The sequence below is a fragment of the Acanthaster planci genome, linkage group LG03 (genome assembly GCF_054643075.1).
Source record: "Acanthaster planci isolate LZ-2023a linkage group LG03, COTS_SCS, whole genome shotgun sequence".
NCBI classification, from domain to species: domain Eukaryota; kingdom Metazoa; phylum Echinodermata; class Asteroidea; order Valvatida; family Acanthasteridae; genus Acanthaster; species Acanthaster planci.
The window spans coordinates 20,844,293-21,072,473 of NC_141779.1; the positions used below are offsets into that span (position 1 = coordinate 20,844,293).

The 228,181-nt window shown below is 41.1% G+C and overlaps 4 protein-coding genes, 1 long non-coding RNA gene and 1 other non-coding gene across 14 annotated transcripts; 4 read left to right on the forward strand and 2 right to left on the reverse strand.

Moving 5' to 3' along the window:
• The first annotated feature begins 1,694 nt into the window (after window positions 1-1,694).
• Window positions 1,695-42,332, forward strand: LOC147799722 (uncharacterized). The gene is made up of 2 exons (XM_087134863.1): window positions 1,695-2,502; window positions 41,207-42,332. The coding sequence occupies exons 1-2, from the start codon at window positions 2,063-2,065 to the stop codon at window positions 41,208-41,210; spliced, it is 444 nt and encodes a 147-aa protein (XP_086990989.1). The 5' UTR covers window positions 1,695-2,062; the 3' UTR covers window positions 41,211-42,332.
• Trnat-ugu (transfer RNA threonine (anticodon UGU)) lies at window positions 13,553-13,624 on the reverse strand. The gene has a single exon. It is a non-coding gene; the product is annotated as a tRNA-Thr (tRNA).
• LOC110991072 (uncharacterized) lies at window positions 37,122-42,424 on the reverse strand. The gene is made up of 3 exons (XR_002600096.2): window positions 42,326-42,424; window positions 38,204-38,272; window positions 37,122-37,864 (listed from the first exon to the last, which is right to left on the reverse strand). It is a non-coding gene; the product is annotated as an uncharacterized LOC110991072 (long non-coding RNA).
• A 19,163-nt stretch (window positions 42,425-61,587) lies between these two features.
• LOC110991070 (diacylglycerol kinase zeta-like) lies at window positions 61,588-168,324 on the forward strand. 8 transcript variants are annotated; one of them, XM_022256202.2, is made up of 23 exons: window positions 61,588-61,884; window positions 75,054-75,570; window positions 133,688-133,811; window positions 136,107-136,205; window positions 140,425-140,499; window positions 140,848-141,042; window positions 142,034-142,156; window positions 142,915-143,082; window positions 144,369-144,451; window positions 144,893-145,067; window positions 145,308-145,378; window positions 146,100-146,248; window positions 147,649-147,841; window positions 148,628-148,736; window positions 149,479-149,678; window positions 150,948-151,048; window positions 151,605-151,757; window positions 152,895-153,153; window positions 153,983-154,090; window positions 155,148-155,242; window positions 155,684-155,842; window positions 156,689-156,889; window positions 159,608-168,324. In XM_022256202.2, the coding sequence occupies exons 2-23, from the start codon at window positions 75,494-75,496 to the stop codon at window positions 159,658-159,660; spliced, it is 2,970 nt and encodes a 989-aa protein (XP_022111894.1). In that variant the 5' UTR covers window positions 61,588-61,884; window positions 75,054-75,493; the 3' UTR covers window positions 159,661-168,324. The 8 variants fall into 8 exon arrangements, with proteins under 8 accessions (XP_022111894.1, XP_022111892.1, XP_022111893.1 ...); XM_022256200.2 differs by having other exon boundaries at window positions 61,588-61,871; XM_022256201.2 differs by having other exon boundaries at window positions 61,877-61,988.
• Window positions 168,325-172,250: 3,926 nt separating this feature from the next.
• LOC110991167 (tenascin-N-like) lies at window positions 172,251-193,597 on the forward strand. Of its 2 annotated transcripts, XM_022256385.2 has the most exons (13): window positions 172,251-173,407; window positions 179,663-179,770; window positions 179,997-180,159; window positions 181,376-181,461; window positions 182,369-182,614; window positions 183,142-183,384; window positions 185,699-185,980; window positions 186,248-186,535; window positions 187,188-187,547; window positions 188,521-188,817; window positions 189,927-190,039; window positions 190,555-190,748; window positions 192,402-193,597. In XM_022256385.2, the coding sequence occupies exons 2-13, from the start codon at window positions 179,689-179,691 to the stop codon at window positions 192,475-192,477; spliced, it is 2,430 nt and encodes an 809-aa protein (XP_022112077.2). In that variant the 5' UTR covers window positions 172,251-173,407; window positions 179,663-179,688; the 3' UTR covers window positions 192,478-193,597. The 2 variants fall into 2 exon arrangements, with proteins under 2 accessions (XP_022112077.2, XP_086991060.1); XM_087134934.1 differs by lacking the exon at window positions 172,251-173,407 and having other exon boundaries at window positions 179,060-179,770.
• A 6,146-nt stretch (window positions 193,598-199,743) lies between these two features.
• On the forward strand, window positions 199,744-208,858 carry LOC110991130 (uncharacterized). The gene is made up of 3 exons (XM_022256327.2): window positions 199,744-200,683; window positions 203,006-203,193; window positions 206,412-208,858. Exons 1-2 carry the CDS (start codon window positions 200,023-200,025, stop codon window positions 203,167-203,169), a joined length of 825 nt encoding a protein of 274 aa, XP_022112019.2. The 5' UTR covers window positions 199,744-200,022; the 3' UTR covers window positions 203,170-203,193; window positions 206,412-208,858.
• The last annotated feature ends 19,323 nt before the right edge of the window (window positions 208,859-228,181 follow it).

The window sequence follows — 228,181 nt, forward strand, 5'->3', positions numbered from 1 at the left end:
TTGGAAAGGGTAAACAAATTTTGCGCCTTGTGATTGGCCAACGCGTTGTAGACTCTTGGAGGCGCAATATTGTGAATCGCCCGTATAATTGAATTGAGAATTCTGGAAGCAGCAGCCGAACCTTCAAACTGAGCGCACTCGAAGATCGTTAGTGTGGATTTATTAACTCTGTAAGTTATCTTTCAGCATGCGTTGTAATTAAAAAGTGATCTTACTTTTATGTGTTTTTTCTTCATTTTATTGTTTTGATCTTCATTTCCGTTGCCGCACCAATGCACGTTCAAGAGAATCTTTCAAGGGGATGCACCGTCTGTGGACACAGCGCGTAGCCTAGTGGGGTGCTCCAAAAAAAATTGCTGGAAATTCGTATTCGTTCAATCGACTAGATTCATCCTGCGGGTACGTCTTCCTCGTGCTGTTCATAAACTGTGTCAAGCGAGTGCGCAGAGAAGTTGCGCGTCATTCTGTCTGGAAATATTATGGCCGTTCCCATCCCAATGTCAAAGCCTACAAAGACCGAATCTCGATCCGTTTGCCCTGAAATTCTTGGTGTTTGAAAGGTTTTTATGGACCTTTGTAAAAGAGAAGGGTGGAAGCGGTGGTCTGGTCTGTCAGCTTGTTTCCGCGAAATTGAGGCAAACCAAGTCCTTCAAGGCGTTTTAATGAAGTGCAAAATGACAACAGATCTAGAGGACTACGTTAGGGAGATCATCTCCTAGATGTTCCTCCTTGAAGTTATCAGTTACCCACAAATTATTGAACAGAAACTGACAAATGGTGAATGAGCTTTAATTTAATGTACGTCGCAAAGACTTCAGATCTTTGTAATTCCCTTTCCTGATGTTTTGAATGTAGGCCTATGCTTTCAGTCATCCCTTCCGGGACACCCATTCGTTTTTGATTTTTTTTTGCGGCATTTTCGCAAGAGTTCGGATATGATGGCAATACGTCGTCTTTACAAAAATCTCCATTCGGCTTATACGCTCTGAGGAAAGGCAGTGGTCCAGAGAAAAAAAATGTGAAGCAGAAAATGGATCGCTTCCTATTAACGAAAATATCATCCGTAGAAGGTATGAGCGAAGAATGCAACCGTCAAATTGAGAGTGCGCCCTCCTTCAGTATCTAATAATCCCTTTCAAACTACACCCGAAACTGAAAACCGACCAAAATATAGCATTCCAGTTTTAAATCGTGGGATTCGTATTGTGCACGTACCCCTACTTATAAGGGCTGAAAAGTATAACTTTCCGACGTGCAAACTGATGTCGTTTGTTTTGAGGAAACCTGATACTAAGGACGAAATTGGTCTTGAAATTAATTTTGAAGAAAAATTAGTATTACACTGAAATTTTCCATTGTTTTTGTTTTACTGTCTACTACAGAGCTATAATACGGTTTGCACGCGAACACGTCATTTAAATCATTGATGCCTTTTGCTTTTCGCGCACATTATAAACATGCAGGTGGCCGTGGGTGTGATTGTTCGTCGAGTCTGCACCCCCTAGCAGTGGCCTGTCTTGCCACCTGTGCTTACCACGTGTACTGTACAGTATATAATGTGTGCGTGCAGTGCTGTCCTTTTATAAATACCGCCCTCTTTTGGGCAATGAGTCTGACGTTGGGCTATTTCACTTGATCAGATAGGGAAGATGACCTAGCGTAAAGAAACTCTTGTTTCAAAAAAGGTAGAATTTGCAAAAGACGTATTCCTTACTACTTTCAAAATTTATATTGCGTTTGCAGCACTTCAGCAAGACTAGATTCGTGCTACCGCATTTGTGTTTAATTGTGCAGTGCCTCTCCCCTTTACATGAAATACTACGATCCCAGCTCCGGCTGACTGATGTGATATCCTGCAGCATGTGTGCGTGCGGCATGCGTGGTATACTCGCAATAATGTACGCTAAATAAATCCGAACTGCACGCCTAGCTAGCCCGTGACTTGGCCCTAGAAAAAGGGGAGTTGTCGCTCCGGCGGTCAGTTGAGTTTACAAACTTCCTAAGACTTCCGTAGCGCTCCAAGAGCGTTTCGTTTCGATTGATCTACCATTTATTTGCCGTTATGGCAACGAGTCCATCCAGCGAAGAAAGTTTGCTTGGCCAGCCTCAGGCCGCTACAAATAACAACAATGCCATTCCCATGTGTCCGACCATCCCCGAAAACGCAAACGAGACGGACTCTGATGCTGACGGTGATTCCCCCAAATTTCTCACGTGCCCCGGGATGCCACCGTTGTGCGGGCAACTGGAGAGGAAGCTTCACCTGTCTCGGCAGGACACCCTGGACTCGCCTTTGATGGAGGAGGATGAGGAGGACTTGGAGGACGCGACCAGCCTGACCAGTGCTGACTCCGTGGAGGCTCTGAGGTTGAGCGGCAGCGCGTCTCTTCCGGCCCGCTGCGCCGGCGTTTCGAGCGTGAAGCCCGGCGGTGAACACTCACCGACTTCACATGGCCTGGACCGTTTTGCGCACTTCACAATAAAGAAGCAGACATCATACAGGTGAGTAGCAGCATGAAAGAAACGGAAAACTGAACATGGGAATGAGTTTCTTCTTGGGCATTAGGTGGAGGGCAGGAGGGGGGGTTGGACTACCTGTGTCATGTATGTGAGGAGTTCTACATGTATGTATGTAGATATATATAGGCCTTCTTGTTTTCGGAGTTTTCCATTAGCACCAATAGTTTTTCAAATAAATTCCATATTCTGCCACCAAGTTTCTTGAGTTTTATAAACACCAAGTTATAAAGAATGACCTAAAAACAAATTTTTCTCAATTTCATTTTCCCATGTTTAATGGGATTGTCTTTAATATGTACCCCTAGCTGCTAAACAGAAGCTTTAAAAGGAACAATTCCTGTATTACGGTTTTGTACTATGGAAAAGTAGTCAGATTTTCATGACTATGTCAGTTACCCTGTAGAGAAATATAAATCTCCAAGTGTTATGTAAACTGAATTGCTATGTTTACCCAAAATACTGATACCAGTTTGTTAGTGTTACCAGGCACGTGCGTAACAGTTTTAGGTCATGGATGCACGCAGTGCAGTATACAGTGAAGTATGTAGTATGCATGTTTAATGCACACAATACATTTGTGTAGTTCAGTGTTACAAGCCTGCCTCCTCCCCCCCCCCGTCCTTACTGTAAACTTCAACTGCTTTGCTTTCTGAAAAGCTGGTGAATGCTGGTAATGCTGTTACCATGGTTACGATAAACCTGGAACCATGCACATTCTGCTACTGTTGACATGGCAGGACATTTTTTTTCACATTGAAACTTGTGTCCAATGTGACTCCGTTAGAATGCTGATAAAGGCTGAACACTTCTAGCATTTTAGGCTTTGTTCTATCCTTTGCCCATCTCTTGAGTGTGCCCCAGAATTTTTCTGGGGGGGGAACTACTTTTTGCCGGGGTGTGTGGGGGAGGGAGAGGATTTCCAGGTGGAAGGAAGGATTTTTTTGGGGGGGGGGGATTTCCAAGGGGGGAGGTTTTGGGGGGGAGCATGGGAGAGTTCATTCTTGATTTTCATCCCCTTTCATCCCTATTTTAAAATTTCTTTTGCTTTTTTCCTAGATGTTTCCCTTTTTATTTTGTACAATTTCTCTGTGGAGGCGTAAGTGCCCCCCCCCCGTGACTGTGATGCTTACCCAGATTGTCGATACCTGAAAATGCATGGTATCCAACTCAAGTTTTCATGCTTTGTTCCATGCTCACACATCAAGGCACCTCCTCTCTTCAGGGATGCACTTGCCAAATCGATGTGTTGAACTGCAAAGAGTTGATCCAAGGTACAGCAAAACAGTGTACTATATACAGGAAATTTCACTGCACAGGGCAATTTGCGGGAGATTCCTGTGATAAAAAAGATTTGATCCCTTTTTTTCAAAATCAGGATTCTGCAAAATTGAGTGTTGCCAAAATGGGTACCACAGATTATTGTTATAATTTTCCCTTTGGGTGTTGACACCTCTACACGTATTTCACCTCATGTAAGTATCCAGTAAAGAAGAACAGAAAATAAAACATAAAATGTACATAGTCAGAACACAGAAGGGCAAGATGCTAACTAAATATCAAAGCAGCCTGAGACTATACACATCATTTATTGATGATAAGATTGACAAGTAAGTGATATCTGGCTAGTATTGCATGTACAATGTACCAGGGTGCTAGGAGAGAAAGCTAAGTAGTACACCTGTCAATGCACATTCTACAAGAGCATTTTACAGTGCCAGCGGCAAAGGACTCTTTTGTTCAATACTCGTGAATGATCCACAAACAGCACCACCCAGTCAGTGGTGTTCCAAATATAGAGACTGAAGGAAATAGATATTGCCACAAGAATGCATATGCGGGATAATAGGCAAATATACAATTATTCAGTGGAGTGAGCTGATGGCGTCTCGTAAACAAATATATACAGTGTATGATGAAGTGGCAGCTATTCACTGCTGAGAAGCTTTATGCACTGTTCGTGTGTTTCTAGTGTTCCTAAAGTTGTATACATGCATATGTTTATACGGTAAGTCCAGAAAAAAGAATAAAGAGTTATTGGAATTTATCCATGATTGTACTTGAAAAACAAAGGATTCTTTTCGTTTTTTGTTCCGTGAACTTGTATACATACATGTGTTTGTGTTTCTGGTAACTGTTGCTATTTTTTGTTGTTTCAGACAATTTGCTGTTTTAATTGATGGGCTTTGCAATGTTCAGCACAGTATTACGGGATGATCTGCACTGGCTTGCCTTTCTTTTCTCTAAACTAAAAGCCTAACAATCACATACATGTAAATGTTTGGATTTGAGGAAAACCAACTTTTTTGTGTTCTCTTAGAGGCGTCTAATCAAAGCATAGTTGCTGTCTGAAACCACATCGCACCTTCCAACTTACAATGTACATGTATGTGCAGTAGTTGAGACCCTGAATTACTTGCAACAGCTATGTTCCATAATTACCAGAGTGTCGTAGTGAAGTACAAGTCCTGTGGTCCATTGGTTCTTATGTTTGACTCCCGTTAAATGGAATATGCATTCATGTGGGTTTGAACCAAACGGATGCCTTGATGCTTACGTTCCTCGAGCAAGGGCTCCCCCGCAAGACCCTTGAGACCGATCTCATCCCCTGGGGAGAGGGGGTAATAATGGCATTGTGTCTGCAACACTTTGAGACAAGTTTCAAGGAATTGTGAAAGTACATCTGGCCTATAGGCAAAACTGTATGGTGTTGAGTATAAAGTTGTCGTGAGGATTACCTGCGCCAGGGTATCTGAGAAATTTAATACATTAAAAAATTGGTACGTGTACATTGTACGGGTAGCTATCAGTTCATGTGAGACACCTGCAACATGCATTCAAAACCTGCGGGTTGCTGCGCAAGGAGCATTGAATCATGGGAAGAGTATCCTCAGGTACCAGTGGTTCTACTTCATATACCACATCTGCTTTGTCAGGCACGGTATCGGCAAGTCATCCCAGATGTCGGCAGGAGGGGATGAGTCTACGAGGCAAAGCACAGAATTGTTTTCAAGATCATTGCACATGTACCGGTATACTGTGCACCCTTGGGTTACAGTACATTCACGTACTGCCTCGCTATTTGAAGCAAGCAAATACTGGATACCCTCTGTGGAAATTTGAATTTATCGGCTTTCAGAGTTAGAGGGTAAAGTTTTTTTTTGGGGGGGGAGGGAAGAGGGACCTAGTCCATGGAGTCATCATAATAGTTTTTAGAGGATGTTGGGGCCTGGAACTCGGAGAGGCAGGTCACAGCCTCCTCTGCCCAATGACAGGTCAATTGTTTAATTAACCCTCTGGGGACAAGCTGTGTATACTTTACATACATGTATGCATGTATTTCCTTATTCTTTTCAAGTTCAAGGGACCAGACTTCCTCTCTTAACTTACGTACATGTAGCGAAAATACATGCACCGGTATGTGTCTTCTACAACTGATGAACTTGGTATTCCTTATAATTTAATTTTGAGAGGCAGTACATTTTTGATAAATTGTAGGTGCCGTGTACACATCCATTGTACTACCGGTATATGAAGGACTGTGGGCCTGGGATACCATACACGTACGTGTAAATGGAGTTTTACTGCAAAATGCGAAGCTTCTGTGAATAACAGAAAAGCATTTTACTGTGACATTTACCCAAAATGTTAAGAAACCTGCTGATAATACACGAACGTGGACTCCATAAAAGAAAACATACAGGCACATACCGGTACTGTACATGCACCGGTACGTATAAAACACATGATAATGAAGAACAGTCTTTTAAATCATGTTATAATAACACTTTCAATGGTGAAAATGATGCAAGTTTGGCATTTGTGCTCCATGTGGTGCAATATTTTGATAGTGGTTTTGCTGACACCTTCCAAAACAAGAAGCTTGTATCACCAGCACTGTCAAGTAATTGGGGTGGAAGAATTAAAAGAAGTCTGCGAGTATGGATTTTTGATGACAAATGGACAGGCTTTGGAGAGTAAATGACCTCTGTGATGACAATGTAATTATAAGGATTAGACATGATGGCTTCAGATGCCTTCATTTTTTTCCTTGCTTGTGACATGCTTAGCAGTAAGTTGCAGTGCTGTCAGTTGGTGTGTTTCCCTTTTGGGGGTCAGAGTGGACAGAATTAATTGAGAATATATGCGTTGGTTCCAAAATCAATTTTTCCCCCTTTTCTTCTAACTGTTGACTGGAGGTGATACTGTACTGTACCGGCACATGTACATGTATACGATACTTCAGAATATATTGTTTTTTTCTGGAATAAAAGTTCAGTCAAATCAAGTTTAGTTTCAGAGGCATACATATGCAATAGGAGTGGAAAGCCCTAAGGTCGAAATCAACCACATGAAATCAAGCCCTTTCTACATCAAGATGTTTGTCAAACTAGAGCTGCATTTCTTCCATCACAAAACAGTAGCATACTGTACAACTTTAGCATATTTATACTCATAAGTGTGTTTTATAACCACAGAAGTCTGACACCACACCTACCAGTACCGGCCTAACTTGTTTGGTCTCAGTCATTACTGACTGTCACTTATTATGATACTCTGGCACATGTACCGTACATGTACTGGTATATGTTCATTTCCTGCTTATCAAAGAAGTTAAATAGACACCTCAACAAACTGTCAGGAATTATGGTTAACCCCCCACGTTACGTGTACCATTTGCTGACTTCCACATACCGGGTACATTGCCCATATACATACTGCGCTGGTTTTCAGGGTTAGCAGGGACCTGTAGGATTGCTTGTAGATGTTTAGGTACAGTATTCACTGCTACATGTACAATGTAGGTGCCCTGACAGGTTCAAGATAGACAAATTTCAACTTCAGATCTAGCATCCAGAAATGTTAAACTGCAGCATCATACAAGTGCTGTCCATGGAATTTGGTTAAGTATAATGCCTTCAGTGCTTTCTGAGAGCTTGTGAGGAATATACATGTAGTTGCTTGGATGAGACCTGAACCCATCACCTCTAGCTTACTTGTGTGGATGCCACAGCCACCAAGGGCAAGTTCGATTGACCTACATGTACATGTGTGTACACCGCTCAAACGATGGAGGGTTTGGACTGTCTAGTCAACCATTTGGGACCAGGCCCTTGCCTGGTCTCTCCGGTGGTTATCAATAACTCATTTCATTTATTATTACTGAGGGATCCTTTCATGTGGAAATAATTGAGATATCAATTACAGGTACGGCACATTGAACGTAGCAAGAATCACAGCCAACGGTGAAATGTCAGCAATGATGAGATTTTCCCCCCCAAAAATAGGCCACCTAGGGTCGTTTGAGTGTAACTGAATTGCACATGTTTGCGCATTGTTAAAAACACCGGGTACTGGTCGAACTATACATGTAGTGGTGCCCAAACTTAATTGCCCCAAGCTTGTTGGGAAGGAACTGGTGCATATACTCTGTATTAATTAACGGTTTGAATATGATACGTGTACATGTATATAATGAACATGTACGTGTATGCACTGATAGCAACCAACGTGACAATTAGTTCATGACTGCTTATAAATGGAGTTTTTGTGTTGAACAGATGTGAATTTTAATACCTGCGTTGCCTTCATTGACATGATTTTGATGAGAAATGTAGCATGTCCAAAAGTTCACAAGAAATTGTACAGGAATGGATTAAAAAAAAGGACGAAATGTACAGCACATGTTAAACAATCTAAATGATCCTCTCTAGTAAAGACAAAAGGAATATTGTAACACATACTGTCTACCATACATAATGTAGGTTGCATACATTGAAAACTGCTTCATTTCAAATGGTCGAATCCATTAGAAATAATAAAATAATGGACCCAGACCAGGACTTCTGCCAGTGCACGCATTAGCAGTAATTTCACTCCCCGGGGAAATCTGGTATCAATTCTTGTTTCTCCACATTTTGGTTGCCATTTTGAACAGGTGCCTGTCATTTAAATATTAGCTTTTCAGCTGTCATTGGAACAGGTTCTACTTGGGGGAAAACTGTAATTACAGTACATGCATAAACATTGTTGAATGTGTATTCATGAGTTGTCAGTTTTCTTCTTTGGGGTCAAATGGTACGGTATTTTTATTCTGTGTCGTCTATATTTTATACATATACATGTGGTGCACCCAGGATTTGTCGTTAGGGTAGGGGCTGGGACTGGAATTAACCCTCCCCAAAAAGCTCTTGACGAACAACGGTTGCATTCAAGTTTGAAAAACCTACTCGTGCTTTGCATCATGCAGGTCTGATTAATCACTCCTTTTACTCGGAGCAAAAAATCCTATATGGGCTTATGCATCTCAAGACTGAAGCCTGTGGGTGTGCCATTTATGATATAAAAAATATCACACATGTGCTTGCTTCCAAGTTTCAGACAAAAGGATTCATAGTTTCCCAAGGCTATCCAGATCGTACAGTAATCACAGTATACATGTGTACATACTCCTGTTCATGTATGGTACATGTGCATATACGAGCAGGTGCTTGTCCAGCTGTACCTTCTGCATGCCAGTCAATTGAATTATTATTGCTTTGTATATTTCCTGGAAACAAAGTCAAGGAACCGGAGCTGGAAGCTGGAATTGACCGTCCCTGCCCACTGTCATTTGAAGGCTGGAATTAAAATTTACGCACTGCCGCCACAAATACATGGCGTATTGCCAAGCTGGTGTTGCTGCCTTCATCCACATGGCCTGTACGTGCAGCATTGCCTCTTTTTGAGTTCATCCTTCTCAACGCATTCATTTCCTGTGTGAAACGACTTTCCGGTAGCCCTGAGGACCTCATTGCTGACGATGTCATTAATTTTCAGACCTCATCAGTATTAGGGAGGTCTCCATTTCTACCCCGGATCATGTGTGTTTTTTTGGGGGGGGGGACCCCCACAATGTTTCAATATTTGATGCATTCTGGTAAAGAATCTCATCATTGTATGAAAAGTTGTTTGAAAACTTGTCCTGACCAGCTACACACAGAGATGTGATCGTAACATTAATTAAAAAAACATTGGCTCGCCTGCTTGACGTACACATTAAAAGAATGCTCAGTCAGCATTAAATTGACATCGGGCAACAGATTCGGAGTGGGGGGGGTAGGGATTACTCACATGTCTGTGAATTCTGCATTATCATGGCTCCATTTCTTGGAATTCCCGGAGTTCTTTGCGTCATTACAGAATAATGGAATTGGGTGGGAAGGAGAGATTGAATTGTAGCCAGAAGGTCTGGTGGATCGGTGTTAAAGCATATGACACAGCGAGTTTTTCACTGAAAGCTCTATGCATGGTCCAGTGACTGCATAATGCACTGGTACATGTACACTTAAAACTAAGGCTTCCATTTTATTGGAAGGGCCCTGTCAAACTCGGGACAAAATTTGCACAGTTCTTTTTATGCCAGGGCGCGGCACGGTTTTGTTTTCTAATTTTTAGGGGAAAAATTGACGATTTCACCACTGGAATTTGCCTTGAGCAGCTGAGATTTTCTGCCCTGCCAAAATCATTGCCACTTCCAGTCTGTGACCATGACTTTTACCTGGTGCATTGCAGGAAGGGACAAACTTTACAGTGTTACTGTTAATGCATTTAGTGTGTTTCCGAGGTCGGCTGCCATAATTGCATGCATGCTGGACAAATCACTCTCTTTAATTTATCCCCAAGCTATTGCTAATTCTTTTAGTTTCACCATAATAATAAAGCCACTTAAGCCTTATCATCCATCATAAGGGGTAGTTTGGGCTGTCAATAGCTGGGGCCATGCATTAAGTCACTCCATCAAAGCTGAAAGGCTGGTCAGAACATCCCAGAATGTTGATAATCTGCACAATCACTCTTGCCCACAGGGCTGCATTACTCAAGACCTGCCAAGTGCTTTACACCAAAACTGCAGAATCACAATAGGTCTCCCTATTATGTGGTGGACAATTAAGTATCGGGCTGTTTGGACTTGTTAATTGTCCAACAAATTTGACAATATTATTATTCCAGTTTTTTTGAGCAGTTGCACTGGCCTCCAGTTGAAAAGTGAATTGATACAAGCTTTCTTTTGCATTGTGTTTGACACAATTCATGGATGTGCATTTTATTGAGACTGTGTGATGCTGAATGAGACTGCAGTGTTTGGTGGAAGACTTCACCTGTAGTGAAAAAAAATGTTTGTAGCATATCGACCCGTAAGCGTTTTCAGTTTGTGGTCGCAATAGTGAAACAGCATCCCCTCTAACTTCACTCAGCGTTATAAATATTCTTTTAGTATCTGCTGAATTGGAATTCTGTCTTGTGTAGGGGTGGGCATTTATGGGTATTTTTTGAACTGGGAACCCATTTTATGTCAATACCTGGTACATGTACCTGGGTAGCCTTCAAATATAAAGAACACTTAGCAAATGGCATTGTGCTCAATCCCAGTGGACCATGTGCCCCAAAACAGGGCTCCTTTTTCATACAAAGAGCAGCACCTTGCTCTAAACGTTAAAGGGAGTTGCCCTCAACTTTTAATTCAACAAGGTGTTGCCTTTAATTTGTAACAGAAGTAGCTCCGTGGATCACTGAACCAGTGATGACCCTGGTACCAGGTTTTTCAGCAGCATGATGATTTTCCAGCAATTCTGCCCATCACTATTAAGTACATCTTATGCGTGGAATTTTTCAACGGGTACCCATCCCAAAAAACGGAACCGGGCTTGATATCGATGAGTGGGTACCCGGCACAGACCTAGTTTTGTGATTCCGTGGTTAGCTTGCAAGTCCAACGCCTCATAATTCCGACGCCTCATAAGTCCAAACAAAGTGTTTGAAAAGTCCATAAGTCTGATGCCTCATAGGTTCGACACCTCATAAGACCGACGCCTCCTAAGTCTGACACCTCATAGGTCCGACGCCTCATAAGTCCGACAAATACGTTAAAAAGTTCCAGTGGTTTTATTTGCCCATGGCATAGATCCAACGCCTAAAAAAATCTGACGCCTCGAAAGTCCAACATTTGATTTGACGCTCTTTATGAGGGTATGAAGACGGTGCTAGGAACAAGACTGGTTCCCGGTGGAAGTATGGTGTCTATTTATGACGCGTACAAACATTTTTAAAATTTCAAAAGTATTACAGTCAAAAAAATGCTTTTTATATTTAGCGAAGTATCGTACATCATTCTTACACGTAGTGGTATTTTGGATTAAACAAATACTGGACCAGTGTACGAACTGTGCAGGTAGTCTGCTTGATTTAGTTTTCCTAACAGGGTCAGTACCGTGGACACGAGTTGGGAGCAAAGTTGAATCTCGCTCACAGGCGATGCGTCGCACGAGCCCGCACTCCTCCATGTTTCACAGTCAATCGCACTGACGCATCTAGTAAGTCCGACACCTCATTGGTCCGACGTTGGATTTATGAGGTGTCAGACCTTTGAGGCTTCGGAACTATGAGGCTGAAAAAAAAATTGCCCATAAATCCGACGCCTCATTATTCCGATGCATTCAGACTTTTGAGGCTTCGGACTTACGATACGCACCAGTGATTCTGATATTTATGAAGTTTTTAGTGTAAGAAATTTTGGAGTATAATGTTGGATATACATGGAACCCTTCAAGTTTTGGGAGGGGGTTGGAATCTGTCCCCTCAACTTTTTTTCAATTTCACCGCAATGTTTTTTTCATGTGTTAAGCCTTCAAGAGTTTTCCAGTACCGGTAAGTCTTTACAGTCATTTTGACACCACTTTTGTGATATCAAACTTATCATTCCCATGCGGCGGCCATTTGTCTGAGACAGGTCAATCAAACAGACTTTTCCAGTGCGGTGCTTAATGCACGTGGGCTGGCATGTTTTTGGTGTTGAACTTCAAATGACTGTAATAACAAAACCGTACATGAGATTGAGTTGAAATTTTAGATATGTACTGATGAGGTGTATCTTTACATGCATGCCAAATAAAAAAAAATCAGGCAGAGGAAAGCCGAGTTCTTGGGAAGGGGGAAAGAATCCATAACCCCCCGCCCCAACGTGAGATGGTTCAAAATAATTGGACTCTTTCAGGGTTCATGTGAACCACTGTGAGATACAATTAAAAACCATTACATCAATGCTACCCTGGTGGTTAAATTATGCCTACCAGTACATGTACATGTAACTGTGTTTTAATTTTGTTTGCGTTCAGTTTCTTTTCCTTTTTCTATATAGTCTGATCGACAAGTAGCTTTTTCCTTGTGCTTTGAATAATTAACTGAATAAAAAAAACAGGGGTGCGGGATTTATTAACACACCGATGGTACACAGTAATGTGCAAAATTGAATTTTTCCCCAGCAAGGGAAACCTTCATTTTAACTACTGTATTAGTGCAGGTCCACTTTGTTATTAAAATTGTACTTTGCCCTTTATAGTCACTAATAACTATCCATTTCAAAATTTTTTTCTCATTTGGAGCACGACACATTGGCATACCTCAGTACACATGTTAATCATGCACGTGTAAGCATCTTGGCCCCTGCATTTTGAGCCTTGTTTTTACGTGATTAATTAATTACTCATTGAAATGGCTCGTGCTGACACCAAACTTATAAAGCCAACCAAAATTTGGCTGTCATTTATGATTTCAACAGCTAAATACGTGTTCATGTACGTGTACATGTACATATACATATAGTGTCAGGAAATACACTGTGATATGTATCAAATAATGAATCTATTTTCAAAAGAGTTTTTTACCTTCAAATAAAAATGTAATGTGATATCATGTGTGTCATCATTGCTTAACGTGACATACTGTAAAAATCAGTTTGTACAATGTTCACATTTTCTGAACTGATGTGTGTAATCTGTACCATGCAAAGGTATAATTTGCAGTTTTTCCTGTGCATAATACTTGAAAAGCAGACTGAAATTAGACCCAACTGGTAATTGCAATGTGTAAGTGCATACAGAATATTAATGTCAGTTTATGAAGGTGTCCCTTCTGCAAGTGATTAATCAGCAATTGGAGTCGAGATTGTGAGTGTTGTTTATCGCCTTTTTTTGATTATAAAGATGAACAAAGAAATTGACTGGAGCGGGATTGAACCTGCGACCTCCGGAATACAATACCGGTGCTCTACCAACTGAGCTATCCAGCCCTATGTTGTGTTTGGTTGCTTTTCCCATTCGTCAATATCTCTGTTCGGGGGGGCGCTAGCCAGAGGCCATTAAACCCGACCCACTAGGGCCTTTTTACTGGTGTGCATCCTCAATCCTCCAATATTCTCCAATTACCCAGCTTCAAAAACTGCATTCCCCCTCAATCCTCCAAAATCCTCCAGTTTCTGGGCTTACATGTATGTACAAAATGAAAGGTACCTGAATCTTTAATCCTCCAAAATCCTCCATGGCCCTACTTTGGCTTTTTTCTTTTTTGGGGGGGGGGGGTTGGGCACACCAGGTAGGGTGCTGGGCTGAAGCTGTTTGTTTTGCAGAGTTGGCTAATGGCTTTACTTTTGTAATAAACAAAGCAGACATGTGCCTTTGTTTTAACACACTGCAGTTGATGATTTTGTAATTTATGACCAGCAGCAGTGAACAATATGGAACACACTGTCCTTTGGTACCTGTATATTGTAAACAGTATAATGCGTGACCATATGCAGCACTATGTGACCAATTTTTAGTATTCCATTCACCATTCATCTCAATCCTCCAAAATCCTTCAGCTTTTAAATCAGCATTCATCCTCAATCCTCCAAAATCCTCCATGCTTCAATCACCATTCATCCTCAATCCTCCAAATCCACCTGAAAGATTTTGGAGGATTGAGGTGAGTTAGGGTTAAACCTGAAACACCATGTAGCCAGGGATCATGTGCACCCCAATAAGCATGATACAACCTGGAACAGGGATCACTTGGAGAGATACGGCTTTTGAACATAAATCATGAAACAAATCTCTGTTTTTGACAGCTGCTGAATGCTGGCAGCATATCAAAAAGCAGACAAGAATGCGACTGATGCACATAATTATGTGCGAGCTTGGCAAATGACATATCGGTACCTACATACATACATGTAGCTGCACATCATTAATGCTCCCTACTCCTTGGGGTCCTTGCATGTTGGGACTTTTAGGTGGGAAATATTGATAAGAGTCCTACGATGTGTACATGCTCGGTACATACTCTGTATAATCTGTCGACTGGAGATAGAGTGTCAGCGTTCCTGTTTTGCAACATGGTACTTAATTAAACACTGTTAGATTGATGTGGCTGCTTTGGGTCTGAATTTGTCCAAACATTCACACTTGCCATGCGTTAGTTCAGGGCAGTTCCACGGAAACATCAACCTCTGGGCCAAAATTTCAAACTGGTCCAAATGTGACTAATTGTATATCATTTTGAAGCTTATGGTGTATACTTTCATGAAACATACTTCATTTCTGACAACATTCAAGAATTTGGCTTTTATATGATACTGAAAAATTGGTTTTAAATACCGAGAAATTGGGGAAAATATTTCCCCTCTGAAGTATTTTCTGTTTTTTTGCCTGATAGTAATTTTTTGTTCCAGTTTTGTTACAGTTTGAAGAGTGCCCCAATAAGTAAACCATGACAGAAATGAATTTTCATTTTCCTTTTGAAATTCTATGTAATGTCTCATTTTATAACACTTACTTTTCGTCTGACACCAAAATGACAGTTTTTTTACCCCTCAGTACACCCTTTAGCAAAAGGCTGCCAAAGTTACAATACAAAGCACGATTAGTTCCTTCTTTCTAGACATCAGCTTAACTCCCCCAATTATTTTTTCAAATACTCAAAAATTGTGGAATCAGATGTGTACGTCCGACACCCTGTACGTCCGACACTGTCAGAACCATGCATTGCTGGCAATGCAATGCTTTTAAACTGTACAGAAACCACTACCACCTCATTTGCATACATGAAAATGAGGCCCCAACCTTTTGTAAAAGTACCAAATAGGCTTCACTTTTGTTTTTTACCAATTTGCATAAATTTGACTATTTGGACATACACATCCTAATAAGGTTATAATTAGGGCCCAAAGCCATTCCACATGTGTCATGTGTGGACAAACATGTGCTTTGCATGTATTCAGAAGTAAGTCATGTCAGTGTGAGCTTTGATGAAGACAAGTAAAGTTTTACATGTACATGTACATGTAGGTGTTGTGTACATGTACATGTAATCCACATCAAGAAAGAAGAATTGTCAAGGACTAAACAAAGATGTGGTTTTTTATACCTTTGTTCAAGGTACATGTAAAATCAATTGGTTTCACTTTGTGTTGCTTGAGGAATTAAAGGGGGTGTTCCACTTATAAAAATTCCGGCCAAACCTGCAACTCCAAAAAAGCATGCACAATTTGCCATGGGCCTTTCATAACACTTATGAGCAGGTCAGTAATTACCAAGTCAGATTGGTATGGAAAACTAAGCTTCCAAAATGGTAGATACACTGTACTATGCATATTTCTAAAATCTGTTCGCTATCAGTAGAGGCTCCGTTAAGTTTCAGTCTTACCGTTAGCGTATCCAAAGGTACATGTACTACTGTGCAGACTTAATAAAAAGATCTCGTCCGATATCATGGAGGAAGTGCAAAACATTTTGGGTTTTCACCAGTACAACGATCAATGTCGCTGTGTACACATTTCTTGCCGCCCTGTCATTCAAAGAAAAGTTTCACTCACAAATTTCACTCAAAACTCACCTATAGACATTTGTATAGAAACCATATACTTGTAGGTTGCATAGATGTACATGTACAGGCGATTTTTTTTGTGCTAACATAGGTGGTTCCAGAGGGGAGGCCGTTGAAAAAAAGGAAAAATAACGAAAGGCAATTTTTGTTTGATTTATTTCTCTTCCTTTAAAAAGCCCCAAAATGTTGCCTCACCCCTCAGACAGGCAATAAAGCGTTACTCGTTTCTAAAAAAAATTTGGCCACTGCCACTGCCCCCCCCCCCAAAAAGTAGCCCACCCCACAAATTTGGTTCTGAATATGCCTTTTCACGCTGTGGTGTAGTACATGTACATGTGTCTCATTGTACATATTCATGATTCACAGTCCTTTTCAGAGTGAAGAAGTTACTGACCATGTACAGGAATGTAGGTTATATACCAATACTGAAATTCAGTAAAGGCAAAATGGATGTACCAGTTCATAAACATTAACTTCTTGGGCTATGAAAAAGAACAACAAATATTGGACCAGGGCACTGTACGGACCGTAATCTATCCGTTTAGGAACACCTGCATACATGTACATGTATGATGAATTGTTTTGAAAAAACATGCTGATATGCACAAAGTGTCTCACAGCAGACAGACGTGAATGTAGGCCACATGCTCCCAGCCAAGACGTAAATCAATTGAAATGGAGCCATATTACATACTCATTTTAAACCTTTTTTGCTGATTTTTGCTATTTCTCCCTCGGGACGTTGCCTCAACCATCAATAAAAACTGCCATTTGCCTAATGGGAGCAATTAATGCTTGGCAGACCATAGTCGCCATTATTGTGTGCTTAATTAACCTTTCCAGGAAGCTTAGGTTAGCTGCGGAAACCCATTTAATGTTTAACAATGGCACTGACTGTCAGCTGTGGCTGTACGTCTGACAAGCTCTGACTTTGTACAATCAATGCAGTGAGTGATGCATTCATCTTAATTGGCTAATATGGCTTCGCTTTCTGTTCTGTGGTTCACACTTTGTAGTCATCATTTATCAAAGTTCGTTATGAGATGTCATTCAGTTACCCAGACCTTATACTTTGATGCTGGAATGTTATGGGCCTCTCTTTGCATGATGGAGACAATTTCTTTTGTCAGGAAAGTCATAACCACTTTGTGGGGACAAACCTTGTTATCCCCATAATATTTTTATCCCCATAACATCTTCAGGGTGTCTTTTAAAAAAGGTAAGGTAAAAAGAGAGAAATTTGTTTGTTTCATTAATGTGAATAATTATTTTGGTAAATGGTAACCATCATCGGTTTCATTATGATGACCTCTTTAGCGTGACACCAAGAAATCCAAATTTCTGTCACGGATGAATGAGCACAAGGTGGTTTAATGGACCAAGTCAAAAATGGCTTTGCGCCCAATAGCTGTTTTGATGTTGAATTCATACTGTCCAGAGCTCGCTTTTTTCAGAAATAAGTAACATTTGCTAGAATCTCCAAAATGCATTGAAACCATTTAAAAGCAATGAGAACAAGGGCAAAAGTGTGCGTTGAGAGAAATGTGGAGTATGTTGAAGGACACTGGGCTTAGACTGCTTCAAGAAGAAGCCCCTAACTGTGGTTGTCTTTAAATTAATGATATTGGTAGTGTACTTAATGCTTCACGCTGTGCAAACCTGTAATTTGGCTGGTGCAAAGCCATTTCTGACGTGGTCCATTAAACCATAAGCTCAGTCATGTGTGACTGAAATTTAAATTTCTGTTTGTCATACGAAAGACGACAACATACTGAAAACCATTTAGAAAACTAATTAGTCACATTCAAGAAACAGATCAATTAATCTCAGTTTCCTTTGTTTAAGACACCCGTGTATTTCAACACCTGTGTATTCCCCATAATCTGGGGCCAATTTCATAGCACTGCTTTTTAAAAGTGAAAAATTTGTTGAGGCGTGAAAAACCTTGCTTAACAAATCGGGTTACCAGCCAAAACTTCTTGTGATGTATACTGTTTTGGAATGGTAATTACCTGTCTTTTGGACAGCATGCAAATCACATACACATAGAGTTTGAGCTGGCAATTAACCTGTGTTTATTATACAAGGTTTTTTTCCTGCTTACGTAAATTCTGTGCTGAAGCAGCTCTATGAAATTGACCCCTGGTAGCAGACATTCCCCACCCTCTACACGGCATCTCAAACATATGTGTGAAGTTATACTGCAGTACGGTACATTCAAACATGCACCGGTACCCATACATATACCTCTGATATGCCTTTTCTTCCCCCTCCCCTGACAATTCCCATCCTTCAACTGGCATTTCCATATTTACAAATCTCCAGGAAAAATTTCCGGTCTTTTGTATACCCAAGTAGTGGCTGGTACTGTACTTCCAAAAATAGTTCGTTGACATTGTGAATACATACATGTATGTACGGTGTATGCACATAAACTGTAGTGTGTTTTACAAGCAGCATCCACACATTCTCTTAACCACAGATTACATGTGAACTTGAACAGCATAGTGCACTTTTAACACAGGATCCAGAATCAAGTTATTCCGTTGTCAAGATTTTGTTTAGTTTCATTCGGGGGTTTTGTGTGTATGTGGGTTTGTTTCTGTATTCATTTGGGGACCCTGAACAATAGAGGACAATAAGGTCCCCGATTGACAGAGGGTCCCCGATTGACAACTGTGTACAAAACATATGGGTGGTCTTCTAAAAAAGTTAAAGTGCAAACAAAAGAGGAACAATAGGGGGTCCACAGTTGCAGGCAAATACACACTTTTGTGTGTGTGTGTGTGTGTGTCTGTTTTTTCCTTGAAGCTGCCCATAGAATCACACATTAACCCCAACGGCCCTTGATGAATTACAGTTCTGGACTGCCCCTTGACTGTTGAATCAAGTACAAAGAATGTCCCGTGGAACCAGGGGAAGATTTTTGGAGGATTCAAAAAGTTTCCCAGCAAAGTTGCCACAGGAGTGAGGTGTAAGTCAATCCATTTCTGAAATTTGATAGATGTGCCTACAGTGCACCATCTCCGCACTCACTAGGAGCAGTTTTCACAGTTGCTCACAATTTGCCGCATCACTTCAAATAATACGGTACATATATTAAATGACCAGATGAAATGTCACATCAATTCCAGATGTGTCCTGTTAATCCATTTGCATGTGTAGCCATGCATAGGAAGTAATACATGTAAATGAGGAAGCAGTTTAATTAAGATTGCCCTGTTATGATTTGGACTAAGAAATCCTTCATGAAATGAATTACATGCATAAGCACTTGTATAGAATGTTGGAGAGCTAGCGGTAACGAAAATGATGGATATTGACTTTCATGGCACGTAGTCGTGTACATAAAATTTACCAGCAGGTGTACCAGTCTGTTGATCCTTGCTGAGGTACTAAAATGCATGCAGCGTCAATTTCATTTGAGTCCCAAAATAACGGTAGTTGTAGGCCATCAACAGGTTGGCATTAATGGCAGAATTTGCCAGTTTCCAATGGTTTTTGGTTGTAGACATATAAAGCATGCATGCATGTCCATAGTGAACGGGTGTATCGGTACACATGCAAGCAACCCTTTAGTACATCAGGGTACGTTATCCATCAGCTTTGCATCTACTGAATGTACTGGGTTTGATTCTAGAATACTGGTACAGTACATGTACACCCACTCGACATTTCATCAATTTTGCGAGGACCCAAAACGTAGTGGGGACTCAGAAATATCCCCACAACTCAGTTCAAATTTTCCTAACAAAAGAACTTGTCCCCTGAATGCATCGAATGCCTACCCATATGTTACTCGTAGGGTACATTGTACGTGTAACAATGTTCAATGAAGATGGGTCAATCCACTGGGGATCTACCGGTACTTTCACTAGTTTGTTCATGCAGAACATGCCAAATCTGTTTCAACAGCTTCAGGTATGTATGTACATGTACGTACATGTAACTTGGACTGTAGGTAGCCCTGTGCATGTGCCTTATACCAGCCACATACCGGTGTACGTACTTGTACCTGTACCAAAGATTATGTAGCGGCGCAAGATGGGTAATTTGGCCATAAAGGTGTTATCACCATGGGCGCCATCGAGTGTGAACGTTCATGTGTGTGCGTGCCTGTCGCGGTGCCTGCGCATGTGCATAGGCGTAGTCCAACCAGAATGGCGCCCATGTGATAACAATGTTTTACGCGTATTCACGGTGAAGTTCCCCATCTTGCGCCGCTACACGGCGCTATACCATCTTTGCCTGTACCTTGGCTAGTGACCCAAGTAATACGCCGTCATCCTCTGCTGGGCCAGCGCACGTCTTACAGTTTGGCACCATCTGCAAGCTGTTCTGCGGCTTCAGTCAAATTTGGGCTTCAGTTTGCTGGTGGTTATTTTTGCAGTGCTGAGAATTGCACACTAGTGTTTGCACTTTCAATTGTTTCCTGTCTCTCCTCAGGCCTCTCGATCCCCACCTCTGTCAAAAATCCCCACCCCATGCCAGCTAACGGTAGGGCAGCACGTCTGTATAGTGTTGATGTTGATGGGGGGTACTAGTGGTAAAAATTGCACTGCATGACAAAACTCCCCACCCTAGGGGCTTATACATGTACCCTGGGGGGACAGTGCACAGGGTAGGTGGGGAGAAAACAAACTTTGTATATAAATATATGTACATATACAGGTAAATAGACACACACTTACTTGTAAGTACAACTACATGTATGTGACCCTCTCTGTGAAAATACCGGTGAGTCACAAGTCACCCTTGGAAAGAGGACACTTGGCTGTTTGTTTTGATGTGTCACTAATTTGACATCTAGATAATGGATGGTTATGTACCAGGTAGTTGAAAAATGTGGAGGAAAGTGCTGCAAGTGTTAAAGCACAGGCTTGCACAAAAACCATATGAATCAACTGTTCTTTATAAACTCCTTTGAAAACTGAAACCCCCACAGAGCAGTTTTGCATTATTCTGATCAAATCCAGACTGTATCTCAACTGGCATAAAATGTCCTTCATGAGACATGCAGGAAATTTTGGTGCATCACAAAGAGTAATGTACCAGTGGTTTATTTGGCGCATGAAGTGGGAGGGTTTTTATGGACAGCTTCTCCACACAATGACTGGAGAGTTACCGGTATGTTGGAGTACCAGTATGTACGGTACATGTACTGGTATGTGTACATGTTTGTATGGGAAAAGTGCAACTACTATGTATGTATGCAAGGATTCATCATTGAAAGTGTGCATTAATGTAGGAGATAGATTTTTCCTTATGCAAGTCGCAGGCTTTATCTATTTTGATGATTTCTGTGCAGTTTTCTGATTTTTCCTCCCTAGGAAAGTTCATGATGAATGTGTTTGGACCTCAGGGGGATCATCCTTTGGTTATAAGTATCTCAAATCGTTCAGTATCAGAATATACATGTAATTTATAAATAAATATAACCGTCTTTTTCCTTTTGAGGAATATACCGGTGCAATATACACGTACAATACATACATGTAATATTGAACTGATTTTGCCCGTCCCCTCCCCCAAAAATGTCACTCCACAGCACTGCCTTTCCTTTGAAAAAAATCAGTTGAGTTTTTCAGGGTTTAAAAAGAAAGCTTGTAACTAGCGTAATATAATAACCTAATATTCTTTTTTCTTTTTGTGTCCTTTTCCTTTTTTCCCTGTCTTCTCCATGAGGGAGAAGCCACAACGCTGCTTTCTTGTTTGGGTTGTCCTTGTTGCGTTTCTTGGGGAATTTTAGGTTGAGCCACTTTGAAAGTGACTCTGTCACTATTTTGGTAACTCCTGCCAGAGGTTCTCCCAGTTCGTATGTTTTGTTCGTCTGTATATATGTAGAGGGTGTTGGTAATCTCCCTCATGGACATGATCGGGTTGTGTGAGAGAGTGTGAGTATTGCTGTGTTGCACTTGAAGGTTGGTACACTGTAGTTGCGTTTTTGTGCTGTGTTGATAGTTTGCTTGAGCAGTCTCGTTTTTTAGTTACTGTGCAATTATTTATATCTCTCATGTAATGCATTGAGATGTTTTTGGGTGTGCCTCTTGTATGTAATTTGCGTATTTTTGTATGTCCTTTCATCTGGCAAATAAATGAAATGAAATTAAATTTGCTGTTAAAGTGTAGCGTACTTGGTGCACATACATGTACTGTACATCTGTGTCCTTTATATTTGTTACACTGTTGTGCTCACATGTACATACAGGCGTAGGTCATCATTTATTGACCCCTGGAGAATTGCATACAACGCAGCAAAAAAAAATCAATTCAACAGCCAGAGAAGGGCCAAGAGAGACTAGGCAATAAAATGCCTTGGGTTTGTCAAATACATGTACATTATGTGGACAGTGGAGTGTGTATTCTGTATGTAAAAAGGAAAAGGGTCAAATTGTCAAGAGGGTCAGGCGGACTGCATCCCGCTATGTGCCAAGACTGCACTGCCTGCAGGTTAAAATGTGAACTCTGAGAATCGTTGGTCATCTCTGGAGGATGAGAGAAGTGCATTCGATGCCGAATGGCTGAATTGATTATTTGTACCGAAATAAAGGGCCATTAACTGATGTACATTTAAACAAAATTCAAAAGCTTTTTCTGAGCTTTTATGTGAAAAGGAAATCTGTAGGATCTTAGGACTTCAAACAGTGTTACCTTTCGTGTGTGGGAAAAAACACAGTTTTGTCTTGCTTGAAGTTGCGCCGCTAACCATGTACTAGTTCTTGCACATGTAGGAGCACTGTTTGGTTCAGTTGCTTTAATGTCTTCCTTATTTTTCTGGGTTGGTGCCAAATGGGATTTATGGGAGTAAGTTTGCCCAGGGCTTTTTCCATGTATGGTCGGTTAATTTAAGCATCAGGGAAGGGCAGTGAAAATGGAAATTGTCACAAAACCCTTACCTATAAAAATGATTTTTCAAGTTATTTTGTAGACTGTCTGCCTACTTTTAACATTAAATCCCAAAGGAAATGTCTGGAGGTGTGAGACAGAATCTAGCAGATGTATCCAAAGTACACTGTGCATGCATATCTCACAATTCCTTGTTCATTTCCATGAAAGTTGATGTCACCATGTTTGATAGCATCACATTGCTCCTTCGTATGAGTGCAGGCACATGACCCACACCTTGCTAAATTGGGAAGTGCTGGAGAGGAGAAATAAATCTCAGGAGAGGGGGTGCTTCTAAAATGTGCTCTTGATGGAAAATCAAGGAGCCAGCAGTACGAGGGCGCGCCACAAAAAAAAAAAATCAAGTATATTTGGGACCAGGCCACAAGCCCCAAGGAGTGAAAATGTTTGTGCTTTATAATGTATGCTGCATTGGGAGGTTCAAAAATTTATAAGCAAGAATACTCTTTTAGTAAATGTGCAGTCGAGACTGTTAATGAAGAAGAGTAGTTGAAATCATCCTTTACCATTAATATGAAAATCAAATTACATGTAGTCCTGGGTATTCGATGAGGTTTTTTGAATGTGCGCAACAAAGGTGGACAACAGTGCAACTGTTCAAAGCTCTGATTTATTGAAAGAACAATCTCATCTTTTGAAAATATTGGACAAACGTTTCCCCAAATAGTAAATATTCGCAGTATTTTCAGCATGGATGTATTATCATCTGAAATGTCCAATTTGTATTACTCATCCTGGCAACACTACTTGTATCTAGACCCGTAGTTTCATAGTTTGGAACAAACAAAATACCCCAAAAATGATCGCTACATGTATGTACGGTAGAGGCACTGGATGTATGGCCGCATGTTTTGTGTCTGTGGTTTTCCCTGAGTGACATCACAGCAATGGTGCCCTCTGTTGTCCATACTACAATATACATGTACATGTATAGGTGTTGATAAAAAGCGCACTCGTATCACACCCCAAATGGTAGAAAAAGAGTATACTTACACGGAAAGTTTGTTTCAAAAAAATCTCCGTTGCCTGGCAGAGTTGTAGTCTCGTGTTACTTGACTCGGACTTGAGTTGCTTCCTGTATATGTACATATGACTTGTACATGTAAATATCAGTTTTTGACTTGTTACCAGTGCAAGTCAGAGAACTACTCAATCAAACCCATTAAAGTATTAAAGTTGGTCCATCAGCTTACACCGTGCATTCTTAAAATAATCAGCTGAAGACTTTATTCAGTTCGCGACTTCTGTTTCGGTCTTGTTTACCCAAGGCCACATCTCAATCACTTGGCTGTGGCTTAGACTTGGACAAAAAGTCTTTTGACTTGCTAGTTTTTCGACCAAACTGACTTGTGACTTGGCTTAGTTTGCAAATTTAAATTGACTTGTGACTTGACTTGGACTTGTAAAAATCGACTTACTACCACCTTTGATGCCTGGATGCTTTAAAACTAGATTTACATGTACAAGAGTCTTAAGTCTTGAACAATCTTTGCTCAGTGAATGGTTCCTCTCCTAATCCAGTTTTCAGTGGCAATCTTTTATCTTATAAAGAATGCGACAGATTACATTTCAGGGAAAATCATCCACAAACAATATCGCTGAATGAGACATATTGATAAAGCAGAGCCGGTGAGGTCTTGTCCGAGTCTGCAAATGTCTTAGATGTGAGGTTGTACAGTTGGAAGTGTGCTGCAGCGCTGGTGCTGCATGTCTGTTGATTGGGAACTTGGAGTAAACATTGAAGAGAACAGACGCACCACGTGACTCTGGCATTCAAGAAATAGGCAGATACTTTTGCCCCCGAATCCCTGTTTCTGAAGATGATCAATCAGATTCCCAGTACTCATTTTCAAAGGCCAAGGTACTCAGGCCAAAGTTTCTCGAGTATCACTGCTATTATGCCACTACTACTGTACCTTTATTCCGGTATCCTAGGCAAACTCCATTAAGAAAAAGATGCAGCTTTTAAGAGTCAAAATCCCAAAATTTCAAATACACGTTTACAAAACAGAAACTCAGTGCAGCAGTAGGATGAGGCAGATGTTTTACAGCTCCTCAAGAGATAAACCAGATGCACCAAACTATGTGAGAAAACACTCTTGATTGAAAGTGTGGTCATAAAGCTGTAAGGGTGATTGGCTTGGCATGTTGCCCACGGAAATAGTACATGGGTGCTATTGGCTCAAACCAAAGAAGAAACAACACTAGTAGGAACATTTGTACCTGGTGCAAAGACTTTACTTCAAAAGAAATTGCTCATGGGTCCTCCATTTGCAAACACCCATAAACCTCCGGGCGCATACACGCATATGCACCCAGAAGTTTGTTCACTACATACATGCCATGCAATTCCGCCATCAAAGGAGTGTCAGGTCTTTTTAATTAAAATGTGCCTCCTCATGTTTCTCCACAAAGCGGATAAGATAATTGAAGGTAACCAAGCACAGGGACATTTTTTAATGAAGCAATGACATAAATGTATTTTAGAGTCATATATGTGTACATGTACCTAGGGACTGCACAGGGCCTGTGCAAGAGCAGACAGTAAACAGAGACTAGTGGCGTGGAAATGTGAGAAGGGCCACATTCTCATAAAGAGCTAGCCTCTTTGTAGATGAGATAAAGGGAGATGGGATATCACGTAGCACGCTGGCATTTTACAAGGGCTCGATATTGTTCTATGGATACAAACAAATCACGAGTTGGGTCATGCAGGTACACGTGTTTAGCATCTCTTACATTACATTTACATATACGTCAAGTGATTCTTCAGCTTTACATAAGGCCATACTCGAGAGGGTATCATTTCACAAAAGAAATCTCAGCCGATCGCAGGCCGCAACCCAACTGTAGCCCAACTAAGTGATGTTAGGGAAAAGTCTGTTATGTTTGCCCTGAGCAAACTTACATTACAAATTTGTAAAACTGTTCTCTGTGCCTTGGTAAGAGTAAAGTGTACGGCAGTACGTACGTGCGCGTGCTTCTTACACAATGTACTGGTCCAATTTCCCAGCAGTGGAGAATATTTCATATCAGACACTGGTGTTCGCATTTGTAGTACCATTTAACGTTTCGACGATTCACAGTTTTTGTTAACTGATGTACATGTATGGGATTGTACATGTACAGAGATTCCTTGTTTGTTAGGTTTTCAACATGTACACTCATGTAACTTCTTATTATAGAAAATGTACTTAATAAAAACTTTTATGTCACTGTAGCATGAAGGAGAAAATGAGTACATTAAATTCACACACAGCACTGTAATTTGAAGTATATGTACATGTACATTTGCGCACATGTGCATGTGACAACTTTGCATTTTCAACTTTTAAATATTGTGTAAATCTCTGTTCACATGTACTGCCCCAAGTATGAAGTACATGAACCTGTACTGGTAGGTATGGCATACATGTACATAGATTAACCGGTACTTTGGTGTACACATACATGGATACACTGAATAGCGCTATTAGAATTTTGCTCACAGCTTATGTTGTTGTGTATGGGATGACACAACTCATGACACCATAACTTTTAAATACCGCATCACAGATAAATGATCATATGTGTATATATGCCACAGACGTCTTGCGCCCATGTTAAAACTCACATGCTGTGCACAGTGTGCATTAGTATGGTACCTGTACATGTAAGTTGAGGAAAGGATTGTCCCACCACATTATGCACTTTTTTGTGTCTTCATGAAGGTACAACTAGAGGATATCATGTATGCCTCAGATTGTGCCATCTGCAACGTTGTCGACACCATGATGCCGCATTTCGCTGATCCTAATTTTTAATTTGTCAAGGCTGGTTCACATATTGCATGAAAGTGAATTTGAATGTAAATTTGTGACACCTGATCGAAAATTTGCACCGCAAATTAAAGTTGCAAAGGTTGAATGCAACTGAATCAGAGAATGTCAGAGAACGAGAATCAGAGAAGGAGAATGTCTCGTGATGTCAAATTCGCTTTTGCTTTCAAGCATAAACTGGCCTTAAAACCTGCCGTCCATGATTATTTCAGAGAAAATATAGAAAGTAGATTAGGGGTTATTCATTTCTTAAGGGGGGGGGGATAATTACAAAACATTCATTATCTTCCTCGTTTACACATACCTCCCAAAGAGTACCCTATCCAAGACAATAATGATGGTCATGCCGTCATCAGGTTATGACAGGCATGTACACAGACTGCCATTAGCCTTCCCCTCAGTATACATGTACATGTACATTTTGTACGCTCGTTAAGGTAATGACAAAACAGATGCATTGTTTGGTCAAGCAATCAAAATTTTCAAAATAATTACAGCATCATATTATCAGCAAAATTGTTAACGATACATGTACATGTACATGAAGTAGTTTCACATTCACTGTACATGTAGGTTCTATAGGAGTGGTCTTCCCGAAATGTTTTTGATATAAAAGCAACCCAAGCAGTACCAGTATAGTTCACACTGGTTGGACTGCTCACTCCATCCCCAGGGTACCTGGCAAAATTTTAAGTACAGTACAGAGGATGCAGTATGGAAATCACACACAAATAACCTTAGCACTGTTTTTTTTTTTTTAACACAAGTAGCTTTGCCCCAGATCGGGATAAATTCACGCTTTCAATTAGGGAACCCAGGTGACAATAATGGCCGGGCACTGATTGAAATCAGTCTCAGGTTCGGTCTCTGATGTCAGTACATCAGTGGACTGTACACTGTGGGTGGATGATGTTTCGGTTATTCAGTTATTCAGAGAGATACGCGTGTGCGTATACTGTACAAGTTTGTACCTGCCAGATGCTCTCAGCAAGGTCCTTTGCATATGCCTGATATTGTAAATGTAATCAACTGAGACAGATTTTGCTTTTTTTGACACACTGCAGCTATAAGAACTGCAGTATCCAGGGTAGTGTTACAGCAATATAGAAGTTAAAACTCTCCAGCAAAGAGCAGCTTTTTCACAGACTGAGTTACAGTATCCCTTTACTGTGAAGCAGAGCACTGTTATGAAATCTCACTGCCTGATTGCAAGCTCTTGACATTGTTTCAACACCATTTTTTACAATATTGTTCGCTGAATGTTGAACGCTGTTCATGCCATCAACCTGCTACAGAATTCCTCCCCCCCCCACGGGATAATATTGGTAATCAGACACTGCCGAGTGTCAACTTGTGCGGCTGGTGAGGAGCTTCGTCTATCGGAAAACGATCGCTGAAGTGCGACACGGCAGGGTAACAGTATGCAGTGGCGAGGTTGTTTGTCTTTGCTTGTTGACGGTGAAGTGGATTACCAGAGTGAAAGGATTTCATGTTTTTATTTCTGCATAGAGTCTGCCAGTTTCAGATTGGATTGTGCTCGCCTCTCTTTTTTTTTCTTTTTTTTTTTTTTAAGCAAGAATTGCATGCCAAGACTGTGGGGATTATACCCCAGTATCTGTGTAGGTTAATTGTTTAATGAAAATTGGTACATGAAGCACTTGATGTTAAGCTGTCTGGGGCAGCCTCCCATGCTTGTGTATGGGTGTATAGATTGCTGGAGATTAATTATCATAAGCTCAGGATATGGTTTTTAAGGTGTCTAATTCCTTGATGCACTTACTACTGAAGATCTAGAAGATCTTTTCCTCTAAACAGTGAACCAGAATGTCATGTTACTTGAAAGAAAATAACTCTCTTTTCGTCGGAGGAAATCTTACATTCATGAGACCGCACACCAAAGCACCAGTGACACCTCAAATGGGGTCCAGTGTAGTTAGTTTAGATTTCACTCTCGAATGAATAACAAAAGGCCAACGTACAATTTTCAAAATACATGTAGAAGGAAAGCGCAGGTTAAGTATGCCTAAGAGGTTATGCATTAATGCTTCCTCAAAGGCCAATTGAGCTTTATATCACTGAGATAGGTTCGAGTAAACCCTTGTGCATTTCTTGTAATTAAATTGAAATAGCAAAAATAGCCTCCGAGACGACATGCACGGAGAATGCTGAGAACACATTTCCTCTTTTTTAGGTGTTTGAAAATACATGTGTGTAGTTATCGGTACATGTACATGTACCCGTATATTAGCTATATGTATACATGTACGTACACATACAGTACTGTACTTTCACTTTCATGCAATATATGTACATGTATGTACCTTATTTGCAGCAACAAGCACGTACATGTAAATGATACTTTGCTTTCATTATTGATCACATGACAATCAAATCAAAGAGGAAGAGGAAATGAAACCACTTATGCTAAAGTTCTTTTCACATCAAAGGATCAAGCATGTCCTCTGATCAAGGTTACAAGTCAGGTTAATAAGACAAAGTTGAGGGTGTGTACGTGTTCATTACATATATGCAATTTATGCTGTGTACATGCAGCTACATACATGTACATGTACGTACATGGACCAGATTTACATAAGTACAATGTACATGTACAGGTGCAAGTCATGTTGTTTTCCTATTTTCCCACAGACTATTGATCAAGTTACAGATTACATATACATGTATTTCAGAGGTGAAAAGCAACATACTCGTACATGTACATGTATCCTTTGATAATAAGTTTTGATTGCCTCTATAAAAACAGTTTTGCTTCAAATGGAGAAGAAAGACTGGCCATGGTTTTCCATTGCATGGAACATGGTGCGGTCAAAGTGTAGCAGGGCCAAAACCAACAAAGATATTTTGAAAGTTCTGTATCACTGTTAATACGTAGTTCTTATTCAGTTAGTATCTCACCATGACAAGTTACATGTACATGTAGTATCTCACCACAGCAAGTAAGTACAACACCGCAGCATTAAGTTAGTATCTTACCATGGCAAGTCAGTATCTCACCGCAGCAAGTTAGTATCTTGCCATGGCAAGGCAAGTCAGTATGTTGCCACGGCAAGTTAGTATGTCACCACGGCAAGTCAGTATGTCACCACGGCAAGTTCGTATGTCACCACGGCAAGTTAGTACATGTACCTCGCCATGGCATGTTATTATGTCACCATGGCAAGTTGGTATCTCACCGTGGCAAGTGAGTGTCTCACCACGGCAAGTTAGTATCTTGCCCTGATGAGATACTTGTACACATCGCACTTTGAAAAAGAAATACTTGGTTGTGGTCCTTGTTCTGTATGCTTCCATACATGTACATGTAGGTTAAAGTATAGAGTTTGACAAAAGCAAAGTTATACCCAGACTCATAAGTAACTTGCAGAAAGCTCTTTGGTTTTTGTAGCTTGATTATGTCACAGCCAAACTTTTATTCATGTTTTCGCTGGACACATACATGTATTGCAAGTATAGTCCAATTCTTTAAGGCATATCTAATCTGTACAGACCATTTTCAAAACATGGGCACACCAGACCGAACCGTAGGCACACTGGGCCTAAACTGTATGGGCACCAGGCCTGAAACTTGTGGGCATACAAGGTATGGAAATTGGTAATTCCAGAAAATACCGGTCCGTTTTTTTGTGTCCCTGTCACATCTGACACATGATTTTTGTAAGTTCAGAACACATTTTCTAATTTCCAAGAGTGAGGAATTAATGCAAATTACCCGCCAAGCAAATAGTAGGAGTTTGAAATCGATTCCGGTGATATTTCCATGTCAACCAACAAAGGTCAGATGTAACAGGGACGCAAAAATGTCACACTTTTGGACCCTTAATTTCTGGAATGACCCAAATAGATGTACATTCAGAAAGACATTAATGTAGCATTAGCATGCATTCTGTGAGGACTACATCTTTTGCCTCTTGGGAATGGAGAGTGATATATACTGGAGAATTTATAAACTGATCAATCAAAATTCTCATCACATGTACATTTATTTCTAATGATAATTAAAAACACTTGAACTGGGTTGCTGAATGTCTGTTCCCACCAGAAATTCCAGAATAACCTGTAAAATAGTGCAAAACTCATCCCTCCAAACCCATCTTTAAATCATTTAAAGTGTCACTGCAATGAATTTGTCTTAGACACAAGTTTTCTTCCACTTTGTATTCTTTTTCAATGTACATGTATGAATACTCGTTTACATTCCTGTTTGGTTCAGTGCACTGAAAATGCATTTTGTTAAACAATTGAAATAATCCATACTTTCTTGGACAACCGAGGGCACTGTTGCTATGAAATCATCTGTAGAGGACATAGTTCAGTGCATAGGCTTCCTGTTCAAATGTTAAATCCAGAATTTATTTACAGGAAACATTTCTGAGAAAGGGATTGATGCTTGCTTATTGCTTTTCGTATGAACAACAATGAATCAAAGAGAAAAATGAGTCCAGTCCAGTGGACGGTCTACAAAAATGCAGATCTTTTTTGTGTAAACACCAATGTGACAAAGCTTTTCCTACATCAAAGTTTTGCTCATGCATATGGAAATACTAATTAGCATAAAACCAAAAAGGCAGTAAAATACAAAAGTTGACTATGGTCAACTGAGGCACAAAGTGCATGTTGAAGGTCTACATTAAAACAAATTGATTGCAGCTACCCTTTACATTATTAACTGAGGGCACATCCACAATTTACGGTTCCAGTGCAACTACTGTACATGCGCAAGCTCCAACTAAGGCCCAGTCGGGCCAAAAATTCAGCAACTTGTACCAAAACATCTTCTGGTGAGCACTGATGTTTATTTTTTTCCCAAGTCTCATGATCAATGCTGCACAGTCTTTTTTTCTGTGACTATGCATTGCATGTGATACACTGCATGTATGTAGCTGTAAGCTCTATGAAGCACTCTACTTTTGTAAAACTATTCCTTTGTTGTGCCAGAAACACAGGTGCATCTCATCACAAAGTTCAGTTCATGCATTGAGGTTTGTTTGTGGCGGAATCCATCACAAATCCATCCAAATTAAGTCACTCAGTCTTGAAAGTTGTCAAAAGCTGTATCAGTTGTAAAAAAAAAAGGAAGCATTCCCTTGTCATTGTTCACCTGAGTGCTACCTTTGACAGGACCTGCGACGGGGACTCGTTAAAGAATTTGGGATGGACTTGACTACAGCTGAGTGCTGTTGTTTGGTTGATTAGATATATAGTACATGTACAGTGTACATTGGCAGCGTCGAAGATTATTGTACACATAAATGTGAATGTGGCCCCTAATTTGAGCAAGTGAGAAAGTTTTTTTACAAAGTAGCGATCCCCCTTTGGTAACACACCATGTACATGTGTGCTTATTCACACATCCGGGATACACACACATAATTTGACAGATCTGTGTGTATTTGTGGGGGTGTGGAGTACACCTGTACCAACGGTACTGGATTGTCTCCTCAATCTCTCAATTTGTCACCCATGAGGATATTGGCTAGGGGGAGCACTTCTTTCCTCGGGGGTGGGGGGGGGAAATGGACAAATTACACGTAAAAATCAAACAAAAAACAAAATGGAAAAGAGATGGAAAAGAAAGGAGAAAAGGGTCTATTGGAAAGTAACAATACCCCAGAATATACCCCCTTCCACTAATGGTGGTTTGTGAGTTTGCTGGCGATGAGCATTGAATTGGCTCTTTCTCTCTCGATAGAGCTCTGCTCCCTTCCCTGGCAGTGCCTGTGTCATTTGCTTATCATTTGTAGAAAAGATGTTTTGGAATGAGGTGGGACAAGTTAGTATTGTGTGCGGAGGAAGCACATGGGTTATATTTCAGAAATCCCAGTGGAGCGCACACTCTGCCTCATGCCCACGGTTACTTTTTTGTACACTACCTGTTAAATTGAAGTGACGTACATGAACACCGCACATGTACAAAAATATACCAAAGTGTACATTGTACACTCAGATGCCAAAAAGTGGCGAAGTAAAATAAAACTGCTTGCCACTAGATGGCTTGGGAATTGTCCATGGGAATTATCCTGTCTTAGCCTGCAGGTGAAGCCATTGTAGGTTTGAGCACATAATAGAAGACAGTGAGTCCTGTGTACTTTGTGCCATATAGCTTGAATGCCATCAGCCTGTACACGAAGGCTAATTCCCACTGGAGACCACCAGAGTGTGAATCAGAAATTTCTCAAATTCCGTGCCTACACCTGTTTATTATTATATTTTTTGGTTGAATATATGGACATCTTAATGTTTAATTGATTGAATTTCATGAATATGTACGTGCCAAAAAGAGTGCAAAATGGGTCAAAAATTATCAACTGAATTTAATTACACACAACATTGTAAAAATGAGTATAATGTGCACGTACATGTAGCGCTATTATGGTTTAAAATCATTTTTATTAGTCTTTTGTCTTTGCGCTGTCACATTTATATAAACTACATATACAAGTTCATAAAAGGGAAATATCTTGACCAAACTTCAGAAATTTCATTAAATATGAACAATTTTCTAATGGAATAATTAGGAATGGCAAGTAATGTCAACTCATCCGGCATTTGCTGGCTCCAAAAGTGGAAAGTACATGTACTCATTTATTGCGCGATCAAGGGAAACAGGCAGTGCAGCCATTTACGTGTTGGATAATCCTTATAAATGGCAATCATACCTCGAGGGCAAGCTTTCCCCTGGCATCAGATGGGCTCAGAGGGTATAACATAGAAGTTTGATGGTTTCATATGGACTCTTTACTAATTTGGCCAGGGCCCTGGGGTTAAATTTGCCGTCAACTTAGCTGGAGACTTGGGCAGATTGGAATGAAGCTAATTGAAATGGATGATCACACTGACGAAAGGTGTTGGGAGCAATCCGTGAGGCATCGTCGGCCCTTCGTCATTGTGCCACCACTGCTGGCCTCCTGTTAACCACAGGGTAGATCAACCTGTTTCCTCCAGTTTTCTTGGTTCTGTAGCCAGTCATGGTCAGTTCTCAAAATGCTTATGGGTGGGATTAGTAACCTGTGCCGCTTTCTAAGGCTTTTTGTCATTTTAAGGAGCTTTATTTTTGAAAAAACTGGTACACTCCTTGACTGGAGCGAGTTGAGTTAGAGGGTCTAAGATTTCAATCCAAACAACTTTTTGAGAACGATTCTGCAAGGTTTGAAACCTCAGGCTTGAAAAAATTATAGTTATTACCCTTAAATCTTTGAAGCAAGCTTTAGTACATGTGTCTAAAGGCAGATCAGGTTGGTGTAGTGGTTCTTTCCTCACCTTCCACAATTGGGTTTTCAGGCCCTACCTGATTCTGTGGATTTACCCAGAATATTCCTCTGGGGATTTCTTCCCACGTCTAAAACTGCAACTGCTTCTTGTTGTGTACTCATCACAGGTTTCTTCAGGCCTGCGAGCTGCAGTGCCAAGGGCACTCAGTTGAGGATTTCTTGGTGTCATTATCAAAATCAAAATAATGATAATCTGCATTGAAGAGTGTTACTCGTTCAGTTTGCAAATCACACAGGATGCCCAACCCAACCAAAACCTTTCATTGTATTGAGCTATGAATCCATTATTCTTCAAAAATGCTCTTGCACTTTACCCCTAAAACTGCCTCAGAATGTTTAAACACACTCAACCATGGTCTTACAGTGTACATGTTTTAAGGTTTTGTTAAGGGTGAGAGGGTTTTGGTTGTTTTAGATTGAAAAAAAGATTGATGTAATCTATTTTTGAAGGTCACCTATTGGATTTTTCCCACCCTAAATGTATTTTTCCCATTGTTAATTGCCTGGGTGTACCGTAGGTGAAATGTAATTACATACATATACATATACATGTACTTGTATGATCTTAAGTTAAAGTGCTGTAAAGAAGTGAAAGACATTCATAATGTAGGCAGTAACTCTTAAACAAGTATAACTACTGTACATGTATAAGGTATAACTTAGGTATAATTAAGGTAAGGTATTACATATCTAATTACAATTAAGGTATAATGCACATATACCTTGGTCCTCACTTTATCTTTGACTATTGAAATGAATATTTTACTTGTTTAATTGTATTAAGGTGTATTGTCAACATACAGGCAGATGTTGCACAAGTATCTTCTACTGTCAACAGTGCTTGATATTCTTTTTCAGCAGCAAAAGTCCTGTTTTAGACCCTCTTTCTTTGGGCCTCTGTAATTTTCCATGCACGTAAGCATTCATCGACTGCATGAACAGCTAACAAAAGCATGTACGTGTAATTGCCAGGAGTCTTCATCAGACATGCCATGATAAATGTCTGCCCACGTATACTTCATCAAGTACACAGCAATGTGTCTCTTAGCCTTCTTTCTGTGTCTTCTGTGACCTGACTCCGAACACTTTTTCAGCCAGGATCAGAGTCCACTCTGCGGCTCCTCAACATTCATCATGAGCCAGATGAAACGCAGCATGCCCAACGTGTACAAAGTATGGCATAACAGTGTCGCACCAAGTATCCTCAACTGCCACTCGCCCCTAGCGCTCTTTCCTCACCAACACTCACAGACTTTGTAGGCATGCCTGAACTCAGCATTCCTCTGAGGAATTATCGATGCGATGCACCCACCCACCATCGTCTTGCCTAGCCATTATTCCATCATTTGTCTCTGTTGCTCTAAAGCTTGCCCCACAAGCCTCATATCTATCATGCACTTGGCTTTCAACAAAATCTGTCTTACATTTAAAACTCGACACACCTGTTAACCTTCAGCAAAGCTAGAGGTAAACCTCATCGTAACTATTCAACCTCAGTGTAGCACATGAAAAACCTGTCAGCTGGAATGGCATAGCAGTGAACTTTTGTTTTCCAATATGAGATTGTGAGGAGCAGTTACTTTCCCCTTGAGCAGAAAAAGAATTTGTTCTTGTTGAACTGAAATTCAGCACTGAATTAAAACCTAAGGATATAAGCAGTTAAATTCTTGCAAACTCTGTCGATTTCAACCAGCATTGGATAATTTTGTTTATATTGCCAGAAATTTAATTTATTTGAGAGGAAATTTTGAACAGCTTTTAAGAGATACCTGCTACTCGACATCCAATGTAGGCTTGAGACTTGTGTCCACTGGAAGACCTTTAACAAGTCTTACAGCAAGACTAAGATTTCAGTAACACGGCTTGTTTTGTCATAGTTCATTCGTGTAGTTGGTGACTTAGTTTGAGACTGAGTAACTTGCAGTGGACTTGGTGATAGGACTGAGAGGGACTTCTTACAAACTCAACCACAACACCAATTGACATGGTAATCAGAATATCTGAAATGGAGGTTAGGGACAACTGCAGAAAATAGGAAACTAACTGGCTGTAAACTGCAGGTATTGTATCTTCATTGTGCAGGTTGGGTCATAATGTGTTGACACTCTTCAAGTTGTGTCCTGTGTGTATCTGGAAGTCATCATTTTTTTTGAAAAATCTCAAGTGTGGTGAAAATGGCAGCAGAGATCAGTAAAGTATAATAAAAGCTCCAAAACACATGAGACAGTGAAAATATTACAAATATGGAAAGCGGGATGAAAAAGCTTGTCACAAGACTTCGGCATCAAATTAAGATCTCAGTTTCCTCCCCTTTTGATTTTGTCATTGACAACTAACCCTTGTTTCACACAAAGTTGGGCAACTTCATTCTTGTCTTGAAGACTGAAGGCTGGGATGGAAAGGTGGTGTAAAGCAAGCAGGGATTTGAAGGTCCTCCTTCCAGGTATTACATGTTGTGGATTACTGATGCTTTAAAAAGAGAAAGGCAATTAAGGGTATTCCCCCCAAAACAGTGATGATCTCCACACCTTGGTTGGGGCAGCCCAGGAGCTGGGGGTGGGGAGCAAATTGATGGGTGTGCTTGGCAGATGAATCGCTGAATTTTACATGACTTGCTTGTAAACAGTGCTTTTGATTACTTCCCTGTACTTACTCGGGTGAGCACAACTGTGTTCAATTGGACACTTGCGTGACTTTTTGCACTTACTCGGGCCTGGCCCACGCAACCGACCAGTCAAGCCTGGTTACTTGGGAATTACCGGTATCCCGCAATACAGTACAAACACATGGTGGCTTACGGTAGTTGAATGATATGAAGGAAAGTCGATGCCATTGTAAATATTTCAGAAATATTGTTGCAAATATGACCGGTAGGGGCAAATGGTGAGGTCAAGTGCGTTACATGTACCAGTACATGTACATGGATGTTACATATAGGCCAGATATGTGTGTGTTTGGATGTCTGCAGCTTTCAGCAGTTCCAATTCTTGTTACGAAGTTAACGTCCTCATGAACTTTTGGCCCAGTCGGGCAACCCGAATAACCCAGGATCATTCATTTATCACCATGTACTGCACCTGTGAAGACATCGCACCTGAGCAGAAGAGAAGACATCACACACACTGATGGTTTCATTCTGTGTTTTTATACTGCAAGGTGTTTTATTTATTCTTTTGTGATGTAAACCAAGCAGTTGTGAATGCATTATTGCATAAGTTGGAGGCAGTATACATCAGGTACATCTATCACTGCCTCAGTATCGGCATCTTTTGGCCTCGTTTGTTTATTTGGTTAGCTGTCTCTTTCTCTCACCATCATGGTGAATGGAAATAATTTGTAACACATCTCTTCCAGGTGCTTATGAGTGATGGCAGAAAGATATTGCTCCCCAGAAGGAGATTAATATCCCGAGATGGTCTCTGGTTATCTTTTCTGGCCCGGATCAGTCAATAAAGACCCGGTAATGCCAGGCATCTTCTTTGTAAAACCCAACACATGGGAACACGGCGATAATATCGACGTCCAGTAGCGCAGACATCACGGTTGCATCTCGTCTTACCGCAGCTGCATCTAGTTAACACACCCACGTAGTCAGCTTCATCAAAGGGCTGTCATATTATCCAAATATTTGTGGCAAATGCAATACAGTCACCCCTGCCGAAACAAAAGAGAAAAAAAGACCGTCGACACAAGCCATTCAGTAGATTACTTGTTCGTGGACAATGTATCTCAACATGTATTGTATACACATGGATGTGTCTGTTGGTGAAGAGTGTACATGGTTTATTTCTGTTACAATTTTGTGATTAACTCTGCTGCTTGTTTTTGTTATCTGTCCAGCTGTGTGTAAACTTGTACTTTTTGTCTGTGTTTCTGAATAAATCTACATGTACAGTGTAATTGGTTGCACTGTTTGAAGGAGGACACAACGTAGGTCCTTTTTGATGCTTCTCTGAATCCTGTGACAGTAAACAGTAGATAACATAATTCTACCTGTGATTTCAAGCAAGGGGAGGCATCCTAGAAAGTTCCATTGGAAGTTTCTGTAATTAGATGTTTTCTCTAAAAATAAAGAAAGAAAGAAGAAACGATAAAAACAGAAGCCGGGGTCCACAACCAGCTGGAAGACCTAGGTTCTTTCATGGCAGAGACTCATCAAGCGCAGAGTTACATGTGCATATACGTTATTTTCTGTCTATACATTCCCAAGTAATATATTCCTAAACAAAAAGACAGAGCAAGACTTTTGGCCACGTGCTGTTGAGAAACTTCTTGATCAAATGATTGTGTGATTCTATTTCCTCCACTGTTTTGGGGCCAGCAATGTACTGACTCTCTAATTTGGTATGGCTCGTATTTGTCAACAAAACAGTTCTTTTTTCCCCGACCAACGGTTTTGCTCTTTTCTTAAACCACACAGTAGAAACATCCTCCACAACAGGTGCAAAGCAGCATATCAGTAGTGAATGGAATTGTACCATTTTCAGACGGGAAAAACAACTATAGATCATGTGTACAGTAGCACATTATACTGGTAGGACCACCTGTACAGTACATGTGTACATGTACATATACGGGTATGTGTACATGTATGTGTACACATGTAGAAGACTTTGAAACACTTGAAACACAGAATTAAGCTGGCAGCTGAAAAACACAGTTCATATCTATACAAATATGTACCTGTATGCTTTGTGGTGTAACTGCTGCTTTTAATGGGAACAGAAAGGGTATGGGTTATACATGTACTGTACATGTGTGAGTTCATTGGTACCGGCGTATTGAATTCACCTCTTGAGTGTTGTGGGCATGCTGGCTTCAACTGATTAAAGGGTTAGAGTGGGGCCATTGAGCTTCAACATGTACAGTGTATGGTAGATTCAGTCCTGGAGATCGAAATAAAGAAAGGGTTGGGGCAAAGGGATTCTCATAGAGACAGGAAAAGCCCATGCTTCATTAATAATGGCAATGCAAGCCTGAAGTGTCATACACTGTAATAGACCCAATGTGTGTAGTGAGTAGTGATCATCTTTGAAATAGAAGGCTTTGCTACATGTATGTGATTTGACAGGCAAGGTTATTGTTGCAGGATTTGAATGACAAAATATATACCTTGAGGTTTGCACTGCCTAGAAGTTTTTTGATCGTATATCAGAAAGATGATATTGAAGTCCTTTAATACCTTGAGGAACATAAAGAAGTTTTTTCCTCCCCGAGTCCCCCCCCCCGTCGTTCATTAAAACAATTATTCCTCAAGCCTTACTTTCAAAATATCCCTGTAGTATGTACACTTTTATGAGAAAGTCCATGTCAAAACATCTCTCTGTTTCCTTCCCCTTGTGCTTTCTCAGCATCACCTTTAGAGACAGCAGTAAGGTACAACATGAAGGCTATTTTAGGGACGTACCAATTGAATGTGGGGTGATGATGCGGTAGCAAAGAGTCCCGCTGATGTTTCTCATTTCATTTTGTGCCAACAGCGCTCAGACAATTTACCCCTGATTAAACCCTTGATCTGATAAAGCCAGGGGAGAAAAAAAAAGAAAATTTACCAGCGAAACGGAGAAGAAATGAGCTGAAAGAGCATCAGGGCATATTTCCCCGGAGGATGCTTTTTGCGTGTCTTAGCGGCACTCGCCCAATTTGCTTTCGCAGAGAATTGATTCTCGGTTGGCCACATGGAGGAGTGAGTCAATAGCGGGAACTTTTGCACATAGTTAGATCTTAGAGACTTTTACAGGTTCTGCAAACACTGGACCTAACAGAAAACCAAGGTCAAAAGGCCTCTGCAAATGGAAAAATTAAAGGTGTGTCAGTTGAATAAGTTCGTATAAAGCCTACATGCTCCATGTGGTACATCATTCATCCCACTACATGCACATAACAACGGGAAAAACTTTGCTTTTAGTGTGCAGGTTTTTATGTTCCGTAGACATTTAAAATCACATCCAAATTCCTGAAATGTACATATTCTTGTAAATACCCGTCTTGGGTGGAATAGCAAGAATCCAAAAGTCACATAGCAGGTTCAGAGGGTACATACTGTACATGTAAGCACTTTGGTGGTTGAAATGTCTTTTACCTATTGTGATTCAGTAATTGAGGGTTTTTCCAGAACAGGCAAATAACAAATCATGTGCAAACAAACTAAAGAAAGCAGCATGTCAGTGTGCACATCTGCATGTACATGTGCATACAGGGGTACATACCGTTACAGTGTATGTGTACCCGTACATACATGTACATGAACTTGCATCAGTCCAGTTTGTGTACAATAATTTTTTGAAAAATGTTACTCCTGCTCAAGATTTTGACAAGAAAATACATAGTTCTGTGTTTCCCAGATGTTTTCTACGCTCACAAAGTACATTTACATGTATGTGGGTGCACTAGGCCCATCTCATCCAGGTTCCCCATTCTCATGTAGATTCATCTTTGATGGATTGTTGCTGTTTCCACCGACCAGGCAGGCTAATGGCCCTAATGAGATGAAAGCACCCGTATTCATGTTCCCAGGAGCTGAAGCATGATGCGTGGGAAGTAACTAAAATGTCCCCGGCTTGATATGTTACATGTACATCTGCTGCGGAATTGTCCGGATTGCACTCCGGCAGAGCTGAGAAAGAAAGGCAATTTGCCAGTCAAGATTGTTCCCCTCCAGGCTCTTCTTCGTGGCAGGCTTGTTAAAAATCACGAGTCTTTATAAAACAAACAAAACCTGTTTCACATTGACAGAGAAAAAATGATCATACCAAAAAGAGCTAATTCTGGTTTTAGTGAAGTGTTTTAGAAGCACCAATACATCAAATTCAGTGAACTTTTTCCTGTCAAATATAAAAATGTTTCTTCACATTTCTAATTTTAGTCATAATTAGTGCCAAAATTTGTGATGTTCATTGCACGTATATTGATCTTTTGTCCTATTCTCTCTCTCTCTCTTTCCATGTCTCTACCACTGTCTGGTTTGTTTGCATTATGGATTTTTTTCTCCTTCAGGTAAGTGCACTGTTATCAGTTTTTCAATTCTATACATTTTCAGTCAAATGGTACTGAGTATGTGTTGAGTGTTTTCAAAATTGTGTATTTTGATTACGTACATGCCATTGACTGCCAGAATGGAAAAGCAAGCCAACTGAAAGCTTATTACAGGAAATCCAAAGTTACACAGTCCTTACGCGAATATTAGGCACTTAACCTGCATTATAAGTGATTGCCGTCTGTCTAAGCATGTGTTAGTATTTTGTGGTTTAACCGACATTGTGAATTAAAGCAATCCAAGAGAAGAAATCAATGCTCTTTAAGTACATGTACATGTTTGAATTTCTGGTTAAGGAAAGAAACTTGACCGAAGAATAGTTTTTATTCCCGAGAATTTCAGAGCAAAGCAAAAAAAAAAGCAAGGTGAAATTTGCCTTGGTCTTATTGTGTCCCGCTGTTTGTGAACTAGCCTTGAAGCAGGACTTGATTAAATGAGCAAGGTCCAGAATACTGCACCATTCACTTGTAACTGAATTTTATTTTGCCCTATGCTGCTGTCTTAACAAGACATTTCTGTCATCTTTACAGTTCCGCTATACCAGTGTTTCAATTTGATAATTGTGATCATTTTTAACACTTGCATTAGCCTTACAAATGGGAAATGCCTCTGACGATTAATGGGCTTATATACAGTTGTCATAATGTGTAGTGACTGTAGTCCTGCCTTGAAGCAGGACTTGATTAAATGAGCAAGGTCCAGAATACAGCACCATTCACTTGTAACTGAATTTTATTTTGCCCTATGCTGCTGTCTTAACAAGACATTTCTGTCATCTTTACAGTTCCGCTATACCAGTGTTTCAATTTGATAATTGTGATCATTTTTAACACTTGCATTAGCCTTACAAATGGGAAATGCCTCTGACGATTAATTGGCTTATATTATACAGTTGTCATAATGTGTAGTGACTGTGATAGCAATTCATGAAGCTGTGACAGTAACTCGGTACAGACAGTAAAATTGCTTACATTTGCAGATTAATTTTAAAACACCTGACAAGAACACGATCAAAGTTTAAACAAAAACCTAACAAGGATGCAGCAAATGAGATCCATGTACATGCACTGTATACTCACCTCAGATCACCAGATTTCTGGCAGCGTAAACTGGGTCATGTAATTGAGTGGTGAGCCACACAGACTTCCAGTCTGAACTACCGCGCTACTCTCCCCCCCCCCAAACTGGGACATTCGTCGGCAGTCGTTTGTAAGAAGATCCACCAAATTAACAAATTGTGTGCGCGACGGGATTGCTGAAATAAAAATCACAATCACCAGGCTGACAGTTAATAATATATTTGCCAAAGTCAAATCGATATTGGAGAGGGGAACCGGCAGGTCTGTGTTTTTTGTGGAGGGATGCGCACGCTCTTCACATCAATTATTCCACAGGCCATTAAACTCTGTGGAAATCTGGGGCCGGTGGTGCCGGCCACACTTGCCAACTCCCGCACGTTGTAAATTGTGAACCTGCTGTTGCCAGCATCACGAACTGCGAGGATGGCATAAATTGGTAATTTCTCAAGAGGATACAGCATGCCCGAATTCATTGGGAAAAGAATCACCGCTGTATGTGCTATAATTAAAAAGGTACAGTGTATGAAGAAAATTGCCAAACGATATTTGCTTTTCCCAAGAAAGCTCCCTCAGGAGTGTTAAATGAAAATTCCATTTAATTGTAAAACTTATTATGATAATAACCCAGGCCTTGTACAAGCCAACTTGGTGGGGGTGTGGCTTACAGTATGTCAAGAGTCCAGAGAGGAAGGGAGACAGAATGCACTTTTTTCCACATCCAACTGACAAGTTTTTCTTATCTATGAAAGAAATCCTCCAACCGTGCTCCTACAAAGTAGCTAGTACCCTTTGAAGAATGCTGCTATTTTCAATTCCTTAAAAGAACTGATAACATGCTTGGTGTGGGGGAAGGGGGGAATACATGTAAGTTTAATATATCATGCATTAGAGTAACTGGTACATGTATACAGTACTGTGTATTTTTATTTATTATTAATTTTTTCAAATCCCAAAATTTTCAGGGTAATAAAAACTGTGTACATGTAAGTTAAGAGTGCAGGTGCTAATGTCTGTAAAATAAAAAAAAGCTGGGGCGGGAGGATCCGGGGAGAGGTAGTCCACAACGCCTGTCCAGCACACCAGTGACACTGTACATGTACCAGTACATAGATGTACATGTACAACAGAACAAAAGGCCTGGCACTCTTCATTGACGAACAATAACCACATATTCATTGCATGCTTAATAATACAAGGCTTTTGTAAATAGAATGGGTACTTGCTTGAAAAGAATTATTATTAAGAAGGGGAAAGGGTACATGTAAGTACCCCCCCTTGATGTTACACCTCTGTGCCAGACATGTATGTACATGTATGTACTGGTAGTTCAGCATGCACAGGTGTTGAATTGAGAAGAATTTTGTCAATATTTTTGCACTTGCTTTCCAGTGCCCTGGCATACATGTAAATTACTTGATGTGCCAATCATCAAGTCCATAAAATCACATTAGCGTGCATCCCAGTACCGGTGTACATGTACACCGCTTCACGCATCATGCTTTCCCCAATTTCACAAGGAGGTATTTCAATACATCCTAATCGGTGAGCCAACCCCTTAGCAAGTGGGCAATAATCAGTAAACCAACTCAGAAGTAGGCTGGCATGATCTACATGTACGATTCAGCAGTTTTTGAAATGTCAGCTGACGAGCTTGATCACCCGCATCAATCCAGTGCCAGGAATGAGACTTGTCATAAAAACTAACGTTAACAAAGCTGAATTCCATTTGCCTGTGTTTGTCGAAAGCTTGTGTTTGCCCCCTCCCCTTCTTTTTTCTGCGACAGGCATCATGCGTGGTTATAACCCAAAACATTCCGTCCAGCATCATCCATCTTTTATGATGTTTGAATTTGATATTCGGAGCACTGCAGAGAACGGAACACGTGGGCAGGTGTTCTCAAATCCCACTGTAGCCGTATTCATGCTTAAAAACGAAAAACAAGAAAACATATGTTTTTCAAGAGCTGATATGATGTTCCTTTTGAGTAGACCGGTACATGTGTGGAGATTTGCATGTACAATGCCGAACTTTGTTGTGGTCTTCTATAAAAGAATTTCCTTCTTCTTTTTTTTGTGTCCGTAACCATGTTCAACGTGTGTAGTTTACCGGTACATCTACATCTATGCTGGATCAGAAACCCAGGAGTAAAAACATGCTTTTTCTGTCAGATTTTGGGAACTATTTTTCCTTGTCACCCCTGACAGTTTGTTTAGTTTGCTTTGCACTATAACTGTCATTGACACGTGACTCGTGATATCTCCTTTTTTTGAATGAAAAGGCACTGCCCTGTTCCATTCTATTCCATCCCCCAAAATATAATAACGACCAATTATACCAAACCAAAGAGAGGAATATTCACATGTGCTTTTCCGCTAAATATTGGCTGTTAAACCAACAGCTATAATGATTTCTGTAGCAGTGTACTGGAGTGCAATGCTGGTGGGGGAGGCGCAAGTCAGGTTTGACCACCGATTGATGCTCAGCAAGATAGGCAGAGTCTGAGGTAGTTAAAACTTTCATCTGAACCTGGGCTTTATTTTAATATAAATATTTATATTTAATTAACCAAAGTTGTCCAGAGAATAGTGGAACAAACTCACTTTTTAACAAACTTAATGAACACTGTTGAAAATAATGGAAGGAACTCATACTCATGCCGGTTGACTAAAATCCCCCCAAAAAACCTTTTTCTTGAACTTCCGGAGTTTTTGACCTTTTGCATCTTTTCTATTTGAATAGGAATTATGGAAACACTTAAATTTTGAACGTTTGGCCCTGTTGGCTGTCCAACACTGACCATTTAACAAGAAACATTTTCATTGCCGATTGCGACAGTGTCCCATCAACCTTTAAAAGATAAATGTCATATGAATGTCAAAGCGAAATGGTCAACATTGCCAAGTGTTAAATGATATACAGTGATATGCTCAAATCCAGTTTAAATCATCAGTGTCGCATTTGTCTCGGCTGTTTACTTTGCACAACTAGCTGAATAATACATGTATTTACAAGAGTTCTCTCCCTGCATCTGTGCGTGTCTACAGTGCAGTACTCGGACAAAGCACGTAGAATAAATTCATCAATATCAAGCGAATAAAGCAATGCACGACATTGTGGGATGGAGAAGAGCATCAGCTGGCAGGACCAAGTGCAAATATCAAACTTTGCAAATTTGCTCTCTGAATGAATAGTGCCTAGAGGTAGTTTGCGGCCAGCCACTAACAAGAGGGGCATTTTTTCCATATATGCTGATATGTTCAACGTCATTGACGTTCACACACCTTCCCTTCCCCTTCCGGTTGTAAAATGATTCTTCTTTACTTCCCTTCTCCTTGAAGTGGAGACTCCTTTTATCCCTACATTTTAGCCCTTTTATTTTTTTGGTGGGGGGGTTCGTGACTTTTCTTCTGTTGGTAAAAAAAGACAGTGCGGTCTCGCTGAAAATGCCCAAGCATCTGCTGGAGGGCCTGGCTTACGTCCAAGTCCTTGTACAAATATTTGGACATTTCTTGCAAACTGCAAGCCCAGCTCTGTTCCTAAACACTCGTACTCCTACTCATCTCGAGTCTTCAGTCAATACAGTGTTCCCAGGCTTCAGGCTGAATTCCTTGGGCACAACATTACACATGTATGTAGTTCAGGATACCGTTAGGACTTCATTACCTTACTTAACTGTCATGAAAGCCTCCCAGCATCGGACCCCTGATCATGCGTTGTTTTGGCAGATTCTTAAATGTGCCCCCGCAAGAGAGTGAAGGTTGAGATCCCTTTTTCCATTATAAGTGATCCACATTTCAGTCACCTCCTCAAAGTTGACCTTGCTGAGTTTTTTTTCTCCCCATGTTGTTGTGACAGTAACATGATGGAGATGCTATTGTGTTGGGTTTGCATGCACATGTATTGTCAAATGCAAAGGATTAAACGTTCATTGTACATGAATGTTACTGCCTGGGAGACAGATGTTTAGCTTTGAACAGCCTGGCTCCCGTTTCTGTTTTAAATTTTTATTTTTTCCAGCTGGAAATAACATTGTGAGATCAGTGGCCACTTTTCCTACACATATCTATCCGGCGTTTTCTTCTGAGGCAATTGTCATTTTGGGCAGGGGAGGGAAGGGGGGAAGAGCATCCTTTTCATCTGATAGCCTCACATGCCACACATCCACCTGTCGTCTCATCTTTCTGGGACCCCAGTGTAACATTTTTCTCCTGTGGCCTGGAGGCTGAGTTGGCTCTCACCCAGCAGGAAATTGACGAGAGAGCCTGAAAAGATTTGCGGCGGGGATGGATCTCCGGTCTAATAGCCCAGTGCATGTCCCTATCTCTCGCACCGCGGGCCGCTCACAAAAGGAACGTTCCTGTAGCAGCGTCGCACTCAGGAATTGTCCATTCGCGCTGAATGGTGTTGATTTATTGGCAAAATGTGGGGAGCCGCCCCCTCAAAAGATCCCTGAAACCTGAACATGCAATATGAGAAAGCAATATCTTGACAGTGCCGGTTCCTCAGATATCCCATGTTTAAGGGTGCGTGTGGGCATACAGTGGATGTACCGTACGTTGATGAAAGTTGCTATTTGAGGCAAACAGCATGTTCTTTTTTTACATCTTACTGGGCCTTTGATTAAACTGCACTTGCAGTTTAATAACAGATGTGATGCCACTCCTTGTAAAAGGTCATCATCTGTGCATTACAAAAAATGCGAGCACATGCAACAAAATTAGTTATTTGCTTTAGAAAGAGCAAACGAAGCTCTTTGGTTTGATGTGCCCGATGTCAAATACATGCAGTTAACCAACCTGGTGAAAATTGACATTATGTGGGTGAAAATAGTGTGTCCCAGTTGATTTACATGTACGTTGTCCCAAGATTCTGTGAACGGCCTTTAATTCAAAAGTACCTCCTGCAACTCTTAACTCTGTTAAATTACATCACCAAGAAATGTTGTAGCACTGTGATCGTGCAAGAAGCACCTGTGTGTGCGTGTTTAATCCTAACAAATTACGTTGAATTAACCGTAACGCTTTTGACTTGCATTTACACTTCACATACAGAATCTGTTTGTCAATTGGCGGGGAGTACATGTATGTCTCATGAGATCTCCCCCTTTTTTCTTTTAACTGTTTTTGCTGTGCACTCTGAAAAAAGACTACACCAAGGCCACCTTGTTCTGAAAAGCATTATGTGCAGAGCAATCAAAGTGCCGGCAGCACGCTTGCGTGGGTACTGGCTTGCCCCTCGTGTTGTCATATTTTGCTGACCCACAAGAAGGTTGGACGGGTGCAGGAAATGCCAGGTTGAGGTGTGGGAGACCAGCTTCAGAGAGTTACGGGTACAGCAGCATATCCAGCTTTTATTGTCGTGAAGAGGGGGGCTCATTCAACGTGATGTTGGGGAAGAAAAAAATATTTAAGGCCTCACTTGCATGTATTCGGTCCCAACAAGCTTGCTTTTATTTCAAAGGGTTGTTTTCTTAGGGTTTTGGTGCTGATATTTGATAAATAAATATACCAATTACTTTCTTACCTGTGAAGTATTCTTTGAAAAAAAATCCATGGGGAGGTGGGCCACTGTATGTGTACATATGTGCATGTACATCCAAGGCAAGAAGGGTTGCAGCTGCATTATCCTCCCTTCCCTGGTTCCAATCCCACTAATGACGAGAACGTGACTGTTCAAGGATTTGTGTAGACCTTGCCTGATGGTACAAGTTTTTGTTTTTGTGCTGTGTTCGTGTTCACCTGAAAATAATGAAGCAGTTCAGTGTTTCAAAATAATGCATGGTCATTCGAGCATCAGACATCTCATCATGCAGTATGGACATGTTCAGTGCATGTGTGTACATGTGTGTGAGTCGTTGAACAGCCGCTCTGCAGTAGGGCCAACCTCTCACAGGGATTGATGCTCTCAAGTGACCTGTATGTACATGTACAGCACACTTCATTTTGAACATGTGCCGGCTAAATACCGAACAGGCTCATAGTCAAATAGTTCCTCCCATGTTAGACAGCTCGGTACTGCATGTGTTCAAGGTGCATTGTCTGAAAATGATCTACTATAAACCAACAGTACATTATTAAATATTGTAAACAAGTGGGAGAAATGTACTGAACGCATGGCATTGATGTTGTTAGCAGCATACCAGGGACATACCAGGGACGGACATGTGTATTTGCTGGTATTGGTGCAGATTATTTGGGGAGTGAACATTTTTAGGTTTCTCCTTGTGTAACAGCTGCTCATAAATTTGCAGCCACACAGAATAATAGTGGTATGGAGGAAGTTAACATAATTAAGTGTCGATTATTAATAATTCCGGGTCTACTTGAATGTACTCGTTTATGTACATGGCATGGTAATGTCGGGACAATTTGATTCCAGTGAGTAGATTTGGATGTAGTTTCTCCGGTGAAAGCAACAAACGGTGTTTGGGACTGTAATGAATGTAAGTAGTCTGGAAAGTCTGTGGTACATCGGCATTCAGGTTTGGCCTCTGCCTTCAAAAAATTGGTTTGCCTATGGCGGGCTCTGGCTGGGCATGTTGTTAATCCCAGCTGAATTCCCCAGGCCTGGAAGCACATGGACTGGAATGAAAATTTGTCAGCATTGAGTAGACATCATTTGTCCCAGTCGCATGCAGAACGTGAGATGGATAGCAATGAAAGCATGGACGTCCACTGTGGTAGCTTGATGTGGGATTAAGGGCCTGGCCGACTGGCTTCAACCTCAGATCATAGAAGCGGCCTGGAATTGCCGTCGAAAGGCACATTTACGTACGTGCATGTATACGCAAACACGTCCAGCTTCCCCAAATGGAGTCCATTAACAAATCCCCGTCTGTTAATTTTGTCGGTTGCTCTGCTAAAATGAAATTGTGCAGTAATTGGATGCCCCGGTTTAAATTCAATTGGGGGAGGGAGGCACACTCCATATGCATACGTGGGCCCGTCGCCAGTCAGTAGAGCTGCGAAGGTCACTCCTCTAATGAAAGGGTCTGCGAATATCCTCGTCAGTAATGGAGATGGAGATAGAGGAGTGCCTTGAAGAGGAATTTGACTTCGGTAATAAAATAGGATGTCATTTGGGAAGCTCGAACAGCCCAGGAGAAAGTACTTAAAAAGTCATTGAGGAAGTAATGAATATTTGATGATGGTGTTATTGAAGCCATGTTGTCAGCAAACATTGACAACACAGGCCCCTCAGTGGAGGAAAATTTCATAAAAGCAGAAAGGAATCATAGTGGATTTTTATTGAATAAACAATGGAGAATAAAAGTAAAGCAAAATTAACTTTCAAAAAAAAAATGAGAAGGAATGAAATATGTAGTTATGAAAAAAATAAAAACACGCTGGAAAAAGAAAAACGTTCAGAATGATCCCAAGAAGAAAGATAATGTGACAAACAAGTTGCAAGAAAACTGGGAAAAATAACAACTATTGGGTAATTGAGTGCCACAGAGACCTGAACTCTACACCTGTCAGTCCCCATAGCATTCATTAAAAACTAGTGAGATTTTATTCCCTTAATCTGTAAATAAAATGTATGTGAGTGTTTCATACAAGTCTACACAAGTACACAGCGTACTGATCCTGGGGTATTTCACAGAGATCTAAAAAAATGCCTATTTCAGGAGTAACCCCCCACCCATGTCACATCCAATGGTGTGATTACCTTATATCCTTCTAATGATGAAAACCAGTGACTGTGTGTAGTTAAATGGCCACGTGAGGATTTGGCTTGAGAAGCACCGTGTTTTCATGATGACCCATTCCTTCAGTCCATGATTGATGGAGCATGAAATGAGGCTTGTCATTGGTAATAAACAAAAATTTAGATTTTCCAGTTCATGAATCTGCTCAGTGGGGCGATTTGTTTGACAGGTTTTAAAGGGGCTACTTTCCCACAGACGTTTTTGATGACAGGACCACAAGATCCACTCTACTTGAGATGTGGGTATTTTTTGCTCTCTCTCTCTCTTTTCTTCCACTGGAATATTTTGGGAACATGTAATTTGCAGTCAAAGGAAAACTTCTGATCGGTGAAGAATTATTATTATTTTTATTATTATAATTACCAAAAATGGGTCACTTGGGAGACATTCCCGTAGGAACGTGCACAAAATTTTTCAAACTTTAGCATCCCCTAATTCAATATTCCCTAATCCGATCTTAACCAAACTTTGCATGTTTTCCTTTCAGACCCTAATCTATCATCTCTCTAAATGTGGACAATAAAAATTTTCCTCCTTTTGGTAGTTGGAGCATTAGGGAGACATTGAAATGTCTCCCGAATGACTGATGTCTCCCTAATGTTGAAAAATTTAACACAAAATGTCTCCCAAGTGACGTATTTGGAAATATTACTGTCATTATTACTTATATACCCTGGGTTACCCATTCAGTACAAAACCTGATCTCCCATGAGTCCCAGCAAGGAAAATAGTTAGTAAATATACACCCAAAGAAATGACTTAATATTTCTTTACATAGTAATTATAATAAGAAATAAATTAAGATACCACATACAGGTATGTTGACTAGAGTGCAGGCATTTGAACCTCTGCACACCAGAATTCCATGTAGCTGCTCTTCCAACAGCAGTTGTCTAATTGAGTGTTGACACCCTAGATAGTGGTGGAACGCCTAGTGTCCATACTGAGGAGGAAGGGAGGGACTTAGAAAGGGAGGGTTATACGCCCCCTGCAGAAGTTCATGCCCCCCCCTGAAATTTCAGATCATCCCAGTCTCGCCAGTGGCGGACTGTCACAAAGAGACTACCATCTAGAACTAATATGTGAGAGTCACATGAGCATCCATACTTTGTGAGCGAACATCAGCAGAAATGCATGCTGTCCACTTAGTGGCATGTAAGGGCAGTAAATCCTCATTTACCCTGATGAGCTCCTGAGACATCAGCAGACTGCAAACTGCAAAGAGGTATGAATCCAAGATAATCTGTGAGAGATCCAGTACGGGGAGTTGGAAGCTTGCTCCCTCCATTCTGCTAAAACCCATGCATGGCAGATGTGTCGGTATGTAGTTTCTCTGAGGAAAAAAAATTTACAGGTGTAATTACCTGGTAGAAAGGTTTTTTGTACTGTAAAACATAAAGCGATGTAATTTGCATGTGATCAGTTTTTCATTCAGTCATATACATTTCCATATTGCTGTTTTAGAGCAAAAGTAAGTCAAGAAGTAAATTACATGAAATGGTTAACTGAATAGGAACAGCAAATTTTTGAATAAAAAATACATGGTGACATAAACAGCATGGGCTTATTGCCGTGCCGGGGTCAAACAATACGTAAATGAACAAAACTAACATAGAGGACAAATAAAGAAAAAACTGACAAGAGATGACACGTATGGTCAATGTTTACAGCTGGTTGAATCTTTGTGAATGTTTTGTAACATGTTGTCATTTTTGTGTTTATGTGTCCGTATGTCCCTTTGTGGTATTTTTCCGCTTTCCTTGGATATTTCATGATTGAAGAGGTTTTTCCATGCCTCTTTATTATCCTTTGTTGTACAATGGAATATTAATGTGTACAGACTCCTTCAAATGTCAAAGTGCATGCATATCAAAGCCCAACTCATGTTGGAACACCCTGCTTCCAGAGAGCAGACCACATGGTCAGATTCAACATTTTCTGATCCCAGGGTCCATGAGGCTTCATGTTACATGTGTATGCCTTGAAAACATCTTGCCGTGTCTGATCAAACCCCCCTCCCCCTTACTCCCAGGGAGAATCCATGCAATCGGGTAAGACACACGGACGTGCTAGCGTCCAGCCGCACGCTCGGCACTGTTGACTGTTGTGCTGGATTTATTGGCTACTCCTGAAGTAATGACATAAGCGGATCAGCTGAGTCACGTAAGATGCACACATGCAAGGCAGCACCAAGCAAGATCCACCAAACAATCAAGACAGATTCTAAAGTTACAAATGTCAAGCTGTCACATTTATAACTCCCAGATATTGGGAGTACTATAGTTTATGAGAAGCGGATGCAGTGGCGAGATTGTTAAAAAAAAAAAAAAAACACCACGTAATAAATGCGTACAAGCTTGGCGTGACTCTGATATGACTTTTTATTGATCAAAAGGGAGTCTGGTTTCAAAGGCTGCACCATTTGGAACATGATCAGTAAATGTAACTGGGTCTAGAACTTTACTTTACTCTTATTTGTACTACTTGTTAACTTACGGTAAATCTGCCCTTTTCCTGCCCCAGTGTTACGTGCACCTGTAGTTACATGCACAGGTACCAGTAGCGGTAGTTTGTGGATGAAGGACTGCCTTGGTGCTACAGTATCAATATCTCAGTTTATTTTGTATTGATATTTTTTTGGGGGGTGGGGAATTAAAATTCATCTTTAGGCACTTTTTATCGATACGGTAACTTGAACCGAGGGCTGCATAGAGATGGGATACGAAAAGGCTGAACGGCAAAAACTTGTCTGAAGTTGAATGGCTGGGACTTGGAAGCAACCTGGAAAAAATATACAGAAGGAGCTGTGGCGCAAGGAGTATGTACGTATAGTGTAGGGGGTGGAAACTGGATGAAATTATCCTAAAACTTGATTTAACAGATGTAAACGGTGCAAGCCAAGCATGCTTGGATGGTACTGCACAGGCTGCTTTCAAGCAAAAAGATATTTTTTGCAGAGTTGGAATTAGGATGCATCTTGCAAAAATTTCTAGAGGCGTTATGACAAGAGGGAGACTGTTCTGGTGGAACGCTTGATATAGATAGCTGTTATACGTGTGTGGTAAAGTTGTCTTTTCTGGTGGAACCATGTCGTAATTCTGTTGCATAAATCTGTGCATGCTACAGTCAGTCAAGTCCAAGATCAAATCAACCTCACCTATTGATGTTGATGTTAGTTTATTTTCTGACATTCCAATTAATATTCAGATTGGTCAGTGCAGAGTGTGCGGAGTTATCCATTGGTGCTCAAACAGTGTACATCCCTCGAAATGAGCCTCAAAAAATCCAATACTGAGCAAAATTTCACCAGAGTTTTTTTCATCAGCTTGGCACCATGCCAGCAGGCATTGCGTCGATGAAAAAGCTTCTTGTTAACAATGCGGTGCCCACGCAAAACCAGAGAGCAAAAATGTGGGCACTGTATACTTGAATGCATCATTTTTCTTTTCTATGACCGTGTAAGCCAATTTATGTTAAACGGACGACTGTGGTACAAATCTCTCATGGACCTGAACTGCAGTCAAAACACCGGAGGGTCCCTGATGGTATTCCTTCTTGCTCCACGTTCTATAATGTGTTCAATCATATATTCAAACGTGCAAGCATTCTTCTAGCAAACATCATCTGGACATTGTACGTACACGTACATGAAGGGTCAAAATGTTTATTGAATTTACACATGCTGTGTAATTGCCATATGCATCTCAGGCTCTACCTTGTCAAAAGCAGATTACGCCATTTGAGTAAAGCAGATGATTTCAGAGTTCCAATGGTTTCTATTTTAATAAAAATCTATTATGACAACATTTACAGTAGAACTTTCAAAATGCAGCAAGACAAGTATCCTAGTTTGATTATTCAAAAGCACTTCAACCTGCAAGACAAATTACAATTTGCATATGTAACTGTGCGCATTATACCAGTATGCCACTCAAAAGTACTAAACTGTCTCAGTTACAAGTGGGAGATCGTGTGGTGAATGTAATGAAAACTCATGTAGACTGTAGTAAGACTAAAAATTAGAACAGCATGATACCCATCATCCCTAGTCGTGCAAGGGACGGGGATCCTTCAGAATGACACAATAACAAATATTATAGCTTAATAACAAGACATACTGTGGGATTGGTGCATATACCTTGTGGTGCTACTTTTTCCATAATTCCTTTGTTTTCTCACAAGATTGTTTATTTTTTAAATTTTTTTTGGGGGGGGGTGTTTGTGGATGACGAATCCATTCGTTGAAAGCAGGAGCCACTATCCTCTCCCAAACTCACCAGTACGTCTGAGGTTTCTCACCGGGAGATGTCCTTTTTTTTTTCTTTTTTTGGAGGGGTAATACAAGTTTCAAGAACCCCGGCCCAGGGGGCAAAAATTGTACTTGCGTGCCCCTTTAAAATTCTCTGGCACAAGTGTGCTTAACGGAAAGTCGATGCGTACATGCTTCATGTGCACTCAACCACTCTCTAGTGGAAGTTCAAGCCTTTGCCCGATCAAACCGCTGCCCTACGTGACTCGCAGGCATGTCAATGCAAATTATCCCCACAAAGTAAAGGGAGTCAATCTAATAGCTCAAAATGAGATTAGAAGGGGCTGGTTAGCTCATAGCGTGGGCTTAATGCCATCAAAACATGCCTGGAAAGTGTGTTTCTTCCTTCTCGTCGTATTTTTATCTTTTTTTTTTTTTCCTTTTCTTTTATGGTTTCTATTTTTGGGTATACGGTGTTGGCACGAGGAAGTACGGTAGACTGCTAATGTACAAGTGTTGATTTTCGGGCACAATCTCGAACTCTTGTAAATGGCCTTTTTTCTTTTTTTTTTCCCCAGCAAGTAGCAAGTTTTGTAAATAGGTATCCAACATGCATTTTGAAGTTCCTGCGTCTAGGGACCCGGCCCCTTTTGATATTCCATTTAAAAAAAAAATAGAACTGCCATTCATTTCATGAATGTGCAGGATATTTGTATAGCACACTGTCATTGTCCGTTGCTCCAGAAGCTTGGTCATATATGCAATTAGTCTGTCATTTTTTTCCAACTCCAACTGCAAAGAGGATTCAGAAAGTGGCATTCAGTACATCTCCATCTTCAGAATTTTTTTGTTTTTCAATGCATAACTGTAACGACAAGAGGAGTTTACTTAATTACTTAATCATCAACTCAGTGATTTCAATTTTATCACATGTTGTGGAAAAGTGCTTGCATATTCCAGCAATCAGAAAAATCATGCACATGTCCTCTCTGATCTGCACTCTCTCTCTCTCTTTGATACTTTTTGATTCTTGCTTTGCTTCAACAAGAGAGGGCGCTATGCATAATAGCCTTCAGACAGGCTGCCTTCTGAGACCGGAGCTATTTTCAGCCATTGTTTTCATCACCTGGTGTACCAATTGCATCAACCTCTTGTACCTGCTTTCTTCTTTACTCTATGATATTTGGAAACCAAAATAGGATTCAAATGTGGGCATTTTTCTTTTGGTGTACCATACAATGTATATAGATAGCCAAAGCTGAAATAGAACGGGATCAATTTTAAAATGGGGGATGCATTTATGAAAATTAGCATTGGGATTGCCAATAACGCAAGCATGATATTTGTTCACAGCTTCTTATTTTTCTCTCCAGAAATATTGACCTCTAAGCTACTTATCTTTACTCATTTGGGGAAATCAGATAATAGAGAAATATTTTCATGTACATGTGGTTTTGTATGAAGTATGGGCAGCCATGTTGATATACTGCTGAATCAAGTTAAAAGTGACGTTGCATTCGCATTTATGAAAGGGTCTAGCAAGAAAAGTTTGCATTAGCTTTAGTAGTTAACAGACTACTTCATCAGAAGCAATGAATGTCATGGATTTGTTTATACATGTACATGTATGTTTGAATTGTCCAATGATTAGCACCCCGTATGTGTGTCAGTTACATTACAGTTAAGAGTAGGAGTTATATTCAAAGATCATCTGCCATATTGGATGAGAGTGGAATCTTGGATAGCATGTATTGCAAAGACACAGTGTGGTGTTCATGCACAGCCTGCATCTTCTCTCAGTGACTGAATTTGGGTTATTTCCAAAGGCCTGAAGGCAAATAAGCTAGTGAACACCTGCTTTTAAGCGAGAGATAAATGTTGGCACTGTGAGAAGATGTACCTTGAGTGGTCCTACTCGGCCTCTCTAATGTTTTGTCATTCGCTAGTCACATCCTGTACAGGTGTTTTCCTGATGTGCACCATAACTGTTCAAGCTGTAAATCAATGATTTGCTGAGAAGTCAGTCCGTCGAACCGTAGCGAAAAGGACACCGAAATTGGAATCACGGACTGGCTTGTTCTTAAACCCACCTGAAAACTTTCCTTGCTGGTGACAAAGTTCTGTCAAGATTTAAAAGATCGCTTGTCTTGCTCGTTCTATGTCGTCCTGAGCAGGTCTGTCACCGTGAGAAACCTCATCTGAAGAGGAGTGATGACTCATCTCAGTCCATGTACTTTCTCATATGTGTGCATGGACTAATGTGTGCAGCAGAGAACAAAGGCACACCTTTGGCCAAGAAGAGTTTGTAAAATTCAGATGCTGAGGCATTGATTCTCCATAGTGCCCCTTATCCACACCCTACCCCCTCCCCAATCTTCACACCCCAATCTTCCCACTCCACCCCTCGTGGCAGTCCCCCAACAGTCTTTTCATTGTAAAGAGTATAACAGTATACCGAACATGAAAACATGTTTCACTTAAAACAGGGATCGTAAGAGAGACCACAGGGGTCTTTCCTCTCCTCCATGGTGGGACACAAAGCACTGTGGACAGCTTCATCAGCAAATCCATCAATAAAGTTGGTAATGTCAATGTGTATAGCGCCCTCTGCTGAGGAGCAGAACTTCATGTTTTCAGGGGATGGCATCTTAAAACTTAAATGCTGCCCTCTGCTGACGGGCTTGGCTAGAAGATGGCTCCTGTTAACTGATCTTAGGATTAAGTCTTGATACTGTCATAAGTACATTGCAGAAAACCTTGAAAAATTTAAACTTCACAAAGGAAAAAGCATGGAGCAAATGAAATGGAATTGTCATCTCTGATTGTTTGTGTCAGGTTTTTTGGGATGATGTGAGCTGCCCACACAATCTGTTAGGATATGATTGATTTGATTTGAACCAATCTGTTGATTCATCTGCTCATTTTCTCCCGGTTGATGAGAACTACAATGTAAGCTCGGCAGAATGTCTCACTCAGTGACACAACCATGTTATTAAGATATAATACTGCATGATGGGCAAGGCTTGATTTGTTGTTGGGAAGACTTGCCAGAATAACCAGTAAGATGCAACTACACCCATACTGCTGTTGTTAAAAAATGTTTATATAAAGCCATGGTTAAATATAATTATATTATGAATCTCATTCATGGTTATAAGCATTTGTTAAGAGGAGATATGTGGGGGGGTCCTTCCATCAATTCAGTATGGGGGATTTGCAACACTACAAAATAATTGAAGCAAGTTATAAAAAATAGTAAAAAAATCATAATTTTGACTTCCTAATACCCATTCCGAATAAGCAATTTCGTATTTTCAACCATTGTAAACATTCAGAAAAATTGAAGTTTCTTGCACACAGCGTAGTTAGCAAATGCGACTTGTCTACTGTTTATCCCGAAAAGGCCTCTCCATGACAGCCTCTTGGTGGCGCACTGCATTGTGAATACCCTTTATTTTGTTGTACTGTTACTTTCCACAGTTGCAGGTGAAGGGAATTTCTCATTTTTTACATGTAAAGTTTTGAAACTTCTTCAATCATAACATTATAAAAGAGAACATCAAGCATTGGTTGAAACTGTTGAAATGTGAAATACAAATTCAAAACTAGGGGTACATGTCCATGTATTTGTTGTCATTTTCCCAGACCAGATAAAAATTGACTACTTGTAATGTTTCCCTTCACGTGCATAATGTGCTTGCAATGCTGGAATGCCAGCTCATTGAATGACTTCAATCAGTAGACATCTGTAGAGTGAAGACTTTGGTCATGGTAGCAGCTCTGCTGTGGATTTCTGTTTTTTATTATTATTAACCTTGCCAATGGGGCATGCGGGCAACCTCTTTAAGTCACGGTGGAAGTCAAATAAGGTCACGCGTTATTTCTCCATCAAGAATGGGGGTCGCTTAATTACATTAGGGGAGCATAGGGAGCACCTGTAATTGGCGGTAAATTGGGCATCATCAAGGCAGTTGGAAGGAAGGTCTGAAGAGATTCGTGATTGGGTTAGATCGAAGCAAGAGGGCAAGCGTGGGAGGGGAATATACCAATGCAGTAGTAGACATGTTCCTGAATGACACCTGAATGAGGCAGGTGTTTTCTGACGCAGGCTTTGCACTGATTCAAGCCTTCAGATGGAATAATCTGAAGGGTTGGTGATGGCATGCCAAAGAATATGGCATGCTGGAAAGGTCAACAGCTCCAAGGGTGCTAGCTCTTCACACACTGCCACCATAGGCATGCAAAGCCTCAAACTGGCAGCTTGAACAATTGCATCAGAATCACTATGTCCAATCGCTTGGTATAAGAACTAACACAGCACGGAACTAACACAGGAAGCACTGAACTGACTCTATTTATTCTGTAAAGCTGCCAAATCGAGGCTCTGCATGCCTACAGCGGTAGTGTGCAAAGAGCAAATTTCAGGGCTATTCCCAGAATTTAGGATGTGCGTGTTCTCGCAGATCTATAGCCAGTAAAAAATTTCCAAACCTTAATTTTTTCTACTTTTTCTTTTTTTGAGGGGGAGGGATGATCACTAGTGTTGGTTATTTTCCCCAAATAAAACTTGGCAATATGTATGTAGTTTATGGAAGTACAAAATAGTCGGGCAACATTTCTGGTACATATTGTACATGTACATACGCGGAGCTGGTATATATATTTCTTTTTTAATTTGATGACTTCTGTAAATTGAACACTGTTTCTTATGCCCCGTGTGGTGTTCGTTTGAAGTACTGTTAGTTTCCAAGTTGAAAAGCTTTCTGTTTCATCTCTTCAGCGGTTTTATCGAAAATAATTTGTCAAACTGGTACTGTTTAAACCAATATTTAAGCCTTGAACGGCAACCTACCAGAATTTGTTCTACTGTACATTGAAAAACATTGGTTCTTGTATCAGTCCAATTCCTTTATTTTACTTTTCAAAATATGTGTGTTTTAACAGAGGAAAGATGTATGCATCAATATCCAGACTGATTCAGGATCATTGCCCTAGGAGGACATTCAATTTTGATAATTTCCTCAATGTTCGTCTCGTTACATTTCCTGTTTCTAAAAATACCACAGACATTGATATTAAAATCTTTGTTTACAGTGTATTACCGTTACACAAGCCATCGATACTGTCATTGCAGTGTCAGCCGTGTGCTTGATGAAACATGGCAGAAGTCTCAAGACAGGAGAAAATTGATTTTTTTTTTGTCATCTTGGGTCTGTACAGCTGTTCAACATTTCATTGTTTCCATGGTAACCAGGTAGACTTGGTACCAGTGTCCTCCACCAGTTTGCGATGCTCTTGTTGTGGTTTGAAAGCCACTGAATACATGGCATGTCTGTGGCAAAAATGATAGCCCACAGCAACGTGGCATTCAGAAACTTAATCATTGAAAGTTCATTCTTGTAATAGATTCTCTGTTTAGATGCAAAATGAAGTTTGTGAGATGCTCCTCGATTTCTTTTGATTGTGGGGAGACTTTTTTATGGGAAACTTAGAACACTTACAAGAATTACCTGTTAATGAATAAGATATTTTTAGCAAGCGGTGAAAGATCTAGAAGTTCTGGTATCTGTACTTCGGAGCACTCTGTGAACGGGGATGAATACATATAAGTGCACAGCATATTGTTGCTCTTTTAAATTTCTTACTAATTAGAGAAAAGAAGAGGGTTTAAGGATTCATTTATTGATTTTGTCTAAACCACCTTAAAGTTTGATACAGAGATGTATGTTCATGTAGCTTGCATAAATCTACTGTTACTTCGGCCATTTCAAGCTGCTGCTAATCATATGGGATATTCAAAGGTGCATGTATTCTAACCCTTAATCCCCCCCCAAAAAAAATAATGAGCCAAGTCCCCTCCCCATGACTGCAAGATATTGTTACTCCACAACATTGTTTAGTGCATTCAAACTGGAATCCTCATAAATGAAAGCAGGAGTTTGGTAAAAGCAAAGAAGCCATGTACATGTACATGTAGGCCTACGTGCGTAAGAAGTCATGAAGTTTTAATGTTGGACAATGTGTTGCAGAGAGGAAAAGGCAGACGAGACATGAATAGCCCCACGTTGGGACATATCATAGTCCTGGGAGTAATGAATACATGCAGACAAAAAAGCAGTTGGCTGGCCTTTTAGAGAAATATAAGCCAGTGATTTTTCACCTGAAGGTTGCCTTGTGCTGAACAGTTGTTGCACACAGAGTTGATTTCCCCACAAGCAGTTTTTCAGAATTTGGACATTTATCAAACTGAAAGGTTTCAAGTGATAAACAGCAAAAGGTTTGCCCTCATTTGCAGAAAGGCCACATCTCTTCTCCCTCAGCACTTCAAGTTAAGCTGAGTAAAAGAAAAATCGGCATTTTTTTTTCTTTTCATCAGGAGTGGGTCATGTGTTCTTTTTTCCCTCAGTAGATTTTTCCATCATAGCAGAGGGATTTTCAGGGCACGGTTGCTGATACGTTAATGTCTATATAAATACATTAATTTTAACCCCGAAACTCAAACGAGCAAGTGAGCAAGAAAATAAGAAAACTTGGAAGGAGAAAAAACAAGGTTTTTTTTTTTTCATTCATCCTCAAGTGAAGAAGCCTTGGAAATCCTTTGTCATTTAAATAGCAAAACCCCTTGGACTTAGTAATAGCCATGCGGCCCAGTAAGAGTCACATGTATGGACAGTCAAGGATATATCCAAGTAGTAGCAGCATTTCCTGCATTGCCTTGAACTTTAGAAAGTGCTTTTTGTCACTTTGGGGTTTGTGTATGTAATCTGTAGAAGTGAGGTTGTACAATGTATATAACTTGTGTCAATAAAAATTGGCCTTGCATTTGTGAAAGTTGCGTTTAAAAGTGTCCATTTAATATGTACCTGGTCTCACTTTTGAATTCATTTGAAGCAGTAGTGCTATGAATTTTTGTAACAAAGGGGCGTGGATAAAAAAAAATTCCAAATTTGCACTCTCAGAGAACTTAGTTTGTTTTCCTGGTTGTAACTTTGTCAAACATAGTGTACTGTACATTATCTGACTGTGCAGCCAACAGGAGTTGAGTTGACTATTGGTGGAGGTAACTCAATTTCCCTCTATCACGTGGTTTGAATGCACCTATAACCCCGCCCACTGCTGACTCTGACTCAGATCCTTATCTTCCCTAGAAATTAAAATAGTACAGCCCCAGCTTGCACTCCTCTAGTAGCCTTCACAGGTCATTGCCACTCATCTCACAAGGGTGTGACCTCATAAGGACAACCTGACTCTTGACAGTCTTGAATGGGAGACCTGCATGTACATGGACTGTACATGTACATGCACATGTACATGTGTTGGTGTGCTGGTGCTGTCACTCAACCAGTGTGCTTTTGTTACACACACCAGCCTGCATGCTTGCTGATCAGTCAGGTGGAACAGCTGGACTGGTGTCAGCAACTGGACACCATAGCTATGCCTGTATAGACTGTAGTGACTGTCAGAAATACGTGGAGGTGGCCATGTGAGTTGGAAAGTTGACAACTCATGTTCAGTGGGCTAGCATACCATCAGTGGAGTTGATTACTGCAACTTTCACCTATACCTGGTGGTGAAATCAGCCACTTGGGTACGTGTACAATGTATGTGCTGTGTTGAGGGACTCCACCTGTCATGCCTGTGTGAAGTAGATCTGGTCATGTCATCATCTGACTTTTTCACAGGAATTGGCATTGATTTTCAAGATGTACGTTTTACTTTTTCTGGCTATACACCGGTATACATGTATTTGCACTGACACATGTAATCGTGATGAATGCTTCTTGCAGTAGTTTCAAAGGATTGTACATGTCCACATATACATGTACATTGTACGTGTATCTTTCGTTTAACTTGAAAGGTGGAAGTGTTAGTATTCTGTTTCAAACTTAGCCTACAGGCTACCTGTACTTAGAAGTGTGTTTTGGAAAGCGAAGTGGCTATCGTTACGGCAGTCGTAACGCATTTCTCATTTTCTATTGTTACGGCACTGAACTGCACAATTGCGATGACGTAGCTGATCATCACGACGCTTTATGTATTTTTAAATTAACTGGATTGTTGAATGCTTGTGGCCGAGTGGTCAAGGTGGAAGGTTTGGAACCGCTAGTGTGTGAGTTCGATTCCGTGCTTGGACTATTTTATTTTTTCGCCAAAATTTCATGTTTTATACCATAATTGTTTTTTATGTTGGTTTCTAATTGTATAGGCCTAGGCAGGAATCTTTTTTTCTTTTCTCATTGGAGGCTTTGGAGGATTTTTTTTTAAAGGGAAATAAAGTCTGAAATCTGCGCTTAAGTTGGCGCGCACTTGCGCAGTTACAGTGCCGTAACGATAGAAAATAAGAGATGCGTTACGGCTGCCGTAACAACAGCCACTGCGTTTGGAAAGACATCACTAATTTCCCCCTGTAGTGCCTTATCAGCCATCAGAAGTGATAACATGCCCTAAAAGTCAAATTTGGTAGGAAATGATGGAAGCGTTTACATGCATGTAGAATACGCATTGTTTTTCTGACCACATGATTTTTTCTTAGTGTATACAAGTTGTCAAGTGATGTCCATGGTGTAAGGAACCAGTTGACTGTACCGGTGTGTCTGCTGAATCAAGCCTGATTGATTTAGTTCACGTTTCTTCATTTCATTAATCATTTTATTGAAGTATTTAATAAGAAACTGATTTATTTACAAGAACATGTACCAGCTCATACATGTAGCTCCTGGAGCGTTGACAGTCTTGTAACAAGACAGAAAAGTCTACTTTTTTCACACTTGTTGGTTTCGTGGCAGCCCTTATCCCTGAATTTTGTTATCGAAATTAATTGGCTTGGTGAACAACCCTCTTTACTTCCTGTATGTAGCCAGATAGGTTAGGCCTTCCGTCAGCATGTACCCGATTGATTTTTGTCCATTCATTGAGGGATGATGCCGGAAACTCAACGTGTGAGTCCACACAGCAAGTGAATTATTACTTTATATGGGACTTTCCTTTGTACAAGTACATGTATATGTTTAGTTGAATTTACATAATGAGTGACTTGTGCATGGTTGCATATCGATTTCTCTCCTCCAGTGAGAAAGCCTGCCTATTCTATTTTCTCTAACCATCATGTTGTTCTGGCTTTATTCCTTGTGTATTTTGATTCTTTCAGTCTGCTTCCCATGCAAAGGTAACAGTCAGTTACCATCTTGCTAGCAGTGTTCTCTGAATGGTTATGAATTCCCATCATTTGAAAGCAGAAACCCATAATGCGCATGTGACTCAGCATGCAGTCTGCGACTGCAGGGAAGTGGGATTATTTTTTTTTTCATGCACAAGTAGTTTTCATTTATCCATTTAAAGTGGAAGGCAGCGTTTCTTTTGTCAATTTGGTGACTGCAGACATCAACAACAAAATCACAAACAAAAGCTGCGTGATGGGTTGTACACGTATACATTCCATTAGTAAGTTTTGTGTGGATTTACACATAGAACAGCTTTTGGAACATTCGAAGTGTGTATGTACATGTACATAGTGACATGGCATTGGCCAGTTTGTACCAGGTGTTTGTCTAGTCACAGTGTTAGTTTCTATTGATCTTACTGATAATCTCTGCAGTGCTGTACTCATTCAACAGAGTTAACCCATCAACTACCAACAGGGCAGAATGTTTCCACTAAAACAATTATGTCCCAATAGCTTTAGGACTGCTTGTCAACCTCAAAGATTCAGGGTAAAGTAGGTTTTCTGTTAGGTGTCTGTCACCAAAATTGGGGATGCATGTAGGTAATTCCTAGACAAGTAGAACCTACGTGTACATGTACACAGACTGACTTGTTGGGAAATTGCCCTAATTTTTCCGCCATGGGGGAGTGTACTAGTAGTGAACCTTTTAGCCTGGTTCCCTGTTTTCAGCTACTGAGTGTCTTTGGGATGAACCCTTTTGTACCAGTAGGCAATGCTGACCACATACACATTGTGTCATTTGCTACCTTAAAAAAATGCCATTTCTTCCCTTCAATTCTTTGAACTTATTTAATACATGCAGTTGGTTCCCAGCTATACACTTAACAATACAATTAATATAATTTGCAGTTGGAAAGTGTAACCTGTATGATACCTACACTGTACATATTCAACACCCACACCAGTTGTAAAAATTTGTGCCTTAATTATTTTCACTTGCAAGCCCAGGCTGTGAGGACATGTTTATATACGTCTAAAAGTCGATTTGGGGTTGCTTGTGTAATTCGTCATTCCATGCTCTTAATTTCACTGTCTTAATCTTGACTTTACCACACACATAGTTTACCACACACATACACGCACACGCTTTGGCGATGGTCACTCCTCTCTACTGCTGTCACTTTCTTTTGCTCTGTGTCCACCTTCTGTGGTCAAGGCAATACATGTACATGTCCTGAAGCCGATTTCCGCAAAACTATGCAGGTCTTGGAACTTTAAGGAAGTATTCTGGCAAGCCGTGTCTCACTTTCTGTCTCTTTCCTTTTCTTCCCACTTCACTCTGGACTGCCCCAGTTCGATTCCACCAGATTACTGAATGCCATAGTTGCCCTTTTTCTGGCAGCTGTCAACATTTCCTGGGTTAAATACCCACCAAGGAACTATCTCTTATCCTGACCCTGCCTGCAATCTGGCCAACACTAGACCCTTGGCTAAATCTCCACCTCCCTTGACTGGGTCTACCACAGCTGGTCCTTTCATCCCTTTCCCTGTCGACCAACTGTACATGTACATGTATGTACATGTATGTTGCCAGACACCGCAGCCCAATGACTGGAGGGAATCAGTCACTTGGGTTTCTGTTACTACCCCCCCCTCCTCCACAAACACCGCGATAACACGTGATCGTGCAAAGGAGGATCAGATCCAGCGAGAGCAATCAAGCGAGGGGGATCGTATCCGTGCCGCGTCTACACTGGATCCTGATCCCGCGTGGCATCGTTGAAGTGCTGCACCCTCGGGCAAAGGTTATGTGAACAGTTCACTGATTATGCACACTGGAGCAAAAAGGCAGCCATTACGTGCGAAACTCAAATGTACATATTCGTGTACTTACGCACTGTATATACGTCTCGTTGTGTTATCACTCATAGGGTCAGATGAAACGAAGAAAAATAAGGAAATAGAAGGTTTTGGATAAGCGATATGCAGCGGTAACGAAAGTCAGAGCGGTGATGCAGAAAGACAATGGGAATGGGCAAGTACCAGTTTACTACCAACTCAAAGCGCAAGGGCTTAATTGGGAACCAGTGGCGTCTGGGCCAACAGCTTATGTATGGTGCGTGTACAATGTCATGTACGTATGCATGACATGTTGGTCTTCACAACAACACAAACTTGTTTTTCGCGCTTCAAGACTTGCAACGGATATAGTTACGTCAATTTCCGGGGTCTGATCCTGCGTTACCGGGACTACTTGTTCCCATTCTGTCATGGTTTTTTTTTTGCGTGTCCAAATGCAGATTACTCAGACGCACGATAAGTCCATGACTGTGCAGCGTCATGTACTTTCAGAATCTTACAAGGGTACTCTCCAATTGACCTCATAATCTGACATGCAGCTTCTGGAAAGCACGCGATTCTTTTTTTACTTTATACGTTTCAATCACTGCCAAGTCATTACAAACCAACTTGGTACATTGTTGACCAAAACCTGTCAAAGGTATTGCACTAGATGTCTCAATCTTTCAATCAAGTGGTTCTCATCATTGCCGTTGCTGGTCTGAGAGCTGTGAGACACGAGCGGTTCATCCTGCTCTACTGAAAAGGAACGGGTAATCATTTCCAGATATTCTCTATCTTATCAATTGTTATTACAATTACCACAAGTCAATAAACAACCAAAGAAGGGCTCAGAATTTGGCATACTTTCTGTTGTCAATTTCGTATTTATGTACAGCCATGACGGGAGCTATATGGACATGAGCACAGGAAACAGACCTGCAAACGGGTTTCACATGATCAAAATTAAGTTTTACATTACACTGGCCATCTGCATGGGACTTTTTAGCGACATAAAATTGACCGTGTAATTCTTCCATGACCCAGTTGGCTTTGTAAAACTTATGTGGCAGGAAGGTAGACTTAAAATTGACAATTGACATTTTACAATTTTGACACTATACCGGCTCTCCGAATTGGTTGTAGTTTTGTTAAATTGACCACAGTCTCCTTAAGTTTTACCAAAAATAAGTCTAGTACAAGCATGGGTATAGTAATAAGGACATGACGGAAAAAGTGAGGCCATGGAAAAAAGTCAAGTGGGAACATGGCTTCTTTGATATTTTCTATTCTTTGAGTCTGTAGATCTGACTATACAACCCCTGTAGGAAACAGGAAATCTGCACCCCAAAATCTTCTGCTCGTCATCTTGATAAAGACTTGCCAGTACTGCATGGGCTGTGTGGTTTTTATCTACCTACACATCTATGCCAGCATTACCTAGGGACTGCCATCAACCTTTTTGGCTTGTGCTTGCCTGGAGTCCAAGTAAGAGGGTCTCCTCTCTTTGGAGATCTGACAGCCTGTACATGTACTACTAGCATTCCCTCTGTGGAACCCATGTCAATTAAACATGGACACATGGTTCCTCCTACTAAAATGTCCACAAACATTCATCACTGGACCAGGGTTGGCAGCCGGTGAGGCTACTTCCTTGTGGCCTCCCTGTGATCTCCTCACTACAGCTGGCCAGACTAAGCCACCCTCTGAGCCCTCCTTTGTTTCCATCCTGTCTGCAGACCCCACTAGTTCCCATTTCCCTGCCTTTCTTGGACTCCTTTGGAAAGTGACCTTTGTCGCACTCCACCTAAAGTAGGCAAGGTCACTTTGCTCCAGGATTCTCTATGGTTTTCTTTCCCTTCCTTCTTGCCCTTCACCTGCTTGACAACTTGGTCCAAAGCTCTATCAGATTACTCGGCTCTTCTCTGGCTTATTCAATTTCTGCTCAGTCTTGGAGTGCACTGCCCTTCCCCTCATCATGGCAGCTTGCCGTTGAACATTCGCTGCTGCTCCTCCATTTCAAAATTAAATTTCATTTACAGAGTGGCCTTGATGGCTTCATCCAAATTTTGTGGACATTTCCATTACTTCTAGCAAGTGTAGTTATACCAACCAGTCACACAAAATGACACTTGATCTTATTCACAGAGAAGTCATTCTTTATCATATTCCCAGAATGTAATCTGTTACATTGAGTGGTGCCGGACTCTTTTGGGTTCCAGGCATCACTTTCTTTTTTATGAATTTGTATTGAACTGTTATTTTGCCACTGTTATATTAACTCTCATGTTCCCAAAATGAAAAGCTTTACCTCACTTTCAATTCAAGATGGCTGACACATGAATGCAGTCTTTTCTTCTGAATACGAGGCTGTGCCTTAACCACTATCTCTTGTATTGCTCTTACACGGTTGCTTTTGGCTTGTGAATCTGTTTCCTCAATTCATCAATGTACATCTACATCTAGTTCATGCTTTGCCTACATGAACCAAGCAGCATGGGTGAACAGGGCAAATAAAAATGAAAATTTAAAAAAAATGAAGGAAAAGATGGATGAACATCACTAATTTGCATTGTAAAAAATTCATCAAAATTGATGCTGATGCTTTGTTTGCCTCTGATAATTTCTGTGCCCCCCCTCCTCCAAAGAAAATAGAGCCTTTCACCCTTTACACAGATGCCCACGCCAATTGAAAGCAGTTCCAATACCTCTCTATATGAGATTTTTTTTTGGGGGGGGGGAGATCAAGTGGGAACATCCCTTTATTAATCATAGGGTGTTTCCTTGCATTATATCAACCAAACAGGCAGCAACCTGTTCTTTACCCCACTAATTCACTGTTCTGTACAGCTCAAAGTGCTGGAAAGGTTCTTTCCACGGCTCCTTCCCTTTGCGTTTGTACTGTTTGGCTGTTGCAGACTTTGTAACCTTGGCTACAGATATTCTTTCAGATCTTCAAAGGTCATGCCCCTGCTGAAAGAGTTTCGCTCTCCACAAGCCTGTTGCTGCATATTCCTTCCAATGGACAGGTTGCAAAGTTTAACAGATCACTGTAGGTTTCAGAATTTCTCTCCATAATCCATGGGATTTGGCCGCAGTTTTTATGCATGCCAATCCAGCTGATCCCAAAGGTCTCAATCTCCTCTATCACGCTTGTCATGCTCACCACTGGGACTTCTTCCAATCTGGCTTGTCCGTGGGGGGAAATTTTCCCAAACTCCACGGCCCCTCCTCACCTCGGGCAATAACTCTGGTGAGCCACTTGGCCCCTGCCTGACTACTCATCTCCTACTCAACTGAGAGACTCAGCCAGAACCTGGGCTGCGGGCAACCTGAATTCAAACTATAAATCCACGTGCTTGCTCACATGCCCATTCTTGACAGGTGTGTCTCCACTTTCTTCTCCAGGAAGTTTTCTTGGTTTTCACAACCATTGAGATCTCTCTCCCAAGAGCTGGGCTTGAACTGGGCTACTAGAGCCTCTGGCTGCTCCAACTTCCTATACTTGGAGGACGCTGCCCATTCTGTTGCTCTCTTGCCTTAAAGACCAACTCCAGCAGTTTCAAAAGTATCGAAAATAAACTATTATTGCATTTAGATCATTCATTCATTACCAAGTCATGTCTGTATTGCATCTGTATTTTTTGTAATTTTGCCAAAACTTTTGAAGGATGTCTTCCAGTTTCATAAAAATTTTTCACAAACTGACCACTGGCGGTGCTGTTCAAAACATTATCTCTTTTCCGTTAAGAGTTTGCGCTCCTTTCTTCATGATTTAAATGATGCCAAAGAAGTGCGTCATTGGTGGATGTTCTAGAAGTTCTGTGAAAGAACCGGGATTGAAATTCTTTGTGTAACCAAAGAATGAGAGCATTCTTCAAGTTCGTGCTGTTGTCCGCAGCTACACTTGCTATGCATGCCTAAAGCACATTTGGTATTTCCTCTCCATTGTAATACATCAAAGAAATCAATATTCATTAGATGCTAATGAGTTGTGACAACATGTCCAATTTTTACAATACTGGTCTGGACTCGCAGGAAAAATGGGTACAAACACTGTGTTTTATTAACACAAAATGTGTATTGCAAGGGAGATATTGATATGTGCCACTTTTATTAGACTTGGCTCTTCTGAATAGGATTCAATGTGAGAAAAATTAGCATCGTTGGAGTTGGTGTTTAAAAACCCCCTCTGAAATCTGTCTTACAGTGTCCCATGAATTTGGCCCCTTTCTGCTTGGTGATTTTGGCACTTACGTATAAGACTTTGTCCCAATTGTGTAATGTGACTGCATCCTCCTCAATCTTGCAATTTCAATATAATTTTACAAACACACCAGAGGGTCCATGGTTAATATTAGCATAACTAAACAGCATGGATTTGGGTAAACCCCTTCACCAACATGTTTTTAACTCACAACACTCACCCAATCAACACCAGTTTGTGCACATCTCCCAGCGAGCTAGTTTCAGCATTACCAGAACTAGTCCAAGAAAACCTTTTTGTGACAGTCTCACAACCTAAACTCCCCCCCGCACTCTGCCATCGATGAACCAATCTAAAGGCTGAGTGATGCAGGTTCAATTTGGTTGAAATATACTGCCTGATTAGTACTTAATGGGTTGACTCTGTTGATTGATACAGTAGTAGACTGTGAAGGACAGTGGAGGTTAGGGGCAAGATAAACGAATACCTGCATGTATCCGTTATCTCTATTCTACAGTGCATTCATATGTCACAAACTGCAATCCATGCTCTCTGCATTTTGCAATCCAGCAGCTTACATGTACCCAGATGGACATCCTGAAACTACCTGACTTCACATTGTGGGTATTTCAACGCAACTGCGCATCCCTAATTCTCTGTCCAGTCCGTCAACATTGGCCTTTGGATTGTCATCAACGACCTACATGTAGCCCACAACTTTTTTACTCTGTCACTTGGAGGTATTACTCTGGGTTCCTACAGACCAATTCAGAGAACACCACTGAGGGGTACAAATGTGCCTTGTTTCATACCTGTAAATGCATACACATCTGTGTTGGAACCTGATTTCTCAGGCGCCTTGGACATACACCACCCCCCCCAAAAAAAACTTGTTTGGCTGTGGAATGTCTGGGCAATTCTTGCGGCACAGAATGGCGCTCCTAAGGCATTTATACTTCAACTTGCACAAGTCTTCTGATGCTATCTGCATGTACCATACTGCATGTATGTATGTACATGTATGTCCAGTGTACATGTTCATGTACATGTGTCCATAAACTGAATCTTTCAAGCAGAAAAGCTCAGGTAAGCTTCAAATTGCATGCTATGTGACAGCTACAGAATGTATTCACCCATAGTCAAAATATAGGGTTCTTTTGTCAGGGAACCTCAGCAAACATTGTTATCAACCCTGCTCCCCAGGCCCTTAGACATTCCTAAAACAATCTCAGCCCAGCCTTAGAGGTCATCCAAATCCCTCACAGCACCCATCTTAAGCTACCAGCCCCATCGAGGGCAATGCTTGATTGTCAGTTCTCAAAACTTCCTGTTGGGCAAACCAACACAAACGCCTAAAAACGATCCTTGCGCACCCGGGCACACAAAGTTTCTTTGATAATGCTTTTTCTTGCGGTTTCCATTCACAAACTGTGTGCAAGTCCGCCCTCTGTTGTGGTATATTTTGAGAACCATTCATGTAATTCATTACCTGTCTATTTTATTTGTCTTGTAAATCCTTGAGCACTAGCAATATTTATGCAGACCAGAACCAGACATACATGCATGTACGTCTATTTCTCCATTTTCGTGAATTTGCAAACAGTGCACATGTATACTCTAAAACCTTTGACACTGCAGGAGTGTGAAAAGGGTATTTTTAGAAAATAGTTCCTTGCTGTTAAGAGTTGCCCCATAATTTACATCATCTTCTTCTGAAGCGTACTTTAGTCAAACAATCTTTCATGGTGAAGCTGTCGATCTCGTTGTTTGGGCTGTCATTCCTTTGTGCTTTGCCTCCCGCCCCCACAAACACTGATGGATCTGCCTTGGACGGTGACTCCCTCTCTGTTGATGTTCCTGCTCTCCTTTTCATTTCATCATTGCGCCTCGCTTGTCTCTTGTCCGCCGTAATTGCTTTTCCATCGGTGGGGGAGCTAGAGATAACAAAACTAGATAAGGCCCGTTTAACTCACTCATCGTTGCCACGATTGTGCGGGACCATCACCGGCCACGGCTTCTTGGGAGAGCTCCTGGACATTCCTGGAGAGCCAGACAAGATGTTTTCTCAATGTCATTGCTACCAGTCCGTCTTGGCAATCAGGCCATCAATCGTCCACCCCGTGCCCCGAGTCTCCCCTCTCATACAGGGACCTAAGGGAGGGGGGGGGAGGAAGTATGAAGGAAACATCTCAAGCATTCGGATGTTGTTTATGCAACGGAGCGTTTGATTGAGATTGGAAGCAGTCCACACGTGGATTTATTAAACCAGATGTGCGGCACAGATATTGAGACAGGAGCATGGCCGTTGTCAAAAATTAAATATTTTGTGGTGTCTCCAGATATGTTTAGCTGTTGGGCAACCAGGGGCCAAAAGCACTGATGTCCCCCTCCTTTCTCGGCAGTTTTTTTGGGTTACTGTTGTATGTTGCTCACCACACCACAAGTGGGGAGTCACGAAGGTAATATTAACAACACAACATTGTCGAAATTTTCAAATTATTTTTCATGGAGCGGTTTCACAATGCAAGTAAATTTTCAATTAGTAAATTGGCATAGAAAATGTATATCTTGGCATACATGGTTACCATGGCACACACATACATGTATGTGAAAGTTTTTACTCCCACTCACGTCTACTGTGATTTCAGTGAGCTACACGTGGATTCCAGGAATTTAAGTAGTACTTCAGCATATGTGCACGTACATTCATACCAGTTCATTAGCAAACAACTTGGCAACGGCAACATGATACAACTATTTCAGACTACGAGTGGCAAAGGCCGGTCTAGTTTCTTCTTTCTATGAGCGGTGTGCAGTGTCAACCTGTGAATGGCGTAAAGAAAGGACCGTATTTTGTTTGAGGTATCAGTTGCTTTCTTGACTCTTGAATGTTGTGCGTTATTGATAGGAAGCACGAAGCCACTTTTCAGGACCATTGTATGAAACAGACAGGCATTGTGGAGGGAGAGGGCAGACAGAATGCGTCACAAACGAGGCACTTGAAAGGGCAGCAAATAGTAGAATCCGAAAAACGGAACTTCCTGGATAGAAAAACTGAAAATAAACATTACAGACTGCCTACACCCTTACATCTACTTACATGTACATGTACGTACTCACATCCTTGTTACCATTCCTGCCAACATGGCCCAAGCTTTCTGCATATTGTAGCTCACTTTCCATCCTACCTTAATAAATAGGAACAAGTTTATGCATGTACATGTTCATTAATCGGGGGGGGGAGGAGGGTTAGGCCGTGCCTCCATCAAAGAGAGATTTTTGGTTGTATTTGAATGAAGTGAGAGGATAATCAATTGGAGGACTACATGCATTTCATTTCCCCCCTCCTGCTTAAAACTTGTAACATAAAAAGTTCCAATTTGTAGCCTCCTGCCTGAGAAAGCCCACAAAGATTCCGTTCATGTACAAAAAATCCTCAAGTTTACGGCCCCACCCATCAAACTATTTTTAACCCCTCTCCCGGAAATGCTGGGTCTAGGTTCGACCCTGTGCACTTTCATGTTTGTGGTGCATACCATGTACATGAATTACATTGTGAATATGAAACACTAGTGAAGACAATGAGCGAAGAAATGCATGTACATGTATCTATCATGCCTCAGACTTCAGAGGGTTTCTTTCCGCCCCCACCCCATCTAAAATGTCACTGTGTAATAAAAGGAAGAGCCAGAGTTGGCGCCAGTGAGGAAGGTCTTGCGGGTTTAAGAAAATAGTCCCCGTGCTTGTAGAAATTACAAATGGAGCACAGAGCAAAATCAGCGACTGCTAACGCGTGTACGGCACCTGCACCTGTACATGTACTTTTACATGTGGCATATGAATACTTCTGAAATGATGCCTGAACATTAACTAATTGGATTCTTAAGTTACCATATCAAAATTTCAAAACTTCACCCACCTTGAAGTTTGTGCACTGCATGTACAGTGTACTTATCAACTGAGGATAAACTTTGGAGGAAAGACAGAGTGCACAAACCATTCTGCATTTGGCCGTGAGCTGCCACATTCTACATGTGCATGTCTCTCTGATGCAGGGGAATCCAAGAGTCGCGAGGAGGGACGGCTGAAGAGTGCTACAAGATATTTTAAAGATTTCATTCTGCGTATGAGAAAAACAATGTGTAAATACATGTAGCGCAAGCATCTGTATGTTTCAAGTTAGAACTGGTGTGAAGCTGAAGTCGTCACAGTTCCTTGCACCGAGACTTACATGTAAGTCGCGCTAATGTGGGCTAGAGTGAAAATGAAAAATTCAAAATAGAACATGAATCTCAGTAATGAGCAGATGTTCAACTACATGTTTGAATAATCAGTCAGAATAGCATGTACCGGTAAATGCTTATTGGGGGAAATACACTGGTAACAGTATTAGTTATCCAAAAACTTACAACTTTAGACATGCTGATGACATGTTATACGGTTATGCAATTTGATTTGTTCTGACCCTATAAGCAAGTTGTATTTATTTTTTTTTTTGCTTTGCACAGAAATCTACCGGATATAGATTTATTGCAGTTTCATAAAATTGGGCACTGGCTTCCTGAGATTTATTTTTTCCTCAGGGGAGGCTCTGTTTCCTGGTTTCTTTTTCTGTCTTTTTTTAAAGTCCATACAGAAACCGTTGTCAAATTTGGAACATATTAATTATCATAGGTCAACATGTTTTGGCCTTGTGATTTTTTGTCGATGTACTTGTATTTAATGAGATACAAGTAATAGGTTGCTGTCTTCTGTAATGAGTATATTCAATCAGAATCGTGAAATTCCTTCTTACTATACCCCACAATTTTCTAATTTCCATATCTCATATTGCCGTACTTATCTTTTTAAAAATACTGTTAAACAAAGAGGACCTAAGCTCTGAAATTCCCTCCCTAGTCTACTTGAAGCTTCCACCAATCTGTCTTTAAACAATTATTTAAATATAGCACAATTCAAACATACCATTAATCATGCCTTTGTTTAACTTACTTCATTTCCTGTACATGTAGTTTTGATAAGCCTGCTGATCAGTAGTGCATGTTTTGTTGTTTGTGTTTATATGTACTGTGTGTGTATTGGATGTCTCACTTGTATTTGTATTTCCCATTTACGATAATGTTTAACATAACGGGCTCATGCTAAAAAGCTTTGCTTTCTAATGAGTTCCCCTGTAGCATCAACACGCCTAAATGACCTTGCTAACTACATGTAATTTGAACACAGATACTGTAGAAATTAAATATACTGAAATACTGAGATCTGTATCATTGCATGTTCATAGTCTGGTTATTACATAAAGCTCTGCCCTTTGTATTTGCTACCATGCTACAGTGTACATGTACATTGTTGTCATTCCATTGCCTCATTCTGCAAGAAGCATTATCACATTCAATGTGTTGGTACAGCCCCCAGACATGCTACTGTGTGGCTGAAGTCTATTTTTAGGCTGGCAGCACAATGCGTGTATCAACGGCAAGGTGCTGGCTTGGCATTGGCAGCCTGCTTGAAATTCACCGATCAGGTCCGGTCAGTGTAGGAGCTTTGTGTTTTTTTCTCAGATCACTCGTGGGGTCTGCAGCGGGCGAGTGCGTGCATGTGTGTGAGAGAGCTACCGGTAGTGTGCGTGTGAACGTTTCGTGCACAGTGCACTCTGGCATTATATGCATTAACTGTGGCACCTTAACTTGGATGAAATTGGTTGAGAGGAGAATTGTGGGCACTTCAGTGAAGCACATGCTCCCTCGCTTTGGCCCGTTCCCCTCCAAAGTGGCCGCACCTTGAAGAAATCCAGACCACTGCTTAAGCCTACACTGCGTCCAGACCAGCCCCGTCGTGCAGTTGCAGCCCTCAAATCGTCAGCTGGCCACTGCACTCGTGGCTGGCTGTCATCCGTGTTGGCAGTGCACAGGGGAGACACATTCCCGGTCTCCCACTCTGATAACTTGCAATGCTGAGTTTGTGGACTAGCAGAAGCTCAATTTAAGAGAGGGGGGGCAAAATGATGTACAGTACGGCTGGCACTGGAAGTCGGAGTGTGAGTGAAGTGCGCCCCCACAGTCGGCGAGGGAGTTACTGGTATGTACAGTATCCATGTCCTACATAATTTGATTTTCTTTAGTCCTGTAATTGCTCATTTTCCGTAAAGAGGTTCTAACTTGGTTGCATGTCAGCAGCATGTTGCACAACTCGGAGATGACAGACATTTTTTGTGCTCTGTTAAGAAAACTCCAGCCTTTTAGGATGGTAGTTGTGATTGGTCAGTTTTTTGGTGCTGGAGGTAGACGGACATCATAACAACATGGTCCTATTTGTCGTACTCCCTTGAAGGTTCAATTTTATAGGGGGGTATTGAAGTGCCAATGCAAATGGGTTTCAGCCTACCTGCACATGTAAAGAGAAGGACTATCTGGACTGTGCTAAAGTTTTTTTTGTAGAGATTATAAATGCACTTGCATAAAACAAATCCATTCAGTGAGCCAATCACCTAGGCAGGTTTATCGAGGAGAGAGAGTTAAGACCCAAAAATTGAATCACTTTCCTTGGAAAAAATCCCAAAGAGGCCACTTGATACGAAAAAACAAGTACATTTACTTGTACAATTAATACATGCGGTTCACTTTATTGAGAAGTCATCCACGGAAGCTAAAAAAGTACTTGCTTTCAATATGCACTGTACATGTAGGTGATATGTACATAGTACTGTCTTTCATGTGAATTAGAAGTGGCATGTACTCGTCAAATAAGCAGCAACCTGAAACAAGGCAGGTTATTTGGTAAATAATCATTAACATTTGTCCTTTCCAACAACAGCTCAAGCACAGCCCTGAATCTCTTCAAGCCCCCCCCCAGAAAAACTGAATTCTACCAGTAATTTTTTTGGGGGGTGGGGGGGATAATTATTATTCATTGCTCTTTTGCTTCAATGGTGCAAGTGGGTCTTGACATTTTCCCCCAATCTGGTCAGGAAAATTTCTTGTATAATTGCTGAGAATTGCATGAAGGGAGCAACTCCTCTTTCATATTCAAAAAATCGCAAAAACACTACAAGTTTGTCAATACTTGCGACTAGGCTGATGGTTTATGGCTTTGCTGTGTTTCTAAATGCATATTACAGCTTTCTTGTTCCCTGGGGCAGCATGCATTTATGCATTGCCATTATGCTCTCTTGATGCATCCATAAAACAGCAATAAACTCCCTCTCTGATGAAAGTGGCAAGTTGACAAGATCGAGTAGGTTTCGTGATTTGAGTTGATACAAAACTGTGCAGAAGCTATCATGTACATGTACATGTATGTCCATTTTTGCACGTTGCTAATAATTCTTTGAACTTGCTGCTCATGAAGCTAATTTTTTTTTGAGGGGGAGGGTTGGGATTACAAACGTACATCCCTGAATAATAGAATGTAAAAAAAAATACAACTAATAAGAGAATTCTAATTTTTCCCCATTGTGAGATTTTTCATGTTTGAACTGCATGTCCTGGTACAGTTTTGTGAGTGAAATGAAATAATTAACAGCATGCAGTTGGCCGTTGGTACAAAAGTAACAGAATAAATCACCAAGTCTTACAAATCCCACACAGCTACATGTATCAGAACACTAGATGACAATACGCATACTACTAAGTACAAAATGAAAAGACAACCCAATTTAAAACCAATGAGACAAATGTCCATTTTGAACGAATTGGAGGTGAAACCGAAAACCAACCAAAATGTGAGATTTCTGCAAACTTTAGCTGCCCATAAAAGCTGTGCACAAAATGAGAGATGTCTATTCAGTTGTACCTTATGGTGGGAAATGGTAACCTATTGTATTATATTTTCATTCTGCCCTCGAACCCTGCCAGATTTCATGCCGTATTCGTAATCCAGTGAATAAAAAAAGCAGTAGGTTTCTTGTGTACATGCACATCATACACGTACATGTACTGTACATGTTCAGTCATGTGCCAGTGTACCCCTGAGGAAGGGCGCTCAGTGCAGCATCACCTATTTTTAATTTAGATCTTCCCCAGTAAAATGTCAAGTAAATCGATTGTTAAAACCCCAGCGAGGGCACAGAGGATTATATTACACCCTAGGATGTGTAAGGCCGTCTGCCCCCTCTGTAAGACTTGAGAAAAGGAGGGATGTTCTTTTGTCAGCAGAAAATGGTTGCTTGTAAATTTAGCTCCCATGGTATCCTGAGAAGAATTGGTTCAAGTTGGCTTCTTTTGGATATGTCTCAGCAGTTGTACCACAGAGCACTTAATTTTCCCAATGTGCATCAGAAATACGTGTACATCTTCAGTAGGGGCCTATATACATTTACTGTGCACTATTAATGCCAGACTCGTAGTTGTCAAAAGTTCCTGTCTTACCGTAGCTAGTCATCCATGCATATGCACATGTACATGTACAGTGCTTTCAACCCCTTAGAAAATGAACTGATATCTCAGTTGTCTTGCTTCATTTAGCTTGGGCATCAACTGAAGTCTTATTAATGCCCTAAACTGTGTTGGAAATACTCTGTATTCTCTTCTTTGCTTAGTGGTACTCATGCTGCATAGTAAGGATCTTAGGCGTTTGTTGTTTGTCTTTTCAAAAAAAGTCTTTCTACCCTCTTGGATGTCTTCAAAGTGTGTGCCGGTATCTTTGCAATGTGGCAGATTTCTGTTTTTATTCCAGAATTTTAAGCTGTCGAGGACACATCATAAAATTTTCATGGAAAGGCCTGATATCTTGATTGCTTTTCATCTTGGACACATCCGATGATATTTTAGCAGGGTTAAATGTACTTAATTTGCATGGCTAGCCATGAGACATTTCCAGAAAAAAAATAAATGCATTGATTGCCCTTTGAATTTGTTATAATTCCTCGTACACAATGGAAATGAAGCGTGTTTTTCTGCATCAAAGTTTGTGGTGTAAAATAGCAAAGATGCATACACGTACTTGAAATCTTCAAACATGTGTAAAACCTAGTTGTGACCATTTCTTGATGCCATCTTGTGAAGCCCTACAGAGGTGTTCATGTGCCGTGGTGGACCCATAATGCCAAGTCTCTCTAGGCAGCAGATGGCTTAGTCCATTAAACTCGTGCTTCTCTTTGGCCATGTACATATACACGTAGGTGTGAAGCTATCGTTATTAAGTTCCCACTTCCTAGCTGTTGGACTCTTTACAGCTGTTGTGTGACCAGCCATGAAATTGTTCTCAAAAAATGAGAGGGACACCATTTATACAGACCATGCATCCCCCCCCACTTTCCGAGGTTTCTGAAATTATAGTTTAAAGATATGGATTTCAAAAAGGTGTACTCTCGGAAAGTATATCTGTAAAGTATGCTTTGTATTGAACCTTTGAAGATGTTATTTATTTGTTAGCATGAGTATTTCATAATTTGTTGTATAGAAAACAAGGCTCCGTCTAATTCAGTTTCTGCAAATTTGCAAACCACTCTTTACACAAAAGAATATCTACGCGTACACGTACATGTACATGTACACGTACAATTGTACTACATATGTACCTTACTTCTTGAAACTACGTTACCTTTAGTTTGGGGAATGTCTGTTTCATTGGACTGGTTAAAGTTTACAGTGTACTTTCATGAGGTTTCATGATGCGCAGATATCATTGAAGTGTTCCTGTACTTTTGAGCCTACCTAAAAATTGACAGGTCTTGGGACTTGATGAACTTAACCAATGTACAAGTACTGTACATGTACAGTGTAAGCTGTTGTTAAATCACAAGGGACATTTACATGTATGTGCATACACTGTGTCTTGGTTTTTATCTTCAGTTTGCATAAAACCCATTTACATGTAGTTTGTAGACAGACTGAACAAACATACACGACAAATCTCATGGCTGAAATCGGAGGAATTCAAAGTTCATTACATTTGTGCTTTGTTTAAGCTTTTATCCAGGGAAGATTGCAGGGAAGATTGGAAAACAATGTGAAAGTTAACCAACAGACTTATTTGGAAGCAAATTAAAACAGACGAGTCCTGAGTCTGCTTAAAAATAATACATGTTATGTATTAGCACGATCAAGAGAGAATATCACCTGTCCACTTTGACATGCCAGTCTCTAAACATATACCATGTCAATTCACAATGTTCACTGTTACCCCATGTGTATTAAATGCTACTTAAAAATTGTGCCCCAGCTGCAGTATCTGACCAATTTGTACACTAACAAATGAAACCTTCAAAGCACATCATCTAGTCGCATGGACGTGCACTGCATCATTTATATATACTTAGTACCTACTAGTAATTGAAACTTTATGAGTTTAAAATTTATGATGCGTGCAGGTTTTTATTTTTTCATTTTTTTCATTTCAGCTACTGTAAGAAGGTTATTTTGCAGGAGGATAAGGAAATGATTTTGTGTTTAATCATTAATTTTTGTCTGTTGCTGTACACATCTAAGACTTCTCTTTACTTTGACGAGGTAGTGCCCTTCAGAATGTTTTGAGGAGGCTACCAAATTTTGAAATTTGTTACATTGTTTATAGCCTTTTGGAGGATTGAGGCTAACTTTTGGGGCTTTGGCCTAGTTTTGAAAGTAAAGGAAATGAATTAGCCCCCCCACAAATACATGTTGCATTTCATTATTTTTCAAGGAACAAAAGGTTGTGGGAGGGGACGGATGAGCCGCTGAACCTGCAAAAACACCTTCAATAACCTTTACACAGTGCATGTTGCCTTGCTGTGTACGCACGTTGTACCCGTAAGATGGGAAGTGTTTAACTCTTCCAAACACATGTACATGTATTACATGATATGCACAGTCTAGAGGTTATTGTAGGTCACAGTTTTAAAGCGGTGCATGTTAAGTCCTGTTATTGGTTTGTTTGTTCATTGTAAAGTTCCTTTTTTAGCTGTGTTGTTTGGCAGTGATGTTTGGCTATTTTGTTTCCTTTTATTCAGTATGCCTTGTCAGTGGCCTTTGCTTTGTCACAAATGCTAAAAGAGCAACTTTGAATTTGGCTTGAACTCTCGCCATTTAAACAGGCCAGCTCTTTGGGTGCACGGACATAGCTCATATTTTATTCCAATGCGATATTGGAAGTGGACCATGGAAATGGAAGCATTCTTGAGTTTCACTGTCGGAAGTTCATAACATGTCAGGAGTCTTGCTGTTGGCAGAAATTATATATTTTTAGCAGTTGAGTGGGTGGATGTTCATAAGACTGTCGGTGGAATAAGATTGGGAGGTTATTTATGCCATTTCTGGATAGGGAGGATAGGGCATTTGGAAGGAGAAAGTAAGACTTCTAAATTTTCCTCACTGATCAGGACTTGTTGAATCTGATGTGACCTTTTGTTTTCTTGACATTTCAAAAGGTTCATTGAAATTTTGTTTTTTCGTTTTTTACTTGTTTCCGAATACATAAAAGTACACTGGTAGAATGTTTTTAGAAAATGTCCTGGTTTCACACCCCTAATTTTTAATGGGAGGTATTGCAAATAATAAAAAAGGAATTGTTGGAAATGAAACAGAAAAACAAGAAAAGGATTTTTCTCTTGTTTTCTCTTCTCTTGATATTCTCACAGTATTTACATAAAAACAAGTACGTATACATTCTACAAATATTTACACATGTACTTCTGGCATAAGTCTTCAAAAACTCCGAAGTATTTGCCAAATGACAGTATCACCCATTAGTGAAAATGAATATGTATGGAATAGCCCCATCTGGGCAATAACCAAGCACTAACACAGGCTTACAGAGCAGATGGACAGGGATATCATGGCACTCAGCCAGATTCCTCCAGAAATTTGTGGCACTGCCGAAGTATTTCATTTTGTGGAATCAGCTGGTGAATGTGCACGGACAGGGCCGGTATACCTGTAGGTACACTTGCATAGGTTGGCCCATCATTTTAGGTCTTGGCTTTTTGGCTAGGTCGAGCGCCAATGAAACCAAAAGAAACAAGCTTTTCCAACTGTTATGCTCTCTATGTACGTGTGCCTGTTGACGGGACTGAAGGACTGAAGGCAGACCTGCAGATGCACATACACGTACATGTACAATACAAACTGTACATTGCTAGAATGCTTTCCGTGTACATGTACATGCACCACAACTCTCACATCTGAGGAGATCCACGAGGCCGCCCAAGATTTAAAGTGCAAGTAGACGTGTAAGCCTACATGTACTTAGTTCAAGTTTGTGGCAAAAGTACTGTGCAGTTGACCAGTCCTGGAGTTGTACAATGTCAGCAGGACTTTGTAGCTGTGATATAATGAAACTTGTCACAGAGGCGCATTGAGAATGCTAAGACTAAAAACATCTACAGAGTCGTGGATTGAGAGGATACAGATACATGTGTAAATCATTGAAAGGAATCTTTTGTTGTAGAGTGTGGTATTCACTATGCTGTATAATTCTTTCCCTAAATCTTGTGTAAGCCATCAAAATGCATGTGAAATTTCAAATGCGCATACATGTACGTACATATATCACTCCAGATGTTCTGACAGTTGACTAAAGAAATTCAAGTTTGTTTGCATAATTTAATGTTGTATTTCATCAATATTTGGATCCTGTATAAAGCAAGCGTGAATTTTACATGTACATGTACATGTTTTACCCTCCATGTTGCAACATACCAGTCTTACAATGTAATATGTATGGTACATGTATGTGTATACTGTATGTACGTACATGTACATGTAAGTCCATGAGTCGACATTACAATGTCCACAGATGCAACTTTGATGTGTTCTTGATCCACAAAGTCGCAATTTACAAGTACATTTGTTTTTCAGTTGATCAATTGTTCCCTTTTCAGTTAATTGAACAGTTTTGGGTGGTTTTGGGGGGGGGAGGCATTCTGTTGTTGCCGGGCACCGAGACTCTACCTGTAACTGTCAAGCAGAGGTTCTGGAATGGTGATTGTACGTTTCTACTGTAGCTCCTCTTGCGTGTAGGGCTCTGTCAGAAAAGGCCAGACTAGGAATGTTCCGTCATCTCAGGAGCCTCTCTACGTACGCAGATTCTGATGTCGGGTTTAATTGGCAGTAACAAAAACGCAAGAGGCCCACCTCAGGATCATGAAAGTACTTGTAGATTCATTAGTGCATGTACATTGCAGCCAAATAGGGGCATCTTTGTGTTCATTCCCTAACTTTTATGTAAAGGGAACCTTTTTGCGTGAAATGTTTGAGAATAGACATGTAATTTCAGGCCATTCTCTTGCACTGCGACCTTCTGAGAGGAAGCCTGTGTTTTCACCGAGTATAGTTTTTGATTTAATGAACCAGATCAGAATTTTAAAAAAGCAAGGTTATTTGGGGACACAGCATGTGCATGAGGCACGCAAGGCTGTGCTGATATAGGGCAGACCTCGCTCGTACACGCATCTGGATGGCCTGCGCTTCAGGCATGCGCTGTTGGAATACCGAACTGGCTTCATTTGATGGAAAGAGTTGTAGCCACTTAACTAACACTTCAATATGGATTAATCAAGTCATGGAATAATGCATGTTTTCCTAATGCTTCAGCACATACTGGACAGTGTACATTATGCAGAAGATGTATGTATCCTTGTCTGTGTTGCAGCTTTTTCAGGAGGACTTCTCACATCACTGAACGTTCGCAAATTTCATCTTCAGCAACCCAGTCTAAAGTCAACAAAACCATATACCACTTACCAGGGGGAATTAACAAAAAGGGGAATAGAGTAATGTGGGTCACTTTGGATTTCCCAGGCACTTAATGTTGATGTACATTTTGCATGCGATTCCCAGCAGTTTTGTCAGCTTGTCTCCGAGACTCAAATACATCATCTGCCATATTACTGATCAGTTGATACAGGTTTTTTGTCTCACAAGTACACAATGTACACCGTGTATTTGTATATCTGCAGGCAAAACTTGAACGCATGTACATGTACATTAATCACGAAAACCACACAATTCTTCCCGCAGACTTGTATAGTACCCATAGACACATCAGCCCGGCTGATAGAACTTGTACCTTCTGGCTGGTGTTTTTGTACACAGCAGTTCATCTGCAGCTTGCCTCAGAATAGAAGTTTGCAGGGCATGCCTCGGTGTGATAATATTTACCATCAACCAGTGTTTTTATTTGGAACTCAAACCGTCTGCCAGCATTCACTGCGAGTTGAAGATAAGGCACACGATCTACTGTCTGAGTAGCATCTTGGATCAGTCTGAGTGTAGCAGCTAGGGCATGTGCCAACTGTAAGGTTTCCCATTACAGGTGGGTTGCCTAGTCCTTCAGATGCAAGATCCTCTGAATACAACATGCTAACAATCTTGTTATTTGGTAACAATTTTAGCACTCATTGGGGTACTGAATGTTCACCTAACCTCATGGAAGTGCTGTATCATTCATCAAAAATTATAATGATCAGGACAACTTTGGAATTCAAAGTTCTTTCTCATTTAAATCCTGTACAGCATGTATGGTACATGTCCTTGCAGAACTAGAATGATACATGTGCATGTATGTGAGGATAAAAACTAGAATGTGATGTCATAGTTAAGTGGAATTGACATGCATCCAACCCTTTGCAAATTAGCTTCACGGATACGTGTGATGAGTCACAAAGCGCATTTACATTTTGCATTCAAGCCCAGTACAAACTGGCTCTCGGGCCATTTCAGGGCCTGTAATTAGAGGGAGAAAATGGCTAAATTGCACTTGTAAGTCTCCATAATGTCCAAAGAAATGCTTAGTTTCCCTTTTTCACACTGCCACAGAAAAATTAGGGGTCAATTTATCATTAGATATGTTCCAAAGAGACACAGCCACCCCTCCATGACCCACCCAAGGTCAAGTCAGCGGAGAGAAGTAAAATAGTTGAATTCATCTCAATACTTTGAGCTTTATGTGAAGCTCCTCACTTCTTTGGGGGCAGCTTGCTCCAATCAATAGACTAAACATATTAGCATTTTGGGAGCTATTACTAGCTCCCCTGGGGTTAAGTCCAATTTCAAGCCCTGCATTCCTCCCACTCAAAACCCTCTTGCTACTAATGCCCATGCCTTTGAAGTGATTGATGTTATCCAGTGGCTGCAGTTGCATCAGCCACCACCTGCCTGGCAAACAAAGGCATGGGGAAAATATACTGTCGGACCCCTCCTAAAAAAGATGAATTTTGTTTGAAATGAGGCAGCCACTGTGCAGAGGGCATGATGTTGTGATGTATGTGTGTGTGTATGAGGGATACCATCAACCTGCCATTTCAACCTGCACAGTATCAGGAAAAATATGGACATCAGTAGTTGGGGAGAAGCTCAAAAATTATCGGAAAAAAGGAGCCCCGTGGGCGAGACAAGAGATAGGGGAAGAGCCTGATGGGATCGGCCACAGACAAGATTGCACTGAGACAAATGAACAGGAAGCATTAATGCCTGGAGGGAGGGGGCCTACCGTGCTGTTACTGACTGTCCCTAAAACTTGTTAAAAACCAGTTGGGATGATCAGGCATGATAGGAGCATTATATGAGCCCGGTGTAATTGACAGCTGCAAATTATGTGGAAATGTATGGAGTGTAAACTGGATAGAGGCACAGGGATACCTACTGTTGAGAAATTGTATTCCAGTATGGTTCCAGTGACACATTCTGGCACGTTACATTATTAATGTGGTATGTACATACGTGTAGGTGCAGGTGTACATGTAAATACATGTATACATGTACCTGTGCATAAACGATAAGGTATTCTAATGTGTGGATTTTTGTTTGGTTAATTTTTTCAAAACTGAATGTACCTGTAAATGGGGTCGGGTTAAAAAAATTTCTGGAGCTGCTTCCAAGAAATTTGGTTTTGCACGATTTTTTTCTCTCTCCCAGCATTTAGAAATGCAAAATGAGGTCATTTCTGGAAAGACGCACCGTGCAAAGTTTCCATATCCTGAGCTGAATGCTAACAAGAAACAGTTCGTGAACACACTTTGTCCTTCCTTACATGTCACCTTTTTCCTAATCTCAGCAATGTCTCCAGGTTCATGTTCATTCCGGAATCAAGATTTACAATATTCATTCCAGTGCTCCTGGAACCAAAGAGAAACTCTCCCAACCTTGGCCTCTGTTTCTGTCACAGCAAATGAAAAGACACTGACCAGGAGAGAGTCTCATCATGAACCCAAGGCCTGAAGCCAAAGATAGAGATAATGCCAGTCACGACATCAGGAAAACCATCCTTGAGTAATAAGCCACAAAGTGCCACCTATTGGCGAGGCACTTGTAGTTGTACAGAGTCCATTACTCAAAGGACCAGAAGCTTAGATATTCTTACAATGCTGAAATGTACACGTGCAGTCATGAACTTATTGTCTCCTTTTTAAATCTCAGCATTCTCCCTGTCATAATCTTCATCTCAGAGCGTCACAGTTGGTTTTGCACAGGTATCGTTGGCACAAAGAGAAGATACATGTCTGTACTCTGAAATGTGGTCATTTATTATTAGGATTTAATGTTTCTGTGGGCAGAAAATGGGAGCTGCTGTTTAGCTTGAGGGTCTCAAAGTGGGGTACTGAAATCCTGAAACAAAGTTGAAGATAAAGCCATGAATTTAAATGCTCCTCTGTGCAGTATTCACTCCACAATGGGCACATGGACACATGTACATCATCAGCTGTCATGTCTTTAGAATCTTGTTCCCAGACACAGACTTCCGATATTTACGTGCGTACATTGTACATGGGTGTAAAGCGCACATAAAGACAGGTTATCACGGAAAATAACGTCAGCATAAACCAAAACTGCTCCAATACTTTGCATTCACTAGCCCCTCAAACAGAAGCCAACCGCAGACTGCCCAAGTCTGACTTTGAAGAGGACATTTGATTATAAACTCAAGCAGTATACCCCTCATTGTTAAACTAATAAAGGTTTGTGTTTTACAAAGAAGCTGCTGCCCAGCAGATCCCATGTGCCTTTTTTTTTTACCTCCCTTCCCCCATTCCATTCTCTGGCTCATAAACAAGAACTGAAATGGATGCCTTCAGATTTGGAAACACTGAATAAATGCCCTGTATGTCCGATAACTTAAGCTGTAAGTGTAATGTACATTATGTCTTTCAGCAAGCTGGAGCTCTCGTTTCTAATTGGTTCATCCATTCATGCATCACCGTCTGGCCTCCGCTGCATTCTCTGTTCTTCTATGTCGCACATTACTTCCAGTACCCTAGTTGAAAAGACATGTAACTTAAAGGGTGCCCTGGTTGTCTTTATTGCAGTTGGGGCACCAAGGAAGGATTTGTACATTTAGTGCACCGTACCTTTGTCTCTGTACCACTAGGTTCTTCATACTGACTTAATACGGCGTTTTCACAATAGTGCACCACCAAGAGTTTGCAATGCATTGGCCTATCACAATGAGCGAAATCTGTCGACCCTTTGCAAACGTGCATTGGGTCGACAGATTTCACGCATTGTGATTGGTCAACTCTGCAAACTCTTGGAGGCGCACTTTTGTGAATCACCTGTATTGCATGCCAAGACCAAGAGGTGACTTTTTTGTTTGCCATCTTGAAGGCCCAAGATTGCTAGGTATGCACGTGGTGGAATTTTGAGCCTCAGGATCCTTTGTCACCGTTGTGTCACATTGTCCATAATCATTCCATATAGACCCAAATTTCTATATACATTTATAACTTTTACTACATGCATTGGTATTAAAGTAAAAATTTCCTATAGACTAGAGACCTGCAGTTACACAGATGCCATTTCTGGAAACCATGCTGGTGTGCAGGTGGTACGCGTGTTGAACGGCTCTCCAACCAAAAGGATGTTGTGACTTTGTATGCAATATGCACGCGTGCTCATGTTGAAGAATGTGCACATAAGTGTGGTGCCACCTCATCAGTAGTGATGAGGCTTCCTGGAATAATTTTTTTCTCTTTATCAATTGAAACACAAATGATCAAAATGTTTACTGCTTCAAAACTTGGAAAAGTTCAAGTGCACTTTGGGAGGTATCCATCCTCGGTCGCCCTCCCCCCCAAAAAAAATTTGAGTCCACGTGGCTTCACATGCTTGTGCACAGTGAATGGTGCACACTCTCCGGTCAGTATTGGATCAGCGCTCTTTATTGGTATAAAATGCAAATACATTCTACTTTTACTCTGGGATACTATGGGGGTGTGACTTGATGGTGAAGTGCTCGTCTCACAGAGTCCACTTGGCAAGTGAACGCTGGTTATCTAAATGCACATGAGCATCCCCAAGGTAATAAAAGATGGAGTCAAAATAGGGGATACACTACATGAACGCGTCGTCTTAGTTGAGCTTCTGTGCTGTGAATGCAAATTTTGTCCAGATTTCCATCTAAATGTAAATCAATGGCAAAGCCACACAAGCCTTTCAGTTTGTTAGTGGTCTGTCCCAGTAGAAGTGCAAGGTCACTGGACAAGTGCAGTTTCCCTTGTGCAAAATGCCAGGCAATTCAAGGATTCTGCTTTCGGCCAGGAAATCATTGGTAATGAATCCAGACTTTCAAGAGGCTACCTTGCCTGTGGGGGTTTTTGTTATGAAGAGCTATATGGACCTCAGAATCTTGACTCAAGGCCAGTTCATTCACGGAACGGAAGCGAACACAAATGCGAATTTGTGACATCAGATCAAATATTCACGAAAAATTGAACACATTTCGAATCAAGCGAAATTTTGCTGCAAGTCTTTTGTGATGTCAAATTTGCTTTGCTTTCACATTCACCTGAAGTATGAACCAGCCTTTAGGTTAGCCTTTAGTTTTATAGTTCATATGGTACCTGTATATGTCATTGGCAGAGTGCAAGAAATATTCAAATCAATATACAAGTCACATATGCAGGTCTTATCAGTTCTGTCCAAAATCCAGTCTCTTTATTAAATGAATATCATAGCTCATTTCTTTGCCCTATTTCATAAGTTGAAATTCACTCATTGGTTGCCTTGGATTTGATTCCAAACATTTTTTTTTCTGACTTTTTTAAGCCTCTTTTTGTACTCTGCTCTATATTAATGCAATGAAAATGTTGCTGTGGAATATGCTGGAGGTGTCTCATGGAAACGGGAGTCGTAATTTCTTGGCATACTGCATGTTTCTTTAATGAGGTTGTCAAGGCTACCAGTGCTCATGAACTACAGTGAAAGGGCAATTGGAATTAAAGGTACGGATGTGCGTACATTGGCGTCCATAGACAGAAACACACAGAACGCTTTGGAGTTTAGACACGCTTTTGTCAGTTCCAGCAAAACTCTGTGGGAAAAAGGAGAGTGTTTGCATCAGAAGTGATCAGATGTTCAATTCAGTAGTAATCCCTAGGAAATGTAAACCTGCGCGTATCAACAGAATTGTCTTCTCGACAGTAAGGGAGAAGCTTTGTGGCTGCAAAACATAGAGGGTATCCACAGAATGGACAAAGACGAAGTATTTGAAGTAAGAAATGCTGAAACCTTCTGATGTACCGGCCTACCAGGGGTTACTGTGGCACAAATTATACTCATACATGCACATGTAGACATGTGTGCTATTATCTGCTATGCTTGTTTCCAAAATGAAGTTTTTCAGGTTTCTACAAGAGGCTCATTTCTCAAAAAGAACCATTCCCCATCCCCAAACAGAGTTGTGAACATGTACCCTACTATAGACTATCATTCCCCCTGGAAATGGTTCCTGGTTTGGGATTAAAATTTATAGACCAGAAACTCACACGGAGCTAAATTTGCTGAAAGAGAGCTGAGGGAAATGATGGGGCTTTCCCTGCTGCAAAGTTTAGGCATTGTGGTGTGTAGAACCCTCATGTACATGTACGTGTTACTTTGTCCTGTTTCAGAGGCCAAGTGTTCAGTGGCACTGGCTGGCAAGTTTTTACTGAATGTGTCGGTTCTTGTATTCAACTGGATTCTGATATACATGTAGCTCAGCAACCTACCTGTACATTTATTAGTAGCTATGCAAAAGACTCTGTCCTTGCAAGTGTAGCCTCATTTTCATACCAGTATGGCAGTCCTGTCCAAAGTGCAAACTGTAGTGGAGCAGAACTGTAGTTTTGCTTCTGTACTGAAGCTGGCACAAGATTTACAGCCATTGATGACCATAAGGCCCGTAAAAAATTATTCCAACTAGATGAGACCTAAGACATTCTGGGATGGGGGGACTATTGGACGGAAACATGAATAGTTATTGCTACACATAAATACAGATATCATGAAAAGCCTGCATGTGTAGGCTAATCGTCCTATTGTTAAGTAAACAGAAAAAGTTAAGTTCCCCATGCAGATATTTAACATCTCCCTGTCAAACTCAAAAAAAAAGCTCAAGAGAAGAAAGCTCTCATTTCCACTCTGAGAAATCGCCGTGGACCCTTAAATGTCACTAGACATTCTGGGATGGGGGGTACAATTCGGACGGAAATATGAATAGTCTTGCCACACATAAATAACAGATATCATGAAAAGCATGCATGTTTTAGGCCAATCGCCCTTCTGTTAAGTAAACAGAAAAGGTTTAGTTCCCGATGCATATATTTAGCATCTCCCTGTCAAACTCCCAAAAAAAAAAGCTCAAGAGAAGAAAGCTCTCATTTCCACCCTGAGAAATCGCCTTGGGCCCTTAAATGTCATCCTGGAATGAAGATGGATTGTGCACCGTGAGATGTAATTCGGTATGTACATGTACATGTAGCGGGTGAACCGCCCTTCAAAATGGCTTTGTTCTTACCTGAGTTCACTCTTGATTTCCCCCAGTGCAGGAACTTAAAAAAAAATAAGAGAATACCCGGATCAGTCTTTTTAAACAAGGTTTTGCATCCAATGGCTTGGTGTCAGGCTTCATTGTTAACCTTTCCTCACAGAAAAATTAAGAGTTGTGTTTCTGCTTTTCTGACTCATAAGTCACCTCTGGTGATTATCTATCATGAGCTAGCCAGCTAGGCATTTTTTCCTCGGACGCAAGATTATTTTGGAAGCATGTAGATGCATTTACTAAAATCTCTTTTGAAGGTTCAATACTTTTTCTGGCTGCAGTCAGCCCATCAAAAGTCCTTTCACAAATTCAGTGGCAAGTCTGGTCACGAGTTACAGTACGAAGCATGGTTTTTCAAAGGAATACTTTTGTCACAGTCCACTTGAATGGTGTGTGTTATGCCCCAACTACTTGTATGTGCATATGGATTGAACCTGTTCCAACGAGAGTGTACTGCAGTTGGGCTGGCCCGTTGCTTTGGGTGCAGACGTGTGCCATAGCATGTGTTAGCATCATTCCATTTATGCCAGCAATTTGTGCTGGCAGAATTGGTTGTTTTTGTCACGAAACAAATGACATATTTTTTGATAATTTCTGTCAGGGTTGAGCGTCAAATTAAAGTTGGAAAGGTGGAGTTTTTTGTGCGGAGAAATTTGCTAACTGTGGTTAGGCCAGCCCAACTGAATTATGGTTTGGACCACTTCTATCATGTAACAGTAAACGTGATGTGTCTTGGCTTAAGACTGAAAGACTTGTGATGTACTTGTGGTAGACAGGTAAGGGACTTGTTCCAGGACTTTTTATGGACTCGACTACAGCGTTGGTGCTTATATGCCTAGGAATATACAGCAAATGATGCAAACCACTCTGACCAACTCAGAATTTGGATGTCAGAAGTGCCAACATGCACTTTTTTCATATGAGCTGAATTCTCCCTTTCTCCTTAATCTGTTTAAGCTTACAATGAGTATTCATCAGAAATATCATCCTGCAAAGTTTGTTCCTCCTTTAATCCTCTTAAAATTTCACACCTGTGAGAGTTCACACACTATTAAGGGAGTATTCTGCCATTATTGCATAGTTGAATGCCTATATTATGTACCGGTACATGTTCATACAGTCAGACAATGCAATAAGGCTTGCCAATTCAATGTGATACCTGCCTGTACGACTTCACTTGGGAGCAAGAACAACATTGCACCTGCAGTCTGTCTTTGACAAGGGTTTTTTTTCACCAGTGCTCCAAAATCTATCCACATCTCAGATAAAATTTTTTTCCTGGTCATTACATGTACTATTAACATAGCAGCAACAACACTGAGTAACTGCTATTTTGTTTGTTTTTGTTTTCCAAGTAAAAAGTTTTAAACCCCTTCTCGGGCGGGAATTTCTCTCCGAAAGCCGACTCCAAGAATTCCAGCCTCGCTTGGCCACGAAGGCCACCTGCCAAACCGCAAATTCTCGGTTTGTGGCCTAGCATGCTCTGCATGCTTTGAATTTCACGGTGAAAAGGCTCATTGTTCGGTGGCATGCGGCTCTACTCAAGCTTCCACATTCCCGTTACCTATTTTCAAAGTGGGGACTATTGTGAAGCTGGTGATTATGATGCAAATTTGGTCTTTTCATTTCTGGGCTACATACAAAAACCAATTACCATATACACAAGAGCCAGGGTCTGCCTTCTTTCACCGTGTTCGCTAGAGCGTGGGCTGAGAATAATAGCTGAAAAGCAAGCCGAGGATCTCAATTTTTAAGCCATGTCTTAACGCGTCCTGACGTGAAGGGGTTTATAGTCAGGAGCATTATAATCGTCCATTAAAATGCCATCCTTCATTCAGACTCTAACATTTCACATCATGACTCGTCACTCATCGTCACGAACAGCAAAGAGTGATGCCAACGCTCAAATATTTTTACACTTGTTTCAGTGGTAAGGGAAAATGACATCCATCTATCCTCATTGTGTTGATCAAGGAGTCATTTAGTAAACACTAAGTATATCCTTGTCCTCATGTACTCTCCTGAGTACTATGAATGGAATAACCTAGGTGATCCTGCACCAATGCAAATAATAGTACTAAATGTACTGTACATGAAAGTACAATGTACATGTACTGTACAAATGTACATGTACATGCGCACCAATAGTACTGTACACTTCCTGTCTTGCTTTTATACAAAATGTACAGTACATTGATACACACACTGGTGTATCATATCACCAGCTATCTAGGATGACCATCATACTTGGGTTTAATATTGAATAGCAATTTTGATAACCAGGTATGTGTACGTGTACTTTGTACAGGTACTTATACCCGCATGTTTTCAGGGTTCAAACAAATTACCGCTAATGACTTTTGTGCCTTGCTTGTGAAACTGTTGTGATTAAAAGTACCAGTTGAAAATGTGCATGTAATTATGAGAGGTTAGAAATATGCATGTACTTCCACATACGCGTGCATATCTACATGTACGTATTTAACCCTTTCAATGTATTGTACACCTAAATGTACGAGTAGTTTATAATTGCAGTTTTGAAAATAGAGCAAAACTGTTTCAATGTGGCAATTATTGAACCCCAAAGGAGCTATCCGCGGTTCTTGTCTCCTCACCGGAAAATTTTCACAATGCATCGAAAGTTGGCATTACTCCAATTATGCCAAGTTCCCCTGTAAAATAAAGTATCTTGGGATTCACACTGTTGTGCTTTGTCACTCGTGTCCAAAAAGAACTTTTTTCCCAGTTCATACCATGGCCCTGGTCATGGGTTCACCCAGGGTTGAGTTCAGCCTACACGTTGGTTGACAGGCTGCGGTGTGAAAAGGCCTATACACAGAATTTCTTTCCACCCCCCCTCCCTAGATGTTTCCAGCACCAATCTCCATGTTGTATGTGTGCAATGCCCAGAGGGCCATATAATTTAACGAGGTGCTGCTAGTACTTGATCATGTTTCTCACACAACACAGGACACTTTTCATTTAAATCAATGTATGTCCGTGCCACTGAAGCATATATACATCTATCGCATTTATCCGAGGTGACCATGTAAATCATGATGTGACGCAAGTGATGACATAAAATATTTTTGTGACGCACATAGCAGAGATATCTTTACAAACTTGGTACATGGCATTTAAATTTGACCAGTGAATTACGGCATGAAAACTAAATACATGTACATACTTCTACGTGTACAGTATGTATATTAATCCATACAGGCATCTGTCTTTATCCGTGGGAATGATGGAATATATTACACTGCAAGCATTACCTTCAGAGTTGCAAATTTGCCTGAATACGTGTACATATATATTGCATGCAGGTGTAAAGGGCAAGGACTGACATTTAACAGTTCTCGGTATGCACAGCGTTTTTTCACGCGGCGTAACATGATGGGCAAAGGCGTGTCAGGAAGCGTACCATGTCCATAGAGGCGCTTGCATTTTTGAATCTGTGTTTCTTTTGGCAGTTTTCAGACTGTTGAGAGACTTTGGAGGTGCGTGCATTTCCATGCACATCTATGTAAATTGGACGCGGACCATCAAAAATCATGTGACTGGAAATCCTCCATTCTGAAGATTCATGGAGTAGATGTATGTGTTATAATATACATGTACATGTGTAACTTGCATACATACACAAACATGTATGCACATGTACATGTCAGTTCATTGCTGTTAGATTTGTTAAACTTTACTTGACCTCTAGCTGTTACACGTAATGCATAATCGCACACATGTATCCATGCTGAAATTCAGCCAGAGAACTGTGAGGAAGCTGTGTGAAGTGTACCGGTACTTCACTGCGACAAAATGCTGGGAGTTCGTTTTAACACTTCAGATTGTGTGAGGCGTCAGTCAGTGTCATACAAAAGCGCTCGCGTGTGCACTACTCCTGCGGTGCAGTGAGCTCTGTATTTAGAAGTGTTCGGAAATTTGGCAGGCGAGGTTAGAGAACAGGCATTGTCATGCGTGTCATACATGTACATGTTTGTTGCAGTCATTCTTTCTGTCAGTATTACACCTGAAGTAGTGGAGCACAGTAAAGAATGACAGTGGTGAAGCCGCGGGGGGGGGGGGGAGATGGGTAGATAACGGGAGTCCAAGCCCAATTTATGTTCAAATGCATGGAACTTTTGTAGGTCATAGACCCATCCATTTATCCCCACTCTCTGTGCAGATAGGTCGTTACATATGTACCTCCACTTTAATGCCACACTGCATGTGTGCATCATTTGCTCGTACAAGTGTTTGGGACTATTGTAGCGGACTCAAATCACAGCCACGATTGGTACAAAGTTCTAAACAGTTTGAGGCATGGGGCTTATAGGGGACTGGTCTGTCGGTGGCTGCCCCACAAATGAGACAGTTAAAATTTCAATTGATAAAAACGATGTAACAGGAGACCTTAGGCATCCTTGATGACCTCAAGCTGTTGCATAGCCAGTGATTTCATTAAAAAGCTGACTGTGAGTAGGCACCCCTTTTGAGGCTGTACGTGCGTATCTCTTACACTGAACAGCTTCAAACTGACTGATCTTACACCATGCATTTAAGACCAAAATGCAGAGCATTAGACACGTTTAAGAGGCCTCAAAGGCCTTGACTCTACAAACACAAACCCTACAGAATGAATCCACCCTAATGACATTTTCTCTGACATCCTCGCAATGCATTTTTTTCTACACTAAGCCTTCGGGGCTTTCTCCAGTAATGTCTTCCAATCATTTGGACACTGTTTTCATGAAATTCTGAGTTATTACTCTCACAGAACACCCACGTTTTGGGGGGACTGGTACTGTATCTCAGCCAACCCCCTATCTGCGTTGATTAGCTTAATGTGGTCCAACACATGCTGGGCAGCAAACTGCAACATAAATGGCACACGTGTGTCAGATTGAATTAAAACATCACAGAAGAACTGAAAATGAACGTCTTTATGCATGCGCATGTATAGCTACATTGTAATTTGGCAACCAGAATAAGAAGCTATATTGCATTGGGACAGTGCTCATGGACTGGTGGTACGCATACATTACAGGCCAGTAGGGAGGGGTTCGAACGAACCCCCCCTCACTTCTGAGTTCCGCTTGTTGGTGGTCTTTTGTGTATGTGAGTTTGTTTCTGCATTCAATTGGGGACCCTGAACAATAGAGGACAATAAGGTCCCCGATTGACAGAGGGTCCCCGATTGACAACTGTGTACAAAACATATGGGTGGTCTTCTAAAAAAGTTAAAGTACAAACAAAAGAGGGACAGTAGGGGGTCCCCAGTTGCAGGCAAATACACACTTGGGTGTGTGTGTACTGAATTTTTTAAATATACCGTAATATTTGGCATACAAGCCACAGCTTATAGGCCTACATTGATTCTCAAGCTCAAGGTAACCACGACTCTCCACATTAATGAGTCAATCTCCAGTCATTATGTACCGTCCGGAGGTTCCAGCAAATATCCACATTTCAGGTGTTCCAAAGGGTTTAAAATCAAGGTATTTCTGTTAAATTTATTCAATATTGAAAATTACAGTGTACAAGTCTCACATGCTACCTTAAGTTCGCGACAGACATGCAACTTTTCAGTGTTGTATTCCCAAGCTCATTGTGATAGGCCTTTGTATAAAAATATGTGTTCACAGTGCCAAAAGTTCCACTTTTTTGGTTTGACGAACCCCCCTCCCCCAGTCTCTGGTCAGGCAACGGGCCTGCATTACGTGCCTTTTTGACCAACGGGGTTTCACGAAGTATCAAATGCACACTCAAGTCAAGCTTTAGTGTTGTGCCACCACAGTTACGGTGTTCATGTCTCCTCCATTAGTCTATATGTGTATGTTAATAGTTTCAAAAGCATTGGGCAGTTAGTCAAAGGACAGCTGAGATCTTGGGAGATGGATTTTCTCACCAGAGGACATAAGAGACACTCTCATACCCAGTCAAATCCAAGCCTCCCTTAGAATTATTTGTTCAGTCCGGGCACTGTTCTTAAAGAGCACCTCTAAGGAAAACACGTTTTCTCTGATTTTATCTGTTCAAATATATATGGAAGCATCCAAATCGAACGCAGTGTCATTTGTTTTCAGAGCTCAACTATAACAAGTTAAAAAGGGCTTTTTTCTGTTCACTCCAAGATGCGAATTCTGAATGTAGATTACGTCATTCTGAGAAAACAGAGAAGACGACAAGAACCCTCATCCTGTGTTCGTAATTGATAAACCGTTGTGCATGCCAAACAATAGCTACATGCGTTATTTGGCTTTAATGGATTTCTTATTGACAGGAATTTTTATCTCTCTTTTCTTTCATGAATGTGCTTTCCGTCATCTTCAACATACATGTATTTACAGGTAAGTGAATTTTAAGCTTTTGTAAAAAACAAATAGGAGTTCAGATTCCCAACCCGTAAAATTAAATGGACACGTGGTGTATGTTATATGCTGTGTGAGTGCAATCTTTCACCCAGAATGCTGAAAATGTGCTATTCTTGCACACAATTGAATACCGTATTTGACTTGAGCACTTGTGCTCTGTGGACTTTGTGTATAGCGCCCTCTGTCGTACCTAACACATCCAGAGGATATCCAGGTGCAAGTGGCAGGTTCATCTAAAATTGAAATAGCGCCCCCTCTTGACATAGAGTAGCAGCCTCTGAATGCACATTAATATGTATTGTCTTTAACATGCCAGCTGCTACCTTATATTGATACTGCCCTCATTAGGGCAAAATTAGGGAGTCGTCCAAGAAAAAGATGCTGAAAGATTTGGTATAATTCTCAAAAAAACTTTTAGTAAATTGTCGGACATTGGCATGAGACATAAATTAAACTCTTGTCATAGAAGTCTCTGGTGAATTTGTAGCCGTTTGCAAGGATAGAAGATGTGGACTTTCACTTTTGAAGATTGTAAATTCAGTGAAGCACTCAGGGCACTGGTGTTGCTATTGGTTTTCTTGTTCCTAGAACTGCCAACTCTCATGCTTTGAGTGTGAGACACAAATTTCAGATGCTCTCAAGCTCTCATCATGGCCGTGTAAGATTTTTCACGCAAAAATGTATTAACAAAAAACAACAGTGAAAACAACTCGTTAGCTCAACACTTCTATGCCCCTATCCTTACTGATCAAGAAAAATAATGGTAAAATTTGTTTCTGATAGGGACTGTACAGTTTGGCTGTAATTGTAGCTAGAGTCATGTCCTATGTTTTGTATCGTGTACAACATGGATGGGCCCTGTCTGAAACGGGCTCAGAGCAATGGTTTTGTCAATTCTTGCACTCAACTCTCTCTCAAAATTAAATTGGCAACCCTGTGTTCCAGGAATGTTCGTCCCCTTGTAATGGCTGATTTCAGGGGGAGTTTTATTCCAGACAATGGGTGATTTGCAGGATGGCCTTTTGTTATCAATTTTTCTGCCAACGTGTGACTTGCACATTCTCCTGTGCTGTTGACCTGTAACAAATATGAAATCACATCTTATAAATTGGACTTGAAACCAGTGTTGTAGATTTGGACTTGAATCCAGGGTGGAGGTAGTTGTGTTGCTGTGATGGTCGTGTGGGGTCTTGAGCAGTCACAACTTCAGTACAATTTGACAGAGGTTCACGAAACATTGAAGTGGATCAAAGTGACCACACCAGTACATGCATGTACATACATGTACACTGTACATGTGCATGCATGTACTCTCTCCTCGTCTGAACCATATACACACATGTACAAGTAGCTGCCTCATACAAGTGTATGCAGGAATAATATGTAGGATTTAAAAATTTTATTTCTTGTTTATACTGCACTTGTTTTCATAAACAGTAACCACTTTGAGATATCCCTCTTCAGTTATGATTCTTTAATATCTTCATGGAATACTGGATCAGTCAGATTATGAGGATACGTTAATGTTTCCTGTTTGTGTCACAGGCTTACTTGTAATTACTTGTACGTAGGCCTACACGCTGTAGTTAACCATTCAGTATATGGAAACTGAAGTCATAGGTTAACTGGTAGTGTTAGGTGACACATTTCATCAGTGAACATGTACATATGCTTTTGCCGTACAAGCAAAAAACCACATATATATATATATCAAAGGTCCACATACATCCAGACTGTCTATTTGTTCCTCATCAGACATCCCCAAAACGAAATTGTTATGTAAATTTACCTTACGAAGTAAAGCCATTATGCCCAACTTTTTTTTTATGGAATTTGAGGTAAAACTGTTTCCCAACCAATATGATAATGGCCCGACATTGTAGACTGGATTATTTATTCCCGACTCTTGACCCTAAAAATAGCTCTGGAAAGGAACAACTGAATACTGGCCGTTCGTTCAACCCTGACATTTCCAGCTTGGTCGATCCAGAAAAACAGGCTGCACTGTGCCATACAAAATAATTAGGGCCATGCATTTTAAAAATTTAGTTGGTGGCAGCTTTTTGTTAACATGCACCATTCTAGAGAGAACAAAAGTCATCCTTTTTTTTTCAAAATTTAAGCCTTTTAACAGGAATTATTCATAAAATAAATGCATGTCTTAAAACTGAAAGATTCCTGAATTTTGCTGTCGTATTTACACATTCCATTTCCCTTTTATTTCATGTAAAATTGTATGGTTATTTTGATTAGATTTGTAGTCAGAAAGCCTCGCATCTATTTGCAGTGTTTGTCCAGATTTTCCAATGTTTAATACAACTTGAGTGCAACGGTCATCTCCTGTTTGAGCACCAACAGAAAGCTTCTGACAACAATGTTGTGTAGTTTTAGTTGGAATGGTTGCAAACTTGTACACTAAATGCAAGTTCACAATTAATACAACGTCATTTGGCATAAATGAAGATCACAGATCGAAGGTTTTTTGCGTATGTGAGAATAATGATGATTAAATCCCTAAAACCCACTGACCAGGGATAAAAACTAGAGACAGAGAGAGACTTGTATGCATTCTTACACTGTTTATTGCACTTTGTCTATAACTTGTAAATATACATTTGTAACTGCTCAAATACACATGTGAGCCCTCTTTGCAGCCCTCGTTTTTCTGATTTTATGGCCTGTTCCCCTCTGGTCAAAAGGTGGGAAGATGCAATCACAACCCCCCCCATCAGTACCCATTAATGAAACAGCCTTTTAAAATTCTTGTTTGCCAGCCCTTTGAAAAACAACGTATAATTATAACCGCATTTACATGCTATGGGTATTTGGAAACCTTTGGGGTTTAAATTTGTAACCCTGCTCCTTACTGCATGTGGCTTCTAATTTGCGTCAATTAAAATATCATATACAGTTGAACCTCGTTAATAAGAGGTTCCGCGGACTGTGCAGATGACCTTGTTATAAAAACAGGAACCTCATCAGGAATGAAAATAATGAAGACCACCAGGATTGGGACCTAAACCTTTCCTTATTGGCAGCGTGCTGTATTAACCCTAACAATCCCAAATCCTCCAATTTCAATACGATTTTTACATACTCCCTTTGGGGTTAGCGAGGATGGACTGTACATGTAAATTAGGCCTACGGTATGTTATCAAGATTTTGAAACTGAAAACCTGATGATGACCCTCAGGATATTCTACTCCCGGATGTTATTATCCATTGAGGGGTTTTATTTATGGAAAACTGCATAGGCTGGTTTGTTTGGGGGGTTTTTTGCAAATCATTCCTCTCTCTGATCTTGTAAACAAAATTGTATTTCAGCCGTATATAGAGGGGGCATTTTTTCCAATTCGGTTTTTTTTTCTGGTGGATGGCAATTGTAGGAGAAGCATCACACAGTATCAGCTCCGATTGTGTTAAAGGTTCATGCATATTCATTTTCTATACTAGTACATACAAGTGTGGATCTACCTTTCAGGATGTGGCAGGCTGTGTTGGATGGTATTTTTGTGTGGCTCAAATATTTTGCAAGGAGCTGTCTCTGCATTCTATGGCAATCCAAGAATGAATTTAGAAGTTTTAATCAGGGTTTTTTTTTTGACCCGTAATTTTATTTCCAAACACTGGAGCCGAGCTGAACAGAGATTTCAATCCACCCCTTCCCCGTCCCCTCCTGTTCTTTTTCCCCTTCACCACCCCCCCTGATCTGGTCTTGATATCAAGTACAATCAAACCTGGAGAGGAAAGTGCCGTCTCCTTGTTCCCAGCGCTCCCTCTGATGCATATTTTAGGTGCATTAATCTTGCAAAAGTTGAGGTTGAGCTGAATGCCCTCTTTTTTTTTTATCTGGAGAACTAAATTTTTCCCAGTTCAAAAGATGTGAACCACAACTGGCCAACCCAGTTTGGACCTTGGTGGAGCTGTGAACTCTGTTTTTATCAACTTGAATGTACGTCATAGTCATATGATCATCGTCTGCTCAGCCACCTACATTTATGTTCCTTCTCCTAATGCATTAAGCAGCGGTGCAGTGCCTCTGGCTGAAATGGGAGTCATTAAATAAACGAAAGCTTTCCCCAAATACTGCCAGAATGATATAGACACAGGTGTACACCTACGAGAAGAAATGCTTCATGGGAAGGATTGTTATAGTAACTCAAGGCTGTGCACGTACACCTCCCCCCCAAAAAAAATTTCCACTTGGAAAATATTTTAAGTTTTTTGTTGGAGACACTTTTTGAAGTGCTAGATTTTTGAAAAACACGCAGGGAGTTAAGACTGAAAGAAGTAAGAGAATACTTGGGGTAAAGAGTATTTCAAGCGCAATCACTGGTTCTGTACCTTTCCCCCATGCCTCCATAAATAATTTTTTTTTCTACTGTCATAGAGAAGTGGGGGGAAACAGTTTGACTCTGTATCTTAGTGGAAATGAAGTTCATTTTCTTATTTTCTCTAGCAATCAATATTCAACAGGAGCGTATTTACACATGCTTCATTTTGCTGCTTGATGATACAAATCAATTTTGTGTTTACAGTGTACATGTACTTTGACTGGAATAGAATATTCTTCCTGCTTACATTTTCTTGGAAACCAATGCAATAATGTAGGGTTACATGCAAGATTTGTGCGCGCAGACTTCAGGGTTCAATGGAAATGCCTGGCTGGCTTTCTTTTTGTGGTGGAAATGGCTATTGCACACATTCCCTTGTCGAGAATTGATGGACCTGCAGCAGGAGTAAAAGTGTATGACCCTGACTGTGCCAGAAAACACACCTGCTGCATAGCCGATGGGAAATAAGGATACCGTCAACCATCGTGGAAACCGATGAAGGCTGGTGCACGGTGCATTTGCATGGTGTACGCATAATTCAGGACTCATGTGTATTGATTTATTACGGGGAATGAATTAATATCCTAGTGGTGTTCTATTCTGGAATTAATTTGAGGAGAAAAACCCAATGGATAGCAATGGGAAGTTGCAGTCAAGAAATTTTTTTAAAATTATCGAAAAACAATTTCAATAGACAAGTACATGTTTTTCAGGTTGTCTGTCTGAATGGAGTTTTTGGAAGGTCCAACAATTCCAGCAGCTGCTCAGAATTGCACCTGAATCGAGAATAGTTTATGTTCAGGTTATTTCAGGGCTACATGTTTTCAAACTCTTCAAACTTGAATTGAAATGCATTTGAAACTCCATAGGCCTACACTTTTACAGCAGAAAAATCTGCTCTCTCTTCGCTTGGTATAACTCTGCTTATTTGAGAAAATTGTGTTCCAGCACCCTTTGTGGAGAACGGTTATATTCAGCACTATGACGGTAAGCTGTGGGCAAAGCTGTGTGGATGCACAGAATACAGATCCTTTAATGTGACACATAAGCATTGTATGTACCAGTAATTTTGCTGTGCACATTTTTTGGGGGGGGGTTTATCTGATGAAAATGCAGTCACAATAATTGGAAGTACAATTAGAGAAATTAAAAAGAAAATTCATACAACACTTTGTTTTGAAGTCCACATAATGTGATGGACAGCCCGTACATGTGTGCTCACATGTTCAATCAATCACTACCTGTGATGGACTCTGCACCCTGGGCCTCACAAGTCAAGACCCGAACTTGGCAAACAAAAAACACCTTCAGTGGAAATGGAGCGATTTTACCTTTGTACTTCATTGCAGTGTTGCATTCAGATGTTCCATTTAATTTTGGGGTGTTAACCAACACAAGAGAAATTCTAGTAAGCTGAGTAATATGGCCAGCAGTTGGAGATACGCCTTGGCAGCCTCTTGTCACATCATCGTCCCAGCAGTTTTTTGGATTGGTTAGAATATGTGGAGGCCCATCTAAATTTAGCAGACAGCACTCGGACGAACTCTCAAGTAAATAACATGCTTCTCGTGTGCGCTCGCGCGGGGGAGCATTGTCAAGTGGTTTGTAGAAACGGGGAGGGCAGACTTTCTCTGTGTTGAAATTTGAAGCTGTTTATTGATTTAGGGAGGCCAAATTTGGAGCACGATTATTTCGGTTGGCAGCGGAGGGCATGCTCAGAGTACAAAATTGATAACTTGCGCTAGTTGGGTGAGTGACAATCTTCACACATTCCTTGGGCGGGGACTTCTATGACCATCTAAAGCATGAATGGGGAGGTCGTTTGTGCCAGCTGGGATATGCCTTGAACCTTAAAGGGTTTGGTGTTGTTTTCCTTGTTTTGGACTTCATTATGTTGTGATTCATCCACCCAAATCGTGTTCTGATAAAGTCCTTTTCAGTACTCATGTTTATCACAATTTGCACTTGTAAAAGAAAACGCTTAAATGCATTTCGACAGAAATTTCTGGTGATTTCTTTTGTATGACCCCAATCCGCAGCTGTGAGCTCCCTACCGACTACTTTCATACTGCAGGTCGAGTTCCCTGATCCCTCTTTGTCATTTTCCTGAATGAAGACAACATTGATTCTTCGAAACCCTGAGGGCCTGAAGTGCTTCCTTTGGATGAAGACAGTATTGACTCTTCAAGACATTTTGGACCCAAAGTGCTGCCCTCCGCATTACCTTCACACCCAGAACTTGCAATGCACCATTTTCCCCCATCCTACTATCAATTTGCATTACCCTCATCTATCTAGCTCGGGGGCCAATTTGTTTCTGTGTTATTCCAACCTTTCCTCCAATCCAATTTCAGGTGGGCCACCGCGTAGTAGTGACCCTTCTCTGTATAAATGTCAAACTGTTTGTGTGTCAGAGCAATGGGGCCACATCCATCCAGTGCGTAAATCATTGCTAATTTGTGCAATCAGTTTGCAGCCGTTACCTCCACAACCCCCCCCCTTTCAGTATTCAGTTGCAATAAATTACGTGTATCTAGCAAATTGAATGACGACAGAATAGGATGAATGTGGCGTGTGATAGACCACTCGTGAATAGTTTGTGTGTGCATGACACTCTGGAAGACACCTCAAATTAAGATAAGTTAGGGTAGTTAACCATTGCTAGGGATGCCAAGTACGGTGGCTGAATAATCACCACAGACAAGCCTTCATTGAACGAAAAAGTTTATTCCTACTGTAACTGCAGATATCATGTACATGCATAATGTTCAGTGATATACATGTACATGTACACTTTGGCATACAGTGTGCCAGTCATTGTAGGCATAAGTTCCAGGGGGGGAGGGGTACGAGCATGCCTATATTTCCCCATGTCCCACATTTTGACCAGAGGGATGTAGCCATGGAACCATCCCATCTCCCTCTTTTGAGGTTGTCTTGCGTAGCCAATTAGTAGAAGTTTTCCCATTCAGTGGCATGTGTACAGTGCCCCCACATCAACGTTCGAGGTCAGGGCCTGCTTCATCCTTTGTTCCACTTGCTAATTCCAAGCGCTTCTCCTGAAACATCTTAGATCCACTTGGGTCTAATGGCAAGAATTTTACAGTGGAACAAATTTCAGATTTGGAGTTAAGAATACCAGTTTTTGTTTTCCTACTTTAAGAATTAGCATGATGAATGCCGACTTATATATTGTAACTTCAAATACCCATCTGCTGCCAAAAATTGAGTGCTTCAAGGACTTGGGACTTGCATGTACACGTAGTTGAAAAGATATTCACCCCCAGTGCATCATGGTCCAATACTGCACTGTTCCATGCAGTGTAAAGTGCATTCATCATGTAATAATGTGGAAATCGTGTGAACATGTACAGACACATTTTGCGCCAAAGAAAAAAAATTAAGCTCAAAAGGTCATAGCATTGCATTAATATCAGACATCATTGTCAGCTTTCTTTCCCCCCTCCTCAATTTGGCAAGATTTTCCAATTTTCTTTGATTTTTAGTGAATAGATGGAAAATGCAGATAGGGTAGCTCCTTTTTTTTTACCCCTCAGTTGCGAGCCAAAAATAGGGCCCGTGAGAAATGATATGAAGTCACAGTAATAAGACGGGACACCTGTAGGTTGAATAAATGCACTTAGCTGTAGAACAAGTACGCTACATTGCATAAATGAAGTTTACGCAACTCAGGCTGTGTAAAACTTGCTGCATATGCTCTGTTGATTTCAATGTTAGACCCTCAATTTGTCAGGTCTGAAAGTGCCTGGTTAGTGTGGGCACTGAACATTTTCTGCTACATGCACTACATCAGACAACCTGAGAATGGAACACTGTTAATCACGTTTAATGGGGCTATCATGAGAGTCTTGAGGAGGAGTTGTTACTCACTGAGGCAAGGAAGAACCCACTTGTTGGTTTGTACATGTACATGTATCAAACAGTCTCAGTGTATCGGGCAATTATACTCGTTTGTAAAATGGTTGCAATCCCATTTATCAAAACCTCCGCAGAATTCATTTGTGCCTCAATCACAAGTTGTAAGCATGTGTTGTACATGAAGCTGTACTCATTCCCTGTGATAGTTTTTTTGTTTTCCTTCTTTCATTTTTGGAGTATTTTTTTCTTTTGTTTTAGATTACATGAAAACTGGTTTTTTTTCTTTTGTAGCAAGTGGGTTTTGCAAATTTCGAATTTGCAAAAATTGAAATTTCATTGCTTGTTTGTTGTAAATGCTATCACAAAAACTAACAAAACACTTGTGAGTAGTCACTGCATACAATAAACATAAGTGTAAAGATGTATGTATGTGACTGTATTTCTTTGACATCTCCAAGTTTGCATTACGTTACCTATAATGTATAGTTTCCACATCTGAAGTACTTATGGAGCCCTGTACATCAATGACATTGCATTAATTGACACAGTGAACACTGTCCTTTCCAACCCTCAATTGCAGTCTTACACAATTTGCCAAGCATGTACATTGTACACCTGTGGATCATAGCAAGAGAAAATTGGACAAAAGTAAAACCACCCCCCCAAGAAAGAAAAGACAAAAAAATACCTGAGAACTATTAAAAGCAAGTGGGTCATTTTGGGCTCACAGAACAAATTTGGAATCTGAGCTTCATGGAGAAGGATTTTTTCTCATTCTGTGAAATTTCTTTGGGCAGGGACCTGTCGTACCGTGCATTACTTTGTAAGGATCCCTTATCTGTCCACCCCCCCTCTTCCTTTCATTCTTCATCCCTCCAGAGGGTGTCCAAGTGACGTCAGGCACTGGATGATGGGGATGATGCCAAGGAGAGGTAGAGTTGATGATGTGTGATGCTGCATTGCTAATGAGCACGTACATGTGGCCGTCATCAGGGGCTGTATGCATGTGTGTGTCTGTGTTTATAGTGTAGCACACGTTTATAATGCACGCCAGATGTGGGATCTTACTGAAATTATGCTTGTAGTGGCCGGTGTGATACATATTTAGGCACTCTTGTCGCCGGCGCGGAAAGGAATTCCCGTTGATTGCTCTACTGACCTGCCCTGCTTGCTGGCTTCAGTCTACTGTCGTGAACCATCTTTCTCGTTTCTTTTTTAATTCCCGAGCCAGTCTTCGCACAGAATTTTCTCTCTTTTTCTCTACGCCATATTGTCGTGGGAACTTCCGTTTGTGGACAGGTAACCCGAGACTGAAGTCGGACTTGTTTGTTGTGGTGGGACAGGACATGTCTGTACTAGTGTTTCCTGTGTGTGCACGAAGATTGGACCATCAGCTGGCTGTGAGCTGTTGTTGCAAACCACACAACTTTTGCTGGTCTGTGGGGAACATCATAGATTTAGCCAAACAGATTTTGTGAGTGAGCAGGTTGCTTTCCAGCTAATTTCAGTTATCGGACCACTCAGACCAGTAATTAAGGTTCACTGAGGAGGCTTATTTGCTCTCTCTCTCTTTCCCGCTTTTTCCGCATCACATCTGGTGGTTCCATCTTCTTTGGACAGCCGAGCAAATTGCGTGCAAATTGCGTCCTTCAGTGTTTTTCCAGGCCAGCTCTGTGTGGGCCCTTCGAGTCGGGTGAGAAAGAGTACATCGCTGGAAAGTTGAAGGACAACGAGCAATTACAGCGGACAATCTCCTCAGACTCGTCATTTACCAGTGTATATGGAATCAACAGTCCCATGAACACTGCAGCTGCCCCATCAGAGTGACACTTGTTCTTGACTAAGTAGCATTGTAATTCTGTACTTTCTGCATTCGTCCTCAGAAGCGTATGTTGCTACAGCCTCTGTTCTTCAAGAAATGCTATTTTATGTCAGCCAAAATCTTGCTGGATTGTGCTAAAACATACCAACTGATTGAGGACATCTTTTATTTTCTTCTGGAGTAGGGGGCCTTTCCGAATTCATACATAAAGTTGTTGAAAAGACAAAGCCTGCATAACATACGTAGGAAGATTGTCGGTCAGTACGTCGAGTAACATCAACATGGAGCGGTCATCAGAGTACGAAAGCTACACCCCAACAGGTGGGGCATGTGGTTTGTCTATTGACAGGTCAGGAAGCTGGTCCCCTGGGGACACACCACAAAGGTGATTATCAGAATTTCAAGCTTTCTTTCTGAACTTGTTTTTCTTTTTGCTAAATTCTTTTGTTGCCAAACAACGTATCTTGTTGAAATTCAGTGTTGATATTCATGTGGATATTTTAGTATTAATTTTTTGAAAAACCTCTGATTTAGGACCCTTTGGAGTTTTAGTTCCCATCTCCATTTTAAGGGAGTTTTGTTTCCTTTCCATTCCCTCTGTTTCCAAACCACTTTGATCACTCCTGCCCCTCCCTTTGATGGATCTTTCTGTGGGGACCATGACTTGTTTGGTGTGACTATCCTGCTTGTCTAACTTGCGATTAGCAATAGCAATGTTATGAAGTGTACAACAGTGTTGTAGTCAAATACTTTTTAACGCGCCAGATTTTCTGACAAATTAGAACACAGAGGTAAGATTATAAACTATTACCTCTTGAGTCCATCACTGTTCAAAATTAAGATTTTTACGATAAAAGTATGGTGTACATGCACTTCTTGAGTAGGTATCTCTTTGAAACTTAATTTGTACAAAACTGGGGGAGTCTAATGTCTTTAATTTATTTGTAATCTTACCTTTTTGTGCATGTCACATTCAGTATCCATGTTGTTCAGCTTTGTTCTTTCCTAACCAGTTCAATATTTGGCTCTGACCTTGGTAGTCAAAAGTACTCAACCACAACGCTGGTATACATGACTAATTACATTGTGTCAATACACAAATTCATAATATTTTCACATGATGAAAGGTATCTACAGGAGAAATGCTATTGTTCAACAACAGTCTTTTTATTCCTCTTTTTTTTGGGGGGGGGATTTTTACCACAAAGGGTCAAGCTGTTTACGGTCCGCAGCTCCGTCTGGTGCTCTGATGCGAGAGACTGCACATACATGTAGATGCCATGTGTCACCAACCATTTCTTCCTATCAATCTCCATCACTGTAATAGGGATAGGCAGGTTCAGCACTCTGTGACCGCATTCATTAAGACAAGTGTTGTAGTCAAGACTTCTTAAGACCAGTCGCAAGATCCCACAAGACCATCACAAGACTTCCAGTCTGAATATGAACCACAAGCTACTGTCTTCGTTCAGCCTGTTATTTGTTCATGGTCTTGTGTGTGGTCTTGGGAAAAGTCTAATGATGGACTTGACTACGACACTTCAAAACAGGCAGTGGTGTTACAGAGATCATAAATTGCAGAAGGCACTACAAGGAAAGAAGACACTCTTGGCCATTTTCTTCATGACCAACAGGAGAGCCTTCACAGCTCCCACAAATAGACAGGAAATGAGGAGATAGGTAGGGCGCAAAAAGTCACATAACAATTAATAGTCTTTGATCAAAATGGTGTACGTGCTCAAAAGCACGGAGTGGATGTGCGTTGACAGTGTGCAGCTAACCAGATGACTGCCGTCGTGTGTTTATTGACTGATATTTGAAGAACTTCTAGTCCTAAGAATCCTCAGGTATTGAAAGATAGTCACAAATTGGCCTTGCCAGGGAATTGGTCATGCACACTGTGTGTGTACATGTATGCTGAAATATTGTACATGTACTCAATGATTGAAAAAAAAATCCACTGTTCATTAAATACATGTAGGACAGGTGCTTTTCCTGCATGACATTTAACGTGCTGTAGGGGATTGACAACAGTGTGGTATACATATATGCAGTTTGAAATGTCTTTTCCAAAAGAAGCTACGAATGGTTAAGTTACATGCACATGTAATGTATATGCAAAGGTGATTTGACATTTTGGAAGTGAAGTCTGCAGTTTGTGCCAAGTAGTGATCTCCTATTGGACAGCGCACAGAGTACATCCATATGGTCGTTTGTGTGTTTGTTTGTTGTTATGGAGCACACAAGTATTTTGAGGAAATCCATCGCGTATTCATGTGGGTGCTGTGCACACAGCAGCATTCAGCTGTGGTGTCCAGTTATCATTCAAGCCTTTCCATTTTCCGCCAGTGAGGGGGCTGTTGCATATGAAGTGAAGAAACTCATGCTAGTTGACCATACGCATCCAGCCAGCCACTTTAAGTGTTCTTGAGAACAAATATTAGTATATGGAAGAACGGACAGGTTTTGAGATTGACAGCTACCGTCATCCGGTGTACGGGTTTTGATGAGAAGGCAATCAAATGCAACTGATTTCATAAGAGTCTGGCGCATGCATTTTTGTGTCCACTGTGTTTAGTTATAGCCAGAACAGGTTGTTCATGAACATGTGGAATTGGTACAAGATGCACTGGCACAGATATGTCTTGGCGTTGTTTAAAAAAGAACGTGTTTCCAGCTGATTTTCATTGAGAAAGCAAATTGGCCAAGCACACAAGCCTTTTGCGAGGTAACTTTGACCCAAATCTGACACACTAAGTTCTTTAAATTCACGTGAACAAAACAACTTGAATTCTCCATACTAAACCCACTGTTGCTATACCTCTTGATTCGGGGCAAGCTTTTCCTTAGTTACATAAGAGACGCCTTGCAACAATACACTGTTTTCAATGGATAAGAAGGGCATAAAGGAACCAGTCCATTCCAGAGATGGCGGTCGCTATGCATCAGCTTGCCCAAATCACAAGATATAGCAACAGTGTCTTTAGTCTGGGGAATTCAAATTGTTGTGTTTATGTGGAATCAGATAACTCAGTGTACCAGATTTTATTCAAATTTAACTCGCAAATGGCTTATTGGCTGCTCAGCACTCTCTGAAGTCAGCAGTGGTCATAAATGACCTCCACAATGACCACAGACCTTTTAACTGAATACCACAATATACACTTGAATGTTTCACATAACATCAAAAATAAGTCTCACTAGAAATTTATAAATGACTTCCTGTCTCCAAATCAGACACTGAAGCCTGGGTTTAACTGTAATTTGGTGCGAAAAATTAACAGCACATGATTGATTGTCATCATGGATTCATTTTTTGGAAACAGTTTTACAGATTGCTGGTTAATCATTGACTGAAATTTCTCAAAGTAGTCTTGATGACTTCCTTTCTACATGGAAATGGCGACAAAATTTCTGGGCGTTTTGAGGACTTCCTCAAGACTCTCTAGACTAAGTTGGCACTACTGGTGAAGCATGACACAGTTTGTCAGATGTCTGGGAAAAAGGGGAACACCAGGAATTCATGACGGCAAATTGTGATTAAAACATCACCAATTGGTCCCATTCCATTGTTGTCGGAGTCAAATTCTTTTCAAAGCACTCAGTTGGTATTACTCATGTAAATGTTAATGCACTTGTTATTTCTATAGGAGAATTGAAGTGGAATTTTAACTTTTTTTTTAGGTTTTCAAAAGTGAAAAACAAATTTTTGCCCGTAGACTTGTGGCAAATTACATGTATGTAAACTGCACGTGCTTACGTAAAGTGTAGTCTGGAATTATCTGTCTGTAAAGATTGCCAGTAACTTCTAAAATTTTAATCTAACATGCCATTTGAAGTGGCTGCCCAGACTCAGTAACCTAAGTGGTCATTAACAACAAAAGAAGGCAGACGTTCTCTGTTGTATTTGTGTGTGCATTTGTGTGTGTGTGCTTTATATCTCCTCTTTCCCCTAGGGTACCCTAAGCTGGGTTGGTTATCACCTGCATTACTTTGTTTTAATGAATCATGGCCGGAGAATAAAATTCATTTTTCTTACCATAGGGATTAACCACCCAGGTTTTGCTTTTGGCTCAATCAAGTCTGCCGAATGGCCATATATGCTACATGTATTTGCCTGCATGCATAATGACAAAAGTGGCCATTAAAAACATTGACAGCAGTGGAAGTGTTCAAATAATTTGTTTCTCTTTTCTATATGTGAAGACTTAAGAGTACATGTACGTAATGAAGCATGAATTAAGCGTACATACAAAAGTACCATAGCGTGGATGCCAATATCTTTATACATTTATCTCTTTATATTTTAAGTAAATTATCCAATTTGAGCCAGTGTGTTTATCTGAGATTTTCTTTTCCACTTTGGTTGGATCTATTTTATTTTGTTTGTTGTTGTTTTATGTGCAGTAACAAAACATTTTGTTTAAATCATTGATTTCAATATTTAGGTCCCGGTAACTAACTTGTGGTGAACAAATCTTAATATGTCCTCGGAATCTTTTTCAGTCTGCCTGTAAGATGTACATACACATATGTACGTGTATACCTATACAATGAATTTTTTTCCGTGCATTGGGATCACGTACTGTGCGTCCATGTATACCACATGTAAGTACCCGTATCATAGTATTTAGCAATTTTGTGCACGCCAAATTTCATTAATTAGTTATCTATCAAAACAAGTGAAGGCTTGAGGTTTTTATGACAATAATTGATAGTTCTCCTGGTATTTTTTCTGAGATACCTGGGATCATGTAACATTTCAGGTAAATTATCTGGCTTTTGTCTGTGAACGTATTTCTGAAATGTATCTGTTTGATAACCAAATAAGACAAGTGAGTTTCTGCAAAATCACTCAACTTCTGTTGCTTTAGAAACAGAGGGCTTATCATGTGCATAAGGTGGGTCTTCATGAATTGAGCTGCAAAAGTTTCTCAGACTCGTACACAATAGGCACAACTGGGAGGTACACGTACATATATTACGAGATATTTCTTACAATTTTGTATAATAATAATAAATATAATAATTACAATTTTTTATAATCATGCAATGGATTAATTAAAACTTTTCCTCACTTGCCGGTGCTCTTCCCTGACAAACAGATCTTGGGAATTTAAGTTCCCTCACACTCGGCCACCAAATACAATTTGTTGACCATTTCCCATAATGCACCGTGACAAATGGTCTTTTTCCTGGCAACCTCTTGGTGGCACACTGTATTGTGAGTCGCCCAAGAAATGCTCATTCCTTTTTTCATTTTAAGGCAAAGATCAAGACTGAATTGTTATCCTCAACAGAAAATCGCTGTATGGTCTGCTTGTTTTATGCCGCAATCATATTTTTGCCAACCCAACCCAACCCAAAATACAAAAACAAGTGGAATAAATTTATGTGGGCCATAGTCTCTGAGTGTATTTTTAGATCGCCATCAGTTTGATTAACTAATTACATGTACATGTAATTCACGTCCCTGTCTCCAGGGTTCAACTGATTGTAGACAAATGCACCAGGACACTTCCCCTCCCAACCCAGTTATCCAAATGACTACTGTGAGATCGGTATTCTCTCTCACATCCCAGGTAAATGCTGAGGAAACATTAAGAAATCCATCAACACAAAACTCCTGACCCCCCCCCCACTGAGAATTCAAACTGACTACTGTATACGCCAAAGTTGCAGGTGTTCCTCTTTTTTCCCATCTCCAACCAACCATAAATAGAATCCCTCCTCGGGAACTGATGTCAGCCGAGCTGCTTTCAACAAAAAATCATGGAAAGCACTGTGGCCTGCTCCAAATCCCCTAAAGCAGCACAAATAAATCCCCTTTTGCAGACTTATGGCGGGGTCAGGCAAAGGTCGCCGAGATGTTTGTCCCAAGAAGATCTGTCTTCTGCCCTCCCAGTGGGGACCTGTGTCTGTGCTCCCTGCCTGTGGCGAGTATGTGAATTGCCAATTCAAATGCACGCCAGAGGAAGAAAAACAGATGAGCTTGTCATGAGAAAAAGAAGACGAGAACTGAAAAATGAGCGGCACTGGAATTGTGACCTACTTAAATTGCGACCTACTTAAATCATTTTAACGATACAGACCTCTCATGTTGCCTACTACTCACATGTACATGTATGTAAGCAGCCAGAGTTTGCAGAAACATCAGCCTTGGTCAGTGTCCTGTTACTTTTAAAATGGCATTTTGGATTTACATGTAGAAGTAAAGCCATTATTTGGTGCTTTGTTGGTCATGCAAGATTCTCTTGGACGTATTCTTTTGCTTTGCGCTACTGACAGCTAGCCAAAACGGTTCGGTTCGAGAAATGATGTTTGGTTTGGAAAACGATGACAAATCTCTCAGAGAAAATTACCATAAACTGTACGCCTGTAAGTTTTTCAGTGAGCTGCTTGTGCTTTTTGCCACATGCCCTTTTTTTCATTAAATTCATTTTTCAGGCTACACCTTCAATGACATTCAATGCACCAAGATACATTTGAGCATGTAAAACAAAACATGAAGGATACCATTTGTAACCAACTCCTGCTGGATTGCCCCAAAAAGTGTTGATTTGTTCGGAAAGCTGAGATTGAGTTGTGAGGATGAAAAAAACATTTGTTAAGTACACTCTGATGCATGTACAGTGTATATAATAAGATTATAGTCAAGCTCACCAGTTATTCTAAATTCGTGAATTAGTCAAATTACATGCATGGTATTTCTCATTGGTCCAAATATTTTACAAGCATCACATGCAGATTAATGATTAATGCATGTACATGAGGGAGAAAAAAATGTTTAGCCATTGCCAAAAGGATCTACATGTAGGTTGTTGTAATAAGTCCTAATGTAGGAAGAGTTGGATCTTAAAACTTTTGGACTAGGGAAGATATACATGTACCATGATAGTTTCACTTTCATAAATTGGAAATGTGTACTTATCTTCTTAGTATTTCTGTCCAGTAATTTGTGCATGAAAATTTGTATTAGCTACCTTACGACTAAATTTGTTCTTGTATAGAACGGGTGGTAGCTGGTTGGGTTTTAATCTCACAAGTGAAACTTATTTCCTGTGTTACTCTTGGCCGATAAAGCCGTGGTTTATTCTTCCTTTCCAGTTCTTTCTGTCTATTCCTCTCTGCCGTTCTTTGTCTTTAAGCTTTAGGTTTTGGCTTTGACTTGGCTGGTATTTGCTTTCCTTGCTTTGCTTTGCTTTGCTTTATGTTGAAATACAATAAAGGATCACATCAGTAATCAGTAAAAAAATTAACAAATAGTCCCAACCATGTGACAATAATCGAAAAATACACATGAAACTTTGGATGACAAATACAGTAAGAATAACCAATCACTTATCCCTCAAAGTTTTAACACAGCAGTGATAATGAACTATTAACAAGGGTTTACTCACCCAGATTGGGTAACATGCCAGACTAAAAAGGTGAAAAATACACCAGCATTCTTGCATCAAAATGGAGACTTCATGTAACTTTTGGAATAGGCATGGTTTTGAAGAGCGCCACCAATTTTTTAAGGAAAACAGGGCTCAGCACCAAAGATCGTATAGCGCCACATAGCGGCGCAAGATGGCAAACATCACCGTGAATACATGTAAAACTTTGTAATCGCATGGGCGCCATTTGAGCAAACGATACGCCTGCGCAATGCTCATTAATGCAAAAGCGCAGGCGCCGCAGTAGGCACGTGCACCTGGTGAGCCTGCGCTGAAGCATTACCGTAAACTGCACAGGCGTATCGCTTGCTCAAATGGCACCCATGGTAATTACACCTTTTGGGCAGAGTTGTCCATCTTGCGCCTTCAGCATTATACAATCTTTGCTCAGCACCATTAAGTTGTAATAGTGCCCTCTAAGAACTTAAGTATCTAGATTCTACACTTGTCTTTTCAATTCAGTCAGTTATGCTTCATATAACATTGCATATAGCATTCAGACAGTGCATAGAATACAGCTGTTAGGGTTCGCTTTTGATTTTAAAGCACTTTATTTTAGAAATGTCATGGTCTGTGAGCCATATCCATCACATCTGGAAGGGGAAAAGTATTTATTAAAAATAAGCACTATCATCTACCGATACAGTAAATAGTTTGCAGAGCATCCGCTGCTTGATAATAAAAATTTCTCTCCAGTCAGCAATCTTTAATGAGTATATGATGTTAATCTTGGAAGTTTGCCAAATTTATGCACCTGTTGCAGTATCAAATATCACCCCCCCCCCCATTTTTCCTTTATAAATAGTTAAATTGACCCTGTTGCCAGGATCATTGCATGGTCTTTATTTAGACTAATGTATCACTTCTTGTCTGTCTTTTAATGTTGAATAAATCTTGAGATGGCATGCTGTTGCTTGTAGTCACACACCCATGGCAGTCACCTTTCAAGTAAAGGTTTACCACATGTAAATTCCAGTCACTTTCAGCCAAACAGATCATTAGGATGATCATCAGAGATGTTCATGCGAGTTTAACGTAAGTGTGAACTACAGCATAAGAGGCCTTCAGTTCATCAGTTCAGGAAATTATCAGTTGATCAAGTTGTTATCTCACTGATAGTTCCTTCTCCTATCCAGAGCTGTTCTATAGCCACCTGCATTTGGTATAATTTCTGACCAAAATTTTCCACTTCCAGAAAGGCCAAGATACAGTTGACAAACAACCTCTAATATACAGCCAAACGCCACAAATCCTGTTTCACTAGGGTCATTTGAAAAAGTGTTTTTGGCAACATGGGTAATTCCAGAAATTAGGGGGGTCCATTTTTGTTCATGTCCCTGTCACATCTGACATATGATTTTGTAAGTTTCTAATTTCCAAGAGTGATGCAGATTACCTGCCAAACAAATAGTAATCGTTTCAAAACAATTCCGGTGATATTTCCATGTCAAATAACAAAGGTTAGATGTACATGTAACAGGGACACGAAAATTTCACACTTGTGGACGCCTCATTTCTGGAATTACCTATACGTCTTACCACAATCTCCTCTTTTTCAAGGTCAGGTTCAATACATGGTCCACTTTCCACAGTCTACTCAGAATTTTGCATGTTCATACAAAACTAATAAGGGATTGGCTTGTTTAAAAATCAGCGGAAAGGGAGTCAAGGCACTTGACTTTTAACCTGTCAGCTGTGTTGTGTGCACAGATGGCCAGATAATATTTACAACTCCTCTGTTATGAAGTGGTTAAAATGTAAAAGATTTGTTCTTAAAAAAATTCTCCGCATACACATATGCATGTGCCAAAGCTATTTGGTGTTCAGAGGCACACATATGGATGCATGTGCATGACTTAAGCTAATGGCAGTGAGTTTTCATGGTGTTAATGAATATCCGTGTTGTTGATGAATATTCAGGCTTCATTATTTTATTGTCATTAAGATAAAATACTGTCTCTTCACGAGGGGTTTGTTTTTTTCAAAAACCAATGCCCACTTTCACTAAAAAATTCTTAGTGTAGAATTTTTGATATTGTCGTTTATGCAAAAAATTCATCCAAGATTTCTGAGAGTTTCAACCAATCATCACAGCATGGTACATCAGTGTATAAACCTGCCTGGTTTGTCCACCTGGACACACTGGCGCAAGTCTTGACAAAAAAACAGAATTCTCAAATAATTTACACCAGAGGCATTCTTAGAACAACTTGGTTGCTCAAGGGAGATGTTGATTCCATTAAGTTTTGATCGGGATATTTGATAACAAGTACTAGAAGGCAGATGATAATGCCTGCATATGTAGCGTCTGTATCATTTGAATGGGAAAGAAGGGCCTGAAGGAAACGCTAGAATCTTGCGCCATTCTGGAGGTCTCTATCACCGGGGAATCAGAGACACTCTCTCCTTGCACCTCCCCCCCCTCCCTGGAACAATTGCAGGCCAGCTGGATGACACGATAAGCATGTCAGCGCGCAGCATTAAGATTCCTTCAATTAGTGCAACACTGACGTATGCCCACTACTGCTTTGATGGAGGCGTCGTCCGGGCCGTCTAATTTTAGACTACTCCCAGGAAAATGTTGAGCGGAGTGAGTGCGTGTTTTGGAGTTTGCTCATTAAAGACAACATCTCACGCTATTCTCCTGAGATTGAGGAACTCTGTATGTTTTCTGGCTTGCCTTGTCCCCTTTTAGATTTTTTTTTTGGGGGGGGAAGTATTTTGTCTCTGACCACCTTACACACGGACGAGTTCGTGCAGTGAGGTTCTTAGATATTCTTGTTTGTGTAGCTCTCTATTCCTTTAGACTGCCCTCCATTTTTTGGGTTAGTGGTATCGAAGAGTGCATTTTCATCTGCAATTTCTGCATGTTTTGTGGACAAATGAGGAAGATTTTCCCATGATGCCATTCTTGGAGAATGCTGTTCATTGGGGGAGGGTTCTTGTCAAGGTTGTGAACCCAAGATTTGATCTCTGAAAGAAAAATGTAAGAAAGGATTGCTCAGCCACTTATAAATAACAATATAAAGCAAAGAAAAGAAAAATTGACGAAAGAAAAATATCCAAACTTCTGGAAACTTTGTGTGCTGAAACATTGAGGTCTTTTCTCAGAATGGCATCCCCATTTTGCTGTTTTCAGTTTGTTTGTTTTTCTACATTAGCATAAAAACTAGAAATGTGCCAAAGTGCCATTAAGATAGCGATAGAAAAATATGAAATATGATTAAATGGGACAGAAAGATTTAATTAAGGGTTTATTTAGATTACAATCAAGAAGCCCTGTATAAAGTGCAGGTTAAATCAACATTTCCACTCTAACTTCAACATGATTCCTCCCCTGCTGAAGTATCCTGTGGTGGGTTTAAAACTCAGCAAGTTATGCAAATCCTAGTCCGGTTTTGCTCTGCAGTCCTCATGCAAGACATAATCAGTAGCTGGCAGTAAGCCATTTTGTGGTGGCATGTTCACTTCATGCAGAATTGGCATGTGTGGAATGCCAATATGTACATGTATGTACATGTACATCTACCAAAAAGCCCATTTCCTCCCCTTTTCGTCAATAAACCAAGTGACTTTTCATGAATTTAAAGACTAGTGGTTCAGTAGTGCTGAAGGAATGGTCTGGTTGACAAGGTTAATGGACAGGAGTATATAACATGGAGATATGATTTCACGTGAAGGATTCATTGTCATGTGTACCATGCACTTTTTGATGTGAAAACATTTGTACATGTAATTGCCTACATTTACATATGAGCCATCCCTCTAAAAAGTAACAAGTACAAGAAAGCAGTGCTTTTGGATACCAGTGTTTTGTAGGTTTCATTCAGCTTCCGAAATCTCAAAAACAAATCACAGTTTTCCAACGAGCAAAAGCAATTTTTTTCCCCAGAATTTTCATAGACATGCAAGAATGTTTTGAAGAAGTAGGTCATGAGATGTGAATTATCCCAGAAATGTTTTATCCCTTCTCCCCTTCCATTCTCTTTACGTTAAAATGGCACCTGTCATATCATCACGGCTGAATTCCAACCAGGAAGCATTGCTTTCAAATTACTGCCATATTTTTTAGGCAGTCCCATCTGTGATCCTCAGGGGCAGAAAATGGTCCCTGAAGGCTCTACACCATGATGGCACACTTTATTCACGTACAATATACAGCCGACAGGTGCTCCAGGCTGCATGGCCCTCGTCATTAAACTGTTTCTGCATGATTACCCATTTGGGCAAATCAAGGAAGTGTAACATGCTTTCATGAAGCTACATACACATGCTACCATGTTTTTAGAAGACAACTTGTGATTCGACATGAGTGGAATTCTGAAGGTCTGCATTTTCTAGACAAATGTATTTTCCACATTGTCGGACTTCCGCATGCCACACACCAGGATTTTGCTTGCAGATGGCATATGCACATGTACGTGTACATGACGACTTGGCTGACGAGGGAGGAAAAAATATTGAAATGATACAAACTCTCACAAAGAAAATTATTTGAAATATTGGTTTTGTCTATGACATGTAGGTTACGAGATGTGTTCTCTTACATTACAGAATGTGTGGCCTCGTGGTTAAGGGTGTATTATAACTCTTCATCATGCGGTCCGTGGTTCAGATTCAGCACTGGACCTACATGTACACGTACATTGTTTGTAACCTTAATCGTGCAAGTCATTTGAGCCCTGTTTGCCTCTCTCTGTCCACCCCGGAGTATAAATGGCTGCATGTGCCTGCCAGAGGGTAGAGATGGTTATTGTGGTTGAATTAGCAAGGTAGTACCTAATTAAGACGTTCTACCAAACTGTACCTGCCCAGGAAGCTTTAGGAATGATTAAAAATGATTACAGGCCAGATGACCAGGGATAATGATGTCAGCACACTGTACACACACACGTATATGGGGCAGAGCGGACATCAGGGAGTTTCACAGAATGGCGGGTAGCAACCATACTGCGCCAGTGAAAACAACTGCAACGGGCGCGCGCGTACGGACTGATCAAAGAAAAGATTGTGTAACCCGATCCTTGGACTGGCTGGTCTGTGTGTACAGTATGTCACCATGGTCACTGCAATACATGCCATTTTGTGAGAATCCCGGATGTCCATGCTGCCCCATGAGAATTTTCCATTATCTTTTGTCAAATACCAATAAAGTGTTCATACTATGTGTTCAAAGATTTAGTGTTTTTGGTTTCAACATATTTCTCTAGGACGACAATTTCTTCATGCATTTTATAATCTTCATGAACATGTGCAATTTTAAGAATCGAACCCTTTTTTGTTTTGGTATCGTAAATGTACATGTGTGTCCCAGTTGGTGCTTCACAAGGACACGCGGTATTAAAAATAATTCCTTGCTGTCTGAAATGTTGGAATTGCCACTTGAAAGTCGGAGTGTATGCACAGTACATCTACTCAAGATGGATTATGTGGTGATTCCACAAGACTGCATTCATGAACTTCCTGCATTATGCAAGAGTTCATTGTGGCATCCTACAACAGATTGCTAGATCTACACAGCCCCCTCTGTTGGCCTGTAATAGCCAATCCTGTCTTCAGTTGGCTCACTGCCCACATGTGCATGTACATCGGAATATTTTGTGTGGAAGCATTTTAGTGCAAGTGCATGTACATGTATGTACATTAGGGAATCTATGGTACCTGTACATTTATGGGATGGGTATAGGCCTTTACTGCATTATTAAACATTGGGGGAAATTTCTTTTGTGAGCAAATTCGGAACTGCGTTGGTGGGAGGACAAAAAATGTGCCCAATGCTGTTTGTTTTTTGCCCCCATAACCTGATAACCAGTTTGTATTTACATGTTGCAGCGAATGTATCTGAATGAATTTTTTTACTTTACATTTGTATGCATTTTATGTCTCAGCTACTCTGTGGTCAGTTTAGTTTGTTGTTTTTTTATGAAAACTGTCCAAACGACCTGAATCCGAGAAGCATACATGAAGTGAAAATATACGAAGCCTTTTTAAGTGGCAGTGTAAAATTGTCAGTATTTGTCAATCGTGCACTCTAGATACCAGTATATATGTAGACTGTTTTCGTTATGTCTGCTACAGCATATTTCCATTGGTCGGCCAACTTTGCAGAAATATCTCCCGGTTGTCAGTTTTTGTTTTCAAAATGTGCATTTGCCTTGTGACTTTTAAAGATGATTGTAAAGAGATTTTGTTTGTTTTTTCCTAGTGTTTAGATTGCATTTAGTGAATGAATCGTTTGCTTTAATTACTCTTTTACGCCCAGCCAGCCAAACTTTTACCTGCCACTGCTCGGCAGAAATAGACTGTGACGTTAGAAGCAGACTCTATTTGGCACAAATACGTATTAAATAAGTGCACTAATTGTGAGACCTTTTTTTTCCTTGACGTACATAGTTTGCAAAACAATATGTTGCATGTACTGTACAGTTTTTATACCTTAGTTGTTGAGGAATACTGTTGTAAACACCTATGACGTGCGTGACGTGACGCAGTAAATTTACCATGCTCCAGCCGCCAGTTTTCACATCAAGAGTGTGAAGACTGAGCTTATTTTGGTATCTCTCGGGCTACGTAAATAAAGCCGTGTGTGTGTGTGTGTCCCTACCATCACCAGTTACTTTGTTCAGACCTCCCCCCCCCATGTGAGACCCAAGACTGCACAGAAGTCCATGTAAGACTGAGTCTCATCGCCTTGAGCAAGATTTTAAGACTACGTATATTTATTCAAGGCTGCGTACTATACATGTCTGAACAAACTGGCTGTGGTAGGGGCTCCCGCACTGGTCTACGATAACAGCCACAGCCGTGAGCCACTGACTTCTATTATAGGTTCTTGTGTTATTACAAGTTTCGCACAAATGACTCAGATACAGCCTAAGACGGCATCATTTTCTACCAAGGCCGCAAGATCACATGTATACATTTACATGCAATAATATTGTAATAATTGCATCCTGATTGTGACATCAAATTGTGTGGTATCGCAGAGAGCAAAATAAAATACGTGTAGCATGTAGACGCAGAGATAAGTAAAATTTCATTCAAAATTTCAAGCTGTGGAATTATAAGAGGACAATTTTAAAATTGCAGAAGTGTCTAACCCTGCCTCGGATGGCATTGTTATGTCTGAAGATAGATTCACAACAATGCAAAAGCAAAATTGTAGTGGTCAAATCTTGAATTGGTTAAAGATGAACTCATACTGGCAATCTTGTCACAGCAAATTTCACTGGGGAATTCCTTTACAGCAAGTTAGTGTCACATTCCCATGAAGTTTAATTCAGCTTTGAGCAGAGAACATCGTGGGGTTCATCAGAACAGCATACATGTAGTTTGTTGATGTGAGTGCAGTGTGAACAAATATATATGTGGACTTCAATATTTCAGGAAAAACTTGCCAAATGGTGGGCTGGTAGGAATCTTTTGTAGAATTTCTTTCTCTGTGAAAAGATAAGTACCAGTAGTTAATTGAATTTAAGACAGTCTTATTTAAATTGCTTGTGGAGTGGATTTTCAGCTGTAACACTTTCTCAGAATTAAAGTATCAACTTCCAAATAAAAGTTACAGAACAACTGGACCTTATTAGTCTTTGAAACTTGAAGCAGTTGAAATCCTGAAGGAATTTCCTGAATGTGTAGTTTTGCACATGATTTATGCCAGACATCACATTTCGACAATTAGGCGAATATGTTCCTTGGTGTCAATTCATAGACTGGAGCGTTGCCACTGCTTGGAAACAAAAGAATGGAAAAAAAAAAGGAGAAGTAACATAATACAGGCAGAGCCGGCTTCCTGAGCCATCCGGCTTTCTGCTGTCATTTTGCCAGCAGTTGCGATGGATACATAATTTGATTCATTCGTTGTCAACAACCACAGGAGGGCCTACCGGCCGGATATGACAGGGGTAAAAAGAGGTGGAGAGATGCGGTTTCCGTAGGCAACTGTTCCTCATTACTCCTTGTCGTCATGCCTGGGTGTAGTTGGCATTTACGGTGGTCGCTCGGAGAAAAGCCAGGAATGGGCTTTCGAAAGTTTCAATAAATGTATAGCTTCTGTAAACATCCGTTCTCCGCTACGCAGGATGCGTTACACAGTCTGATGCCGAGAAATATTAATTTCCTCGGATACTCTGGTGGTGTTGAAGTGATGGTTGATATAAATTGACAGGACTGGGAATTGCTAATAAGAGCAGAGTATCTGATCAATTTATGGAAGGCCTTTTCCCATGTTTTTTATGAAGTTCCTCTGCTCTTTATCAAGAATAGCCTCATGTGAACAAAGTAGAACTCGGGAAATGTAAATATCTACTGGAAAATTCCAGAGGAAAATAGGTATGGATTGGTAAAAATAAGTTCCATGTAGGTGATCTTACTTAAACATACCATAAATAAAGGTGTTTATAACATCTTAACAGTCTTTCAAAGCATGATTTGTGTCCCAGAAGCATGCGCTAATTTGAAGTAATTGTCGTTTATGTATCGGCATTTAGGAATGCATCTGTTTATTCTTGAATTGAACCAACGCTGCGGGTTGTGATGTCTGCTTCAATTAATATATCTTTGTTCGTGTTAAATGGAGATGTAGCACTGCTTGTCTGTTCTGTTCCATGCACATTAACATTTTTGGGTCTACTTTATGATAGGGAATGGCATTACGGTAAGTACCGTAATGATGAAGAGTTGCCAGCGGCTGTATTCATTTATGCTCAGTGTGTGCTGGTGTGTTTGTTTGGTTGTTTTGTTTTCAGGAGTTTTTTGTTGTTTTTATTTTCGTTTGTTTTTATTTCTAAAGAATTGCCGGACTTTCATCAGTAAATAGAGTGATTTGGTTTGTATTTTTAAAATGTGATGTGAGCCGGGAAAACTCTTCATGTTGCGAAATTTGTCATTTTTTAAATGTTATATTCATTACCTAAACAAGGACGCTGTGCTGTTTCCAAAACTGTTTAATTCATCATTCCAGGTTGTTTATAACTTAGGTTATTGCTCTCAAGAAGTTATAAAAACTGGCTGACGTCATTTTGAGAAATCAAACTTTAAAGTATTGAGTAAAAACTCCCTTGAGAATACACAAACTTAACCGACTGAAAGATTGTGCTCTCAGGAAGTTATAAAAACTGGCTGACGTCATTTTGAGAAATCAAACTTTAAAGTATTGAGTAAAATTTCCCTTGAGAATACACAAACTTGACCGACTGAAAGATTGCAAGTTGTAATTACCTAAAACAAGAAATTATTTGGATATTCAAATTGAGAAGGTAAAAAATACCAATTTATTCCCAAAATGGAAGACCATTTTGCCATATCTCCAAAACAAGTTCACTGGTGTCTAATTGGTTTCCCAGATTGCACTGCATGTTTCTTTTGTCACAGGTTGGTACCTCGTAATTTTTCTGGTTTGTGTTGTTGGGGTTGGTTCGTTTTTTGTTTAGAATAAATGGACATACATGTATGACCAAATTTTAGGAAAGTCTATAGACCAAGCAGATTGAGAAATTCCAGGTGGAATTAAAAATAAAAATGGTGAACAAGATGTAATTGGACAGACTTCAGATCCAAATCCAGTAATCTCCCTGTAAAACCTGCATCTATGGCCATTGTTGGAAAATGTTTGAATGTGATGCCAGACGAATGCACAGCTGCAACCCAAGTACTGCTCAGCATAGAGGAAAAATGAGTTCACTGTATCCAAATTGTTTAGTCAAGCGTGACGCAAAACTGTTCGTTTTGTTCGATAGTGGAGATTGATATAAATATACATGTATTTGCAGTTGGACGTTTATATTCTTGTTAGCAGCTGTAGTTTTCATCAAATGATACAAATGTATTCAAACTGTTCTAAACCCTGGGATGTTTTGTACATGTAGGCCCACCTCATTCACTTATTATCAAGCTTACAATATTCTCCCTCTAGAATAACCAGTGAGTCTGCGTGCATTTTATCAGAGCCTATTTGCACCCCTGTCTTGCCAAGCTGGACACAGAATAAACATGTGTACTTTTTAAGAAATGAAGATTCAAACTCTTTGAGTTTGTGGTGGAAAAAGATGCCTGCAATTATAAGTGATCGTGAAAATGTTTGACATGCTGAAAAACAAGACAGTAGAATGTGCAGTGTCTTTTCATATGATGAAATTCACCAGTCAAAAAGTTTTAATACAGAACTTCAATCCAGTCTGACAGCTTTTCTTCAGCTCCACTCCACTTGATAAAGTACTGCCAAAGGATCACTGTCACGGGCATGTGTTACCAGTCCCAAATGTTCAAATCCCACTGCCAACAATTGGAAGGGAATTCATGCAAATCTGACAGCTCTGCCCAAGTGACACAACTGTCAGGCAACAGGTCAGCCAGCATGGCTTAGATGTAATGAATGTCCACTTCGAACTGATCTGGCTGTACTTGGCTGAAAGACTTGCAACCGGCACCATCGTTGGCTATTGATATCGCATGACTGACTTGGCAGTAGCACCAAAGAGGAAATCTCTTAATGAGGGTTCCTGTTTGAGCGTCAATTTGTGAATGGAGCTTGAGGTCCTGTGACCTTTGTTGCCACTCAGCATCACTGCCGTGTTGCAGATTCCTATAACTGTTAACCATGAGCAATCGCTATCTTAGGTGCCATCCGTTCATCAGAGTTCATCCTCACAATTGTCTGATATCTTTGTACGTGATATTAACTCAATCCCTACGAGTACATGTACATGCAGTAGTTGCACATCTTATGGCAAAACTGAATGTGGCCACCCCACAGTATGTACAGGTATCACCCCATGATTTTGATTCAGAGCTCCTTTGACATACATGTAGTGATTGCACCGTTTTGAAGCGCACACTACTGAAGACAGAATCTGGGAAGTCATTGAAGAACAGGTGGGTGGGGCAAACACCAAAGGTACCATACTCTTAGCCTGGTGTGGACATATTTCTTTTTTCCTCAATCACATGATAGGCCAAGTAAGGGCTTTTTCTAGTACTTGGTAAATGCCTTCAGATTGGCCAAGATGATGGGGTCGGAGGTCAACAGGAAGATGCACTTAAATGTTACGGCATCAGTAGCGTGAGCATTTATTCTACAGAGTACCAAAGCAGATCAAATTGCACCTCCAATGAGCTCTTTCGAAGTGATGTGTTCCATTGCATCTTTTCAGTGCTGCAAGCACTCACGAGATTACGTGTGATCTCCTAAAGTATGTCTAAATGTATAAATTCTTGATTAGTGAAACATAAAGACGACTTCTTATGCTGCAAAGTTAAGCTGACTACGTTCATTTGTAGACTACTGCTGAGACTGTAATTAGATGCCATTACGTACGTACATATTGCCATGATCATGCACATTGTGGCATGTGTTTGTTGCAACATATTTGCTTTGTGTAATGGTTAGAGACACATCAACTAGCGTGCATGTGAACCTCAGTTATTTTATAGCATCTAATCACATTGGCTCTAGAAATTGCCTGAAGACATTTCTCCCCTTCGTTTGTCTCTCTCTAGTTCATGCACCTCTTAATCAGTTCAGAAGCAGCCACGGTCACTCAAGCGTGACTACATCGGCTACGACTTCTTGCACTGGTGCCCTGAGAACGGTGACAAAGAGAAAATGTAGGCAGACACATGCACATCATTGCAACCATACTTTCTGTTGCCCGACGGAGATGCTTCAGATTTGTGTGCATTCAAATAACAAAATTGGTCCTGCACTTGCTACACATTATGCATGTAAACTAGTGCTCATGTGCAATACATCCCTACATCTTGGAGCCGTCTCCAGTTGTGGCAAGAGATCCATCTGCTGTTACTTCTTGAAGTCCACGGTCTGTCAGTTGTATCGGAGACCTTGATGTCCAAGACCAAGACGGAGACCGAGACCAAGACCGAGACCAATTCCTTCAAGACCGAGACCAAGACTTCGAAACCAAGACTTTGGCAAGTGGAGACCGAGACTGAGACCTGGACTTCTGAGACCGAGACCAAACATTAAAATTTTATACTTTTTATACAAAGGTAAACAAGGACAAGCAGTAGAAGATGATGAAATTATACTGAATGTATAAAATAAAAAAATCAACATACAACACACCATCAAACATAAATAGATGAAATATTTCTTCAAGATTTGACACTTTTTATTTTACCTGTATACAATGTACGTGTAGTTGTGATGAGCAGCTGACTTTTGATATGTCAATACCATTAGCAGGTGTAAGGTTAAAAACTATGAACTCCCAAGCCTATAGTCATTTAATTTCAACTGAGATGTATGGCGTATTTATACATTTCATACAAACCTTTTGGGCATGGTACATGTATGTCCGATACCAAAGTATGCAATGACCTCATGTTAATGCTGAATGTCTGAGTTAACCGGTGATACTACGGTACTTTAATGATCACACGACTGGTTAGAAAGGTCAGACAAAGAAAATACCCACTGGTATGTCTGAAATCGTCATTTCAAACCTGAGTGACCCCACTGATGTAAACATTCAAACATGTACGTACACATGTACATGTGTCTGTGTAGTACATGCATGTACATATACACTGTACACGTACAATGTGCAAAAATGGGCACATATGTGCCAGTGAAATAAATGGCACACTTCATACAAGTTCCAGTGCTTCAAACCTCATCTCCGTTCTGTTGAGCAATTCTTCCCAAGGCTGTCTCCTGTGCTGGAAATACTGCATACTGCAATGACTAGTCTCCATTCAAGCATCGAATTCATTCTTTGTCATGAAAATTTGAACATTACAGAGTTGTATTTACCCTAGATATTTAAGCTTAAAGCTACACGTACAAATATCAAGATATTCACCATTATTCACCATTTAAATATTTACCTTTAAAACAAGTGAGTAAAATCAAGCACCGTAGTCCTCCCAGACCCTCATGAAATGAGGATAATGGCATTAGTGTTTATCTGGCCGTCATTCAATTGCCTATCCTTCAAAGAATCTCAATTTGAAAATGTGCTCCGTGTCGTTATGTCGTGCATTTCAAGTGATTCTAGAACTGAGGGCAAAACTGATGACACAGGCGTCAGAACCTTGGTTAGAGGACAACCTCCAATCAACATAATAACCTGTATGGTACATGTACACCTATTGCTGGTAGCCACACTGTAAATGTAGTGTGCATCTATGCACAGAGGATGCCATTATTAAAAGTCTTCCTCCCATAGAGCTGACAGTGTAAAGGTCTGGTCATTATGTGTACGTACAAAGATGTTGAGCGCACCAGTGGAAAGACACTAAATACTGGTACGTCAACTGCTATTTTTAACGGACTGCCAATGAGGCTGATATGTGCACGATGATGGAGGCTTAGAGATGGGTGCCAACCCTGCAAGGAGAGCAGGAGAAAATTTTAGGATGAAATAATTAGCAGTAGAGCTCCGAGCAGACCCACTCGGTGTGTGTGCTCAGCGAGGCGATGATGTCAGCAGGATTGGGCGCGTGACGTTGCTCTCTCTCCTGCTGTCACCATGCAATTTGTGGACACTGGATACTAGTATCTTGCTAGATACTGCAGGCGGGCATCTGCTGAGTGCTAGCCCGGAACTGGCAATGATTTGCGTCTTTGTCACGTTGTGAATTACCACGTCTGGATTTCCTGTGAAGATTCCACATGACAAGTGCATGCACACAGCAAGACTGACTGGAGTGTATTACTCGGCTTTTACAGACTTGATAATGTGCCATTAGTCGTCGTTTCCATTAGTATCAATTTAAAAACAAGGTATTTTCACCTAAATTTGGAACAGGCTTAGGAATCTGGTGCTACTAGGAGCGGGGAAAATTGGAAATGCGAGAAAATCAGTCACAACATGACGGCAGTCTGATGTTGGCTCGATGACCAGGGATCTCTCTTCTTGTGTGTGTTCTACAGGGGCAGTATCTTATATCCACCGATTGGGAGTTTGCTGTTCCAGTTTGGTGTGTGTTGTGTCAACAGTGGGGAATGCAACAATTGTGCCGTGTTTTTTTCTTGGTCGCTCGGCAGTCGATTGGCAATACGGATTGATCTACCCTTGGGATCAGAGTTTGTCTGTCATCGTTCAATTTTGTTGGAAGTGGATGCCCCATGCTTTCAAGCGTGTCCATCAAATTTATCAAATTACTGTATAAATTTTCTTGAAGAGGGTAGTTTTGTGTTTAATTCTATCAAAAAGCTACATGGATCTTGTCTTTGCATTCTGCATTTTATTGGCATGAAATGTACCTGTTTATGTCATGTAGGAAAACCGTATGGAATAGGCATGCAGTGCAACTGAAAAAAATTAACTGGAATGAGATGATAGGTAAATATTCCAATTTAAAGGGATCTGATGTTTGGATCCTACATGTGCCAGAATCATTCTTGAAGGCCTCTGAGCAGGATTCTGCTGCTAAGGAACTGATTGTAAGAAAGGAAGGCAAGACAGCGTTACCGTGTGAAGTGAATTCATTTTGTTTTTATTTCAAAGGGAAAGGTTGTTGCAAGCTAGCTCCCTTGTGTGGTCAGTTTTAGGGAAGATCATGTTTGATAATTCTCACCATGTGTGGAAAAGTTACCAGCTCGGGGGAATGAAAGCCATGATCTGCGTTTGGCTAGCATAAAGAGCTCGTGTGTGGTGGTGGGTGCATGGCATAACAGTAAAAGTACATTTAATGAAACGAATAAGAAAAGGCCATGTTGGTGTCTGTAACAAATTCATGCAATTTTAGGTAATTCAGTGGCAGTTTTCATGGTATTCTGACACAACTGTTTTTTCCTTTGACCTTTGACTTCATACCAGTATTGCCTTGCCTCATTACCTTCCTTCAAAAGCCCAAGTTTGACAAAAAGTTAAAAGGACTAGTTCCATTCCCTGTACATGTAACTCTAGAAGAGGCCCACGACATAAAAGTTTCATGTATTATATTGTACATGTTTGTCCCCTTTGTACAAACATCCCTGACTGGGATCGGGCGACAACTTTGTCATCTAATATTGCATCCATGACAAATTCACAAATGCAGTCAGTGCATTTTTTTTTTTTAAATCTAGTTAATTTCTTTCTGGTAATGAAACTAAGGATTCCTCAAAAGTGCCCGAGGCACCTTGGGTTGAAAGCTTGTGGCAACCTGTGAAGAGAAGAGAACCCCCAGAATGATATGTTCTGGATAAAACCCACAAAATCAGATAGGGACTGAAAACCTTTGTTTGTACATGTATGTTGGCCTACTAAGGTGGAGTTTGAACCCGGGTCACATCAGTGGAAGTTAGGCAAGCAAGCATTGCACCAACTTTTTTCATGTGTGGCAGCAATCATTAAACATGTTGGATGTTTGGCGTGGGGCGCCATAGATGACAAAAATTTGCTGCATGGTGAAACTGACCACACAGAGGATCCACAGGTATCTTCTTGTGCCACTTGTTATGAAAGACGTCTCTTGTTGATGTTTCTTTCGCTGTGGTAGCATTTGTACATGTACATGTGTATATGGATATTTTTGTTGGTCTCGAAAGTCACGTTCAGTTGTGGACCTAAATGAAATCTCAACATTTTTCAGTTATATACTTGGTGTGGATGGTGATTACTTTGCAGTTTGATCGTTGGTCTATTCTGGGGTTTTTTTCACATTGGCATTTTATCTCTCTGTTTTGAGGTGTGCACAAACACTTGTACTTACATATAAGTGTATGTGTGTATGAATTCACTTTAGTACTGGAAGAATGAGCAGTAAACTTATCTGGATTTGTCCAAAAGTGAGCTGGAAGTAAGTAGGCAAACTGAAGGTTAAGTATTTTGACACTTCAGTGAAGAAAAGTGTTTTTCTGTTTAAAAAAATGTGTCTTATTTTCCTGTATTTTACTTTGCCCCTTCAATTCATGAAAAAAATTCAGTGGTGTTGTTCAATGGAGTGCCATTTTTAAGATGTACGTGTAACATAAACGTAGATTGCAACCTAAGTTTGAAAATACTGTAAACATTGGCCCATTGTAATGCAAAAGTCGTATGCACTTGGATAATTTGCATGCATTGCAAGTGTTGCCGTGACGAGTGCTTTTCTTGCACATCAAGGAAGTGCCTGTTACCTTAGGGGTTGGATGCTCAACATGACCACATGGTTCACTTTGAAAAGTATTTGTCAACAGATAGCATCTGTCTCGAAAGGGGTGTGAGTTTCCTTCTTTCGCCTTAATCTGCTGACTTAAGTATTAGGTTTGCTCTAGGTTACTACAGTATAACTTTTTTTTACTAACGAACTTCACAAGTGGAGAGATGTTTGATGGGATCTAAATAGACTACAGACAAATTGCAGTGGGCAGGAAGATTTGCCTAGAGGAACATAATTGAGTTATATAGCAGATATTGATTGTGGTGTGTTTACAGAGACCTTATATCCTTCGTTGATCAGTGGGCATACATAACACGGGTCCCAGACAGCATTTAATGATCATTCACTCGGAATCTCCCTGGTCCCGTCCTGAGGACCAGAGCCACCGAATCTGTCTGCAAACAGCCACAGCTAAAAATAGTTCCACCCTGTTACCAGTTGCTTCGTGCTAATACCTGCGCTTGTGCACGGGGCCTGTTCCGGGCGAGCAGATATCGCGTGACGCTGCGTGAATGATTGGCCGCCCGTAATGGCAAAACCTTAAAATAGCACAATCCGGATAAATTCTGCACCACCAGCCTGTCAGGTGCTTGCATAGGATATCTCTTGGTGCTGTGGGAGACGTCATCTTAAAGTTGGAGTTGACCAGTTGAGATTAATGTGCCGAGTTTATGTTTGAAGAAACACAGTATTGCTCAAATGAGGTTTTCGGGTCTGTGGGCACTGTTTCAAGAAAATGCAGAATATATCTGGGTCTCGCGTGATTCAAAAGTTGACGCATGTCTGTTTTGAATTAAACCCAGACAACTATGAAAATCAGAGCATACATGTAGTCTACACAAATACCTGTAGTAGGATATTCACAACTTGCCCAAAGTGTTTGCACCCCTTAGGTTAAAATGCACCTGAAATGTTATAAATAATACTATTTGATGAGGTGCAAGGTTCTCTTTTGGTGTATTTTTTATTCAGGGCTCCATTATCCACTCCTTTCACTTTTGCCTTCTGGATATTGAACCTTTTAAGCTTTGACTTGAAAGCTTAAAATCATTGAATTTGTTTCAGCACTTCAGCAAATATTTGTATCTTTGTTGGTATTGCATCAGTTTTGCAAATATTGAGTCAAATATTATCCATTGATACATGTACATTGAATAATACTTGTTGGGTTGAATGTTGTAGTTAGGGTGTATATGTAACCGCATCCAGCAATTGAGAGAAAATCAATCCAATTAATGAGTGACTGTGGTCATCATTTTACGTTGGCACAAAAAGCCCACCTTTGTGAGAAGACTTGGTTGGCCTGACAGTGCAATTCTAATTTTTTTTCTACCCGCTTGGCGCGAGGCTAAAAATAGAGTGGAAATAGGTCTGAGAGTGTGTATGGTATTCAACCCATGTGAAATTGGAGTGCTATTTTGGGGGCAAATTGTACAGTTGGGCGGGGTTTTTTGGTTATTTGACACGTTTCAAGTTGCTGTTGGCCTGGGCGGAAGCGTCGTGGCTCATTGTTGATACAACTTTCAGCTCTCTCCTTGGATTGAAATTTTCAAGCAAATTTTTTGAAATATTCTCTACTGTAGTTGAAGAATAGGGGTGTTGAGAACTATGTGTAGGTTGGAAGCCAGTGTGGACCATATGTAGGCATGCACATTATGGACCTGTTGGGAGGGGTGTAAAAAAGTTACTGTTTACTTGGTCTTCAGAGATAGTACATATAGCTTTGATTCAGAAATTGTGAAATTGACAAACACATATTGTCCATGTTGGCATTTTTCCCTCCCATCGTACTCTGTTTCAACTTGATGGCTAGTCTGACAAAAAAGGTATTTTGAGAATGACAATATTTTTTCTTACATGTAAATGTGCCAGCAGGCCAAAAAACATGTATGTCCTTTTTTGTGGATGCCTTATTTTAAGTTTAGTATCAGGAAAAAAACGTGGTATTTTGTCAGCAGATACAAGGCACTGTTTTGTTCCCAAAGCTAATTTTTTTCAAATCAAAGGCCACAGCTGTTTAGGTGGAAGGTTTTTATGCATATAAATAGACCTCTATAAATGTACAGTATGAGTCTGACGAGTATGATGTATGTAATACATGTCAGGGAAGGGATCACATGCAGTTGTGATCATATCCTATCTCACAAGATGATTAAATTTTCCACATTTTTCCAATATCTTGCGAGTTTGCTATTTTCCACTCAGCATTTATCTATATTGGGGATCACGAACTTGAACTTTTGATTACAGGCTTTGCTCAAAGACGTCATCGCCCGGTGATTGGGAGAAAGATTTCTCATAGCCAACAATAAAAAAAAAAGAGTACCACCCCGAGGTTGGCGGTTACTGGGGCAACAAGAAGTAATGTATATGCTGATCTGAGAGAGGGAGACCAGCGTGATTTGAGGGAGAAGTCTGTTTGTTTTTCACAATTGATTAATGCCTTCAAGACATTGCAGGAATATTTCATGTTCGATACTGACACAGATTTGGTGCGGCTTAAGACAGCCGTGGCCCCAGATTTATTGGGTGTTGCGTTGTATGGTAGATATGCATGTGTGTTGTCAGAGCATAAGGACATGACTCTTGCCACGCTCATCGGCGCCACCCAGCTTGCACATTGACGTTCACACAGAGATCAGCGACGCTATTGTTTGCCGGTACTGCCACCAGTATTCAACCCGAAGTGCATGACAGTGCTCGAGAGACAGCAATGTCGGCAGCGGTCCACACCAAAGAACACCGCGGGGGCAAGATGGCCCGCCGCAGTAGCTATTTCATGAAGCGCATGAAACCGCGGTCTCACTCCTTGGACCTCACCGCCCTGCAGCGATCAGGGATACCACTTCCTTCAGTTCAGCGGGATGCGGACAGCGATGCCGAGACGGAAGGAAGATTGCCATCCGGGGTTCCCTCTGGGTTACCACACAGGCCAGATAGCTTTAAGTAGGTTGGAGGAGACAGAAACACGTCATCCAAGAATTTGTCCCAATAGCAAAGTGGCTGCAGGTAGCAGAATCGTGCATACTTGCTTGTACAGTGAAGGAATAGATGTTTGTGTTGATAGGAAAAGTGACCAAGTTAGGAAAACCACAACCAGAACCTTAATATGATGTACATGTATTTAATCTTAGTTAATGGCATCATTTCCTTTGTGCATATTTTCATGATTTGCTTGCTTCCACTGAAGCACCAGTCTAACTGAATGAATCAAGCCAGAGGTCATTTGACAAAATGATCAAATCTTTTGTATTGGCGTTTTCGCACTTGAGTAATTACTCAAACCAATCATTAATTTCATTACGGCCACTGAAACTCAGAGAGGCTAATACCATGCATGGACTAATCGAGTTTAAGATAGGTCCAGGAATGGAGGAGTTGGAGCAGCTGGAGCAGCTGAAATCACATCGGGGAGGAAGGCGCACATCTGAAGCCCACTGTAGATGCACTTATGACTAGCCAGCAAAGTATTTTTCCAAGTGAAGCAAAGTCAGTCTGTACAAACTTTCAAACTGTAAGTTCTTTTTCTCTCACTTTCTGTCCTTGCAGGAAAGCAATCTCCAAGTCTAATGCCTACGCCAGCCACCTCCACGGGTTTCCTTCGCACCATCTGCCTGCTCAGCGGGACTACTCAGCAACCGAGAAGGAGATCCGAACTACTGTTGACTGGAGCGTAAGTTCAATGCGCTCTGCGCATTTTCCTCAATTACTGGTTATGTTTGCTTTACTTTGTCTCCTATCCTGGCTTTCAGTGTCATTTCAGGCTCTCGGTCACTTGCTAGTGTTCACTTTACAAACCTTACAAACTGAACGATTATGCCTCAGACTTTGACATTGGTGTCTGGTTCGGAAAACAGAACCTGCATTAAGAATGAAATATGCCTGCCAGTTGAGAATTATTTTTTGGTCCGTATTTGCAATTTTGATGGATTCAAGTTATCAAATGACATATTTTTTTACCACGCACACCAATTTTCTCATAGGGTTTAATCAACAAAAAGAGGCAAAGGGTCCATTTTGAAATCCACAAAAAAGGAAGTGGTGTCACTAAAATTCCTGTGATCCACTTTTACCTTTTGAAAAAGTTAAGGATCGTGACATTTGGTAACAAAGATGTTCTCAGCCATATCCTTGTGCCCCCTGAAAAGAAAGCTGTGCTGAAACAAAGTCTGTTCTGTTTGCTTAGCCCGGGTGGCTTGTGTGTAACATGCATGCTCGCCTCACTTGTGATCGTGGTGTTTGATTCCCAGCCTGAGCTATGTGCGAGTCCAGCATTCTCTGATCCTCCCGTGTGCCAAGAGGGTTTTCACCGGGTTCTCTGGTTTTTCTCCCTCCCCAAAAATTGCCTGTCTTTGCGCCATGGTCAAATATGGGTCCTTTGGCGGCTGCCTGAGGCACCTTTATACGCATTGTGGCTGGGGCCTTCTTAATTCAGCCTTACAGCTGCAAGCCGGGAAGATTAGCCCCCGCAAAGTGGAAATAAAGATACATGTAGATCGTTTTATTCATACTAGAAAAATGTAACCAATCAATCAAGGCATTAAACAATCTGATTTACAGAATAACGCTTGCCGTCGTACCTCGGAGAGAAAAATTTATAAAACTGAAGCCGGTATAGGATATGAGGCAAACGACCCCCCCTACATGTAACTCACTCATCTCAAAATGGCGACTTTTTTTACTCTCAAGTGTTGTGTGAATCAGTGTTTCACTTGCAAATCAGAGCCTGTGGAGAGCCTGCAAGTGTTCCTGTTACAAGCTAAATTAGGTCACATTTGCACCCACTCCTCCTGCTGGACAGATGTCACATTATTACAATGCAGAGGTTTGTTTATAGGAGTGTGTTTAATACTGTAGCCCCGTCAGAGCAAGCTCTTCAACATGCATCTCTTTGAAACTGGAATTGCAGAATAACAACATCAATATTCAAATCGAAAATGACATGGACGAATAAAGACATTTAATGAAGTGGGTAAATATAATGTGAACTGTTTGACTCGGAGTTGACAGGACCTATATATGTATGTTATATAGCCCTACGTTTCTTAATGGGGGTGGGGGGGAACGTTGCAAACCTGTTTGTCTCAATCTGCTCCGAGCAGGGAACATTAGAGGCTAAGATTTTAATCAGCAACAACTGATCCTGTGGTGATTAATCACCACAGACGTGGGCATGTTCATTTCATGGTTAGTGTGAGATGCACTGAGCACCTGTGACTGACTTCTGTTAGAATGTATGATCTTCAGGTGTGCGTTGGGCGCATGCATGAGCCCAGACATGACTTTTGTGGGTCGTACATTTGGAAGGGTTGCAGCAGGGTAGATAAAAGGGGACTTATCTGCATTTTTCTATTGAGACGGTCTATGAAGTCTGGAGTTCTGGGCATGTACACGCAGGTATACTTCAGGTACCTGGTTCTTGCAAACATCACTGGCATTGGATACTAGGTAGAAAGATCAAAGAAAGAAATACCACGTTACAGCACTTTGCTGTTTTTATCACAATTTGCTGGCACTTTGCAGTTTTCTGGTTCAGAAAGCAGCCTAGATAAAATCCTATACAGTACTGAACACCCGTTGATATATTGTTGAAAACTACTGTGAAATGTTGTTTTGGAATTCTCACTCCATTTGGGGGTCGAGGGAACGATCAGTAAAACCGGGTAGTATACCCGATGCGGGCTCTCTCTCCATTCATGAGTCATCAATTTTCAGCCCATGGGGCCTGCGGATATCAGATTGAGTTTTTCACAATGCATGCACATTTTGGAATGCGCAAACACGAAAATCAAGTCACCGGGTGTTCCACAAAAAAAAAAGTAACCAAGGCAGCCTGTACAGCTGCAACATCCGCCGTCGTATTTGAAAGAAAAGCAGCACCTCTGAGCTGCCACTGCCCGTGAGCTCATGAATCATTAAAAAAACATGCTCATGCTATTCCTGGCCCTGTGTTGCTCCTCTCTGACAGGAGAACGCAATCAGCGGAGACCATATTTGGACGGAGACCAATGCCTCAGGCGACTTCTGCTACGTCGGTGAGCAGGATTGCTTGGTAAGTCAGTACTGGGTAAGTGTCTATCCACTGTTTCCAACTCCTGTTTGTACTTCAAGGTGGAGCCTGGCCTGACATCAGGTCCAAAAATAGACAGCCGGTTTCTCAAGCACTATTTATAGTGCAGGCCCAGTCATGAAATTCCTTCATGTACTTTTCATGTGTACTCTAGTTTGTCAGCAGTATGCATAATATTTTGGAAAAGACAGATCGGTGAAGGGGTCATAAATCTCGGCATTCTGCTCACTGTGGCAGGCCGACTTTCTTTTTAACCATTGCTGTAGGACAGCTAAGTGTTTCCTGAAGCCCATCTTTAAAAAATATAGCCTAAAGTGTTGAAAGATTTTAGAGAATTAAATGAAAAAAGGTCGTGTGTCTGAACATGATTCATAAGTTTATTCATGGAGTCACTGATTTGATTTCATGGCAGAACCTGTGTACAAACTTCATCTGGCACATCTTTCTCAAAGTTGATTTTGTTTCCTATGATGAACCAAAAAAATGTTGTTTTACTTGTCTAACAAGGCAAGAATTCAGTCTCCAAATTGTTCATTGAAAGGTTCCACCTTGAAGCACATTGTTGTCTTGTCTTGATGGTCGTGATACCTACCTACATGCACATGTACAGCTGTGTTGAATATGTGTTTGTTGTACATGTACTGTGTGTGTGTGTTTCTGTAGCTTGGGTCGCATTCCTCCTCTATATTGTTCTGTCTTGTTCATCGCTAGTTCTTTTTCTGAGGTAGGAGCCAGAATTTGGAGGGGTAAAGATGGCACTTTAAAAAGGATCAACCCTTACAAGATTGGTTATTTCCACTTCCATATTTAAGAGGAATGAGAGAAGGGAGGCAAGATTCAGAGCAAAGAAACTGTTTGGGCCCAAATCATGAGCTTTTGCTGCCAGGAACATAAGCTACGGGGAAAAACCTCATCCCTGCGTTTATCTTGAAACCACAGTACAAAGATCTCCTATAACAGAGTATTTTGGCAAGACATCGGGTCCAACAATGTTGACAATGTTAGTTAGTGATATCTTCATTCTCCTTCTGCCCTTTGTACATGTACCATCACTTCTTCTTTTTTTGTTTGTTCTTTTTTTTGTTTCTTCTTTTTTTTCCTTCTTTTTTTTCTTCTTTTTTTGGGTTGGTAATGTATGCCATACTTTACATGCATCTGTGTTTAGTTTCAGTTGTGGTTTGGATTGGCATGTGCTTTTAAGTTGTGGCATTTTAAGGCCCAAAAAAAATAATTCTCCTCAAAACGGGTCACATCTTCAGCTTCACGACCTCCCAAAAAAAATCATAAATAACTTTCAACAAATCAAATTTTACCAAATAACTTCTAAATTTCTGTTAATTATGAAAGGGCCCTCATTTCCCTTACTGAGCAGTGCTTGGTCTGCAGTGATGACTGACTGGATGTGAGCAATCCTCAGCAAGTGCTAGAAAGCCTCATTGGGGTCATATTAAGTCATAATGATGTAACATCCTCAAGTTACTGTGCAACATCGGTGTAGGGATGATTTCATTTAATTTCTAATGATTTGTGACTCCTCTCAGCTGCCACAAAATGTTGAGATTTGGATGAGATCTATAAGCCCAATAACCATTTGACTTTGGTATTTTCTGGGGTTTTGTGTGCGTTTGTGTGTTTCATTTTTAAAATAAAATCACCCAAATTTCTAAAAACTTGTCATTGCAAAGGAAACATTGTTCTGCCCCATGACTCATGCATTTCCCAAATATAAAGTGCATAGGGCACCATTTATGATATTGACGTGATTCTAGCATGTAAAAATTGTTGATGTCGAGTGTTGTTTATGGCATATTGTTTCTATAATATCTACTTTTATTGCCCTTACACAAGAAATATTTAATTGTGACAGTCATGTTGGCTGCATAAATATTGACAGTGAGTGACATAGACTGTGTCACCGGATGATGGGGGATTTTCATTATTTCAGGAAATTATGCAGCATCCAAAGGTCATTATCTTTCAAGTGATGTCTTTCCTCTCTCTCAAGAGGCAGTGAATTGTTTTAAAGGAAAAAAAAAATCTCTTGACATCCGCTGTGGACCTGATGAGTAAACAGACTATGCCTCCGTCTTCCACCGTCAATTAATTGTCATTTCCACCAGAACAGTGCACGTGTTGATCTGCCCCTTCAAGAAGCGACCAAAATAGACATTGTTGCCCCCCCCCAAAAAAACCCCGGAAGTTCCTCAGGGAAGGGGAGGGCGGATGAGGAGAAATTGAGAAATATTGGAAGCAATGGATTATATGTTAATGAGAGTGCCAAGGACAAAGGGTGCCAACGCGTGATTGGCCAAGCTGTAGGGGGTCGGAATACCGTGAAAAAAACAGGGGCAGAAACATGTCAAGATAGTGGATAGTTTCCCTTCTTTTGCACCAAATGCATCTCTTAAGTGAACTATTCATGTTTTAGCCTGAAAATTAGCTTTCTGATATGGCCATGTTTTTTGGGGTTTTTTTTTTTTTCATTTGTTACTGCATTATTGCCATCTGTGTAATTCTACTTTGTTTATCGCTCTGTTTCATTTTGTAATTCTGGTTCATGCTCATTCTCTGGTTATCTGCTGTGTGGTCGCACTATTTCAGTTTTGTTGTTTTTATATGTTACGAATCTTGGACTTTGATTTGACTTGTCCGGGAAGCTTATTTTCAGAAGGTGCGTTAGTGCATCTTACAATGTATGGCATACTCCTATCCCCATGGGTATGCACAGTAAGCAACTTAATAATGCCAATAAGTTGGACGAGAGCGTGTACAATGCCCCTGTGTAGCACTGTGGAAGGTTGAGAAAGCACATTACCTATGCATCTTCAAGCACTTGTAAACCGTTGATTAAAAAGAAATGGTTGCCAAGCGCAAGTTAGCAACGCTCCTGCAGCACATACATGTAGCTTATTGCAACCTTGGACTTAATGTTAATGGCTGTAGAATGTACGTTCTTCATGGGGATTTGATCATGTTTGTGGTGGCTGCCTTGTCAAGAACGTACAGGTTTTTTTTTTTTTAATGAGTTTCATGGCACATTCTCAGATGTTAATCGTTTAAGGATGTTCAATATGTCCAAGGTACGAAGGGAAAAAGAGATCCAAAAACCACCAGACTGTCTCTAATTACCAACATATGGTGTTGTGTTGTCACATGTAGCATCATGTAAACACTTGAACACGTACGACAGGGAGGGGAAGAAAAGCAATAAAAGACTGACCTGAAACATTTCAGCCGAGTTTGAAGTAAGCCCCCTCGTCAGCTAATATACGTGGGACTTCCATCTGCAATATAATGGTTCTTAATGGCAAGCCTTTTGAAGTGCACAGCTGTCTCGCTTTAGTGCATTAATAACTAATAGTTCATTATTGCATATCTCTGCTCTAGGCCATCTATGGGTTATTTGTGTCTCAAATGCCTGAGACGTACATGTACGCGTAGTGCAAGACGGAGTTATCATCACCTACATGTAGTGTCTTGCACTATTTGTTTGCCAAATGGAAGCTTGTCCTTGCTGGTGACTGGCTGTGAACTCAGTTGCGTGCCTTTTTCTGAAGAAAAAATAATAAATTAGCAGACGAGGCAGTTTTATTTTAATAGGTGGTATTGAGCGCAGAGTTTGGGCTTGTTTGCATGCAAAGATGTGCAGGGGATATTTGCAGTGTTCTGTATTAATGAGGACTATTGTAGAAATATTCTTTGGTTACTGGTAACAACCTATGCACTGCTCTGGATGACAAAAATTGCCAAATGATTTTTGTGTGTTTATTTCATTGAGCCGTGTTCATTTCTAAATATTGAGGTATTTATGATTAGTTTGAATAATCCTGCAAAACAGGGAGAGACATAATGTGAGCTACAAATACCTCTAAAACCTGTATCACATCTAGATGGTCCCTACTAAGAGGCTGGGCCTTGTCCAAATTGGGTTCTGAGAGCTACAATTAAGTCTGGTGTCTTGCACGTGGCAATGTACTTCCAATGGATGAAGCTTTAGACCTTATAGCCCTGGTCACAAGAATAGGATGTGGCCTTGATGGAAGGGTTTTACGTAAGGCTGGTAAGTGGCATGAGCATGGAAACAGTGTTTTGGAGCATGCGGCTTTGCGTTCAAGATGAGCCTGGATGTGAATCTCTTCTTGTTCTTGCATGTCCTAGCGGCAAGGATTCACGCCATGGGCGGTTATTTATGCGAGTTTCACTTCCTCTTCTCTAGAAAACAGGATCACGGCGGAAATGCGCTGCCTGCAAGATTATCGTCCACACGGCATGTATGCTTCAGTTAGAAAGAGTAAGTGCTTCTCTCTCCAATCAATGAGGTTGTTTAAAAGCAGCTCTGGCTTGCAAAATTCAATTACTTGGCCAGCGAGGATTTGAATTTCATTTGTTCATTGTAAATCTACCAGAGTGGCTGCCAATTTTGTCTTGAATCTTGTCCACTATGGAGTTAAGCATCTACTGATAATAATTTGAAATTTGAAAGGAAATAATTCTTAATTTATTCAGGAGGAATAATATCAGTCTCTTACCATGACGGTCGCAAAGGGAAAAAATAAGTTGAGGTTTGAAGTTAACAAGTGGGTTGAAATATATCTATATATCTGTCTCCCCTGTGCCTCCTCAACCCCCCCCCTTGTAGATAAACTTCAAGTGCAAGCCCACATTTCGGGATGCTGGCATCCGCAACTACAGGGAGAACCAGGTGGTACGCCACCACTGGGTCCATCGGAGGCGGCAAGACGGCAAGTGCAAGCAGTGTGGCAAGAGCTTCCAGCAGAAGCTTTTCCAACAGAAAGAGATCATTGCCATCAGCTGTTCCTGGTGCAAAGTGGCCGTAAGTATATGTCGAGAACCAGGTTAATAACCTATAATCCTCAAAGAATCGGGTCTATTTGGACCAAGTCAGCCGTCACGTGTCTGATCATTTTAAAACTTGGTATGCAAGACACTCAATATCTATTAACATTTGGAGTTTCAATTTGATACAGCATATGGTTTTGATGTTGTGGTTATTTGAAGTTTGCTACATGCGTCGAGTTCGTGATGGAGAAAGTACGGATTTTTGGATAACCTGATTACATGGAAAAATGCATGTTGCACAAGAACAGCATGTCCCATTTTTACAAACTTAACTTCAAAATAACTGCAAGTTGGTAATAAAAACTCCTTACGAAAAGATGCATTGCAACGATACTGCCGAATATGTTGAAGGGGATGAATTCTGCCTCCTGGATCTGGTAGGGCTCAACCCTATCAGATTCTTCAAAATCCAGCAAGAGGATACATATACAGAAGATTAGATAGATTTGAGGAAGGATGGGCCCAACAGATGCGACAATACTCTGGCCTCGATGAAACTTGGAGCACGAAAAATGTGCCATTGGTTTCCGGCGCAGTAGTAGATTTGCAGGATTCAGCGAGATAAATGGCGAAAATAAGATCAGGGAGCAACGCTGGCCAATAGTTATTTTAAGGCTACGTGGTGTCACAATATGTAGCCGTAATATAGTGGTACCAGTCCAAGTTTGGGGCTTGCTGCCATTTGCAAATTGCAACAGATTGCAGGTGTTACCACTGAAGCTCCCTTTTTGGACGTTTATCACCAGACAGACAAGCCATTGTACAGAATTTTCCGTTCATTTTGCAAAACACATTTGGCCAAGATAGAGGACAAAATGTGTGCTTTAGAGAACATATCAAATCCCGCTTTGTTTTCCGCTTGAGGTCATTTATTCATTTCCTTGTCATGTTTATGGGTGTTCAAGATCAGCAGTCTAATAATACACTTGCTCAGTTGTCGTATGAATGTTAACTTTTTTCTGTAGTATCATAACAAGGTGGCGTGTTTCATGATGCAACAAATTGAGGAGCCGTGCTCATTAGGAATCCACGCTGGCATCATCATCCCACCGTCCTGGATCATCAGACTTCCCAAGCAGAGAATCCAGGTAAGTTCATGTCCGTCGTTTCCATGGCGGTAGCTTCCCACCCTCCTGGTGTCAGAATAAAATTCTCGGATTACGAGCTGAGGGGGGGACAACAGTGGCTGATGTAGATTGGAACTCAATCCGTGAGGAGCTTTCACAAACTGCCAACGGACTTGAGGTAACCTAAATGCAGATGGGACATGAAGCTGGTGTTAGTGGGATTGAGGTTGAACGTGGACGAAGCTACTTTAAATATCACATGAATATCCTGTTGTTTTACAGGACACAAGCATCTTCACTAGGTTCCTATTGGCAGGTAAATTCCTTATCACTGATACCAAGCTTTACTTCCCTCAGAGATGTACGGTTTGAATAAAAAAAAAAACATTTTGCAGGAGAAAACTTGTCATCTGAAGAAATTAATAAGATTTTGAGGTGCAATCGATGAATGTAAGTACCGTCTGATGTTGGTAGAGGGTTTTAAGTAGTTTTGTTGTTTATTGTTTTCTCATACATGTGAATTATTTAAATGACTCAATAACGGATCTTTGAGGATCGATAATATGTGAAGTTTTCGTTGTACTGCGCAACAGAAATGTATTTGGACACACTTAAAACGGTCTCCTTGGATAGGTTATCTGGAATGAGTGTGCCTTCAAAGCTTCTCATGTTGCAACATGATGAAAATCAGGATTTGTCTTCTGTAAGGGTTAGAATCTTTAGGGGGAAGAGACACTGATGTCAAGAGGAGGGACTTGTTCTTTGTTATTTGGGGACAGGGTTCCTTCAAGTCCTCTCAGCGCAAGAAGAAGAAGCCGTCCATCAAGCGCAAGTCCATCACCAAGAAGGAAGAGGGCAAGATGAGGCCCTTCATCATCAAGCCCATACCCTCACCCATGATGAAGCCGGTCATCGTCTTCATCAATCCAAAGAGTGGAGGCAATCAGGTAAGTTGGCTTGTCCATTTGCAGTAACCCCCCCCCTTTTCTGTCTCCCAGGCATTCATCTCGCCCTTCCCTTTCCCACTTTGATGGGATGTAGAGCCTTCAATCTGTGTTTGGTTTTAGATTGCCCATTCGTATGTCTGTTGTGTACGCCATGTCTGTGTATTCGGTGGTTCCTGCAGGAACTTTGATGGATGCTGTGTGGCCTATGGGAGCCAAGGAGAGACACATTTTTTTTCATGGGTACACTGGTTCAAGCAGTGCAGGGTGCATGCTTCTACTTCTAACTTAGGCAGTTTTGAGGGGACCACAATTGTACACCTTACCTCTGCTCCTTTGTTTCTGTCAAACCCAAACTAAATAATGTTTTGTATTATTAACTTGTTCTATTTCATGGTAAGATGACCGAATTCAGTGCATGTCATAATTAATAAACTTCTAAAAAAAGAAATCAGAACATCTATATTTACACACTTCAATACACATACAAGTGCACGCAAGAGAGCACATAAGCACACCACTCACAAAGTTTCTCAAAAGTTTATAGTATCAAATATATGGAAAAAGAATTACTTGAGGGAACTTGACAGGAATGTCATTATTGTGGTTGGAGCAGGAATGTGGGTTATTTTTGACTCGCTACCCACAGTCTCAACTTTTCCCCATGATTCCTGGCACTGGAAGGTGCAAAATACTATGCACCAAAACTTGTAGTGAACCTGGAAAAACGTTTTGAATCTTCTTGTGATAAAAACATGGGTGAGTGTGCAATGGATACGTCACTTTCCGTACATGTACATGTAAGTATCCCTTGTGCAATAAGGCTGCGTCAGAATCGCATGGCCACATCTAGCAATGGCACATGTATCTATGAGAAGTAGTTTCAGCCGTAGCCATTAGCCAAGTGGCTTTCATAGCCCTGCCTTAGCCAACTAATATGGACACAACTCAATTACTCCATATTCTCCCTGCGAAGAGTGGGGCTGTTTGCAGAGGATGTCCAGTGTGGATCAGCCTAAATCCCTTTGTGGGGCAAATCTAGGCATGCAACGTGAGGAGGCACCTGAAAACGGGCTTAAGATCGGTCCATGCTTGTCATGTCTGTAAACAAAATAACTCTTCACGCTCTCCCCACAGTCAGGGGCTTGAGGAGAAATGCACCGAAAATGCAGAGGGTTCCAAACCTCCGGAAATCCTGCGTATCAATCCCTGCCCATTGGGGGATGCAAACATTGCAGTTGTGTTTTGGGGCAAGCTTTTCTCTCATACTCCCTTATCGTTGTCCTCAGGGGGCCAAGCTGATGTCCAAATTCCAGTGGTTGCTCAATCCCAGGCAGGTGTTTGACTTGTCACAAGGTGGACCAAGAGAGGGGTAAGTTAACCCAGTCATTTCCTTCTGTACCTTTCCTCGTCACAGTTTACCGGCTCTGAAATGCAGTTTCCTTTCTCATAGCAAAGTGTCTGTGTTTGAAAAACAGCCTCCATTGGCTGTAAACATGTTTTGGAGTGAGTGGGAACATGCGACAGCAATTTTTAAACGGAGTAAGAATGCCACTTCACTGCGTGAAAGTACATTATCAGATTTTGCAACATTGCTTCACTTTAAAAGAATGCGAAATATTTAATCATTAATTAAAAGCAACAAAGTGTAAACAGGTGTCAATAACATCAAACTCTCATCTGATTCAATCATCAAAATAGCATTTTTACATCCCTTGCAGGCCTGTTATTCACCCGGAAATAAAGCCCATGATTGCAACACCTGCCTATCGTTTTTGTTCTTTTGTATGCCCCCCTTCTCTTTTCCTTCCAGCCTGGAGATTTTCCGGAAGGTGCCCAATCTCCGGATCGTAGCATGCGGCGGGGATGGCACAGTGGGCTGGATCCTGTCTGAAATCGACAAGCTGAAATTCAAGCCCTTCCCTCCGGTGTCTGTGCTTCCGCTGGGGACTGGCAACGACCTGGCCCGGACAATGAACTGGGGAAGGGTAAGAACGGCCAAAAATCGATGCCCAAATAAAGCGCCTTTGCTGCTGTCCTGAAAGCCCTTGAAAAGGAAGTTGATTATCATCAGATGTTTAGGCTTGCAAAGAAAGAAGAGGAACTCAAAATGGCATCAAATGTTAGTGGTTGAATCCAGTGTTTAAAGTTAACATCGGATCTAACAGTAGTCTCTTTCTCCAGGCCTGTTGTTATTGTACATTGCAAATCTGCCTTCTTTGCTGCAGGGGTACACAGATGAACCAATATCCAAGATTCTTACACAAGTAGAAGAGGGACCAGTCACACAGCTAGACAGGTAAAATAAACGCCCCTTCTTTCTCTCCCCTCCCCTCCCCCGTTCAGTCACTGTTTTGAACCCTGTAGTGGGCTCACTTTGTTTCAGTGCACTGTGCGATATGCTACTGATCCAAATTCTGTAATCGATTTTTAGAAAAATCTGTAAAATTTATGGAACTTGGAACCTGTCAAAAGACACGAACTGAAATCATATAGTGGAGTTTAAAATCTTCGACATTCCATGTGAGTAAGGAAAACAAATCAAAAATGCTGCCATTGTGGCCACTTTAAATTGTTCAAATTTTGTTCACCTGCAGGCAATTTGGCCACGCTATTAAAAAAACTCAGGTGCCTCATTATTATCTAAAACAGAGGGTTTTGAAAAATATGGGGAAATAAGTAGCACCGTTCCCTTCCATTTCACTTGTGGGTTTTCGGGTTGTTGTTGTTTATTTTTAAATTTCCTTTTGTTTGTGACTTACGATTGATAATGATGTCATCAATATCATGATTTAAATTCCAACCTCTGCATGGAACTGCCCGTACATATACGCTTTCCGTCTCCTTGAAATAAACAACGGTTGACCCAGGTTAGCGGGCGTGTTCTCAAAAGAATGTTGGGTCAGAAGGTTGAGTAGGAGGTAATTTACATCAAATGGGTTGAAAAATGATGATTTCGATAGAGGAAATGAGATGTATTTTTAGTCTGCGATAATGGTTTCATCATCTGCATGTCCAAGGTGGAACCTGACGATGGACAAAAATCCAGACGTGGAACTAACCAAAGAGGACCGGGAGGCTGACAACAACGGACCGCTTGATGTATTCAACAACTACTTCAGTCTCGGTGCTGACGCACGGACAGCACTGGAATTCCACGAATCCAGGGGTAAGAGAGAAAAAGGTTCAGACAGCTTGGGCTTGGTGGGTCTCATGTTGCTGGTTCACTAGATAAACACCTCAGCAACACCACCTAACTCGATGCGACTCTCATCTGTATTGATTTTTTGGTGACGCCGTGATTCAGGATGGCAGTCCAGCAGTGCATTCGCCCCTTGCACTTTGTCTTGATAGTGAATTAAGTGAGGTGAAATTAATTCCAGTTTTAATAAAAAATCTAGGCATGATGTGTTCCTACAAAACTGTTTGCAAAGGGCTGTGCATATAGAATGTTTCAGTTACTAGAATGATCCTACTCTATATGTAAGATTCAAAGCCATGCATAGTTCAACATAGCTGTAGAGGTTGCATAACCAGCCTATTTTGCGAACAGAAATTCACAATGTAAAATTTTAAAGCAAGGCTAGGTTTTTTCAGATTGTTGTATTCAGGTCTGTTTCTGGAGCAATGTCTCTCGGGGCTTTTGTAGATGTGTATTGAGCCAATTTCCTGGGTATTTTGTAGGGGACTTCACCCTTGCAGTGGGATTCTTTACAATACTAAGAGCGTGTTTTACGTGTCAAAAATTTGGAATTGGTTGTGGCGAGAATTACAAATATGCAAATTTAAATTTGAGAGAAAGCAAGGTTCCTGCGGCTTGGTAAAGTCATGGATATTTGTTTTTCCTTTTTCAGGCCTGAAAACATCATGCAATTTTGTAAAAATGACTAAAGTCGTGGAATTTTGTCATGGAAGTCATAAAACACTGTACGATTTGTGTTATCAGAAATAAGCGCATAAAATCTGTGATTGTATTTGCAACCTAAAAAGCTGAATAGTCCAAGAAATTGTTTTATCTGGTCATGGATTTTCATAATTTGGTCAGGGAAAAGTCATGGAATTTAATTGTCCCTTAGTAATAGGTGCAGGAACCCTGAGAAAGGTGAAAATGAACATTTGCGGCTGTAAAGAAATTGATTACACATCGATGTTTTACTGTTGAATTTTGGACTGGAGTATTTTCATCAGGCCACGACTGCCATGGCCATTCCGTTAAGCTTATTCTGAGGAGCACTGAGTCTGTGTATGGAGCTTGGATGTCTTGAGTTGTGATCCTGACTCCTGAATTCTGCAAAACTTTATCTTAGACCCAGATTCTAGATACTAATCACATGGGCAAGCAACTTTTCCTCGGACCACCTGCTTGGCCTCACCTAGCTTTTTTTTATTTCTCATGTGTACCATTTAAAATTAGAAAAACACTGTCCAGTCTTGGAATTTCCACCTCCCCCAACCCCCTGACCTTCTCATCTGATCACTCGTTGGTCTGAAACATCACGGGGGGGAACCACTTCAAAAATTAAATCAGTCCAATTTCAGTTAAACCTTGTTGTTTGTTGTTCTTTGCAGAGGCTAACCCAGAGAAGTTTAACAGCCGATTCCGAAACAGGATGTACTATGCCCGAGCAGGGGGCACAGATCTCCTGAAACGAACCTCCAAAGACTTGACCAAACAAATCACGTTAGAGTGCGATGGCGTCGACCACACCAGCCGGATACAGGAGTTAAGAGTTCACTGCATACTTTTTCTCAACATACCAAAGTAAGTGGCAGGGTTTCTAGTTGCAATGGCTGATGAGCGTTTAGCAGCCAGAACTTGAAGCGGTGAATGAAATGGCACCACTCTGACATGCAAGAGGGCACCCACTTGTGCAATACCTCGCCGGCCAGTGAGGCATCAGCGACTGACCAAAACATACCCTTGCCTCAAATTTAAGAGCACGGTGAAACGTTTTGTCAGTTATCGTATTCTGTTAGCATTCATTTGTCATGTGACCGAGAACCCCTCCATGCCAGTTATGTAACAAAACCTAAATGCGTACAAAAGCTGTGGTAAGCATTGTGGGATATAAACATACGGCGCAAAGTTCTTGATGTACAAAGGAAGGTGGAAGATATGATGTGTGAAGTCCTGGTGACATTTGCATACTTATTTGGATTTGCTATGAAGAATATAGGCTTGTCTGAAACAACTGGCTGTGGCTTACAGTAACACACTCCTCTATGGGTAGTGGCTGCAGCCTCTAGCTATTGTATTCCATAGGCATAAATATTATTCCCAGACACGGCTACACCTTCCGGATATCTGCTGTGCCTCTGAAAATTTAAGATATATTATGAATGCATAAAGAGTTTGAGCCAATGTAACAGCACTCTGTCTGAACGAACATATTAACCAAAGTCAGGTTCTTCAAGAAGTGAAGCCAGATTTTAACGGATTATAGTCTGTGCTCAATCCTAGTAAAGCTGCCTCCACTGCCTCTGGGTTTATGGATTCCATTTTTCTATGTTGAAATGCTTGATTTTGTTATATTCTTTTTTTCTCCAGGTATGGAGGTGGGACCACACCGTGGGGCAACCCCAGTGTTCATACCTTTGAACAGCAGAGACACGACGATGGATTCCTGGAAGTCATTGGCTTCACACCTTCACAAATTGTAAGTATACACGGCAAGTTTCCCTCTGCCTAACCGTAAATGTACAGATGTCATATGCGCAGTGTCTTGAGCCAAGTACCCCAAGATTTCACTCACCATTTACGTACCCCTTGGCCCAGCAGCAAAGATATGTTTGTCATGGTGGGTTCTTTTCCTAACTGGTTTTAACCCCTTAACAGCAGGATTCTTTTGACCGCGACTGTTGGGCTACGGTATGCCCAGTATGCAAAGCCCTGTCCAGCAGCAGGCCCACATTGAAACCGCAGGTGCATGATAATAGAATGTATGTGTGGTACGCACTAATCCTTACACAAAGCCATGGCTGTCAACGGTTCCCAGAGTGAAGGGGTTAATCTAACACATTGTCCACATTGACCAATATTTCTATCATAATGAGAGGTGGTTTTAGTCCAGCATTCATATGTAGTTTATTATATATATAATGGTTTTTTGCCCTTACCATCTTGAAAATATGTAGTTTAGTTTAACTCTCTCCTTAGTGAGCCACTTTGTTATTCCAATAGCACATGTCCAAAATGATAGTCCTCAAAGATCATTTGAGAGCAGCAACGACCGCATGCGAGATCAGCCTGATCAGCATGGCCGCATATTAACTCACACACTGAATAATGTTCAAGTTTCCTTCGTTCTCAACTGATTTTACTTTGTGAAATACTGAACTGGCCAAACCCTTCATGTCACATCACAGGGCCTAAAGAAATTTGCTTGGTTGTTTACGCAGGCTGCCCTGTATGTTGGAGGTCACGGTGAACGGATCTGCCAATGCCGGGAGGCCAAAGTCATCACCAATGCAATGATACCTGTCCAGGTAGACGGGGAACCATGCAGGCTGCCACCCAGTATCATCAGGGTCAGCGTGCGCAACCAGGCCAACATGGTGCTGAAGCCAAAAAGGAGAGGCTCTATGCCCATCAATACAGAGTGAGTATGGATCTCCTATACGGCAATGTCTTACATTGCCTACTATTTGTATAAGTAGCCAGAGTTTCCAGAATCAACCTTCGATGGACATTTCCCATGAAATATGCAAATTAGACGGGCGCATGCGCGCTACTACCTCTGGTTGGCAAGTGCAGCCGTCAACACTGTCGGCAGTGTAGGCAAGCTGCTAGAAACCATAACCTGGAGCGTTGACGGTCAATCAAAACCATATTACAGCTTTTGCCCGATACTTGAGCACTCTTTCTTGAAACTAAGTGAAGTTTTCAGTGTCCTGAAGTTGGAAATTAACAATTCCTTGTCTTTAAGTTTGGCACTCATGTCAAGCTATGCTAGTACAGAAATGGCGATAGTGAGGCGCGCATGGATATTTGTATTGTTGCATCATAGATTCAAGCAACTTTGCCAACCAGTGGTAGTAATGCACATGCCCCTGCCTTATTTGCATATTTCATGGGAAAGGTCCATTGGTTGTTGACAGGTTATGTCTCAAAATATGTATGTGTTTGCCCCATTAGTTTCAAGCAGGAGCCACATTTTATCATTAGCATTAGTTGCTTTGACAGCTACAACTTTTCACACATGGTGGATTATTCTTTTGCTCTTGTCGTTGCTGTACTCGAGTCCATCAAAAGTCCCTGCAAGTCCCGGCAAGTCCAGCTGTTTAAATGAGCTGTGACAGAAGCATTCCGTTGTCATTGTTCACCCCGTTACTTATGACTGACCTTGTGAAGGGACTTGTGATGGACTCAAATACAACACTGGCTGTTGTACTGACCGTCAGTCAGAATTTGCTAGCCACTAGCCGGCATTAGTTACCATGGTAACAAAAGGAGAACGGTCCACTGTGGTTAGCACAACTTTCAAGCCCAGCAACAATGATTAAAGAACCAGACATGAGCTATGTACATCATACAATATTTATCGAGCGACCTGTTTTTGTCATCGGTTTTGTATCGATAGTTATTCCCAAAAATGTTGCCCTCTGGAGTTCACATTTGGTGGAGCTATCTAGCGGAAAATGTTGTTGAGTTGGCATTCTCGTGTGATGACTAAAAGGTCCCAAGCAATGAATCTGTTATCTCCTCATTAACATCTAGCCTGTTCTTACAAATAAGCATAGTTGGGTTACAGTGAATAATGCATCGGGACTTGATCAAGGGGATGATACTGTGAGCTAAAATGCGTTGTGATTAATTTCTACTGTTGCTGTAAAGATCCAGTTTTTAGTTTGTTATTTTCTTTTTTTAGTACGCCATTGTCCAATGACAGGCTGAGAATCCAAGTCAGTCGGATCAGCATGCACGACTATGAAAGACTCAACTATGACAAGGAGAAACTCAAGAAAGCATGTAAGACGCTTCGCTTATCATTGTCGTATTGGAGGCATTTTTCTGTACGCAGACAGATTTCACTGAAACAAAATTTCGGGGAGGTGTTTGTAACAGGGCCATGACTAGCATAAGTCCTTGAGGCTCTGAATTAACTGAACCCTGTGTGCCAGTTAGAGTTTGTGGCCCTGTTGCTGTGTGCCAGTTAGAGTTTGTGGCCCTGTTGCTGTGTGCCAGTTAGAGTTTGTGGCCCTGTTGCTGTGTGCCAGTCTGAGTTTGTGGCTCTGTTGTTTTCTAGGTCACCAACTCATTTTCACAAGTCCTCAACTCGAGCAAATGTTTTTACCTTCTGCTTAATTGCACATGAACATATGTTGCCATAAAAGGCAACACTCTTTAAGGCATATGTGGATGAACTTTTAAAATACCTTATGATTTGAATCGAACATGCCAAGTAATTCACGTGGCAGAAGTCAAATGAGTACTCAGATGTAATCAGGGCAATCAGATCAGAAAGCCAGATGTAACAACTTTGTGCAAATGAACTTTCCACATTTTGACCAATCTCTGTCGTCAGCTGTACCGCTTGGCATCATCGTCGTTGACAGCGACAGTAACCTGGAGCACATCCGTGCCCACATCGATCGCTTGCTTGAGGTCTACATCCTCCAGGATTCCAATGCCAATGGCTCCGCCTCTAGCCTGTCCCCAACCTGGTGCTTCTTGGACTGTGAGTATGATACGGTCAGAATTTGATTAGCATTTTGCATGTGTCGGGGCATTAATCACTTGCCGCTAGGGTTTCCGGTACCAGACACATGTTCTTTATACACGTGGCCAGGATCTCCGAAATCGGACAAAGGGAACTGGGCCTTGTACCAAAAGACCGTACTCCTAACAAAAGACCAGGCTGCTGGGCATTACCGACATTTTTTCACTCTCAGTAGTGGAGATAATTCAGCCTTGTTTTGAAATAGTATACCACGGTTTGGGGGTTTTTGTGCGAGCAGGTTACCACCGGGGACAAAAGTGCTCCACCACCGCAGGGATGAGCCACACAGTACCGCTGCATGCTAATCTCGCCCCTATTGAAAAGACAATTACGTAACACCACACAATCTGGGGTCTTTTTACAAGGCAGCAGGCCTGGATGAAATACTCCAGCGTCAATAGATGTTGTGTGTCAGATTAGAGTAGAAACCAGACAGTCCTTCGTTGTGGGTGTAAGTGTCCAGTAAATGAAGTTTTTTTAAGAATTTTGAAAACAGAAAAAAATGATAAATATCCCACCCCAGGATCATCAACATTGATAACTGCCACCGGCATGAAGTGGTTAACCCTAACCCCCACTGGTGGGAAAACCGACATAGAAATTCAGTTTAATCAGAAATTAAATAGATAAATTGGAGAGTTCGCGACTCTCTAATAGAAATAATGTACATTTTTTTAAACTTAACTTTAGTGGAAATAACATCGGGGACAGCCCTCGGACAAAGTTATAGATATGGAGAGACAGTCAAACTTAGTGTTAGATATTTCAACATGAAGAACACTTGTGTAGTATTCTGGAAGCTCTGCTTAAGAAACATTAGTCTTTTCTTCAGTCTTAATGTGTACTGGGTTTATATTAATGATTATTATTTAAGAGTAAGATTGAAAATTAGAAAGACATAGAAAATGTTAGTTTTGTGGTGTAACAAAACTAAAGATGTCGTCCTCCAAAATTTGTCAAGTTATTTTAATTGTGGGCTCTGTAAATCTTGCATGCCACACTTGTCTAGCGTTTGCTATGAGCTTGGGTTGTCCACCAAGTCATTCTGTATCACCTGACGGTTTCCTAACATCTTCCTTGACAAAATCAAACCAGCCACCACAGCCGATCGCTTCTTCCGAATCGACCGGTCCCAAGAGCACCTGCATTACATCACCGACATTTCGTCCGACGACTTGTATGTGCTGGACCCCGAGCGGACAAAGCCCTCCAATCTCTCACCAGAGAGCAAGTCGGGTTCCATGCCCGACTTGCTAGTCCAACAGGAGGTGTTGGGGGCAGCCAATCGCACCCCGTCGCCGATTCTCAAGCTGCCCCAGGCTCACAGTGCCTCCCAGCTACTCCAGGCTAGAAGGTAGGACAGCAGTGATGCTAAAAAACATGAAGTCTCAGCAATTTTTACAACCTCTTGCCGAGCATCCTCAGTGGCGAGCCCCATTTCTTAACTTAATGATCCGTTCCCACTCCAAGTTACCAAGAGTTGAATGGTACAGTGGTTTGTCTGACATGTTAAGCCTCTTTGTTCTAGACCAAAGACAAGGTTGCTTCATTGCACAATATGATGTCTTGTTCAGTGTTAATACAGAAGGTCAACGTCCAGTGCAGTGCATTTCTCACAGTCGTTAACAATGGCACAGACACCAGAACATGGCCAGTGGTAAGCCATGTCCAAAAGTTGTGGCTCTGCTGGACATTAGTCCTGTACCCATGGAAGCCATTTGGCTTAAGGCTGCAGCCAGTTGCCATAGACCTGTGCGCTACTTCAGCCACATCCAGTTTATACAAACACAGCCCTTGTGGCTTCAAGTGCTGTGTTTGTATTACGCCATGTACTGCTGTTAGCAGGAGTTCAGATGAGAATGGCAGTTCAAATTTTTTTTTCCAAAAAATTTGTTCATGCCAGATGTCAATTAAATTGAAGACACAAAATTGCTTACCGTCCACAACTGATTTTACTCAAGACATCCATTGAACTTACTAAAGAGCCTAAGCCCTGTGTCTGCCATGACCAAGATTTTAATTTAAACTGCTTTTCTTTGTGTTGAAATTTTACCATATCATCTTTACATTTAGCAGTCTTAACCATCAAGTTTTGTGTTGATTTATGATTAACCCGACGAGTGATTTTCATTCACTTTCCTGTTTGTGGTTTGTTGCTATCACCTTTCTAACCATTGCCATAGCGATAGTACGGATCAGGACGAGATCCCCAACTTACATGAGGGCGCCATTGGCATCCTATCCGAGAATACTAATTATGAAAACGAGTACCAACCAGCCACTAGCAGCAGGTACTCTTGATGTTGTGAGGCATGTTCATGAATATGCAAAGTGCAGTTGCAACATGTTCATGAATATGCAAATTCTGCTTTGGCAGTCAGCTGTGTTAAATCTGTGATTAGTGCATGTCAACAATTTGCAAAATGGCCGTACAGTTTCTGTAATTGGTATTTGTCGCTCTGTCCTTTTGACTGAAATGCAGTGTTTTGGTTGGTACCTTCTTGTGATATTCTCTTAAGTATGCCTGCTTCTGTTATCTTCTTTTTCTAGACCTTCGGTGTTTGGAAAAAGCACAGTTTAAATATATGTGCTGGTTATTACCAGTGGTTCCCCCTCTCTTTCTGGTTTTCTGTCTTTGCTGTTAATGTTAAGCGTGGTGTTTGTGGTACAATTCCTGCAAGATGTGCGCATACCTAATCTTAAATATCTGACTTCAGCAATAGAAATTGAAAGGTTGATGCCAAGCATTGTTAAATTTTGATTTTGGTACTGACCTTTGTTTGAAGGAGGATGGGCCTATCCTTACTGCATGTAGTAGACTCATTTGGTTGGATTTTGTCACATTTTGTCTTGTCAATATTCATCTGTGTTGTATGGAAAGCGGGTGATATTGTGCAGTCTGCTAAAGGTTCCGATGTGCCTCTGTCTTTGTTGTCGATGCTGGTCTCAAACACTTATGATTCTCTTACTTTTGAAATTGATCAAGTATAAAATATGGTACCTCTTCATTGAGAGATGCTGATTTTGGTATTTTTACCAGATCTTTGGGGTTAGTTAGTAAAAAAAACACAACGGACTTGGTGAGCCTTGTAAAGAAACTCAGTCATTTGCAAAAGGGATACTATCTCACAAGGATGCCAACCTTGTTCCCAAACTAACCTCTCCATGGTAACCGCTGTATGTTATACGTCATATTGTGAATTGCCCTGGTTAACTTCTTTTATATGTTTAAGAATGGTGTTGGATGTACATGCAGTCATATCCTTTGGCTTTAGTAGATGCTGATCACCCAATTGTTTTTCCACAGATTTATAATGAGAATATTGTTCTGACTGTTTTTCCCTCCAGCTGTGAGGCGATTGTTTCCAACAACTCTCCCCAGCCACCCAGGAGGGACACCCTGTGTGTCTCTGACACAGCACACCTCAATCCTCTGGATAAGAGTAAGTTTGGATTCCAATCTACTGCCGCCGCTTCCCCAATTTTCTTCTCCCTATTTGCTTTGTCAGAGATGAGGTTTAACTCGTCTGAACCCAATAGAACCGGACAAAAGGAATTGGACACCGGCAATTTCCAACAAGTTCCCTCAGCTGGTCTCGTTTTCTGTGCTCAGTTCAACAACAAAGCCTCTCCACTGTTACATGCAGTCTGCTTGTGAATGATATTGCCAGGACTGATATTTTTCAGCCAGGTGTGGCTGATATGACTTACCATTCAGCCACATTTTGCATAGTGCTGAAAAAGATTGTTAGAGGGAATCTCTCAATTCAGTGGTATGCGAATTTAGATTTCCTTGCAGGCTCTTGAAAAGCATTGGGTTTACATTGCTAAAACTTTGAAGGGTTAGACATAGAGGACTTCTTTCTTTTTTTTTCAACTGACAGCACTCATGGATGTCTCGAAGCGTGGGGACGTGGCCAAGTTTGCTGAACTTCACAGGAAAGGCGCCTACCTGATGACAGTTGACCAGCACGGCATGAACGCCCTCCATCACGCTGCTAGATTTGGCCACAAGGACATCGTCCAGTATCTCATCGAGAACGGTGAGTGACGGCATTCTGGACTGTGAACAGACACTTTCAGAATGAGCTTTCATTCGTGAGGTTTCCTTTCGCGTGACTAGCAAATACCTTTGGCCAAATTGAACGAGGAAAAGTTGAGGTTAGGCTGGTCACGTGACCCAATTGGATTGAGCGACTGAGGGACGGGCAGTGCCATTAGGACTCTGCGGCCTTCTCATTGGTTGCTGCTGTACATGTGCTGTGACACGTCCTCCTCCCTGGTCTCAGGATTGGCCAAACTCACCGCCAGGGCAGATTCAGTTTACACCTCTGCATGCTCTTGTGTAACTTGACCTCAAGTGGAAACTAGCGATCAGCAGTCATGATCAGCAATCATGATTAAGTTCCCTGTATACTTTAGGGCACGTGTCTAACAATTATCATGCTCACAAGATTGTATCCGTAAACTCGGATCTTTTCACTCTGAATGTGCCTCTCCACAACCTGGTGTGAACGACTAATATTCTTTATACTAAGCCAACCGTCGTGGTTCATTTTAAGGCAATGTATGCACATCTCACGCAGATACTACTAAAAATTTACTGCATTCTCTAGCAAGCTTTGTAAGTTGTCTAAGATTGTCCTAGCTCGAAATAGCTGTTTTTTTGTCATAAAAAAGGTTGCATGGAAAGTCCAGGTAATTTGTTATTACAGAAAATACCATCTAGCCATTCGAATCAATCCTTGAAGTGCCTAATTTGACAGGATGTTGAAATCATGTTCTGCCTACTTCTTCCTCCAGCTCATCCTCCAAAAGTCGGCTTTTTGCCTTTTTTCATAGCTTGGTTGATTTACGAAATGTTGACCCCACTTTGTTTTTGTCCACAGCCCCAGCAAGCATCCTGGACGCCGTTGACTATGAAAAGAACCAGACGGCCCTGCACAAGGCGGCATGGTACATGCGGCGCACCATCTGCGCAATGCTGGTGGAGGCTGGGGCCTCGCTGACCAAGACCGACTACCAGGGAAACACACCACGGCTCCAGGCATTGAAAGCGGAGGACCTGGAACTCGCCGCTTACCTAGAAAGTAAGACCAAAGAGGGCTCCACCTCCTCCTCAGACGTTTAAGGCCAAGCAACAGAGTATTCGCGTTTCGCGTACCCAGGCAGGTGGAATCTAAGTGTCCCGTGTTCTTTTTTTTTTCTGCATTCTCAGTTTAGTTTGGGTTTGGTGGTTGGTTTTTTTTGGTCATTTTTTTTTCCTTCTGATTTGAAATTATTGTAATTTTGGTGTACCTCATTGGCATGCCTTTTTCCTATTCATGTGACCTGTCAAAGGTCAATCCCACCATATGACCTGTGTTCCCATCAGCTGCATAAAAAGGTGAAAGGTCAATCCTCATGCATGTGCCGTTTATTCTGTAACTTTTGTGCATAGAGATTTTTGCCAACTCACTGGATGAGATTCTGCGAATCCAAAGAGAAAGATACAGTTACAGTTAACCACTAAAATGTTTGCTACTGTCCAAAGAATCCATCTAAAAGGAATGGAGAAAAATCATGGAATGAATAACTCTGTAACACTTGTGCTTGTGCACATTTTTTGGGAATTGCATTCTAACAAACTTTTTTTACCCGTTTCATAATTTCCTCTCTACTCACTGAATTGAAGTCTCCTCTGATTGTCGAAAAGGGAAGACAATTTTGGATATTTCACATTTGCCTTGCCTGCAGTTTGTGGTTTGATGCAAGAGGAGAGACTCTTCGTGGAATTCATCCGCACGGCTCATTTCATGTGCATGATGTTGGTCATGGTGTTGGCTGTTTCAAAGAAAAAGGGTCTGAGTTTGTCTGTGTGGATTTTATCCCTCCTCGACCATCCCAACCACCAATTCCCTGACAAACACCCCCACAAACACCCTGCCACCTGCACTGACAACATTCCTCCACTGCCGTGATTAACCCTTGGCAGTCTTCAATCCTCCAATTGTCAGGACTTTTAGGGTTAAAAGGAGAGGAGGTATTCCCCGTTTGCAAACTTCTGGACAGATTTCTAGTTCATTTTAGTTTGTCTTGATGTGGTCATTTTAAGAAAGATGAGCAAATTGATGGCAAGTGAAGTTGCGGACTTTTTTTACACACAATAAATACGGCATTCCCTACCCCTTGATATTTCCCGCCGGCGCACGATCGCGCCGGGTCGCTATCATCAAAAACTTGCTACAATTAATCCATGGACAATTAATGTGTGCCACTCCTCATGTATAAAATCAGATGACAGACATGTATATGTACAGTGAAGTCACAGAGCAGGTCTTGCATTTAACAGTCGTTGATCACAATATGATAATGTTTGACATCGACTCGCCATTTTATTTGGCATTAGTGCAACAAAATTCAGAAAGTTAACATTAAATCTGAGCCTTAAAATGTATGTTTGTCACTGAAAACCTTACCCTTCATCAAACACTTCCGAGGGCCCATTCAGCTGTGGTAAACCAAGCTTACTAGGTTCCATTTAATTCAAGAAATATGTAATTAGTCCTCCGTTTTCCTGCCACTGTTTCATCATACTAGCCTTGTCTCTAGACGTCTGTGTGGATTCACAGACTGAATTCCCCACATGTACAATAATCATATGTGTGAGTACGAACTTGTCTGTGCCTTGATTTCACTACTGCTAGTACGGTGCAGGTGCGAACGGCTAATGTGAGTGCCGCACCACACCGCTGCGCTGTGCCTGCTGCCACTGCGTGCATGGGACTCACGCGCCATAGCGCTTGCAAGTATCAGTTCCGGCAGGGACGACCCAATCATGCGGTGGAGGGGTGCAATTTAGTATGCCTCCAGCATAATTCGTTCATTAAAAGCAAGCATTTTAAAAGGGTTTGGAAGGCATTTATTTGTAGTACTTTGCAGAGAGTTTTCTTTACTTGTGAAGCCATTCTTAGTTGGAAATTTTGCAAGTTCTGTTTCAAGCAGTGGATTACGTTTCAAAGTGTTGATTCCGTGAATTCCGTCCGTTTTCCACAATTGCGGAAAATCATTTGCTCTAGTCGTGATTTGACATTAGGGTTTTGTTAGATCAGGGAGTGTTGACACAATATGGCAGAATGCAGTTTTGTAATAAACAACATTTTCCAGAAAGAGCCAGAAAGTCTTCATTGTAACTGTACAAACCTCTGGGGAGGTAGTTTATCATTTCCAACGCTTCTCTGGACGACACTGGTTGGACGATTTGCTAAATAGTTGTAATGGCATGCTTCTAGCTTTAGAACTAAGCTGAGAAATGTGAAAGAATCAGAGCAGCCCCCTCCGCACCCCAGGGTGGATCTAGACCAAATGTTGAGGGAGCCAACATTGGTTCGGGGGCCTAGAATTATTGGGAATTCCTTCATGTAACCTTTTATGGCCTTTCTGAGGGGCGAAGCTTAATTTGGGAGTTTTTTTACATAACTTTGAAGTAAGGGTAGCGAAATAGTCCCCCACAACCTTTTTCTTATTATTTGTCAACATACAAAACAATTTTTTGCTCCTTTTTGGGGGCCAAGGCCCCCTTTGGGGTACTACCTAAATTTGTCAATGTCTCCACCCCCCAAAATAGTCAAGAAAATGCATGACGGTGAAGGGGTTCGTTTTTATACCTCACCATTTTTGGATCATCAGTTTCAACTTTGCATCAATTTCTTAACCCGAAACTGTCTTTGTCAAAACCAGTCTCCAACTTCACAATTTCATCTTCGGTCATATTATAAGGTGTTATTTATTTCGTTGAAATTATTTTTGCTTTTGTCTGTGCGAACTAGGCCGGGAACGCTATCAACTCATGTTGTCAGAGGATCACGAGACGGCAGTATAGCAAAGGGAGACAAGCTGTATGCATTGTCCGGGCCACCGCTGGTTCTAAATGCACATCTGGTAAATTGTCCTCTATGGAGCTATCTTTAGGCCCCACCCAGAGTAAGTCATCACATTAATGACAGGAAAACAACTTGATGAGCCTGCCCTTTGCATCGATGGTACCTGGTGTTTCCGTTTGTAAAAGTTAACCCCCCCCCAAAAAAAAAAAAAGTTTGCATACCAGGGTCACTGTTGAGGTTTGAATCTGTGACCCTTAAGATTGTATTTACTTTGGAGGCGCGGAGAGATTGCGGCAAAGACAGTCAACTGTTTTGTGATGATTTGGATCAAGATTTCCAGAATGGTTAGGGATCAGATTTCAGTGGTTGGACAGCAGTAACTTCTGGAGTTGAACCATAATTTGTGCCACTTGGACAGAGCAGAAATACAGAAACGAGGGGTGTCTCAAGATCAGGGTGTGCTACTCACGGAGCAAGTTCTTGCACTCCAGTGAGAGGCTTTTTATCGACAAGTCACCACAATCTTCTGGTATTACACAAGTTTACATCTCCCGGCCAGGTCTCAGTGCACAACTGCCTCAATTCTCTCTTCATCTCAAGTCAGGAATGTCTCGTTTGTGCAATGGGAGGAGCTGCTTGAAGTCATACTTGTGAATACCTGGGAAGGTTCCACTGGCCTACTCTGCAGTCGGAATGGATGGCAGCGTGGGTTGGCATGTAGGGTAGATGAATTGCAGCATTGACAAAACGCTTATAGCAGATGGTGATAAATTCATTGTAGATCATTGAGAACTCTGTCAAGCGATTGTGCTTGGGAAACAGAAAGGGGTCAGCAAGTAAGTTCATGGACGGGAAGCTTGCCTCAGTCATTCAAATTATATCAATTTGGGTTTTGCTGCACATATGGTCTGGTTTGTAAAAGATGTACATGTACAGGCCCAATTGCATGTCACTGAAGAATGGTCCAAAGTTGGGATCTGTGACCTGGCCAGCCTGTGACCCCTAAGTCTGGCTGCAGATTTGCGGGAACGTTTGCTTTCCTGTGTCCCTGTAGTTTGAGTGAGGTGTATACAAGATGATCACAGAATGCATCGGTGGATGTTGATGTTACTTGGCTGAGAAAGAGCAGGACCTGTGCTCAGATATTGGAGTCGCACTTTAAGGCATATCTGATGGTAACTATTCATAGATTTTAAGGTAGTTGTTTTTTAACATCTCAGATTTCAAACGTGGCTTTTTGCCTGCTGTAGGTCTCGGCAGACTGAATTTGTGTGTATTTTTCACACCACATAGTATTTCCAAATCAGTGCTACCCTTGTTGCCCAATTTGTGTTGCATTGTCTCACTACCTGTCTCTTTCATGGTGTTCACTATGTGATAACAACGGTTTGCTTGTCAGGTACCAGACTGATGAGAACTGTGTTAAACAAGACTTATAGTCAAGGCCCTTTCAATTTGAAACACTTCACATTGATTAATAATGAAATACTAAAGTTTTATGAAAGAATTATTTTTGCAAATGTTTTGAATTTAGAATACGGTGCTGAAATGGTGGTATATATTTACTTTCATTTTTTAGGGCTCCCGTTATTTTCTGTATGAAGCTTATGTGAGCATTGGTCCTTCTTTGAGTAAATAATTATTTTATTTGATTTAACGACAGTGTTCTGTTATGACAAAAATCTAGTATGTCACCTTGCAGAAAGTTTGGGGGAAATGCACTTAATTGGGGGCCTCTTTATGGGTTATTCTGTGTCAAGTCAACACGATTCTGGACCTGACCGTCACTGATTGAAATGAATTTCGGTGTGCTGATTGGTTTACTTGAGAAACCCCCAGAACCGAAATTTTTATGTCAGTCAGTCAGTTAGTCTTTGAGATGCAATTAATGAACTTTTGACTAATTAGCTTGACCTGCTTTGTTTGGACAGCCATATCTCTGGAAGTGAAGCACCCACAGAGATAAAATTTACATCGTAAGGTCTTGAAATGGCCTTCATTCATAAAATCAAAATCATTCCATGTACCGCCAAAAAATTATGCAAATATATGTCCTTTTACCTTGATTTGTGAAAATGCTATTTTTAAAAATGCTTAATTTTTTAATTGTTAGCTTAAGATGTAACCAACATTTCTGGAAAGATTTAGGATAGGCACTCTTACAGCTTTTAGTTATGTTTATTTGAACCTTGGCAAGCACTGAAATATGTATGAATTGTATGTATGCTGTACATGTGCAGTATGATGCAGAGCACTGTATATGTGGACATGTACCATACATGTACGTGTAGGCCTACATAAAAACCGTGTCACCCTGGTCATGCAAAGAACAATTCATAATTTGACTCATGAGATAATCCCTCTTACCCCCCTCAATTAGCAAAACTTAGCCGGTGGCCACAGCATTTGACCATAAGAGAGCCAGCTTATTTTGGTCGGGGGGGGGTCTGCACACACTCCCGCAGAACTCACTTATCCCATGCCCAATCTTATTTTTTTTTAACCCTGAAGGCATGTAGAAATGCTCATTTTCAGTACCCTGTGAAGCTTCAACTCAAACTGACAAATGGCTTTGTTTTAATGGCCATTTGAAGTCCAAGGCCTCATTTGTGTCATCCTAAGTGCATTGAGCGCATCTGTGGGAAAGTAAACGTCTCCGGCCAACATAAACAGTCACTGCGCGAGAATGGTACTTTTCCTTTTGATTTTCAAAAATTGGTGTAAAAATGACCAACAGAAGTTACTAAAAAAAATTACTCAAGGCTCAGTGCATGAGAAAAGCACTGGGATGATATGAGAGAAAAATGTCAGTGGGGTAGTACAGGGGTGAGATTTCTCAGCATTTTAGCTGATTTCAGCTTTTTTTGTTTGGGATTTCACCTTGTTGTCCTCACTGGCTGTGAACAAAAGTATAGGAGATTTTCGCAGTTCAGACTTCTTTATGACTTTTTCAGCTGTTTTCAGCTATTTTTATCATTGGTCAATCTCACCCCTGGTAGGAGGATTCTGACTCCCCCCTGCCTCTTTTAGGGTTTAGTTTGCCACAACCATAAACACCATAAACATTGACCAGTGTCTCAAAGCCTCCAATTGAGCCGGGTGAGAGGGATTTCCTCATAAGTCATGTCATGAATTATACTTTGCAGTGCCAGGGTAACAGTTTTCAACTACACACCGTGTACTATACTAATTATTACCCTGTACACTGTGTATGTATGGTACATGTATATTTTACACACGTATATTTACAGTTCATATACATTGTACATTTTCTTTTTTCAGTTTTTGCCTAGGTTCAAATGAACTTAACTCACAAACCGTAAGAAAAAGCCCATTCCAAAATTTTCTGGAAATGTTGGTTACGTCTTAAGCTAACAATTGAAAAAAATTATGCATTTTGAAAGCTATACATTTTTGTAAATCAAGGTCAAAGGTTATATATTTGCATATATATTTGCATTTGCAGTGGTAGGTGGAATAATTTTGATTTTGTTTTTAAAATGAAGACCATTTTAAGAGGTTTAAAACAATGAAAATTTTATCTCTGTCGGTGCTTTCCTTCAGGAGATGTGGCTGTCCAAACAAAACAGGTCAAGCTAATTAGTCAAAAGTTTGTTATCCCGTATCTCAAAACCTAATTGTTCGTTTGATGTAAACTTTCAGTTTTGGGGGGTTTCTCAAGGTATCCAGTCAGCACACCAAGTTTTGTTTCAACCTGTGACGGTTAGGTCCAAAAGTGTGTTGATTTGACACAGAATGACCCATATCCATTTTAGTAGTCGTTATTTACGTTTTGGAGTTTCCACTATGAAGACACCTTTACAGTTTGAAATGTGAAAAAACTCTGAAATTTGCTTCACAAATACGAGGTCAAGTTGGATGTACTTTTCATGACAGGAGCTCTGAAAAAAGGGCACTGCTTTGTAAACCGGTTTTATTTAAATTTGTTTTTTTAACTGTATGGCATGTTTTAGTCATCTCTTGAGATTAAAATTAATTTTTAAAATCTTAAGCCTAGAAACTTACCCCGGGAACTGGAAGATTCTGTGATTCATTTGTCATTTTCGTTAGAATGAGACTGAAAATGAAGAAAAGGTCACCGATACATCTCACATTATGATTACGAGATGTGAAGTAAATCCGACTTTTAAACCTTCTCTAAATGTGCCATGCAATATGAAAGTAATATTTGAGGTGCTCAACACAGTCAAAAAAGGTTGTTGATACATGTAAATGTTATTTTTCTTACAGCATGATGTCATGTGCGTCTTTGTTCTTTGCTAGCCTAATGGCGCAATATATTTGGTAACCTGCTGTTTGTAAAAGGCTGTCAGATAGATCTATTTTGTTTCTTTTGTTTCTTGTGTAAAGTCTGTATGCATCTGACCCACGCACTGGCTGCAGGGGAGTCTATATTTAGAAAAAAAAGTATATAAATATACATATATTTTCAAGATAAATATTTTTCCTGTAAAGATCTCGCAAACAGCTACTAGCACAATTCAGTTTTAAAGGAAACTTCATTGTAAGTATTGTGAAGTTTTTATCATAGGTCACCTAAATTATTGCTCGTATTTAATCATTTGTTTAATTGCACGATGTGTACAGCGTCAGATCGCAGTAGTCGCCTGTTATCGGAGATCAGTTATCTCTGTACTGGAGTTGGGACAGGAAATGGGAGAGACTGTGCGTCTTACTGAGTTGATTCAGCAATGATTGGTTTAATATTCCAGCTTCTATAAAGTCGATATAAAATATCCTGTACGATTAACATCCAAAATTTTAGAAAGTATTAGATTGTGCTGTGAAAAAATACAATAGGAATGCTGCTTACAGAGCTTGCGCCGATGAAAGGGGTTGTGCTTTTAAAATGCTGAATGTTGTAAGCAAAAATTAATACATTGCGCCATTTACAAAGCAGATTTTGATGGACCGTCATGTTTGTGTAAATTTCACAGTTTTTTGTATGCTCAGGTTATGTTTAGAGCTGTTGTTTAAACCAATTGGCTTGTTATTTATCATATCTTTTAACCTTTTTTTTTGCTTCACTGTGGTTACGTTCGACTTCCCTTCAAAAGGAGAGTGGTATGTCCCAAATAATTTTCAAGATAGTGTTTGATTTGGGGCGTTCTATTTCTCTTTCTGGGGGTTGTTGTAAAGTAACCTTTATAGAAAACACTCCACTGGGCAGCTAAACAACAAATGAGTGGCTTGTCGCCCTTGGTAGCGCACGCCAAAGGCAAAAGTCATCTTTTTATGTAGTGACTGAGTTAAATTTTACGACTGATGAACTCAACCGACTACTTATTGACAAATGAGGACATGTACACTTACAATCCCCTTACGTCAAGTGCTGTAGCCAACTGCTCTGGACTGCCAGCCATGCATAGCCTGTATACGGTGACACTGCCCGACTTAGCTGTTAATGGTAGGCTACAGCGCTCGCGCTCTGTTCATTTAGTTCATACGTAGAGACGGAACAATGCCCCCACAGCAGATGGTTTCCTCGTTTACATAAATGACTTGATATAATGTTTCATATTAGTGTCTTTCTGTCCAAACAGCCCTTCAGATATCTTTTTTATCGCGATCAAATCCTCGTAAGTCAACACAAGTCCATTCAAAGTCACCAAGTCTGGACTCAAATCTCAAGCTGCACAAATACTTTATGGGAGAAACTGTTCCTTTGTCTCTGTCCATGCGCAGTTTGCATTCTTGTGATTTGAGTTGTTATTGATTTACAATATCACTTGTCTGGATCCCATTGCTACGTGTATAAAATCCAATACATATAAAGGTTGTGTTATTTCAAACACTTGTTTGGCCGATTCAAATGCAATCTCTCGGTTGTCAAATGTATGGATGCTTCTCTCTGAATTTTTTTCTGTAGATTTGCTTGAAAGAAAATTGTTGCGGTATTAAACGCGCATCCAGATTAAGCAGTCATTCAAATATTGCGGTCCTTAAGAAGTAGGTTTGTGGCTTGCAAGCAGTTTGGAACCGTCCCAACCAAAATGTGAAAAAAGTACAGTGTTCATTTAAGATGGCAGTGACAAGGAGTTGACTTCAACGAAATCTGACAACTTTCAAATTGGTACACCCTTGAAAGAAAGACTCTTCTTGAAATACAGAAGCGACGTTGTGTACATTCAGATTTTTATATATTTTGTAAAAAAAAAAAGAGTAAAGAGAAACTGTCAAGACCGACCATTCACCGAATGAGCGACGTTGTTGTTGCGGTGACTTTCTGTGCCTTTGAAAGGTCAAAGGTCGAAGTAATACCATTCGGTATTTGCTCATCAGCGTTGTATTGTACATTTGCTAAATGACTAGTGCTCGATGTTTAGCAACATCGGTATCTGTTGTTCAAGTATTGCTTATAAACCGTAGAAAACGTCTTTCTGGTGAACTTATTGTATAAAAGTACATCATTTTATTATATTCTGAAATTCCTGTTTTCAGTCTCAACGCGCGTGGGGCTTTTTTGAGCGACCACATATAGCTGTATCGATGTATATTTTGAGAAAAAAAAATTATAATGTTATTAAGTCTTATGGAACGTACTTTGGAATGAAAAGGGCAGACACTGTAGGAATGACCCACCACAATCATGTACATGAAGAGGCAGATGTACACACACCTTGAGTCGTTGCTGAAAAAATGCCTTGTTGATTTTTCAGAGGTAAATGATCCACCCTGCCCAGGCCGTTTGTAACCTTGGTATACTTTTACTTGCAGTAGTTTCACTAAGGTAGGAGGAGCGGGCACTCTTCTCTTTTTAACCCTTTTAACCTCGCGTAACTGGGATTTCTTTTCTTTCTTTTAACGTGCTAAAAGTTGTGTATATCCCCTCCATGAAATGTCGACATGGAAGATTATAATCGCAATCACACGTTGGAGACTTTGCCAAGAGTTTCCAGTTGAAAACGACTCTCGTATAAATGCTCTAGCAATTGGGCACTTCACGGGTTGTTCTGTATCTTTATTTCCCGTTTTTGATTCCTGTTGATCGTGATGCGCCCACTCCCCCCCCCCGGCGATTGCGCAAGCCCAAGACCAACTTGGTTAGGGTTGAGCTTTGCAGAAATCAAATTCTTGACTGTCCTGTTTCTTCCTTGTACATACACGTAAACTCAGTGTTTGGCTCTTCTGTCTTACACTGTGGCAATACGAAAATACTTACCCAAACAGTACGAGCATGCTGATCTCTAGGTCAGCATGCCTATAGAAACAGTGGAACTTGCTCTTTTTGGCGCCATTGTATGGTCTTGAATCGTGTGCAAATACGAACACTTAAGTATTATGATGCGGCATTTTAGTCACATTGGTGTATATATATTTTTGGAAGTGTGTAATCTGAAAGGTATATGCCTGAAGCAGGAGCCATTCATCACTTGCGGTTTAAGTTATCCCATTTGGGTGTCGGCGTTATCGAATATTACATGCATTCGGTGGTGTATGACAAATATTGTGTATGTATAAAAATGTTTAGAAAAAAACTATATTCGTGTACAAAATTAGGCAAGCAAAGACTACGTAACTTTTATCTTAATATATTACGGTAATCCACGTTGATCGCGGAGCCTTATGTAATTGTTATTAAAATAAGTTATGAATTTTGTGTGACATTAACAACTGTAATACCAATAATTCTATTAAAAGGGATTTCAACATTTAACGATTTTGACGTAGTTGGTTACGGACGATTGTGAATTAAAACGTATGTAGTTATATAATTGTGACGTTACATTTTTATGCAAATTTTAAAATGTTCGACTGATTTGATTGGTTGGTGAATGAATGACGTCGTTTGCGGATGTACCATGCAAGAAAATCCTTGTAACTAATGCTTGAAGTAAAAAGAGCTACTGGAAATGAGGTTAGTTGGAACGAAGCGTCGCAACAACGTTGTAAAGTGATTTGGAAACTGTGTTGAATGAAAAAGCTCGGTGTCATTGAATAAGTGGGAGAGGCTTGTCGCTGAAAATATTGAAGTCACCATTAGTGTACATTTGTAAGCATTGTGTACAGTTGATGCATGGGCTCTTGGGGAAAGCAAAGAGGAGCTGCTCGAGTGTAGGGGTCTCCTGAGAGGTTTCAATGCCTTGGAAAAGTTCAGTAAAGTTTGCGTGCACTTGTCACAAATTCATTATTTCAACTAAAACATTTCTGGATGAAGAATCGAAATGCCAATCCCCAAAACAAAAACTGACCATGAGAAGGGAACCCGACAGTTTTCCTCACTAGAACCACGCCTGCTGTTAAATTCCACTCTGGATTTTGTCGGCACTTTTTGCCGAGGACACGTAATGGTTGCAGCAGAATTCACAAGCTCTTGATTGAAGTAGGAAATTGCTCTGAATGGCATATTCTCAACTCCGCCCCATTTTTCTGATATTGTTGAGCCTGTAGATTAAATATCGTGTATGTCAAGGAAAAAGTTAAATGAAGGTTTTACTGAAAAGCGCTCGGATTTTTCTTGTAAATGGTTGTTAGTAAGGGGACAGACGAAAACCTTGAAATTCAATTTTAGGGACCCGTGACTTATGATGACGTTGATTTAAAGAAAGTGTATACACAAGACTTCAACAGAAGAAAGAAAGTATTTTATTGCCTTTTCGCTGAAACTATAGTAATAAAAGACATGTCCATGTTACTGAGAATTTCTGCGATTTTTGTTGTATTTTTTGGGTCCAGTGATCCGTAATTATTTTACGACAGGCCCTAGTTCACAGGCACTGCGAAATGATGTACAGAAGGAAAGATATTTTCGAGGGAGGTTGCCGTTACCGAGACGTTGGGCGAATCTGGCCTACCGCGCACGTACGTACGGTATCTGCACCCGTTCACGATGGTCTGGGCTCGCGCGCTTTGTACATGTATACGTGCTTGCTTTTGCATACGAATATGGTGTGTTTCAAGTTAGAGGCACCCAGAGACCAGTCCGACAGGCCACGCATGACACGTTCACGCACACGTACGTGTACGCATGGGTGTGTGTACGTGAATGCACTGCGGTACTTGCATGTACATGTGCCGTGCACTGTACCATCTACGATGTGTCTGATTCGACCTAGTACACGGTGGTGCGTTTGCCGTGGGTCCTGCGCGTGAAGCTACGGGGGAGGCAAAAGTGAGGAAATTTGAGCAGTGCCTGGGAGAGGAACTCTGGTATCAGGAGCTGATCTCCCAAAGACACCCATCCATCACAGTTCCTCTGCGAATCAGAGGTACTTTATCGGCTTCCCCCTTATAAAGAACACGATGCATGTTTGTCTGCAAAGCATATTTTGTTTAGTTAGTATCTCCTCATCACCCTGAAATGTAGAGCACCAAAGGCTTAAAAGAGCGGGGTAAAATTGTAATTAAATTAGCAGCAGGGACTTGGACGACTGGCTGGCTCTAATTATGCCTTAAATACAGACCATCCTGTGTTTTTGAGAGAGAAGCCTTTCTCCAGACGGCACGTCCTTTGTGCATGTGTGTATTTTGTCTTGTTTCACAGATCAGGATGAGGAAAGAGCTCGATTTTATGCTCGGTGGATCTTCGGAAAATCAGCGCATTAGATTGATGTAAGGTTTTTGGCAGAAGGCACCCTGGGATGTTGATAAGCTTCCCAGAATCACAAAGATTCCTTTTAGGTGTATTTTTGATGTATTTGTAGGGAAATAGGACATCGGGTCACCGTGCAATCCCATTTATTTAAGTATTCGTGCGTGGTAATCAACCAAACCTTTTGACAGTTTGTTCCTGTGTGTGTTAAGCGATTTGACCACCCCAAGGGAAGGTATATGGTGAGAATGATATCTTTTTACGTGAAGGATGGTCCGTTAATACCCTTAAACACAGTCCTTGTTCACTGAGAAAGGAACCCAAGATTGGTCTTACTACCGTCGACGGTTTTTTGAATACCAGGAGTGCCATGATCTGACCAAAGATCGTATAGCGCCGAAGGCGCAAGATGGATAACTCTGCCCAAAAGGTGTAATTACCATGGGTGCCATTTGAGCAAGCGATACGCCTGCGCAGTTTACGGTAATGCTTGGGCGCAGGCTCACCAGGTGCACGTGCCTGCCGCGGCGCCTGCGCCTGTGCATTAATGTGCATTGCGCAGGCGTATCGCTTGCTCAAATGGCGCCTGTGCGATTACAATGTTTTACGTGTATTTACGGTGAAGTTCGCCATCTTGCGCGGCTTCGCGGCGCTATGCGATCTTTGGATCTGACTCATTACTCGATCCGAATCCTGAACTGTTACAGCTGCACATTAACTATATTATTGCAGTTATCGAAGCAGACCACAGCCACTTCCCGCGAGTATGGGCTGGGCATCAATATCAGCCTAACCCATGACCTAGCGTATCCAGGTCATAGGTCTGGGGACTGGCAGGAGTTCCACCTGTAAAAGAATTTTCACCGCCCCCACACCTTTAAAAGGTGGTAGTAGCGCTTCTAGAATGTTGGTCTTTCCATTTCTGAAAAAAGATAATTCCAATTCAATTCACATTTTTTTCCATACTTGTACAAGGGATTAGGCAGAACAGGGCACAAAAAGTAACAAATTCCATGACAATAATTTAAAACAGAATAATGTGTATAGATTAGTAAAAACATGAATCAACGAAGCCAATAGCAGAAGCATCGTTGAAATACACTGTTTAAACAAATACATGTAATATGTCTCCGGGCAGGACACCAGTCTCCGGGCAAACTCCCCGCCGCTGTCTGTCTATTGGCTACTGACCTAACCTCATAAGTGCACCGGTGTTGTGTAGTCAAGGTCGACTTGAATCATGATGTGATTGAATGACTTGGCAAGTGAGAAATTAAACCATTCCTGTACTCTTTCAGCGCTGTAATTTAATAATAAAAGACACGTGCTTCGCTAAACGATATCCGGTCAGCTTAATCTTTTTTCTTCTGCAGCCTCGTTGTCAACCTATCGCCCATGCGTCGAAAATAATACATATTAATGATCAGCCTCCATATTGCAGCCTCAGGTATTGCCAGAACCACTGATTTCATACTCAGACAGATACGACGACGCGTATACAGTACTGTTTATTATTAATTTTGTTGGCACACGTGCATGGGCCCCCGCCCGATATTAGTGTCAAAGGCGTGAAGCTTCATTCATTCGCTCGTTCCAAATGTTCACCACTGAACTGTTTAAGCACGGATTAGATAGACCCATGGAGCTAGGTAGAAATAGACCCGAGCATCTTTGTCCCATCACAAATACGAACCCGAAAACTTCGTTGGCGCTAAGTAATACTCATAAAACATCAGGAAACTAACACAATATGTATACTTAAAGTGAGACTAAAAACGTGCAATTTTGAAGCTTAGATTGCAATGAATCAAAAAAAGTTGCCAGCTTCATAACACGTTGCCGTTTATAGGCTTCCTGAAAGCAAATCTTGTTCAAGAAAGGGTCACCAAGTCTGCGAAATGTTGCCTAATTCCAAGTCAGGTCTATTAACCCTAACTCCCAAGGGTGTATGTAAAATCGTATTTAAATTGGAGGATTTGGGACGTTAGGGTTAATTTAATAACAGCTCCAAGTGTAATGTGACCAACTTAAGTATGACCACAAACTCGTGGAATTGACAAATTGAATTACTCAATTTGTCAGGTAGTTGGCCTATTTTTATTGCTATTGTTTGTTACTGTCGATTAGCGTTGACGCCTTTATCGAGATGGGCATCACGTTTCACTTTCTCGAGTCACATCATCGACAGCTTCTGCCGGTTGGCTTGACACAGTCCCCCATGCTCAAGCTAGTCCCCTTTGGCTGCTTTTAGTAAACCACTGAGTCAGGGTCACTTGAGTCCATCTTATATAAGCCTCTAGACTTCACCAGCTAAGAGCATCCTGCAACCTACATCCACCCCCTTCCTGTACCAATCTCCTACCCCTTATGGTATCCCAGGATTAAATTTACCTACCTGCATCACCCTCTTACTAATCATACTACAGAATACACCCACGCCTTTTGACAAGATCTCCTGTGGTGCTTGTTTCTCTTGGGGGATAAGAGATGATTAACCCTCCTATATGCAAATTTAAGATGCATTCTTCACAAGTTGTCCTATCAGTCAAAACCAGTCAAATGGCCCTTATGTGTCTGTGTACTGTGGCAAATCAAGTGGAAGGAATTTTTGGACTGTGACTGTTAAAGCAAAAGGGTTAACAAGGAAAACTGATTAATTGAATTCTACGTTATGTAATTAACGTTCCGTGTAGTTTATGGTTATACTAACATAAATGTCGGTATTTCTGTTCTAATCTTGTCTGCATCGGATTTTTCGACGACATTGAGTGTGGCGTTTACATTGCTTTGTGTGAGTTTGATAATCGATTGGTGGGAGTAACGTCCTATGGAATCCGCTAACTGGCACCCTCTACCGAAGGAGTAAAGCATGAAGTATGGCAAAGTTCGATATTGGCTGTTTGGAGAAGTCCAAGACAAAAGCAAAAGGCAAATGCTTTCTGCAGCTACCGCCTTTTCACCGCGTCTTTTCTCCAGGGTCTGACAGCTCCGCAGCTGTGTCATCTCTGACTCGCTGTACAGGAATTATGTCGCATAAAGTCCCATTGCTCATCAGTCCACCGGTGAAATTTGTTGTCTCGTCAGTCGTCGCCTTTGACGCTAGCCCGACCGCGTCCGACTCTGTTCGCGGTGGCTGTTTTTTCCTACAACTCGATGAGTCCAAAGTTGGAGGTTTTATTGGTCAGTTCCTGTTTTTGGTGGAGTTGATCAGAGGTATAAGCTACTGAAGTGGTGGGAAAGTCCAGAGCTTTGTCTCAGTCATGGTAGGCCTATATGCTTTGAACCTTCCTCCACGACTAAATCAATTTGTCACTCATAATATAACTTAATTTTACTATAAACCCAATACTGGTCGCACTCATTACATAGGTGGTGTCAGTTCCTGCACTTCCGATGGTCTTCTTATCAATGATTCATTAACTCAATCGCTTGAGCGACTTGGAAGCAACGATCTTGGATTCTCAGTTACATGTGCGGCTTTGGAGAGGGACTTTTTTTCTCGGAAGTACTGAAGTTGGGAAAATTCTCCAAAACAAAAATTGCCAGTGTCATTTATTATATCAAGCCCCGTACCCCACCTTGAACCTTGGTTATAAGACCTCGCCTGCTGGTGGAAGTATGGTTCGGGATTTACATTCCCAGAGCGACTCATGTCTTCAATAAGATCTGTAGGAGTGACATGCGTGGAGGCGACAAACCCACTAGCAACGACTCCACGACCTGAAATTTCATGTCCATGAGGAGAAGTTTTTCATGTCTCAGTATTCTACTGTTTTATTGGATCGGTGACTTTTTCCTGGTCTGTTCCTGTTTTGCTGCGATCGACTTATCACTGAATGTAGGACAACGTTCCCGAGTGCCTTCTTTTCACTTCGACGAAGCCGGCCTGGCCGCGTTCTTGGCTACAAGGGATAAGACGTCAGCAGGGCAGCATTACTGTACTGCCAGCCGACCGTGTATGCGCTGAGTCAACCCGATTATTCATTCTGCTACTTAGGGGACTGCATCGGCATAAACCCAGTAAGACCTTAAATATTCACGGTCTTTACCAATGTTTTCCTTGCGACTAATTCAATGGCCTATAAGGAACGGATTGTGTAACCTGTCTCACTTTAGAACGATGCGAGGTGCAGACAGAGTGAATCTAGCGTGAGGACATTTTCGAGTAGTGCGAACGAATGCCACTGTCAAAGGTCAGTAGTAGTTTCGCCTATTCTACAAAGTTATCTGTTGGTACTTTTTGTTTGTTTTTATTTTGTTATTTTGTAACTGTACGAACTGGCTGTGGCCGTGTTCATTTGTTTTAAGACAACTGGTCATTTATCTTATTAAGTCCTTGGTACCATTCAATGGTTTATATCAGTCCCGAGTGCAGTGTCGAGTGCAGCCCTTTCCATTACTGCTGTGTTGAAATAAGCCCGGGTTGTGGATAATTTTGGCGAAGTTTCTCCTTGTTCTCCCTCATGCAAGGACTGTTGAAAAAGTCCTTATTCCTACATCTTAATGAGGGAAGGGCTGCACGCTGTCTCCAGGGTGGGTCGAGCCAAATTTTCGGCTGCCAAGCCTTGGCCATCTCCGTCTTGAGACCTTGTGTCTGCCCCCCAATGCCCCCGGGAGAGGATGAAGAATTCTGGCCCGGATGGTATCGGGGTGTTGATCTGGGTCAAGTTGAAAGTGGGTCCACGTACAACAGGAGGGATTCAATCTTGAGGAGAAGGCACGATGCCAAAGCGCTATTTTTGGCCCATTTTTCCCGTTCTATATCACATTCACGTGCAGCTGGAGGCACAGGGTATTTTCTTCGGCTTTGAATTAAAACTGAAAAATGCTGGTCGTGTTTCGTGACTCGACATGGGAGAAACTCGATTCATTTATGTTGTGATCTTCATATTTGACTTCATATTGAACACATCGGAGCCATGTCAAGGGCAGATACAGAACAGAAAATTGCGGAGGGAGGAATTCGGAAAGGTTTTTCATGCAACCTTACATTGCCTTCCAGAGGGGTGAGCTACATTTGGGGCTGTCACACGATTTTGGGAGAGATCAAATCGGATAATATTGTGTCGTTCATATCAAGGTTCCGGAATCTTGAGAAAGCAGCATCAAAGAAAATATTTCCAGACCTCGCATTTTGAGGAACATAATACAGAAATAAATTGCACTGGGTGGGCCTTGTCGACTGTTCCCTCGGACCAACTACGCTGAGCACAACAACGTGGCTGAAATACAAAGACATTATCACGTAACCCTACTGACAAACGAATAGGCAGTTCCACCTCGCTGGTATATAAAAAAAAATCGTGAAGAATGTTTCACTGCAGATAGTCGGTCTTTTTCAAAACAAACTTGAAGAGAGTTCCTTTCGTTTGGGCATGCCCCTCCCCTCGATCCGCACTAGGGTTACTTAGTTGTGACTTTGGCACAAGAAATATTGATGTTAGGCCTACCTGTCTGGAAGGCTGAGCACTTCGTGTGTGAAAAGAGAGAGGAAACGTTTTTCCAGGCAACATACTTCTTCTCGTATTTCAAAAGTCATTGCCGTTTTCAAAGTTGCTAGATCATCTAGGGGAAAGTGACTGTTCAATCTTAAAACTGGCATAGAATTGGACACCAGGCCTACTTCAAAAATTGTTTTTGTGTAGATCTATCTAGGCCTATACTGTCAGGCGCAAGAGCGGATTACAGTGTGGGATGGCGCTTTCCCGCGACTGAACTCAAACTCAGTGGCTTGATACGAAGCTCTGTTGAATTTTTAGAAAATTCCAATAGCACCAGGGAAAGCAACATACATGTACTTATAACCAGTCCAATATTTCTGATCTTCCAAATCAAAGAAGAATAAAATGACCTTAAACAACTAAAACAGCAGGTGCAGAAGACATCGTTTAGACTGGAGGAAGCGCTCTGTTGCGACTAAAAATAGTCTGATCATGTGACCGTCCTTCCTGACTCTTTATAGGCGCATCCGTGTGTACGTAGACATCTTGTTCTTCAAGTGCTCAATATTTAAACTTTATTTCAAGTCGGTTCATAAGTGGGTTTTGCTTGTTTGGGACCGCCAGCAGTGCCACCCGAAATGCTCTAATACTGAGGATTACTCGCACGGTGTCGACTTGGAACTCGGGCAGCCTATGAGAATCATCACTAATGGTTCGATTTAACGTGAAATCGGCGATAATTTTATCTGTCATTACGGAATACGGTACGGTCATTATTTATTTCTATAGTTTGAACTATTCGGTGAATGCAATACTCTTGAAAGATTTTAAGGTTTTTGTCAACAACAATATTGAATTCGTCGGCATTTTAAAATTAGTTTCATTGCTAATTCGCTTTTTTTAAAATCAAATTTAATTCGTACACATCATTAAATGTTTCAACTCTTGTCAAGCAAGCTTAGATTAAAACGGTGAACAAACAGCAAGGTTTTATACTTTCATATTGCCAAGCACGTTATCAAGGTGAACTATCCCGCAAAGGGACATATCTGAGCACCATCTTGCTTCACTTCATTACTATTGATCTGGTCAGTCCAGCATGGTATTTCATGAACCTCCGTTGCAATGAATTACGGATTATCACTGTCCTTGTGCCAGGTGGCTTGGTGTAATAGATACCTAGCTTGCAGCGTACGGTAACTCAACCAAAACGGTGGTTTCCCGCGGGCAGAGTCCCAGAAAGGCGATGGCATGCTTGCGGATATCTGTACCGTCTCAGGTTTCTTCGGCGCAGGATCTCATGCAGCCGGCAGTGGGGAAGGGTCAGACGAAGACTGGCTTTCGGTTAGATTTACCTTGAAATGGTTTGATAGACGTTAAAAAAGGACCAGGTAATGGTAATGTTTCTGAAACCTTATTTTCAAGTTCGTCCTGCTAATTGTATCCGTGTTTTGGGGGCATTTTCAGTTTTTATTTTTATGAATAGCGCTAATATGAATTTGCATTTTTCAAGAGCAAATCTTTGATGTTAAGGCCTAGGCACTGAACGTCAATGTTGTATTGATCTGTACACAAAAATGTTGTTTTGTATATGAAGATTTCTATTTATTTTATCAGTACATGGTATTAAGCCAGTGAGCAACAATTTCTCAGAATGTTTTTCCAGGAGCCATTCTGGGCTTCAGAATTTGAACATGAAAACGTGCAAACTGAAAAGTGCCTTCAGTAATTACATCAGACTAACTTCTATTAGATCTGCAACTCAATTACATCTGCGATTTCCATTAAATCCAATATTCTTGTCGATTTGAGTATTTACTGCCGTTTTGACATTATATATTGTGTAATATGATGTGGCACGCTAATAAGCAAGACTTACAAGCATCGACAACACGCGTTTAAGTGAGAATGGTTTCTTTTCAATAAAACAAACAAGAATGTGACAATGTAGTGAACATAAACATTTTTTAAATTTCGCTATGTCCAACAGTATGGTAACGACTCAAACCATACACCGCTTGCACACTTTCTTCCTCTAAACACATTCGGCCTAAATGATGTTCATGCAGTTTCGTTCAATTAATTCTGTTGATATTATAATATATTACGGTTATGCTAGTAATTGTGCATTTATTCGTGGAAGCATGGCTTGTTCCTGAGGGTGGGTTATTGGATTTCTGGAAGCTGTCGTAGGAAATCAATTAAATTCATGTTATATTTTATCCTCTTTACATTTTAAACGGAATTGCGGTCGCCACATGTTATGACGTCACACTGTAGGGCTAATGAATAACGCCCGACACTGCCTTCCTCCTCAACCCCTAGCCCTCTGGTAGCTAAAGGCTGAGTTAATCGTGGGATCGTGGTTGCGAGTCAAGCCGTAATCGTAATCTTGAGATATATCATGGGTGTGACGTTTTTGTCTTCTTCCTAATTATGAAAGGCATCCAGTCTATCAAGTCTTCTTTTCAAAATTAAATCGACCAATGAAGAAAATATACTACCTGCCTGGAAGTGATAATGAAAATAATAAGATACACGCAGTATTTCGCTATTTTTTCAGCATCGAGACAACCATGAAAGTTTCTTTTAAGGGCATATCGCAGAGCATAATTATACATTGCTTTGTGGGATATAAGCATGATGTGAAAAATGATTGTAGAAAAAATTGAAATATTTTTTCAACATTGTCAAACCTTAAAATATAAAAACCCAAAAGGCGGAACTGGATAAATAACAAAATGAGTATCATTCGGGAAGCGTGTAAAAGCATTATGTTGTGTTGTTCTATTGTCGAAAATCATCTTTCCTTGGGTTGGGACGCAGATGAATGCACCCCTCTTTACCAAAAGATGGAAATAATTAATTAACGTTGTTTTTCTTGGCTCTAATAGACACCCTCATCGAGTACATGTTCGCAACTAAAAGCAACATCTGATCGCCATCACCGTCTCAAATGGGACGTGCCAGAAAAATCTGACTTCCGAGATTACCCATGAGTCAGATACCGCTAATCCGTGTCGGGGCGTCTCTACCTTGTTTTGGACATCGTAGGAGTCTAACGTAAAATCAGCCTTGTGTTCCAGGCTGGCCCTGAGAGATTCGCTCAAGCTACGACGTGGCTGTCTCGGTTATGCTTCCTGAGGTTATAGCTCAGATATAGACATGACGTAAGCTAGGGGTACCAGTCTATGTTTGACCTCAGTTTTCGAGGTTCCAAGCACTAAGACGCTTTAATGAAATAAAATAAACTTTTTTGGGTTTTCATACTGGCGTGATATTAATGTAGTCTTCTGTAAGGTCCTCTGTCAAAACAACGTAAAGCTTACATTGACGAAATTCTGCTAAAAGCCAAAACGTGTACTCAGGGTCAATTTCCACTTAAGCGTTTTGGTAAGAGGAGAAAACTTTCATTAACATTTGCTTGGCTCATTTACTTTTCCATAATCAGTCTTTGCTTCCTTCAACAAAGATCGTTAAAAAACGACTTCAAGTACAGCAAAGAACAGCAAAGGTCTTACAGAGCGACATAATTTCTTTTCCATTAGATTAAATCCAAACAACTAATTATCTTTAACTGAAATTGCAGATTCACAATTATTATGATAGTGTGAATGGACAAGGGCTGTGAAATACGTAAGGGTCTTTGTAAGGGTCTGTTTAATTAAAGTCCTCCCCTTTCTTAGACATCTAAGAAAGAACACCAACGTAGTCGTGGTTAGAACTGGGAAAGTATAAAATTCCGCAAGCTGAGTTCACAATTGAATTTGCTGGGCATCCTTTCAGCTTTCCGAACTTACAAAACCCGTGGGAATTGCGGGGGAAGTGGTTTATATATAGAAAAGCTGGGTACACCGAATCATGTTAGCTGGAGTAAAAAAAAGGAACCAGTTTGTTAGGGATGTGAGATCAAATCTCCCGCTTTTGCCACAGATATTGGTTCATGCCGAAGGAAGAACGATATTAGAATAAAGAAGCAAGTTTTGTTTCTCCACAAACTCCTAAATTGAAACAAAAGCTGGCTTAAAAACAAATTTTTCTTGAACATCCACGTGGTAACGGTGAAGACTTTTACACTGGGAACGGGTGTGCGTTTGTTGATTGACCTGTTTGAAGTAGTTTTGAATGTCTGTGTTTAGTTATTCGGACGCTGCTAAGTTCACGGTGATTATGTACCAAATTCACTTTCCTCGCGCTTTGGAACAACAGAGAGTGAAAGATGGTCACTGACTAATAGATTTCTCTATTCCGATATTGGAGATCACTCATATCCTTTTGTCATTCTGATATCTGTGTTTTGCTCTCGAATTATTTATGTTGGTTTCATTAGTTTGCTTTCTGTGATCTTTCAGAGTGATTTTCCGGTCCTCTGTCCAATGTCTTGGCCGAACTATTCCTGACAGAATCATGCTTTGAGATTGGGCTCAGAATGTATGGCCTCTGCTCCAAGAGTGCGAATTAAACCTTGCCCCAATTGGCATGAAATCCCCCTTTGATCCAAGCCCAACGCTCCCACCCAACAAGCTGCGTCTGCCGCCTGCACTCAGTCTGCGCAGCCGAGGGGGCAATTATTGTTCATCGTTGTCAGAATGCTTCAAATCTTGAACTGTCGATACGCTTGGACTGTTCCTCAGTATCAATGATGACACGCATGTTGAACGCCGCAAAAACATCGCGTAACATACCGGTACAAGGGGAAGCTGTAGACGGCAAGCAATTTAGATACGATGAGGGATGCAGTTGTCTTCTATTTCTCTGTCAACAGTGCGAATTTCAGGAGGCTTTAACGTTTCCCGCGCAGAACGAACTTGGCGATTACATCATCGGTGACATGGCTGTTTCTTTGGTTTACCAGTGGCCACCCATATGCAGACCGCTGGTTGTTATAAACATAGAAAACCTCAAGTCCCAAATCGTTCTGATCTACGAGTGTTTTGCCCGTTTATAGTCGGATACCAACCATGAAGAGAATGACTCACCTAACATAAAATTTTGATTTATTGGCAGCTACAAGTTACCGATTATTCCATATAATGACATCAATGGCGTTGGTGGTCGTGATGATCCTCGTCTATGCTACAGTTTTTTTCGCCGAGATAGCAGCTCAGACATGGCGTAAGTAAAACCAGCTGGAGTCTTACAAGTCTGTCGAGTGTAGATCGCTGTATTGATCGTAAAAAATAAATGAAGGACCCATCGCTTGCAAAAAACTCTCACAGATTGGCACCAAATGTTATAAACGAAAAAAAGGGTCTATATCATTCTTTCAGTGTCTTGAAATTACCACACTCGCAACTTTTGCGACTGCACCCATCTTCACTGTTTTTGGTGTACCTTGCAGGCTCTTCGTCGGAATACGTTGTCCTAGACTGTCCGAAAGGCCTATCAGTACCGACAGAAATAGGGCGTCCCTGGTCCAGAGTGACGTGGATGGAACCTCGTTTCATTGATCCAGATGGTGTAGAAGTTCTTCCCGCCAGAATATCACACAACCCGGGAGAAAGGTTCTTTCTGTTTAAAAGTATTATTTCATTTGCAAATTAATTATGTGCCCTTTTCTTTTTTCTCTCCCTCAATTTTTTTTCTGACTGAACTCTGAAGCAGAGTAATTTAGTGAAGCAAAGGTGTCTTTTCGGTAACAAATTTCTGTGTCAAAAGCCCCATGCTATCCACCCAGACTTTCTCCTTACAAATATCTGCGGCCACGTTCATGCGTAGAGCTGCGAAGTGGAAAACGTGGCTTAGGTGTCTATTGTACCTATCAAGATTGTGTGCTAACAACTCCGTTTCACTGGCTTCAGATCTGTCTTGATTATAATGAAGGCTGACTGTACATGACATTACGCAATAAGACGTGATGTTAAAGGGTAACCGCAATGGATTTTTCGTAGACACAATTTTTCTGCAACTTTGTGCTCCTCTTCAATGTATGGACACTGTTTGGCACTCCCATTTGGTTCAATGCATTGAAAAGTGCTCATTTTCAACGCTTAAAATTATCCATAATTTCCTTGACAGCTGAGGGCGCTGTTACTTTGATATGTTTTTCTATTAAAATTTTGAACCTAGAACTTATTTACTAAAAACTTTTCTGAAGAAAGCATAGGTGCTCACTTATGGCTTTGCGCATAAACAACAATGAATTAACAAAGAAGACAACATTTAGTCCAGAAAAATCTACAAAAATGCGTGACTCTTTTGTGTAAAAAAAACAAAACAAAATATGTAACATCTAGGCTTTCTCAACTGCAAAAACTGGGGTGCTAAATTTAACACCCTGGGTGTTATCAGAGGACTACACCAACACTTTTCACTGGTGTTAAACTTTGGGTGTTATTTGGTGATACTTTTAACACCCTCCAGTGCATTGGAACACTTATAGATGTGCAAAGTAACACCAGCGGTGTTAAAGTAACACCCTGTGGTGTGGTCACCAAAAAGTGTTGATTTTAACACCAGACTTTTTACAGTGTTCCTGGAATGGCATTACAGTTTTTCTCTTTAATATGGAAATACTCATTAGCATAAAACAAAAAGGCAGCAAAAGACCTTTTGAAACAGTGAAACAAAAGCTGAACGTAAGGTTAACTTAGACAAAAAGGTACATTTTGAAGGTTTGTAGTAAAACAAATTGACTGCAGCTAGCCTTTTGTAACACCCAGAGCTTGATTGATCAGTCAAGACTTATAGAACTTGAATGTACACATCCGCTCCTTTCAGGTTTCCCGTGGGTACGCATACCGTCAAGTACACGCTTGTCGAAGGGAACCACAAAGTCACATGCAGTTTCATCGTCAGAGTTGATGGTAAGCTGATCCTGTCAGGACGAAGTAAAGTGTTTCTTCGAAACGCCTAATATAGTCTGCTGTCTGCATGGAAGGACGCATCCTTCTCTGGAAATAGGACAATGACGGGAAGAGTTAATTAGGGGAATTGGAAAAGTCACTGCAAATGGACAGGAAAAATCTGTTCTAGATTGGCACCAAAATGTCCTGGATTCAGACACTATGCCCCACTATCCAGTGTGGGCATATCCTGGGTAACTGTGTTAGTTTTACTGTATTGGTATGTCTCTATGAGACGAGAATTAGGACCAATGTGTTCGGTTTTTCAGGGTAAACAATCCCCACTATTAAGTCTTGTGTAAAAGTTTGACTTCTATTAGAAAACTTTCACAGTAAAATCTGTTTAAGCTTAAACCTGACACTAGTGTAGTGTAGTGTAGTGTAGTGTAGTGTAGTGTAGTGTAGTGTAGTGTAGTGTAGTGTAGTGTAGTGTAGTGTAGTGTAGTGTAGTGTAGTGTAGTGTAGTGTAGTGTAGTGTAGTGTAGTGTAGTGTAGTGTAGTGTAGTGTAGTGTAGTGTAGTGTAGTGTAGTGTAGTGTAGTGTAGTGTAGTGTAGTGTAGTGTAGTGTAGTGTAGTGTAGTGTAGTGTAGTGTAGTGTAGTGTAGTGTAGTGTAGTGTAGTGTAGTGTAGTGCAGTGTAGTGTAGTGCAGTGTAGTGCAGTGCAGTGTAGTGTGGTGCAGTGTAGCTTAGGTTTTGCATGCTGGACCAAGTGGTGTTCTAGGGTCTCTGCGTGTCATCGATTTGTTGTATAATAGAACGCAAAAAGAGGAAAACTGTGCTGAGAAAATACCGGTTGTATCATAGCAGTGTTAGGCATCAAGCACCGTGCGCTTTGGCCAGTATGGACTTTTTCTGACCTTGTGCGCAGATGAAGAACCGCCGCGAATAGTCAACTGTCCATCAGATATCACAGTTCCGGCGGACCGGGGAAGCACTTCTAGGTCATCAGTCTCGTGGGACATGCCCCTGGCAACAGACAACTTCCGGGTGAAGTATTTCGGTTCGTCCAAACCCGTCGGCTCGTCTTTTGCCATGGGCTACACCCGCGTGACCTACACGGCCGTGGATCTTAAAGGCAACCAGGCAAAGTGCACGTTTAACGTCATTGTCACTGGTAGGTACCTTTAAAAGATGCAGAGTCTGCGCCGTCGCAGCGACCAGACTCCCTAGTTCACTGTACTTTTGGGGAGAAATTGGACAATTTTTAATGTGACGTCTCATGCAGCTATCCCTAACCTGTATTATCGACCAGGAAAATCAGGGGTACCGCCCTGTAGGCAACATGAATTGAACACTGTACAAAGAAAAAGTACTTCATTTGCACAGTTTTGTGTATCTCCTGACTAAATGCCAGATCAAAAGGATATCAAAACTGATTTAAAGAATTACAATGTTCCCTCTGTCGTGTTTTTTCTTCTTTAGCAATATTACAAATGTGTTCTTTCAATGAAACTTATTGACACAAGCACTAGTGATTTGGGTTGAAGGTCAAAGAGCATAATGAAGTCGGCGATTATCGATCGTGGATGATCATTTGAAGCACCGTAGATGTAAGACAGAATTTGAACACCAAAGTCATGAGTGGCAGAAGAGATGTGAAAACTTAGGAAAACGACCTCTGCTCATGTTACTCTTGAGCAGATGATGAGAGCCCTATACTGGAAGGATGTCCCGCAGAGGCCCTGACTTATGTGTCTCCGATGGCCAACGGTGGTCCCGTGTCCTGGACTCCTCCCCAAGGCATCGACAACTCCGGCCCGCCCCAGATCACCTGCACGCGCTCCCGGGGAGAGAACTTCCCGCTCGGCCAGACTGAGGTGGTGTACACAGCGACGGACGCAGCCGGCAACACGGCAACTTGTTCCTTCAAAGCTGTTGTCAAGGGTGAGTCTGTCTGGGGTGATTTGCGTAATTGCTTTTGGAAGAATGCGAGCCATAGCAGTTTTTTTTGGGGGGGGCGGAGATTTGAAAAACGGCTCTGTCGGGACGTATTTGCAGATCTGGAGACGTTTGACTGTCAATAAACCCAGCTGGGTCAAAATGTGCATTGAAAAAAATTGTATCACCGTGAAATGTATTTGATTTATTTGAGTCGTCAATGTCGTTTGATTAATTCAGTAATGGTTCAAAACACAGACTTCCAACACTTAAAGTAATGACTGCGTGTTAGTCATTATCGTCTTTTGTAGGTCGGTGCATATAACGACATATTGCACATTGAAACTGAAAAGGCACCAACCTGCCAAATCCTGTCGGCAAGTTGACAAATGTGTGGTTGCCGTTCAACACACTGCTCGAAAGTTCTATAGTTCGTATGTTGCTTAGATTTTACAGTGCTTATCACCAGAAACTCAATGGCACATTCTACTGACAATTAAAATTAGCTTCTCCAACTTCATTTTCGAATGTTTGCGTTTATTTAGAGTCCACTGTGGAACAAAGATGATCGACAATATATAATTAATGAATGTGCCTCCATAGGAGGCCAAGAACATGATTGTGTCGTATAAGATAACTCGCTCTGGAATTTGAACGAATCACAGTCCTTGCACAGAACCTGCTAGATTTTCCTGTATGCTATGTACAAAACTGACGTTTTTCCCGAGTTGGTAATTGGATGCTGGATCATCGACAAGTAAGGGATGGGGGAACCAACGTCCCAGCGCAGTACTGTGCGGGTCACAGCGTTATTGCGCATAGAGAACAAAACCAAATCAATTACCAATTTGGCACCATGTAAGACTCAGACAGGACACTGCACCCTTGTATATTTTTGGCTGATGTAACCGCAAGTCGCTTCCTGCGTCGACAGGTGATGATTTTGTCGAGTGATGCGTTTCGGCACCGATGTTGTGCCTCTTGCACATACCTTTTCGTGTAACTTTTTTGCGAAAATGTTCTTATTTGTGGCACAGATTTTTCAGTGACCTGCGCAGGAAATTCGATTTGATTCTCTAAATACGGTGTATGCCCCTTGTTGATTCAGTGTTGAATCACCAATTGTCGTAATCACAAAACGTCTCGTCCAAATGGGCCGAACTTCTGTAAATACACAAAACATGAATGTTTTGAAGTCGTTTTAAATTTCAAGTCGATTTGTTGTTGAAGAGGCCAGGTCTAAAGGGAAGAGAGTCCACTTGTGACATGCAAGCCTCAAAAACAACTCTTTTAATAGAGGTACATCACGGGATGTCGCCTCTGGGACGGTAGAGGCTACTTTAAGAAACACAGCAAGGTGGTTCTCATTTTTCGAGATATTTTAAGTGTGACCTCAACGGAAACCTTGACCTTTGAGACGTTCAAGACGTGATTTCCCAGTTGGTGTATGCAATCAAAGACTAAGTTCACAATCAGATTACATGACATGAAATGAGGCTGGGCTGGTTCCCTTATCCCCGCATGTGCAATCATGTTCACCCCCGGTTGAGTCATTGGACGAGTTGACATCCTGGATGTTGATTGCTCGGTGTACATCCGGCCCTTCACAGTATATGCTGTGCGCTACGCGACTGCTGCATAATTCTCTACATACTTTGCCATCTTTGGGGAGAATCGTGCCATCGTGTAGAACTTTCACACGGTATGAATCAACGTATTCCGGTGCTCAGTGCTTACGCACAAACAGGTATTAGATTTTCTGCTCCCGTCATAGTTTCCAAAATGTTAAGTCGCAATGATAAAATGATAAATCGTTCAAGTGTGTAGTCATTCATACTTATCGATCCGCATCTGTACTCTTCAAATCGATGACTTACTGTACGCCAGGCCCAATTTGTCGATAAATGTGGCTCATGCTCAAGCTGATAGTTTTTAACTCTCCAGCCTTACCATAGTACCGGGCGGGTTCTAAGGAGGGATCAGGGGGGCGCGACGGGTCATTGCCACCTCTGCCCCCCAAAAAATCCCCCCCCCTTTGAAAAATAATGACAAAATGGCCATTTATTTGTTCCATTTCATTTCTGTTCTTTCCAAAAGCATTTAAATGTTAATTCATTGTCTAGTTGTAGTCTATTCAGCCACTCCCTAACGTAATTTGTTGTTTTTTTCTCATACCGCTATAATTCCTATATTTTTTCTTGTGCTTCTGTTTACCATGAAAGGTTAACTGGAAAATTCGAACTTTTTGTCCCCCGCCCCCCCCCCCCAAAAAAACGGTGCTGGACCCGTTGTTGCCAATTTCTTTTGATTGTTTCCACAGTTGAGGTTCCGGGTAGCAAAATTTTTCTGCGCAATCGCACAAGCACAGAGCTCGAAATCAGCTGGCCTCAACACGTGAATCAGAAGGCCTCCAGTTACCTCATTTACATATGGCCCGTGGGCACCAGCCAACCGCTGGCCTCAGACCATCGCTACCACCCGATCAATTGGCGGGAAAGTTTCACCACGCGCACTCTACGTGGTCTTTCTCCCGGCACATCATACAACATCCGAGTCTACGTGACTGGAGTTGGGGAACGGTTATACGCAAGACTGAGGACAAGTACGCAGTTTTAATAACAATTCGATAATGTTATTGGAGTTTTACTTGTTGTACTATAAAATTGGAATAAAAACCTGAGAAAGGTTTCAGAAATTCCTTATTTAAAGAATATGGTTTATGGTTTTGAATGTTCAATGCTGTTTTACCTATCTTCTATCTTTGCAAAGTAGTAACCACCATAAGCCTTACCTCTGACGTGGAAGAACTAAAGGGTAATGAAAGTCCACTCGGCTACAAATAAACATTATCTCCTTCTTCTTTTTATAGGACCTAATGCGCCCAGCGGGTTTACATTCATAGCAGAGAGTTTGGACTCCACCTCGGTCGTCCTTTCTTGGCAGCCGCCAGCTGGGAATTTCGACCAGTACCAGGTCTCGTATCATGTTGTAACGAGCGACACTGTCTCGACGTTACGGCTACTGGACAAAAGGGTTGTAAAGAAACCCGTGAATGATTTGGATCCCGGTACTACATACATCTTTACTCTGGTGTCGGTGAGCGGTGTCGGGGAATCGAAATCGACAAGTGTCCCAACTACACTCACTATTCGGACAGGTACAGTAGGCCATTGTCAATAACGACACCGAAGCTATCCCTTTCAATTTAATCTATTAAATTTGGTGCCCGAGTATTTGGGGTTTCAAGCTTCTATTACATTTGTACATGCGGCTTGAAACATTTAGATAAATAAATCCTAAATTGACTTCTTCAATATTTTTGGCATAAATTGGCATGAATTAGTAATGAACTTTTATTTAATTAAAAACTAACCTCACTATGAATTCAATATGGCCGACTTGTGACTGAAGTCTATTCGTTTTGTATAAACCAGGTTATCAGCTGTAGACTCCAAAGCAGTAGACTTTCGATGGGATCGCTCAAGTTATGCAGAATAATGTATTCACTTAAAAGAGGCTTGAACCGCAGACTACAAATTTTGAATTCGTCACATTTTTTCAGTTTCAACTTTAGATTTGTCCTAACCTAAACGCTGTGTTATCTATGCCGTTATACCATATAGCTAATTATGTGGATAAAAATACATCCTCGTAATTTTGGTTCCTCGTAAAAAAAATTATAGCCGTGGATACCTCCAGAATATACAAATATTTAAATTGTACAATGGTTCTTATACCACCACAAATTCCCGAAAAATTGTATGTCTATGGTAAGATCAAGGAACTTTCTGTGTATTTTTTTTCACCAGCCCCTCTCCCGCACTCTCAAATCCTCCTTCCAAAAGTAACCGCCACTTCCATCCAGATAGTTGCCCGACTCGTCCCAGCAATCACCACCCAGATCCTTAGACAATTCGACCGAGGAAGCTTCCCAAACAGTGGCCGTGTGGTGCGGCCATCAGCAGAAGACGAAGCAGACGACTATCACAGTAGTGACGGTTACGTTGTGGTCATCTACTCCAATTACAGCGATGTCTTTACGGACGTTATATTCGAATCTGGTACCCTTGAATACGAGTTCACATCGCTGGCACCCACCACGCTGTACATGATACGGATTATACCGTCAGATGCCAGTGGAGAAGTCCTGGAAAAGACTGCCATGACTCGTGAGAATATAGTTTTTCAAGCATATCCAAACTTTCTAGCCAGAACCACTGATATTCCAAAAGTCTGAATAAAAAGTCGTTTACAGCTTTTTACATCTGCGTATCGATCTCGTTTTAAGGAAACCTGTGGTGGATATTTAGCCCAGCAATATAAACAAGATCTAAATACTTGTTTTCATCAGAAATGAAAAGACGATAGTAATTTTTCAGCTCTTAAAGAGCAACACCAGAGTATGCACAAGGGCGCTATTTTGCTGATGTCGAACAAGGCATTCCTTGTCAAAAAAGCACAAGAACAATACAAAAAACCAATCCTTCAAAATCGCCCTCCAACAATGTTGGAGAGTAATGTTCACAAGCCCTACCCCCATGGTGTATGTAAAAGATTGAAATTGGAGGATTGAGGACTGTTAGGGTTAACGTGAAAACCATGCATAAAGTAAACCCTAGTGCAAATAAATGTGAAAAGTGTGACAAAAGGTGTGCATAATAAGAAGGCACTCGTGTTCTACCTTTTTTGACATCCACGCTTTGGCTCATGAATATGGAAATCTTAATCAGCATAAATACAAAATGTTGCTATTCCTCCCTTAAGCTCCTGCAATGGAGGTAGACACTTATCGTAACACGTAATTAAAGCTGGGCTTTGTGTATTTTTATTGTAAAATTCCTGTTACACGTTTCCTTTTAAAAGTACCGCTGGGCGATATGTGTCATCCCTTCCTTACATCGTTTGAGACTAATTAATCAAATGTGTAATCCAATGCTTTAGTTAGTCTTGCCTTGATTTTCCTCGATATTTTGTTTTTCATACGTGATGATTCAACGAGAAAGACCTTCAAGCCGATAACTCCAGGGATTTTCCTCCAGATCCTGAAAAAACGGTTTAGACCCTAGCTTATGGCGGTAGGACCCTCGCAGTTCCTTCTGTTGATAAGTGACTCACGCTAACATGCCTTCCCATTCCATACAGGTCCAATGACTGTCACCGACCTGACACTTCACAAAGTCACCAACTCATCGATCACGATCACTTGGAGTCCCCCAAAGGGACACTTTGAACAGTTCAAGGTGACCTACGCACCGACTAAACTGGAGGATGTCGCCCCGACCATGGTCGATGAATGTCAGGTGACTATCAACAGGCTGGTTCCCATGACAACGTATGTGGTCTCCGTGGTAACCATCTACGGAGTGTTGACGAGCGATCCAGCAGAAATCGAGGTCACTCCAGGAGTTGACAAGGCTAATGCTGTCCTTGTCTTGAATGGTACGTCAGCATGTTACGAGAGATTTTAAACGGTCTCAAATGGGCAGTGTTTTAACACTGCTCGTTCAAGACAACTTCGAAACAAGGTCGAAGCGAAATAGGTTCTCTCGCTTTATTTTCCCTTCAAAAAAACTTTCGAAATCCTTGAAAAACAACGTCTAAACACAGCAGTTATTATTTTAGCAAAACGTGCAGAAACAAAATATAGTCATTATACCACAGCCCATCTTATTGTGCTATAGCTGTAACTCGACGGCTACCAGATTCCCAAAATCATTGCGCTCACAATGGGAGACTTTGAGACGCCTGGTGGCGACAAACATACCGGTCCTTTTTTTACCAGTTCTGAGCATGCGCGCGTTGTTCTGAGCATGCGTGCATAGTTCTGAGCGCGCACAATAGCTTGATGGTGCATTCCACCAAATGGCTGTATTTGTCCGCGCGGGATCATTAATATTTTGTGATACCACGGGGTTTTTACAATAAGATATGCCATAATCAGGAGGCATCATGGAAATATTTCTATAAATCCCAAATCTGGGACTTATAGTTTCCAGTTCGGGGTATTTCTTTCACAAAAAGCCCCAAATTGCGGGCCTATTTTCGATAGAGGCGGGCGGCTACATTCAGAGCGGGGCGCATCGTTTACTAGTGTAAAAATCCCGCGGGATCACCAAATATTAATGAGCTCGCGCGCGGAAATGCAACCATTAAGGGTGGAATGCACCGTGAAAAACATGTGTGCTGCCACCAGCGTCTCAAAGTCTCCAATTGCACTGTGAATTTCGTCCCGTGCACCTGCTTCCAGAGGAAAAACCCCATTATGATCAAGGCGTACTTGGCGGTGTATTTACTAAAACCAAGTACAGTTGGCTACTTCAACTTTGGAATTTTTTCAATATATCGCCATTTGTGAAATAAGTGAGAGCAGAACTGACGATTCGGTTGTGTGAACTTGTTTCTGAGTTGCCACGAAATTTGCATTTCCCTCATCGTTAAGGTTTAGGCAGTGGTATTTGCGATAAAATGACTTGTTTCGTAATTTGGTCATCATGTCTGCTCGTTTTCACGAGCCATCAGCCTAAATTTTCGTGATTTTATTTCCCCAGAGTCCTCCTGTATCTCTCCCATCCTAGCCAGCTCTTTTTTAGCGGCAATCCTGATGTTTATCGGAATATACTTTTGCAGATTAAAACTGTGCTACAAGTACATAAGCATACATGTGAGTCTTCTGTACTGTCTTTATGTGAAAGTATACATATTCTTCTCTTTTAATGTTCAAAATTAAAGGAATTCGTCTTTCCGTCTTTGAGGTAAATTTAGGCAGTTGTTTTAGCACATAATTGAGTTGAAAAATTGATATTCTGCTAAATGCAGCAAACATTGTATTCAAGATATGACATTATAAAATAACATAAAGGTCTTTTTAATTTGAAAATGATGTTCTTGCTTATGTTTTTGGTCATCCTTATCTGAAACTGGCACACATTCATATCACACCCACTACAACAAATGATATATGTTTCGTACGCCAGTGGCTTGAAATTTTTGATGAAATTTTCCTTGGCATGGACTAGGAAGGGGGCTTCTACCATCCACCACAGTCAACTAGCTTTGGAGGGCTCCCCCACCACTAACACCACCACAACCACCGCCTACAAAATCATGCATACGCCACTGGATACAATGGGCATTTAATGAATGCACTCTTTGATTATTTTGAACCACTGATTTTAGAGACGCCACACCGAGGAGAACACTTACGAGAACCCGACCCGTCCAAACAGCGACTACATGAGCTCACCTCCCTACCAGAACACAGAGAGCTCTGATTCCATGACCTCGCTTATCAGATCACCCCCAAGACCAATCAGTGTGTCAGGGTATATGTACCCTCCCATCCCCAGAGGTTTGTTCAGCAGAGGAAAACGGTGAGGCTGAATTTCAGAATGGTTTTAATTCTTTGCTTGGATTCTTCATTACAATGGAAACATGAAACAAAAACATGTTTTCGTGACAGATTCAGTGTAAAAATACATTCCTCTCATACCACTACTACTACTACCACAACTACTACCACCACCACCCCTACTATTACCACCCCTACAACCACCACTACATGTACTACCACCCCTACTACCACTACCACCATCACCCCTACTATTACCACCCCTACAACCACCACCACCACTACATGTACTACCACCCCTACTACCACTACCACCATCACCCCTACTATTACCACAACTACTACCACCACCACCACTACTACCACCACTACCACCACTATTGCTTCCGCCACCACTTCTACTGCCACCACTACTATCACCAATATACTTCTACCACTATAGTACAACTATAGGTTTTCAGCAAGATTCCGCTCATTTTCGTCAACACGTGTTCACATTCAAACAGGTGCTACGGTTTGGTTTGTACGAGAGTTCGTTTCTTTTTCCCTCTTCAGATATTCAAATTCGTTTTCATGCACAAAAGTTTTTTTAGCTTTGTCATTCAGTTCCATTCACGACATTCTCCTTCGTTGATAGACATTCAAAACTACACTATCACCACTCTTCAGTGTAATCTCTGCTGCCCTTTTCCAACAGCTACATGTCAAATTAAAAATCATTGACGCGCACAAGATCTTTTACCTGCACGCGATCTGATTTTCTTTTTCGTTTACAGTCAATCTTTTTCACGTTTAGAGTGTGCAGTTCAGTAGTATTGGATAAGCTTATCCGCTGTTCTTCCACTGTTAGTAGTGCCGTATGATATTCTTATTCCATAATCATTGTTTTGATGATTGTGATTCCTTTGTCATTTGTTTGTTTATTGTTATTTATTTATATCATAATTATTATTTTTTGTATCAACGCTTTGAGTCAAATCAGACAGTTGTTGTTTTGCTCTTTGCTGTGAGTTATGATGCTGTTCAGTTTGTGTTTCATATACATGTATGATTTATTCGGACCTTTTCAAAAATATGTACGTATAAAAGTCAACAAAACTTCAGGGAAACAAAATGATTAACATTGAACCACTAAAAGAAACAATATGAAAAACCTTGTTATGCGTAGGCTTTCTATGCGTAGTTGCCCTGGAAAGTGTTAAACAGCTTTTCCCTACCTACGATTCTCACTTTTCTGTAAGAAGCTGGAAGCAATAACTTTTGTACAAAGTTACGTTGACAAAGCCGTCTAAAGATCCACCGTTGAACCTTGTTTCTTGGAAAATCAGATTTTATATTGGATCCAAGAAGCGCTTATCACTGGAACGAATTTGAATTGAACGAAGTGAAACGAGATTGCCCATTGGTAACTCGCATACTTAATAAGCCTCTTTCTAAGCCCTTTAATGAATGTGAATGAACGAAACGACTTTTGGAATTTGAATGAAACTTTTTTCTAAAAGAATGTTCGGTAACGAAATCGAATGCCTTCTTTCAATTCTCGAATGCTCGTTTGTAGGATCATTCTGTTTAAAACGAATTTAATTGATGGGCCTTATATTAAATGAACTATTTTTTTTGCTGAAATTGGCCAGGAAAACGTATATTGCTATAATTGTCTTCATAACTGTTTCAGACCTTCTTCCGGAAGTAAAGAAAACGACAGCGCGGGATCACCTATTTACTACAATGTGAAAGAGGCGAACTCTTGATAAGTAGTGCAGAATCCATTCATTACACTAGGGAGTTGTGACATGAATCGAAGTATGTAAAAGTACTGTTATTAAGCATTAGGCAAATAAGTAACAATCGAGAGGAGAGGTGAACAGGAACGATCTTGCCTCTGGGCTACTGACGAATAGGAACTACTTTACAGATACGGTATGCAGTTTTCAGGAAAGCCATTGGTCACATCATCTTTGCTTCGCGGTGTTGCGATGGTGTCGGAACTCGTCAGAGTCAATGTGGACAGTGCTTGATATTTCATAAAACTCATCCTGCAAAGTGATTCCAGTTAGCATCATGGCTCCTCAGCACAAGTCCTCCGAGTTTACGAAGCGCGATCAGCCAGCAGCCGACACTTCAGCAAGAAACTTCGCAGCTTATTGTACCCCTGTCACTGAGACGGTACCAGATGTGACGTCATACGGTTATGGCCGTGTTCGTAGCACGGATGTCATATCCAAAAAGTGGGATTCGTCATGCTCTTGTGGGCTAAGTCCACTAAGTCAAGACCCACTAAAAATAGTGTAAAATCGACGTTGTTCAGGGCCTAATAACATTGCGTACCAACATCTGAAACAGTAAAAAGTAGTATATCTGAGTATCTAAGTATCTGAAACACATGTTAAATTACTATATGGTCCTTGATCTTTCAATTTCTTTTTTGGTTAACTGATTTTTAGTTATTCCCACAAAGCAAAATTACTCCCCGAAAAGTGATTATTCCGAAGTCTGCTTGCAGCCATTTTTTAAGTGGCCATCCTCAACTTTCTCGGGCACTTATTACCATTTATCAACCGTGTTTTTAGCCATTCTGCTCTCAGATGAACGCCAAAAGACCTAGGGAGTTGATCCTGGCAAAGATTTACACAATCTCACCATTTTGGGGACCGTACAATTTCCTTTTTTCAAAAGATACCGCGGGGGCACGTTTTAACGCTAATGAGCTGGCCAGAAATTCTCACTTGAATTAGTAGACTGCACCCTTGTATACCATCTGAAGCCACCGGCGACCATCTTACTACGGCTTATACCGAGGAGCTATGAGACGGATAAAGGTGATCGTTGGTTGCGTGCCCTCGTGTACTATCGTTGCCACGAACAATGACGAGCAAGCCCTTCTATTACCTTTGTATTCAGCACGGTAAGATGGCCACTGGTGACTTCAGTGACCTTAGTAGGCCGAATAAAGCATTATGAGTCTAGATATATGTATATGACGTCCATGGTTCGTGGGTACTGCTTCAATCCCAGCCAGTGACGCACTATACTGTCTATTCCTAGCCCAGTAAACAAGACGGCGTAATTCCCCGGTAAAGCTTTGCAGCCGCAGCCCATCAGAATAAAGATCAATCACATTGCATTTATGCACAAAGGTTGTTAAACAGGGAATTGGTAATTATTACCCATATAAAGTGGCAGCTTCTACGCATGTATAAAAAAAATCGCGTTTTTGGTAGACCAGTTCCACTGTGAGAATACTCGAACAAATAAAAAATGCTTCGATGAGGGCGCAAACAAATCTGGTGATTTGATGATGTCATAACACGGCTCTCGTTCCCCTACAGTGTCTTGACCTTGCTGCGGTAACTCCGATTAAGACGCAGCTCTCTCAAGTCTTGACATTTTTCACTCACATTAGATCAAGGATTACATAGACAAAACTAAAGCCGTTCCCAAAACGGGCTTCCAGAGCTACGGCTAGGTCTACTCTACCTATGCGTCTTATGCTGCATTTCCAATTGGAGTGAAGATACAACAGATTCGGATGCAGCCTAAGGCTAATTGCGTAAGTGCCCATGTCGAATTCAGATTCTTTATTCATACCATTCAAGGGCGTGGGTGACCTCTCCCCCGACCCCCCCAAATAAACTCTCATTAGGATGGATTTTGTTCAGCCGATGACACAGAGTCACCACAAGTTCACAAGCATCCGGACCATGGCAGTATAAGATACCGGCATACTTTGTGGCACCTTCGTTTCCCTCATATAATTTTGCAGAAAAGATCATTTACACATGCTGGTTGATGTATCATTGACACATGCCGGTGGATATATCATTGACACATGCCGGTGGATATATCATTGACACATGCCGGTGGATATATCATTGACACATGCCAGTGGATATATTATCGACACATGCCGGTGGATATATTATCGACACATGCCGGTGGATATATTATCGACACATGCCGGTGGATATATTATCGACACATGCGAGAAGTTATATCATTGACAAATGTCCAAAATAATGTATGCCGGTTAAACGGTCGCCACGTTCAAAACACTACTACTTTCTGCATACGACGACAATCAATATTTGCCATTCTGGATCGATTCCACTGTTCCTATTTTGAGATTCTCGTACATGTATGTACACCCCACACTTACATGTAGTTAACTGACGTATCCAAATGGATATCTCATGAATTTGTTTGGCGTGCCAATGTGTGGACCAGTGATGGTCTAGGCCTTGTGCATACTATGTGCAGGTGCCGCAGAATAAAAACACTGCGTGGGAAACACGGTCGCGTGTGAAATGATGTTTTCAAAATGCCAACATGTCAACATGAATCACTCTCCTGGGCTGAAGTTTTGACAGAATGTCCCTTATATGAAACACTTCAATTTGCGACCGATTGTTACGCATTAAAATTTCTCCTTTTTGAGCGATTTCCAATTCGTGAAATCCTTGTGGAGACCTATACGCCTTTAGAAATGCCTTGTGGAGACCTATTCAACCCATTCTCCTGGGTCTCCACAAGGCACCATATTCCAAAACACAGTTAATAACGGAGAACAAAGCCACGTCTCACAAGGAAACATATTTCGGAATGAGTGACCGGCCTCTGAGTGTGGAGTTAATAAGGGTCCGCTATTAGGCCCTGACATTGTGCAGTCACGTCAATAACCCAATTCTGTCATCTGCGATCATCCTGCAATTTGGTTTATCATTATTATATTATTATTATTATTATTATTATTCCAAACTTGCTCTTTATTGCTGCTGTTGTTGCTCCCTTTTTGTTAATTCTTCTTCTTTTAGTTTCCGATTTCTTCTTCTTTTAGTTTCCAATTTCTCTGTAAATCGATGAGGCAACATCCATTCTTGAGACTAGAATCCCTGTACTGTGCAGGAAGTGTTTTATATTGGGTCAAAATATGAATTAAAGGAATCTGAATATTTTGTGAAATCCAACTGGTCTTTTTCTATATTGTGCAGTGTTCTTTAATTGTGCTTTAACAAAGAAAATAAACAAAACAGCAATATACTACAGCTATAGGAGACCCGGACACTCTTTTCGACTGATGGAACCGGTGTTGTTGATTTGGAACTTGTACTTGACCCTGATTTCACGGTACTTCATGCTGTCTTCGTCTGACAAAAATTATACACCACATAGGAGGAAGGTTTTGGTGAGGGGTCAGAGGCAGTAGTGACGCAACTGTGTTCAGCCACTGCAAAATGTCACCCTTAGCTGTTCCTTTGACGCAGTGGGACACCACCTCAGGTTGTTAACTAATTGAAGTTCTGACACAACCCTTTGACCCCTTGGGCTGATTGACAAGGACAGGCCTCCTTCTCGGTGAAGAGGCTGGTTCAGATTTGTTTGCATCTTTCTCCGAATGTAGGGATTTGGTTCTCGTTTTGTTTTACTTCAGTTTGTTTTGGTTTTCATTTCCAAAAAATGGAAGAGGAATAATAAATAAGGTTCGCGTTGCGAGTTACAAAAATAGTACAACGTTCATCGGTGCTGAATTTTTTTTTGCAGTAAGCGAGTACATTGAATTTCAAGACTGAGGAACAAAAAAGGGACAGACGTGGACAGAGTAAAGCCGGCAAACCCAGGTGACCTGAAGGTCATTTCGATTAGACTCACTGACCACTTAAGAATACCTCTCCAGACAATGGAAGCCAGCTGACCGGTGCATACCCAGACAAAATGTACACAAACCCGCCTGCAACGGATAAAACCCGTGACCTCGCTACATACAACACCGATCAGCTGGATCGATGCGACGAGACGACTGAGATCCTTGTCCTTGCAAGGACACAGAGCCGGCAGTCGCGACAATTAGCATGGACAATTGCAAACAACCATTCGGTAACGCCTTGTTACATCCTAACGAGGCTCTAGTCTGGTCTGGCCGCCGCGGCTCGTCAAATCAGCCGATCCCTGATTTGGCCCTAGTTCTCCTCCCTGAAGTACATGTAGTAGCAAATGGTTCGATTTACATTTCAGTACCAGGGTTATTGAATTAGACATCCTTCCATGTAGGGTGTGACGAGAAAATATTCTCGGGTGCCAGAATACGGCGACATTTATAATCCAACACTGCCGATATAGTAATTGCTTTGAGATAGGGTACGAGGGTGCGTGGCAGATATAAAACACCATAATATCCTATATCAACTCGGGACTTGGTAGCCAATTTCCACTTTTCCCTATCCAACAGTGAGGTCCTCAGCAAGGGTCCGTGCTCTATGCTGAGACCAACGTCCCGCCTTAGCGTGTACGTGTAGACGTACAAGCTCCCCCCCCCCCCCACTTGGCAGTTCCCTGAGTCGGCTCCCACAGGACATTATGGGCCAATAGCTTGTTTTAATAGAATGTCGAACAATAATGTTTGGTAAAAACTGCGCATTTAACGCATCCTTCACACCATTTACACTACACCCCTCTCACGCGGGAGAAAAATAAAGACTGTAAATGTTTAAAATTTGGATTTTCTTCGAAATATCTCATTGTTTTCTGACGACGATGTTGTTTGGCCACGTATTGTTGATGTATCACACTATTAGACTGATACTAAGCTGGCAGTATCCAAACTGTATCGTTTCCGCTCCTTGTGTTGGATCAGTTAAAAAGGCAATCAGATTACACGAATGGCAAATATCATAAACGAGTTGGGTACAGTCTCTTTCGTCAAGAGGTCGGCTGCTTGAGAAGGGTCAAGCAGCGGGCGTCAGATAAAAGTGATGAACGTCGGTTAGAAGTTATCGTATAAAGTTTTTGCATCAATGAGCACAGCCGCTCCAATTACAGTTTGCTTGTCGACAATGATAAACCAAACCTTCGAGCTCACTCTTGAGGCTTGTCGGTCTCAGGCAAGCTGCGGGCTGTAAAACTGTGGTGCGCCCTCTCTCGACACATCAACATGCACTAGGTTCCCTCGTACAGTACATGTACATGAATGTGCATGTACAGTACATGTACGTACACGTACTGTGTATAAACATAAATTGTGAATAAAGGCAAACTCCACAATATTGTGCAACCATCTGCAAATGAAAGGGTGACTGGTTTTTTTTATGTCTCGTCTCCTGACCCCGTTCCCCCTCACCTAATAGTAATTCGCTTCCTAGTCTGTAAGTATAACTGCTCTTTGAGTCACGCGGGGTGCATTATGAGTGACATAATTTACTATATATACGATATAATTACCACGTTGAGGGCGCAATGTATACATGAACAGCAGCCTGCTGTGTACACATATAGAGAGAGTTGCGACTTGAATGAATGCCTCAAGTGTTGCATGGAGCTATTAAACGTAGTTCCATGATTGTTGGAATCAACATGTTGGATTATTCGTCAGTGCACACGGACACTCAACACACAACTTCTGTATGCTTAATTGCACACACATGTATAATGAACAGTTATTTTGGTTTCAAAGTCTGAAGTTGGTGCCACTCTATATGCAGTCCTGATGTACTGTAAAGCTTCATGATTAGCCGGTTGATGAGGTTCCCTTTGACAGCAAACTGCTTCAAGATGTGCCGTGGTCCAGAAAATGCCCTATGTACACCTACATTAACTTGTGTAACAACTTCCATCTCACAAATCACTTGTGTCACCTTTTCTTGTTGGAACCAACATTTTTCTCAGAAGCGTAAAGATGCATTTAGTAGGGTGTCAAGATAGATTTGAGGATTATACAATGTACACAATGTCAGGAGAAATGTTATGCAAGGAATTCCTGTCAGTGATTCCTGGCCTTTCAACAATTATGCCTATGCTGTCTTTAACCCTATCTGCCTTCCTCAATCCTTCAATAAAACGACTTTGCTCATTTACCCTCCCACCACTGCAGTTGCAATAATCCAAAAAATGCTTCGAGACACAAAGCGGTTCCATCCATTGTGGAAGGCAGCTTTCTACTTTTCTGTTTCAGGATGGAAAAGTTAAGTGATGGACACATTACTGCTGACGATGTGCATAACCTTGCGTTCGACGTGATTACACAGTTGTTAATTAAACGATTGGCAATTTACTGGCTTTGAAAGAGTCACTGTGTACCTTAGCGAACATTTTTTAAGGAATGAATGATGTTTGCAGAGAAAAAGCCCCAGTGCACTGATTACCATGTGATTTTACTCCCTCTGCTTGACTCTAGATTATGAAAAAAAAATGAATTTCACTTCTACAAATTTTTACAATTTCCCGCAGAAGATGTGTCCTGAAATCATGGCCATGTTTTTCATCCGTCACAGCAGGTATTGTGAACAGACTCCACTGGTCATGGAAATCGAATCACAATGCTTAACCCTCACATCACTGCCTATAGCAGTCCAGTGGATATCCAAATACATTTTGTAATCTACCGTGACAATTTTCAGGAACACTATAGTATGGCTCAACCTTGTGAGTTGTCTTACTTATCTGTCCTCATGGATTACATCGTCAATTAATTTGTGCCAAGTTACTATGAAGAAATTACACCATCAAAATCTGCTGTTATTTCTTCGTCTCTTCAGTGAAATAATCCATGAATAAAGAGTGGAGTCTCCAGTATAAAGAGACGAGGGAAATACTTGACTTGATTTCTTTTTTCACTGAAGGGACTCATTCAGAGCAAGCTCACCTTTCATTTCTACAACATCATTTAATAACAATGAAAAACGAAAAAGGTAGCGCAACAATGACTGCACAAATTTTCACTTGACCTGACGTCGTGTAATCGTGAGACCTATTGGTCCCGATAAGCATCACCACATCACAGGCACACAGCAAACACTGACCCACCAACGCGTACGGATTATGCATTATGCATGACCTTTGTTTCCTGCAACCGCCGGGGCCAAACATTCTGAATAACACCTTTTGTTATACACCGTAGACCCACCTTTCTTGGCTCGGTTCCCACCAATCAGAACCGACTATGCGTAATCACGTTCCCCGGATGCGTGGTAAACAACCCTGGCTGGGGCTTATTATCATATCGGCCTTTGTACTACGCCCTGGCTGCTCGTCAGTGAATGAAAGCAAGCTCCAAACAATCGCTTCATAGTAGGCGTTTTGCCTAGCCATGACTGAGTTGTGCTGCGTAGTTGAGTGGGGAGTGACCCACGGTAGCAAAGGAGTACAGAGATAGAGAAAAATATCAGGTTTATGTCATTTATGACATACAACTTTATTTGCGTGTACCGCCGTGAGAGTGCACACGGGCCTGTGCACTTCTTGTAAGTTGTAGCCTGCCAGCTGTAAAGCACCTGTCAATTTAGCGCACTGTGTCGTCAGACCATAGGATGAGCTCGGTACGGGTCGAATCGCCGTTGCTCCCGGAGTTCCGGAGACAGCCGTCTCCGTCCTGCCCATCCAGGATGCCTAAGCCACGGGCCTGCCGAAAGCTCTTCCCGGTGGACCACGACGAGACGAACCGCGTCTTGCAAAACCAGCTCGCAAGAATGAGAGAGGAACAGAGGAAAGAGTATGGCTTCGATTTCGACCGTGGAGAGCCGCTGCCTAACCAAGACGGCAGCAGCCGGTACATAGATTGGGAGGCGACACCTGAGGAGAGAGTGTCTTCATTTTACCACGAGACGGTGGCGAGGCCAGGGCATCGTCATTCTAGGTTAAGACCCCTGCCAACACCCCACACCTCTCAGTTTCCTCAACACCGAAGCTCTGAAAACGGACGACCTAATGCAGCCATCTGCACCACCACCAGCCGCCACGCTTCAGCGTCCCTTGTTAACAGACTGGACGCTGAGAACGCCCGGACGTTTAGACCGGTACAGCACCAAGATTTATGCCCGACTGAAACGAACTCCACCACTGCCACATCTCCTAACCCTTGTTCCACACCCTCCTCGTCATCAGAATCACCGGGTCGTTCAGGAACAGCGGGAAGAAGCTGTGCGACTTCGACAAACGTGAGAACAGCACCAACTCAAAGCCAAGTCACTGGTAAGTGTAGGTTTCGTCGCCTTAAATACGTTCTAACAAAAATCATGAAGGAAAGAGTTCGATACATGGACATCACTTGACACCCTGTGCACGAACCCCACGTGCCGTATGAGACTGGTCTGAAAATGTTAAGTATCGAGCAAAGTATCAACGCCAAGTTTGACTGTTATAGACATGTTATCCCTTATGATGTGATGTCAGGATATGGAACTTCTAATGTGAATTCGTTTTTGTTTCATTCATTATCCTCTAATACAAATTGTTCAAAAAGACTGAAACAGTATCAATACTGTTGCAAGTACTGCGTTAGCTTATTGCAGTTTCGCACATCGTAAAGTATTTGTGTCATCAATTTTATCTCTATAACGGTTTACTGGTACTAGTGGTAATTTGTTCATTTATACGTAACCTTGTTTAACCTGAAGCTGTTGATAGAAAAACAAGTGGGTACAATTTTCATTTACGCAGTGAAGTGGCGTGTGGTTTATTTTTTATCAGTATGCTGTCGTGCTTGTTCAAATATACCACACGTCATCTTCACAATAGAATACACATAGCTAAAAAAAAATCCCAACTTGTCCCGGCTTGTCGCAACATGTCTGTCGCAACAAGAAAATCCCCCTATTACAGCATACACAGAGCTTTGATACCCGAACAACCGTCTACTTTTGTTGGGGCTCGAAGTTGAATAAAAACCTACTTATTTTCCAGTAGTTGTGTGAAGTCATATGAAGTATTCGTAAATATTTATGGTTCAAAGACCATTGTGAAGTAGACCATTTGTAAAGAATAATACTTAAATAATGACGGGAGTGACGGTTTTTCCTGTTACAAGCTGTACCTTTAACTACATTGTATGATTTATAGACCAGCTCATAGGAACGGAATTCATGACATGAATCCTATCGTACACGCTACAAGAACTACGGAGTTAATTTTGAAAATCTTGATGTCAGTTATGGGATCCTATTCCAGCCCTGTTCTGCATGAAACCCGTCAGAAATATGACATCCGGCAGTTCAAGTGTTGTTGAGGGTGGGTTGTAAAATAGCGTAGGGCTTGTATTACAACCCGGTCGTGATATTTGCAAGAGAAAGTTTTAATGATGCAAGAAAGGTAACTAAGAATTGTCCGAGACTAATGCATATTAATTGTCAACTAATGGGACTTCTGCAAATTCTTGTCTTAGAAGTTGAGGTTAAGTTTACTCCCAGAAGTATGGGGCTTCAGATGAGAGGAGATAGTTCAAGCATGGTTCAAGGGATAGGGCGTTAGCTTACTGTTCAAATGGAAAGGCAAGTCTATCGGAGTCGATTCCAAGTATTTTACAGTACAGCAATTTGCTCGTAGCGTAACCACCCACCGATATGAGGGTCTCTCCTACGACTGTCATGTGTGCTGTTTTGAACGGCAGATTGTTGCCGGCGTTCTGCAAGCGCTGTGTGGGCACATCGGTCGCTAACTCGTAAACAACTCCATTCAGTAGGCACGGGCTGTGCACGAGCAGTTGGCACACGGCCTTCAGTGCATGGCCCACAGGCTTACCACAGCCTGCCCATGTGAAGTGTGCTGGTTTAGTTTCGCGGGCAAACTTCTTCCAACAAGTGCTATTGTTATTGTGGGATCAATATGTGTCGTCATGGGCAAGTTAAAACATGTTCCTGACTCAGAATATTTCCGTTGAATGTAAATGTTCGCAATTAAGCTCGGAACATAATAGAGAAAACAACCCACACATGCCAAACTTTCGTAGCGCTTTGCATATCGTGTTGAAGTTTCCTCATAATTGGCCACAAGTATACTTTTTTATCCTCTTTGGCTAAAGCAATTTTTACGTAGTTAAATGATCAGTATCCTCTTGTCAATTACTCGGCAATATCGCATTTCCCACTACATGCCAGTTAATGCAATGCATCCGAATGGCACACAGCATACGTATTTGAACACAAACTCTGAGTTCCTTGACCGGGACCCTGTCTTTGTTGGTTTGATCATGGTTTGATAAACTTTAAACATATCTTAAAAGAACAAATCTGACTTTCACACCAAGCCGTTATATTTCATAAGATTGCTGATAATACGTTTGTTGCAGTGGAAGGAATCAGGGTTTTTTTGGGTTAAGAATTTGTACATGCATTTTCTGCACTTTGATGGGAGGTAATACAGGCTATATTAACAATTCTATTGTTAATCATAGTGTACTGCATTTGTCTTTCAACTCATTGATCGAGCAAGTTGGAGTTAAGTTTCCTTTGTATGTGCCTTACACAAATCCCACTGGATTCATTGTTTTATTCGGTTACAATCCACACCTTGTTTCAGATGTTATGAAACAACGCAAGCGAAGACGGTCTGGCAGCGGCAGCACGAGCAGTGGTTCCAACAGCGATGCTGACGGTGGGAAACACTCGCACGACCCCGCCAAGCGACGGCGTCAGCTGCCCGGTAGCTCGTCGGTGTCGCACTCCACTACGGGTCGTTCGTGATGTAGCCCCTCTCTGAGCAAAGTGGTAAGAAGCATTCGCCAGAGTTTCCTTCTCGTCTTATTCACAGAATGTAAAATGAAGCACAAATTGCTGTTCATGTAATGTCGGAGAAGGGGCAAAAGGGTGTGGCTCCTGAGGTGCTCAAAATCGGGCGCATGTGGAATTGAATAACAGACGCGTGCCAAAGATGGTCCCCATACCCTGGGAATCCAGGGTCTTCGTTCCTGAACTGAGCGTCAGTTCACAACCCTATTTTTAGAACCCAGTTATGGGTGTCGAATGACTGGTGCAGTGAACAATCTCAAATGCCCATGGGGGTTGTAAAAGTAAAATACTGTGACTGTTGAGAAGAACTATATTATAGACGCACAAGCATTTCCACGGCTTTTCAGCTCAGCAGGCCTAATTGCGCAGATAATGTATTCTAGGGATGCATTTGTAAAATCAATTTTACGAAACGAGAACTGGTATGTCAATCTTAGGGGTAAGAGAAGTTAGAACTTACACGTACACAATATTAGAAGGCATGTTGATTTTGGTAGTAGTAGTAGCCAAACACCAAGCCAAATTCATTTCAACAACCATTTGGTCTACATGTATTCTTTAGGATATAATTATAACTGAATGATATGAATATTGGAATGGTAACGCTATCTCGTCTGGAAATACACATAAAGCACTTGTTCACTGAAGAAAAATCAATTTCAAAGAAAATCTGTAACATCATTTAATGTCCACTGGTTGGATAGCTCCGGTCAGTTCGGGTTGACCACGCCCGGTACTGTGGTGGCAACAAACGATGTTGACTTAAAATATTATGATCGGTTCAGTTCGATTGTTAATAAGTATTTTGAACGTCAGCAGCCAATGATGAATGAAAGGAAAGGAATATAAAACATGAGTCACAGTTGGAAAAATCAGATACTAACATTTGGACATGTTTGGACTTGTTAATATTCTGGTACCAATGCAGCAGTGTATCAAACATTTTGATCTGACACATTGTTATTTTGTGAATGGAAACCAAACTTGGCAAGTCTGAACCCGTTTTAACCAAGGCAAGACAAGTTAGAACTTGATTTGGTCTGACTGTCAAGTGCTGACATGTTGCTGATTGCAAACACGTCCAAATGGTGTTTTGCGACTTGTGGCCTATTAATTAATGACTGTTGAACACGTTACCAGACGCACACGATGATGGCGCCGCACGATTGAGCTGTTGGCTTCTTGATTTAATTTACTAGGCGGGAGTTACAAGGGGGATTTTCTTCATGGAAATGCTTTACTGAAAAAAAATCACATTTTCAAAAAAATCATTGCGTTGGTAATTTACAGTGTATTGTAATTTTTTCTGAATTTTACACGAGCATTGGTGACAATCGGTTTACCATTTGCATGTATACAATGCTGCAACAAGTTTGTATACAGGCTTCTGCATTTTAAGTATCGTCTCTAGTCAGTTAATCGCCGTGTATTTTGGCTTGGTAATGTAATTGAGGCGCGTAAGATGTCTGAGATTTATTCAGATTTGGGTAGTATCGCATGTAGCTGGCAGTATTCTGCGGACATGCTGGATGGTTGGGTCAAATCACATTGATTGGCAGCCCGTTCAATCTTAGCAACTTTACAAAGCTTTTGACCTCTTGACCCTGTTTACTACAAACTTGCTCTCCTCCCTTCGACCCCTTTTCTGAGCCACGTCATGTACAAAATATTGTATACCCTTTGCCCATTATATGTCCGGCGTAAACAGAACTGATCGCTTCGTAATAGTTGTATGCGTCGGTGTTTACTTTGTCAACGTTTAGTCATAAAACATTCGCGTAGTGCGCCAATGAGACGGGTTTCTGAACCAGTCGGTTGTTTGATAAACACGGATACCAGCGATTGACACCGCTTTTGTGCGACGATTGTAAAGGAACCCACTGGGATTTAGAGGTCATTGAACGTGTTACTTCACTACAAGGACATGCATTGTCACCAACCTTGTTTTTAGCCGTTCTGAAATTGTTCCATGGAATCTGTAGCTTGGATCGCCGCCAAAATTTAGTTGTACATGCGATCTAAATGGATTTGCAAACAAAATTAACTTTAGCATGACACAATTGCACACGGCGAGAAAATCAACAGCCTCTCAAACCTAATGCAGTGTTCCTGTCAGGATGGAGTGAATACATAAGGGGGATGTATACAATAGTTGTAGTAAGCAAATTCCTAGAAAATAAGGATTGCAATTTAGTTATTTGACGTTCCTTTGAATAAGGAAAAAAATACACTTTTTGGGGGGGTGGTTGATTTTTTGGTGTGTACTTTTATTTCAGTGTTGCCATGTCATTAAATGTTCACACCAGACCGAAAGATACAACATTTGCAATTATACAGTGAACATGTACACGTAAATATTAAAAGGTATACAAGCATGTAGGTAGTTTCGGTGTCTTGTGTAAAGTCGAAGGCTTCTTTGTCCTTGACCCGTGAACAGGTACCAGACAACCTCAACAAAATTCATTCATAGCCCCAAAAACGCCAACCAAAACGTATGTAGACGAAGTATGTGTACATGTATTATCAGAGGACCATGCTGACACTTTCCACCGTGTGCATTGTAACACTTTAAGGCGTGTTGAGTAATACTAGCGGTGTTAAAGCAACACATTCTGGTATAGTCATTTGATAACACCAAAAAGGGTTGTTTACAACATCAGAGCTTTTGCTGTGTAGTAATGATCAAATGGATAGAATAACAGCATCTGCAGATGTGACAGTTTCGTCGGTGTAGAACGCCTTCCTTCCGTGGTAAATCGACGCTGAAGTATTCATGTGCCTTAATAAACTACTGCCCTGACAGTTACGTCCCTGTAAATACCCTGCCACTTTGCATACAATAACTGGCGCTGGAGCTCTCTCTTCGCGTGCAGTCAGGCTTCTCATGCTTATAGCGCGTGGGGTGGGTAACGCTCCTATTTATGCATTGAAAATAGCGTTGTATCGTAATTTCACATATGTTTTTGTGTGCGTTTGAAACCTGAAAAACGATTTCCACATCAGGTGTGATATTCACATTAGGTGTGTAGGCGGAAAGGCGGTGAAAGTTTGTAAATTTGATGTGTTTGTCTCTGCCCTTATATATTGCATGAATTTTCAGATACGTGTACAAATTAATACTTGAATCAATCATTCCTTATTTAAAAGGCAACAGCTTCACGTCGATTTGTAATTTTCATTAATCCTTCTTTTAACAGAATGGAGGGCAAGTGCAACAACACACAGTGAGTGACGACCACACCCCGTCGAAGGTCAGAGGTCTCCTGATAGAAGGGTCAAGGGTCTTCAGATAGTTAGAACTGGACTGAGACGCCGCTGCGGGCGCTCAGCCTTTCATTTCTTACCTGTAAACTTGCACGTGACCTTGTTTGTCCCATCTTGGGAGAGAGACGCGATCCACCGGGGAGCATGCAGGTTTTTTCCCCGAGCAGTAAAACGGCACTGCGCCTCACGGTCTCACTGACAGCCCCTGCGTGCACCCAAAAACAACGGGTCGGCGGGTCACTGAATAAATCTCTGGCTCACAGCCAAGAAATCTGGGCCTACCTGAGCCTCACGCATCCTTTGAAGTCATGTGGTAGTGGGCAGATTGCCAGCATTTTCCCGCCTTTTTTGGCTGGCGGCGAGTGTTTGAAAAGTACAGAGTCGATCTGAGAACTGTGGTGCAGATATGAGAAAACCACAGGCTCGTCAGAACTCGCAATGAAGAAATAAAACAGTCCCTTCTTTCAACTTGTAACCCCATCTGATATATGTAGGTCACGGTTGTATTCTTATCATACAGTTGAGTGATTTAACATGATTGACAGTAGGCAAATAAAACAGGTGTTTCTATTGTCAGTATTACTCAAACAAAAAAGGCGCTCTGGCGCGGTGGGATACGTGAGCAACATTTGTGAACACCTCTAGTTTGAGACTCCTGTGTTAATACTTGTACAGGTATATATACATGTACATTGTGTAAAATGTTTGTATAGTAAGTTATTTCCAGAAACTAACGAGAAGGAAAGTTTGTATTAGATAAAATGGTCGTAGTTATTTAATTAAATTTATGAATAACTTATTCTTTGATCGTAATCAGCAACATTCCAGTAACCAGTTAAAATTACATGTAAGCAATTGGACTTGTGCAAAAAGCTTGTGTATTGCTTAAATTGTACAAAAGTAGCATTTGACAGTGGCATTGTTCTCAGCTCAGGCAAACGATTTCTAACCAAAATTGATATTTTTGGAAACGGAAATATGTAGCATTTCAATGTATAAGTTTCATGTTTAGAGTAACGAGGCAGGGATACTATATTCTAATCACATTGATGTTTCTATATATTTCATTGTGTGATCCCATTTGTGGAAAAACAGTCGAAAGAACCAACATATTAAGTATCTTTGTGAAGTTGAAACAAATTCAAACAAATTCTCAACTGGCCAGTGGATTGTTTCAGTTGAGCAGTCAGTATGAGGTGTTTTTCTTTCTAAAAGTCATTTCATCTCTTCATTTCTTCTGCCAACAACATTAAATGATTTTCAATGAGCTGGGTGCATCTCCCTGCCTGAAATACTGTATTATGTATAGCAACCTGCTTGGAACAACGGTGTAGCCAATTACAATTGTAGATCAGTATGTCACTGTAGTTAATTGATCTGATTGAAGACCTTGAAGATTTACTACGAGCTAAGTCTTCGCTTAACTGGAGACCATTCGGCTTTTGTAACAAATCCATGGCCTCGGGGTCCGCCAGTAAGTTGACTTGGTCCGCGTTTAGGTCACGTTCTTGAATGCGACCCGTGGTCCTAGAATTGACCCTAGTATGTGTCAGTCTGCGTCCTTCGGTGGCTTGATGTACAATATCGTAGTGGTTTTATATCCCCTGTTGAAACAGATTTCATTTTTCAGTGTTGTGAAGAGCATGCACGATGAGCCAACAGGAACCAGACGGTGCGAAGGGACAACTGCTTGTAAACGCGACATAGGACTGGTTCCTGCATCACGGGGCAACGTGTAACGGGCAGCACACTGGAACTCAGACAAAATAGTTGATTGCGCCTAAAAAAAATGTTCGCAAATTTTGAGAGAAGGGTGGTAATGAAGACGCAGCAATTTGTCTTTTCATGAACTATGACTTGAAATAAAACAATATTACATTTAGGCGAGATGAACTGAAATTTTTTTGCAATGCCGCATTTGTATATTATATCAGCATGTGAGCCATAATATCTCAGATTGCTCAGAACAACCGACAATTGAAAGTACAGAAATTTTGTAGGGAAATTAAACATGTACGATAATCCTTGTAGAATCTGCATATTTGTGCTTCCGTTTTAATCCTTGCACACGTGTTTTCCAAATTCCGTGCATTGACACCATGTATTTATATTAGTAATTTCAAATGAACTGAACATTTTCTAATTCTATTGACTGTAGAACCATCTGCCACTCAGCATTTTCACAGCCGAATTTCACTAGGCAATTATTACATGGGTTGGTTGCTTTGAAGATGGGTTAAATTTCAAATGTGTAAGTCTAAGCAAGTTATTTATATATAAAGATAATATATCAATGTATGTATATTTGTCGTATACCTGCATGCCTGCTCTTACGGCTGAAGTATTAAATATTGCATTAAAAAGACAGGAATCAAGACAACTTTTTGGTTTTGTTTTTCTGGTGTCATGAACTTACATTTTCACTTCTGGGAGACTGCATTTTTTAATATTATGCGACTTGACGCCTTCTCCAAATGTGGTGAACGGTTTCTTAATTATTGGCAAGCATGCCAACTCTTTTGCGATATTTGCCTAACAACATCAGACGTCAATTGCTGTTTTTGTTTGAGATAACATGAATATTGATCGGCTTACTCACTGTCCACTTCGCATTTCTTCACTTTAGGTACTCTAATGACTTCTTTTCAGGGGAGGCAACTTTAGGCAAGACTGCAAGACAAATGAAATTGGTATCCACCACACTACAGGTCAACTCTCATATAGGCCAACAACGTTGCTAGGGACCAGCCGAATTAACACCAGAAGCATGTCCTCAAAGGCAGGAAAAATTTATTTGAAAACGAAACTAACTGAAGACTGGGACCCTCAGACTCGGAGAACGGGCGCCACAGCACTATCAAGAAAACATTGCAGCAGCGAAGTTCGTCCATAGGGAAGGAAAACGAGTCTAACCAGTTATGAGGAATCGTGCGTGGTCTTTAGGTCCTCTTCTCTTTCTTGAGATGGAGTATGATAAGTGAGATGATAGTCTTATTTACACATTGAGTCCTGAGGACGAGAAAAGCTAACAGAAAAGCGCTAAAATGTACATGTTGAAGCTGTGAGCATGGTGCCTACACCAATGTCTTCCTTTGTGTCACAATGCAATGCATGCACTGATATGCTGTAACATGTACTGTACATGTACATTTGTACATTATACTGTCCACGTACATGTACATGTGAGCAACGTAAAAGCAGAGGGGAACTGAACTCGGTGTATTGTATGTTAAGTAGTTGCGTGGTTATCTCGAAAACCGCAGGTTTCGGACCGTATAATACAGAACCAGAGACGCTGGTCCGAATACATTTCGGCGAAGATGCAGTAAGATTAGCCCATGTCCTCAGTATGTAGGCCTACTAGGCCTAATCGTTAATTTTTTCATCCCAAGATGAGAAGGCTAAAACTTGAAAAGAACATCTTTTATACCTTCACTCTGTATTCCTGTAATGGAAATAAAGATATTTTTTGTCATGGTCGGGGGAGGGTTTTAGTCACTGATGTTCAAATATAAGTTTGCGGGCATTTGACAGTTCAACTCAGACACTTGATGGGCAAACTTTCGCGTGGACTCATTATCACCTATTTTCAACTTCAAATTAGGAAATTTGTAGAAGTCCTTGAATGGGATCTTACGTTGAGAGTTTAGAACCTAAGGTGCGCAAGGTTAAGTTTCATGGCTTGACTGTGCCGTCGCTACATTTCCTGGTTTTTCTGGCACGTAACAATGTGTGAGGACCTGTATATTGATGTGTGTTTGCGGTTCTTTTGGAGGGACAGTTAAACATGTACTTTCGTTTTCTTCTCTTTTCACGCTTACCAAAATTCTCCCACGCGACACGGAGCAGGCGAACCACGCGAGCATAACGTGACTGTGCCTGGCTTTTGGATGGGCTGAACGGCTGTTTACGGTGCTCGGAGTCCTTGAAATTTTGCTGTAAAAAGTACTCATGTACATATTTAACCCCTCCTCCTTATTTGTGCTTCTGAATATTACCTGATTGAATCAATGAAAACATGGCGTATGGTACCTAACAACCGTCTGTCGCACCGTTTAGGGAAATATGACCATGTCCAGTTTTCGGTCAGAATTGAACGACAGTTGTGTTACCCGGGGTACAGAGTAGTCGATTGTAATGGGCTGGAGAAAGTAATTTCGGGGCAATGAAAATTGATTCCAGGGAGCGAAAATTCTATTTTGCAACGGGCAAACGAAAGCCCGGCTACTCACCCGATGATTGGCAAGGCGCCACATAATTATTCGTACTTTGTGAGTCAGTTTTTGGTGATAAGTTGTATATTTCCACAAACCAACCCGTCTGGCTGGTTTCCAACCTAGGTGTAGCTATTATTTTAATACTCCCAACCCCCAAAATGAGGGACTTAGTTCCGAGTCTGTTCTGAGTCTGCAAGTCGGAAGGATGAAAGCAAAATCAACAAAGTCCCGTGTCAAAAGTGGTACATATCCTGCGGTGACAATCGCAACTTGTTGGTCAAAATAAACAAACTGAACGGAATGTTTAATCTCTGTATATGCGTTTGCATTCCTTCCCAGTAAAAGAGGAACACTTTTTTTCGACATTTTTTTCCTTCATTGTCTCTGAACAATTTCATTATTTGAAGAAATATGAACTTAGCATGTTTTGAACATTATCGTGTTTGGCATACTTTCCGAATATTTCATGTCATGAATCAAATGAAAAACCAAAAATATTTCAAAGGTTCGGTTTTGAACATCTCACTGTTTTGACTGTCAAATATGACAAAATTGACAACAAAGCAAAAAGTTGACACTTGCATTGTCAACTCTCGATGTGCACTGAAACCATGTACCGTAGCACGGTACTGACCACTCAGGCTGAAGTATTTTCGCCTGATCTGATGACCAAATTAGGGCACGTAAACTATCCCAGCCCACTGGCCATAAGACCGGCGGAGTCGCGCAGAAGATGGAATATGCCAAGAATGTAAAGCAATGGCTTCTGTGTACGAAAGGATGGAGTGACTAATTTTATTTTTTGTGAATCTAATGATACTAATGTGATAATGAGAAACTGATAAGTTTACAGGTGACAGATAAGTGATAACTACGACTTGAGCCGTAAGTAATGCACAGTAAGCATTAATTTTACCCTTGGCAGCTAAGTAAACTTAAGCGATTTAGAAACGGGGCAAATCGAAAGTGGGTGTACTATTACAAAGTAAACCCATACCAATTTCCGCATTTTAAATTATACCCCGTGAATGATGTTGTCTGAAGATTCATCTCATCTGCCCGATTAGCCACTCATGACATGCCGATTTCTGGTTGGTCATCACTGTTGTCATTAGCTAGAAACTGGATGCTGTTGAATTAAGTCCTCCTATATGTTGTAAATGAGGTGAAAGCAAGACTACATTTCGTGGAAAAACTGTTAAGACACTTCTGAGTTGGCGATTGGAGACTAGGTTATGGAACCTCATCAAAGACACATTCTTGAAGAAGGCTGGTGTGTTAATAAGTTTCAGGCAGGACAATCTCTGTTTGTTCTTTAGTTTCCATGACTACCCTAAGACATCTACAAATTAACGCCAAGTGTTCTCTCGCTCCCAGGGGGCACCGCTTCCAGACACGCGGTGACCTTACGACTTGACCTTCTGCCAGCTGTTTTTTACTACGACTAGGGACCGTGTCGACAAATTAGGAAACCTCAGCAAAAAAACTTTGGTCCATAAACTTTTTAAAAAACCTGAAGTGCTAGTGAGCTCATGAATATCTAGCATTTCCAATTTCCATTGAGCTCTTTTTATTATGTACCCTTTACTGAGATAATGTAAATGCAGGACAGTAAGAGCTACATGTACAATCATGTATCTAGATATTTTTGTGAAGTGTTGTGGATGATACATTGCCATTTGGCTAAGTACAGTTTTGATCACTTCACTGTCTTGCAAAAACTTAAACCATGCATAGGCCTAAACAGAGCCTTTTGCATGGTTCATTTTTTACGAAGGAGATAACTCAGCACATGAATGCCACATTCGGAATCGTAGAGAAAAGGCATAATTCTAAGAAAGTATGCTAAGGTGTAGAGCCTTGGGGGTTAAATGAGTTTAGGGATCTCCACAGCCTGCGCGCCTGCAAAACAGTTGTTGCTGGTGTTTGGGTCAATTTTCACGCACTCGAAAGTCGAATCTATATCGGGGGAAAACGTGATACTGATTGCTGAACTGATCAAATCAGCGGCTAGCGTTGAAATTGTCGAAGTTAGAAAGGTTATCTGTATCTCTGCGTGACCTGTAGGCCTATTGTTTTTGTTCAGCGATGTCTGAAATAATTGACCTTTGTGCTTTAAGCTCTGCGCCACATGTATTGAATACTGGAATGTGGGACCATGAACATGTGTTGGACATTAGAGTACGCGATAAGGGTCACATCTATTTGTCTGAAATAGAATCCCATTGTTCTGCTATTGCTCGATTGCTCAATATATCAAGGCTAGTTCGTGTCACAAAAATAAAACAAGTGCTCAGAAAACAGAGTAAATTCAAACGATTAGCTTGTTAAGTATTATTTCGAATTGCTTTTTACTTTCCAAATGCTCGATTATTGCGTACAAGATCAGAATAATGACAATGAACAAAAGCCCTGGTGCTATAGCTTGTTTGAAGATGTCATAAGACTTTTAAAGTTAATAAATAACTCTCTACAAAGTTGATGCTAGTGGGGTATCAAAGGCTGTGCTCGGTGGAGGGTATAATTTTCTCTCAAGCATAACTATCCATATTTATCTATACAATCTCCAACATCCAATCTCTTTTCCCTAAGAAAGGTGGTAGCACCATTTTTTTTAGAATGCTGGTGCTTTCGATTTCTAAAAATGGGCAACGTTTCTCCAGGGAGGCAACACCTCCACCACCCCTCCCCCGCCTGATACGTCGCTGTTATGGACTGGACAAGTTTTGTTTCTGGCCTCTGAGCTCGCCTTCGTAGTGCAGTCGAGCCCAGCGCAAATTTTTAGGGGTGTGTGCGTGTGTGTGCCAGTGTGCATGTTACCAATAGCAACAGTCCTGGCGTCGGACAAAAGAAAGATGACCGATGATGGCGGGAAATGACGACAATATTTGGCAACCGCCCACCAGTCATTTTGTCAGCATTACGCGTGCCTAGAACCTCCGTAATGTAAACTGACCTTAGCAGCGGGTACCCTGGCGTAAACAATCATTAATTAAGGGACATACCTTGCAGTCGGGTGTTCGCGATATTTTATTCGTTATGGAGCAAACAAGTCTACAACCTTCATCCCATTTGGGGGAATACCTTTCTTACACTGTGATGTGTACTGGTTAGAGATCGGTTCATTAAAAAAACATAGCCTCCAATGGGATTTTTGAAATTCTTTGGGTTGCAGGTCAGTAAATAGGTCCAAAGTTGCCTGAGTAGACCGAATCACGATTTGTACGCTGTCAAATGTGGCACGTGGACTCGGTGGTTTGAAAAGAAAGAGGGTGGAATCTAGGAGCAGGACTGCCAGCTTGTATTTCTGAAAGTATTTGACCAAACGGGACCCTCAAAATTGCTCTATTTTGCAATGGAGTGTAGTCATCAATTTTCAAAATGGCGATGGGCCTCATGACTTTTTTGAGGGGTGATTTATCTCGGAGAGATTTATTCTGCACGTCAGCCCTCGAGGCTTTAGACTGACTGCTGGATGGAAAGAGACAAACATGTCAAGCGTCTTACGAGTTGTGATACGCACATAACTCGAGCTGAGTCAAACATACTGTGTCGATTTGCTTAAGAGATTTTATAGTTTGACGCGCGACAGACGCGGTGACAACGACGCGAGCTTACCTCACGATCTCTGTGGTCATTCAATATTTTCCTTTGATGATAGTTCCATTTCTCTTTCGGACGGTTTTCTTTACAAACTTATAACTTTGCGACTTTAGAATATCGACAGCCTTGTTGTCGCCTAATATGGTCAGACACATTATAATCCACCTTGAAATTGCCCCCCCACTAGATTTCTCACCATTAATAAATAGTATGAAAAACGTCAATAACAGTACAGACAGCACGTGCAACAGCTGAGTCTTTCACTCCCAGATTCGTTGTTCGATAATTGTTCGATACCGACAGCCTTTTAGAACGATTATGACACGGAATAATGCCCACCTTGTTACACAAACATGTTTGCACTTCACTTCTTGCTATTGAATCAACACTCGACAATACAATATTTTGGTGGCAGAAATAAACCTGGCGTGAAGAGTTTGCTAAGGCATTCGAAGAATGTGTTTTGCACTTCCAATTCTTACGTGGAAAACATCCGTGAATTAACGCTGCGCTGATTTTGTTTGTGTGTTTGTTGGGTTTTTTGTTTGTTTGTTTGTTTCTTTGGTTGTTTTTTTTACCAATGGCATTCATTGAGGGTTCAAAGATTCCCTGTTTTGGTCTTATTCTTGTTGTTGTTGTTGTCGTCGTCGTTGTCGTCGTCGTTGTTGTTACTGTTGTTGTTGCTGTTGTTGCTGCTGTTGTTGTTGTTGTTGTTGTTGTTGTTGTTGTTGTTGTTGTTGTTGTTGTTGTTGTTGTTGTTGTTGTTGTTGTTGTTGTTGTTGTTGTTGTTTCTGTTGTTTTTGTCTTTCTTGTTGTTTTTTTTGTTGTTGTTTTTGTTGTTGTTGTTGTTGTTGTTTTTGTTGTTGTTGTTGTTGTTGTTGTTGTTGTTACTGTTGTTGTCGTTGTCTATATACAAAATTGTTTGTTCCAGAGTCATGTTTTTTTCTCTTGCGCTCTCACGTGCATGAAATACCTACGCTTGCACAGTGACACTGATAGAATTGTTTTCGACTTCAGAGCCGTGTGTGCATCTTCTTACAAAGTCGTCCTGAGCTCTTGCTGCGATAAGATCATGATTTTGAATATTCACTTCGAGATACTGTGCGTCTGGAGCCCTATCTGCCGGGGGATATTTTCTGGATTCAGTTCCGGAAAGGTGACAGCGAGTGAACCTGTTGGTGTCACCTTCACTGTTCATTGATAAAAAACTTCGACAAAAAGCAGAACCCACTGTGTTGCACAGCATTACTATTTACTTTGAAACCTGGCATTTCACTCTGTGTCATAATTTATCAAAGTATAGTCTCATTAAACCATGATTAAAACCAAGGGCAGATCAGAACAAAATTTTCGGGGGGGTCACCAAACGAGGTTTCAGAGGGGAGGCCAAAACCTTTAACTTATTTTTTTTCAACTAATCTTTTATCGCCTTTTTCAGGGATAAGGATGTTTTTGAGGGTATTTTTGAAGGAAGGGAAAATGAAACATTAAAGAAATCGCCTTTTTTGTTAAAAAATGTTCATTATGGAGAGGACCATGCATGGCCCCCGTTCCCCCCCCCCCCGATCTGCCATGCTAAATACGGAAAATACATTAGTTATAAAAGTACCCACTGTTCTGATGAAAATGAGATAGCCAAAGAAAATGGGAGCTGTCTGAACTTGTCTCCCTTAAAATGATGGTGATTCCCCACCAGATCTTTACAAGTTTCCAAAGTTTGACACTCAAGCAAGTCATGATCTATGACTACAGGGTGTTGGTTCAGTTCAAGGGGTTTTAGATTTGAAGTTAAAAAAAGATTTGCAGTCAAGAATTAACTACGAGGAGTTTATGCAATGGCTTCCCCACCGAAAGTTTTTCTCTATTTTCAGTTTGTGTCATTCACAGAGGAGTCTGTGAAGCCTGTTCTTCTAATTAGCTAGTTCTGATCAAATTAATTATTGATTTCGAATTAAACTACAACAAAACAGGTACTGGCGGACCAGGTTGGACGTGCTGTGTCGAATGTTTTGAAAGTACATGTACATGTATATGTAGAAGTGAAACCACCAATGAAGTACAGGGGCAATACACGAGCTCCCAACCCTGTGTTCCTGGCTCTATGCTATTATTACCGACCACACAGAGAAAGGCGTTCGCAACATGTCACTTGGAACAGAGGATTCCAAGACTCACAGCTTTTTGACGCGTGAGCAATTGTCGACTTTTTTAAACGTAGGCTTAGTGTCTGCATGCACAAGTAACATGTTTAAGTCTCTGACATGATTTATGCAGGCCTTACATCATGTCAAAATTTTTCAGAGGGGTCGTGAATATGTCTGATCTGAACTCCGGTTATCGTGGGGAAAGTTTGCCCCGGGCTTGAAAGCACACAAGCGAGAACACCGATAGATGTGGGAGCCTGATAGTTTATTTGGCTTCCTTTACCACAAGATGTTGATGCCAACCCCGGCCCTGTTTCGCTTGTCTTTCAACCAGACGCACGACTGCCACGCGCGGGATGATCGACCCCTTTCTTCTTCATGGTAACCACACGGATGGATAATCATTTCCATCGACCTCCTTCTTGATCCTCCCTCCTACAAAGACACTAAGTTGTTTTCAAGACTTTGTAGGAACGTCAAGCGTTCCGCCAAAGATGAGGATGAAATCGAACACGAGTGTGCCACGTGCTTATATTTTGCCGTCCCTTTGTGATCTTGAGCAGCGTTATTTGTCCACTATGCCCAGTGAATCGACCATCGGATTACCAAGGCTTCCGGCTGTACCAATACGTTTTCCAGAGGCCCTCCGACACGAGGTTTGCAATAAAGATTCCACTTTTTCCCGCGAAAAGTTCCAACAATAATTGACAAAGGCAAGATGCGGCAAATATTGATCAGTTCTTTCGCACATTTCCACACACAGCTGAGTGGCAAGCAACAGTAAATCCAACAAAAGTGGCCACAATGTGTAACAAATAATGACCAAAATTTAAAACTGCCCGGACCTTTCGCGAACTTCTGTATGCGAAATCCTTCAGCACAAAAATAAGTGATTCGAGTATCTGCGTTTGATTTGCCATCACCCAATCCATTCCACGAATTTGCTTGTTGAATTCGATAACTTACCTGAACTCGGCACATGGTTATCAAAAGTCCTAATCTGGGAATTTCATCACAGCAGGTCAATCTCTTCGTGGAATTTGGCCAGGTTTTTCAAGTGTCAGCAGACGGCTAATAACTGTTCTTAGAAATTGTATTAACTAGAACATTTGGCTTATGTTCAACGAGTCAGTTGTGGCAAACTGGATCAAAGCCAACCTTTTCTTCACGTGAAAACGAAGAGAGTCCTGGAGTTTGGCGTCAGTGAACTTTCACGTCAAAATTAAGGTAGCGGTTACACAAGTTCTGCATGTTTTTTTTTAGTGAATCACGGCTTTTCTGACCAAAATTCGCTATGCATTAAAGTAAGATCCTGAAGTGTACCATCACTTGGGGAAGGGGGTTCGGAGGAAAAGGTTGTAGGAACTGTATATAGTACCAAATTCCTCTTAAGGATCGCAAAACTTTTACCCCTAAAAAGCAACCTCACGAAGGCCCTGAAAACGTCTACGTAGAATTTATTCCTCGTGGTTATTAGAATGAATCAAAGGGGTAGTAATTGTGAGAAACTGAGAACAACCCATGCATTTTTCAGGAAATGGTTTCTATATACTGGCTGGGGAGTACAGTCACCCCAGTTCATATTTTGCCCCAACATTTTTGGCGATCAAGTGTCAGAGAGGGTCTCTCTTTTGCCGAGACAGAATACCAAGGAACAAGTCATCTGGAACCGAAAAGGTCGCACGAGGTTGGCTGTTAGTATTCTGTGCTTTTTTTAACGCCACGCGTGCGCGCGAGGCCCGTAGATTAGATCCTTTATAAGCGGGACAATCCTTCCACACTTGACAGGATTCAGTGCGTCCCTTCCTTTCCCGGTCGATACAGCCACAAACTCCCATCGCTTTTTCCAGTCATAAATTGATTTCGGATTTGCATAATTTGCAGCTGAACCGATAGAGAACAGAAGAGCCATTTGCGTCTGATTCCTTTGTGCTTTTTAGTCCGACTTTCTCATATAAAACCAAACTAGACTCGATTTAAAGTCCACAATAACATTAAAACTTCGAAAACGCTTTGCAATCTTGTCACATTTAATACAGTTAAACTGCACTGCTCATTTATATTAATTCCTTTTTGTCGCACAAGAGTAATCCGTTTTAAGCTGTTGGCGACCTCTACCCTCCACCCATTAACCGAGACCCGTTCAAAGTTTATGTCACGCAGTGCAGGTGGCGTTGTTGGGTAGTGAAGACATTTTCTGGAAATATTTTTCTGCCAGAAACATTTTGGCTATCGGCCAACCAGCACTTGAGTCAGTTCAGTCACACCACACATTTCGTGATGCCGATGTGATTCACGTCGCGGTGGTACGGGTCATTCTGTGCTAAAACTCGACGGCAAGCAGCCATGTCTCGTTTCAGCACGGAAACGCCTGTATGCCTCGGACGTTGCACAAGGGTTTATATTGCGGACGTTGGTATTCCCATCAACTTGCCATTATCAACCTCCACCCATGAGCCTACCGAAGGGGACAAACGCAAGGAGATTTAAAGGGGGAGAGGGAACTGAAGTTAAAATAAATGAGGAAAATAAAGATAGAAATGAAATGGGGTGAAAATCACCAATTTGATTTTAAAAAAAACTCACAAATGGCAGCCCTCTCGCTGTTAATTATTTATTTTTTTTCAGCTTATGAATGCTTTGTACGCCCCCCCCCGGTGTAGTCGAGACCACTTGAGACCTTCACAAGACAACACAAGACCAGACAAGACCTCCAGTCTGAATTCAAGTCACAAGCTGCTCATAAGAGCTGCAACAAAAGCATTCCTTTGTCATGGTTCGCCCTGTGACTTGTGACTGTCTTGTGCATGGTCTTGTGTCTGTGACTAGTCTTGTGTCTTGTGATGGTCTCAACTACAACACTGGAACGTCCCTGTGGGAATCCCCTCCCCCCCCAAAAAAAATGGTTTGCCTTCACCCAAACTAAGTACATTCATTTTACTGTATTAAGTTGTAAATAAGTCTATGGTTAATAAAACTTGAACACATGGACAATTTTAGCCAAATGTATTGTTCAACGGACATCCCACTACACTTCTTAGGCTAGAAAGGAGAAACAAAGCCTCCCTGTCCCTATCACTACACCTTTTACATAGAACACCTACACCTGCTACATAAAACGACATTCAAAATGCATTATGAGAGCATTCCATACTATACGTTCGAATTCTGGGACCGATTACACTTTTTCATCATGCCCAAGGTTTGAGAGTTTGATCTTGCCTTGGTCTCACAAATCGTATTCGTAAACAAGGAATTTAAATCAATGTACCGTTTCAATCACGATGACAAAATTAAAATGATCAAAGGAAACAATTTAAAACCATTTCCCCCTCCATAAAAAAACTAGGAGTTCCCCTCGCAGTGAGCTTTTCCTTCTACCAGTCTTTCTATTTTAGTCCATTCTCCAAGTAAACTGTGGTTACATGCTGAAGTTTTCTTGTTTCTTTTAAGCATTCTCGTCGCCAAATTCGTTTCAGTGTGTTCTGTCTGAGAATTTAGACAAACTTGAAACCATACAGATACCTCTGAGTCTCCAATGGAGCGACTAATTCGTCGGCGATGTATTTTGTCTCTTACACGTACTGTACATGCTACAGCATTCAGCTAAGACACAAACGACCCCCCCCCCCATTTGGGCAGTTATTACTACCGGTAGTGGTTAGGCGTGTGTCGTTACTCCAAACTCCCCAGGTGGTGTCGCGTGCTCTTTGTTTTTCGAAACAATGGTCTCCCGACGACAAACAATAGCTTTCAATTCCAGGCTGCGGTTTCGATGCTTTGTTCTGGACGCGTGCCTCGGAACCCTCTTTTGTTAGCCAAGGGTGCGGGTATGTTTTTCGGGAGTTGACCAGTGATGACCATCGCCCTTGGGCACGGCTGCAGTAATGAGGCCCTGCAGCCGAATGTGCTACGCCATTTATGGTTGTTGGCCGCTCTATCGGTGAAGTTTGTCTTTTGTCCCAGTAATGGACGAGTGATGAGCGTTTGTTATGGGATTGGCCTAGCTGGTCTGGGTTTGCTTAATTAAAGGCAACGGGAGCCCGCATGTGGTTTCGCTACGCATTAACCTGTTCGCTTTGTTCCCGCTTTGACGGCGTCTTGTCTGGCGAACATATGGCGATGTTTGGCTTTGGAAAAGACCGGCATGTTTTCAACATGGCGACACCAATCATCACAAGTTTATTCGGTCATGCAGATATTATTGCCATGCTAAATAATTTTCGTGCTGCCTTCTTATATAATATGAAGTTGAACGCCAACGAAATCTCCTTTGTGCCCTGTTAAACAGAATTTATAAAAGAAAATTAATCATCCGCCATTCTGTTTCGATACCAAGGCTTAAATTGTAGGTAATCATCTAAGTAGACCATCAAAAGCAGACTGCATTATGTCGATTTCACGAAAAGGATCCGGTTAAAAGCGTAACACATATACTTTTTCATTTTGAGAAGAAAATCCGCTGCAATTAGATTTTTAACCTTTTCTACAAGTGACAGCTCGAAAGGAATGTCTCTACAGTGAAGTAAAAATCCTCATTGCTGGAGCTGGATTATCTTCGTTCCTTTCCAAAGTCAATACAAACTTGGCTTGTCTCACGAAGTTCCACTTATTCTAAAACTTCTTAACCATCCCTTGACACGTTACACTGACGCTTTACATTTAACACTGACCACAATACACCCATACTTAAGTATTAAACGACCCAATGTATCCCATCTGGCCCCAAGAACACTATCCTCGGAAAATGTAGCTTAGGGGGATTAACATTAATGCGCCTCTATAGATACTGGTTGCTGACTTTTTTGTCATATGGATTAGAAGCATTCATCGGTTACTAAGCAACGTCCGGGATGAGCCAAAATCGCTGGCAGGTGTCAGAAGTCACAAGTTTGTTTTGGAAATAGAAACCAGTCGGGTACATTCATACGACCAAGTTTGCCTCCTATTGTTAGCAGTTGGGGATCAGGGGTTTGCATTTCATCTCAGTTTCGTTTTTGTCAGAAGGCTGTGTGATCCCTGTCTGTCATCAAACCTTGTAAGAGTCTTTCAGAGCAGAGCGTCCTTTGTTCATGTTCAGATCAAAGTGTAGACTCGCCAACCGAGCGGTGAAATTATTATTCTCGGATGATTTCACAACGGAAACCCGAGAAGATGATAAACAGAATAACTTGTCTGTTGTTGTATTAAACCCTAAAGAATTTTTTTGAAAAGGAGATCTTTGAAATGTTCCTTTATGCTTACTGTATTTAAGCATCATGCGGCCCCGTATAATATGTCACTTTACATTGAGTGAGTTTTTCGTCAGTTTTGGGTCGACAGGAACAAAGACATGCTCACGCACCGTACAACCAACCCTTCAGTGCTTGACAATCCCAGTGCAGTTGCTGTCTAGTACGCTTCAGCAAAATTTGCTGCAAAAGAAATTATTTTGGAGGATACATAATGGCATTGCATTTTACATGTAATTTTGCCTTTTTTGCAGTTCATTGAAGGACAACTCGTTCCGCGTGCGAGTTAACCTTTGAGAAAAAATGAAGGGAGGAAATAAAACATCTAAAAAGATTTCGAGCAGGAAAAAACATTCTGAGAAAAACGGTAGTTGGCTTACTATTCCCAGTAATGACCTTTCACGTGCACACCATACGCATTAAATTTTTTGCAATATTAATTATCTAAGTGAAAGAACGAACTTACTCCTTTCCGCTGAGTGACCTTCCAAAATGGCTCTTTCTTTGTGGAAACACACTTTTCTCTTCACTGTACACTTTCATTACGTTACTTCAGTATACATGTACTTCAATAACATTATACACTCAAATATCATCATTAATACCTGTATACATCTACACGACTAGCAAATGTTTGTTCTGTTTCTGATCTTTTCTTCACATAATGTAACTTTTCTGAAAGAAAAGTGCTTGGAACAAACAAAGTACTGCAGGACGGAGACAAAGAAACAAAGAGCGGTTGACGGCTGGCTCAAGACTGGACGGCCCCCTACCGTGAGCGCGCCACTCAAGCTGTCAACCGCACGCTTGATTAATTCAGGCTGGCTTGGTAAGAGTGACTCCATAGAGCCGAAGTCTTTTGGCTGTCTCAAAACTAGTCATTTCCTTTTGTTTTTAGAACACACTGACGCGGGTGGTGTCACGCAGATGTAGTGAGTTGTCCATTTAGAATTTTACAAATACATGTTCGTGGGTCATTGTCTGTGCCCGGTGGTGGACAGCTGCATCATGGTTTGAATGGGTACATCCGGGTCCATGGAAGACAATAAACCAATTGGCGAATTCTTTTTAAAAGAACGGTTGTGATACTGGTTAAATGGGAAAACAATTTGCACTCCGTTTAACTTGAGGAGGCAAGAATGAAACGCAAAGAAACAAGTCTAGAACACCAAGGAAAGAAGGTTTGACAACGAAAGGGGATAGTGGTTGTATTAATGTTTATGAGTTTGGCCGCGCCAGCTACCTCAAGGACACGAAAAAGCCACGAATGTTGCCCTCTTTCGCCAATTCCCGATGGCCATTTATCCAAGAAAATAACATTTTTAGGATCCGATCTCCCAATTTATTTTTAAGATTGTAGAATGCAGGGAAGGCCTTCAGACTAATATTATTAGGGTCAAACAGCCCACTCTAGCGATTGCCATGTTCGGCCCTGTCAGGATTTAGAAACTCACACAAAAATCCCAAACCTGGTCTAAAAACTCGAACAGATAATTTTGAATAACTCAATCTGAAACATGAGAAATGTGAGTACCAATTTCCCCCTCTTTGGACTTCGGCCGAAATATCCGGGTTTCTTCCGTAGAAAGATGCTTATATAAAAGTAGCGATATAACGAGGATATGGAAATGTCCAAAATGAAACCACCGTTTTGTATTTAAAAAATGACGGAAGCTTACTCATTGGGGTGCAGCCTCAAACTTTGTTGTTTGTTGTCTTTTTGGTTATTTCTCCAGACTACACTCTTCAGGGGATAAAAACCTGTTTGATTACTTTCATGCGGTTTCAGGTTCTCCACGAGTTGCCAAGAAATTGTATACTTAACTTGTGAACAAAAGGCAATGTTATTAATGTAAACCTTCACGATTTGTTTATTATTATGTGTTAAGTACTTCTAAGCACCATGAAGGATGTGTTTTTATTCCTCCATATAACTTAGCACAAAGCTTTGCTTGCTTTTCAATTATTTTTAAGAATTGTACATTTACTGCCATTTCTTTCTAGTCTTCCTCCTCGTCGGTGAGTCTTTCATGACAAAACTGCCAACACCTGAATCAACTGTTCTCGGAATATTACGCTAATTTTCTCATTTATTTTGGATTTCCTGTGAGAATTGTGTAATCCGAATGCAAAGAGTTACCTAATGACATTCATCAGAGTATGACCGGATCAAATAGTGCAGCACGTGCCCGAAGAGAGTCTCATCAAACATTAACTCGGTTGCAAAGGGGAAATCCGGGTTTTTATTTACCAACAAACTGCCTGCGGTTTTTATTATCGCATGCGCCAGCTTTGATGGCGGCCAGCTTGCGGTTTGGTGACAACGGGAGGGGTCCTTTTTAATTGGATCGGTGGTGTCACCTAGAAGTTTGGGCTCATCTTTGAAAGAGACACTACATATACGAGCATAATCATAGTTCAGGTCGGTGCAATCGGGCATCGTCCAACACCCAATTTCGTCAAAGCACCCCCCGCAGATTCTAAGCCGGAAGCGACTGTCAATCTTGGCTATAGGCCTTTATCCACTATGTGCTTAGGTAATTTCTGATAGTTAATTGTCATCTCTTATGAATTTGTAATTAATTTACTTGGCGGGGTACCCTGAGTTATTCTCCCTGTGTCCATAGGATTATTGTTGGCATAATCACTCTTTCTTGTCTTAGTTTGCCCAGTGATGTGAATTGTAATCAGTGAGTGTCCCGTGTCATTCCAGAACCTAACTTCGGATTGCTTGTCAGGCATCGGTTTGCCAAATTGATTGCGTACACTGATTTGATAATAATCTTCCTGCTAACCTCTGGTTGCCATTTTTTTGTGTTGTTTATTATTAAAACATTATTTTGCCTGTTTGTTGTCACCCGTCAAATCATGTGAGTTAAGACACGGACGAGCTATGTTGACCCTCTGGTTTGATTAAGGATCGAACATATCCTTAGGCCTAGTGTTTATGTTTGGATGTGAAATTACTTTGTTTACGTTAATTAAAGCAGTCATTTTCACTACCCCAAAAGGAAATTTTAATGAAATTGTATTTTGATATGAAGTGTTTCAATCGCAGCCCTAAAACGTGTAAACAAAAAGAGAGGGGGAGACGGGGGGAGATGAACAAGTCAGTCGCTCGAGCTTGGTCAGCTCACGGTGTCGTTTCTAGCGGGAAGTTTTTAAAGTTATCTTCACCTAGATGTCACCCATGCAAAGAACAAGAGAGATGTAGTTTTGCCCCAGAATTTAATCGTCTTTGATACCTAGGACTTGTGGTCCACTGTTTAACACTGGAGACTCGAATGAGCCATTCGAATGAATCACGGAGGAGCAAGCCATCTAAAGTCAGGGCCCAGTTAGTAAAGTTGGTAAATATAAAACCTAAACAGCAAAGCATTTGCCATGTTGGATCGCTCTGATTTTGAAGGACACCAACTCATATTTTCAGGCCTATTGCTATTTACAGCCGAGTAGACGTGAAGTCACGTGATGCACCCAAACAGGGGCTTCGTGACCGTCCGACATAAAAGTCAACAAACACTGCAAGATCGATACCATCAGAACACATGCGCACGCGCATTTACAGACCCATCCCCGTCCACCTGCAAGCAAACGTGGAAAAAAAGGCTCAAGGTCTCTGTCTTATCTTGTCCCTTTGACAGACCCCTCCACGGACTGACACAACGTGCAACAAACACAAACATACGCACATTCACAGGTGTCCTTCAAGCATTCTATAAAAAAGGCAAGGTCAAACAACTTAAGCAACATTATTAATGCATAGTAGAAAGCGTGCTGTGGTCAATATGTCATGCAGATAGTTAAACCGAGAAAATCACAATCAAGGGACGCTGGGAAAAGAACACCCGGCTTTGTGCGCATGAAGATTTATGTCTCTTGGCCAGGACTTCCGCCAGTGTGCCTGGATTCTCTCTTGTATATTCTCATCCGGCGCAGCCCAGAACACATTTCTTTGTATCGTAGTCCCTTTGTGGGTACAACTGTGTTTCGTCAAATTTTATGTGCATTTTGATTGATAAAAAGCCGGCAAAGATCTTTATCTCGACGGCGTGATTCAACATGATGCATACGGATTCGCCTCTCCGTCATAAGGACATTTGAAGGCTGAGGGGGCGCACTTTCATCTGTTGTGCGAAGCCTGTGAAATTAATGCCACTAACCGCAAAGAAGTGAACTCTTCTGTTGATTCGAAATTATTCAGTCCCGTTTTAATAGTTAATGAACCGACTGAATTCGACAGTACCATGATCAGGATCTTGAAACATATTTTCTTCGGTAAAATAAGACGGTTTATTTTCTGTCAAAGATGGGAACCTTTTGTCCTATTTGCTGTAAATGCAATGTCATTTAGAAGTGGGTCCTGTGTTGTCAGGTGTTCTTGAATGGATGAGATATCAGAATGAAGCACTGAAATTGGGTAAAGTTTCAACATCCGTTCATTGCATCGCCGCTTCGTGTCTGTTAAAGGGTAGTCGCAATGAATGTTTCTTAGACACAAGTTTTCTGCAACTTTGTACTCTTCGTCAATGTATGAACACTCTTCTACGCTCCCATTTGGTTAATAAATAAGACACGAAGGTACAGTTTGAAAGTTTGTATTGAAAAAATAATTGATTGCAGCTACCGTTAAAAATGCAAGAAACATGCACTTCTTCACATAAGTACCAGTGTTAATCTATAATACTATACCGTGAAACGAAATGACATTCCTTCCAGTACTAATTTGAAACTTTGTCGAAATTTTTATTTCCATCCTTGTTTGGGGGTGTAAAACTAAAATTGGTTTGAGACGTGGTTTTTCAACTTGGAAAGAAGTGCCTATGTTTATAAGGCAGACCCCGGATCGATGTGGTGCACTGTTCTCCTGGTTACCATCCCGAGCTTGGACAAACGAAAAATAAGCTGTCCGTTGGTTCCCATCCCTCCATCGGAAAGTGCATAGGAAACCAATCTTAAATCCAACCACCATTCCAAAATTCGTTACTAATCTACTGTTTGTGGACTGATAATATGGAAATGGTATCTTCCATCCTAACTGCTGATGGCCTGTAAAGGTTGTATTCACGTGAGGACAATCGACGTGCTCCTACAAAAACCGAGAACACGCCCTCTCTTTTCAAGAGTAACAACACAAGAGGGCGCGATTCCTCCAAAACAACCCTCGTCAACGTAGAAGATTGGACTTGGGTTCAGGGGTGCACTACACTATGAAGGCAAGCACCATTGAAAACATCGTAAAAAGGGGGAGTGGGTTAGCGTGTTAGCGTGTTAGCGTAGCAGTTTTTTCCTCGTTTTGCATCACTGAGGCTCGGGTTCGAGTCCAAGCCTGGCTTGGCCCAGGCTTTAAATGTATTTGGTTTCCAGTCCATAGTTATTGGCGCAAATAGCCGGAGTTGCTGAAAGCGCCATTAAAACAAAACAACAACAGTGTAAAAACAACAAAGTTCGGAGCCCCATTCCAGTCAACCGAAGTCCCCGAGGCCTCTCAAACAAAACCAATGTGTCATTGGGTCTTACTGGTTTCCAATTTTTAGTAGGTTAACCAGTTAAATTTTTAATTATCCACCAAAAACAAACTGTATCCACCAAAAACAAACTTTCCCCAAGTCTGTCCGCAGCCAAAACAATGGCATCCCTCTACTTCCTCAGACTCTTTGGACAATTTTTCAAAGTATTTTGTCTGCTTTGCCCTCAGATGTGAGTCCCTGAATCTAGAAAGTTGACGGGCCACACTTACACAATCCCACAATTTGGGGGGCCACACAAACTCCTATTTCAAAAGAAACTGTTGGGGTACTTTTAAACGCCTCGTCTCGGCGGAGAATTTGCCTTGAATCGGGGTGCAGTGTACCCTCAGATTACGCGGTCGCCAGTTTTTCCTATTAGACTCGTTATTGGGATACAGAAGAAAATCCTGGTCGAGGGATGGGTCTAGGGAATTCTTATTTTCATTACTCTGGCATTCATTGCCTCCAGCCAGTGGCACACCCAGGATTTGTCGTTGGAGAATTTACCCCCCCCCCCCAAATAAAGCTCATGATGCTCAAGCCCCACCCCCTTGCACCACACCATGTACGGATGTATCACAGCTATTCTTATAAGATGTAGGTGTATTCGTTTTGAGCAAGTAAAGAAATTGACTTGGGGGCAGGGTTAAATCCCCCCCCCTCCGTGGGCTACCGCCCCTGGCCCTTTTTGGTCTCACAATCAATGAATGGCCCAGGAAAACAATGGGTATTGGGCGTACCTATTTGTTTTTATCATGAGAATATAGCATGCTTCAAATGTTTTTTAAAGCCGTCCGTGTCCCTATAAACACAAAACAGCTACAGACTGCCATTAAACCTCGGATGTACTTCACTAAAAGCAACGCCCACAGTAGCAACAATTTTCATATCATTACTGCAGAATTTATTAGTGGCTGAGAGCTTCGTTTTTAATCATCTGCCATTTCAGGTCGAGAAACGATTGAATACAATCCACAAGTCTTCATCAGTGAATAACG

Excerpts from the sequence above, each read along its gene's own strand:
- LOC110991070 (XM_022256197.2), top strand. The coding sequence starts at position 132,852 with ATGTCGGCAGCGGTCCACACCAAAGAACACCGCGGGGGCAAGATGGCC. Across the intron at positions 133,085-133,687 it reads CACAGGCCAGATAGCTTTAA|GAAAGCAATCTCCAAGTCTA; the intron begins GTAGGTTGGAGG and ends CTGTCCTTGCAG. Across the intron at positions 141,043-142,033 it reads GTTCCTGGTGCAAAGTGGCC|TATCATAACAAGGTGGCGTG; the intron begins GTAAGTATATGT and ends TTTTTTCTGTAG.
- LOC147799722 (XM_087134863.1), top strand. The coding sequence starts at position 2,063 with ATGGCAACGAGTCCATCCAGCGAAGAAAGTTTGCTTGGCCAGCCTCAG.
- LOC110991130 (XM_022256327.2), top strand. The coding sequence starts at position 200,023 with ATGAGCTCGGTACGGGTCGAATCGCCGTTGCTCCCGGAGTTCCGGAGA. Across the intron at positions 200,684-203,005 it reads AACTCAAAGCCAAGTCACTG|ATGTTATGAAACAACGCAAG; the intron begins GTAAGTGTAGGT and ends ACCTTGTTTCAG.
- LOC110991167 (XM_022256385.2), top strand. The coding sequence starts at position 179,689 with ATGACATCAATGGCGTTGGTGGTCGTGATGATCCTCGTCTATGCTACA. Across the intron at positions 180,160-181,375 it reads TCACACAACCCGGGAGAAAG|GTTTCCCGTGGGTACGCATA; the intron begins GTTCTTTCTGTT and ends CGCTCCTTTCAG. Across the intron at positions 185,981-186,247 it reads ATACGCAAGACTGAGGACAA|GACCTAATGCGCCCAGCGGG; the intron begins GTACGCAGTTTT and ends TTCTTTTTATAG.